The following is a 285773-nucleotide window of genomic DNA, read 5'->3' as shown; positions in this document are numbered from 1 at the left end:
GCTGTGGTGCAGGAAAGAGTCCAACACCAATCCATCAGCCTGTGATTGCTTCAGCCTCTTAAGCACTCACTTTTCTCCATTCTGAAGGCAATAAAAGTAATGAGAGGAACGATTGTGCCATCTGCTCCCAAAGCTTTTCACCTGCACTGGCAAGGAAATTTGTTTCCTTCACTCTGTCAGACACCATCCCCTGGGCAGCAGCGGGCAAGCCCAGCAATCCGGGTGCTTTTTCCATCCCATATGGGCTTTCCCTGGCACGGGGAGCTGTGCAAGGGGCTTGCAAGTTGGAAAGGAGACATCAAGATGCATTCTTTCTCTTTGAGGGACAGAGTAAGGGGTGGAGGAGTTGCTTCTGAGCTGGTGATGAGACTTGGAGCCAAGCTGAGACCCATCAGAGGTGTACCCCAAAAGCCATGGCAGTCATTCAGTGTGGTGCCATTTATGATACAGCAGTGCCTACAGAAGGATGTGGAAATTTTACTACCCAAAAGAAAGAATGAACAAAAAGTGAACAAAAGGTAAGGGGAAATGAGAGAATGGCTTGAGGGATGCTGTCTCAGTGTGCTGGCAGGGGAATCAATAAAGGAGATTAAAAAAGGGAAGAAAGAAAGATCTAGCTGGAAGTCAGGCTGAGATGCACTTGGAAAGAGTGACTACAAGCATGTCAAAGCCCCCATGGAGCAAGGCTGGAGCAAGGCTTGCCAGCAGCTCTGCAGGTCCCCACAGAACCGGGCTTGGTGACAACAGCAATCTGTGTGTATCTGGAGCACTTCGTGCTTGGGGCTGAAGTGCTCTTTGTCAAACGACTCCAAACCATCACAACTGCCCTGTGAATATTAATGCTGCACACTTGACACATGGGCTACCTCAGACGCTGACAGCTTGAGGCCAGACAGAGAGGCAGTGGTTGATGGTGGTGTTAGCCAACAGCATTAGCTGCCAGCTCACACCCCTTCATCCATCTCTCACAGGAAACGAGGGTGATTTCCCCCCCCTTCACTTGTAGCTGGGTGTAGAAAGATGCATTGGTTCAATCTAAACAATCACTGGGCCTTGCCTCCAGAGGGGTTTTTGTCCTTTTTTACACCAACTAATTACATTTAAATTCTCCCTGTTGAGCTTGTTGGGAAGTGTCAGCTCCTGGTTCTGTCGCCTGGCCTCACTATGCTCATTGGGGCTGAGTTTGCCTCCCATTTTCATCAACCTTTCAGGGCATTTCACTTACAAAGCAGTGAAATGCATGAACAATTTGCCACTTTGTCTGAAGCCTCAGTTCAGCAGCACTTTGATTGGCCTGAGTCCTGAGTTTTTCAGTGGTCCAGCCTCCATCCTGCATGTTCCTCTATGACCACTCACCATAAAGCTAACACTGGAGAAACAGATGCACCATACACAGCATATGTATATCTATCTATATTTTTTGTATTAAATCAATCTCCTATGCTTTGAGCAAAAAGTAGGACTTGACCTAACTCCAAGGCATATGGTCTTTCATGATGGGGAAAATGAAGTTGTAAAGTCTTTCGAGGGCCTTTCGTACTTCCTAACTGTAAGCATCTAACTAAAATGCCCCGCTGAAGACCTTAGCCACCTAAGGACAGAGAACAGTAGGGTAAAGAGTAAATAGCTCCCAGGGGCTATTCTGAATTACAGGGACAGGCTGGCAGGTTGCTGCTTCCTTTCACCCATTCCCACTGCCTGTTTTCTGCCTTCGGTGCTCATTGCCTATCACTGGGAAGTGCCCATTTTTCTTACTCTTCCTTCCAATCATCCACGTTTAAGTGTGAGGCCTCGCACAAGACACAGCAACAACACTCCCTCAAGTGTTACCTGAAATGCGTCTGCCTCATCCAGGCAGGAGGAGGCCAGAAGGGATTTCACTCTCATCTTCTCATCCAAGGGGAAGCTGAGATACGCCTGAGCCAGGACCTTTAAAGGAAGCCTTCTCAAGATGTCTGGCCTCAGGTAAGAGCTGCTAACTCCAGTCTCATAGCACCCATCCATCACTTACCTAAAGACAACGTGCGTCACAGGAAACCTGAAGGTGAATGGCACTCTCCCAGCCTCTCCTTCTGGAGCATGTTTCTCATTAAGCATCACTGGCTGCAGCTCTACCAGTAAGTGATTGTACCCCAAAAGAAGGGCTACAGTCTTGAAGCATTGCTGTAGACAGCATCCATCTAAAGCTTAATTTTGGCAGCTAAAAATATGCAAGAGCTGAATTTCTCCTACATGGTTTTCCCCTTACAAAGCAAAACCCCTCCTGTTAATGGCTTGTAATCTCTCTGCCATTCCTAGTGGCAAAAAAACAGCGAGTCAGAGGGTGAAGGAGCTGACTTCTGCTACTTTTGTTCTTGCAGAAGGGAAGCATTAGCACTGACAACTTGAGCTGCACAATATGTTGTGCTCCGGGAGGAGAGAAGATGGTGCTGCAGGAACAGAGCGAATGAAGCTGCAGAGCAGCGTAAAACACAGGCTCAAAGGCTGAGCACGGAGCGGGGCGAGAGCAGCATCCCTGCTGGTGCTGTGCGGTGACCTGACCCCCCTCGTGCCCCAGTATCCACCCCATCCCTTTGCCTTCTCCTCTATAGCAGGGAGGCTCCCAGCCCAGCAAAGCCTTCCCCAAGGGCTGCAGTCAGCTGGAGGTGGTGCTGGGCCATTCCTGCACAGAAGGATGAGCTAGAAGGGAGCCACTCCAGCACAATACGGAGGAGACAGAGTTCTGGCTGGAATCCAGGCTTGTATTAATATCCCAGGCTGGGGGAAGGGGAAGCTGCTCCTCCTCTCACACGGAGAGGAGGAAGGGACACACATTCCCGTTTAAACCTCCTGCAGGCTCCAGGCTCTCGCTGCCCTCGAGGGCTCCTTGGGGGTACGTTTGCGGGTCAGCAAGACGGTGCAGGGTGGTGCGGATCGACCGGGGTAGGACATACGTGTAAAGTTCCCTTTCCACTGCGTGCGCTGGTGGGCGGAACCGAGAGGATGGGGAAATGTGGTGTTTCTGAAGAATGTATTTTTAAGCCTATCTTGTAGAGACAGGGCTGCCATGAGAAATGCCAAGTGCAAAGCCATTAGTCAGAAAGGAAGGAACGGGGCATGATCGGAGACAGTAACAGGAGGCTGGAAATGCACAGTCCAACTTCTGAGGGCGACAGCTATTTTTAGGCCTTCTTTCTAACCTTTCCTCTGATGCAGGTGCAGGTAAGGCTCCAGACTCAGAGATGACACCGTCAATTTGGTCTCAGGAAGCCTTCAAGGAAGATCTCGGGGTCAGCTCTGCTTTCGGGGCTTTTTTTAGCTACCAGACAAGTCGAGGAGGTTTAAGAAAGCCCCGAGGGCACAACGGGGGCACAGACCTGCTGCAGGGTGAAGAGCTGGCTGGCCAGCCTGGGATGGGAAGCTCACGTGCATGTCAGGCAAAGAGCACTCAGAGCTGGGCTGTCTCTGAGGAGCATAAATCGGGCTGACACCGGGCGAAGGAGGCCTCCTACCTTGGAGAAAGGGCACCCCCATTCCAGCAGCATCACATCAGCTTCCCTCCATCAGAGACTTGCCTTTCCCATGGCAGCAACACCACTAGTTTGGAAGCAGAGTTTGTTTTCCTGCTCTGGGAGCCAGCAAGGCCAACACAAGGAGGCATCTACCCCATCTGCTCCTGAGGGAGAGGAGCTGCCCCTTCCCTCATGCTCCCCGTTCCCCATCCTGCCTGGGCCTTCTGTGGGCCATGAGATGGGATTTGCCCTGCTGGGGACCAAGTCTTTCCCTCCTTTCAGGAGCTTTGTACAATTAACCAGTTTGGGTTTTCATAACGCTGTAAGGCACTGGGCTGAAGCATGTCACATTCCTCATGCTGACCCTCAAGATCACAGGCTGGGGGAAAAGAACAGGGAAAAAGAAAATGAAAAGGATCTTCTGTTATTCATTAACCACACTTTTGAGTTTGTTCTCACCAGGCAGCATCTGTGCTTAGGACAAATCCCTGTCCAAATACAAGCAAGATGTTTGGCTCGTAAGGCTTGTTAAAGTGATAGAGCACCAGACAGTTCAAACGATACAGCCTTGTGTGATTGCGATACTTAAGGACTCCTGCTCCATCTCTATCACAGGCTTTAGCAGCTATGATTCCCAGCGCGTCTCCTGACATTTACATGGTGCCATATATACATACACAAGCACACAAAGTCTGTATCTAAGGCAAAGCCCTGGAGCTCTGAAGCAGCAGCTCCTGGTGCTAGGAAGATCCCAGCATTTATCTTAAGCATCAAGCGCCATCAGAATGCCTTGTTGTCTACTGGGTTCTGGGTCGAGATTTTGCTCAGCTCCAAGACCAAGAAATAGATGGAATCCTTCCTGACCGGCAGCCCTGGCACAGGCGCGTTCCCAGGGAGGCACAAAGCTCTTCCCTGGCTGCAGGGAGATGCAGCCCTGCTTGGCAGGAGTCAGTACTCAAAGCCAAAGCTCACCCTGCCTGGGATGCCTCGTGGTACTGGCAAAACACTCCTGTGCCTGCCAGGCTGCAGCTGCTGCAGCAGCAGAGCTGCTTCTCTTCCCGAGTAGTGGTTGCATGGGACTGCCCCAGAGGGCCAGTGCAGGCCAAGAGCTTGCATGAGAAAGACCGGGCAGTTTGATGACTTGTGCTCTGGAATAACCCCACAGCCGGAGAGCACTGCTCCTGACATGAGTGTGCAATGTCCTGGAAAGCACCGCAATGAAGAGAACAAAGTATGAGGAGAGAGGCTGGGAGAGAAATGCACAGGGAACAGTCTATTAATACCTGCCTGTACTGCCATTGGGTTTAATCAGCACTAATAATCCCTCACTGTCAAGGGCATATCCATTCCCCCTCTAATTTTAAGTTATTATTATAATAAGGGTTCTACTACGAAGTGCTGTGAGCAGCATCCTTGTCACTAAACCTGTACCTCGTAACGGGAAACAGACCAGCAGAGGATCCATCACCAACACATGCAGGAGCACATTAACCACTGCACTGCAAAGCCCTTTACTTGTCACAACATATCAGGTGTTTCATTACACATCCTGCCAGAGCCGCAAACGCACCAAAACCCAGCTACAGCGCGAGGGAAGAGGAACCTAAAGGGCCAACATCTTGTAGGGAAATAGGGTTTGTGTCACTGCTGTCCACTCGCAGGACTGGAAGAAGCTCTTCCCTGGGAGGGTGCTGAGGCGCTGGCACAGGGTGCCCAGAGAAGCTGTGGCTGCCCCATCCCTGGCAGTGTTCAAGGCCAGGTTGGACACAGGGCTTGGAGCAAGCTGCTCTAGTGGAAGGGGTCCCTGCCCGTGGCAGGGGTTGGAGCTGGAGGAGCTTTAAGGTCCCTTCCAACCCAAACCAGTCTGGGTTTCTATGAATGGCCTCACCTCCTGCTTGGAAACTTGAGGGTCATTTTCTTGGGTGCCTGGCAAAGCAACCACACAGCTGCCCACACAGCTCTCAAGGTGTGGAATCCTTGATGCACCTCAGCGCCATCCATACCCGAGTTCATTTTGTGCATTGTTTTTCCTCTCATTACATTAATTCCATCTTAGAGGAAGCCACCACATCCTTTTCCTTTGAGGCCATCACCACTGGAATGCAGTTCTACACTTCATGGTGCTGGAAACTCCATGCCAGGACCAGAGGAGCAGTGCAAGTTAATTAAGACAGAGAGGAAGAAAGCCTTGTTATTTCCCTGGTGAAGGAATCAGTTTCTCAGTTACAGCACACTGATGGGTGGGCAGAGAGCTGGCGAACGGAGCAGCACAGGGAGATGGATGATGAGCTCAGGACTCCATTAAGCAAGTCAATGGCCCAAGCACCCACAGACCTGCTTTCCCCCAGCTGCCTCACACTGCCTCAACCTCCCCAGCGAGCATCTTTGTGGATATTATCCAGCAAAGAAAATGAGTGAGCGAACAAAGTGTCTCTGGGTTGAAGTAGGAAGAAAGAAAGGGTTAAAACCCCTCCCACGGCCACCTGAACCCCTGTACCAACCTCCCTCATCCCAGAGAAGCCAACAACTCACTTCAAAGGTGAAGGAGCTGGGAGAAGGGCCCAGAAATCTCAGCTCAGGGTCTTTTTGGCCTTCCGCACGCTCAGCTCTGCTCTAAGGAGCTGCTGTTTATGTGCGTCGGCTGTTTGTCCCCTGTGTTTTCCTGTCCTCGGAAGGGGAGGCTCCGAGCTCTGCTTTAAATTCATTATTGATAGTTAAATAAATAAGCAATCAGGGCAAAAAGCCCTAAAACACTTTCAAGCTTAATTTAAAGGCCCCGGTCTAACGTTTGGAATAATCTCCTGACTCGACGCAGGAACTGAGCCCACGTCAAACAGCAGCAGCAGATTAGCGAGTTGCCAACCCAGCTTCCCGATGATAGAAGGCAGCTCAGGACAAGTTACCATTGTTTAACCTAATTTATTTATCTGCATACAATCACAGCGCAGCCTTTGGGGAAAGGCAGAGGGGAAATAATTGGAGCCGATTGACTTGTATTTGTTTGCTCTAAATGGGAACAGAAAATAAAAAGGTGGAATATTTTACAGAAAATCAGTCCAGAAAATACATCTCTTTTGGGGGAGCCAGATTTCAGCTCCGAATTGCCCAGAGAGCAAAGCAGGAAGCAGCCATCCCCGGTGGCACCAAGGAACTCTCATTCCCATTCCCCCACTGGAAAGATCCATTCTTTTGTTCAATAAATCCACTTTATTGCTACTAAAAATGACTGTTTTTACTGAAAGGCCTCTTCCCAGTTAAAATGCCAACCAAATCTGGAAATAACAGGGCAGGCCCCGCCAGTGAGGAGCTTGAGAAGGTTAAAGTCTAAAAGCTATTTGGGAAACACATGGCCACTTCTGTGGGAAAGCAAATACATCATTTTAGAGGTGAAATGGGAACATCTGGACCCCACAGCCAGCCAGGCTTGATGTTGGAGGCAAGCAGGGAAGATGCATCCCTTTACCAGGCTCGGCAAGAGAACAAAAGGGTCCAGGAGAAGAATGGAAAAGCTCATAATGCATCAAATCTGATTTGCTATTTAAACTCATGCTTTCACTAACAGGTGCTGCTGCACCTTTGAGCTCCCTGAATCCCAGGGAGCTGCCTGCACACATCCTGGTATTGGAGCGGATTTTCTCAGGGAGGGTTCAAGAAAGGATGCACCAAACTGATCAGTTTGGCCTTGACTCACTTCTAGCCCAGATTAACCTTAGACTGAGAGAGACTGGGACTGTGCAGAAGCCAGAGCAAAGCAGGAGGTGATGCTCTTAACGGCAAAGTTGGCAATGTGGTGACAAAACCATAAAAAGAATAAGGTATGACTTGTAATTTTGGATTGTAACTTGTACTGAGCTGCCTGCAGGAACCTGCCATGAGAGTATCTCATTGCACCTGAGCTGGAAGAGATGCTGTCAAGACTGTCACCAGAATCAAGAGCAGGACCAGTGCAGCAGAGCAGCTCTCATCTCCCCCAAGCCCTCATGGGTTTGATTCCACTGCCACAGCAAAACCTGCATGTGCATAACAGAGCAGGACTTGAGGAGCACAGAAATAAGCCGTCTTTATATAAATAAACCAGACTTGAAAACCTTATCGTTTCACTAAAGCCTTTCCTTGCTGCTCGTGTAAAGAAGATTTCAACCCAGCAGCAAGTTTCCTTGCCTAATTCCCATGTCACTGCCGATCTTCCCTCTATCCCTCATTCAGCCGCATCCCAGCACAGCCAGGATTCCAGCTTCTGGCAGGGTCCCTACTCGCTGTCCTCTCCGGCAGCTTCACTGGAGCTTCACTCCTGCTCAGCCCTGCATCTCGGACCGCTGTAAATGCTTTCAGTGTAAACGCTTTCAGCGTTTGTTGCTGTCCTTGCTTTGTTATCCATTTAACATCTTTACACATCAAAGCAGCCTATTTATAGTCGCCTTCTCCAGCAGGACCGAGCAGCTCCTTTGGCTGTAGCAGGATCCCTCAGCCATGGGCCACATCAAGCGAACACACAAACTGAAGGGGATCTGTCTTTGTGCTGCAAATAGGGCTGCTCTTTTAACTCAGGCTAGAGCTAAAGCTGAGCAGGAGCAAGGAGCCCAATTCTCCCAGGGATTCTCCTCTTCGTATGTGAAAACAGAGAGTGCCTCGCATCTTGCTAGCGCTAGACTCAACTTTCAGATCGTTCTTTGGCAAGAACGGGAAGAAGCATCTCATCACCAGACTGCAAGGCTGAGATTGCAGCTAAGGACTTCCTTTGTATAGGGTTCCTCGGATTGCCTGGGCCTAATTATTCCACAAGATGGACCCAGTCCCATCCCCAGTGTCAGGAGCCCTGTGCTAGGAGCAGTTAACAGAGCCTCCCCTGGGACAGGTCTATCTGAGCAGGAGCACATCAGCCACACAGCAGGGCCCTGAGCAGTGCTGCCATGTGGGATTACAGCATTCCAAAACATTAAGTCTCATTACAACTCCTTTTGTCCCACACCAACGTGAAGTCTATAGGGAAATCATTCCCTCTGGCTCTTTGCTTTAATGGAATGTGTGTATCTACAATCTGTTTGAACAAAGTTCCAGCAGGAGAGCAGAGCCCTGCTCAGGCTGCCTCTCGCCCGCATGTTATCGCCTGGGTAGTCACAAACACCGGGGAAAAACAGGAATGCAAATCCTTAGCAAGCTGCCATCTGCTCATCCCAACCATCTGACGCATGCTTTTCCTGGGAACATCTCCTGTGCTGCAGGATGAGCGTCCATCGGAACAGGACAGCAGCTTCTCCTGCTCTTGGTATGTGGAAAGCTGCCCAGCTGGTATCCCTGCTCCATCCAGGAGCCACAGCTGGCATGGCTCTTCAATATTTGATCAACCTCTGCCACCACCTCAACTGCCCAAGCAGGTTAAGTCCTGCTTCCCCAAGTCTACCGAAATGGAAAGTTTACCCTGAGCGATTCCAGCCAAGATGACTCAAGACAGAGTCCTCAACTGAACTCACTCCACTCAACACTAAAGCCCATTTGAGCTCCTTTTCCTGCTAGTAGAGATGAAACAAGAGGGCTGTGCTCTCAGACGGTTCAGTTGAGCACAGCTGATCTCTACCAGCGGGGTGCCTGGCCCCAGCCACAGAGACTGCTGAAGCTTTGCCAAATATTAATGTGTGCAAGCATACAAGTGATGCTTGTGATAGCCCAGGGCCCAGCAGGAGAAACTAGTGGCCCAGGGAGGATGTGCAACCTCCTGAGAGTGAACACCAAGCTGCTTTCGAGTGTCTGAGACAATCACTGGAAAAATAGCATCCTTGTCTCCAGAGCATCCACTCCAGCTAATGCCTGACACTGTGTCCAGGGCAGGAGTTAAAGCACCTGTATTTAGACACATTAAGAGCGGGTTTAGTAGCCACTCTTTGTTGCCAAGGGAAGCTGGGCTGTGCTTAACACAGGCTGTCGCTTGTGGGCTTCAAGCCTGGGACTGCACAGACTCAGGACCCTTCCTCGCTGCTCAGAGCCTGGGACAGAGAAGCTGTGGCTGCCCCATCCCTGGCAGTGCTCAAGGCCAGGCTGGACACAGGGGCTTGGAGCAAGCTGCTCCAGTGGAAGGGGTCCCTGCCCGTGGCAGGGGTTGGGACTGGAGGAGCTTTAAGGTCCCTTCCAACATAAACCATTCCATGATGGAGGCACCTTCAAGGAGTTCCAGTTCATTCCCTGCCACAGCCTCCACAAACAAACCAGGAACCCAGGCTCCAAACCCAAAAGCAAATGCTGATGAAGCTGTGCCCTTCAGACAAGGGCCTCCAGTGTTTCGGCAGTGGTGGGTGCCCAGCCTCCTGTGAGGCACACACAGACGGTCAGAGCTGCTTCAAGGAAACCGAGGAAGGGAAGCAAAGCAAAGCGATGCAATCGAGGTGATGCAGACAACGAGGATGCTCCTACTCACCGGGATACAGGGGTCCTCCCCGCAGCAAGTACGGGCCTCAGCTGGTCCCAGGCACTGCTCCAGCTCTAGCACAGAGGCACCCTCCTCCCAAGGGAGCGGCTCTCCTCAGCAGGGGGTATTTATGGCTTTGAGCTGATGGAACCTGATTAGCTTCGTTCTCACCTGGCTCACTGCTAATCCCTGGGCCACTCAGCCGGTGCAATTAGCCCCTTCCCCGCGGGAGTGAGGGAGGAGGAAGCCTTGGCGCTGAGGTTTAACCCATTCCAAGCCAGGGGAGATGCTGTGAGACCACAGCCCTTCCCTCCCCGTGTCCTGTAGCACGGTGCGTTTGGCACCGGGTGCACCCCTTGCTCCCGAGGATGGCTTCCTCTGCTGCAGAGCAGCTTGAGCAGCTGCATTCACTGCTCAAGGCAACGCTTATCTTCGTACAGATTCACGGCTTAGCCAACAGGGGCAATTACCTGCATTGCTGGGTTTGGGTTATATAGCGCATAGAAGGGTTGGTTCAGAAGCTGGGGGGTTCCTTGACCACCCAGACCTGCAGATGGCTGGCCAAAGAAAGGATTTGTTGTCTTTCATTTAATTCAACCCTAACAGTTTAAGATTCAGCACAGGCTGCTGAGAAATGGTAACTCGTGAAGCCCCCATAACACAATCTCCTGCAACCATCTCCTCACATCTGGAGCCCTGCCACCAGGCAGCAAGGTGTCTGATCAGCTCTGGCAATCCACAGGGATGCTTTAGGGCACCCCGAGTCACCTCATCTTTAGATGCAATTGATATGCATACATATACATGTACCTACAGACAGCACCTTTGTCCCTTCAGCTGGATGTTAAAGTGGCAGAAACAGAGAACCCAGAACCCACAGCAACTGAATTCCCCGGTTCCTCTTGACAGCTTCTGAACACTGGGGTTTACTGGGGCGCTTGCAGTGCCTCCTGCGCTGCAGCTTGGTTCCAAACAGGCAGAGCACAACTGGGATTCCCAGGGTGGCAGAGGGAGCTGGCTGGGAAGGCTGCGCTGGTAATCCAGCTCCTCAGGTTTTCCCCGAGTAACCATCTACAATGTAGAGGTCAACAACAAGCAGGTGACATGGCCCGAGAAAAACACCCACCTGGAAATGGACCAGCATGTCTGCCTGCTCCAATGTGCATTATAATCCCACATCATACTTTATGATGACTTAACCCTCTGGCTGTGTTTTCACTCCTGAAATACAACATCAGCTGCTTTGCCCTGTTCCAGGCATTAAAAGCACTGCTGGATTTGAACTGTAATCCTGGCTGCAGAAGTGTAATCCAGGCAGGACTCGTACATGTGTGTGTCACTGCCCCAAACACCAGATTAAAGGAGTAGCATCTGCCTCAAAGCAGCCGCTGGAATTCCTGTGCCGTTCAGTGTGAGGAAATGAAACAACTCCCTGGTTTAATCTTCATTTCAAACTAACCCAAATCCCCACTTCTTATCTTCTCCCTGAATACACGGAGGCTGACAGGGAACCTTTTGCCTGTGCTCTCCCTGCCCAGCACACAGGTACTTGCAGGATGTGGAGGCAGGTCCCATGCACCCATGGACATGAGCCCACATCCCCAGCCTGGCTCCCATGGAGGATGCAATGAAAGGCACCAAAATGAGGGGCTGGCTGCTTGGCACTTCCAACATTTCTCCCAGGTTTCGGGTTGGCAGGAGGAGGAATGCGTGAGAGAAGCGTGGGGAGGCTGCAGGACTGAGGGGAAGAGCTTTCAGTTATCACGAGCCTCAGACATGGTAATGAAAATAGCATCCTGCTGAGCTGCAGGCGACCAGCAAGGACCAGCAAGGACAGCAGCTTCCCAGCACACAGCAGCCTGTGGGTGCGTGTCCTGCCTGCACCCAAACCTCACTGGGCTGCAGAGGAACAGATATGAAAGAGGACAAATTCCTCGAAGCAGAAGGAAAGGGACTGATTTACAGCAGATGAGGATCTGGCTGCTGGTGTCACGCTCCTGCTGGATCCGGACGCTGGTGGCTGTCACCTGGACCGTTAGGACCAGATGCCATCCCTCACTGGAGGCATTCACACATAGCTTACATTGGAAAGCTCACCTTGGAGAATGACAGGGATTGCTGTCTGCTCCAGGTTTTATTTCTCCCAGCTTGGAGGTTGGGAGCTGGGGCCCTGGAGCCAAGCCGCTCTGTTGTTGGAACACACTGTCCCGAACACCGTCCCCTCTCCGAGAGCAGTGGGGAAAGGACCCACTTGCACACCCTCATCACAATCACCTCGTGTCTTCTTGCCTGTGCTCCTCCCAGCACCCTCATCTGCAATTTTCCCATGTTTCTGCTCTGTCTCCCTGGACCATAAATCATACACTGCAGGAAGGCGAGCGGGGCTGACAGAAGACATCAGCAATAAGTCAGACAAGGCAAAAGATACCATGGCAGCAGAAAACAGGACAGTGCTTTAATAATAGCATCTATTTTATTTATCATGCTATCTAAAAGTTCTGGCTGTCTGTGTCTCGGTACTCTGTGCCAGGGGACAGGACAACTGAACATAATAAGAGCTGACCTGAGCTGTTGTGGAGAACAACACCAAAAGACAATGCAGAAAGAGCCTGAACATTAAAAATCATCTCAAAATGCTGTTGTTCTGCTTTTGCCTTCTCCCTCTCAAATCTCTCATGGATGATGCACATGGATCCAACAGCACTGCTGGATCTGTCTCCCTGTTTGGGATTAATACCTGGGATGATGTTATGGGGTTCTTTGTCATACCTGGTACTGTTATTTCCACTGGGGTCAAATGGATGTGAGATGCCACCACTGAGATCAAGAGTGCCCAGCACTGGTTTTGACCACCCCAAGTGCTTTGTGGTGGCAACCAGACTCCTTAAGCTTGCAAACCTTCCTGGAAGGACATGCTGTTGTGTTAACCCCACATGTCCTTCCTCAGGCTGCACTGCTGTCTGGCACACAGCAAAGTGGAACAGGACCTTCTAAATATAGAGGTTTTTTTTAATGGCTGCAAGGGGTGAAAACATCTTGCATTTATCTTTGCAAGGGAGCACCACGAGGATTTCATAATTAAACTGTGCACATCCAGTTGCTATGGAGCTTTTACCGGTCCCTGTATCCATCATCCAGAGGAAAATGGGTCAGTGTAGCTCTCTGCAGTCACCGGTTCCCAAATCTGGTTCCTCCCTTGCAGACCATCCTTTGAGCTCACTGCGCTGGTGGAGGCGGTCATGGTTTGCACCAGCAGCATCCTGCAGCTCCTGGCTTCGCATCTGAAACACGGCCAAGCCCGTGGACATCTCCACCTCGCCACAGCAACGTGGCTGCTCCAAACTCGGGCCCTGCAAGGACCCACTACAGAAATCGCCTTAATTTTCCATACCTTCAGCAGTGTCAGCCCCAGATCTCAAAAGGGAAAAAGCAGAACCCAGCCTTGCTGAAGCCCAGCGAGCAGGATGCAGTGCGGCTGCTGCTCCTTCCCTTCATTCCCTAGCCATAGAATCCCAGTTCTGAGTTTCGACAGGGATGTTCTACCTGGAGGTAGCCTTTTTCTACTTAATTTTCTGTGAAAACCAGCCAAGAGCCCTGCCATCCCTCGAGGGATCCTTTGAGAGAGCTGGTGTGGCGAATAAAACACAGCCCAGTCACTTCCTCCCAACTGCTTCAGGAAAAAACCCTGTTTCTCGATCCCCTTTAATAGGTTTATGTAAAAGGTCAGAGCAGTTGTGTCCTCCCTGCATCCAGGAAAGGAAAAGGCAAACCAGACAGCCCAGCAGCTGTCCTCAAGGTGGTTTTGACCTTATCAGATGTAGGCAGCGCAGGGAAGCACATTAAAAAGGTGCAATTAGGCAGATGCCTCTGAGACCGGGACAGTGCGAACTCCTGCACAGCCAGCATGGGCCCGTGACATGGGCTGCAGCAGCATCACCTCCACCAAGTGTTGAGTGATGGAAAGCAGTGGGGTGTGTGCATAGATTGCAGGTTTAATTATAAGCTCCCAGCCCCTTGTTTGGAGCAGGCAGAGGGAGATGTTATTACTCAAGTTCAGTGCAAGAACTTTCAGATCTTTGCTTTTTTAATCAGTCAGACCAGTGGGGATCAGTGCTTTGAAGCCGCAGAAATACGGCTCTTGGCAGGCAAGGTCATCCCTGGAGCAAGTGCATCAGCTCGCTGCCTCCAGCAAGGCACAGCACCTTCTCCTCCCAGGCATGGCCATGCACAAAAGCCAGCATCCCCAGGGCAGCAGGGTGGGACCGACACGGTCCCTCCGCAGCAAGGCAGAGATGAGCGAGGATTATTCCCATTATTTCACCATTTGCTGTGTTAACCTGAGGACAGAGGCACTGTAAAAGCCCTAACGAGCACTGCGTGAAGAGGGAAGAGGCCAAGGGGGCTATTTACTGACAAACACCCAAAGCTCCTGGCCAAGGTGGTGATTTATCAGCCTTTTTATGCCATCAGAAGAAATAGCCGGGATGCTTCGGAGGCTCAGCTCAACAGGCAACAAAGACATCTTTGGGGATGTTAACAGCAACGTCTCGAAGATGAAAAGGGGACATGAAAATAATGACTGTAGTTCTATGGGAAGGTGAGAGTTCAACAGGGAAGAGGTGATGCTTCAGGAGAGACTTAGCCCGGCCTCAGCCCCTGCTCCAGCTGCAAAAACAGCTCCAGCAGCAACCGGTGGCTGGAAAGGTGCTGGAGATGGGCAGAGGGAAAAACACCAACCAGTTCCCAACCCCAGGCATGGGCTCTCGTTAGCTCCCTGCTCACTCCCGCTGCAGGACGGAGGCGGGAGCTCCCTGCACCAGTTCTTTTAATGAGGCTTCATTAAAGGGCAGGGTCTGGCGCCGCGTCCTGCAGCTGCAGACACCTCAGCTTTGCCATTAGCACCGGAGGGGGCCGGCAATTACCTGCTCACTGGGCTTTGGTTTCGGCTCCCTTCTGAAGGCGGGGGCAGACCCCACACAGCCTTTGATGGAGCTGGAGACTGGGCCCTGCTCCGAGTGGGGTTATCGAAGACTTCACGTACCCCAGACACAGCTGAAGTGCAGGGAAAGAGAGAATCGCCTCATGTTAATGTAAAAACAAATACTGCAACCGAGAATCTAACCCCATTCTGTCTTTGATGTTTTCCAACCACAGGGGCAGTCCCAGGGGTGAGAGGAGGAAAAGCACATTGAGCATTTCTGAGACTTTCCAGCGCTGCTCGGGGCTCCTGAGGTTGCACCTTGTACATTTATTTATACACGGGTGACTTAATTAGATGTTCTTCTGTCTCAAGTGGCAGCGAGATGAATCAGCACTCTGTATACATGCAAGGTCTCTGCTCAGGACCGGCTCCCAGCACCTCACATCCCCATCATTCTGAAAGGCCCTGGCAGGGGAAGGGGCTGCCCTGTCCCCGGACCCCAACCCAGTGCTGTGTTTTCTCCATGTGCCCTTGATAGCCAGTGGTTCAGAGCAGGGACATCCCCACGTTATCAGTTGCATCTCAGGCTGAAGAGACCCAAGCCCCAACGTGCCCCTGTCAATGATGGGCTCAAGCAGAGACAGAGGGTAGGGGTAGGACTGGAGCTTTTCCTCCCCTCTCATCGGAGGAGCTCACCAAAGATCAGCTGGAGCTCATGTTGCTATAGCTTGTCAGGCAGAAAAGCCAGAGAAAGCAGAAGAAAAGGCTCCTTGGGATTAACTTTGTTTTTTCCCTGCCTTTGCATGTCCCAACTCCCCAGCCCTGCAGGCACCAAGGAATTGCTCTCACCTTTCAACAAGTGTCCTCTGAGGAGCTGGGGGAAAGCTGCTCCTTGCAGAGCTGAAGTCATTTATCCAATACCTCATTAATAAACCCGGATTAGCACCTGTAACCAGTCCAGCCCACAAAGCCCCCCTATGGATCTGGATGCCGTGCATCCAAGGGGCATTTGGGTCCTTCAGGGCCATGTGTGAATGGCCCATCTCCTTTGAGCAGCACCCTGGGGTGGCATATCACACCACAGAGCATGGGCAGAGCCCCCAGCACGTGTTGGTGCTGCAGAGGGGCCCTGACTTCTACACTGAGTTCTGTTGCACTGATTTTTATCCAGCAGAACTGGTCCCTGCTGTTTTATAAGCGAAGCCCACGCGGTCACGTTCCGAGTGATGCAAGGCTGAATGACAAAGTTTTACACCCAGAATCTGGCTTCATTTTTCATCAATGTTTTCATATAACGTTGCCAATATCACATTATAAAGAAAATGCATGACTCTGTCAGCCAGATGTCTGCACTCCAGCGCGTTCATTGGCAACCAGCAATTCCTCCTGGCTCCGGAGGGGTGCTGCCCACCTATTCCTGCTCCAGCAGCGCGATGGGTGGGAAGCACAAAGCAGGTGCTGATGCCCAGGGCACGGTGCAGGACACGGTGATTCTTCCCAGCTTTCTCTTGCTTTCACTTGGGCAGGATTCTTTTCCTGGCAGATGGGAGTGGGTTGCAGCATTATTTGATTACTACCTATTTATGGCAGTCCCACAATATTCTGCTCCACCAGGGCAAGAAGCCATTTGCAGGGGGTTGGACATGTGAGTGGGAAGTTGTCATGAGTTGCTTTTCTTCAGCCCAGTGATTATGCAAGAGAAGCTGGAGTGTCCAACCTGCAGCATGAGGCTGCAGAGATGGGTCTCTTAGAGGGGCAGGGATGGACGTGCCATCCCCAGCAGTGTCTGGTGGGACAAGGTGTCCTGCCTGAGGATGGAGGTGACAAACCGCCATCACTCAGCACTTCACGGGAGTTGTAGTCTGCTCCCATCTCTTCATTGAGCCTAGCTTACTGCCAGACTTTGCTACTCCAGATGCAGATGGGTTTAGGGCTTGGAAGAAAGCCTCTTTACATCTGTATTTTCAGTGAGAAACTGTGATTTAGCAAGGAAAAGGAGAGAGATAAAAGCCTGGCTAACCTGGCACCACAACCATTGCCTGTTGAACTCCCCTTGCAAAGCAGCCTTCTGCAAACAAACACCTCCATTACAAGCAGTTAAATGCCTCCCCGGGGTAAAAGCTCCAAGAGAACAGTCCCTGCTCCAGCCCAGGAGTGTATTCAGTAGGAAGAGAGCTTCCCAAGCCTTTGCATGGCTCTGGATGTCCCCTGAACTCCCAGCCCAGTGACTGAACCCCACTGCCCATGGGAGCAGCTGGGAGGGTTTAGCAGGGACTCGCCTGGCTCCAGACATGACACTTCAGAGCAAACCTCTCCCTGTACCTGGGGCTGCCGCTGTTATTACTTCCACAGCAGAGACAATGTGATTTATCAAAGGTTTCTTATTTCCCAGTGGTTCATCCAGTGCTCTTTGTGTGGGGAAGATAAACTGTCTCATCATTGCCCCGGCTCCAGTCTTCAGTTGCTCTGTGGTGACGGTGACATGCTGACATTCTGGTCTGCTCTGATACAAAGACAACAATAAAAAGAGGGGAAAGAGGAAAGGCACCAAGTGCAACTCTGGTGCTAACTCCAAAATAACATCATCCCGGCCTTTCCTCGGTCACCAACACACACATGTGTGACTGGAGTCACTGGAGGCAACGTGATGGCACGTGTGGTGTTGTCTGCATGCATACAGGAAATTGTGGGGGTTCAGGGTGGTCCATGCATGCTCCCAGCTTTGCCTACCAGGGGCTGCGCACCCAGAGCAGCATCTTCTGCTCAGGCTGGGGGTGCTTGGGATGCAGTGATGGGTGTGAGATGGGGTCACACACAGCCACGATGCTCTGTCACCTGTTTGTGAAGTGGCACTTGGTATGTAGGGCATAAGCTCCCTAGAAAACACTGGGAGGTTTTGATGCTGTCATTAAGTGAAGGAATAACATGACCAGATGCTCTGAAAGAGACTCCTGGATTCATCAGTGAACAACAGAGAAGCCACAATGATTGAACATACGAGAGAGTGAAAGGCAACAGAGGATTAATTTCAGCGCTTCATTAGGGTACCTCTAATCTTCGCCTTCATCCTGATCTTCCTTCTCTTCCCCTCCCTAGATTGTCCACATGTGCTTCCAGAGAGCATCCTTCAGGGAAGAGGGAGGTGTGAGATATGCCAATGTTTATTTTAACAGCTCCTTTTTTAGGGCTCTGCTGTGAACACGCTCCTCCTGTTGAATGGGCTTGTTGCTATGGGATGAAGTGATCCACGTTCCCCAGTTCTGGACTGTTTCTCCTCTCTACTTACACTCAGCTCTCATTCCTTGTCAAAGGACACCCTTGGGTGCAACAGTGCCTTGGCTGTGTGGTCTCATGGAGTGCCCTGCCCTGCTCCTACATTCCTGCTTCCAAGGAATTAACTAGCACCCACTGGATTGATGTTCAGGCTCCTGCCATGAGGAGGCAGAGCCCAGACTCAGGGTCGGGCCAGGTGGGTGTTTAACAGAGTAGAGCACTTATGATATTGATGTAATAGATGGGAATTACGATATTAATTCTGCATTTAACAGTTCAAAATACAAAACACATCAGAGCGACACCGGACTCAGGCCTGGCAGCCTGGCTCAGCAACAGCAGCGACTGCTGCATGCTGTCAGCAGAGAGCGTTACAGCGCCTAACACAGTCCATTAGATACCATCACCCCCAGGACAAATGACTTCCCGACCCCGAGCTGACGGCCGTCGTGTGCGAGGGCCGATTGCCCTTCCACAGGTTTTATCCCGTCTGGTTTAGCTGCAGAAGCTGTTTTCATGCCAATGGCTGGAACGTTTTACAGCCCTTTACCCGGCTGGGGCTCCTGGCCCTGGCTCCCAGCCGGGACACAGCAGCACCACACTCATCACCACTGCAGTGAGCAGGAACAGGAACATCTGGCAGTGGCAGAGCAGCTTCTCTTCACTGGCATTATGCTAACACAACAACTGTGGCTGGTAATTTAAAGTCTGACAGTCTCTCCTCTGCAAAACGCAGGTTTATGGAGTTTTCGAAAGAAAATGGTCTGGCTAAAACCTGGGCACTGAGCCCTACTCACTCAGAGCAGCTCATCCTCTGCCTTATTGCCGCAGCGGCTCTGCTCCAAGCACCTGCACTTGAGTGGTACCGTGTTAGGTACGTCTGGATGCTCAGCAGAGACCCAGGATCTCCTCCTGCAGAATGGCCTGTGCTTCCAGAGGCTGGTTTCCTTCCCAGGGATGAGTGGGAAGTCTGCAGAGAGCCAGCACCCAGACCTGTGTCCAGCAAAGGAGACAGGCACTCAAACCTGGTATCATCATCGCCATCTGCAGAGAGCCAGCACCCAGACCTGTGTCCAGCAAAGGAGACAGGCACTCAAACCTGGCCCGGTATCATCATCGCCATCTCTGCTGTAGTAGAGGATCACAGCCCCGGTTTGTTCCATTCACTGCAAGCCTCAAATGCCTCTGGCCGCTGCTGCATCCATGATTTGTGCTGATAATTCAGGGGAAACGATGAAAAGAAGAAACGTGGAAGTCTGGAAACATCTCTCAGCTCCTGTCTGAGCATCACAATGTGCTGTGCTGCCTGTGCATTGACAGCTGAAGGCTTCCAGCTCTGGAGCACCGTGGGCAAAAGGATAGCTGGGTTGAGAGCACAAATATTTCTGCTCAGAGGCAGTGGGCCTGACCTAACACCTTTTCCTTAGGCTGACCTAACACCTAACACCTGATTGCAGGGCACACCTGAGCCTCATTCCTCACAGCGTCGCTGGAATCCCAGCTCCCAGATCCCACTCTGTGCCCCTGGGTTGTTCTCACCTTGGCACTCCAGATCCAGCCTTTCATCCTCCTCTGAATACATTTGCTCCCAGGTTATCCCATGCTTCTGCTTCCTCATCCTGCAAAGCAGAGCCAAGTGTGTGCCACCAGTGTTCTCCCTCCTGCGGCTGAGCTGAGCTGACTGCCCTATGCCCAGGGCCAGGATCACTGGAAGTTCCTCCTCAGCTCCTAATTTAAAGTCCCAGCACAGTGATCCAGGCTCACCCTTGCGGCTTCACACTGTAGAACAGCAATAAAACTTTAATTGAATGCCTCCTTCCAAAGGAGGCCTGAATGTCAGCCCCTCTGAGCGACCCTTCGCTGCCCCGCTATGTCTGCTTGATTATGGCACTCCATGGCCAATGTGATGGGGAAAGGAGACTGCTCAGGAAGCGTTTTAACATCATTCAGAGTGACAGTGCCCTCGTGCAACATGGCTGGTAAATGCTAAATTGCCACAGATGGCAGATTCTTGTTTCCTGTCCCCGAGGTCCCTTGCTTGTGTTGCTGGGGGCTGGGTGTGCGTGCTTGAGGAAGGACCCACGTTGCAGCTGCAGGTGCTCAGCTGCATGTAGACATCTCGGTTTTTGGTGCTCGGAAGGTGCAAAACATGGGGAAGTGTTCACAGAAGGGCAGGGAAAAGTGATGCTGAATTGGTGAGGTCTGTAAAAGTCAGCTCAAAAAGCCATAAGGAGGGTGAGAAAAAGTCAGCCTGCATCTGGCAAGAGGGAGCTCATTTGCTGCAAAGCAGCCCCAGAGCTTGGAGGATGCTGAGGGCCAGGAGGAAGCAGCATCCTCTGGACAGCCACAGTAGCAGAGTGGCTGGAGGTGGTCCTAAGCACCTGCCTGGGTGTCAGAGCTGACGCTCTGGGATGCTGCTTTCCATCCCAGACCAATGCTCTTTCTCCTCTTGGAGGACAGCAGAGCCCGGTGCCTGGAACTGCCATGGAGAATTCCTTATGTAATCACTCCTTTGCATGTCTCTTTCCGTGTCTTTTTTGGTTTTATTTGACAGATTTGCTTAAAAACCAGCGTGGGAATACAAATGACATGTTCAATACAGATCAGCTCATGGCTTTACAACATCCCGAAGAGCAGAAGCACCACATTATCACAAGTCATCGGCGCAGGCTGAGATCAGAAAGGCCAGCGCAGGTCTCTCTGGCACGATGCTGTTTGTCATGGCCTGCACTGATCCCTGCTCACAGCTCTGTGCGCACCAAACCGCTTCCCTCAGTCGGCTCCCCCGGTGATACACGTCCTCCTACAATGATTATGCAACATACCCTTAACGGCTGCGAACTCAAACAGCCTGGTGCACCTGGGGACTATTTTGCAGGAGGAGGAAGCTCTTTGGGGTTAGTTAAAGCTTTGTGAGCCCGTGCCTGTTGTGCTGCAGATAAGCTGCATCCTTCCTTTGTACTCGTTGGATGTGATGCGAAGGTGGCCATCCCTTCCAAAAGGCTTGGGAACCATTTTAAGAACCAAATCCCCCTCCAGGTCAGCAGAGCCATTGCTGCTCCCCTTTGCTTCCCTTTTGGAATTGCTCAATCAGCCACCCACCTCCTCCTGGCTTTGGCCGCTACAGTAGATCAGGCCATAGACTCATTGAGGTGGATCCTGTATGGCTCCGTGCTTCATGGGAGAGACCCATTTTTCTTCTGTGTCCGTATCTGGGAGCTGCATTCCTCCAGCTAGCAGCTTGCACAGCACAGTGGATATAATCCGTGCCCATCTGGCTTTTATTTATTCCTGACAGGCCTAATCCTGCAGCGTGCTGTTGGGAGGAGCTGAGCCTTGCAAGCTCCTTATTCACCCCTGAGGAAACAGAGGGGCTCAGCACCTACCATCCTCGGGTAGGAGCACATCCAGGATAAATTAATACAAAGAGAGATGTGTACATTTGTTTTTACAGTGCTGTAAAAGCAGAGTTATTAGGAAATCAGCGTGTAATTGCCCTCTTAATGACTCTTTCCCTTCTGCACTCATTCAGAGGCATCTCTATTGTATCAGGTATAAAAAGAGCAGCTTCATTGACATGGTTTATGACTTTATCAAACCCAGGGATTGCACATGAGGAACTACCAGCTCCCCAGCCGTCCCTCCCCAGTGAAGGCAACGTGCGTTTTGGGGCAGGTCCAAGGCGATCTGTCAACACAAAGCGTTAAAAGGCTCACCAATCCTAAAAAGTTTTAATTGGAAACTCAACCAATTGCTTTGCCGTGGTTTAATGCTCCAATATGGAGCTCTCAGATAATGAGCAGCTAATTAAGGGGCCAGGATTCATTTTTTCATGATAACTGTCTCCATATGGGCTCTGCATTCGGTGCTTGCAGAACTAATGAAGGTCACAGGAGGAACAGCAAAGGAAGAAAGGAACATTTTTAGCTCTTGGTGTGATGATGCTAAGCAACAGCCAGGATTGCTGCCTGGCTTTTGGGCCAGGTGCTAAGCTTCATTTAATTCAACAGGACAGTCTGTGTAAGCACCGTGGTTGCATTTCACAGCCCACTGCTGCTCCCATGGGCTTTGCCACGGGTGGGGGGAAAGATGAGCTTCAGCTCCTGTACGTGAGCCCCAGTCACTCACATTGATAGGCACGGGCTGGAGAATGACAAAGCGCCACGATGATGAGGTGCTGGGAGCTGCTTTGCCCGTGGTCTGAGCTGACACCGTGCACAGCCACGCTGTAGTCATGTCCCACCATGGCCAAAACCTGGGAAGGGGTCCTCTGGGGGGGCACAAGGGCTCCAGGGAATGGGGTTGGCTCAGAGCAAAGGATAGAAAAGGACCATGGTTTGGTGAACTGCAAGAATGAGAACAAGCCCCAACTGATACCCCGCGCATCCCAAGGCAGGTGTGAACCAGCTGGAGAGCATTGGTTCATCTGACTCAAAGGATGAAGGAACAGCAAAATCAAATCTCTCTACTTACAAACGGTCCTGGTTTCAGCTGGGGTAATTTTCTTCCATGACAGCTCGGCTATGGAGCTGGGACTCGGCACGGATAATGGGGCTGGGAGCAGAGCCTGGCTCCTGCATCAAACCAGAAAGCTCACAAACATCTACTGCAGTGCTTTCAAACTAATCCCTTGTAAAATATTAACACCACATAAACACACATACAAAAGTGTGGTCAGACGCTTCGCTGAAGTAACTCGCTGACTCCCACGGCTAAATTTGCCTCATGCACCAAATAGGTAAATCACAGGCTACAGAAAGCAATCCTCTGGGATGTGCTTGTCTTTGAATGGCTCATCCACTTGAAAAGTAATACATACCATTAAGTATATGACCATATGGCATCCGTTTATAGAACATTGCACTACAGGCAAATAGGAGCAAGGTACACCCCTTAAAGTGCTTTTCTCATCTCATTAACTTTGGGTCCACGTTACAGAAAAGCTTCTCTGTCTTTGTTGTGTTCAAGGACGTTTTGTGCTGTTGAGTCTTGTCTTAAATGAATTGCACTAGGAAAATGAGAATCTAAAAGTAGCAGTGCCCTAAAGCAAACAGCATTATTTTGCCTTTCTGTAATTCAATTTATTTTTGCAGATCAATGTTTTGAAGCAAACGTGTTCTTTTGTCCTCAAATCTTGCCTAATGACAAAGCTGACTTTGGGTAATTTGGCACAGGGAGTGCTTCGGTAGCAGCGTGCCTGGCTGGGCTGGCGGCACATCCAGGTGATGCTCTGCCGTGTCCATGTGAAACATCTCCCCAGAACCAGACACATGAGCTGGGACAATCCTCATGAACACCCACAGAGGTCTTAGAGAAGAACTGTCTGGTGCCCAGAGCGATCAGCACAGCTCCATGGGCAGGGCCAATAATCTGCACCAAGAAACAATTCGGTGTGTGGTACCTGACACCAGCCCTGGTTCAGAACTCCAGCAAGATGCGTGAGCATCACCCCGGTGTGCTTGAGGTGCTGGGCTCTTCCAGTTGCCTGCAAAGCCCAGCCCTGCTGTAGGCATCGGCGCCTGTCCCATCGACTGCAGCAGTAGCTGGATCCAGCTTTACATCTGATAAACCCAGCGTGCTCTCCTTAAATGAGTTGGCACTGAAGAAACACATTAATTAAATAGAAATGACTGCAGGGGCCTTACAGCTTTTTGGCTTAACAGATTTCTCTTGTGCATTGAAGATCAATACTGCTGCCAATTACACCATGGGTCTCTATCCCCCTTTTTTAGCTTCTTGGAGGGAAAAGCACTGCTATATATTGAAAATCGCCACAAACCTGGCAGTCCAGAGCTTTGGAAACACGATGTGTAGCGCAGAAACGGGTCCTCAGAGAGCTGTCCCCATTCTGGATGCAGCCAACATTTCAGGAAGAGGAGTAGTGGTGCTGACACAGGGCAGCATCTTAAACCTGTGCAACTGGCTCAAACATCTGCATATGGAGGTTCATTTGTTGATTGTGGTTTAATCCGGCTGTGGGAAACTATAGATAGGATCATTTCAAGGTGTGTGCTGCTGTACTGCAGCATCCTGCAATGCTGTGAGGCCCCTGCTTTGGCAGAAATGAGAGGAGTGGTTATGTTGAGTGCTCAGGCCCCAACAGTACCGGCTGCTCACCAGAGCAGGCATCGCTGTGCTAGCTGCATTAAATAAAGGGAGGGTTTTGCTAGCACGAGAGTGCAGCAAATTCAGGATGAGCAGCACCCTAAGCATCTGAGAAGGAAAACAACTCGATGGCACCCGGCAGTCCAAGGCTCCGTGTCTCCAACTCTAATGAACACGACAGACACCACCATTTCCTCCTGTTGTAGCCCTGATGCCAATAGCTGTCACCCCCCGACCCCACTCACACAGGGAAGAGGCTGAGCAGAGCAATGCCAGCAGCCGCAGCACACACCAGCAGGCAGCAGCAGCACAAGAATCTTCTCTCCTTGAAGGAGTATCCATGAGGCGATCCCGCTGCAGGAGCCGGGCAGAGCAGAGCCAAACCCTCCATCCTCCCAGCCCCAGCTCCTCGCTGCCGGCCCTCCTGGCAGCGGCTGCCCATCGAGGGGGTCGGAACGAGATGATCCTTAAAGTCCCTTCCAACCCAACCATTCTGTGATTCCATGAATACTCAATTCAAGGTGTAAAGGAAGTCAGGATGACTGCTTCACCGTTACCCCCAAGCCCCCACGCTAACCCCTGTTACCCCTCTTGGGACAGAGAAGACAATGATCAAAGCAAGGAAGCCTCCTAATATTTTTATTGTTCCTTAGGTAACTGTGGATAGTACAAAGTTTTCCTCTTAAAAAAAAATTAATTACCTTCACGTTTCCATAACCAGGGCTTCCCATGGGAACCCGATGCCACAGGATTTCCACAGAAGCCATTTCCAACCACCATAATGCTATGTAGATAGTATAACAGTAAGAGAATATTCCTGTAATTATCAACATGAAATTGGTTATCTGTGTATAAGGGTGAACACTGATCTTTTTTTTTCTTTTTAGAAACAAAACCATCATTTATTAATCCAAACTACATCATTGCATTTACAACATTCATTGCATAAACTGGACATACAAAGTTTTGCCACCTCTGGTAAATAACAGACATACATTATACAATATATTTGCTGAATACATAAGTTCAAACAATATGGGTACAACAACTTGTTCATAATACATACTTAAACCATCGTGTTTAATAGTTACTAAGACACAGATCCATGAGCTACTTCGGGTCTCAGCACAGTTAATCTAAGTGACAAGAACACAGTTGAGAGACAGTAGCTGCAATGGAAGGCGAAGAAAACTAACCTGCGATAGGTCTTGTTCAGACAGCGAGCGCTCCTCACGGGTCAGCTTCTTCTGCTTCGAGATACAAATCACACATCCATCACAGCTGACCGGGACGTCGGGGGAATGTCCATGCAACCCACACACAGAAGAGAGCGAGTCTCCCAAGGATAAACCTTCAACAGTCATTGCCTTACTTTAGTATGTACTATAGGTTTGCTATCGGAACAGAAACAAAACAAAACCCAGACTGAAGTGGTTCTTTAAGTGCAGTTCCAGCTGCAAGTACATGGTTATTTGTGAGTCTATAACACAGGGCCAGACTTCTAGAAATGTAGAGGTAATGCTGATCTGTCGGGTTGATGCTGAATAATCCTCCGTGATGTTGGTATTAATTTTGGCAGCTGTTTATATGTTTACTTATTTAGAGTGTTTTCTCAACATTAGTATTCCCTTTCAAATTCATTTCTCCCTTTTCTTTCCTTTTTGTTTCCTTTTCTAAATCAGTTTCTAAAGAAGGATGGACTACAACTCGTCAGACCTGATGACGTGGAAGAGGGTGACATTGTAAAGTATTTGGTGCCCGTTGTTCCAGGCATAGAGGGCCCGATCCTTGGGGTTGTAGTCCAACATGGAAATGTGTGAGTACTTGTTTTGGAAGGGGATGTCGATGTACTCGTAGGTGGAGGCGTTGGTCTGGTAGGCGTAGTGCACCTTGGTACCTCCCGAGTAGCCGTTGGTGACGTAGAGCGTGCCGCAGATGATGAAGGCCTCCCCGGCGCTGCGTTTCGGGTAGCTGGTGTTCCAGGTCTGGAGGCTCTGCAGGGTGTTGGGGTCCAACTTGCTGATGACGATGTTGCCCGCGTTCTGGTTGGTGGCGTAGACGGCCCACAGCCCGTTCTCATCCACCATGAGGTCAATGTCCGAGTGGCCACCCCAGGCGTAGTGGTACATGTTGTTGTAGCCGGCATAATCCAGGCTGCGTGTCTTGAGAATGGTCTCTGTTTTCAAGTCAAACCTGATAATTATGTGGCTTTGGTATTTATTGAAATAGATGGAGCCATTGTAGACCACTTGACCGGTGCCTGACCATGGGTGAGGGAGACGGTGGGAGGTAAAATTGTCAGTATTCATGAAATCTGCCATGGATTTATATTCACGGACAAAGCGGTTGTTGTGGTAGCTGTCCATGTACCAGACCTGGGCGAGCAGCAGAAACACAAGGGGTTAGAAAACAGCAGAGACCCACCTGAGCCCTTTGCACATCACCTGAGAACTGAGCGGGGAGCAAAACCCAGAGCAAGGCATCCAACCCACTGGAAAACACCTTTGTTCAGTGCCACCTTCACCCAGAAATAAACCCATTTCTTGGAACCCCAAATTAGCCAAGAAATCAACGGAACAGCAAAGCTTCCACGGGGGTAAGCTGGTATCCCCCCATAACATGAGAGCTTTCCTGGGACCTGCTGCGTGACTGGCACCATCCTTCCAGAGGGCAATTAGCATCTTTGGCTAGACCCAGCACATTATGTTGATGCTGCTCTTGCTTTCTGCAAGCCCCATTGTGGCAGCACCCAGTGAATTATCCCAGCTGCTGTGCAGGACTCCATTAATGTGGCATGCAGAAGCTGTGGATGTAATCGCTCATTGCCAAGGAAATTCAGGCAAAGTCCATATTGGTTTAAAAATCATACACTTCTGCTTCAAAAGCTTAAACCAAGGCTGCTATGAGAGACAAAGCCATCAAAATCCTGCTATCAGGAGATGGGGGGGGAGATTTTAGATCATCATTTAAGTGCCAGTTCACTAGGGACGCTGTCTAGACTCCTGAAAGAAAAAGCTTTTGTCATATGAAACCAATTCCGAGGCAAATGGCCAAGCTGTGCTGTTAGTATCAAGAATATCCATTCAGTGAGTGATGTTCTATATGCAGTTACTGCCTACAGATAAAGATAGCTGCTTTCCCTAAAAGCTGGTTAGGCAGGAGAAAAGGTAAATGAAGCAGCAAGAGAGAAGCCTTAAAGGATGCAGATTTGGGTACTGCTGTAGCCCAAACTTCTGCAAATAAACCCATTGGAAAAGGCAATAGTGTTGTCTCTGCGGTGTGGCTGTCTCCGGGGTCCCTTAGGAGAGACATTAGGAGACATTTACACGCTGTGTGTGTGCATGTAAAGACCTTTGGCTGCTGTGTTTGAAAGGCCAAGTGGGGTCTGCAAAACCTTGGTAGGGAACTTGAGCCCTCCATGGTTACCCCCCTGGAAACACTGCAGGGGGGAAGGAACGCCTGGCAAAGGGCTCTGATCCTCACACCTCCACTGCGGGCTGGAGGGTGGCTGCAACTGCACCAGAGATAACCCAGGTGTTCCAAAGCCCGCAGCAGAGACGTGCCTGCAGCCTGGGAGAGCTCCTGCTCCAAGATGTGGCGCTGGGGAGCATTCCTCACCTTCAACTGAACCAGCTTGGGAAATAACATAAAACCCCCAAGAAAACGGATTGTCCCTCTGCTGCTCCCATTTCATTACCTGGAATTAAAAGAATTACACATGCCAGTGCGTTGTGCTCGGCTTTTAGAGAGGCAAGAGCAGAACCCCATGTCAGAATGCTGGGGCTGCAAGGTGGCAGGGCCCAACAGCTTTGGAGAAGCAGGGATTGATGGATAGCAGCATCTCATCACACGAGCTGGCAATGAGCAACCTCCTCCTGCCAATACCCGTCAATCCCAGCACTCAGCATCCACCCTGCTCCTGCAGGATCACCATTCCCCACTTGTGTTCAATGATCTCATGACGTGAACAGAATAATCTATGAACCATCAACCACCTCCTGGGGCTTGGTGACGTAAGATGGATACGATACCCTGCCCACCTCCCCACTCTGCCGGGCAGCCAGTGAAGTTCCCTTAATTGTGTTTCTAAGATTCCCAGCACATTTATATATCACATACACACAGATGCTCATGAAGCCTGAGCTACAGCTCTGAGCAAACTGCCTGTCCACTCTCAGGACAAGAATACCCTGCAGAGAAAGTCAGGGGTGAAAAAAACCCTATTAAAAATAGTGCTCTGAGACCAAACTCTCTGAAGATGGGAAGATCTTTAGCATTTGCTCAACCAGCTTCAGCTGCAACAGGCCTGACTCTCCCTTCACAGGTGTATAAATCATGCTAGTGATGAGGGATGCAGCAAGCAGAGCCTGAAGGGGACAGGTCTGTCCCCTCTCCTGAACAAGACATGTGGGTAAAGCCTTCCCATCCCACTTCAGATCAGGATCTTGTTGGTTTAATAACTAATATATGGGCATGTCATGTTGGGAACCAGTGCCAACCAGTTTGCTGCTGGTTCAGAGAAAGAGCCCAACGCTTCAAGTCACTGCTGCTTCATTGCTGTGCATCCATGGGCAAACGGAGCCACCCTCGGGGTGGCTTCTCCAGAGCATCCCTCATCCAGAACATCCCTCGTCCTCCCTTAGCTACAGAAAACTGATCACAGGGCAGAGCTCTCAAAATAGGTGCCCTGATACAGCCCTTGTTGGTGCCTTCATCTTTTGATGGATGCTGCATGCAGGGGGGAATTACCACGCAGCCAAGCTCTGAGGTTTCTGTTTTGTTTTGCTGCCTGCAAATCCTCAGCAAACACTCTGAGATATTTTCCATTCCATCAGTCATGGGAAGCCTGGATTGATTTTCAGCCAGTTATTGGCCTCCTACCTCCTTGGGATCAAAACTGAATGGTCTGAATGGAAAAAAAAAGACCCAAACAATGCAAAACAAATCTCTCTCTGGCTGCAGTCTGTTAATTCCTCACAACAATGAAGGAGGAGGATGAAGGACAAATGCAGCCAGGTACATTACTGGAGGTGCTGGCAGCAGAAGAGCAGCAGGGACCAGGTCCCTCTGCTAAGCCCTGGCTGCCAAACCCAGATCAGAAACCCAGCACTGGATTTCTCCCTGCCACAGGGGGCACAGACCTCGTGGTGACACTTCTGAGACCATGCACACTCATCACTGCAGTGAGTTTTACCCGCCCTGGGAAGGGACCACTGCACTGGGGTGCTCAGCCCCATCCTCGTTCTCACCCTCCCTGTGGGATCCTCAGCCCCATCCTGCTGCAGAAGAGGCCAGCAGAGCCCTATGAGATGGACTAGAACCTTCCACAGGTTTCACAGGGCACAACCTGGGCTTTGGTGCTGGATGTAATGAGTTTTCAATGACCTCAGCCACATCCCTGGAGGTGGAACACAAAGACGAAGCTGTCATGGTCTTACCTTGTTCTCTCCCTCGGGAGCGAGAGGGTCCGTCATCCACGATCCGAACCTGGACCCCGAGGTTTTAATTGTGATGGGATCACTTATTCCCGTCAGCTTGCCACAAGCTGAAAAAGAGGGCAAGGCTGGTGAGCACCACGTCAGACCACACGGCTCCTTTGGCAGGCTGCCTTTGACAGCCAGCCCCGAAGCCCCGGTGAGGGGCGCCAGAGCCGGCCATCATCACACCACACTGCTCTGCCCCTCTGACGGGCAGCCCTGGGTCTATTTAGTTCGAGGTAATTAGGCCAAGAGCAACCGTGGGATGCTTTTGTTTGTCTCATGCCTCTCAAGAACCAGCTGTCCTTACCCCCCAGCCCCAAGCAGGAGCCTTCCTGAAGCAGCCCTGCTGCTAACGTCACACGCAGCAGATGATTCGATGACTCTATGAGAAGTGTTAGTCAGGGTCGAGCAGCCAGGTAGGGAAATCAAGTGAATGCTCTCCTCGTTTCTGCTATAATAGAGTGACACAAAGACAGACGTGCCCTGCTGGAAACATGCATCTGGTACGGGTTATGCAAAGGAGAGAAAAAGAAAAGGTGGGAAATTATGGGCAATAAAAGCTCATCCCTGCAAACAGCATTTACCAGCTTCTGCCATCCACCTTCTTCCTTCCCTACCGTGCCTGCTCACTTCGGAGACACGAAGGAATGCACCAGCCTCCTCCTGCCTTTTCTGAAGGAGAAGCCTCCTGCAGGCTGGGGCAGGGGAAGGGGCGGTGGGATGGGGTGGCTGCTCCGGGTGCTGGGTGTGCAGGATGAGCTGTGCCATGGCATGGCAGCACACACGGCCCTGGGGTTCGGTGCAGGTGCTCAAGGCTGGGGCTGCGGGTGGGAGCCCTGGTGGTGCTGCTGAGACAGGGTTAGAGCTCTGCCAGCTCAGGACAAGGTCCTTCTGCTCTGAATCACCAACGTGAATCACAGAACGGTTTGGGTTAGGAGGGACCATTAAAGGTCATCCAGTTCCAACCCCTGCAATGAGCAGGGACACCTTCAATCCGATCAGGTTGCTTAAAGCCCCAGCTAGCCTGGCCTGGAATGCTTCCAGTACACACAGTCCACAGTACCTCTTTGCTGCCTTTCTCCTTAGCCTGTTCTCATTTGACCCTTTATATTAATGATCACAGCCACGGGACACATCCACCTCCCTCAGCTCTGAGCTGTGGCCAAAGAGATCACCTTAGCCTGAGGCATAAAATAGATGAAGCTATTGTTGATATACACCAGCACAACACGGCCATGGGGACCACCAGTCTTCCCACAGCCTTCAGACACCAGGCAGGTAAAGACAGATCCCATTGAAGAGCAGGGGGCTTCCCTGGCCTCACTGAGACACGACGTTTGGGACCTTATCCTCCTGCTTCGTGCATCCAAAACCTCCCAGCTCCAAAGGAGAGCAAGGTACTGACAAAGGGATGCAATGGGTTACCATAATAAATGCTTAATGTCTTGCCAATTCCCCTAGCAGAGGACCAGCCTTCCTCTAATCACAGACCTGCTCAGCGCTGCCTGCCGTTATCGCAGCCCTGCGTTGCTGTTACTTTATCTCTTCTCTTCTATTTCCCCGGAGAAAAACGTTGGATAAAAGCTCATTGATTTAAAACCAAAACGTTAAAAAGCAGCAGCAGCCGGTGCTGAGGGTGAGCCGGTGCCTGCAATGGTGAGGCTGCAGCTCACATGTGTTTAGCCGGAGGCACATTCACAGCAGCTCTTCAGCAATGCTCTTACACAGGGCAAGGTGTTTCCTTTCTTGGTGTAAATCTACCACAGGCACTTGGATGCCAGGGGGGGAAGTCTAAAATGGATCCTTCAAGGCCTCAAACTGGGACAGCACGACCTGGTGCTCATCCACGAGTCCAGGATACAGGGAAAGCCTGTGAGCTTCCGGGGCATACATGGGGGACTTGTTCTCATGCCAGTTTCGCTGGACCTGTGGCCCGTGAGGGCCTGCATGTCCCTGCTCCTGGACAACAGCACAAATCAGCCTCTTCCCAAGTGACCCTCCCCAGCCAGCCTGCCCCCAGCAGCTCAGCACTGCATACACAGCATCTCCAGGCACACAGCCCCTTCCTCAGCCACACCAGGAATTTTCCATCAGGAGAAGACGCGCTCTGCTCCAGCCAGTTAAAACAAGCGCTCCATCCTCCCAGGATACCAACACCTCCGCTCCATGGTCCTCCTCAGATCCAGCCCACAAGCAGTGTTGAGCAGCTCAGCAGCAGTTTACCCACCAACGCAGCCACCGACACCAGCACCATCTCCTTCTGGACTCCGTGGTTCTGCTCAGGCTGCTGCAGCCAAGCACCTTCCCTGCTGAGGCTTCCCATGAATCTGAGGTTGGATCCCCCTATTACCAGTCCTGGTCCTATCCTTGCACCAGGGCTGTGGGCTGGGATCATCCGTGGGAGCCAGGGAAAGCTCCTGCTATTAGGTTGAATTCCCCCTTGAGCCAAAGAGTGACAACCTCCCGGCTCCTCCACAGAACGCTAATGGAAACACTAAAATCCCTGTATAAATAGTGATCTTTAAGAGTGTAAACAGAATAACAGATTGAACATGCCTTTATCCCAGTCACACACACCGGGGTCAGGAGATGTTTTCACTATTGATCCATCAATAATGCCTAGGAAGCCCAAAATGCAAAACAGGACCATCTAAGGAAGATGCTGCTGCACTGTTGAGCCCTGGTGCTTCCCAGAGGGTGGGGAGAGGTGAACCAGATGGGAACGCATCCTTTTCCCTCATCCCATGCTTATTGCAGCAGGTCCCTGATCCTGTTCTGGGCACCTCAAGCTGTACCCTGAGCTCTAGAATGTGAACATACATCAGGTGAGCAGCGTTGCTGCCCGTGCAGAGCAAATCTAAGCTAAAACGTTCCTCTTGAAACACCAGTGAACCTTGCTGAGCAGATAATTTGCAGCAAACAGCAATCCCCAGCAAACAGCCTCATGGTGCAGCAGCCAAGTGTCTGTGAGGTTGTTATCCCAATTTAACTCAATTAACCACCATTTGCACTGGTTTACACTCCGGAGCCATAAACAACATTGGAAATTCAATCTGTGCTGTTTGCTGTCTAGTAACCAAATAAATCACCCGCCCAGGCAAACCCTTGTGAGACTCAGCATCCATCTCCACCACCACCCAGGGGTGCTGCGGTGCCCCAGAGGAGAACCACTGCCCAGACCCGTGGTCACAGAGAGGGGAAGAGGAGAAAGAAGGGTCATGGCCAAAAAGCCCAATAAAGCCTCAAAAAGACTCCAAACCCTCCCAAAAGTTTCTAAAAGGAAGTTGCCTGCAGGAGCTCCCCATCAGTCCCCTGGGCTCCTGCCTTGAGTGGAGGAAGAGAGGAGGCAATGGGGCAGGACATGCCCCACAGCAGAAGGGGCTAACGGTCCAAGAGCAAACGCTATTTATTTTGAGGCCCTAAATGGTTTGGGAGCTGCTTCCTACAGTCTGCAGGGGGATCGTCACAGCTCCCCTGGCTCTGCTGGAATCAGCCCTGCTGGGCAGCTGCACCGAGGCTGCTGGAGAGGGGCTGTGGGGTCCAGGGTGGTTCTGTTAAAGAACCATCCCTGGGAAGGTACTTCTACAGCCCAGACTGAACGCCCTGCTCCTCCTGCTGCTCCCTCTCCCCATCACCCACAGCTCCTCCTCATCTCCAAGTGATGGGCTGAAGGATACAGATGCAGCAGCAGATGGTGCCCAAGGAGTGGGCACCTCTCCTCCCATCACACCCACCTCTGCCTTCAGCAGGGGAGGAATGAGAAAAGCTGTTTGCAGGGCTGTGGGGCTGCTGGGGGGATGCTCTGGTCAACCAGGCACTCCTGGCCATGGTCTCCATCCCTCCTTATCCTACCCACTGCAGGACTGTCACTCCTGAGATGCCTGTGCAGCCCCCCCATGATAAAGCTCCAGGTACTAGGTACTGCTAACACAGAAAGCACCACGTCATTACAACCTCCACCATTTCTGTCCCCAGTAAGGCTTCAGGGTGAAACGCAAGCGGGTTGAGGACAGTGTCAGGACTTCCCTGCCACCCCCCAGCCCTGTTGCCTTCCCCAGGACCATCATTTCCCTCTCCCAGATTCCAAGTGAGAGGCAGCTTATAAGGAGCGCATCAGATGGAAACACACGGGAGGCATCTAGAAACAAGCAAAAGCAATCCCACCAGCAGAGATGAGAGAGAAACAAAGCGTTACCTTGCCAAGGATATAAAGTGCTCAGGAGAGATCTGATCTTCCGCGAAGTTACCTGAGTGTAATTTCGTATGTGCTACCAGAACAGAGCGCGGGGCAGCTCATGTGTTTAGATTATCTAAGCCGTGTAACAAGAAAGTCAATAACGGGAGGAGAAATTGAATCAAGTCAGAGCTGGGCCAGTGACCAGAGGGGAGGCTTCTGCAGCTGCAGGAGGCAGCACCCACCTTCCCCTTCTCCACTTCTGTTTGGGGTGGGACATTGGGATTAGCTATGCCTGCGTCTCCCCACAACAGACCCAACAGGCTTCAGCCAATTAATGCTCTCTAACTGAGATTACAGGTGAATCATGTTTTAGCATCGCTGGTGACCTGGCCTGATGGAAGGGGCTCCCCTGGGCAACTGAAAGGATGGGGAGGATTTCCATCCCGCTCCACTACGCCATGCTCTTCTCAACGGGGATTTGCAAGATGCAAAAGGGAAAAGGGAAACCGAGTCACAGCCTGCACACACACACACACACACACACATACACTGCTCAATGTGGTGCATGAGACCTCTGATGTGCCAGGTCCAGTTTGCAACAAGATGGGGCATCGATGCACAAGCCACACGGGTGCATGTGTTTGCTTTGCATAAGCGCATGGACCGCGTCTCACTGCCCGCTTATGCAAACGCTGCAAAACGCCACATGCCCAGCCCAGGGCCTGATCCTGAAGCGCTTACACCATGAGCAGCATCGCTCCTGCGAGCAATCCTCAGCAGGACTACTCCCGGGATGGATGTTACCGATGGCATAAGGATGTTCAGGATCAAACCTGGCTGCACGAGCTCATCCCTTACAGCCAGGCCCAAGGAGATGTCCAGTCTAGCATCTCTGCCTCCAGACGGGATGCGTGGGTTAACACCGATGGTGTTCAGCCAGTGCCACCATGTTGTTCTGAGCCTACCTAATTTTTGCATGCATGCACGAAGCCTTTCTTCAAGATTTGACACTCTGTTCTGAAGCTCTTCGTAGTCATAGGCGCCAATCTCTTCCTGGAGTTCGTTTAGAACTGACGTCAGATTCTGGACCTCCTCTTTAAACTGCAATACCAATTTTGCATCGGCTTTGTACTCTTCCAACACTGGTATCAAAGGCCTAAGTTCCTCCATTTTCGCTTTTATTGCCTGCAAGGTTAAAATAAGCTTGGTTCAGTGCTATGCGTGCAAAAATCTGCAACCCTCTGCCTTGACCTGGTCGCTTCCTACGTGAGTGCAAATGTTCATATCCCACAATCATTATCATTTAAACTAGTTTAATTATTAGTTTGGTCCAAATGATGTATTGGAAAGAACATATTAAACAGGCTGCAGAACACCAAAATATTTGGGAAAGGCCTTTATTTGTCATTTTTAGAATGCAACATCTTAGGGTTACATGCTTCAGATCACATACACAAAGAGCTGTTTTTTGTCGGCTTTTTTCTTTCCAAAAAATAAAAGAAAATAATAAATATATATGCATTGACAAGGGTTTCAAACTATTCATGAAATGCATCTACAATTGCATGCAAAGGAAGATCTCGGTTGGGTGGTTCAAGGTTCCTTAGTGAGATATGGTGCTAATTTGGAAAATAATCAAAAAAATCAATGCATGGTGCAAAATGCTCTGTGGCCCTCTTTTCATGGTTACATGGGAGTGAACTGCTTCTTCAGTCACTGCAGCATTGAAAAAACTTGCTTTTAAGTTAGCCCTGTAAGCAAGAAAATGAAATACTGTTGAGGATCTAGCTCGCTAACCTGCCTTATATAGATAGCCATTCATAGACACATACTCTTACGGACTAGAGAGAGAAAAAAACAACACGAGAGCTCCAAACCACTCACAGTTTAATGCTGGCATTAGCAGAAACAAAATGCTGTGGCTGTTATTTCAAATGGTGCTTTGGCAGCAAATTAGACAAAAAGCCCTGACTGGTTTTCGGCATGCTAGAAGGAACATCAAAATCAAAGCCATGATCGAATTTACTCTGCAGAAATGGAGGGGTTTTATACATCTTTTTTAATGCAATGAAGGCCTCATTTAAAGGCACGCTACACAGCATTTTGTTGAGGATGCTTTGCTCCAGCAGCTAATGAGTAGCCATAAATATGCATGCACCTACCCTTAATGAAGCGTGCTAGATACACACAGCGTACCTGGTGCTGCTCAAACTACTGCACACGGTGGCCAAGCTCCCAGCGGGCAGGGCTGGGACATGTGCCTGTCTGCTGAAGCAGCTGGGGCAGAACGGGACCACAGATTGCTCCTCAGCCTCATCTCTGGCCTTCCTTCCCATCCCCTCCTCTCTGTCATGAGGCTTCTCCTCCTGCTCTTTCCACTTGGGGAACATATTTACTTTCTTATGTACTTGCATTTGCTGGTGCAAGCTCCCTGGCTGGCAGCGGGGAGGATTTAACTCATGGGGATGGAGGGGGAAGAAAATGAACAAGTAAAAAAATAGAAAGGAACTCATGCTTAAATTGGAAAGCTGGTCTTTCCATCCAGACTGCGGAGCTATATTTAGGGTCCTGTGATAACCGGAGATGGGGAGTGGAGGAGGTGGAGTTGGTGAAAAGTTCTAAGAACCTTTTCCGCAGTTTTTGATGATGTACTCTTGGTATTTCAGTATTGAACTGAATTTTTCACTTCAACTAAAAAAGCCCCGATCTGCTTTAAAACACCAGCTGCTGGGGAAGTGCCTGCAAACCAGGGTGAGGACCAGCGGGCGCCTGAGCAAAAACATCCCCAAATTTTACTAGAAATCTTCTCCATTTGGGGTTTTCACGTCTATTAACCCAAAGCATTACTGAGATTTATTATTCCAAATATTGCCAACAGCCTCTTTTGGGCAATTGCATTTGTTCCCAATCAATTTCCTGGAAGTTTCACCACTGTTCCCAATGGTAGCTTCACTGATACCTTCTCATTTGTAGGATACCAGGATAAAACACACAGAACCCATCAGAAGGTGCTGACTCTGCTGCCAACACCATGACTTCAAACTTGGCTGTTTGCACATCCTTGAGATGGGCAGTTTGCCCTGAGGACAGCTACAACAGTGGCACTTTTGGGGTTGATATTTTGATCAGTTGCCCCACTGCTACAACCGCTCCGTGGAGGGAGGTGATTTGGTGACAGCCAGAAATGGAAAGGGAACCCCAGGTCCTGGCTCTTCCCAAGGAATGGGTCCTGGACGTGGCATGGAGAAGGGCTCCCTAGCCATAAGGGTGAACCAACCTCACGCTGACCTCCACCACCCCGGGGTCTCCCTGCAGACCCCCGCTGCAGGGAGATCCTACACAGCTGATTGGGCACCCAGGTGGCTTGTAGGTCTGGAATGTACAAATGTAGGCTTTCACCCTATAGAAAAATGTATTGCAGATGATGGAGGATGCGATGCCGCAGCCTGGATCTGGCTGTGCTTCGGATGGGGGGGAGCTGGATGGGTGGATGATGGCCAGCACTGTGTACAACCAGACCAACGGCCACATGAGCTGATGGGGACACAGTCCCGTGTGCACCCACTAAATCCCTGGCCACAGCTTGGGTAGCAGTTTGAAAGCAGACATACCTTAAACTGCCTTGCCAGGTGCTGCTTGTGGCTTTCTTCCACTTGCTTGAATTTTGATTCCAGTCCCCTCATCTGGTTTTCCATCTTCTCCACGTACTGTAGGTCTCTTTGAGTCCGCCTGTCCAACACCTCTATCGACTGGGACATGTTTTGCACCTGCCAAACGAGAAAGGACTCAGTTACAAGTGCTTCCCCCACAGCGAGGCAGTCCCATCACATACCAATGTTGAACCCTTTTCCTACACAGCCATCAACCTAAAGAGTAACGCATCTCTGCATTATTTACTAGTCAATCGATATGACCCATGCTCTAAACCAGAGCAAATTGTGTTCATAAATGTCTATCCTGCCATACTCCAGAGAATAACAATCACACGTGCAGACAGGGGTTATAGTCAAGGCTAGAACACATCCCTCATGATGGCCCCACCATCAAGTGAGGAGAGGCTCTCAGCTGAGCAGAAGCACACCTGACTACAAGAAACACTTGGGCTGAGGTGCACATTACCGTTCCTTCATGTATGTAAGCGACACTGATTGCCTAAGTGCAAACTTTACTCCCAGCTAGTAACACTTCATTAGCCAAACAGCCCTACTGCTTATATATACAGCATCTGCCAAACAAATCCAGCTGCAGCTGAGGGCATCCCAGAGCTGGGAAGCACTGCAGGAGCTCCTGCTCCGGGTGGTCCCACTGGAGCCCGGGTGGTGCTGCCGTGTCGGCATCTTTCCTAGCCGAGCGATGCCGCATCCCTGCAGCGCCCATCTGGCCCTGCCGAAGGAATGATGCAAGAGGGTTGGCTGGGCTCATCGTGAGAAAGAGAGCTGAAGGTGTAAGGAAGGGAGGGAAACCATAGCCGGGCTGACCTGATTCTGGAGGCTGGCTGCCATCCCATTTATTAAGATATTCCCTTCTCTCATTTTTCAGCCTAAGAGAAGGTAAAAGCAGCTCTGACATAGGCAGGCACTCGAGCACCTTTTAGCATTAGACAGTAGTGTAATTTAAGGTGTTTATGTCAGGGATGGCTGTATTTGTACCATGGTTTGTACCTTACAGGGTTCAACCCACGACCGCTGCCACGTTACCCACAGGAACATGACCGCAGGCATCCGCAGGGATGACGTCTGTTTGGAATGAATCAGGCCCCCCAGCATGCAGCTGCGTCAGGGCCTCATGTTAAAGGCACCCTGGCGCGAGGCTCTTCATCTGTGGGTGCCTGAGCAAAACCTGAACATGAGCCAGCCCCATCCCTACGGATCCGCTCTGAGACACATCCCATAGCCCTTGCTGCCACATCCGCTCCTGTCTCCAGCCTCACCAAAGCCAAGTGCAGGCAGGCTGGGATGGGAAAAGAAGGGTGCAAGTGCAGTATTTCCTCCAGCAAATCCCACTGGGCTGCTGTGACTTACCTCCAGTGACAGAGCAAGGGGACGGCAGGACACGAGCACGCAGCCAGGTCTCGGAGGCTACTTGCTGAAACCAGCACAGGCCAAATGCCAACTCTGGTGTCTGCATCTCCGAAGCGATCAGAACGCCCATTGCTCACACACAACGACAAGCAAACTATTACAGGGAGCTATTAAAAATGAATGGACAACCCCTATTGCAAAGGCCAACAGTGAGGAAACATTCTGAATAACTGCTCCGGGGCTCTAACAGTCCCCCTGAGCAAAGGTGAAGCTATTTTCAGCCTCTAAGTCCAAACGCATCACTCAGAGATGAACCCGTACCCATCCTGCCTACCACCAAGGACCTGCTCAGGGAGGTGTGAGGAGCAGGGAAGGGCAGAACAAGACCCTCTGGGTTTGAACAAGAAAAGAGCAAACCTGAGCTCAGCCCTGGGGTAGAGGAGCTCTCAGCAGACACGGTTGGGTGCCGAGTTACCGGGGCTGGATGGGGAGGATCTTGAAGACCTCTCTCCACCCTGAAGCAGGAGAAGGGAAGTTTTACGCAAGCATGACTTGTCTGCAGATATTTGTATTCTGGTAATCCAGCCTATCCTGCTGTTAGTCAAGCTGCATCTACACAGCAGAACTGTTCCCATGGCTTGGAATAGGAATGACTCACAGGGATTATACAAAATTGATCTCATTTATTCCACTAATGCCTAACCCCAATTAAAGGGCAAATTGCAAAAGGTTTCTGGTATCTGACCCCACAGGGGCTAAGCCAGGCTGGGGGGGCTCCTTCCACTGCCTCATGGATGGTGGGGAGGCAGAGACGTTTCCACTAGGAAATGAATCAGAGTATCTCACTCAGGTTTCTGCTCTGAATCACCTCTGCAGGAGTCAGCCTCTCCCCTGACGGCAGAGGAAAACAGCATCCTCACATGTCTCCAAACAGAGACACCCAAAATAGGCTGCTGTGCTATTTCGGGTGTGTTTTCCAATTCCAGACTCTCACTCTTTGTCACCCATATTATTTTCAACCAGGCAAGATCCTGGCCAGACTTACACAGAGTCAGTCTCCACCATTCCTGATCCCCGACAGTAACATGGACTTCATCAGCTGAAGATCTACTTGTTTTCCTTCATTAGCACATTCTGCTCTTGATCCAGCAAAGTACTTTGGCACGTTATTAGATTTCAGTAAGGCTGTTTGAGCTTAAACTTACACGTACAAAGTGCTCTAACGAGCTGAGACCCAGCGATATGGGCTCTCAGATTCCCCCAGGTTCAGCCATTAACTGCTATCCTCAAACATCAGCTAAAATGCTTTTTTTGCCTCTGTTGGTGGAGCACACACACACAAATGAAACCTCATTTTCCATCAGGCTAATGTGAAAGAGATACCCATGATTGTCTTGGGGAAAGGAGGCAATTTTAGCATTTGAAACAGGAAACCAGTAAAAATGAAGCTTCCAGCACTGTTCTGCTCATGTTTGGCACCGAGTTGTTTCAGAATTAAACAGCTAACAGAGGGGCAATACTGGCCTGGTGATCCGAGTGAGGTTCATATTGTCAAAGCCATGGTTTAAACCCTGCCCAAGCTTCCCTGTGGATCAGCCTTTCGTACCAGCTCAGAAAGGACTGTTCTAAGCCCATCTTTGTGGTTTGAATTGGGATGAATCCTTAGCTTTGAGTAGCTGGACAAACTGGTGGAGCAAACAGCACAAAGCATCTTGAGGGAGATCTTCATGGCCTATGTGAAGGATTAGCAGAGAGATGGGCTCAGCCGATGGACCACAACATGGAAAGTTCATCTTACAAGCTCTTCAGAAAGCAAAGTAAAGGCTAAGAAGAGATGTTGTTGTCCTCCCTGTATACACCTCGGAGTGAATACCAAAGGAACAAAAGGAACGGTTTATCTGGAAATCAGTGCTGGCAAAGAACAAGAATTGGCAGGAAACCAGAACTGGGTTAACCATCGGAGGAGGAAGTCCTCACAGACAGCAGAGCCCCCAGAACTGTATGAAAATCTGTTTGAAGGTAAAACACAACCTGTTTATGGACAGGATTTGGATGATGTCTTGGTTTGGATGCGGGCCAGGATCTGGACTCAGCACCTGGCACATGCCAGGCTGGAAGGACTCCGTGCACTCCAGCCAAAGATGAGCTCAGGCTCCTCGGTGTCAGAACACAGGCTGGCAGGTTGTGAGTGGTGAGCGGACCTGCCTCACCTCACCTCACTCAGCGCCTGCTCTTTAACCCAATGGGGTGCTCAGGATTCACTTGCACGCAGCAGGAGCTGCAGGCTCTATGCATGTGCCTGTGCCCAAGTGTTGAGGTTAGATGGAGTCTTAGCAGCTCGGAGCCTCAAAGTACATTCAGTGGCTGAAGCCCCCGTGCAGAGGTTTGCACTGAAGGTGCTGTAACTGGTCTGTGTACTCACAGATACACGCACACACAATGCCTTATTATTTCCACAGGTCTCTCCTTTGGAAACCCAAACCCAGTTACCTCTCTGACACATGCTGCTTCTTCATCTGCTGGCAGGGAGAAATCAGGAGATGCAAGTTTTCCCACCTCAAAGTTAGAGTTAAGATGTCAGATGAGGGAAGGAGTTTTCAGGTCTGAAATCCTTCCCGGGAAGCTGGAAGCTCTTCTCTGCAGTTGCATTTTCCTACAGGGATTATCATTTCAGCCTCCATCAAGATCAGATGTCTGGCACTAAGAGCCTAGTCTTTATTTTGGGGTTTTCATATAGGTTAGCGTAGGAGTGAGATGCAGACAGATTAGCAAGCAGGTACCATACCCCCAGAACACATGCCTTGGAATATACTGCTCCTCCCTCACTTTATTCATTGGCAGCCGGAGAGCTGCAGAAGGGACTTATGCCCTCCACATGGGAGCTGATGTTATCCCAGGTCTCGCAGACCCATTAGCTGAGGGCATTGGGTCAAACCCTGCTCGTTTAATGCATATGAGTGGTTCTGGGAATGCAAAGGCTCTCGGGTGCCTGTGTCAGCCGCTAACACAACACGCGCTGCCTCTTAAATGTGCTGCTGGACCGGCTGCTGCTATTGCTTAGAGAAAGAAAAGCTGGGAGTGGGATTATTTTTAGAAGCCTCTGACATACCAAAGAAGTCATTTAGGGCTAAATGCTTCCTGCCTCCCTTTATTGTCCTCATCGCGCAGGAAAATCAGTTAAGTGTAGGTTTAATATTGTTTTGAGTGACTAATACAGCAACTTCCCCAAAGCAGCAGGATAAAGATGGCTTTGTCATGCACAGCACATGCCAACACAGCGTTAGGGCATGAGGGATGATTAAATATCCAGCACAGGCCACTTATATTTTAAAGAGAAGAGCATTTCACATGAAACAGCATTTCTGCAACGAAATCCATTATCTGGAAAATTTCTTGTTATTGGGAACGTTTCCTTAATGAGATTCTTTGATCTCTCTGGACAGCAGACTATTAAAAACTAATCAAGTGGATGTCACCATTAGGGAGAACCCCACTAACTGTCATTTCTGTGCTGTTTGATGTCGACAGCTTGTACTGCTTTATTCGACCTTTTTAATATCAGCTTGGTCAGGAACGCACGGGCTTTGGGGTTTTAATTCGAGCTTCTCTCATCCTGTTGAAGCCGAGCCTCTGAAACTGCTGGTGTTAACATAATGGGGGAAAATGAGTAAATTACAGCTTTTTTAAAGCGATACGGTTCAATATTGTGGCTTTGATCTCAGCAGCTTTCACTTGACTTTAGGCCACGCTCCCTTTTCCTCTGTGCCTCAGAAACACTTAGAGATTCATCCTCCCAACTGCAGCTGATGATTCCCCACTACACACATGGCGCGGGATCCAGCGCTCCATCTTCCCTGGAAACCAAGGCTCAGCCCGGCTCACTGGGGATTTTACCCCCAGCATCACCCCAATCCATCCACCTTTCCCAGAAGGGCTCCACCATTACCTTTTCTAATAGTTGTCTCAGCTGCTTTGTCCTGGCATCGCGCGAGCACATCGTCTGTTGAGGTGCCACCACTGTGCATATACACCGTCCCTCACTATCCTGGGCAGAGCTGTAGACCTGCCAGCTTTCCTCTGGGTTGGTAGGCAGCACCTAATGGACACAGGGAAAGATGGTGAAGTTAATGGGGGGGAGGCCTGGCAGGGGCGCAGGAGGTGAAGGGGGGCTGAGTGAAGGAAGCAGGGGGGATGTGGCAGGGGGGACCCTGGAGCTGTGCTGGATGTGGAGGGAGGCTCCTCCGAGGGCCCAGCTGGCAAAATTCACTTGTAATGCAAAAATATGGATTGGGGACAAATGAAAGGAGAGCAGGAGCTGGAGCAAGGAGGCAACACAAGGGAAGAAGCGTGGACATGAGGCAAACCACGAAGCAGCGAGGGCTGCAGTGTGCTGAAGGGCACTGAGCACATCAGGATGGGGAACTGCTGCCTGGTCGCTGGTACAAAGCACTTGACTTCTCCTTGACACTGTGGAAAGGATGTGCCCGAGCTACCAGGGAGGATACAGTGTCCGGGCTGAGCAGGGATCAATGAGCTGCTGCAGAGCTCTCCTGGATCCGGCACCAGGAGAATCAGCTCTCCTGAGTAAATGGACACTGGGAGTTACGTTTCCCCCTCCTCTGGCAGACCCTCCTGGGATGGGGATGGTCACCAGACAACCACGTCCCTGCGAATGCTCTGCGGTCAGGACATGCTGCAGTCGGGGAGCCCAGACCTGAACGCGTTCCCCAACTCCCCTCGTGCTCCCTGTGCTGGTCTTCATTTTCCTTTGATCCCACAGCACTTGGCAAAACCCATTCTTTAACCACAATTCAACCTCCGATCACCGTGGAGGTACCACCGTGCTGCCAACCAGCACGGAAAGGCTCCTTCTGCTATTTCCACATACTACAAATCACCTTGCAAATCGTACAGTGGTCAGGGTTGGAAAGGACCTAAAAGACCACCTAGTGATGAAACACCCATGTTGTCAGAGGTGCACTAAGAGGGACAGCGACGCAGGCAGAGAATTTGATTCTCCAGCTAAAACAACTGCGAAGGAAAAAACGTAATAAATGGGTTTCACAATCCTTGGTGACATGGAAAAAACCAAACCCCGGCTTCATTCACAACCGGCAGAACCGTCACCTGAAACACTTGACACAGCAGAGCTGTAATTCCTCCGCTCTTTCAGGAGGCACAAGCATGCAGCCTGGAAGCGAAAGCTCCCGGTTTTCCCTGCTAAGGGAAGACACAAGGATTGTTTTCTCCTCAGCCATTCCCAAAGTGCCGAGACCAGGCACGGCACCAGCGCTCCAGCAGCACAGGGAACATGCGGCACGACCGGAACACACCGAAACTCCGCCGCTGCTTTCTCACCCTGTGACCGGCTCCGGTGACGGGCGGGGACGCGGAGGGGACCCGGGGGACCCGCACCCGCTGCTCCTGGCGGCTGCAAAGCGGCCACGAAGGAAACTTCGCAACCCTTTGGCTGAAGGCTCCGGATCGCCCCAGCCCCGCGCTAGGGATGGCTAAACCCGAGGAGAGGAGCTCCCCTCTCTGCACCCCAGCTCCCCATCACCCCGAGGGGCGCTGCCTCTCCCCGGGACGCTGCTCTCTGCAGCAGGAGGGGTTCTGCGGGGTCTGGTGTGGGGCGGCTGAGAGATCCCAGGAGTGCGGGGGGGGGGCACCGGGGCAAGGAGGGATTTGATCCCCAGGAACGGGGCGGCGGAGCGCAGCGGCTCCGGGAAGCAGGGATGCTCCGGGAGGCAGGGATGCTCCGGGAGGCAGGGATGCTCCGGGAGGCAGGGATGCGCCGGGAGGCAGGGATGCGCCGGGAGGCAGGGATGCGCCGGGCAGCCCCCCCGCCGCGCCCCGCACTTACTCCCGTGCTGCGGTCCAAGGTGCCGCCCGTGGCCGCCGTGAGTTTGGTGGTGTTGAGCCCCACGAGGGAGGGCAGCGTCTGCGACATCCAGTTGGTGATCATGGCCATGGTGCTGAGGACGACTCCAATCTTGAGTAAAGGCACAGACATGTCTGCGGGGGGGGGCGCCAGGCACCCTTCATTCTGCACCGGCGCCGGGCTCCATGCCGCTGGGGACGGGCTGCGCCACCCGCCCGGCCACCGCCGCCGCTCGCCGCCGGCCCATCGTCCGCCGCCGCCCCGCCGCGGCGCTGCCCGGCGCTGGCGATGGTGCTGCCGGTGCCGCTGCCGGTGCCGCTGCTCCTACCGGTGCTTCTGCCGGGGCCGCCTCCCTGCGCCCGCCGCCACCGGGCGCGCCCCAGCCGGAGCGGAGCGAGCGGCTGCAGGAGGCGGGACGGGGATGGGAGGGGACCGGGAGAGAGGGAGGAGCGGTGGGGGGGGGGGGGGGTGAGCGCCTCGGAACGCCCCGGCAGCCGGAGAGACTGCGGATGGGAGGGGGGCAGGGAAGGAATCGGGGGAGGGAAATTTTTCTTGGGGGCAGAGAGCGAGATTTGGGGAAGGGGGAGGCGGGGGGGGAAGGGGAGAAAAGAACCGGGGAGGAGGAAGGAATTGCACGGAAAGGAAGAGACTTGAGAGGCGGAAAGGTTTGGGGAGGGGAGGGGAGAGGGGAAAAGCCCCGTGTGTGCGGGGGAAGGTGTGGGGAGAGCGGGCACCGGGAGGCGGCGGCGATTTGGGAGCGGGAGAAGGGCTCGGGCGGGGCGGAGGCGGCTCCCCCGCTGCGGCGCGGCCCCGCTGCGCCCCCTGCTGGCTTCCGAGCGCGGTGCGGGACCGGCCCCGGCAGCGGCCTCGAGTCTCGGGGACCGCAGCGGAACAGCGCCTGTACCGGAGACGGATCTGCTCCACGGGACGAAAGCGAGATGAAGGCAGCGAGGGCGGAGGGAGCAGCGCTCCCTGCCGCAGGGATTGCACCGGTCCCGCACAAACCCGTAAGGTGTGGGACCCAGGCGGACCCCCGGGCCGTCAGAGCATCCCCCGCATCCCCGCTTGTCCCCTCAGCACAGTCTGCAAACAGCCCTCTGTCAGCACACACGGTCCAACACACTTGAGCCCAGTCAAATCACCCTGTCCGCTTCTGTCCCTTTCCCAGCAGCCAGGGCTGCACGGGCAGGAGAGCTGGGGCAGTGTCCGACACTGCCAGGACATCCTACCCCAGAGCTGGAAGAAAACTCTTGGCTTTGGGGATATATAGTCTGCAGTGAGCTGGAGTGAACACAGCTCAGGTTTCCTGAAGGCATTTGCAGAACTGTCCTGGGGACTTCAGAACCAAAGTCTCTGAGCAACTGATCTGCAGTTCCCTGCACAACCTTCCCTAACCGAACCTTTAAACACCCTTTGCAAAGCCAATGATGAAATCAATCCCCTGGCCCTCTCCAGAGGATGGAAGTGACACCCCTTGCTCCACTGGTTCAGCACCAGCCTCAGGGTGTTGGAGCAGCCACCACAGCCCTGCTCCAGGACACCCTGTGCACCAGCCCCAGCCTGGCCAACCCATGGGAGCCACCACATTCCCGCTGGTCTCTGACCAGCCCAGACACAAACCTGCCACCTCCAGAGCTGCTCTGCTGATGCCACAGCTCCTTAGGGCTGGGGGTCCCGCTGGGAGCTGAGGGAATGCCCAGTCCTCGACCCACAGGCACTTCCTTGCCATAGAGCATCCAGGCCACTGTATGGAGCAAGTCCCTGCAGGGAAGCAGGAAGCTGCGCCCTGAAACGCCACCGCTGCTGAGCCACCTTGTCCCACCTGAGTAGGACCTTGTCCCTGGCCGGGGATCAGCCCTTGGTGTGGGACCATCCCAGTGCCCAGCACTGCTGCTCTGGGCAGAGGCAGTGGGGACCAGCGAGAGCCAAGCGGGGCTGTTCCTCCAAAGTGCCGGGGAGATGCTGCAGAGCATGAAATGAAAGTGCAGTGAGCAAGTCCACCAGGTGGAGAGAAAGAGATGAGGTGGAATATGAGTGCTGGCACTAGGTCAGATCAGTAAGAAACCACCCCTGCCTCCTGAATCAGACACTGCCTTGCTTGGGGCTCCTAAACTATTTCCAACTTCACCCAGCCCAGAATCAAGCATGGCAAAACCACTGCCACGTCATGCCCAAGGAGGTGAGCACCAAGGGTTTCAGGCTGTGGCTGTAGGACCAGGGTCATCAGGGAAAAGCCTCAGATGGCTTCTATCTATGAGAATAAATCTCAGCTCCCCATTCTGTTCCCATTCAGCCCCTTTTGCTCTAGCAGGTGCTTGCACTGTGGCACCCGAGAGCCTGATTGCTGCTCTGATTTCACACCACACTCAAGTGTTGCACTTAAATCACCTTAATGTTCATTCTGAAACTCAGTTTGTAAGTAAAGTTTATCCCTTATATTTGTCTATTCCAAACACATACAAAGGGAATTAGACCTACAGATACTTTACTATTTAAAATGGTATTCAGCGGGGTAAGAAGCACTCCTTTGCCTTGCTTTGGCTTCCACCTGCACTAAAAGTCTTATTTCCTACCAGTGCACGCAGGTAACGTCAATGTCACTCTTATGCCCTTCAAATGCTTTGTTATGATTAAAGCTTCTTCAGACAGGCACAGCAAGGCACAGAGAGAGGAGCAGCAGCCACAGGTCCCTGCCAGGGCATGGGCATCAAGCAGGAAAAGGCAAATTACCTTGGTCCCGTCAGAGCCTGCTGCAGGTGATGTGCAGACAGGGAAACCTCTTCCCTACCCGAGTGACTTCCCTGGTTTTGGAAGCCCAGCATGGCAATGAAACAAACACAGCCAGCAAAATACAGTAAGGGCACGAGCGCGATGCAGAACACCTGGCACTGCCTTTACTCAAGCTTTAGCGAATCAGAAGAAAGGCTCCTGGAATCAGGAGGAAGACTCAGGTGATTCTTTTCAACCTGATGGCATTCACTGATGGGCCTTCAGAGCAAAGCAGGACCTGACCTTCAAAGAGCACCTGGCTATTGTAACGTCTGCACAAAGCCCGGGCACCAGCTCTGCGGAGCCGGTTGAGCCTCGCTTCCTCCTCATCACTTCGGTGTTTTTGCACAAGATGTTGCTTTAACATCCCCCCCCATGTTGTCACTGAGGTTTTCTTGTCCGATGGGCTCCCTGCAGCCGCCCTCCCTACAGGTGCAGGAGGTCCCCAGCAAAGGATGGGCTGCAAGGGGCAAAGCCCCTGTGCATGCGTTGTGAGCAGAGAAAGAGGCGCAGGGCTGGGTACAGCACAGACCCAGCCCTTCCACAGTAGCTGCTTACAGTGGAAATACCATCACTGCTGGAGGTGACGGGGCCAGACGTGGCCGCCTGCCTAAAGGAGCCCCGCCAGGGTCAGGGCTCGCAGGCAGGGCCAGTTCCTGTGTGTGTGTGCAGGACACGCCGGTCGCTGTCTCCCTCTCCTGGCTGGTTCAGAGAAGAGGTGCTGAAGCTCCTGCGGCTCCCAAGCCTTTGCGGGGATGGGATCCACGGACCCCAGCGGGAGGATGCCCGTTGAGCGCACGGTGGGAGGCAGGGAGCTGCTTTAGAACACATACACCCGTATTTTAACAGCCTCAACTCCTGCTGCCGCCCCAAGCTGCTCAGTAAGTGCTGGAGGCATCTCAGCTGACACCCATCTCTGGCGAGGAGGATGCGTGCAGCTGAGGAACCAACCGAGGCACCTTCCCAGGGCCAGCAGCTCCTGTCCCGGCAGCACAGAGCTCCATCATGCATCAGGACACACAGTCCTGCCCTAGGATTGCTGTGCTGCGGGGCATAGCCCATACTCCAGCTCCTTCCACCTCCTCTCTGCACTGGAGACCCGCGAGAGGCTGCAGGAAAGGTCTGTCCTGTCCAGAAGGACCCTGCTGCGTAACTTCAGGGATCTCCTTAGATACCTGGACTATGTGACTTGTCTCCAAAGCTCCCTCCTGATGTTAATGGAGGTGCTCTGAACCAGCCTCTGGAGGACTCTCTGCCTCCACTGACTTCACATCCTTCCTGGCCTCTCGAATGATGCTGTGCTGCCAGGGTCCTTGTTACAAAGGAGCATGGGCTGCATGAGGCAGGGGAGCTGCAGGGTAGAAGGACCCCAAATCCCTCCCCACCAGCCCATGGGGAGCAGGAGGGCTGGGAAAAGCAGTGAGCACAAGAGGCACCCACCCTGGCAGGCAGCATGGGCAACCTCATCCTCACTAAGGAACATACACCTTGTACCCCATCACCTTTGGAGCGTGGCACATTCTGCTGCTGCATCTGCCGTGGGGCTTCTGTCCCTCAGCAGGTCCCAGCTGCCACACAACGAATGACACCAGGTTTCCCTGAGTTTGGGTTTGATTTCCAAAAGTCCTTCTTTTTCCCTGTAACTGCCTGTGCTGTCATCACTCACACAGCCTCAGTCCTGGAGCTGGACCCCATCACTTCAGCACTGTCCTAACTCAGAGCAAACCCTTCCCCTGTCATAGGGAGGGTGTGGATGGACAGGCAGGGAAAGTGAAGGAAGGAAAGAAAAGGGCAATTAAAGACCCCAAAGTGCTTTGGGAACAGTGACCAGGGTGCTGCAGATCACTGCCAGCTCCCGGTGGGATGTGGTGTGAAACTGCCTGTGCCTGCTGCTGCACCTTTCGGGATCAGGCAGCCCAAAGTGCTCCAGAAAGTTAAGCCCAGCTACAGACACTGGGACTATTCCTCTGCAGCAAACCCTGTGCAAGCTTCCCTTTAGCCATCTGCATGGTGAGCAGGAACTGCAGCAGAAAGAACACGATCTTTGTGTTACACTGGACACAACAACCCCCTTTGCAGGTCTTCCCTTCGCTAAGCCTGTGTTCAACTAAAGCTGCTCATGACACTAAACCCGGGCTCTAACAGCGAGTGCCAATGGTGTCAGAGCCCGGGGGCTGGAGCAGAGCCTGCTACAGCCAGCGCAGGTTTCCTGCCACTTGGGTGCTTTGCTTAGGGATGATGATGTTTTGGGTGCACCCCCCTGGGTCAGTCGTTCACCTCCAGTCACAAAGTGCCTTCACACTGAAATCCCGCTCTGAACATTGAAATCCTGCTCTGAACATTGGAATCCTGCTCTGAAACACAGCCCAGGGCTGACCGTGCTACTGCCCCACCGCTACCTTCCCAGGAGACCTTTGGCGTTTCGGATGGGTTTGAATGCTGCTTCCCAGCTGGGAGCCAAGGCCTGGGTCCTGAACAGGGAGAACCCTTCCCAGGGCCAAACCCCAGGACAAACCAGTCCAGGGGCTGGGAGTAGGGCTCCTGGGCTCAGCTCTGGGAGGGCAGTCACAAGCAATAGCGACAGTCCACAAAAGAAGCAGGACTGGGAGTTTTAGGTGCTCTTCCCGCACAGCTCACATCAGACACATCTCAGGCTGTGCCTCGGTTTCCCCAAGTGCATTTCCCCTCCTGGGGGACTGACTTAACGTCTCAGGTATCCCCCTGCCCATGCACATCTCCCAGAGTGTGGCCAAGGTAACACAGGCAACAAACCCCAGAGATGCTCTCTGGGTGTCCCTGTCCCTGCCTTGTCCCCTTTGGTTCACAGCTTCGTCACAGCAGAGCAAAGCCAACACTTACAACTCAAGAATTAGCTCCTTCCACTCTCAACGCAGTCTACAGCCTCCGTCTAACTCAGATAGTAATTAGTTTTGTATTACTTTACGTAGTGATGCTAATACTGATTACAAGGACAGATAACTGGAGCAATAAATACAACCCAGGGCTGGAAATTACCTTTTTTATTGGTTAAAGCTGAAGTTAGTGAAATCAGACACAAATTGGTTTATGAGATGAGGCAGCTGCCTCCTGTTACCGGCTGCAGATTCCCAGCTTAATCCCACTTCTTCCCATGTGCACCCCTGAGAGGTGAGGGAAGAGCCTCAGCACCAAAGCGGGCACTGGGCAGTGCCCATGGGTGGACGGGAGCCAGCACAGCAGAACACGGGCAGCTGTGGGAAGGGCAGCATGTCCTGGCAGCTCTCATCCTTCCCATGAGAACAGCCCCAAAGGGACCCGAGGAGCTTTCAGGAAAATCAATGGCAGAATTGGCTTGTTTTCCTCCTTGCAGAAGCCTTACACGTGCACTGACTCCTGCGGCAGGAAGCGGCTGCTTCCTGCGTGGTTGCAGCGATCACTGGGGAAGTGGATGTCAGCGCCGTGAAACTTTGAGGAACGCAAAGAGCTTTTCACCAGTAACAGCTCAGCAGCCAGCAGGGGGAAGGACAGGCTGGACAGACAGACAAGCAATGGCATCCTGGACCCTCTGCCTTTACTACAGCAGCCCAAACTCTCTGGCAGCTCTGTCCTTCTGCATGTGACAAGAGCATCCTTAGAGAGCATCAGCTGGCTTCGCTCCTCTACAGCCACCACGGGACCTGCCCTGCTTCCCACTGAGAAGACAAGGAGAGAAAGCCTCGCATTCTGCCCAGCACTGCATGCACAGCCAGGGCAAGGGTGCTGCACCCCCATCCAGCCACTGCACCCCAAAACCAGCCACTCGGCCCAGCCTCAGTACCTCATTTGGGTTATGACCTGTGGGGAGCCAAGGCAAGGTGCAGAACAAGTTAGGAGACCTTTGGCAGGGGATCAAGGGGCAGGCAGGGGCTTCTGCAAGGGCCTGCAATGGGGTGGGAAGGGGCTGTAGTGGCAGCTCTCCCCTTGTTTCACACAGCCAAAACTACATCCAGGTCTCTAAGCCCCGGGGGTGCATTCTGCACATCCCCTATGTGCTCCCAGCTGGGCATAAGCAACTTCCTCCTGCCCAGGGGACCATCAGAGGATGCTGCAGCACCAATACCTTGGAGATAACTCCCCTCCCTCCATGAGCTTTCCCAGCACCCAGCTGGAAGGAGAACCACATATTCCCACCCTCCAGCCCCATTTAACAGCCATCCCTCTCCCCATTTCTGCCTCATGTGCTGGCCTGCCAGTGTCACTGCCGAGAGGGGTGGCAATAGCTTCTGCATCAGCAAGGAAAGCTGCCTAAACCGGCAACCTCTCTCCCCTGGCACAGGATCTCTGTAGGGGATGGGAGAGACTCCACACATGTGACAGAGATGTGAATCCAGCGTGAATTAAACGTGAAGACACTGAGCTGGGCGGTGCCTGGGCTGAAAGGCGTATTTGGGGATTGCATCTGGCAGCTGTGCTTACAGGAATGAGATGCTCAAACTCTGAAGGGGCTCTGCAGTGCCGAGCAAGTCAGCAGGCAAGGAGAGCTCTGCATGGCCAGCATGGGGCCTGGCAGGACCCGGTACCTGCAGGCAGCAAAGCTTCACTGGACACTGCAAACCAGTCAGCAGCCCTTGCAAAGGCAGCTCGCCAGAGGCAGGGCTTTAGCAGGGGCTTCCCACTGCCTGGGGTGGGCTGGGGGTCACCACCAAAGCCATGCACAGTGCTCAAACCCACCCCCATTTAAAGTTGGTCAGAAAGTTGGGAGTGCTGCATCCACAAAACATAAGCAAGCAAAGGAAGCAGCAGCCAGGCACCACAGCATCCTTGGCACAGGAGGTGACAACTGTGTCCTTGGAAAACCCACCAATGCAGAGCGATGGGGCCATCACAGCTGATGAGAGATGCGCAGCCCCTGGGGAGCGGGTACCAACCACCCTGGTCCCCAGGCCCTCTGTGCACCCCGGGGCTGGGCAGAGGGGAGGCTGGTGGGGCCGGGGGACAAGGGCCAGCCCCACACGCTGCTTGGCCACGCTGCTGCCATGGCCTGTGCTGGGAGCCCCGTTTTGGGGTCCATGCTGGTGGCCGCCGGGGGCTTTGTCCATCGCGGCGCATGCGCACGCCCCGCACATCCTCCCGCACACAATGGGCTTCTCCTGCACTCTCACTTGCGGCTCTGGATCCTTCCCACCCCTCCTCATCCACACAGCTCTTGCGTTTTTTTGCTTCCCCCCCCATCAAACGACAACCTTCCCATCCCTTCTCTCCATGCAATTAAAGCAGCTCTGTACTTTCAGCCGCTTCTTCCTGGGGGCGGCAGAAATACTCTGAGGGTGTAAAGCCAAAAGGCTTCAGCTGCTGAAACTTCAGCACTAGGGCACTGACAGGAGAGAGCATTGTCAGCAGGAGAAAGGGAAAAATAATCTACATAAAGCATCCAGGATGAGAGCCCAGCTGCTAATTGCTCCTACACTAAGAAGCCTCCATTCCCCTCCTATTTATAGCTTCTTTTTCTTTCTTTCTTGCTTCCAGGCAGCATCACAATTAACCCCACAATCTAGAGCATCCTCTTGCAATTACTTTTCTTCCTTGCCTCAGTGACTGGGAAAAAAAAGCCACCAAAGACAACCTCCCTGCCTGCCTCCCCCCAGTGATCTTAAAGAAGTCAAATAGAGTTTTATTTCCACTTGCAAGCGATGTCTTTCGTGTCACACCTTTCCCCCTCCTCAGCCTCACTCCTCACTCAATGCAGGGGCTGGGACAGCAAAGGCAAGCATCAAAATCCAGTAATAAAGAGAAAAGGCGGAGGGGGGAGAGGGAGATGAATAAGATGCTCCTTTCTCCCACCAGCCTGTCACCAGTGAAACATCAAGGGACATTTAAATGTCACCTAAACCCAGCAAAGCGACCCCCACATGAGGAGCTGGGGTGGACGAGGGGGCAGGAGGGGCCATCACCGTGCACTCGGGGCTGGTCCCTGCGGGGACCCGGGACAGGCAGCCCCGAACTCTGCCGAGTCCGGTGGCGGGAGGGGGGGCTGCAACTTTCCCTGCAAGTGGGGCAGCAAATGGGGACCCCCCCACCCCGGGGTGCCCCAACACCCCCCGGGGCCGCCCCTTCCTTCTCCCTGCGGCTCGGGGTCCGGTGTCCTGAACCCCCCATCCCGCTGCCCCCATCCAGCCCGGGTCTGAGCAAAGTGGGGGTGCGGGGGGAGTGCGGGGGGGGCTGGTGCTCACCCCAGTTTTCTTTTGTGCTGTCGAGGTTTAATAGAAAATGGCGTTGGGGAGAATAGGGAGGGAAGGGGGAAGGGTGGGAAAAGCAAGAGAGAGACCTACTTGGGTGAGTTCGGTGCCCATGAGGATGAGGAGGCAGAGGGTCAGGAGCTTGCTTGCCGGTTGCATGGCGCGCACCCCGTCCTAGGCAGCTCGCATGCAGATCAGCGCCGGCGAGCCCGAGCCGCCTCCCGCCGGCAGCGGGGCTTGCTTCCCACCGGGAAAAACACGGGGGGGGAAAGGCAACAAAACGCAACGAGACCCAGAGCCCGGCCGGTTTTCCAGGCGGCTCTCAGCACCCCCGGGAAGCAGCGCAAGGAATCGGCTCAGCAGAGCCTGCACTTTGCATATTTATTGGGATCCCGGTTCGCTGCTCTCGGCGCTGGCTCCCGGCTGGAAGGATGATTTGTTTGTTTTTCAATGGCTCCCCTGATTGAAAACCATTCGCGAGGAGAAAGGCAGCGGAGCACGAGGCGATAATCGCGGCTATCGCCAAAAGTTTGCCTGGAAAAGGGGGGTGATGGGGAGAGGACAGGGATTTAAAAAAATAAAGGAATTGGTAGGGCTGGCTGCGAGCAGGGGCTGGCCGGGGAACAGGATGTGACATCAACTGAGGCGGGGGAAATTTAACTAACCACGGCCGAGGGAGAGGGGGAAAACCAGCCCCGGCAGCGGGGGGATGCTGCGGAGACCCCCTCCCACCCTGGGCTCATGGACCCGCGGAGCATCCCCCGCTCTCCGGGGTGCCCGGGGGCAGGCGGGTGCAGAAGGACCCCGTCCCCCCCCGCCGCCAAAGCACCAGCTCCCCGAGCAAAGCCGCCTTGGCAAACCCACCCCGCGGAGGGCTCCGAGCAGCCCCCGCTGTAAGGCTCAGCCCTCAGTTAACTGAAGGCAGTGGCAGCCCTTAATTAAATCATACAATTAAAGGTGAGCACCCCCTCGCTCTGCAGGACCCTCCCTTGCACCCACTCCCAGCACCCGGTAGAAGGTCCGGCTGGTGCAGAGGGATGCAGCAGAGCCCACCCGTACTGTGGCTGTGACACCCCCCAAGTCCATGGGGACCCTTTAGCCCCCATTTCTCTCTTCCACACACTCCAGTATTTCCCGAAGCAGGGTTTTCCCAGGACCTCCCAAATAGTGTGAAGTCTCGGGATGTGGCAAAGCAGGTGAATAGCATCATCCCTCTTTTCCAGAGGTGAGAAATGTGATGCAGATCTTCTCTTAGTATTATTGAATGGTTTAACAGAAATCACTTGCCACAGGCCCACCATTAGCAGGGGCCCCACAAGAGGATTTCCCCCCTTGATTGTTCATTGCAAAGGGTTTCTTCTGGAGTCCTCTGGTACCAGTTATTCCCAGCGTGAAGATGGGGTTTTTGCCTTTCCCAAGTCCCAGCATCACAGATTGCGGCATTCAGCAGAAAGCAGGAAATCTGCAGCTCGGTGCCTGAGGCTCAGTGGGGACGAACAGCTGAGAACAAACTGGATAAAGACTTCTGGATGCTGCCATCAGCAAACGTCCAAGGGGAGGTTGTTCCGGACCTCCCGAGAGTGAGTTTAGCAGCATCCTGCAGCTTCAGGCAGCTCTTCTCTAGGGAGGGCATCAACACATCAGTTCAATGAGAGCTCAGACAGAGGCAGCTCTGAGAGCAGCCATGGGAAAACTGCGTCTCTGACCACCCCATATAGAGTTCTCTTTAATATACTTCCCTCAGCACCTCCCTTTAAGGTCAATGCTTTATAGCCCATAAAAGCTGAGGACCTTTAAAAAGCATTAAGCTCCCCTTGACTTTATCAAGAGCAGTGCGATGAGGCCAAAAGCATCCATTGTGTGACAGGGTTTGAACATACACTCCCCTGATGCCTTAGGTGTTTTAGTTAGCTTTTTATTTTTACCACAGGCATCACCCAGCCCTGGCAGGGAACAGAGAGGGACAAAAACTTCCCTCAAACCAAGGGAAGGAGGGAGGATGAGTGACTTGCATGTGGTTGTGTTTCCCTGCTGGGTGCACTGCTGAAAGTGCCTTCAAAACCCTCCCGAGCAGGTTCCCAATAACCCTGTGAAACGTGGTTGATGCAGGTCAGGATGCTTCATGCAAGGGCCCAGGCACGTCTGGAGCTCAGGGGGCTTGAAATAGAATCATTTATGTTAGAAAAGACCTTTAAGATCATCAAGCCCGACCACTAACACTGCCAAGTCCACCACTGAGATTCAAGAGGTGCAAGAACAGCAATGAGAACTGCTTTCACACTGAGATTTTCAAGGATGAGATGAGCTTCACCTTAAGTTGCTGGGCCCATGGAGGGTGACTCCAGTTTGGCTGTCCTAGACCTCAGAACAGAAGAGCCCCTCCTTTGATTTGATTTCCACAGTGGCACAAGATAAGGCTCTGAAACAGAACCTTTTCCAAGTCAGCAACGGCACATCCCCAAAGGGGAATCGCTTTTCTCCCTGCTTTGCTTTTATACACATCTGGCTCCATTGGCCTCATGGCAATAGTCAGGGCTTTCACCTGTGTAAATGGCAAAAGCATCAGCTGTGCAATTAGTTCTCATTTATTCCCCTTTCAAAACCCTTATAATTAATATCAAGACCCTTGTTATTGAGCTTCATCTCCGGAGTGTGAAGCCCTGTATAGTCCTTCCTCCGGGAAAGAAACCTGCAGAGCTCCATTTCCAGGATGTAAAATCACAGAAACCCAGAGAAGTAAAAGGGAAAAAACCAGCCAGTGTGACACAGCAGAACCTGGCAACACAACCCGGATCTTTGCATTCCCACAGTGTCTTATCCAGGCCTTGAAAAATACCTCCACCAGCTTGGAAAGGGTTCAAGGGCTGGAGAACCTGCCCATGGAGAGCAGCTAAAGAGGATCCAGCTCTTCCACCAGCAAAGGGATGGGCTGGAGGAGGCTGCCCCAGGAAGGTTTCTGCACAGGAAGTTTTTCATCTCATTAAAAGAAGTCAAAGCAGGAGTTCACGGTTTGGAGTAGAAATAGGACCTGTTTTTTCCCTCAGGGGAAGATAATCAGACTGTGAAATAGCTCAGCTGAAGGCACGGTGCCCTCTGCATTGCTTGGCATAGTTAAATCAGAGCCAAGAGCCTTTCCGGAAGATGCATCCTGACTCCTCCAGAAATTACAGGCGAGATGCCTTCAATGAAGCTCTGCTGTGTGGTGCAGGAGAGGAGGTCAAAACACTTCTGCTTTCTCTTCTTGATTGACAAGATATGAATTAAGCCAGAGCTCTGCTCTCCAGAGCAGCCCGCTGTGTGAGCATCACAGAGGCAGGGGATGGCAGGCGATGTTTGGGACCCCCTTCCTCTGTGCTGAGAACTGGAGGCATCTGCAGAGCCGTGACATGGGCAGCTGGGTGCTGCTGTGCACTGGGGAGATGGGCACATGGTTCCCTCTTTAGGTCTCAACTGAGGATGCTGATGCTCCCCTGGCAGCCCGTGAGCTCCTGCCTGACCCTGCTTCCCCCAGGGTGGGTTTTGGGTGATGCAGTGCATTCAGAGAGGACCTCACACAACCCCATCCACTGTTTCCCCTGCACAGGAAAATTAAGGGATGGTGGCCAGATGGTGGCCCTTCACACAGCCTAGTTCTCACTGCCCTTTACTAGGGTCCAGATTTAAAGAGAGCAGGGTGATGGTCTCCCTCCTGCCTCCGTAATCTCCTCTCTCCTGCCACCTTTCTGCAAACCCCTCACAGAGCCAAGCACTTGCTGAAGGTCCTGCTCTGCTCCCCCCTGCTGGGTTGGAACTGGATGAGCTTTAAGGTCTCTTCCAACCCAAACCAGTCTGGGATTCTATGATCCTCCACAAAACCGCCTCCACCCTCTGTGGGTGAAGGACACAGTGATAAATTTATCACTACCCAGTGATAAATACCCAAATTGAGCATTGCCGCTGATTTACACTGGACAACAACTCCAACAAACGTGAACCCCCAGGAGACTCCTTCCTGGACCCATTTAGGGATAGCCATTTGTAAAACCCTCCTGTCTCCTCCCCTTTTCATCACTCCTGTACAAGATCCAGATGGATCTTAGAACAGTTAGGGTTGGAAAGGACCTGAAGATCATCTTGTCCCCTCCTGGGGCTGCTGGCTCAGCTGACACTTTGATGGTAGGTCCTTCAAGGGCCAAATAGACCCAAACTGTTGATTCCTTGATCAGAAGGGGGAGAGATGCCAGGCACGAGAGTCTCTGTCATAGGGTGTGTGACAGGACTCACTGCAGTGACGGGTTTGATGCATCTGATACTCCAGGAGCAGGCAACCTGTCCTCAGAGGAAATCATTCCTGTGTGATCCTCCCAAACAGCCCATTGCACACAGACAGAATCAGTGATGGAGGCAGCCGGGATACCACCATGGCTGCCGGTGTAATTGTTTTTCCTCTTATCTCTTCTTAGGAATTGCCTCATAATCCCAGCTACAGATACTGGGGGTGAATTTCTCCCTTGGTTTTACTGGTATCAACCCAAATGGAAGCAAAACCTGTTCTCTCCTAGAAAACCAGCCTGCTCTAGCAGGAGATGCTAACAGAGGTGGAGAGACCTGACCAAACCTGATCCAGCCTGCCTGTGGGCACTTAATGTCCTTTTTCTTCCCTTACAAAGTGGGAATACTCTTGGAAAATACCCCTGTTTATTGCACGTTTTTACAGCATGTAGTCCAAAGCGGCTGTGGGCCACGATCAGGCAGTGCCGTGCTCCAAACAGTAAATCTAAATGAACACACTTCCTCCTGTTCCATTACCAACTGCTGCAGCATCCCTGGCAGGGATGCGGGCTCAGCTCTGCTCCCTGTCCAGGGGAAAGGCACCCCGATGCCATAACTGCTCCTGGGGACTGGCTTCCAGCCCACAGCATCTTCCTGCTCTGTCAGCTCAGCCCCTCCTGGCAGGTCCCCTCCTCACCTTCACCAGCCGCAGGAGAGCCTCTATGGATGTGCAGAGCGCACTGGTCATGAGGATGGCATGGAAAAGCCATGGATTAGCCAAGCCAGAAAGGTGACACTGGAAAAGCTGCCTTGGTGTCCACCCATGCCCTGAAATGAGACTTTCAGGCAAGTTTCATTGATTTATCTCCTTCTCTGAGGCTCTCATCTCTCGTGCGGTGCAGTTTGGAGTCAGACAAGGCCACTTCCTATGGATTTTCACCCGCTGCCTCAGCACTGGGAATGCAAAGGACAGAGGGGATGGGAATGAAAGGCGAGCTGCATGTGTGCATCTGAAAACATGGCATGTTTGTTTGAAAGGAAACATCTTTCATTCTCTGCAGGTCCTCACCCTCCTGCTCAGCAGGGGGCTGAGGAGCAGACACCGACAGACTTCAATTCATTCACCAATGCTTTGGGGAGACCAAGTGAGAACAGGTCAGAAACCAGTGGTGTGCGTGAGGAATGGTAAGAACGAGCCCCTTCCATCAGAGAGAAGAATTAGCACAGCCGCTGGAAACACAGGGAGGTGCGGAAGACAATAGCAGGAAGGGAGCTGGAAAAGACAGAGCCAATGGCGGAAGGAAAACCAGACCCCATCCAGGTTGATATTCTGTAATGTTTGCTGCACTGAATCCGTGCACGGCTGAGGTGAGGACGGGGTGATGGATGGATGTGTGAGATGGGAGCTTTGGTGGCATCCAGCCTTGTGGTTCCACTTCTGTGAGATACTGAGTCCTTTCCCCACTGCCCCATGGAGTCCCAGATGACCCCAAGGCACAGTCTGCTGCTGTCAGCTGCAGTGCCCCAGGCAGGAACAGACCTGTTACAGTCTTCTCTCCATCACTTATCGTACGCTCCCTCATCCTGGTGCAGGCAGCACGTGGGTATCCTGCCTTTGTGTCCTGGTGACTTCCCAGAGCCTTTACAGGTGCATCCAGCATTGCCCGATGGTTGCACAGCCAGTTGCGTTAGCAGCATTGTGTTTTCCTTTGCTTTCTGGTACAGGGGTATTTTTTCCTCCATCAAATGTTTCAGTCCAGGCTTCACAGTTGGAAATTGCTGCTTTTAAAGAGCAGAATGAGGCCTTTCCTTGCCTTTTTAGTGCCCAAATAATTCAAGGACCTGAGGAAGAGATCCCCCCCCCAACCAGGCAAACTGGGTGCAAGAGCACAGTTTTCTGCAAGTATTACCTTCCTTCCTGGCACTGGAAAGTGGTTTTTACACTGCATATATTCTCTTAGAAAGAAAGCAGACCCCACATTAGTAGATCCTAAGGGGCTTGCAGGCTTCCCAGCAGCCCTGAACTCACACAGGGATCAATGCTTTATGATCACAAACTCATCTTCTCTCCAAGCCAGGCAAAACTTCCAGCACATTCCTGGTTTTCTGACACTTGCAGGAAAGCCACACTTCATACCCCCTTTTCCTACCAATAAACAGGGTCAAGGAAGATAACAACCACCATCAGCCTCGAGGGAAGATTGCCTGGTGCAGTTCTGCAGCCTGATCTCTTTTAAAATAGCACTAAATTGTGCATCCTTGCCTGGGAGAGATTTCAGCCGGAAAAAAAGAGAGCTGGAAAAGGTGAAAGTCAAGTCATTCTGCAGAGTTTACCTCTTTCATTTTAATTCTGGTGCACAGCTACCAGGCCATCTGACCGGTTTATGGGGCTTTGGTGTGCTCCATGGTGTTTCTGGAGGGCAGCTATTACATGGAAAGCAGAATTTGCTCTCAGATGTTTTGCAACCACTGGAAAGATGCAAAAAGCTTCAGACAAAAACAAACAAACAAACCAAAGAGAAAAGGCTAAAATTAAAACATCATTAAAAGGAAAACCGATAAATTCCTGAATTTCCAGCAGTAATTTCAGCTCATAGGGAGGGAAGTGCTGACAACAGCTTATGTTGCTAAAAATCCCCGTTTGCACTGTTTTGGGTTCAGCTTTTTAGCCAACTGCTAAGAACTTTAGAGTAAATCTCAGCATTTCCCAGGGCCCAGATTGCAGATTGGACCATATACCCTGAAATGTTTTTATTTAATTTGAGTCCACATTATGCTGCCTACATATGGTGACACACACATTTCATTTTATGTAGCAGATGCTGCTTTGCTATTGAGAATGTAATATACTGAGTACATTATAGTATCATTTGGTGTAGGGTAACTGCAGTATTTTTTAACTCTGATTAGCCTTAATTTTAAACCTGATTTCCTAAGGAAATGAGGCCTGTGACATCCGCTCATGCATGCTGGTGCATGCTGCGCATCCCTTCCCTTGTCCATCACCCTCCTATTTCTTTAGAGCTTGGGGGCCGATTTCAATCCAGTAAGGGAAAAACCCAGTTTGCTTCCCCTCACACTGCACAAAATGACTTTATGTGGGAGATTAACTTCATGATACAAGTTCATGAGTCCTGGGAAACCGAGCTGACACAGCGTTTTCCCCTGGACCATGAGCACTGCTGAAAATTAGAGAGATAAGGGCAGTAAGGCTGGTCCTCAGCAGCCCCTGGGAAGAGGCACCACTCAGGCTGAATTGTGCTGCTCTACACAGGGACAAAAACTCATCTCAGCTGTAATTACAAGCTGATTAAAGCCTATAAGTGATTCCAGCTTTGCTGACCTCCCTGCTGGCTCACCCTGTGGTACCCAGTTTGATCCGCAGAGACCAGCAGTGATGGTGTCGCATCGGGGTGGTCCCAAGCCCTGGCACGGAGGGGGTGATGCTTGGACAGAGCTCTGGGATCTGGGATCCTGCTGACTGCATCCCACCCACCTGCTCTTGTTTGCAGATGATTTCCAGACTCAGCAGAGCTCTGTCAGGAGGCAGCGGGGCGCAGCTGTGCCTGGAACCAGTGGCACTGGGAAAGCCAGGGGATGTTTGCCTGCAGCTGACGTTGATGGAGCTCTGCTCTCCTCTGACATTTCTCTGCTAAATATCATGAGACAATAAACAGCAGAATAACTGCATGCCCATGCCCACCATTCAGCTGGCACAAACAGAGAGGAGGAGCCACAGAGATGCTCCCAGGGCTGGAGCAGCTCTGCTCTGGAGCCAGGCTGAGAGAGCTGGGCTGGGTCAGCCTGGAGAAGGGAAGGCTCCCGAAGGGGAGACCTGAGAGCAGCTCCAGTGCCTGAAGGGGCTGCAGGAAACCTGGAGAGGGGCTTTGGGCAAGGGCCTGCAGGGACAGGCCAAGGGGAATGGCTTGAACCTGCCCCAGGGGAGACTGAGCTGAGCTCTTAGGCAGAAGCTCTTCCCTGTGAGGGTGCTGAGGCGCTGGCACAGGGTGCCCAGAGAAGCCGTGGCTGCCCCATCCCTGGCAGTGTTCAAGGCCAGGTTGGACACAGGGGCTTGGAGCGAGCTGCTCTAGTGGAAGGTGTTCCAGCAAAGGAACAGAGATGCAGAGGACAAGAGCTGGCAGTGCCACCGCGCTCACCGTGCAAGGACCCCACTGCCCTGGGCTGCTGGGACCTCATCCCTCCCATCGGCTGTGCCCACCGCTGGGCTAATGCATGGCAGAGCCAACATCCGGAATCCATGATCCCTGCCACATACACTGCAGGATGCCATAAACAGCACTTAGTGATGCATAATATATGAAAATGGCTCATGCTGAGCTTTTAAATACAGAAGAACATTTTTTTCTTCTTAATACTATTACAACATTCTCCTGCAGCTATGGAAGCACCCTCATAAATATTTAAAATGAAGTTTATACGACCCAATCTGTGCAGATTGAATCTTGATGGCCACCAACCCTTCTGACCTTTAGATTTAGGGTACAGTGTGCATAAGCCAGCCTTATTAACCTGTACACCACAGGTCGGCCTGAGCTGGGGGTGCTCAGGCAAATTAGGGCCTTGGTGCCTTCATTCAGGTTTCTCCAGCAGACCCACTGCAGTTGAATGCTTCAATCGGAGCCCATCAGGGATTTTCAGACCCTCTGTCCATGCTTCCCAGCTGGTATTTCCTTTTGTTCCATTTCCTGAGGTTTCTGGCTCACACTCAGTGTTTTCACATTGGAGACCCACGTTCCCTCTGCTCATTCAGCTCCTCAACGCCCCGCTTTCCTCCTCAAAACCCTGCCCAAGACGGAGCTGAACCCACCCTAGAGAAGGATGTGAAGTAGGAGCTTGGTGCCTGTGCTGGGAGACGATGCTGAAGCTGGGAGGACAAAGGCAGGAGTCAGGACTGGAACTCCCACTGGGTCCATCTCAGAGGCACAGCAGAGGGGATGCGCAGCATCCGTGCGTTTGTGGGGTTTGGGTGTTTTAGAGTAAGGCAGGAGCCTCTCAAAGCTCTCAGGCCCTTCAGATCTATTTGTAGGCAGGCGTCTGAAACACTCTGATCTATTTGCATATTTAAAAATAAGAGAGAGGCGAGAAGATAAAAGGGAAGAGTCTGCGCATGGCAAGCGCTGACCTGCAGAGCCCAGCGCTCACAGGGAGCGCCCAGTGAAAGGAAGGTGGCACCCAATGAAATCCAACTCAAGCTACTGGAAAAGGCAAACCCCATGAATTTTTAAATCCATTTTTTGTTTGTTCTTGGCCTGCTCCTGCCCTTTTCTTGGTTTTCCTGATTTTTTCTGTTGTTCTTCCCACCGGAGCACCCGGCTTGTGCTGCCTCACAGGCAGGGCTGGGGATGCAGGTTTCTGGCTGTTCCTGCTCTAACTGGACCATGTGTGTCAGGCCTCATGTCTTAAATAACCCTGCACGGATGAGCAAGGCTCAAGTGCTGTTTAAAGCTTAACGGGGTTGGTAACAAGTGCTTATGGCTCAGTTTGGACAGCCACGTGCAGAACTCATTTGCAGCATGGTGCCAGATGAGCACCACTCAGATGCCACTTCCAGGAGAGGTTCCTCAGGGGATGCTCCCAGCCAAGCTCTTGTGTGTGCTGCCACGTTTCCAAATTGCCAAGCGCAGTTTTCCCATCCACCAGTGACAATCAAAGGCAAATGTGCTTTTACTGCTCTTCTGGTGACGGGTTTCCCATGGTTCACGTCCGCTTTTGCATGGCGTTCCTATTCCTGTGCCGTGGGGCTGGATTAATTGTGCAGCTACCGAGTGTCTACCAGGTGTGTGTTACAAATTATCCATGGGAGCTGGACATGGCTTCTCCGACTGCCAGCTTTGTTAGCTGGAACTGATCCTGCTGCTCCATTAGCTGGAAAACAAACAGAGCCACAGCCAAGCTGGCTGCGAGCCCATTCCAGGAACCTGCTGGAAAAGGCGGAAGGGCCAATACCGCAATTAATAGGTCCACAGGGGTGTTTTGCGAAGCGCTTCAGTGTCTTCACTTTGCTCTAACCCTTTGCAATGCCTTCAGTGCTTCCTTTCAGACAGAGCCAAAAGCTGCTACAGATAATCCCTGCACTTCCCAGCTCGCTCCCCATGGAGACCCACCAGCATCCTGCCCTTCTCCTGCAGGACTGCTGAGAGCTTGCAGGGGTGCAGGAACAGCTGTCTCCACTCTTTCCATCTTGGTTCCTTGTAATGGTACTGGATCAGAGAAGCCTTTTGCCATCCCGGGCTCCAATCGTGTCCCCTTTCATAGACAACCAGGCAGCAGCTATAGGTGCTCCTGGGCAGCCAGGGCTCGAGCAACCCTGGAGCCTTTAACTTGGGTCTTCCTCCATCTAACCCGTCCTGTGCAAGTCCAAGGTAACATCCTCAAAACCTCTCTCCTCCTCTCGAAGTCGGATGGTGCCAGAGCTCCTGGGGGTGGAGCTGGCACCGAGGCAAGGCACTGCTTCCCCTGCTTTCCCCAGGAAAGCCTCCCGCCTGCCAAATCATCCATTGATGCTTCCTGCAGCCCAGGGAGCCAGGAAGAGAGGCTGTAATCATCCTTCTGTGTGTAAATAGATGGGAGCTGTTCAGGTGGGAAGAGCTGTGCAGGTCACAGGAGTTCTTAGAGGGTGTAAGGAGGATTAAGCAGGGAGAGCGGCTGCAGGATGTACAGAACCGTGGGCTGGCTTCCATGGGCTGAAATTGCTGGGGTGAAAAAGGTGAAGAAATGGTGTGAATAGGTGGAACCAGAACTATTTATGTCTCTAAAGGGTCCGTCCTTCTCACGGTTCTTTTGGGATCCTCTTTAATAAACTTCACAGATGAAAACGTTTCCTTAGAGCCGTCCGAGGGGGGACCCTGGGGAATCTTTGGAACATGAGGATTTGGGAACGGTCTCGCTGCTTTGTTCCCTCCTGTGTTCTGCAATCTTGTCTCCTACTCCAGTGGGTTTTGCAGGCTTCCTTTCATCACGTCACCATCTCTGAGCCTGACGGGCTCCACAGCAGGAAGGGAGCTCCGGGAATCGCACTGGTCCCTGAGGATTCCTCCATCCCCTCCTGCTGACCCCGGGCTTGTGCTTTGTGTCCTCCAGCTCCCTGATTTCCAGCACCTGTCTGGGAAAGGGCAAGGAGCTGATGGAGTTAAGCCGTTTGCAGGAAGGGGGAAGGTCACACACCTCATCAAAGCAAACCTTGTGGGTATTTAACTGGCAGCTGCTTGTGGGCACTCAGCACATTGGCAGAGATGCTGCCATTTATTGTGCAATCATCATTTTGCACCCTCTCCTTTGCTTCCCCTCACTCCACAATAACCCAAATGGAGCAATAAATATCCAGCCTGTGGGGGACAAATAATCCCTGAGCCTCACCTGCTCGCTGCTGGAGCATAAGGGTTCGGAGGGGGTGAATGGTACAGGGACACCCCAGACCTCTGTTGGGATCCAAGGTGGGACGTGGAGGGAAAGGGAGCATTCGGAGCAATCCCAGCCAAGCTCCTGATGACCCCTCTCCAGTTTGAAACTGGTCCTGCTTCCCTTCTGTATCGTCAGGGAGAGGAAAGAGCCAAGTCCATGGGGGGAGCTGAACTGCTGCCTCTGCTGCCTCAAAGGGACTCCAACAGCCGTGGTTTTAAAAATTAAATGCTTGCATCCAGTTGTGTTTGCACTGTGAAACGTACTTATCCAATGCAATCACTTCAAATCACTGCTCCTCAGATCCTCCGGGGCATCTGCAGTGAACAGAGGGCCCAGGTCAAATATAAACCTTCTGGCTTATTTGGGAACGTGCGTGTCTGTTACCATTGCATTAATGAACCATGTAAATCATAGCCAGTTGTTAAATAATGGAGGGGAGAAGGAGGGGAAGGCAGGAGGGATTTTAAACCCTTTGTACAGGGAGCTTTGCAGTTACACGAAAATCTGTGTCAGTGCTGCAACTTGCCAGCTTGCAGGACATAAGTTTCCCATCCAAATATTGCTTCTTCAGAGGCTCTTGCTGCTCCCAAGAGACTCTGTGGATATTCATAAAGCCCGACTCCAGCACGCCTTTAGAGGCAGTTCCAGAAGGCTAATATGAATGTGAATATTTTTAGTTATAATAAAAAAGGAAGGAAAAGGTAGAAGGAGACAGGATGCTCGGCTTCGCACAGCTTCCCTGCAGTGCTGGGAGGCAGGGATCACACTCTCCCGTCTGTCACCGGCTCCCAGATACACAGCGATGCTTCTTGGCTTGTCAATCACCCTTCAGCCTGCACATGAGAAAAGCTCAGTCCTGAGAGAGGTGTCTCAGATCCACACAATGCACTGGTACGACTTTAATATTAAAGGCAAGGGGGGAGCTGGGTAACTGGACATATTGCTTGGCTGGGACTGTGTTTTTCTCTGGCTGTCTCTCTTTCCTCTCCATCTGTCCCAAGAGCCGGCATCCTCTCGTTTCACAGCCCTGCGATGCAGGCAGGGGGCTGGGTTTGCCATTTCAGTCCTGCTTGGCTGGATAAACCCTTCCCACCCCAGGCATTGTGGCTGACCGCTCATGGGCACCGGTGGAGGGGCCACACCAGAGCAGACACGTCATTTAACTAATACATACGCACCAGTGTTACACGGTTGCTGTAAGGGCAGTGAATGCAGGGTTTCATTACTCTGCTCTTCACTGCTGCTCACGTCACCTGGAACAAGACAAATTTCCTACCCATTTCATCAGAGAATTGATTCTCACTTGATTCCTCTGGAAGCTTGGCACTTACTGTCCAGTAGAACTCTTTATTTGCTGTAGATGGGTTGAAATCCTCTCCTCTCAATGTTCCTTTCCTGAAATTACAAACCCGGATGGTACGAGGCAGAATTGTCACTGCAGTTACCATTTTCCCAAGTCATCTTTACTAAGTTCATCGTGGTGTTCCTGCCTGCACTTTGGCTTGGGTTACTATAGGAAATGGTGTTTCAGGAGCTTTGTGTTTGGCCATCAGGTGGTAAAGCAAGAGAGAAAAAATAAATAGCTCCTAGTGATCCTCATCTATTGTAAACTCGAACGGGTTCTTTCTAAAACTGGCTTTAAACATTTCAGGTTTTAAATGCTGTCAACAAAAAAAAGGAAGCGTTTGCTCCTTTTGCAGTCATGTTGATGACCATCAGCTGTGCCCCTCCTGCAGCACCCAACATCCACGCTCCCTTCCAGGCTGTGGGTGTCACCGTGGCCAGTCAATGGAGCAGGAATCTGCGTTAGACCCCAGGGATGGATACATCTGATACATCAGAGACAGTTTGGTTCTGGGATCTGGGTTTGCTGAACTGAAATACACTTGAAAAGCTTTGGAGAACTGGTATCTGAAAGCTGTGGGTTGGGCTGACTGGTGACAAAAGGGACTTGGAGTCACAGTGAATCATCCCAAAGCACTGCACGTGAGTGAGCCGGTAACGTTGCACCCACCAGGGATGAACGTCATCTGCGCACTGACAGACGCATCCCGCACCATCCCATTCAAAACACCCTGCTAAACACATAGAGAAAAATACATTCATCTCATCCAGCGACACTGGGACAGTCTTTTCCCTTCTGTCCTTGTTGTCAGTATCAGATCGCTTAGATCATTTACCAGCGTTATGGAGATGTGTTTACTTACACTGGCTTGCACTAGGTCAACTCTGGAATCAGTCATCCACGAGGTAAAGTGTGACAATATTTCATGCCCAAGTAATCTGCCTTGTGAAAGAAATGAAGCTTACATGGTGCTTGGGCTCATCTGATCTTTATTTCCTAAAGAGACATATTTCCAGTGCTCATCATCATTACTGACACAAATGTTCAGAGCTGCCTGCACCGGGAGGCTGCGAGGAAACATCCACTGCAGCAGCAGCCGCCCCAGTGAACTCAATTTGCCCTGCTCTAATAGCAGGGCAGGTCCAGATTACCCTACAGGGAAGCTGATGGATTGGGGTGCGGGGGGTTAGCTGCCTTATTTCCCATTTCAGCTCCACTGGCTGTGATTGCCCTTGTGGTCCCTACACCGGGACAGGGGAGAGCATCTCTGCACCATGGGTGCACCATCTGCAAACCCCTCTTTGGGGGGACCAAAGAAACCAGGCAGCAGAGCAATGATAAAATTGAGCTTACTGGTCCATGATGGAGATACTGGCTGGCCATCAGGGTTCAGGCACTTATAGCTGCACCAGGGAGGGCTTCAAAGCGGTGTGTCCTTTCACAAGCCTTTCCAGTCAACTGCCTACAAGATCGCCCTCCACTCTGTGGCCATGCCAGGTTTATGCAGCACGTGTTGGTGGTGAGGTGGCAAAACAGGCAGAGGCATGGCCAAGGTGTGGTTAGAAAGTGGTTTATCTTTTTGCCCCTTGATCAGCTATTGCTGCTTGAGCTCTGGTTTCCTACAGCAAGCACACAGGCTTGGTCTGAAGCCTAATGGAGCACATTGGCACACGGGATGGGACTCGACTTACCCTAATTGCCTTCAGCACCAAGGATCCCACAGCAGAGCTCCCATTTGTTTCACTTGGCTTCCCGCTGACAAGCTGCACCTTGCTGCTCAGAACCGACCCGTTTCCATCTCTGCCAGGCCCACAGTGCTGCTGCAAGCTTTTCTTCCCATTCTGAGGCCGACACGTGCAAATGTACGTATTTATACACAATCACTTCTTTTGCTGAGGTGCCTTCAAGCCAAGCTGCAATGAGACAGATACGCATTTTATTTAGTTAATAAGGAGATGCCATCGGTGCCCCAAGCTGCACATTTTGCTTCTGCAGGAGCCAGGTATTTACGTGCTGGAACAATGACCCATCAGCTGAGCTGCTGCAGAGTGACAGGGACATTCTGCATCTTATGGCTTTTTGTGAAAACACTCCCCAGTCAATAAGCACAGATTTTCTCAGGAGGAGAAGACCTATTTGCAATTGATATTTTCAGGGAAAAAGGGAGCTCTGGGCTGGAACAGAGCAGGACAACAGCACAGGGTGAGATTTGCCGTGATGGAAACTCTCTGGGACCCGGAGCTGGAGAAATGTAATAACAACAGAAATTTCTATTTTCTCTGCTGAGATTAGTGGCTTTGAAGCTCCATTACCCTGCCCTTTGCCTTGCCTTTGTTAGCTTTGGGTTGGGTTTTTTTTGCAGTGCTTGATGCCTAACACCAAATACCCGGTAGGCAGCATCCTGCACTCTGGTGCGTGTTGGTGGCAGAGCATCACCACCCCAAGGGGTCACAGCTCCCTGCAGGCGCAGTCCAGGCCCTGCCTGCTGACACAAAGAGAAGAACTGGAGAAGACCTGACATTGCCACTCCTTGAGCGATTCCAACGCTTGCAATGGAGCAAGAGAAAGGCAGCTCCGAGCCAAGCTGCAGCGTGGTGCAGGGGTTAATGAAACCAGCAGCAATAAAGCGTTTAGAAATGTTTGATAAGAAACTATTCCTTGCTCCCAGGCTTGCAGCTTCCCTTATTTTTCTCTTTGAGAGATTTTAAATACATCCACATAATGCAGCTTCAGACAGCAAACAGGATTAAACCCCGGCTCCAGAAAAGGAAAGGAAGTCAGATCACTTGTCAAAATTAAATTTGCCTTTGGATGCCATTACTTTCTACATTAAAAAGCTTTGGGGATTAGGAGATAAAGGAGCTAAATCCAATCCGGAGACAGGCTCAGGGGAAAATGTCAGCCCGGCAGTAATCCAGGCTTGTTTCTCTAATAGGATCTTCCCCAAGTCAAGGAAAGTGAGAATAATTATTTAATTCCATTCCGAAGTCTGGCTTCCTCAGCGGCCAGCTCAGCATCACCGTTCAGTGCTAGATCAGCTGGAGGCACCAGCCCCACGGCAGTAGGCTTTGCCCTCCCTGCGAAGCGGGCCCCACAGGTCTATGTGTCATTCCTGGATGGATGGAGCAGCGGCTGAAGAGCGCCCAGCCACGGAGCAGGGAACGGTCTGTCTGACCCAGCGTGGGTCACCGGGGGCCGATTGCTCACCATGACCCACGGCCAAGAGGAAAAGCCATCTCTCAGGTGTTGTTTTAGCAGTAACAAATACACACACATTATGCTGAGGCACGAATGTGCTGTTGCAGGTCCTTGTGCCGTAACCACTGCAACAGCCCGACGCTTTCCATCTCCCAAAGACCCAGAGGAAAGGAGCCTTTTCTAGCACATTCCCCTTCATCTTTTGAAGCACAGCCACCGAGCCAGAATTACAGCCTGCCCCAAATATCCCAGCACCTCAAAGACTGTAACCATGGTTGCACAGTTATCTGCAGGCATGGTAATCCACACAGACACGCATGTATTGACTCAGAGGATGATTTAATTCTTCAGCGTGGTACAAAAGGCACGAGAAGCCCTGTGCTACCTGACACACTGATGGATTCACACCAAGGTTTCCTTTAACCCAAGCACTGGACAAAGCTCTTTGGCTACCACGAGGGATGGAAATGAGTGATCAATAAGCATCAAAGCGTGCTGGGGCTTAGTGAGGAACAGTACATGTGCTCTGCTTGCCAAAGCCAGGGAGATCAGAAGATGGGCTCTGCTTGTTTAACGCAGGCCCAGATGATCCTGGGAGTTCACATATGGGCAAGAAGCAAGCACCAGATATAAGTGTTATTTTTAATAGGAGAAGGAGAGCAGAGAGATCATGCTCTGGGTTCAGCTGAATGCAGGTGTCAAACCATGGGTCAAGAATTATTTATCCAGAGACACTCTTCTGCTCTAAAGAGAATCCCAAAATAGTCTTGGAAAGAAGCCCTTGGAATAGGGCTCTTCTATCAGGTAGGGAAATTAAAGGCTCAACTAGACCCCAGTGACTTTGGGGCTGGGCAATGCACCTCCTGATGTAGCCAGGGCAGCTCTGAGCTTGTAGTAGGTGATACAGAAGGCAAGTAACTGTCTAACAGGATGAAGAAAACTGCCTTTAAATCCTCCTCTGTGATTGCTAAATACTTCTTCCCCATTGTCCAGGCACTGCTCCAGCGGGGGAGCGCTGGGAAGACCCCCACCACCTCCCTTCCAAAGTTAAAGACCTGCCTCCATCCTTCAGATCTTAAACGTCACATACATGAAAAGGACATGGGGGCAAGGCCATTGCCCCCAACCTGTGCCATGCCCACAGCTGCTGCAGGGGCCACGTTCTGCCTCCCGACCTCCTTCAGCCCAAAGCACACCCATGAGCAGAGCAGATGCCCTGGAAGGCCCGTGCTTGGAGAGAGGCACCACTCCCTGCGTTTGTTTCTCCTTTTGCAGCATCTGAGATGTTGGATCCTGGGGGGATGTTAATTTATACAAATGACAAAGGGCAGCTAAGGGGAAAAACGGCAGCAAAGCCCAGCCAAGTGGATGTGCCAGAAGGGTTTCTGGAGCTGGCAATGGGGTTTAATGACAGAGGAAACCATTGGGTGACATGGTCCTACCGGGATGCCACTGCCAGCCCTGCCCCTCCTGCTTTGGCACAGGGAAGTGGCTCTTCTGCCTGATGCGTTGCTCTTTTTAATTAAACTAGCTGTAGGGAAATGTAACGTTTTCCTTCAGTAATTCATCCCCCTGGCTCCCCCAGTTTGTCATTTTAATTACAGCCAGCCCCAGTTCGGATGTTTGTGGAGATTAGTATTAAATCAGGCTCAGGCCTTGGGGCCCCGCTTTTGCTTTTTCTTGGGTTTTTACAGCAAAACCCAACAGGGGCTGAATGTGTGAAAAGGACAATGCAGCCACCGAGGCAGAGACTCCAGTGAGGGAAGGTCTTAGCCCAGTTTACTGGGCTCCCATCAGCGGGACAGTCAGGACTGGGACTCCACTGGCCAATGTACAGAGAACCAGCTGCAGGGGAACGTGACCACCACCGTCTCCTGTGACCCGGCTCCAGCCACCCCTCCCTCCCAGCCTGATAACTGGAATGCCCATCCTGATAGCTGGAACTTTCCCTAATGCTTATGCTGCACCTTCCTTTCTTCAAGGGTAAATAATGTGCCCAGAGCTGCTTTGATCACTGGCAGCGTTTCAGTTGCGAGCTATAAGGTATTCAGTGTTTTCCTTAAACCCACAGCTTCAAGGTTAGTAGTTACCTGGGAATCACACATTTTACTTTAAAACAAGCTTTTCTTGCTTGCCTTTAGGGTGCCAGAGCAAAGGTGGAAGAACATTGATCCATGCACCAGCTAATGGCTCTGAAACAAAGGCAGGAGGGAAAGAGAAAGGAACCCAAGGAGAATTCTCTAAACCCGATGCTGCCACGCAATTGCGAGGTTTCCCGGTGTCCGGTTCAGAGCAGCAGCGCTCCAGTGCTGGGTGTTCCTGGCAGCCAGGAGCTGTGTGCTGCCAGGGCACAGCTTCACCATTGCCACAGCTGGAATTTCCCTCCCAGGAGCTTCTCAGCAGGGAGCAAATGCTGGAAGTGCACAGGACCTGAGCCAGCCTCTGCTGCCTCCTGAGCACCAGCACCCAGCACACCCCTCGAACCAAACACCATATCTGATGCCCATCACATGTACACGTGTGTGGATGGGAAAGCAGGTACCTTCTCTTGGCATCAGACTCCTCTGCAGCACAGGAGGATGCTCAGCACTTCACGGCAGCACGGATGTGAGCACGCTGGCAAAGGGGAAGCAAAAGGGAGGCAGGACTGCCAGGTCCAACTATCCAAGAAACAGCAGATGGAAGGAACAGGAGGAAGTGTGACAGAAGGAGTCAAGATGGTGATTTTGCACAGGGGGAACTGTTCTTTCCAAAAGCAAAGGCAAAAACAACCTCAAAACCAACCCTGTCAACAAGTTCCTGGGATGATGGTGACCACAAACCCTCACAGGGACACCTGGAATTGCCCCAGGTTTTCACCAGGTCTGAGCTGCAGTTACGCCGCTCTGCTGAGAGCATTCACTGAAGATGAAGATACGAAAACCAGGGGCTGTGCAAGCAAAAGCAGGGTTTGTGTTTCGGTTTCTCATCCCACACACAGAAGAGGGAGGAGAGTGGCTGCAATGGTCAGCCCCTTATCTCTGCCCTGAGCCCCCCCTGCAGCTCTGAACACCTTTAGCAGGAGGATGCCCACCTCACCCTGATCCCTAGGAAATGAGACAGCGCGCACAAGGAGAGGAATTGAAGCCTGAATACGGAAACCTCAGGGAAAGAGCAGCCACGTCTAAATGCCAGGCAAGGAATGGCAATATTACAGCAACATCCATAGCCTCTAAAGGGAAGGACCAAAATGCTTGTACTCACCTGGAAGCACAGAAAGACCTAAACCCTTCTGCTTCCAGGCCCTCCCCTTAGTACAGCCCCCGTGCTAATGACCTGCTGATTAAAAGTCATTAAGGGCTCATCACACCTGACTAAGGCTCGCCTTTGGCTGCAGGAGCTTTCTGCAATGGGAGGTGGTTTAATCCTGTCCCTCCCACCCAGGACGTTTGTGGGACCTCTCGGGGCGTCCTGTGCACCTTGGGGTGCTACCCATGGGCATCAAACCGTATCCAGACATTGGGAAGGCTGGGGCCGATCCGGCTCCTGCCCCATGTGTCACTGTCACGCCTGGCACCTCCGGCCATGAATGTGAATGATGCAAACAGTTTTTACAGCAAGCCATGCTTCTGCCTGAGCCCCTCGGCTCCATCACACCCAGCTTCCCACAGGCAATGACTGGGCAGGGAACAGGAGCCTGCAAAGCCGGGGAAGCACCATGTCCCATTTCCCAGAGCACCCAGCCCCAGGATCAGAGCATTGCCAAGCAAACTGCTCACTGCAGCTGAGGGAAGGGCAGACACAGCCCCCCGAGCTGTAATGGGCTGTGGACGCTGTGCGCTTGCACTGAGGAGCTCCCTGAACTGACCTTCCTGGAGCTTAGGGGTGAAAGGATGCTTCATGCCCGCCGGCGCAGCTTGATCCGAGTGCTGCAGAAATGCTGAAGAATAAATTAAGCGCATCCAAGTCCCTTTAGAAAGAGGAATCAATCTCATTTGCACGTCTCACCTGCAACTCACTGAGTGCTGATGCTAGGGGAAAGTTCCTCCGGTTTCCCTTTCTTCTCAGCGTGTGTCCCCGCAGGCATCTCCCCTCCTCAGCTCTCCTGACCAGCCCCACGCTGGGAGGATGGAGCAGGAGCAGGATCAGACCCTGTGGAGAGGATGGGCACCAGCACACACGTTCCTGTGCTCCCGACGTGGCACATCGTGCACAACCTCACCTGCTGCTGCTCCCTCCTTGCTGCCTCCCCAGCATCCAAGGGCTGGTGGCTCTTGCTCACAGACTGTCCCGTCCCACCCAGTCTAGCCAAGAGCTCACAGGATTCCAGTGGGTGAAGAGGATTCAGCAACAGCAAATTACTGCTACATGTGGGTATTCTTGACAAGAGCATAGCAGGAATCAGCAATCTGGTTAAATTAGCTTTCGTTACTGGGTATTTCAGTATCTTTCACCACATTAGCAGTGAAAGCTGAACCCTGCATCAAGGCGCTGTAAAAACAAGTTCTGCAGACTCCAGTCTCTGCCAGGACTCAGCGTGGTTATTGCAAAGGAATCAGATTTGCCTTACAAAGGCCACCAAGGAAAGCTTTCTGTGCGAGGCTCTCCTAGTGCTAAAACCAGTTATAAACCCAAGTTGACTGGAAGCCTGAAATATTAACGGATGAGCCTCTGTCCTGGGTTCAGCAGTAGCAGTCATGTTTCCCCTCCTTGGTAGCTGGTGCAGTGCAGTGTTTTGACTTTCGGCTTGGGAATAGAGCTGATAACACTGATGTTTTGGTTTGGCCAAGGACTTTGTGAGCCTCATGCTCTGCCAGGGAGGAGGGGAAGCCAGGAGGAAACAGGGACCGGACACCTGACCCAAACTGACCAAAGAGGTATTCCATACCACAGCACGTCATGCCCAGGATGTAACTGGAGTTAGCCAGAAGGGCTGGGAGACTGCGGGGTTGGAGGAGGTATCGGTCGGTGCTTGGTTGGGCTGGGGGGGGGCGAGTTATTGGTCGGCGGGTGGTGAGGTGTTGTATTCTCTTCCCTTATTTCCCTTATCATTATCATTGGTGGTAGCAGTAGTGATTTGTGTTATACCTTAGTTACTGTTCTTATCTCAACCCGTGGGAGTTGCATTCTTTTCGATTCTCCTCTCCGTCCCTCTGGGAGTAGGGGGAGGGAAAGAAGGGGGGGAGTGAGTGAACGAGTTACCTGACTGGGTTTAAACCACGACAGCCTCCGTCTGCTGGCCACGTGGAAGTAATTGCTATGGAGTAAGACTGAGACAAGATCCATTTATATCTTTCCTGGAGTATTTTTCCCCAAAGGAAATTAGCACCTCTCTCCTACATAGGCACTGTATGGTTTCTAGTCTCTTTTTGTATGCTTGACACACTTCTTTTCCCTCCGCCTCTCGTCCTAAAATGAACACACCTGCTGGAATGAGGGGGAAATGCTAAAGAATGGGAGGAAACATAAATAGTGAGGTTTTGTCACACTTACTAGAGAATGCTGGGGTGAAAGGGCTACTGGGGCTCCCCAGGGAGAAAGCTGTAGGTGTTAACACACACCTTCCACTAAACCAGGTTGCTCCAAGCCCCATCCAGCCTGCCCTTTGTTATATTTACAGGCAATGAATAAAAAATGATGATGTAGCATCGGTTTTACGGGCTTGCCTCCCTGGTACGGAGTAGGAGGGAGCCTGCAAAGTCCAGTGCTCACCAAGAGCTATCCATCCTCGGCTGCTGTATGTAATAGTCTGTTCCTAATGAAGCCTGAACTGAAGCCAGTGGAGTTGTACAAATGCAAGGGGGGGGGGGGGGGAATAAACCAGGCCTCGTGCTTTAAGTCTGCATTAAATCTTGTCTGCTGAATAGGTATTAAATATTAGAGATCATTCTGTACCTGTGGGTGATGAGAGGCAGCAATGCTGAATGCAGCACCTGCTGTATTTCATGGTTAGGCCTCGCACACCGGGTATCCGAGAGAAATGTATTGGAAAATATAGCCCTGCACATGTTGTTAAACATGATCTACGTTGTACCAAAGTCTTCAGTGGTTCAGCACAGTCTGTTGAGCCGCTGTAATGAGGAGGAGGAGGAGGATCCTTTATACAAACCCAGTAGTTTATGAATGTGGACTTCATACACTAAACTTGGCTGCTACATATCAGAATAGATCTGGCAGCTCTAAGAGAGATTTGGGAAGAGCAAATCCCTTAGCGCATTGCCTCTGAAACTGAACTAAATAAATCCCCAAGGAATAGCCCAGGCTGTGGTCCCTCCTTCCATCAAGCTCTTTGCTCTTGGCATCTTTTTATCTGCAGTTACATTACAGTGGTGCTACAGGAGGACCTGTCTCATTTTCAGGTGTATCAGCTTTCTAACGGAGGTGCTCCAGTTTAAACCTTTTGGAGCACCAACAGAAAGAAAGATGCAATGTTGTCAGAGATATGAGAGGAGAAAGGGTATTTTCTTGGGCTGCTCACCCATTCCCATACATGAGCACTCACAGCTGGTAGTTTCCAGATCTCTCTCTGCCACCCTTTTTCCACCATTCCTTAATGATGGGGGACATTTGCAGTGGGTTCAAGGGGTTAATCAGAGCTTCAGACTGGAAATCTTTTTCCTGATGTTCCTGCTCTGAGAACTGAGCTAAAAGGTGACAGTAAATGCCTCCTGTCCATGTGAAACTGGTGGTGATCTGTACCAGCAGAGCTTAACAGAGGAGGACTTAACTGGAAGCAAAACTTAGACTGGCCCAGGCTGTTCCCAGGGCTTGATCAGACACAACTGACACCATTAAGAGCTTTGCCAGTGACTTTATCAAGCACTTGATTTGATTCCCAGCTGATGCAGTAAGAGCTGCCCTCGCTCCTTTTAATTACTGACCCTGCCTTGGCACCTCCTCACACCTGAGGGGTCCCCAGTGCCCTTGGGGAGGTGATTCCCACGCTGGCACGCAGGAGCTGAGAAGAACATGGGTACCACAGGGCACGGGCACTGCACTGAGGTCTGTCATTCCATCACTCTCAGGAGGAGCAGCTCCACAGACACAAGAGCCCCAGGTTTATTCTGCCCCATTTGCTCCTCAGGTGAAGAGCAGCACAATGCATAACCCTCTGTGACAAAGAGATTTTCCCCAGGAATCCCATAAAGGACTTGGAAAGGACATTTATGGCTTCATAAAGCACTTTGCTAACGACCTGCTTTACCACTGCTAAATCAACTGAAATCATTTAGTGCTGTCCTCTTGCAGCTTCCCACATTTGGTCTACAGGGGGAAAGGGAAAAAAAAGAGAGTGCTGACATTTGCAAAATACATCTCAAGCCATATTAGATGGTGTTAATTAAAATGACTTGCTGGGTAATGAGCTACAGGAAGAAAGAAATCAATCTGAGCCTTAGCAATGAAGCAGGTCTCCTGCTCTGCGCCGGCATGGGCAGCACCAAAGGCTGGTCACAGAGCCCCATGGCTCACCCCAGCCTCCGTCACAGCATGTGCTTCCAGACCTGGCCCTGATGGATACCACCAGAGGAGTCAAAGGATGCACCAAGAGCAAAGAAACAAAAGCAATAAAAGGGGGGAAAAGCAAAGCTACGTGAATGAAATACACGATTTCATCCCCCAGAAGGTGCCTCTCGGGTGGTTAGACTGGAGCACAGGTTAACAGGAAGGTGAATGTTTTATAACAGCGTTGCAGGCACCCTGTGTATTCGAAAACTGAGTCACAGAATGAATGTAACCCCATCTCCAGAGCAGCCCATCGCAGGGCTCTGCTGTGCAGCGAAGCTCGGCTCTGTTTTCACTCGGCATTGTGCAGCTCCCAAATTCCTGTAAACATCTGCCTTGGTTTAAGCGCTTCCTTAACAGCAGGGCTTTACTGAGCAGGAGCCTACTCCCGAAAATGCAGCACACGGCTTCTGCCTTCTAAAGCTCTTACTGTCAGAACAAAATGGGCAAAACTTGCTGGAGAAAGGAGCCTGGCTGCCAGCGCCGGAGAAGAGTGGCCTTTATTCATCTTCCAAACAGGTAAAATCAGGCAAGCAGTGATAAAAGCTCTCTGCTTTTCCCAACCCAGCCCTGGAGGACAATATGCAGAGAGAGGGAGGAAGTTCAGTCTCCCAGGCCTGCCACCAAACCCATACAGCACATCATAAATAACAGTAATGGTCCTTTTCCATTGATTCTCTCTCGAGGCTGTCATCAGCGTTAGCAACCCGGGCAAGCGCAGCAGGGCTCGGGCAGAGCTGGGCTGGGCCTCCCACCAGCCACGGGTTTCAGTTGATTCTCTCTCGATTTGTGCTTGCCTCTGAAGCAATGCTGCAGAACCAGCAGCTCCTTTCCAGACCTATTCACTAGACCATTACACGTCCAGAGAGGAGGTGGATGCCCCATCCCTGCAGATGCGCCAGGCCAGGCTGGATGTGGTCCTGAGCAACCTGTGATAGTTGAATATGTCCCTGCTCATTGCAGGGGGTTGGACTAGATGAGCTTTTCCAACCCAAACTACTCTATGATATGTCACACACTAGATCCAGAACTTCACGTCACCATTTTACCTGTGTTTCTAACAGAAGCAGAGAAAGAACTAAAGCAGAACCAGAAGACGCAGGTTTTTCCTCTCCCCAGCTCTCGTCACCCCCATGTATTCAGGCACACCACAGAGCTAACGCACCTCTCAGATTTTCAAAGAACTTATCAGTGCACAAGAACCCAGAGCCTCCCAGTCTCCTCCCCCTGTTCTGTCCTCCCCAGCTGTGTTTCTCACAAGCACAATGGGAGCCAGGGCAGAGCCGACCAGCATCAGCAGGAGGCTGAACAGGGAGAAGGAAGAGCATCTTCTGTTCCCAGTGCCCACGGGAGAGAGCTCTCCTCCCATCTTGCCCTCACTGCCATTATTCTGCCATTAACAATGGACACAGCTGTGATGACTATGGAGGAGGAGAAGCCCTGGATGAGGCTTGATAAGAAACCCTTTCTGCTGCTCACACACAGGCAGAGCAAAGGAGAGGAAAAGATTCCTACCCATTGCCAGCAGCAAAGCAGGCACTGTTAAGGGGAGCTGGGAGTTTGGCTGTCAGTCTTCAGGCTGTTCACCAGCACTATCTGGTATCACAGCACAGCGCCTTTCCCTCCTAATGTAGACCCAAATAATTGATAAGCGCTGCCAGGAAGGGTTTGAATGAAGGCAACGGCACCAACATGCCTTAAGCAGTGGCTTTTATTTATTCCAGCAGAACCCCTGGTGCGTGACCCTGTGAATCTGAAGGATGGGCACATATGCACCTCAGATTTAACTTCTTAACTAACGTATTGGGAGCGAGAGCGGGAGCTGGGGCAGTGCTCTAGCAAGTCTGCTGCTGGTGATGTACTGAAGGCAGCTCTGAAATGCTATTGCCACGCTACAGCTCTTGGGAGGACAGGGCAGACCAGCGCTCCAGATTGAAGGCAGTGTAAAAACTGGATCATGTGCAAGAACACATGTAGGGAGTTGTTATGAAAACCCCTCCGCCTCCCTGCTGACAGCCACAGATATCCTCAGTTTTCCCTGGTGAGCAATAGGAGTGCCAGCCTTGGCTCTGGGGAAGGCAGAGCCAGAGAGGAGAGGAGGACAGCAGGTGGGGAGTGAGGTGGATGGGGGCTGTGCGAAGCAAGGAGGATCCAGCCGAGGGGGGACAGTGTTTTGTTAGAGCTGGATGTCTCCCCAGGGCTGGGATGTGCTCGGCAGCGTGGGGTGGATGCGACACCCCCCCCCACATCCAGAAGGGAGCAGTTTTGCTCTTCACACCTCGGGAGCACCCAAGTATCTCCCCCACGCTTTTGCAGCCAGCAAAATCGTTCGCATTTTCTTAAAGGAAGACACCAAGCAAACAAATGGGAGCGAGCTGCTCGTCACGGCCTCCAGTGATTCCTTTTGGCCATGACGAAGTTCAAGGGGTGAAATACAGCAGTGGGCATGCTGGGCTGCTCCTCCACTGCTTTCAGAGTAGCTCTGCTCTTGCGAGGTGTGTGTGCGTCTTTAATTACCCAGAGAGAGGCTGCTTCAGTAATTAGAAGATGGGAGGATAAATATAAATCCCTTTTCAGAATGGATTTCTACAGAAGCCAAGCCAAGGTTTGTGCACGCCACCATCACTTTCATATCCAGACTTGAAAGGCTCCAGATCCAGCACGGGGACTCCGCAGTTCTCTCTTCCTCACCGGCTTTCATTTCTGTCCAAGAAGTAACACCATCCAGTTCTATCCCCCCAAAACCCCACTGCGCGCCAGTGTTGGGAGCAGCAGGGAGACTTTGGCACGCACCTGGCATTGAGGAGGGAAGGAATCATCCTCTTCTTGTAAACTTGGCAGGAGTCCCTTTAGTGAAAAGCACATAAAAAGTGCCTGTGTCATTAGAAAAATGTATGGGTTAAAGAAATCATCCACAGAGATGCGATGCCAGAGGAGCCCGTTGCCTTCAGAAAACACTTATCAGCATCTTTGTCAGAAGCCTTATTTTCCTCTTTCTTCATAAACCACCAAACATGATGGAATGCAGAAATAAATGATGAATGAAAGGCTTTAATTAAATACAAACCAAGAGGGACTTGGGGCACTGTATTTTAATTCAGGCTTCTGACAGCACTTCATAAGCCCGAGGACAAGGGCTTACGCGCATTTTGTAATGCAAATGAACTGCTGCACCAGCAACCTTCACCCCCCACTCCGGAGGAAAGCTGAAAGCTGTGGAAAAAACCCCTCCGAGAGGCCAAGGAGAACTGGCCATTTGTGAGGAAAAGGCTGCAGTGAGCAGCGTGCCTGGGCTGCAAAGGCGAAGCCCTGGGGAGTGAGAGCATCCTCTGGTTAGGTGGGGGTTTCATGGGGAATACATGGGAGAAAGGGCTCCAGTGTCCTGAAACCAGAGGCAGAGGGAAGGGGCAGGGGAGAAAGGGTCTTTTCTGTGCTCATCTTGCTGCATCACAGGAGGAGCAGTTTGTGTTGCGTGGGTCTAACCAGGCACTGGGTTCACATGGCACAGAACACACGTTGTGTGCACCAGTGCCTGCCTGTGCATCACCAACCTGGAGGAGATGCAGAGAAAGAACCTTGCTGCCTCTGAGCACAAGAGGAACACAAACATTTAGGGTCAAAAGCCCCATTGAAATGATAAGAAATGTCTTCCCAAATACTTTCATATACTCTACTCCAAACACCAAGCCTTTATGTCAAGCTGGGGCTGACTGGAATAGCTGCTCCACGCAGCAGAGATGGTAAAGGCAAAAAGAAAAGGGTCAGTCACTGGTGCTGGACTATTCCACTGTAACCACAGAGCAGCCAATTAAACATTAGCACAGGAAGACTACAAAAGTGTGTCCCAAAGGTAGCATTTCATCTTCAGTCCCCATCACCGCACAGCACAGGAAGAGAACTGAAAAAGCATCTCCTCTGTGTGCTTTTTCTTCTTTTCTTTCTCCCTTAGTCCTTCCAGATCTAATAAACAGGGCTAATAGACAGCTACAGCCAGAGATTTACTGCATTTAAGCCTGATGTGAGGATCCAGAGACGGAGCCCTTAAGCACTGATTTGTATTCAGCACAAGCCCTTAGCTCGGGGAGCAATGCCAAGAGCAGCACTGAAATTCCCAATTTCACAGTGGAAGACTTAAAAGGCTACAGGCACAATGTCATCAGAGATGGGCTGAACTCATTCATGAGGTTTTTAATAAGAGTCCCAGGCCCTCCGTTTGGGTTATGAGAGGATTTATGGGTTTAGAGAAGAGCGGTTCTCAATACCTCTCATCAGGAGTTCAAACAGGAGGAGAATAACTCTTTAGGAGACAAATGACAGTGGCCAGGGCTGGTGACAAGGGAGCTGGCTGCTGCAGCTGGATGTGCTCCCATTCCAGAGTCCCCATCAGGGCTCCTCTTTCCCAGACCAGCCTGGAAGCTGGAGAAAGTGTGGAGAAGCAGGATGCTCACTAACAGCCCATTTTGTGTTCCCATTTGCTTCTGGTTTCTTGAGCCTTCAGGCGTTTCAAGAGGCCTAGAAGCATTGCCAAGCCTTTCTCCTGCAGCTGTACAATCAGGAAGCGGAACCTTTCTCCCATAAAATCCCAGGAGCTCACCAATTTTAAGGGTCAGTGCCAAAGCTTTTACAGGATCACTGGCCTCATACGATACGAGCCCAAGACCGCACTGAAGGAAGGGCAGGTGCCATTTGCATCCCGGCATGAACCTGTCCCACATGTCCTCCTCAGAGGTGTCCCTGTGGCTCAGCTCATCAAACACTGGACTCAGACTCCTTTTTCTGGCGGTCAAACTGACAGCTCAATGCTCTGCCATCAATATTAATCACCTCATTAACAAAGGCTTGGAAAGCCAGGCCAGAGATGGGGGAAGAGGAAGGGGAAAAGGGATGGAATCAGCAAACCAATCTGTTGCTGAGATTCTTCTGCTTTTGGCTATAGATTTCTTTCTTACTCCCACCCCGAGGCAGCCCGAGCTGGGGGGGTGGGAGATCTGTGCAGTTAAACAAATCAGCTGAGGAATTTTCTCCATGACATTCAGGGGCTGATCGTAAAAAGGCAGAGCCAGAGGGTTTTAATAAATCCTTTTAATGAAGTGATAGGTTTAGGTATTAAATTATGAGGAAAACTATAAATCCGTGCCCAAAACCCTGAGTTCCGTGTGCGCAGACGGAAAAGGGCATTCCCCTTCTTTTAGCTTCCTGCCTTTTCCAGCCCTTAGTACGATGGGATTCAAACAATTAACTATCAAACAATCCAGGAAGCTATGTCATTTATCACCCTGCAAAGCAGTCTTGTCCCTGACCCCAAGAGACTTTGCTCATGCACCTCATTGCCAATCCCAGCCGGCAGCAGCACCCAGACCTGCTGAGCCCTTGCTCCGGCAGGATCAGACCCGTGTCCTGCTCCTGCCCTCACACTGATCCCTGGGCACGCAGCAGGAACCTGCCTCTTCCACAGTACATTGCTTCCTGAAATGAGAAACATCCCTGTGGGACCAAGCTCAGCACCCTGCACAGTCCCACGGGAGAAGGGAACTGCTGCCAAGCGGGAGCACACAGGTAGAACAAGAGAAATCCCTGGCTCATTCATTTACCCCTGACCAGCCCCAAAGGCAGGGCGAGAGGAGATCCTGGCTTGTTAAGAAGAGGGGTGGTGGTGAAATGAGAACCCCAGGAGGATGCAGAGGAAGGGGATGTGTGAGCTGCTGTGGAGCTCACACCGCCCTTCCCTTGTGGCCGTGCCTCTGCTGAGGCTATGCCTCAACTGCAGGTTTATCTCGAGTTCATACAATTCAGTGCAGAGAAACCTTGAAGTAAGCAGCCAAGGGCAGGAAAGAATGGAAGAAACAGTTTGGGAGAGAGGAAAGAAAGAAAAGCCATATTCAGCACGGTGCACAAAGCTTTACCCGCTCAATGGGTCCCTTTATCCATCACCGTTTCATTGTGTAACACAAGGGCTCTCTTAAAGCAGCATCTAGAGAATCAGCAAGGACAGGAGAGAAACTTCACAACCAGAGAGCTCGTTCCCCATGATCGAGCCTTGTCACAGCCCTGGCAAACAGAGGCTCTTTGTTCCCATATTTCCCTTGCTCCACCACCAGCAGAACGGCTGCAGAAATAGAAGTGCTCATTTTCTCCTGCCAGGCAGCTCACCTCCTCCAGTGGGACATCAGGGCAACAGCCCAGGGTACTGGGCCACCGCAATCTCATTTTCCAACGAGGCTGATGGTGATTTCAGGAAGAAATCCATTGGAACAGCTGCTGAAAGGCTGCAAATAAGGTGAAGGAAACACATAAATGGGATAACACAGTACTAAGACAATAAAGGGGTAATAATAGGAACTTTCTTAATATGAGCTTTGCTGTTGCTATAGCAGGACCAGTGCCCTGCTGCTATTTCTGTAATCCATAGAGGCCACACCAGGACCGACACCACCACTCACCACACAGCCCTGCTTCCACGGTTAAAACATTGCTCCATCACTAAGCAATTCCCCCCGTGCCAAGCACCATTATAGGCAGTGAAATTTCTCCCATGATTCTTCCTCAGGCAGAGGGTGCTTTGGGGTCTGTAAATTCACTGAAATGGTTCATGTTCATTAAAAAATATCTATTGCTCCAATTAAAAGAAAGGCTTAAATCTTGATGGGGCTTTCTTCCATTTCCAACGCTGACAGCACTGAACCTGCTGACTTAACCACCGCTTGACTCCAAAGGAGACCCGTGCTTCTGAGCCCACCTCAGCTTGCAAGGAAGCCCCCAGCATCTGCTGGCTTTTGATGGGGCAAAAGCAATCAGGAGGCTTAGCTGGTGGGAGCCTGTTTTAGTCCCATGTGCCTCAGGATTAACCCTCTCCAACCTTGGTACATAGCACAAGTATGAATGCTTTTCAAAAGCAAAGACACAGGTAACCCTGAGGTCTCCCACCCTGGGGCTTCTCTACTTTGCCATAAGCATCATCCCTCAGAACAGGGGCTCTTTGCCTCTCTTCACCAGCATCGCCTCAGTTCCAAATGTTACCTCTTTATTGCCCAGCAGCCCAGTGGTCCTGCACTTCTCCCCTTCCAGCCACATGCAAAAGGAATCACAGGAAATGCCAAGGTGAGGAAAAGAGGGACACAGTCTGCTATTTACCCATCCCTTAGTGAAACAGAGGGTCATAAATCTCCCAGTTAAAGTTCTCTTGAAAGATGGCAATTGCTGAAACATAACTTATTGCTGGTAAAACACAATTGTTTTCAATAATTAATACACAATATGCCTTTAAGAAAGGCAGAGGTCTTGTGGACTGGAGGGTGCAATTATTGTTTCATGAAAGATTGATTACATGTGTGGCCACTGATTTGAATACTGGCTCGGCTGACACTTTAAATGGAATGATAAATGAGGTTGGGTCCACTGCTGTGACTTGATGCACAAGTTGACTCAGGAATGCCAGTGAGAAACAGCAGCATCTTCCCAGCCCAAAAGGTCATCTGAAATATTAAAGAGCTGAGGATCAAGTAACTATGAATAAGGTCAAACAGAGTGTTATGGGGCCAGGACCAGAATTAATTGAGTGATAGTTGTCCTATATTAATGCATTCACTTCTATTTTGTCTTTGTTATGAAAGGAATCCAAAGGGACGGCGTCACACCCAAGGGAAAGGCAGGGTGTTTGTAACCCACCCCAGCAGAAGAGCTCCCCTGCTCAGAGGGAGGAGGAAGGTGCCCATCTGAAACAATGGGAGCCATTGCAAAAGGGTGGTCGGTGGTGTCACCGTCTTGTGGGAGAAGTGCTGTGAAACCTCTGGGAGGGAGAAGAGCCGGGGCGGGGGGGACAGTTCTGAGGCTGCAGCACAGCAAAACCCAATAAAGGCTGAGGGCACATCCCCTGTCTGCAGTGCTCGCTCCAGCCTCGCTGGGCAGGTCTTCCCCAGGCTGAGTGATGAGCCGGGCTGGATGCTGGCATTGCTGCTTGCACACAGGGCTGAGCAGGGCAGATCCGACTCCCCAGGCTGGGGCTGGCAGCCTGAGTGGTGCAGGAGGAAACGGAGCCCTTGCTTTTCTTTCAGTAGCCATTGGCAGCGGCTCCACAGTCGCTGCACAGCCCTGTACCCCCGGCTTTCTTCAGAGGAAGCATGAAAGGAGAGCATCCAAAGCACATTGTCCTTCAGAACTGTGCTCAAGGCGAATGAATGAAGCCCATGGCATTCTGGCTGTAGCATCCTTGGGTTGTTGGGGCTCGAACAAGCAGAATGGGGGTGAAGGAGTCCCCTCCTTCTAATGGCAAGTGGGAAGCAGGCCAACACCAGTGTCCTTCTGCAGCCAGCCAGGTTTGCAAGGCAGGAGTTGCAGTAAGAAAGAACTAATACATGTTGGAAGTGCCTTAATTACAGTCATGATCAGTTTTGCCCTAGACTGCAGCGCTAAGGAGACCCTCTTCTATCAAAGTCAATTAAAGGGTTGCTATTCTCCTAAGCCTCAGCAATAAAACAAGAGCTGTACATATCCATTAAACTGCAGCACACATCCATTAAACTTCCTTTTGCTGCTGCAGTTCATTTACTGCCAGGTTTGGATTTGATTCTGATCTCATTTAAGTGAGTTTTACCCAGGTGTAACAGCAGAGCTTTGGCAAAGTCCATTCGGCTGGTTTACTCCAGCCTAGTCCAGGCACTGACACCATTACAGAAGGGATGAGGCAGATCCTTTCATTTCAAAGGCACGCAAATAATCTTTGTGCATCAATAAACCCAAGAGATTGATGGTTTGCTAAAGGGGCAGGTTATTCTACACACACACGCACATCTATATGCAGCTCTTGAAACAAATTCCTCCTGGAGGTAGGAGAGCTTCCTCCCTGCAAACACCTTTGGGAAGCTTGTGCAGAGGAGGAGCACCGTCTGCAGGCTCCTCCTGCCCCCTGGATCCTGGGAAATAGAGCTGGAGGTGACAACAAAGGGTGCAGCGCTGGGACTGGCTGGGCTGTATGCACAAAGCTGAGCTCCCTGGGCAAAACTAAGCTCCATTCCCAAGTGAGCAGCAGAGAGATCCAGAGCTGGGAACCCCCAGGCCCTCAGCTACAGCCGTTGTCAAACTACATTACTTAAGAAGACCAAAAGCTTTTTCCCTTGTATGAAACCTGGCTGGGTCAAGAGGAGCAAAGCTCTTCAGCTGGGGCTTGTTTCTCCTCTGTGCTTTATCAGACACCAAGAGCTTCACCTCATCCACACCGTGCTGTTGGCCAGGCCAACTCTTTTACCCCAAACCTTCAGAAAATGATCTTGAGCTTCTCCCCTTTACTGAGACTGGAATCTCTGTCCCACCTCCATCCCCCAGAGCCCTACCAGTGCCCTGGGCACAGTCAATGCGTGCTCCCTCCTGTGTGTTCAGGTTTCCTACAGGCGGTGCCGGGGATGCTGCTGCGGTGGCAGATGCAGCTCAGCCACCAGGCATGGACCGCAGCACATCCAGGAAGTTTAACTTTTCATCACTGCTGTTGGTATTTCAAAGAGCTCGTGGGGAACCTGCTCCTCAGTGCAAGACAAGGTGATGAAATTACCGGCACTTGAAAGGTGCCTTTGCTTCCTTAAGGTTTCCTCATGGTAGTTTTCTTAAAAGGAGCTGAAGATAACAGGGAAGTGGTAGAAAAGTAGAAAAGAGAAGGGAGAAATCAATGTTTGCCTGCAGGCAGAGCACGAGGGAATGCAGGCAGGTGGGAGGACGCTTCCACGAGCATCCACATTCATTAAAAGCTTGTGTCCCAGTGGCTCTCAAAGTTGAGCCTTCGGAAAGATTCATGCATATCAGCAGGCATCAATACGTCCATCCCTTTACCTCTCCGCAGTGTCCACCTTTAGCATCCCTGGTTCTCACTCCCTGCTCCAAGAAGCTGTGGATGCGCAGAAAGAAACACTCATGCGAAGGTAGAAACCAAGGACTTTGGGTATTGTGCTGAATGTGCCTTTGGGGTGACCCATGGCCATGGTGTTCACTTTGCCTGTAAAGCAGCTGCAAGCACAAAGCTGTGTGCTCTGTGGCAATGAGCAGGGCGGTAATGAACCTGGAGAGAAAGAGAAGAAAAGGTCACCACAGCCCTGTCTATAATGTGGCCCTGCAGAAAGACCCAGCGACTAATTAAAACTGTGGGCTTTGCAGCCAGGAATACTAATCCTTACCTCTGTACTGGCTTAATGATCTACCTTGGTGTGCTTCTGCATGAACGGGGGAGACAGCCCATATTCCATCTAATTGGCTTTGTTTTCATAACTGTGTTCCCCCCCCGAGATCTATTTCTAAACCAATTTGGACTGTTCTTCCAATAGCCTTTCCTTACATCCTTATGATCATCTCATTCGTTCTAATTTGGAAAGAGGGCCCATGAAAGAAGGAAAAAAACCCTGAATTTCTTTGGGTTTATGCAGTGCATGATGTGAATTTCCTGTCAGCAAGACTCTGGCTCTCCTCCCAACAGCCCTTTATGGGTTTTAATCCTGATTAGGAATAAATCCTCCATTTTAAGGGAGAAGATTAATAACAGCAGCACTGCAATGGCTGCGGTGGAGTCTTCCCTTTAAAATCGAGACAGGTTATTTTTGTAACTGAAAAGTTCAGCTTCAGAAGAAGAAGAAATTCACTCACACACAGGCGGCCTGGCTGCTCTCTCCCTGCCCTCTAGTCAGTTAATCTCAGGTTCCCATTCTCGGAGCACTCCAAACCTTTGGGAAATACCCCTCAACCCACGGAGCTTGCAAGGGGTTTCAGTCTTTCTCCTCGGTTTAGTCTTTAATTATTAAAGACCATAGAAATCAAAGGTGAGGGCTTTGCAGTTTCTAGCCCCCACTGACAGCTCTGTGCAGTGATTTGCAGCGCCGGAGCCGTGATCTCGCTCCAGAGGGAACGTGTGGGACTGTCTGGTTTATGAACACCCACCTGGCACTTCCCAGACTCTTACAGCAGCAAAGTACAGTTGATAACTGTGTCAGTGATCACTGCGGGGTGTTGGGGCAGGTAACAGGACACGCTCCGGGCCAGAGATGTAGGGGTTTGTACCTGCGATTCCTGAGTAGGACTGCATGAAAGCCACCAAACCCAAGTCTCTATTTCAGCTTCCTCAGGTGAAGATGCTGACCCCAGCCCTGGAGCTCACCAGCAGACAGGGAGCTGGAGAATGATGCCAGGGGGTTGGATTTTACAGGTGCCTAAATCCCTTTTGCAATTCCCATTGAAAAGTGTGATTCAATTCTTCTCTCCAGTTATCTAAAGGTGAAGCAACTGGTTTCAGGTGTTCTTAAACTGGAGCCCCTCATCTCAACAGGGAAGGAAGCAGCTTCTGAAAGTGTTTGGTCCCTGTCTGAGGAGACTGCAAACAAGCTCCAGTACCCGATGCCTGTGCCAAAAAGGATGTATTCCCTTTTTAATCAATTGCACACCATTTCCATAGCCTTGCTGTATGGAAGACCACATCTGGGAGTGTCACAGTGGTAAATGACAGTAGAGGGAAGGAATAATTTATAGTGCAAGGCATAGGAACTAAGAAATGCTTCCAATGAAGATCTGATGTGCATCAATGGGGAGTTGATGAAGATGAACAGGGAGGAAGGCTGACTCAGAGAGAGGTGGGATGGTGTGGAGGAGGCACGGGGGATGTTGCAGGAAAAGGAGGACAAAGAAGCCCTAATTTCTCTTCCCTGCTGTGGTGATGAGTAGGGGACCCCTTCCCTGGCAATATACGCTCCTGGTGGTGCCCTGGGAGCTGGAGCGATGACAAGATACAGCGCGAGAGAAACCTGTAAACCCGACTGGTATTTATGGGACACCATTTCATTACCAGCCACTACAGCAAACCTCAAGCTGAGAACCTTAATGCTCTGTCCTGCTTCTCCTCCCTTTCCCCCACCTCTCCTGAAACGCAAAGCGTGCTTCAGCGCTTGTGTATATATAGATGTCTCCACGCGACCTAAAAGCAACGGCATAAATGAGTCAGCAGCATCCGAGCTCAGCGACGAGATCGCTCCTTGGAGCAGAGCGCGGCGTGAACGCGCCCGGCCTCAGCTCCGCGGCAGCGGCCCCGCGCTGACGGCTCCCCCTGCGCGGGGTCGTTCCTCGGGGGGCGGCGGCGCTGCCGGTCCCGCTCTCGGTGGGCACAGATGGGCCCGGCCCTGGGGGGCACGCGGCCAGAGGGAAAACCAGCTCCGTGGGGGCAGGCGGCAGCAGCGAGGGCCAGGGGCAGCCCCGACCCGCGGCACGGAGCCTCCTGCCCCGCTCAGGGTGCCCAGGAAAAGCCGGGGCAGGTCCTTGCAGGGACGGTCCTGCGGGCGGCTGGAGGACCACAGAACGGAAAGGACCTTAGAGCTCATCCGCTTCCAACCCCTGCCCAGGCAGGGATGCCTCATCCTGGCCCACTTCACCCAAGGCTCTGTTCAAGCTGGGCGGGAACACTGCTAGGGATGGAGCATTCACCACTGCGTTGGGCAGCCTGTGCCAGTGCCTCAGCACCCTCACTTCTTCCTTATATCTAAGGTGGGTGCTCTCGGCCCTCATCTGCAGTGCTGGATGCATCCCTGGAGCATCAACTGGAGGAAACTGTCCCAGAGAGCAGAGGGAGGCGATGAAGAATTCATTTAGCACCGTGCACACAGGGGGAAAGGTCTGGGGGAAGAGGTAATCACTCAGAAATGATTGCAGCAGAAGTTTTGGGATGGATAGCATATTAACGGCGTTTTTAATCATAGGTTAACCTTTCCCCATTCCTCCACCCTGGGAAAAATAGCACAGCACTGCTTTGGTTCAGTGGAAAGGGCTGCCCTGGGGCTGCTCTGCCAGCCCCTGCACTCATCGCATTCAGCATAAGAAATAAGCTCCTTCGAAAGCACTTTTAGTGGCTGAGAGCCCCCCAGATCCCTGGGATCCCATCTGCAGCGCAATGCAGCCCTCGAGGAGCAGCTCCCTTGCCAGAAGATCCTGTTTATTCACTGAGTTTAGTTCCTTGCTGGTATTTATTTATTATTGGTGGGTTTATTTCTCCACAAGCAAACAGGAGTGGGTGAAGCCTCAGCAGGGATAATAAATGCCTTATAGGTGCCAAAAATAAATTATCAACAGATGCTACACAGGAACTAAAGGTGTTAAAGAGCTTCCGCTGCTCTCGCGCTCCTCGGGAAGTGCTGTTCCTTCCTGCTCTGAAACCACACGTAGGGAACGAAACCAGTTTTCCCATACACTGTTTCACATAGATGCTCCAGTTACTAACCAAGGGTGGGTGCTAAGGCAAAGGGCATCTCTTTCTTGGTCTAGAAGAGAAATAGCTTTGGCTGAAATCAATTCCTTTGCTCCTTAAAGCCTGTTGTTTCACAGAGGTGGCTCCTCCAACCTCTTCTGGAGCAGGGTCAGTCCAGGCACACAGTCCAGATGATTGCGTGTTAGTTCTCCTCCCTGCTACCATTGCCACAGGCTCAGAAATACCTCCTGCATGCAACACCAGTTGTAAAGGGCTAAGCTGAAACGTAAGCTCCGGACACGCCACAGGATTGATGGATTCTGCATTGGCCCTGGCCTGGTGGGTCTTGTAAGCTCTTATAATTTCATTTTGCTGCTGTGATTTATGACACAGGGGGTAAGGCCCTGCTCGTGTTATTTCTGGGGTTTACAAACAGCTTTGCACTTCGGGACTGAGCTGACAGAGAAAAAGAAAACGGCACTAACGGCATCAGCAAATTCTGGGATGAGACAGAGCTCTGCAGAGAGATGGGACATGGAAACTTCTCACCAAGGATCTCAGAGTTGTTGATGGCAACGAAAATACTAATCTGTCCTTGATTGCCTGTCAACCAAAATTATTCATCCCCGGAGAGCAGATATCTGCAAGGCTCCATCTCGTTGGTATTTAAACATATGGGCAGAGGATCCATCACGGCGATAAAGGAAACTTGACAGGTCTGGAAAAAGCACTTATACCCCAAATCTGGACAGCGACTGGAGGCTTCTTCCCATCTCTGGGGGAGCTGGAGCCTCCTGCGCTCTGTGCACCATGCTGGAAGAGAAACCTGCCCCCAGGAGGCACATGGGAAGCAGAGCCCATCATGGATGGGAGATGCAGCTCAGGCTGTGCTGTCACAGCCAAGGGGTCAGCGACCACTGGGACCCGTCGGGCTGGCCAGCAGTAAATGAATTGACAAGTTAAACCTCACCTGCTGCAATGGGACACAGTGCTGCTGGCATCAATAGCACATCAGGGCTCTGCACCAGCCGGGAGAAGGCACAGACTGGCTTCATTGAGTGCGGTAGAGAGAGCATCTTTATGCAGACCTCTCAGTAAATCATCTACACAGTGCCTATAGATCTCATCAGTCCAAGGAAGCAATACTTAATGATTTATTCTTACAGCTGGCTGAAAACATTTCCTGAAAGCATCTCTTTAAGGAGAAAATGGCTTTTTAACAATATGGACAGCTGGTAAAGTTTCTCATTTGGAGGATTTTCTCATCCAGGGAAGAGCCATTTCTGAAGATTTCTGGGATTTTGAAGGACGAAAGGAAAAGTCAATATTTTGTCTAAGGTTTTCTCCCCCTTCCCCACAAGGGAAGGGATAAATGTATTTCAACCCCATTTCATTTTTCATTACTAGTTATGTGGCCTCTACCACATCAGGCCCGCATTGTAGGGCATCCATAGCGTTACATGATACAGAAAAAATCTCCAACCCAAGAAGAGCGCAGTCAGGCATGGGGAGACCTTAGAGCCTAGGGGGCTCCAGGAAACCTGGAGAGGGGCTTTGGCCAAGGGCCTGTAGGGACAGGCCAAGGGGAATGGCTTTAACCTGCCAGAGGGGAGACTGAGATGAGCTCTTGGGCAGAAGCTCTTCCCTGGGAGGGTGCTGAGGCGCTGGCACAGGGTGCCCAGAGAAGCTGTGGCTGCCCCATCCCTGGCAGTGCTCAAGGCCAGGTTGGACACAGGGGCTTAGAGCGAGCTGCTCCAGTGGAAGGGGTCCCTGCCCGTGGCAGGGGTTGCAGCTGGGTGAGCTTTGAGGTCCCTTCCAGCCCAAACCAGTCGGGGATTCTGGGATTCTATGATCTGGGAGAAAACAGGTACAAAAAGCTGCAGAATCAGGGTGCCAGGCTGGGCCCCAGCCATGCAGTCAGTCCCTTTATCTACCTCAAGCTCCTCATGCCCTTGACCAAGTCACTTAAAGCATCCTCTCCCCAGCCACTGTGAGAAGGGGTTTGGATGCTACTCACATCTGCTCCGGACTCACTCGTGCTCCCATGGCTCCTGTTTGATTCCTTGTCCCTGCGTTGGCTCTTATGTTCTGCCGAAGTCCTGCGGGGCTGCAATGAACAATAACAGTAACTACCTAATGAGCTCCCCGCTTCCACACCTTCACTTAATTTTCCAGGCTTGATTCCTGAGCTCCTGTTCCTCCCACATCGTTTACACCATCTTGGCTGCAAACAAACGGGCAGTTTATTATCTGCAATTTGCCTCTGCAAGAGGACTGGGGCTGTTCTTGTTCTGATGGGCTGGAGCTCGGGCTGTTTTTACCTCTGAATGGTGTTTCTAAGCCCTTTCCCAGGTGAGGTGATAGTGCTGCATTTGTTATTGATAGTATTTCCATTTAAATGGAGGCTGTTGCTCAGTGCAACACGCGCGCTGTTAAACAAGGCTCTTTCCTCCAGCAAATTATGTGATGGAAAAAGAAAATGTTGGAAAAGGGAGGGGGGAAAAGGGAGAAATCACAAAACTTGATACGAAATCCAGCAGGATATACGCCTGCAGTAAGACATCTAGATCTTAATAAGGCTGTGGGTAAAGCCTGGATTACACACCCAGCTTTATATGCTATCTGCTATTCAGCAGCTGCCTCTCCTGAAAGCTCCTTTCTCTCTTGCCAATCTGATTAGCTCTCTAGAAAATTAGAAACAAACCAACATGAAATCCTTCGCTTTTACACAATAAATAGAGAGGCAGCCACGAGCAGGGCTTGGCCCAGGCCCAGGAGAGCCTTTTCAAGTGGATAATGACTCCACAGGGCAGACGTTTCAGGTGGGTCCCCTTTTAGTCACAAATTGATATTTGTAGTGGAAATTAAAAGGAGGGATCCTCTGAACAACAGGGAAATGCACCCTGATGGAGTCTGCGAATCCCTGCCAGCCCTTGCCCTGGCCAGCAGGAAGAAGGCTCCCGAGCAGCAAGAGGAGCATGTGGAGCAATGCTGGGGCTGGGCAGGCTAGTACAAGCAAATTAAGGGGGTCCTGATCCCCCCCCCCCAGCTGGAATCCCATCGGGTCACAGCCCCTATAATGGGTTGGGGCTAATCCAGAGCTTAGGTCTGGGACACTCAACCCACTTCCTTTGGCAATTGGTGGCCTGAAGATGCTCCTGTCCTCCCTAGCTGGCAGCCCCAAGTTATAGGCAGTGGTTATCCAGAGCACAGAAGGGGCAACTCAGTCTGCCACGGATGGTTTCAAGCCACGAGGACCCAACGGGACAGCTCATCTCCACCCACCCTCAGCTGTTTTCTATTTTGAATCAGACAGGCAAAGAAAAGGAGAAAAGCCTTGCTCTGAACCAGCTTTGCCGATCCCATCTCACCAGCTCGGGGCAGCTGGGGCAGGACCTGCAGGACCCGTGCCTGCCAGCCCCGTTCCCATCAGCCCGCCAAGTACAAAATACCCCTGCAAACCACCTTCATCCCTGCAAAAAGCAGAAGCCAGCCCGGATCTGCTCCAGAAATGCACTGGGGCATGGGCTCAGCTGGCCAGGCTGTGCCTGCTCTGGGTGCTGGGGACAAGGAGGGACAGCAGCCCCTTGAGCTGCTTTCTAGGACTAATGTAGTGAGCCACGCTGCTGAGCCAGGCGGGGCCGCCCCTCGCAGGCGGCTCAGGAGCCACGAGAGGCTCTTTTCTTGCCATTTGCAGGGTCAGCTCCAAGCCTAACTCACAGGTGTGAAGGAATCGGCTCCATATTGTACGTTGGCGGTTGCTATGGGGGAAGAAATGATTAATTTATCACCCGTTCCAAGATCTGAGGAAAAAAAAGATAGAAAGAGACAAGGAAAAGAAGGAAGGAAAGGGGAAAAAAAAAGCCTCAGACTCACTCTGCCCGAGCTGCATGGGAGCATTATTTACGGTCCAAAACTTCCACAGACATCTGAATGTAAAGCAGAATCACACCGTGGATAACATTGTGCCCTGATCAGAGGAAAAAGACATCTGAGAAGGAAGGGGAGGGAAATGGCGTGTTTTCAGCGAGCCGGGGAGATTGCAAAGGGATTTTAATTCCAGAGATGCTGAACAAATTGCAGATGAGACTCTATGAGAATAAATAGCATCTGGTCATAGATCAGCACAACTTGATTTTTTTCCCCTTTAAGTGCAACGGCATCAATCTTTGGAGGGGAGGGAGGGAAAAAATCAAGGTGGCAAATGAATTATTCCTCACACCTTTCTCTTTACCTAGGAGGAAATAAACCCAACCTTGCACTCACAGTGTGAGCCGGGTGGGCTGCTCTGCTGGGCAGGCTCAGGCTGGGTTAGAAACGGGAATGCAAAGCAGGAAAGAAAGCTTGGGGGGGTGTAGGGGTGGGGGGTATTTCTATACAATAAATATTTAATAGTGCTTGGCATTTCCTCCTGAAGAAACTTATAGCAGGGATTAATTTCGCACCTCTCCCTGTGCTAACGCCCTTCAGCAAGGTTAATCTTTGCCTGATACAAGTTTGAAAATGAAATCCACGCTGGTGTACGAACTTCCTCAGCAGTTTGATTCAATCCCTTTCGCTCGGCACCGAAATGATGGATATGCATCTGGAATCCACAAACGCTTCCTCTTAGAGCAGATAATTCATGGAGAGGTGCTCCCCTCCTTCCCTCTCTCCCTGTTGTGTACCTTAATTAATGCTTCAAGTCTGGCAGCTTTTTGATTTCCGTTTCATAACAGGGGCTCTGATCAGCCTCTTGAAAGGAAAGCCTGAAAGAGGGACAATTTGCTTTCTGGTGGCTGCTCCTGCTGTCTCCTGCAGCTCAGCATCAGCCGGTAGCAGCGAGGAGCAGCTCCAGGCTGAGTCCCACCAGCACCTCCCCAAGCCAGGCTCCTGTCTGGGAGCCCCCAGAGGATGTTTGGATGGGAATCAGCACTGAGACCAAACTCGTCACCACATGTGTACATGGCACCCATGGCAGAGGGCCCCATAGCCAAGTCCAGGTCCCTGCTCACTGCCCAGGGGAAGTTTTTCCACCTATAATGGCACAGTCAGAGCATCTTTTCCCTTGGGGGTCCCCAGGAGATGATGCCCAACCGCAGCCATCCCCAGCCATGGGCTGCAGGGCAGCACCTGCCTTTTGCAGAGCTGGGACGGTGGCTTGGCCACACCAGGGGCTGTCCCCAAGCTCAGGCTGGCGGTCAGCACCAACACCGTGCCCACCCAATGTGGTTACCCTCTGTGGTGCTCAGGGAAGGGTCCCCCAGGTACGGCCCATGGCTTTGCCCTGCCTGAGCCGAGGATATGGAGAAAACAGGGGGATTTGCTGAAGAGCATCTGAAAAAAGCCAAGAGCGGTGCAGAAAACGCACTGCAAAGAACATCTCGTTGTCAAATTAACATATTAATAATTAGGCAGGATGAGAACAGGAAGTCCCAGCGCAGGGCCCGGGGATGGCACATTTGCTCTCTGTGTTCAGCTGTGTCGAGCAGTGATTCCAGGGGTGCCTCTGAGCGTGACAGCCTGCGCCTTACAAGATGTAATTTTAGCGCTTCAGAGCTCTCTTAGTTATGCATCTCTCCCAAAACAAGTGTGTTGGCTTCTCTCCGAAGGAGAAAAACAGCTTCTTCTTCAGGGTTTTCATGTGTTTGATGTCTTTGGGGTGTTTATTTTTGCTCTGGGCTGTTTGAGAAAACCCATTAAATACAAGCATAAATTGCTAAGTTTTGTTTGCTGTGAAGGTAGAAACATGCAGGGTCTGCCTGAACTATTGAGTTTGTGCCTCAGGAGAAAATCGCTTTGCTGCCATGGTGCTCCAGGATGGGAAAAACCTGCAGCCAGAGAAGTTACAAGGAATAACTGAAGAGGCAAGAGGTGCCATAATGAAATGACAGCACATCAACACTGCCCCTGATCTGGAGATAAAAAGCAAACTCAGGTTTCAGTTCTGTGACTTGGGGAAAACCCAGTGAGACCCCCAGATCCAGCAGGCTGGTTTTGTGCCCGGAGAAGATGCTGGCGTTGAAGCTCTCCTTGCTGAGGCCGGGGACCACCATTCCATCTGGAAGTGCTGAGGGAGGGATGAGTTCAGAATACATCATTTCCATGGCTGTAAGAATCCAAAGGATTGCTCCTCGGTGCTTTTGCAGGATGATCCTGGTGGACTGGTGATGCTGTAGACAATCCCCAGTGGCACAGGATCCTGCTCCTCTGGAGAGCAGATGGAGCCCAGCCCGAGGGGAAGCACTACGGAGCTGCTGCACATCCCGGGACTCAGCTGCAAGCACTGAATGCCAGCACTGGTATTCAAGTGTTGTGTTTTCATGTCATCGCTCAAGCTATTGAAGCTGCACTTCTGCACTCTCCAGCATCAGCAGTGCCTCCTGGTTGAAATCAGAGCTTGGATCAAGCCAGATGCCTTGAAGAGAATTCCAGCTCTGCGGTTTTGGGCCATTGTGTAATGGCAGGAGAGCAGCTCTGGTTGAATAGCGACTGACAGATACTGAGAGCATCAGCCCAGGCTGGCTTCAAAGGTTGCTCTTGCTTTAAAGTAAGGAAAACACATGGAAAGAAAAGAGAACGGAAAGAAGCAGCAGAAGCCCTCACTGCTGTGACATGATAATTTATGGGTATTTATGCTAAACCATTGCTTCCCACCTGCTGCTCTCACACTGTGCAGCATGGCAGAGCAGGGAGGTGGAGAAGGAGAGGTGGCTGAGGCAGACGAGCTCAGATTCAGCGGGGCCACATCCTGCCCTGCCTTCACTGCCCCCCGGCAGAGGCCGGGATGCTCTGACCTGCTCGGATCGGCCGTGTTAAACAAATACCCCAAGCCCTGAGCTCTCTGCCTACTGGATGCCCGGCTGGCAGGAAAGCAAAGCAGTGAATCTGCAGCGGCACCGCTCCTGCGCAAGGTGTGAAGAGAGAGGGGATACGTTTGACTGGTGCTCTATTAGCCTCGGCTGGAGACGCTGCAGCTCAATTCTCAGGTGGTGCTGAAGTGCCAGGAGGCGTCTCCAGCTCACTTGTTCTTTCTCCCTGACAGTCACAGGGAGCCGGGTTTTTTTTCCCAGAGCGGTGGGTCAGGTCAGTTCTAGCCTTTTGATTGAGACATTAATAAAAACCAAGTCAATCCAGGCTTGGCGGGGGAGATGCTGGACAGAAAGCAGCTGAAGAATGAAAACAGCTCTAGCTTGGCTCGTATGCTGCAAAAACCTCCCCCTACCCAATGCTTTACACATTCTCTTCATGCATATTCCTCTCCCCTTCTTATTATAGCCTCCCACTTTATCTTGCTGTTTCTTGCTCCCCAGGAGAGCTTTAGTTCCACTAAAGAAACCAAATATTTTGTATGAAACACCCATTCAATTTTTCTTCTGGCTTGTTTGCCCAAAGTCACCCAGACCACAGGGGAGAGAGGCCCAGAACCTCATCTCTAAATTTAACCAGAGCCAACACTTCTTGTTTAGCCCTTACTTTTTTTTACCACTCTCATGTAAACACCTATTTAAGGAGCTGGGAGGAGCATCACTTGGGAGATAACAACAGAGCAGGGTGCATCCCAGCCAACGCCATCCTGTCTTGCCCTGCATGGCACGGATCAGATCAGGAGCACTTACATGGCTAAGCTGTGCCCCACTGGTGTGCAGCACCCTCAGCCCAGGCTGTGGGTCCTGACAGGGCTTTAGGGCCAGCCGGTGCTCCACCAGCTGCAGCACAGCCAAGGGACTCAAAGGGAAAAGACAGGGAGCCAACAGACACGCAGCAGCAGGAGGACTCGGCCCCTTCCTCCAGAACAGGGCTAAAGCATCACCTAAAGGATAATTCCCATTCACAGGCAGGGAGCACTCAAGCAGCCACTCATGTTATACCCTAGGAACCAGCCAGGGAGCAAACGCACACGTTCTTAAGCCTGGGTCAGCTCAGGTAACTGGGTGGGAAAACTCTTCAAGCTTCATGCTCTCAATACACAGAAAAGCAGCATTCCCAGCCTCGCCAAGACCCGGTGCTAGAGGAGACATCACAGGAGGCAGTTGCTGCCCAGGGCGTGTGCGTTTGGGTTGAGCAGCCCCACTCTCACCCCAACACTGAGCAATCTCGGGTGCTCACACGGCTGCTTTCTGTGTGGATCTCCCCAAAATTACCCTCCACACTTCACCCGGCAGAGCTCCTGCACTGTAGCTCCAGCACCAAATCCCTGACTCTGTTACATGAAAAGAGGTGAAAAATATGCCCCAGCTTCTGGGTCTGGCAGTGCCAAACAGTCACATTCTTTCTTAAATCTCTGCTTTTCCTAATGACAGATCAAAGCTCCTTTCAGCAGCAAGACTCTGAGGCAATTGCTGAAGTCTTTGCTGCAACCAGCAGCGACCGAGTGCAAATCACAAGTGACAAGTCAGCACGATGAGCTTAGTGTCACCTTGAAGCATTACCAGGATCTAAGTTAAATCTTTCTAGCCAGGTCTAAGCAATTAAAGTTATTCCCCCCATAGTTTCTTCCTGTAGCTGTGGTAGCTCTGCATTTCAGGGGTCCACTTAGATGTGAAGTTTTACCACTAATTGCAGCTGAAGAATAAAAGGGAGAGGTTGATGGGACACACAACACGTCTGGGTCATTGCAAAGCTTTCTGCACAGGGTGGGTTTGTGCATGTGTGTGTGCACTGTACGCACCTGCAGGGTTGCAAATAAGGACGTGTTCCTAAGGCCCAAGCATCTTCTTGAACCTGCAAACCAGTAGTGCCAACCAAATGTTGTTTGCAAGAAGCCTGTGAGAACCAGAGCGATGCAAATCCAGCAGCAGTGGCTGATGGTGACTTTGATGATGTGACTTTTCATGGTGGTTTCCAGAGGAGCCATCATCTTCTGGCATGTCTTTCATGGATCGAAACCCACAGGAGGCAAGGAGGAAAGGATGGGAAGAGTGTCCCTCGTTTTGCTTCCCCCAGCACATCCATGCAGCAGTGCTCTGGGGCCAGGGCATGCGTCTGGGGGTGGAGGAGCTCACCGGGAAGCTGGAGGAAGGGTTTGTGTCCCGAGTTCATCTTGAGGTGAGAAGATCATCTGGAGCAAATGCTGCAGGACCAAGCAAAGGCTCCTCAGGTGCTCGTGGAGAAGGCGGAGAGCTGGTGGCCACTTGATTTTCTCGTCCAGGTCCCACTGAAATGCCCAGGTTGGAGTGTTGCACTGAGTTGACTGGAGTTTCTCACTGAGGGGAAAGAAAAGATTCCAGGCTTGGAAATTCTCTCTCTGGTGGGTTGGGTTTAGTATCTTGCAGTATATACGTTACCTTTAAGCACTGTCACTGCTCCTCCGATGAACTCTTCAGGCTCCACTGAGCAGAGGGGTCGTGGGGAGATCCCGCTGCAACCAACTTCAAGAAGACATTCACATCGTGTTGGGTTCGGTGGAAACAGTAAACTTGATTTATTGAAAAAAAAACTATTACATTTATTCCTTTATTACACAGGTTTAAAATATTTAAAAATAGCTCTTATGGGCATTACACTTAAATTTCATGACATGTTTATTGGACTTTGGAGAAATGTACAATAAGCCATTCAACACTATTGTTTAAAAAGGGCCTTACGTACTAGAATTTGTTTTTTCCATAGGCTTTTATTTTTCTTATCAACATTTGTTCAAGTCAATATATATTAAGGGAGGAGGGAAATAAAATTACACAAAAAGAAGGTCTGCAAATACAAGTAGTAATTTTATTGCAATATACCGTAGCTAAGTGGTCTGGGGGATCGGAACAGTTCGGAGCTCAGTACAATTACAACACTGTGGAATTCGACAGGAATTTTTTTTTTCTTTTCTTAAAGCAATGAAATAAAAAGAAAAAATAAAAAGAAAAAAGCTCCTTTGATGAAAATTTATAACAGAATCACATGACCTGGGCAGGCGCACACGTGTGTACATACATCAAGATATGGCTTTTCTGTTGCAGAGAGGAACGTGCAACCTTTCCTGACCTTCCCACTGCTCCTGAACAAGGCTGTTGCCAAGGTGACTGAGAAGCTGAATTCTCCTATATATTATTACCATATTCTCCTTTTCACTGCTTTGCTGCCGGAGTCTGCAGGGTTTAGGGTAGCACCTTGTGTATTTTTTGTCCCCCAAGTGATAAAAGAACGCAAGAGAACAGAGCAGGAGAAGGGAGAGGGATGGACGTGGCTCTCCCAGACCGACAAGCACCGCGCAGCATCGCCGCTGCCTCCAGCACGGCTTCACCTCCCTTCCTTGGCTACCGCTGCTCTCTGCTTGGGAAAGAGGGGGGAGAAGACATCAGATATAGGCTTTTCTTCACAGTAAATGTGATGTCTTTTCCTTTACGGTGAAAGCCCCACTTTGGCTCAAGCGCTGCTGGAATACTCCAGGCCAAGTAATTAAAAAAGCACCCTGCAACATCTATTATCCGGCTGAGAGATCTAACCGAGGAAAACGGGCAGGGGGAAGACGCACGGACAGAAACAGGGAGAAAGAAGATGGTGTCACCAGGTTGAGAGCCAAAAACGCTGCATGGGAAAAGAAAAATCCCATCCTGGCATTGCCACCGTGGGAAGACCAAGAGAACTGCAGACTCTGGGAGCGCGGCGGGCGGCATCCCACCCGGCTTCAGCATCGCGTCAGGACAGCCAGCAACTACATAAATTAGCACCACAAACATGCAGCGAGCGGGTACAATCTGGTGTGGCTCCCACCGCCTGAGAGGCAGCGATATTCTTGGGGAGAAAGGAGGAAAAAAAGATGTGAGCACTTAATACTTTTTGTACATGGACCGTACTAAGCAATGAGTGGGTCTTCTACGTAACAAGTACAGAGAGGACATGCATTTATAATCAAAGACTGTAGCAAAAGCCTCCAGTCTGCGTTGAAAGCAGCTAAAAAGCAAAAGCTGGTGGGAGATTGGCCAATGGCAGGGTATCACCAGTGTTGTATTAAAGTCATTCAAATAGATAGCACCACAGAGACATGTAAAAATAAAAAGCACCTTTTTGTTTCCTTTTCTTTACACTTCATATTCAGAGAGGACCAATGGGTTTTCCCTTGCCACTGCAATCTGCCACTGAGAATGGAGGGGGGGGGGGGTGTTAAATCATTATTATTTTAAAAGAATGCTGAAGGAAAAAAGGAAGAATTAATTTAAAACACGGATGTGAAGGTAAGCAGGTGGATAAAAAGGTAAAGACTCAAAGCAGATCCTACTTTCACATCAGGGTTTTTGTAGAGACCTTGTTAAAATGTGGCTTTAATTTCCTTACGTTGAAGGGAATCATTCTACAACACGGAATTGCCACCCCATGGGCCCTCATCCTGCCAAGGCTCACGCCTGGGCACAACTCAAAGACCCTCCAGATCCAGGGTTGGGGTTGGGAAGAGGCAGGAGCTGCTGTCCTCATCCCCGGAGTTGATGCTTGGCTGGGCAGTGGTGGGAAGAGAGCTGGGTTCAATCCAGACAGGGTCACATGCATGTTTTGAAGCCAGAAACATTTCAGCATTTAAAATAATATACAATACAAATATTTACTTACAAACATACAAAAATATAAGCACCTTTAATACATGGGAGAGAGATGCCCAGTACGACTTTTCCCTATCGAATTCATGGGGTGTCATTTTGTAAAAGATGGAATTACGTGATTCAAGGGAGATATTAAACCTTCTGGAAGTAGCCATGACATCTACTTGTTAGAGCTGATCCCAATCTGGTGGAAGTCAACAAAATGCCTCCAATGAGCTTTGGCAGGTTTGGTTTGCAGCCGGGACTGCTGGTATTTCCACGTCAGGCTGAACACTGGAGTTTCAAGCTTTTCCTCAAGGATCTACAGGCAAGGGCTTGGTGTTGCTTTGTGGCAAGAAGATGATGAAGCAGCAGAAGCAGCAGCATCCTTTGCTGGCAGTGGGGCCTGCTCGGTGGCCATGGAGCAGCAGCGGTGGGAGCAGCACACGGCCAGGTCCCTGGGCCACGCGTGCGGCGGGCGGTCATGAGATTCTGTGTGTGTGGTGGGCTGGGTCCTCGCGGGGCTCGGAGGAACCAGGGCAGGACGAGGAACAAAACGGAACGGGGATATAAAATAACCCATCGCTGTCCAGTTTCAGAACGTGCATGTGACGAGGAATTCTTTTTTTCTCTTTTTTTTCTTGTTTTTAATTAATTAAATGGCGCAATGAGGTTACGAGGTTGCTCATTTGGAGACTAGTTTTCAGGTGGCTCTTAGCCCATGAAGCAAGCCGGTCCCACCTCGAATCCAAATTTCTGTGATGCTTCTCCGAAGTCATTGAACATGATGTCGACTATAGGCACTTGCTCTACTTTGGGCGTATTGATTTCCAGGATAGTCTTCTGATAGCCCTTCTTTGCCTGACAGGGAGAAAAGGGAGAGAGAGGAGCTCTGGTGATGCCTCCAACCCAATAGCAGCAAGTTTGCATGGATAAGCATTTGCCAGGCAAGCTGGGAATACGGTGATGATCTTACATAGGCATTTCTGAGTGGAATTTGAGGAACCCAGCACCCAACCACATATTTGCCCTGCAGATCTAGCAGAGAGGTTCTCAAGCAGGATGGTGACCACTGACAATGGTCCCACTGTCCTGAGCCCAGATGCTGGAGCAGAAGCTGCTGCCATGCACATCAAAAGACACTAACTCTGCTGTCAGCACATCTCACAGCTGGAACAGGAGCCTGGTTGTGCTATAGCTGTTTTGCCTCCCTGAGGACACACATGGGTTGTTGAGCAAATAGAAGCGATTTAATTTGAATATATTAGTTTGACTATTATCCGAGTGCTACCGGAAAGATCCCATTTAAAGTCTGATGGAATTCACAAGGTGATGGTGTCTTTTTAGCGTGCCTGGTAGCCATACACTTAGTTCCGAAATACAAATAATTATTAGAGGAGCAGCAGTGCCCCTGAGGGCGTACAGAGCTGCACAAACAAATTGATTCGGAGCAGCTTTAGGCTCTACCGTACCCTCTGATTTGTGTGCCTCAGAAGAATAGGCTGTGTACAGAATGAGCTGTGATAACACATTCAAGTAACAGCCTGAACATCAGCCTTTAGCGTGGTCCTGCCAGGACTCCTGTGACAACACTGTGCCAGGCAGCCCAACTTCATTTTCCACATGGTGGGGCTCAATCTAAAGTATCTTGCCTGCGGTTCAGGAAGGATGATCTACCAGGGTACCAGAGATGGTACAGGAGATGCAGGGCCTCTTTCTGCAAGGCTGCAATAAGCTTCTTAGTCATGTTTTACCTCCTTTCCACAGCCCACAGGACACATCTCTTGCAGAGAGAAGATGCCTGAGAGAGGCAACCAAGCAAATAAACTCGAAGGAGCCCCAGTCGTCTTTCCATGCAAATATCCCTCATTAAGGAGATGAATGCCAGGCACCTGAGTCAAATCACTTAAACCAAAAGGGTTTTCAGCCAGCACTTCTGCCTTAAAACATGCAACATGTGATCCTGCAACATCCCTGACACTTAAGAAGGGAAAGGGAGAGGAAAGGCACTTCCCAGTGAGGACACATTGTGTTAGCAGGAGATATTAAGTACTTGAGGATAAACTCCCCAACATGGCTTCCGAAGTGGGATGGATGGATGGATGGATGGATGGATGGATGCTCTTTCCCTCTGCCAGAGTGTTAAAAGAAGTGATTCAAATCTGATTTTCCTCACTGCTCCTACAGTAAAACACATGAATGTGCCACAACAGAACCACTTTGATCTCATATTCTGTGGAGGGCTTTTTCTGTCAAACATCTCAATCTTTCTGTCCCGTGGGCTTCAAGTGCTGCAGTTCCAGAGGGTGAGAATCCCATGTGCCTCTGCACCAGCACGCTGGGGCTCAAAATAAACACCAGCAGCACCTGCTTTGCCAGATTTTTAGCTCCTGAGGGCAGATTTTGCAGAGCTCAATCCCAAATCAAGCACCCAACCACCCAACAGGAAGCAGAGGCACAGGGAGGATGCTGGGCCCCTTTGGAAACTCATCGTTTGCCTCGCTCTTCGTGAGTGAACAGGGGGAGAGCAAAGGCAAGGGGTCTTTTACAAGCAACCTGTGGTTTTAGGCAGGTCCCTTTATGCACAGCCAGCAATAAAGCAAATGAACCCAATTCCTAGAGGTGCTGCAGCTCCATCCCTGGTGGTGTTCAAGGCCAGGTTGGACAGAGCCTTGGGTGACGTGGTTTAGTGTGAGCTGTCCCTGCCCATGGCAGGGGGGTTGGAGCCAGATGATCTTAAGGTCCTTTCCAACCCTAACGATTCTATGATTCCCCTGGCCTCGAGTGGAACCACCTATTACCAGCATTAGGGGAGAACAAGCTCAATGCCTCTCACGCTGGGGACAACCCTCCAGGCAACTGCATCAACAGGCCCAGGAAATGCAGAGGTGCTTGCACTGAGCCAAAAGGTGCTGGACAAGCAGAGGAGGAGACGGACACATCCCGCAGCGCCCAGCGCTGCCCACGTACCGCGCAGCCATCGAGGGCGGCTTGGATGTAGGGGTTGTTGTCGTAGGACATCTCCTCATCGTTGGAGCCCAGGAAGCGGATGGCCTTGTCGTAGCTGTTGGTGGTGGCGTCGTGCCAGGCCACGGACTGGTAGCAGTTGTAAGTGATGTTCTGGTGGGCCGAGGCACTCAGGAGCCGGAGGAAGGTCATCTGCACCACGCCAATGGGGTTCCCGTCTGAATCCACGTAGGAGAGCTATGGGAAGTGGAGAAGGGGAAACACTGGGCAGTGAGGGGCAACGCAACAAGTCTGGGGGCTCTGAGGAGCACCAGCCTCACCCATCTGTATTATCCTGTGCACGGGGCTTGATCTCACCACCTCGCTGAGGTGCAGACCCTGCTCCTGCCATGCCACAGACACAGGGCTGCGGGACATGGCTACTGAGGGGCAGTTTATTCTGTTTGCTGGTGTAGTCTGGTGGTGAGCTAAAAAAAAAATCACATTAATTCATGGCGGGAGGAAAAATGAAGAGGGATTTCAGCCCTGGCTGCAAGAGAGTGCAAATCTGGGGATACACATCTCAGGCTTAAGCCAATAGCGAGCATACTTCTCCAGCTTTTGAAGAGGAGAGAGAACAGATTTCTGTAAGGCCTGGGGCTCTGTCTGTTCTATGTGACACTGTTTTCTGACTGCTGTGGGTACTTCATCCTGCACACACGGAGGTATTTCCCATTCATTCTTCCTGGGCGTCAACACGCTACCAGAGCTGCTGCTCGTTACTGTCCTCTATGGACAGTGGGTGTCTTTGGAAAGAACCAGGAGAAAAATACAGGCACACAGACAGCGTGGTGGTCTTCAAGGTACCACGAAACATTGACTTGTTGTGCGAGCTGCAAACAGTAGAAGAGATTCATAACCAGGCAATAGAGCAGTGAATTAAAAGGTAATATAAATAAATAGATATACCAACCGGTTGTCAGGATACTGTTGCACTGTCCTCCTGAGAGTGAAATATGACTGACCATGAGAGAGCCGCGCATGCCAGGAGAGAGCTGGCAGAAAACCACCAGGACGTGGAAGGCCGGGGCACAAGATGTCAAGTGCACGGCACGCACCCAAGGACGCGTGGCATTACTTGTCCGCAGGACCTGCTCCTCTTAGTTCAACCAGGGCTTAGTCTGGAGACTGACTACTTGTGGAGGGGCCTCGGTTCCTGCTCTGCCTCTGGAGACTGCACAAAGCCCTGTCCCACCTTTGTGACTGGAGCCACTGGGAACCGGCTGCCTGCATAAGGCTGGCTCATGGGAACACGGGTTTGCCAAAATCAATCCCTTTCTGTTTTCTCTGTGATAGTATTTCCTGTGGCAGATGCCACACGGCTGTGAAGGATAACAGGACAGGATGGGTGGCAGGCCCTGTCAGAGCCACTGGGAACTGTGTGCAACACACAGGGGAGGAAAGCAGAGTCCAGTAAAAAAACATCTGCATCCCTTCTATCCCTCTAATGCAGTTTGGCTGCACCATGCGAAACAGTAAGAAATCAGATCCAAGAACTCTGTGTCATTGATTAATGATGGTGCAGAAGCATCAAAACAAGATGTTTTCTTTGTGTTTCATTTCCTATGCCCTTCATCCTTCAGCTATCCCAGAAGAAAGGTGAGCACACCTCCTGCAAGCGCTGAGATTCACACGGAGCCATCTACGCTCCCTCAGTGCTGAGCAGCCGGGTGGAAACCTTCCCCACAGCATCAGGGATCCCTGTGGGGCTCAGCCCCCCAGGAGACCCTGCTCAGGCTGCATGGAAAGACACCAGGGACCTTCTCGGCGGAGTACCATGGGCAACACAGCACCCAGGGGGGACTCAAACTCATTCAGCTCACCAGCTACACACAGATCTCAACCGATGCTGGATCCAGGCAAATGTCTCCCCAGTTTACAAACCTCATGGTTCCAAGGACTGACTGGGGAGAATGAGAGGTATTTGAAATCAGAGTAAATACTCAAACTGCACTTTTCTGGCTCAGGTGTTTTGTGGCTGGCTTAGGCGTTTTGTGGTTGGCTTAGGCAGGTCAGGTTTGCCTACGCAAGTCTTCCACGTGCTGGTGGCTTTTTCTTCCCAAAGAGAAAATGCAGGAGAGGTAAAAAAAAGAAAGAAAACGGCAACACAGAAAGATGGAACAAAGGGTTCCAAGTAGCGCTGAAATTCCTGTTTAACAAACTGAAGGGTCCTAAGGTCTAGGTTGGCAATTCAGCCTCTAACTTGGCTGGTAAACAGACTGAACAGGGAAAAAAAGCAGAGAAGGTGGAGAAATGGAGCTACTCGTAACATTAACTGATGGAGTGCTCTGTAATGAAGCTATGAGTAGCTGCCCTCCAAGAAGCTACGAGGCTGCAGCCTTGGCTTTGTGGCCTTGCTCAGGAGTGCAGAGAAGCTGCAGAAGCCATATCCTTCTGGTGGGCAGAACCAGAGCAGAACGTGTTTAGTGGCAACAAAACGCGGCTTAGGAAAACAACGCGGTGGTTTGCTTTGTTGTTTGCCTTTAAGGTGGAAGTTTGGGCACTGCAAGAAACCTCTGCCCTGCAGGAGCAGATCAGTGCAGTTCAACAGAGCAGCTCCTGCTTCTAGGGCAGGTCAGGTTTAGCCACTGAGTATTTCCTTTTTTCCTAGCTCTCATTTGACTGGGTTCATTATCTGCATCCTGCTCATCCTACAGGAGCTGATACCCACACAGCATCACACAGTTGACACCCACAGAGCGCTGTGGCTTAAGCAGACCTGGCATACACTCATAAGCCACTGCTCTGACCTCCCTGACCAGGGCTGAGGTTCTGTAGGAGTGATCTATCCACAGCATGGATGTCCTGTTACAGGACAAAACACCAGAGCTTTTTCTCTGTTCTGTGTCGCTGCCTTGCTGGCCGACATCAAACATCTCCTGACCTTAGGACAGGACTTGAAAAAGTCCTTAACTGGGACTATGTCAAGCTCTTGCCCATCAGGCTTGGCCAATGCACGTGGCTTGAAATCCTTTAAACCTTTTAAGTCCTTTAAAGCAATGACTTCATGTCTCCAAGCTCTGGGGGTGGTGTGGGAGCTCCTGACGGGGCCCAGCTCCAGTGCGAGAGACAAAACCCACCTTAGGGAAAGCCTGCCCCAGTGCAGAGATGTATAGATTCACACCTCACCCTGGGTACAGCAAGCATGGGCTGCACTAGCGCTGTGCCCTGCTCCTGGGCTTCTAGTCAAGCCAACGGGAAAAGTGTCCCCACTGGGTTTTAGTCCTTTTTCAGTATTCCACCTTAAACATCTGTACTGCAACGTGGGATAGGGATTAGTCCGGCATGCAGAGGGCAACAGGTCTGGCCATACCAAAGCAGATGAGGTGCTCTGATTCAGACTAGGGCCAAGGTTAGCCACTTACCAAAGACCCCCGCTTGTATTGACTATACCATGTGGAAGGCTGCTCTTTGGGCCAACGAGCCATTTTACTCTGTAAAATATGACAGGGGTTAAAGAAAACAGAAAGCACCAAGATGCATCTTACCAGTTTACCGCGCTTGAATTCACTGAACCAGGAGCCTGGGTTTTCCTTTGGCCAGGAAGTAATTCTAGCCTAGTTTGTGGACGGCAAAGGAGGAAAGAGAGAAAGAAGAAAAATCAATTAAAAAGTTCCATTCAGTTCCCCAGCAGAGCGTGCACGTCTTACAGAGACTGTCCAGCTTCCTTTCCACTGCTTTCTTAATCTTTCTACACCACTAACAAGAGCAATTGGCAGTGCCCTAAGGTGCCAGCAACCTCTCACGCAGGAGGAACTGCGTGGTGCTGCCCAGCAGTGCCCTGGCACGAGCCTCCTTGGCTAAGGGCTAATGATGTCTGCCTCCTACATACTTTGGATGCAGAACCAGCAGTGCTGTCTGTTGGCAGGAGAGACAAAAGGAAAGACAGGGAGGGAAAAAAGGAAGTATCGGTGGTAAAGGATCTCCATGGGAGGGCTGGGGTGGAAAAGCAGTGCTGATAATGGGGAAGGCTGCTGTCACTCTAACAGCAAATCCAGATGCTGTGGGGCTGGGAAAGGCAAAGAATGTGATTAAGGAAAAGCCTCCGCCTGCCTCTGGCACTTCTGTGGCAATAAGGAGCAGCACGCAGAGTGCATCCCCCACAGTCAGTGCTGGACCATCACACATAGTGAAGGTCCAACTACCTGGAGCAATGCAGGGGGTGACCTTGACAAGAAATGAGCTGTTGGAGCATCCCTTATGGCAGCCGCATCTGATCAGCTGAATCACTTTTCGGGTCAGAGCACAAGGGAGGAACGTGGCTGCTCCCTGCTCCCCGACCCTCCCACGAGCTCCTGCACTGCTGCTGTAAATCCCTCCAAAAACAATGGCCAAGCTACACACAGGTGTCTTGGGATCGTCCTTTCCTTGCCAGTGCGTGAGCCATAAAGCAAGTCAGTGTGATTCTGCTGGGTTAAGGACGGAGGGAAAGGGGGTATGGCTTAAAGTCTGCTGTGGCTTATAATAAAACCACTCAGCCAATACTTAATGCTGCTGTGGTAGCTGGTTTCATTCCTCTACGTGGGAAAAGAGCAGGCTGAAGCTTTTCCTTATTTACAATGTATTGCAGAAGTGGAGCACAATTTGTATTTGAGGAGCATCGCAGTGCTCAGAAAAGCAGCTCCACAGTGGACGCGGCGAGGCCAAAGAGCCACTCACAGGAGCCCGAGCAGCCCCAAGATCAGGGGCAGACTCTGTGTTTTAGCTGTCAAGATTTAGAGGAAAGCCATGGCAAGTGAGTGCAAAGGAGAGGAAATCCATCTCCTGCTTAAACAACCCTAACAAAAACCCAAGGAAGATTTATGTTGCCTGTTACTTGTCCTGCTCTGGCCCGTACTGCTGGTGGGTGAAACTGGGGAAGCAAACAGCTTTCAGTGAACAGCTTTGTCTGCACCTTAACCCAGCAGAGCTGAGGCACCGAGGGAGCTCCCCAGGCTGCTTCGCAGGAGCTTCTGCTCGGCCACTGCGAGAGCTGGTCCCCAGGCACTGGGGAGAGCAGCTCTAGGGGACAGCACAGGGCACAGGGTCCGGCTGAGCTAAGCACATCATTACACAAAGGACTCAACCAGGCTTCGTGCATCGGCGCCAGGAGCGCAGAGGCCAGGTGCAACCACTGATGATCATTTGCCCATAGGAAACACCAGGAAAAACGACAGGAGAGAAACGTTTATCTGCTCTGCCTCAAGGCACAGCAAGGGCAGAGGAATCAGCAGTGCCTGTGCATGCAGAGAGCAGAGCAGCCTGGCTGCAGGAGGGAAGGAGTTAAACGAAGCTCACAGTTCCTGCACCAACACACACTTCTGCCTTTCTAAAGCAAAGCAAAAAGGTGTTAGCATTTATTATGCCTGGGAAATCATCAAAGACTTGTCCCAAATCACAGTTTAAATCTGCCTTACTCCAAGAAATTATCTTTATAAACATATTCCTTATTTTAGACACCAACGCTGCATAACAAAGGAATGTTCTGGATCTTTAATCCTTACTTGCTATTGTTCAGTTCTCCTGAAATGGACTGTCTATGAATATTCATATTAGGAAACACTCCTCTCTTATCACCATGCTATGGGAGGGGGGAAGTTGTATGGACTTACTCCTTCGGATTTCTTATCAGGGAAGATGCAAGTCTCTCCACCAGCTGTGAAATTACAGTACACTTTGAAAGAGTCCCTGGAACATCCTTGGTTGGGATCAACCCAGTATTCACCTGGATGCACGAGAGGGAAGAGAAGGGAAGAAAGAGTCAGCACTGTGAAGGAAGGACAATTCAGCAGCCACCTTACCAGGAATGTCTCATCTCTGGCATAGGCCACTGTTTCTACATATTTTTTGGAAACCAGGTTATGATCTGACTCTACATCACACTGTGGCACCTTATAGGAATAGCTGATTTTCACCATATATCCCCATTCTTATAATAGAGTATATACGTAGGAAGGAACCTGCAACGATCATCTAATTCAACTCTTCTCTATCTATTCCTTCTTTGTCAGCCACATTCCTCATGAGGCACCAGGGCCAGGGACCCTCCACATTCCTTTTCTTCCTGCACTCGCCTCTATTCACTGTATGGAGCTGGGACACTCACGGTGTTTTCCCCTCATCCCCCCTGTCCTGGGACCCACCGTCTGGGAAATCGGGGTGGCAGAGCTGCAGGTCCTTGCAGGTACGTGCTGGGTTATGCTGGGTGCCCAAGGGATGCTTCATTTGCTCGATTTCCAGTTTCAAGGAATTCAGCGAGCCGAAGATTTCCTCCATGCCATCTGCATAGTCCATGTAGTTGTCGGCATTCCCATCGTCCACCAGCTGGCTGGCGTCAATGTTCCGCCTGGTCCTCTTGGAAGCCTGGATGGGCAGCGGCTGGATGACTTCTCCAGGAGGACCCTGATTTGTGGGGGAAGGAGATACCACTGCTCATTGCACTGCCAGTGGGGAAGAGACGGAAGAGGTGGCCAAAGCAGTCACCAGTGCTGAGGAGCATCACAAAGCACACACATAACAGGTAAAACACCTGTGATGGCACTGCTAAAAACCCCAGCCACCAAACTTGAACGTTGGATTCATCTTCTCTTTACCCATCAGTAACTTCTCCCTTCACATCCTGCTTTCTTCCCCAGCACCTCTAAGAGCTGTCAATGCATTGCAGGGACTCCTGATATGCTGAATCTCTGACCAGAAATCCTCTAGCCCCTGATATTACAACACCCATTAAATGTGAGCCTCATTTCATGCTTCATGTAATGGGTTCTACTTACAGGAGGCCCTGGGGGCCCAGGAAGACCCGATTCACCCTTTGGACCTGTTGGACCCTGGGAGGAAAAACATGGGAAAACCAGGAGTCACACAGGGAAAAGCACTTGTCACCTCCAGCACATCCCAAACATTATTTCTTCTAATAGTCTCCTGTGGCAAAATCTGTCTTCCTGTCCCTTCTTTCTGTGCCCTTCATGCACATCAGAGGGGTCTCCTTGCACCTCTCTCCGAAGATGCTTAAGGAAAAGAGATCAGTCAAATGATTGGGGTTAAACAGTCAGACTTTGCTGAGGCTTCCTATGGAAAAGAGAGGCTGTTCCAGTGCAAGACAGCGTGAACTCTTCAAACCAACCCAATGGTTTATAAATCGAATAAAACCTAAAAATTAATTGAACACTGAATTCTGCATGGGAAGGAGGATTAGGAAGCTGCCCAAGAGGAATTTTTAGCTGCCTGCATGGGAGATCTGTAACATGAATCTTGCTTCCCTGTCACATTCTCGTTCTCGCTGCGTTCTGCACTCCCCAGCTCGCCACCTCCCGCTCCACTGGCTATTTTTAATACCCGCCGCCTTACAGCAGGAGGTTTTCTCCCAAGGACTGTGCACTGGAATCCTCCTTGGGATCTCTGCTGCACTGATGTTCACTGAGGTACAGAGAGCGCAACAGAAACCTTCCCCAGGTACCGTTCCTGGAAAGGCTGCACTTGCTAAGGCCACCTGTGGCCAGTTACCTTAATGCCACTGACAGGGAGGAGCTGCCGTGGGTTATACACTTAATAACTGCTCCTCGCCTTCTTCATTTAACAATGTCTATACTCACCGATGATCCTTTAGCACCTTTGGGACCAGGTGGACCCTGTGTGGAGAAAAGCAGAGCAGAGTCAGTACAGTTCTAGCAGAGAAGGCAACAGACTCCCCTTAGAGACAAGGTGGTTTCCTTTTCACTTCTTTCCCCACTTTTCCCATCCACTGGAGTTCAATGTTATTTGCCAACATGCAAAATGCATTTGTGTCAGATCCATCTGTGTCACTGCTCCACACTCCTGCCTGGATGGGGGCTGGAAAAGCTGCTGGGTCATTACTACAGCCCAGGGCTGGTCCTGGCTCCGTGCTGAGGGCACCCAGCAAATGCTGCTTACCCAAGGTGCAGCCTTTGGGCATCCAGGGAAAAATGTACCAAGAGCAAAAAGGGCAAGAAATCACGGTGTGATCATAGCTGACCCTAAAACCAGGGAGAGGGACGTTTGTGTTCCATCCTGCCATGCGCACTGAGCTCATCTCTCGGCTCATCCATCACCCCCAGTACTTCCCTAACCCAGCCAAGTGTGTTTAACAGGCTCAGCTGAGCAAAGCCATCCCCACCAACTTCCTCACACCAGGCCAGGCCAGAAATGCTCTGCTGGGTGTATCCGGGAGAACAAAGGTGACTCCACAAAGACTGCGTAGCCCCTGAGGAATTCAAAGGCAATTGCTTGTCACCTACCGGTAATCCTGGTGGCCCTGGAGGTCCGATGGGTCCGGAAGGACCTGTGATACCCTGGAAAATAAAAGCAGAAAAGCATCGATGTGTATGCACCAGTGCTGGCATGTAACTACACAACTGACACCTGCTCACAGCTGATGAGGACTGACTGGAGCTGAATGAGCGGAAGGGAGGACTCTATTCAAACCTGGAGGTTTAACTGGTTTTTAAGCATGTGCACAACCAGGGAATCTCCCACCTCACTTGGTACACAGTTGTAAAAACCTGTCCTCTGGATGCATATTTAATGGTACCATCCCTCCAAGTCTACTCAGCTCTTTTCAGATGACCCTTGAGAACCTGCTTCCCACTAGGTCGGGTGATTTGGAGCATGCCCATCTCACATGTAGAATAAACCACATTAACATAGAAAATATTCTTCCAAAATTAGCCAAGGTTGAGCAGCTCTGCTATGCCATACCTGCTTAAAGCAGCAAACCCCACAGCTCAAAAGCACGTTCCATTAAGGCCTCATGGAATATTTACCTGCTCTCCTTTGGGTCCTGCTGAGCCCTGGGGGCCTGGGAGACCTCTGTCACCCTTTTCCCCCTGCTCTCCTGGTGGTCCAATAAGCCCGATTAAACCTGGATGACCCTAGGGAAAAGCAGCAGATGTTAATAATGGTCTCTCACTTGAGGTACCCAAACACCAAAGCCACCCAGCAAAGGCGTTGCTGGATACATCCCAAATATCTAAGCAAGGGTACAGGAGTTTGCCACCTGCAGGATGCCTCTACAATGGCCAGGTCATGCAGTGAGATCATGTGTGCTATTCTCACCTTCTCTCCTTTAGGACCAGAGTCTCCTTTAAGACCAGGCAAACCCGGTGGGCCCTTTGAGAGACCGGGGGGGAAATGAAAGAGAGAATAAGTTCATGTAAAATGCATTCACCCATGTCAAAACCACACAGAATTTGATGGTCTGGACATACCATTGGGCCTGGAGGACCATCTGGGCCAGGGGATCCCGGGAGACCTTGTTCACCCTGTAAAACAGTGCAATCCCCTCAAAACAATTACTCAATGCTCCCAGCTGGGATTGCTCCCATTATTCACCTTTCCTCGTGTGGCCCCTGTGCCACGGAACATTCGCCCTGCCTTCTCACAGGTGGTAAAGGCAAAATGATTTATGCTCCTTTCATGCTCAGATCCCTACTGGAAAAGGGACCTTGTAGGTCCTGGAAACCCTCACCCATGGAGAGGGGGTGAGCAGACTCAAGTCTCAAATAAAACATGCTGGGAGGTGATATTCACTGCTGCATTATTTCCACTAAATGTGTTTTATCTGCTGTCAGGCATTTAAACCTGTGTTCACTGGCAGAAAGGAGTCTTCCAAGCAGATAGGTTATGGTAAGCACCAGGAACAGCCCTGCCCAGCAGCTTGCTCAGACTCTGCTCAGTTTGGGAATACTCACAACTGGACCTGGAATCCCTCGAAGACCATCAGGACCGGGCTTCCCTGGAGCACCCTGAGGACCGATTGGGCCAGTCTTGCCCGGAGGTCCTTCCAAACCAGCTTCACCCTAGATGCAAGAGGCAGCATGGCTTCATTCGCACTGGGGCATCAAGCAATCTTGAATACACTGTGGCTGCTGCCAGGATGTCCCAGAGTGAACACCGGTGCATGCAAAGCGCGTAAAGCTCCCAACACATTCGTTTTCCTGCTGCTCCCCACCACTTCTGCTGGTTTCCAGCAGGAACAGCCTCGGAGACTGCGAGCTCCCCGAGCTGTCCTGTGCCTGGTCCTGGGATATAATCTAGCAGAGGACATCCTCTGCCACCAGCGCTCCCACAGCTGCCACAACATCTGGGCCTGTAATTTGCAGTCCCCCTCTCCATCTCCCCACCTCCCCTACCGAAACAACCCTGGTCCAGTAGCGCTGTTTCTGCCCTGGGAAACAACACAGGGCTGTGCACGTCTCTCATTGACAACACACTGAATTGCCAGATATGGCACTTTGTGATTTCAAAACAAGGAAAACATCCCCGTGACCTCAGCAAGCCCTAATTATCTCCATGGAGTTTGTGAAGAGATGAAACATAAGCTTAGATTGAAGGCCAACAGCCCCCAGTTCAGGCTAATTCGTTGTAACACGTAGAGAAATCAAATCACTGTCTTTCAAACACCAGCACTGTCAGAGGGAGGTCCCTTTGACAAACAAAGGGCAGCAGAAGTGAACCCCCATCCAGCGCTTACCTTGGCTCCTTTCTCTCCTTGCCTTCCTTCAGGACCGGCTGGACCAGGAGGGCCCTAGAGAAAGCACAACACAGATGCAAATCACAGTTAGATCCCACAGATCTGAAACGGTCCAGTGGAATTAGCAGAATGATGCTACAGCCCCAGGGAAGAAGGCAAAATGGAGACAAATATCTCTGAAAAGCTTTTTAAATTAGCTTCTTGCTAAATGAATCCCTGGGCTCTGCAGCAAGGCGGGAAGAGCAGGAGCACCTCATCCTTGTGTTTTCTTTTGGGTATTAAAACCTCAGTAAACCAGGGGATGTGGTTGACAATTTCCCAGCAATTCCCAGTGGTTGGGATGGTGCATCATGATGTTCTTTTTAGTTATTGTTTATCTCACATGCTACTGCTTTGCATCTACTGCAGACCTACTGCTAACATTAGTTTCACAAATTCAACACAAATACACTTGGAGGACCGCCCCTAAACCATCAGCTTACCCTTTTTCCTGGGGGTCCGGAGGGGCCTGGCTCTCCTGTGGGACCAGGGGAACCCTAGATGGAGAAGGAAGCAGAACAAGCCATAACTGCACCACGAGACATGGGAAGGAGGAGCACATGTGTAAAGCTCGAGTTGAGCTCTGGAGTTTGTGCTGAGCCGAGGCGTGGGCAGCACAACTCCCAACACCTCCTCGGGGTGCAGGTGGTTTCTTCTTTTAGCCATTCCCACCAGGAAATACCATAAGGCACAGCAAAGTTTAAATGAAAGAGTTTTGTTTTCCCATAAGTTAACGTTTGCTTTGGGGATGCACTGCTCAGCAGCCTGGGTGGATGCAGCGGCCAGGCTGACACAGGCGGCAGGGACAGGCACCAGGGGCCAGCGCAGCAGAAGCTGGTGGGAATCGGATGCTGTATGCCCTTGGACCTGTGTACAGGAACCATGGGGAGTGATGGGGAACAGAGCTCATCGATCCAGTTACTCACGGTCTGTCCAGGTTCTCCGTCATCACCTTTGTCACCAGGAGGACCATCCTGACCCTGAAAAGGAAGAAGAAAGAAACAAGCAGGTGTATTTAGGGCATGAATACAGCTGAGGAAAGCATTAGCAGCAGCAGGAGTGTGCAGTGCTCTTCACGCCACCAGCACCATCCCTTCCCATCTCTTGTTGAGAGCACTGGCAACAGCAAATGTCCTATGTCAAATATTGTGGGTAGCAGCACTCATACAGCTACTACCCCAAAGGCTGTAGCATGCTCAGACAAGTAGTCTTATGGTGCAACTCCTTACTCTTTCCCAAGTAAAGGGAAGAGTAAGTTCCAGAGGAGCTGCTGGTGAATGAACAGCACAGTGCTGTATCTTACTGAACCAAGAGGAGGAACCTAACTGCCCTTCTGTGAGATGGACACTTACAGCTGGACCAGGCTCTCCAGGAGGACCAGGGTCACCAGGGAAACCAACCGGACCCTGCAGAGAGAGAAGAGGGATATCCCCATGTCAGAGAGGTTGCATCTGGAGCACTGCGGAGCACTAGTGCCTGTGACCCCAGTGACAACACAGGGAGTCACCCTATGGAGCAAAGCCCCAGTTCTCCACCCTCCAGCAGTCCCAGATCACATCCCATCTTTGCATCTTCAGCGACTTCATCTTGTCCCAGCCACCAGCTGAGCTCTGCATCAGGCAAAGCAAAGGCAACACTGGGAGCCTCATTTGTTTTTTCATAAATACATTGGACAAATGACAGCAAAATCCTCGCAGCTTTGGGGAACGTGCAGGTGAGATTTTGCTTTTGCTTACTGCGTGATGCTTGCTTACTACGCGATCACAGGAAGATCCCCTCAAGGCATTTAATGACTAAAACACTTCACCATTCTTCTCCATGCAATGTCTATTGTTTACTTCAAACAACCCCAAGACCAGCGCTCAGACAATAGGCTTCAAGCAGTAATGTGATATCCCCAAAGCCCATCTGTTCAGTGATGATTGACTTTCCTGCCTCCGCTGCTTATCACAGCAGAAATTTCTTCAGCAGGCAAGCATCAAAGAAGCTGGCAAGATAAATACTGTACCATTGTCATCTGGTATAAATCAGAATAGCTCTACTGGCTTCACTACAGCTACAGCAATCAGCATCAACAGGGATCTGCCCTACATGCACAACTCCCAGATTCACATAAATCTCCTCCACGCTGTTTCAGAAGCTTTGCTCTGGTGCAGAGGACCTTGGAAATACATAAGCTCAAGTGCAAAGTGAACCTACTGCAGGCTCACCATGGGGGTGAGCTTTCTGACAGCCTGCAAAAAGAACCAATAATTCAAGTGACAGGACAAGGGGTAACGGGTTAAAACTCAAACAGGGGAAGTTTAGGTTGGATCTAAGGAGGAAATTCTTTCCTGTGAGGGTGGTGAGGCACTGGAATGGGTTGCCCAGGGAGGTTGTGAATGCTCCATCCCTGGCAGTGCTCAAGGCCAGGCTGGACAAAGCTTTGGGTGACCTGGTTTAGTGTGAGGGGTCCCTGCCCATGGCAGGGGGGGTGGAACTGGATGATCTTAAGGTCCTTTCCAACCCTAACTATTCTATGATTCTAAGTCTTGCTGGAAGATGAGGTACAGCTGGGTCTTTTCCTCACGAGCACCCTGAAGAAGGGGATCAATATCAAGTATCATTGGAGGAGCAATTCTGTGGCTGGTAAACTGTTTCAGATTTCCACAGAGATCTCTGGAAAACACCTTTTCATGCAGAAATCCCTGCTGGGCAAGACAAGGGAGCACTGCTTGGACAGGAGGGGTACTTACAGGGCTGCCTTTGGGACCATCATCGCCTGGTGGACCTTTGGGGCCAGGTGGACCAGCAGCACCAGAGGGACCTGCTTCACCTTTTTCACCTCTTTCACCTTTAGGACCCTGTAAAGGAAAAAGGGTGTTTCTATTTTCCAGGAAACCAACCTGCCAATCTCTAACTCCTCTTTGGATCAATTCTGAGAAAGAAGCTTTATTTGTATCTCAGAGCACGAGAACATGATATAGCAGTCCCTTCCCACGAAGGCTGAATGGTGTTCATGATGTTCAGCCGTGGGTAGCCCATGTTCGGTGACTAAACTTACACTATAAATACCCAGGAACATGGTGATGTGTCACCCAATACCCAGACCAAGAACAGCACTGGTTCAGCCCCTGCAGCTGAATCCATGCCTCTCCTACACCCCTTTACCAGCTCTTCAGAGGGCCACCCGTGAAGAAAAGCTCTTCTCCATCAGAGCAAGAGCCAGCCTGTAGTGTACTCACCGGGAGGCCAACCTCGCCGGGAAGCCCAGGCTCACCAGATTCACCAGGCTCACCCTGCAGAGGGGAAAAGAGGATGAGCAAACCTGGGGTTGCTGACCCAGCAAAGCCTCAGCCAGGCTTCCCTGGATGCTTTTTTACCTTCTCTCCTACTGCACCAGGATTTCCTATTCCCCCAGGAGGACCCTGCGGACCATCTGCTCCTGGTGGTCCTGAGGGACCTCTGGGTCCAGGTGGGCCTGGTGGGCCCTGACAGAGAAAGGGGAGACAGATTTAAGACACGTTTCTTGGAGCAACGTCTGTGCCGGTGACAAACAGAGAAGTACAAAAGCCTCTCACCATTTGCCCAACATCACCCGTTTCTCCCTTCTCACCAGGCGGTCCAGGCAAGCCCTGCGGAGGGGATGAGTTTGAGCTGTGAACATCTCAGGTGGAGCCCCAGCTCTCATCACCCTGAGCCCTCCTTCGATGCTGCAATTTACCTGCAAGCCCACCGGGCCAGGGGGACCAGGGAAACCTCGGGGTCCTTCATCACCTTTCTGACCAAAGAGGCCTTGCTGCCCTCTGGGACCTGGCTCTCCATCAGCACCCTAAGAGGAAAGGGTCTAGCACAGCTTAGCAAGGACATGACACAGATGCAAAGCCCCATCCCCACCACCTCCTTCTGCTGCCAGTGGTAACGCCCTGCGCATCAGCAGCGGCAGGCAGGAACTGCCAATCCTTGCAGTGCTTCCCAAGGGATTTTATAGCTCGAAAGGGGATTTCTGCTGACAGGGGACAATACTCACAGCGGGGCCGGGCTGACCGATCGGACCCTGTGGGCCAGTAGGCCCTGGTGGACCCTGTCATGAAACAGAAGAGCAACATCAGCATTAGGAGCTCGGAGTAAAAAGACCTCACCTGGGAAAGGTGATGCCCTTCAAGACAGCCTCCATTTAATGTGCATTAATTCCCTAAACAGAGGGAGGGAACAGAGCCAGCATTCCTCAGCCCTGGTGCCAATGGCATGCCAGGCACATCTGAATGCGTTTTTTCTCCAGCAAAACACTATCACATCACTCAGCTCTATCTAGATACTCGAGTGTCATTTATCCTCCCCTGGCTCTGAGCAGTGCATAAAGGGTGCCTGAGAGTGCTGGAGACAACCAGAAAAGGGGCTACAGCCCCACACCTGACTTGAATGGCAGGAGCTGCTCAGGACAATTTACACAGTACAGGGGGACATGGAAACATCTCCGTGTGTTCCTGGGAGCTGCAGGCTCACACCTCAGGTCCTCCCTTTTTTCCACCGTGTGGGTATTTGATGAAGCGAAGGAGAAGACGAAGCGCTGACAGAAAGGAATGAAATTGGTATTTTCTGTTTCCAGCAAGTCACACGCCAGAGCCACGCTCCTCCAGGGAAGCAGCTTGGGCAGCATCCACCCCACTCACCTGCTCCCCCTTGTCACCCTTGCTGCCCTTCTGCCCGGGCTCCCCGATCTCGCCCTGCCAGGTACAAAGGGACACGGTTAGCTCACGTGGTGACCACTTCCATATCCCAACATTCGAGATGTTTGTCCGCATCCCTCATCCCGGAGGTCCCAGGGAAACACCCCAGAATGTTCTAAAAGAAGCCAGAGATTCGGATGCTCCTGGTGTACCCTAAAATGTTCCGTAGCTGCCACACAATGCGAGAACCACCGTGTTGCAGCCCTTGTCCGCAGAGTCCTCCAGACCAGAGGGGCTTAATTAGTGAGTGGGGGAAGGTAACTAATTGGGAAAGGCCAGGCACCTGTGGGCAGGCTGCCTGCTCCAGGCTTTGGGGGGGGTGATGGGTTTCTGCCCATCATCAAGAAATACCCTTTGGGTGATGGCCAGCAGCACATCCAACCCACTGACGGAGGCAGCATGGGGGCAATGGGGCACATCATCCAGAGCGACCCCCGCAGCAGGAGCTGCTCCTCTCACCTTGTCTCCATCCTCGCCAGGGGGGCCGACAGGACCTGCTGGACCCGGCAGGCCCACGGGGCCCTGGATGCCATCCCGGCCAGCCGGCCCCTGGGGACCCTTCTCGCCCTGGAAGCGGAATGAGCAGCAGGTCACACAGAGCTCTCCCCCAGCCAACCCATTCCATCCCATTAATGTTTTATTCAGCTGCTAGCGACCCCTCACTGCATGGACATATACAGAAGGACCGGTTTTTCACTGATGTTTCATCAGACTCTGTGCTCGCTGTCTGCAACAAGACAAAATGTCCATCTTGAGAGATAAGAAAGAACAAACACATCTAAATGGTGAATACCCAGATCAGAGCTGCAATTTCACTGCCAGAGCAATATACCCAGATTTAATCTCAAGCCTCTGCCATCTCTCTCTGGATGACAAACAAGACCCCAAGTAATTTATATTCCCACAAGCCAGTTTTTACTGATTCTGGCCCCAGCACTCCCTGCCTGCTCCCTCCTTGGCTGAACCCCAGCTACTGGGGGTTTCTGCTTGGACATCTACTTGTGTTCCTCAGCCTGAGCCTTCAACCACATTTGTTTGTTTTATAGGAACTGAAGAGTGAGTATTTTTTGGTTTCCTCATACATAATTTAATTGCATCTGAATCCTGGGTGCTCTCTTCTGAGTAATTAGATGCCACACAAATTGCCCATTCATCTATGCACTGATACATCACATAGGTACTTGGCAGGACAGATGTTCAGAAAGCTGATTCACCAGGAAATTCTTGCCTCTGGACTAGCTGCTGGGGTTTATAATGGGCAAAGATGAGATACAGCGGCTGATAAACACTTTTGATGACAACAACCACTGTAAGTGTCCTCATGTAGTCTGGAACACCTGATGCCAGTGTTTGCTCGTTTCGCCGGGTCTGAAAGCTGAGCTCGTGTTTGAGGCACCACAACAGCCCCTGCAGAGTCCCTGGGGTGTGAGCAGGCCCAGCCTCCCTCCCGGGGCCCGGTGCTGTGCTCTCCGGGGACAGAAGGCTCATCCCAGCCCACTCCCTCCCGCGCACGTGGCATTTCACGCGCGTGCCGGGAAGCGAAAGACGCGCGAGTTTGCGCGGGCTGACGGTGAAGGCTCCGGAGAGGGACCATATGGCAGGGCTCAGCCACGCTCTGCACGAGCCGCATCCCACGGGAGGGATGCCTGGGAATGAGAACGCAGCATCCCCGGAAACGGAGCTGAAACCTCCACAGCACTTTACTGTGCTGCCCCTCAGCCGGGGCAGAACAGGGCTCAGGATGGCTTTGGGTTCAATGGGAACTGCTGCTGCTATTGCAGCCTTGGAAGCAGTGGTGGGGTTGGCTCACTGCTCTGCCCAGAGGCAGGTCCTTGGGCTGGTTGTCACTAGGAGGTCACAGAGCTGCCACTTCACCTGCTCAGTCCTCATCCCTTTTCACTGCCAGGAGACGTTCCAGGTCCTGGGGTCACATCCAGTTTTGATAGCACGGGTGCCACAAACGGGGCAGCTGAGCAGCTGACATCCGGTGGTTTGATGCACCCAAGATGAGAAAACTCCCTTCTAATTGAATTCCTTCTGTTTTTATACACCAACCCCAAGGCCTCTCCACGCTCGGCCTCCTGCCGTACGCATTTCTGTTTGACCCACAGCTGCTTATCTTTATACTGGTACTTACTGGAGCTCCCTTTTCACCTGCAGGTCCTGGAGGTCCCTGGGGACCAGGTCGCCCTGGTAAGCCAATCGGGCCAGCTGATCCTGCAGGACCACGCTCACCAGGAGAGCCCTGTTCGGAGAAGGAAGAAAGGAAGCATTAACTGGAGCATTGAGCCTCATCTGTATACAGACATAAAGAAATCCAGCAGTTGGATGCTGCAAATGCATTGTCAGGAGGGGAGCACATTTGATGGGGTGGCTGCCACGTGGTGCGGTTCCACCAGCCTAAGGGATCTTGCAGATCTTTTATTAACTAAAATTTCTGGAAGGGCTGGGTTCTCCCTTGGATGGTGCCAGGAGCTCAGTTCCTGGGGGATCCTTATCACCTTGGACCAAGAGCATGAGCAACTTCATGGCCAATGCAGCAGGGAGGGTTGGATGATGACTATTTTCTTGTAGGAGGGCTGCACTGAGCACGAGTCTTAAGTGGAGACAACTTTCAGAGGTGACTTAGAAGCAAAATTCTCCATGTCCTGAATCACTGCTGCTCCCTCAGCTTGTCACGTATGTTCACAGCTGATGGCACGGGATGTCCAAGCTATTACATACATGTCTTGTAAAACACAGCAATACCCAGCAAGTTGTTGGTTAGTGCAAGGGAAATAACGGCGAAAGCTCCGAGCTGTGACTAACTCTCCGTTTCTACTTGCCAAGCTTGTAAACGTGTTAGGTGGTGCCTGTAAGGGCAAGGATACTCACTGCTGGACCGGGGGGGCCTGGGGGACCTTCGCTGCCTTTCAACCCTGGAGCACCCTGGAGGAAGGAAAACAAAGTCACTCTGGGTGGTGGGGGCTGCACCCCCAGGCATCCTTACTTCCAGAAGGACCGAGCATCCTCTACTTACAATGGGGCCGGGGAGGCCTCTCTCCCCAGGGAAGCCTCGCAAGCCAGGGGGACCATCCTTCCCTGGGAGGCCGGCGGGACCAGGGTCCCCCTGCAATGACAGTGAGAGAGAGCTGAGGACCTGCAGGCTCCTCTCTCTGGGCTCAGCTTGTGATGAGACACTGTGAAGCATCATCGTAATTTCTTATGGGAACCATCCCTCCCCATCTCTGGGAGACAGGCAGGCATCCAGCTTGCAAGGAGGGTGAATTCCATAGGCTGCTCGTCCCTACCTTGGTCCCTTCTTTTCCAGTGAGGCCAGGAAGACCTTGTTCACCTGGGGGACCTGGAGGACCTGGGTGTCCCCGCTCGCCCATTGGTCCAGTCTCACCAGTTGGACCCTGCGGAAACAGAGATTGAGGAGAAGGCGGTTGGTATCAGCAGAACAACCCACGAAGGAAGAGATGTGGGCTATCAATTTAGTCCTTCAGGTTGCAGTGGGATGGAAAATGCTCCTTCCCTCAGCTTTCCTCTGCAGTGCCACCAGGAATCCCCGGAGAGATGCCACCTTTGACATCTAAAAGGACCTTGTTTTAGAATGAGTAACATTGCACCAGACAGGCTAGCAGCACTGGGAACATCTGGAATTAAAGTGTTCACATAAATGAGATTATTACTACAACTGTTACGCTTAGGTTTTGGGGTTTTATAAATGAGAACTTAGCAAGCTCTCCACAATTGTACTGATTCCTCCTTCTATGGGGCATAAATAATGGATTAGGCTTGTACTACACAGCAATTACCGCCTGCCTCTGCGCTACACTCGGGCACTAATGGTGACAAGTGTAACATAAGGCCCAGTGCCCACGGTCCCCAAGTGACCTGTTGTGGAGGAGGACAAAAGCCACATCACCGCTCTGTAGCGTCCCTGCATGTTGATATCCTCTGGGACAAGGGTTGGAATTCCTGTCACGCTGCAGGGTGCCACTTAGTGTAAGCAGAGTGATAACATTGCAATCCTCAGCAACCACAGATCACACTAACTGCCTGCAGCAGAGCCAAATAAAATTGCCATAGAACCTCATTTGCACTTGAGAAGACAGACACAGCTGGCAGGGAATTGCCCCTAATCCGGGAATTTACAAATCAGGGGCTTTACACTGTCATTAAAGAGGACAAATTAATTACTTCTCCTTAAAGAGCCACTTCCCCAGTAGCTCAGGAAAGACTGAGCCCAAAGCCAGTCCTCCTCAGCCTAGCACTGCCTACAGAAGCGGTCCATGAGCCCTGCATGCCTGGGCTTAAGGGGTACAAATTCTGGTTGTGCAGTTACTGATTCCAGACTGCGGAGGCCTTTGTGACTGAAAGCAAAGCAGCCCCACTCGGACAGAATGTGGCAGCACTTTACATTACAGAGATGCATTTCTTGATAGCGACGTGTAAGAGCACTCTTGCATCATGCTTGCACTGCCCAGCAGCTGTCCAGCCCTTGGAGATCTCATTTACCTCTCTGGCTGCTTAAGGTCTTTTAGACTGGTTGTGTGTAGCTGGTCTCTCATCCTACACCAACACCAGACCAGGAAAGCTCCATTAAGTTCACAGGAGCCACCTTATTTACACCTGTTTGTCTAAATACCATCCTAACGCCTCCAAACAAGGTGGGCTGGGACCCACTGGGGTAATTTCACACCCTGGCCAGGAATTCCAAAGCCATCCAGTGTGCTTTGATGTGACTTTGCCTTCCCTGGAAGAGGGGTCTCTGTGCTGTAAAACCCAAGGTTCTGGCAGCTCCAGCTGAGCCATCAGAGCTGCAGAAGCCTGCTGTGCCGAACCAGTGAAGATGAGCTGGAGCAAGCATGAGCCTTTGTTTCTTACCTGAGGGCCTACAACACCAGGGGGTCCTGGGGGGCCAGTCTTGCCTTGGAAACCCTGTTAGAGAAAGGTAAAAGAGAAACAGATGACACCTCTGCCAAGGAGTGCTCCAGCGAGGTCCCAGGCTGGCTCTGGTGAGACACTGATGGGGAATGGATGGACACCAAAGACAAAGGAAGTGAGAAATCCAACAGAAGGTGGAGAATTGTCTTTGTACACGTATACAGGGGGAAACAGAGGAAGGAAAAGGGATTCTCAAAGCTCAGCTCTGTTGTTTTGATGGAGCTACTGTGGCCTGGCTGAAGGACTGGCCATATGTATATATGCTACGCTCATAAACCCTGCACAGGAAACTGCTAGTGACAAGCCAGGGTGAGTTTCTTCACGCTGAGCAAGCCTTAAAAGCCATTTCCCTTCTGCTGCTCCCTGTTCTGGTGCTGGCTTAGGCTCAGCTCTGCTTTAGGCTGAGCTCGCAGGAACTCAGAGGCTGGGTGACCCCCTCCCAGCACCAACCTCCAGGCCTGCTGAAGCCCCCGACCCACCAGCCTGGGGCTGGGTGAAGCTCCATTGCCTTCATCATCTCTGGAGAGAAATTCCCCGTGCGTTTCTCTCCAAAGGCTGATGAGCAGCAGGGCCTCCAGAACTCACAGTGCCGTTTTGAAGAGTGACAATAACCAGCTCTCACCACGGCACTTGTTTAGCTCTCCTAAGCCACTCTTTAAAAAGCACATTAATTATCATTCCTACTATAGCACGCTGACAAGCTTGAGAAATGGCATTTAGGGCACACAGGCTATTTTCTCATCGCCACAAAAGAAGATCAGATAAATCCCAAGCCAACGGTAATGTATCACGCTAAGAAACCTTCTCGGTGTTATTCTAGCTGTCTGCAGATCACAGGAAGCGTTCTGTCACTGATGGGGAAACGGCAACACGTCTTTGTGAAATGAATGTACAATTCAGACTCTTATCATGGACAAATGCTGTGCGGGACTTCCCCTAGGAATCTGAAGAAAGGGGTTTCCCTTTATCCTGTTTGAGCCTTGGGCACAGGGACTTTAGAATCTGTCATGGGGGTTTTTGTTGAGCCAATCTTTATAATCTTATATGGCCAAATATTTCAGCATCCTTCAGCGTGTCTATTTGATACTGAGTGAAAAGTAACATAAAGGGAAGTATCTGACACACAGATTTCAGGTCTAGGTTTCCCTGCATGAAGTGCAGAGTGCCCTGACGAGGCCGCTGATGTGGGAATGGTATTTAATTTGGCTTTATGCACTGTGAAAGAACAGGGAGACAAAAAAGGGGACTTGGCTGCCTGGATCTGCACGCAGGAGGATGCAGGGACAGTGATCCCTGCATCATGGCAGATGAAGAGAGGGTTTGTTTTCTGGAAGGATTTGCCTGTGATGGACAAGCAATAACTGAAGGGAGCTACTAGGGAGCACTTTCAGACCCCAGATAATTGAATTCTCCATTCTCCATCCATATTCATGCAGCCTTGGGGGCTGATACTTTATTCCCGAAAGCTGATAACGGCAGACATAAGTTTTTACTGCTTCTTCCAATTGAATGTAGGTGTCCTGGATCTTATGGATAACTCAGGGAAGGAAGACTAACCGTCACAGTCAGGCTGTGGCAGGTGAAAACTCTTCACTTTTAAGTTAATCCTGGCCTGAGGGCTGTGTGTTCAAAAATACCACAACCACTGCCCTGAAGTCGGTCTTACAGAGTGTAACTAAATCTCGGGTGATGCGCCGAGCAGGATTTGCATTGCCTTGCTTAGCAAATGCCAGGCGAGTTAATTAAATTGTTGTGTGATAAGCTGAGGGGAAAAAAGGCATCGTGTGCAAAGCCTTTTGATGCTCATTTGCTCAGAAAGGCTGTGGAGGAAAAGGCAAAGCCAAGTAGAGGAAACTGGGGGGGGGTCTATGAACACAGAACAAAGAGTCTATGTGCTACCATGCAGCATGCAGTGCTGGGGAGAGGGACATCCCCAGACTGGGAGTGAGCTGGATTATAAACAGCCCGGGAACAAAGCAAACATCCCCAGAAATACCAAACAGAAAGACGCTGATCCCTGCATGCAGAGGACAGGGCAGAAGGGTCATTTTTGCTCAGGGTATCCTTCAAGCCAAAAAAGGTGCAGGAGACAGACCACCAGACGCACAACAGCCAGGGTATCATACCTTCCACATGCCTCATCGTTCTCCCTTGGTGAGAAACAATGATTACATCTGTGCAACAAAACCTTTTAAAATGGACAAAGCAGGATGGGTACGACCGCGAGGAGCAGCCAGGAGCTGCTCCAGGGCTACAGCGAGGGGTTATTGCTGGGGGGGCTGAAGCAAACCTCAGTGAGGCTTTGGCTAAATGGCAGCGTCAGCAGGGATGCTCTTACTCAGGTGCTGAGGCAGCGGCTGCAGAAACCAGGGTGGACCGAAAAACTAGAGCAAAACCCTTGCACCTCTCATCTCAGCCAGGAGTTGTCTTCCTCTCACAACAAGCATGGCCAAAACTGGTCTGTAACTCCTCTGCGGTGCAACCGTTCTTGGTGTTGGCCACATGGTGCATCAAGAGGTGAAAAGTGTTTATTTCTCCTCATTGAATGTTCCAGAGAAAACAAAACTGCCCCTGACCTAACAGCTGGGTTTAGAAAGCTTGTGAAGGATGGAGCCTGTCTCACATGAAAAAGCCTCTGCTGTCACAGCCCTAGAGCTGAGTCTCTGGCGTAGAGATGTAAAACCTCCCCATCTCCAAAGGACAGAGTGGGAAATAAAGCACAGACTTCACCCACAGCACTCCCAAGAGCATCGGCACAGCCTCCCCTTGGGAGAGCAAAGGGACAAGTGCTTCAGCAAGTCTTGGGGTACCAAGCCCGCATGTGGGGCTGATCAACCACCCCCAGCTCCTCCTCCGCAGGAAAACAAGAGCCACAAAGCGCTGGCCCATGCTGGTGCCGATCCTGACTCAACCCCAGCCAACATCTGCCACCTTGTGAGGAGCTGCCCCTTGCACTTACGATGGCAGAAACCCAACCGCCACCGATGCCGGTCACCAGCATCACTACATCTCTGCTCACGTTTTCCCCACGCACCACGCACGTGTTGACCTCTATGATTTACTGAAGGGACCAGAGAGGAGCTGGTGCACAGCCTCCAGATAAACATCATTAGACCGACCCGTCCTGCTCAGAAGAGGGTTGCTTCCCATAGACCATCCCGTGCAGCTGGAGAGACACAGACCTTCAGGGAAACCAAACGTGTGGCCGCATCTCCCCAGCTGCACAGAAGGGTTTAGAGAAACCAACCGGCAAGACGAGACTCAGGACTAATGATCTGCCCAAAGGGTTTGGCTACTTACAGTTTCTCCTCTCTGTCCGGGGTGACCAGGCAATCCATCCTTCCCAGGAGGACCCTACAGCAGAAAACCAGCGTGAGAAGGAGCATCACGAAGTGCTCAGTAGTCAAACTGGGTAAGGACTGAATCAAACCTGCTCACCTCCTTGCATTAGTTTCCATCTGTTTTAGAGCGAAATGGAGGTACTAGAACCCTAGAAGATACATCCCTTTCCCACACATCTCCCAAAGCAAAGCTTTATCTTGGAGGTCCAGAGCAGGAGCGAGATGCTCATCACAGGGAAGGAAATCACTCCAGAAAGGGTCCTGAGGTCCCCACCAGTGTGTAATGTTGCAGAGGCAGAAGTGTTACTCTGCTGTGCTGTCCCCCCGAACACAGGGAAAATGCAGAACAGAGCAACCATGAAGGATCCCAGCGATATTGAGTCATTAGGAAATGAACATTTATAATCAGCCGCAATTTACTCAGCTATTTAAAATCTTAAAGCGTGGGGTTATTATCCTGATGTCTCAGTAATGCCTTTTATTGGGTACGTCATGAAGCTGAGCTGGCACAGCCGATCACAGCCGGGTGGGAAAGACTTGATGTATTTCTTTGCATGCTCTACAAAGAGAGGTACTTACAGGGGGGCCTTTTGGTCCAGGAAATCCAGTTGGTCCTTGAGGCCCTGGTGGTCCCTGAGAAACAAAACAAGCCAGAAAACAAGGTGAAGGAACCTAAAATGCTTTGCTATGAAACACTAGCTCTGTGTGAACAGCATGTGAGCTCAAAGACATGGGAAATCAGCTCCTTCTGCCACAAATAAATGCCCCAAAGCACGAGATGCAGCCGCATGAGGCCATCCCTGGTAAAGAATGCATGGAGAGATGTGAACCACCAGGCATGTTTGAGCAGTGGCCTGTCCAGCTGGAAAAAGCACTGCAAACCTGAAAAGGGCTTTCAACCACTTCATGCCTTTCCCTTCCAGTGCTATGGAAAACAGGTCTTCCCCCATCCCAGCTCAAGTGAGAGCACCTGGAGTATTTTCCACCTATGGCACTGTAACGTGGAGAAACTCTTCCAGCCCAGGGCTGCACAACACCCACAGGTGACTTCTCCCTTTCCCAATGGAGCAATGCTTACACAGGACACCCAACGTCCTACTCAAGCTCCTCCTTGCAGCTCCAATGAGCTGCCCAACCCCTCTCTGCGTAACAGGGCACTTGGGAGGATGCAAACGCGCCTGAGCACTAAGTCCTGCTTTATCCCCATCAGCGTGACTTACCCTTTCTCCAGGAGGTCCAGGGGGGCCATCACCACCAGAGTTGCCCTTTTGTGAATAAACAAAAGAGTGCCATTAAAAATACACAGCTCCCCATTGCAGCTGCTGTGCACAGACTTCAAATGGCACCGAGCCCACGGTGACACCCCACCGACACCCCCAGCCCCTCTCTAGCAGTAATTCTGCCTCAAGAGCAGCATCCAGTGACAAACAACCCGCTGCACTGCTCGTTCCCCCCACGCTGGTTAATCAGAACGCAGGGAAGAGAACATCAGTGATAACAGGGAAGATAACATCAGGACATTCCCACCACCTCCCCTCCCAGAGATAAATGCTGCAAGGACGAGGGACTTATCAAGAATTCATGCTGACACAAAGCCCAGGCATTTACTTTTACAGCCAGCAGCGTGGTGGTGACAACTCCTCACCACAAAGCTCTGCTTCCATACACCCAGTGACTGATGGTCACGTAAGTGGTGCCTGCAGCTGGGTCTGGAGCTGAGCGCACCTCCAGACTGGCAGGAGGATACCTGTTCTGCCCTTGGCCCGTGGCACAGCCTAAAGCCTCTGTGGTGGTTCAAGAGTTACTTGAACACCAGCACCGGGGCTGAGGGGACGTGTCAGTGGGTTGGCAGGTTCCTATAGCATGGGGCTTCTCTCCCTTCCTTCTGGTTGCAATGGCCCTTCACTGGTGTATGTGCTTGATGTCTTGCTGAGACACGGTCAATGTGTTTCTAGGACCTGCATGTCCTTTATGGTTAGGTTACAAGCCCTTTGGCTGGGTGAAGAAGCTCAGGAGGGCTCGGCTTTCAAAGTACAATGGAGAAAGGAGAGAAGGGAAATAGAGAGCAACGAGCTCGACAGTCTCTTATACCAACACTTTTTAAGACACAATTCCACCAGGCTCCTCCAAAACCTTACCTTTGGGCCAGGCTTCCCAGTGCTTCCCCTAGGGCCTCTTTCCCCACGTGGACCCTTGAAAAGACACAAAAGACAACATCTGAGCCCTTCTTGGTACCCACAGCACTACACTGTCATCACCCAAGCACCAGCGAGACATCCCACCAGCAGCAAAGAGCCTTCATCACTGCCTCCAGAGGTCAGGGGACTTTCACTGGTGAGACCCAGCCCCAGATCTCTCCATCCCCTCTGCTTAGCTTTAAGTGCTGTAGGTCAGATCCTACCCAGCAAGGACACAAATCAGATCCCACTTTCCCCTGGCCTTAACAAGCTTTCAAGTCACACAGGAATGAAGAAATGGGTTGTTACCGTTGGACCGCGTTGCCCCCTTGGACCTGGTTTGCCAGGTGTCCCCTGCAATGAAGAAGAACTGGAGTTAGTGGCCAATATTGCAGGCTGAGCTCGCTGCAGATAAACCCCCAGGAAAAGCATCCTGAGTCCTTTAAAACACCTCAAAGACGTTCAAAGATGACCATGTGGTCTTCTAAAAAGCCAGCGAGAAAGCTCTTCAACTCTGCCACCCCAAAAGCTATCATCCCTTTTGCCACTGAGCTCTGCTCACCCTGCTCCTGCCACAGGAAGGGCTGGTCCTCCCCCTGGCCGGGAGCAGGGCAGGATGCACACACGGATGCACACACGTGTTGCTAGCTCTGTGCTGTTCAGGGTTTAAGGAACGCCAGGAGCCGCGCAGGATTCCTGCTCTGAGCAGTTACTTTACACCACAGCAGCCAATTAAGCTGCCCCACGTATTTACAGGCATTTCTCCATCTCTGTGAAGTTTGGGCTAAACAAGTAATTGAAGACATTGTTTTGCAGCAGCGACAGAGCATCAGGCTCACGAGACGTGACAGACACGCTCAGCGTCCTGTAATGGGGGACTCTGACTGAGTCTGACAGAAGAAAGAGGTGGCTGCGTCCTCCGTCTGGCAGCACGTTAAGCTCCATTACCCTGAGCCTGAGAGAAAATTAATGGCCTAGAGCCTGCTCCCTGAAAACACTATTTTGGCTCATGTCAAGCTACCTAGAAAATTCCAACAGGTTTAACCTCCTTCCCTGGGACCCGCAGTCCACGACTGCTGTCACCTGTTAAAGGAGGAAAAATCCTTGCTTTCTATGCAAGGAACACAGGCACCTTAAAATATCACTCTCCACTTTCTGCCCTGAATCCATCATCTTGTAATCTCACCTGCTCCTGTTTGTGCTCATTAACCAGGCGAACATGAAACGGGTGCTGGGAAACTTTACAATCAACTTTCTTCAAGCGACTAAAATTAGTCCTGCTGAAGCCTCCTCGTTCTGCGGCTCCACTTAATAAACCCTGCAGGCATCCCTTCTTTAATGAATTACAGCAATCAGTTTCAGCTCCTCCAGTTGGATTTCCTTTCGCTCCAGAGGCTAAGCTCGGAGCAGGTGGAGAGGAGCGTGTGCCACGTCCCCGCAGGTACCACAAACCCTCCTCTCCTCCTTCCTCAATTCTATTTTTAAGCAAAATCTTCCCCTGCTTATTGCTGTCATTAATCATGAACACAGCACCGGGTGCTGCTGCAAAGGATTTACACAGCACTGTAAATGTACACAGACCTATATTTTTCAAGCCGGGATACCAGGGAAAGCATCTAAATTCACATTGTTTCCCAGGCACCCAAATAAATGGTTGTATTTCGGTCCCTCCACACCCCCCAGGCTCTGTCAGACGGGCCAAGCAGCAGATCTATTACCCCATCCAAATGGCAGGGGCCTATTAGCTCTAAAAATAAGACCACTTATTCACGTCTAACTATTGATTTTATGATCAGGGTTTGCAAACCTCCGAGCAGCTCCCTCGAGCCTGGCTGCGGGCACCGAGCAGCCACGCACCTCAACTACCCTCATATCCAACAGGTCACACTTCTCTAACCCACCAAGCAGCTTCCCCCCCCCCTTTAACATCACCAGCCCTTTTGTGCAGCTGAACAGCCAGAAGCTGAGGTCTCAGGACCAGGGAGCTTTAGTGCTGTGGGTCCTGCCAGCACCAGACCTCAGGTGCCTGCTCTGTGTGGGCAGGATCTGCCGGTTGGGTTCTTCCGCCTTTGGTTTTCACCTTTCTTTTTATTACTTCAGGCCTTGGGAAGACTGCTTTTGCTGCTGAAACAATAAGCTGGAAAGCTTATTTCCATTCCTACATGATGATTGTAAGGGAATCGTGGGATTCAGATTATTTTGGGCATAACTGTGTTTAACAGCACAATAGTAACACTGGTAAAAAGAGGAACAAATGGGTTTTGCTTATTTCAGCTGCAAATTGAGTTACTCCACAGTCACTGGAGAAGCAAATCTTAGCATCTCTTTCCTGACTGTGGGGACATGCTCAAAAACATCAGCAAACATTTAGTGGGCTCAGGAGAAGCAGAGGGAGATTTCTACGAGGGAGAGACCGTTCTTTGATTTATCAAGCCTAAATCAATGAGGCTTGAATTAAGCTGATGGTCTCCATTTGGTCTGACGCTGTGGGACGGCAGCTCAGTCTATTGTTCTGTATATAATTGCTTTTCACTTCTTTCATATTGGATACTTAGGAGAAAGGAAAATAAAAGGAGGATAGCAAATCAGTTCCTGAGCATCACTATTTCTGCTATTTGTAAAAGATCTTCAAGCTGTCCCTTTCCTAACCAAGATATGTCTGTGAAAATCGTCTCTCTCGCCCCTCTTCCACATACAAATACACTGCTAAACCAAGCAAAAGCTGCTGGAGCGGGTGTGAAACAGCAGAAATGGCCCAATTACACGTTGGAGAGAAAAAAATAATTCAAATTACCATAAACCAAACCAACACGTTTCTGTTTGACAGAGGTGCCAGATCGTGCTCCCCCTTAGGGGTGCCTGTCCCTGCTCCCCACACACAAACCCCCTCATTGCTCCCCACATTCCCATCTCCTTCCTTTCCACCAGAGATTAGGAGCTGCTGGTGCCAGCCCCACGGTGCCCCGGAGCGCAGCTCGGGACAGGGTCCCCAAGCACCACTCGGCTCCTGAGGTGGGACAACAGGAGCTTCTGACCTTGAAATACAAAGAGACCTTTCCAGTTCCTAGGCTGAAGAAGTGTGAGGCCCGCAGGTGCGCAGCCAAGTGTCCTCAGTGCCTCCTCCTAAGAGCACAAAGCTCACTTGGAATAGGAGTAAGCAAGCTGCTGATGTTTTGTCTTTTCTTATCATCCCTTGGTCCCCTTGCCAGCACTCCTGCTCCACGCACAGCCCCTCATCCTTCTGAACACTGCCAGAATTCAACCAGCCCAACCCTTGGGGTTTTCTCCTATGTCATAAACCACCAGCAGCCTGGTACCTGCTCCGCTCCTGACAGGTTTCCCATCCCAGTAACCCGCCTCTCCATCCCACCAGAATGGAAGTAGCAGCTGGATCAAGAGGGATGCGGCTGCTGGGGGCTGCAGAGCAGCACGTCTCCGCCCCGCTGCGGTGCTGAGGCCGTTTTACACCACCCGAAAATCCAGCCCAAGGATTTTATTGCTGTACAGTTGATAAAGCGGGTGGTAATTACAGAGCCACAGTGAATTCAAGGCTGTTGTGGCAGCTGCTTTATTCACAGCTCCCTCCTCCCAGCCGGAGCTGAGGGAGGGATGGGGATGCTGCATTTTAGTTCAGAATGAAATGAAATTACTCAGGGGGGGAGGAAAAAGGGGGGGTGGATATAAACCAAATTTCAGTGGCATGTTATTAATGCAGTGCAGAGTGATTTACACTTTCTGGGCTCCTATCAAACATGTCTGTTAGAAGTCATTTGTATTTAAATGAGAGTACAAAGGAAACTAATTCCACTCTCTCTTCTCACCCCCTCTGTTGTGAGCAGAGCTGGTGCAGAAGATGACTTCATGTTTGCACTCTGAATCCCCTAATTCTTGTCAATTCTTCTGTCTTCCACGAAGGAAAACCACCACCAGTGCATTTAGACAAGCCCTACTAGGAGGCAAAGTCTGTGGAGTGGGAGTGAGAGGTGCAGACAAGTCTGGAGGATGGAGCCCCCACATTTTAAGGGTGTCTATGGATTTAGAAGAGCTTTCATTAAAAGGAGAAACTTGTGAGACTGTTTCCAATTACGCATTTTGAATCTCAAGTTGGGCTAAAGATGGTTCCTGCTGCTGCTGAACAGATTCACCCATCTCCAGTAATTACTGTTAATTAAAATGCTCTTTGTGCCCTGAGCAAAGTCTGACGGCGCTGGAAGGATCCAGGTTTGGAGTCTCTTAAAATACCTTGAGGGAAAATTTATGGTGTTTAATTGGGAAGCTGCTGTCTGCAGCACTGACTGTGTGCTACCAGCAGCCTCCTCTCCCACAGCCAGCACTGGGAGTCTCCTGCTGGTCCTGGGATGACCCTCTTTGGGCAACCGCTTTGTGTAAGAGCAAGCAGGGCACCAGCCCAGCAGCCACCCACGGCAGAGCATTCCCTGCATCCTGCCCAAGGACCTTTCTTCGGAGAGGAAAGAAAATCAGCCAAGTAGCTCCACAGAGCGGCTCTTACCCGGGTGCCCTTCTCTCCGTTGGCTCCTGGAAATCCTGGGAAGCCGATGGAGCCCTTGGGAAGAGAACAAAGAGAGAGTGAGTGGCTCAGGGCAGCGGCAGGGGCAGCTCTGCCCATGCACACCAGGCACCCGCTGGCCTGGACCAACCCGCACCGAGCGCCCGCTGCCATCCACAGCTCCCAGGGCCGCTTGTGTTAAACCCTGCTTTAGTGAAAACAAACCCAAGGACAGACCCGAGATGACCTCAGAAACCGCATCTCATCCAAAACCAGCAGCAGCAGAGGCCATGCCTCACTCAGAGTCCCTGCGAAGGCCCAAGTCCTGGTTGCGCCGGGCGCTTGCGAACAGGCAGCTCGTCTGGGAGCTCCTAAGTCACCACATCTCACATAAAAAATTAACTCCTGGCTCGTTCCTTTGTGACGTGAGGCCCGGAGAGCTGCGGCCGCTGCTCTTGGAATAGGAATTGGGCAAAGAAACGGAAAAAATCCCATCCCAGGGAGAAAACGCAAATTAAAACATAACCCATCAGCAGCACAACCAGGGAACAACCTCTCGCAGATGATGGCTCCAGTGTTAAACAAGCCTGCTCGGCTGGGTTCTTTCTCAAGCAATGCACATGAATAATAAAATATGATTCCTGAAATAAAGCAGTTGACGAAAACCTGAGCTCCCAAAGCCTCCAGGGCGTGCAAAACCGGGGCTGCAGCCTCGGGCTCTGCAGTGGGACTCACAGTTCTCATTTAAAGAGCAGGTTTGAAGCTGGCCCAGCTCAGGGTGGGTGTGCAGTAAAGGTGGGTGCAGATCTGCCAGTGGCAGGTTTATTTTCATTTCAGGGAGACCCTGATTCATTAGCTCTTCTCCTTGATTAATTACTTAACACTAGCTCAGATCTTTGAAGATGCCAAACAGAATGCAAGGAGAAGGATTGTCACACGTACTACTAGCATGACAGCTCATATGGAGCCTGTTTATATCCCTCCCCAGCGCTGTCCTGCACCCCCTCACATGCTGCAGCCCTGTCCCACCGCATCTCTTCCCACTGCTTTGCACAAGACTGAAGTCATGCAGAAGCAATCACTGACTTCACAGAATCCCAGACTGGTTTGGTCTGGAAAGGACCTTAAAGCTCCTCCAGCTCCAACCCCTGCCACGGGCAGGGACCCCTTCCACTGGGGCAGTTTGCTCCAAGCCCCTGTGTCCAACCTGGCCTTGAACACTGCCAGGGATGGGGCAGCCACAGCTTCTCTGGGCACCCTGTGCCAGCGCCTCAGCACCCTCACCGGGAAGGATGTGTAATATCTAACCTAAATCTCCCCTGTTTAAGTTCGAACCCATTCCCCATTGTCCTGTCCTTGCCAAAAACCCCTCTCCAACTCCCTTGCCAGCCCTGCAGGTGTTTCCACCGGCGGAGGGCTGGGAGCTGGCTTTACCCCTCTATCAGTCTGCCCTGCCCGGGCGGGAAGGAGGGACCCCTTGCAGTGGAGATGCTGCTGCCCCACCTTGCCCCGTTACCGGGGCTGAGCCCTCAGCGTGGCTCCATCCACTACCACGGTGTCTGCTGTGCTCCCCGCACCCCCTGAACTCCCCCAGACCGAACCCACCGCGTTACCTTTGGGCCCTGCCTGCCCGGGTAGCCGGGCAGTCCTGGCACGCCGAGCTTCCCCTGGAACACAGACAGAAGTGTGTTAGCGTGAGCAACGGAGACCTCGCGAGGAGCTGCACCAGCGGAAAGGGGAGATGCCAAGTGCAGAGCAGTCAAGAGCAGAACACATGATATAGGTGGAATAAAGCTGTTGGGGCACCACAAGCACCCGCTGCCCTCCCTGGGGTAAATCAAGTGGGTTTGATGCACAGTGAGCACCACAGAGGTGTTGGGGACCTATTGGTTAAGTTTTGCTCTCATTTTCAATGGGATGCACGCAGAGATCAGACTGGAGTCCAGGATATTCCAATTTTTTAATCTTTCTCCTCTGGTCTTGTTTTCAAGACATTGTACCCAAGCAGATATCACCAAAGGGACCAATATCTCAACACGCTCAAGTCACGCTGCTGCAGTAAAACCATCAGCCTTTGGTCTCCTCTGGTCTCTGTGTGGAACAACTCTTACCCCCTTCACACAAAGCCCCTGCAGCTCCTCTTCATCACTCTGCCCTAAGATCCCCCCTCCCCATGCTGGGCACTGCCCCCCCACCCACCCAGGACACCCAAAGCAAAGCAGGGTTTACAGGGAAACATCCCTGGGTGACTCCCATGGTTGAGACTCACCTTCTCTCCAGCAGGACCAAGAGGACCAGGATCGCCATTGGGGCCAGAGCGACCTTTGGGACCTTCAGGACCATCCTCACCCCGGGGGCCAGGAGGCCCAATTTCCCCCTGTTAGTGACAAGACAGGTATTGATGGGGCAGACGGGTCCCAGACCCCATGGTTGCTGACAGCAGTACCCTCATGGCTGCAATCCATCACAGACTTACCCGGTCTCCTTTGATGCCCATATCCCCTTTGAAGCCAGGGAAGCCATCTTCACCCTAGATAGTGAAGAGGTGAAAGCACAGACAAGGTGTATAGATGAAAAGAAAGCAAAAAAAGCTTCTCTAGCCTCACTGTATGGCCCCTACCCAGGGAGGACAAGATTGGGTCCCTGCACTGCCCATCACATTGGCTTCTGTAAGCCTTTGGTGCGCACAAATGAACATGAAAACCCAGCCAGGGTGCGACAGGGAGGTCCCAGAGGGGTCAGAGCAGGTATTCCCTACATCCTATCCTGGCTGCAAGTCAGGAGCACAGATTTGGCCCGATGTGACTGACACCACTTCACCAGCACCGAGAAGCAAGCACTTCTGAAGTACAGCTGGGTTTGTTTTCACGGAGGATGTTTTACAGCACGCTTTGAGGCAACCTCCAGGACAGCGGCAGTCATTTCTTTCAGGCAAGCAGACTTAATTGCAGAGCTAAATCAATAATGTATTTCATTCTACAGCAAACCTCTGGTAGGCAACGAAGACACGGTTTCCAGAAAGACTTTTGAAGTCTGGAAGGTCCCTGCCAGGATTCCCTAAGCTAAAACTGTGCTGCGCTGACGAATCGCTGCGGGCAGGAAGGAAGGAACATGGATCTGTTTATGGGACCAAGGAAGGTTTTTCTCCATCACCTGGCAGAAACAACTGCATCCTTGGACCCACAGAGATAGACTGAGCTGATTCTCTTATTGGCTTGGGGTTTACAAGCTGCTCTGCTGACCAGCACATCCCCTGCACCACTGCCCTGCTGTAACACACCTCAAACCCTTCAGCTCCACTCCATCACTCCAGCTCCAAATTCTGTCATGGGGAAATCATCCCGACACTGCCCCTGAGCTATAAGTGACGGCTGGACACAACAAACAGCTCAAGCACTCCCTGGTCCAAGCCAAGATGTGACAGAACATCACAGCAGGTCCCAGCACGCACCCTCTCCAAAACCAAAGAGGAGACCAGTCCTTTGGGTGCTCAGCCCCTGCTCCCGAGAGAAACCTCTTGTGCAGGATAAAAGGTCACGGGGAGCATCCTGAGGGACCAGCCTGCAAAACTGCTCAGAGGCCACAGAAAATCAATGCAAACATGCAGTGATAACTCACCTTTTCACCTTTGGTGCCTTTCAATCCACGAACGCCATCTGCTCCCTTGCAGGAGATAAAACAAGATGTTACACACGTATAGGTAAGCTTAAGAGTGAAGAATCATTAATCACAGTGATTTGTGCTTCCTGTGATGTTGACAGTGGTATCTCTGCAAACTGTGATGCTCCTAACACACTGCTAATCAAATATCAGCTGCTGATGTCCAGCTGATAACCAGCGAGTACCTTATAGTCACAAGCTTGACTTGGTAGGTGGGGTTGGTGGTTTCTGCCCAGGAGTTACGTTTCCAGGGATAAAACTCACTATGAAAAGCTTTTCCAACAGCCCACTCCCACAGATGCCTTGCTACGTGCTGAGATCACTCAAGCATTCAAATTAAAACCCATGCTTGAGCTGTGCACGGGCACCTGGGAAGTGAATCCACTTTGAGCACACTGTCAGAGATCTCTGTGCCGTGCTGCAGCACCGTGTCCGACACGCCAAGGGTTAAGCCTCGCTCTTTTCTTGCCATGGTTCTCGTGTCTGTGTGCGCTGTCTTTCATAAAGCACATTTAGGGACCAAAACGTGGAAAAAAGCAAAGGCAACATGACCAGTGTGGGCATTCATGACATGGCGCAGAAGCCCTCCAAAGCTTCACCAAGGCAATCAGCCGCGGTGCTCAGCCCAGAGGTGCTGAGTGTGGGCAGGATCTGCCCCCTGCTATTGCCACCAGCCCAACCTGCAGGATCCCCAAGCTTCCCATCCATGCTGCCTCTTGGGAGCCAACATCACCCTTCAGTACCTAGCCCAGCTGCACTGGGCAATGCAGCTCTGACAGTGAATAGAAGCAGCTTTGGTTGTTTTTTTCTCCGAGTACCAGTATTTTGCTTGGGGTAGTTTAAATTTGTTCTTCCCTTCAGCACGTCAAGAAAAAGTATAATTAAAAGTATATCAACATTTGTGCAGCAGGACAGGGTCTGGTGGGAGCTCCAAGTTATTTACAGCTGCAAACCCAATGAGACACATATTTCTCCTGAGCTGGAGGCTTGTGCAGTTAATAGAACACTGCTTGTAGGAAGCAAAACCTTGTCTGTACTCACTATGGGTTTGGTGCACGACTTCCTGTAGATCACTCTAATGTGGAACAGTTCCAGTTTAATGGTAAACACAACAGCAAACCATTCCCTAATGCACCACTACATCTCAATCTGCAACCTTGCAAAAAATGAGATGGAAGCTCGTGCTGGCTAAATACACCCCTTTAAATTTTGAAGGCAGAACAGCAAATGGGTCTCTGCTATTGAAAAAATATACAAGAGAGTTTAAGGAGGCTTCACTTCACCCACAGTCCGTCCCCAAGCTGTGCTTGTATCTGCTAGCACAGATTCCTGCGGATTCATTGGACCTTTGGGATGCAGGATGCATCTGCACCTGAACTAATACATCTTGATGGGCATAACGGCCACTACTGAATGGGGAAAAAAACATCCACAGCCTTACCATCAGCATGTGAGTGCTGCATGCAGCAGGAACAAGGAAAGGGCTGGAATTCAATCCAGTGAAAGAGCACATTGCTGAGATGCATCAGCTTCATCTAACAGGGTCTTGGTCAGGAGCATGAAAAGCTTGCTTTGTTTTAGTAATGGGCTTCTTTGTTTTATTAACAAGCCTTGTTAAAATCTTCACATTCTGGCCGAGATTTACTTTGGTTGTAAACTGGAAACGACCGGAATGGGCCTGAGCCATGCTCAGGAATAATGAAAGAAATCCCTGCAAAGCACTGAGTGATGCTAGGAGGGGTTATTGAAGAGCGGGGGACTTGTAATCCTCATGGCCTGGGAGAAGATGATGGACCCTGAGGTGGTCCTAAGTGCCCTGGTAGGGCATCTGCATCCCCCATCAGTGTCCATCTCCAGCACGAGCTGGAGAGCTCCAGCTGAACAGGCAATGCCATGGACACTGCTTCTGTGTCCTCCTTACCTTGACTCCACGGGGTCCTGGGTAACCGATGGGGCCCTGAGGACCTGGTGGACCCTGGGGTGGAAGAAAGGCAAACAAGAATAATGTCACAAATCAACACGAAGGTGCAGCAATAAGGAAAGTGTGTGCAAAGCACATATCCCAGCCATGCGGCTGCTTTAGACCGGATGGAAATGACAGCAGCCATCCGAAAATAGCTCAGATTACCAAGAGCACTACAGGAACATCACCTGGAGCAAGTGCACAGGGCTGAGCCAACGGCAAAGATCCAAACCATAGGAAAAGGGGATGAGAAGAGGCAGGGTAGCAACAACTTGTGATAACAGTGATTTGTGTTTTGGATTAAAGAAAAGAGTTCTCAGAGAGGAAGACCATGTTCTGCTGTCTCCCCTCTTCCAAACCGTGCTGGTTTTGCAGTAACACAGCAGAGCTTGCAATGATAATGATCACAGAGAGGGGTTATTGCCTGAGGCACAAGCCTCGGAGTGATGTCCTTTGGCCTGAGCTACATGGGACAGGAGGTGCTCACAAAGCTCCCTTCTGGCACTGCAAATCCCCAAGGACACCAGGAGCTGTGCTAGACCACGGTGCCTGATACGTGCCCTGAAAACGCTCCTGCTCACCCTCACTGCCATGCTTACACCTGCAACTGAATCATGCTCTTCACTGAACCTGGCTGGCTTTTATTTTGCTCAGTTCCTAACTAAACAAGACCCCTGTACATCTCCCAGCCTGACACAGACCCCTGTACATCTCCCAGCCTGACACAGACCCCTGTACATCTCCCAGCCTGACACAGACCAGCTTTTCCAGCCTCAGAGCCCATGGGTCCAACAGCACCCCAGAGCTTACGGGAATGCCGGCTGGAAGAGACCCGCAGCACCAGCAGCACCCCGAAATCACCTCACTGATGTTTGCTAAACCTCCCCCAGCACAGGGAGCACCAGCACAAGCACTCACGGGCTCCTCGTACCCTGCAGAGCCTGATGCTTGAACTCCCAGCCCTGGGAGATGCCAGACAAGCGGCTGCAGCCATGGGTCGTGGTCCCTGCAGCACCCGAGCCCGGCTGGGGCTGGCATCCACCAAACCCAACTGCTCCCATCAAAGACAGATGCAATGTTTTCCAACCGAATGGGATGCAGCAGGAAGGCAGGGAGTCAATCTCCCGACAGACGGATGCTCTATAATTCCTGTATAATTCAGGGCCTCCAGCCTCCGGCAGTATTCGCAAATATATTGTTAAAGCAGGGGTTTGAGGGGGGGGAGGAAAAGGGAGGCCGGGAAACACAACAAGAGTTATTTTCTTCATTCCCTGCGCACGAAGGATATTTATTTGTGTCTGGTTAAGGGAAGGGTCCCTTCACAGTTTCAGTTTTCATGTCTGCTGCGTTATGGAGAGCTGCCTGCCAGGAAAGCCGGGAGGAGCACAGGGAAGCCCAGCCCGAGCACCAGCAGAGACTCTCAAGAGATGAAACCTGGGCTCAGCTCCCAGATCTCAACCAGGTTTGTTTCTTGTCACTGCCACTGACCCACGTCCCCCGGCTGCCCGGCCATCCCCGCAGCCCCGTGGACATCTGTCCCCCTGCAGCCACAGCGACCTTCCCCTTGGCAGTGATGAGGGCCACGTTGACACCTACCTGACTCCCCTTCTCTCCAGGAGGACCTTCCTTGCCAGGGTGACCCTATTCATAAAAGAGACCAAGAGGAAAAGGGGTTTAGTGCACATCTGGTGCTCCACAGCCAACAGCTCGTTCAGGCAGCTATGGTTTATTTGTAAGAGAAGCGCTGCTCTCCAGGAAGCTCTCCCTGATGCAAGCAGCATTCCTCTGAAGGAATGACAATCCAAGGGTGGGAAATGTCATTTTTCTTGCCATGCTTTCCATCTGCATTATGGGATGTGGCTATTTTATCACTCTTAAATCCAGGTGCCTCTGAGGTGTGTAAAAGTGAGATCAGGTTTAAAGGCCAGAGATTAAGACCGATTTCTAGAGCAAGGAGCAAACGATGCTTAAAGCAGGATTAGGAGGAAGCTGCAGGAATCCAATATTGACATGCAATTTCAGCCTGCTCTTATCACTGTTCCGCAGCAGTGCCCAGCGGCCCCGAGCAAGATGAGGACCACCCCGTGCTCGTGCTGCACTGTGCAGAAACATGCTCACACACAGGAGAGCATCCCTACCTCAGTGAGCTGCCAACCTGCTGAAACAGGGGGGAGAAACAGGAGGAGGGGAAAGAGAGGCCCCAAGAGATGGTGAGAAGTACCGAGTGCTGCACTGCGAGGCTCAGCAAAGCTTGGAGCAGGGACGGAGCTTCTCAACCTCAAACCCTTCAACCCAGCCTTGCAGGCTCAAGTGCTTCACTAGCCCATGGTGCACCCCAGGGCGGATGGGTGCAGGATCAGGCCCCCAGCCCCAGTGCCAAGAAGAGACCCAGGAGAGAACAACTTACCGGAGGACCATCAGCCCCAGGCATGCCAGGAAGACCAGGTTTGCCCAGTGGCCCCTAAAAGCAAATAATCAACACACACAACGGTTAGAGCCTCAGAACCTTGGAGGACGCAGCTTTTCAGACACAGGTCTCGCTCTGCCTAGCTGTGAAAGGCTGCAGAGAGGTGAACCTGTTGGCAAAGCTGCCACTGGTGTAGGGAGTCTGCTTATTTCTGTGGGCAGAGTTGTTCCAGCACCTCAGGATGCGGCAGTGTTAGTGCCAGCACCTTGTGCATACAGACACGACGCAGCAGTGGGAGCTCAACACCGGGGCACGAAGCATCAAGCTGTGTCCTGCCAAAAGACCAAATGCTGCACGTGTCTAAGGACAAGTTGCAAGATAATGCTCCCTTGCAGGAGAATTATTGATAACTGCAGCCCAGCACCAGCAGGGGTAGGTGCTGCTACCCTGCAGCAACAGCAGTGGAAAATCAGAGAGAGCTGGAGCAGGCAGGGAGGAGGTGGAGGGATCTTGGCTGAGTGAGCCAAACCCATGGGCTCTTCCCATTACCATCCCGCTCAGACTTCCAGGCATTTAGCCCACAGAACAAGATAATTTTCAATCCTCTCCTAGTGCTTTACCATCAAAATGTTTCTCTTAAGAGGGGAAATGAATGCAAATATTATGAATTAGAGGTAAACCGTGCTTTCTTGTCCCTCTTGTCTGGAACGAGAGGCATTAGACTTTCATAGGCACGGCTGCAAACAGATGTTGCATATGGAGCAAAGGAGCAGCTGAGGCAGCACACACATATCAATGGCAACAGTTGTCTGAAGCCAGAGCTCAGGATTTAAACGTACTTTCTCTCCTGGGGGACCGATCGCGCCTTGTGGACCTGGAAGACCCTGTGAAGAGAAAAAAAACGGGGGTCATTAAGGAACAAGTCATTCCTTCCAAATGCATCTTGGCAGTGCCAGAGCTGAGCATGATTCTAGTGCCTGACACGGCTGGGGACTACCCCAGGTCCATTCATTCTCAACATGTCTGTGAGAGACGATAACATTCATCTGCTGCCCCAGGGAGCTGCACCGCTCGGCCCCAGGATGGAAAAGGGATGCTCTAAGAGGTGAGACTTGCTGAGAGCTGTGGAGAAGGCTGGCAGCAAGGCCTGGACATCTCTGCCACCCATCTGGCTGCAGAGCAAGTGGACCTTGAGATCCTAAGAGTCAGGCATGAGCCACAAGATGTGACTTGGCCAAAGAGATGGCCTGGACCTGGGTCTGTCTTTGCCTCACGGGAGCAAAACCCAGGTGAGAACCAGGGGATGTGAAACTGGGAGTGTTTTCAGGGAGAGTTTGTGCCAGCGATGTATCATAAAGCCAATTCCCAGCAAACCTCCATAGTGCTGGTCCTGTCTCTGGTGGGGGAATGGCGCTTGTTCTAAACCATCATTCCTTTCCCCTACCCATGGAAAAGGAGTTTTCCTCTTACCTGAGCACCCGGGTTGCCCTGTTGTCCTGGGGGACCCGGCTCACCTTGAGGACCCTGCGAGGAGACAAGGGCAGAGCTGAAGGCAGCAGAGGTGAGAGCGGAGCTGGGGCTTCCTCCGGCTCCTGCCCCTGTGCAGCATCCCAGCACCCTCCCTAACCCCCTGCTGGGAGCTGAGAGCTCCTGGGAAAGGGAAGCAACCTCTCTCTGCAGGGGGACAGGAAGGGGGGAAACGATCTCAGGGCACACTCACTTCTCTGCATGGACACGCAGCCCAAAGGAGCTGAGCAGGGCTCTAACACTCCCTGCCTCTGCACTGGCTCTCGAGCAGGGAGCTCATTTCATCCCATCAGTACAAAGAATGAAGCACAAAGGTTTTTTTTCTTCTCAGTTAAATTACTATATTTTGATATTCATTAGAACAACACACATCTCAATGAAAATGTTTGATCTTTCATGGGGAAATAATGTGTAATTCCATCAGAAATTATAATAAATTAACATCCATTTGCTGCAGGAAGATACCCTCTGTGGTTTTCACAGGCTCTGGTAGGAATGTAGACCAGGCTACAAAGCAATTAGAAAATCTAATTTAATAGAGGCCATTTTACATTTCACTCTATATAATACCTCAACTGCCTGTAAAATTCGCAGTGAAAACTTACCACATTGCCCTTGGGACCAGTTTGTCCGTCCATACCAGCCACACCCTGCGGAAGGATTTAGGAACAGCACTAAGGACAGATCTTGGTTTTGTGCACCACAAAAGCAGAGAACTGGTCATAAAAAGAAACCCACAAAGACATGGGGAAGCCCTTTGGACCAGGGGGAAAGGGCACGGTTTTGTAAAGGTGTTTGGTAAAGCGGCCGATTTGCCCCCAAGGCGTGGAACAGCAAATGAAAAGGAAAAGCCCCATCCCTGGCAGTGCTCAAGGCCAGGTTGGACACAGGGGCTTGAAGCAAGCTGCTCCAGTGGAAGGGGTCCCTGCCCGTGGCAGGGGCTGGAGCTGGAGGAGCTTTAAGGTCCCTTAACCCAAACCAGTCGGGGATTCTATGAAAAGAGCTCACTTGGGATGCGAATGCATCACTCAGTGAGGCAGCAGGTGAAGGCAATGGGGCTGTGCTGCCTTATGCCAAACCAAAAGGCAGCTGGGGTCAAACAGGTCCTGAGCATCTATTAATGGGGTAACAAGCACATGGTCCACTGGAGATGCCCTGCTGGGGCTTCCCCTGCCGCTGTTTTGCTCTGGGGCTGAGCAGGATACAGGCTGTAACAGGGTGCTTGTACATTTTGGAGCAGATCCTGAACCCTCATTAAATTTCAGCAGGGGTAGGAGCTCAACGTGAAGATGCCTTCGCATCCCAGGAGGGGTGAAGGGCTTTACAACGCTCCCCGTTACACACTGACCCCTTTAGCCCCAGCAGCAGCCTGGGGTTTGGTTTTTAAGTTCTGGGACTCCAGCGAGCTGCAGTGATTTACGGGAGAGCACCCGTGTCAGTGCTCCCAGCAGCGCACAGCAGACAAGGTGACTGTCTCCTGGATAAGAAACAGCACATTCTTCCCTTGGCTTTTGCCCGAAATACGAACAAACTGCTTCAAAGTCCCACCAGCCCTCAGGCAGAAGTTAATGGCAAAGCTGCTGTGTTAATAACTCTCATTCTTCCCTTTCAGCCTGAGCAAGGCATTAATATTTACTCAGGTGCCCCAAATCTTGAGCTGCTTTAAATGGACGTGACACCACTGAAAATGGGGGAGAAAATGGACTTGGAGCTTTAACCGTGTTTTTGAATACCATGCTTTTCATTGCACAGATGTGTGAGATTATGCAGCTGCATTATCTGCTTGGATGACTAACGGGAACAGGGTGTTTTGCCCGAGGAGGGCAGCAGCCCCAGGAACTCACCGGTGGCCCTGGGGGTCCTGGCGGCCCCTTTGGTCCCAGCAGTCCTCGGGGTCCCTGTTGGGGGAAGCAGATGGAATTAGTGATCCTGGAGCCCTCTGTGCTGCTGGAGCGGGATGAGCATCACCGGGGCTGGCACAGCAATGCCCCTGCTGCTTTCGCTGTCCCAGCAGCTCTCCTGGTTTACAAACCAGTAACAGATATCCTGTATGCACCTATCCTTGAGCTGCAAAGATAAATAACACAGGCACAGACACCTAGCATTCTAACCCTAGGATTAGAAGAAGACCTGCTTAAACCAACATTTTATTACTAATGTAATCATACTCCTGGGTTACCCTGTAATAATGCACACAACGACACAAACCCCTTCACAGCCAAGTCACTCCAGCCAGGGAGTGTCTGAAGGATGACCCGATGCTATTACTGGGGCAATGGGGTTTGCATTCAAATTCTCCCCACATTTAATTTTAGCACTGACACATCTGTACAACTCAGCAAGGCTGGGAAAGGTTTTCAGCCTGCAGCATAAATGTGCATTTCCAAAGGCATTTGGTTCTTCAGCCTTAACCACCCAGGACTCCCGGAATCACGGTGTTTCCTTTCCATTTCTGGCTTTCTCACCAGCTTTAACCTCATATCACCTTCAGGGAAAGGGGCAGGATGGAGCATCACACTGAATGAGCACAGACACGGCAGGGGACTTGTCTTCATTCAGTAGGAAGCTTTGCAAATACCAGCATCTCCTCTACCTGGAGCCTTCAGGGGGATTTGTAGTAAAAGGAATGGGATGGGGACCTGTGTGCCCTCAGCTGTGAATCTGGAAGCTCACAATTAAACACAGGCCCTTGCTTAAATGAGGGACCATAGGAGAACTCGGGACATTTACAAGGATGGTGCTTGCTCACTGTCCCAGAGCAGAATCATTCCTGACTGATGGGCAGTTTTATCTGTCTGCCCAAATATTATATGTCCCTCTTTTTATGATGCAGAGAGAACAGAGGAATTAAAATGAAATGGTACAGGATAATAAAGGAGACATTAAGACAAAGTCTGATCCTGGATACTGCAGGGATTCTGATCCTGGAAAAAACGCAGCAAAAATTGGATGCATCCACCAGGAAATCTGCCCCCGGCACCAGAGACCTTCATGGGCCACAGCCCGTGCTGATACTCTGCTGTATCACCCAGTGATGGGAATCACAAAGAAACGAGCAGGATGAAGAGAAACCAATTCTGAAGTCCCACCACTGCTTTCAGTTACCAATGAAATTGGGAAGAGCCTCTTTTGGCTGAGGGCAGACAAAGAGGCAAACGGGCACATTTAGGGTGTAGATATGACAAAAAGCTTCCCCGACAAAAAGCTTCCCCTGGTGCCTTCATTCTTGGCCATCGCAGATATTTTTACTCGCATTGCTGAAATAAACGTGACCTTCCCTGCATGCATTACCATCAGTTAAGTTCCTCTTTTGTTACTGTCTTACCTGAGCACATAAATGCTTTTAAGAAGTTAATAACCCAGAAGTTATTGCTTAGACATGTGCCAAGGAGACAGCTCAGTTGATTAATCTTTCCTAGAAGTTCATCAGACAACTTGTCTATGATTTAGTTCCAGTGAGTCCGTAAATGCCAGCCCTTCCCTTTCTCACATGAAGTGTGTCCAAATGTTCCCATCAGTTACTCCCAGGCCACCATGCTGGGCCTCAGAACAACAAAATAAGCCATTCTGAAAGCAAAAGTGATGGGAAATGGTAGATAACGTTCTTTTTGTAACAAAAGAAATGCATCTGGGATGAAATCAGCACCCAACAACTGTACTACACACAGAGATCTGCAGCCAGCCAGAAGCAGAGTTTACCATTGCCAATAAAGTAAAAAATAGTACTGGGGGAAAAAATGTATTTTTAGAGTCTCAAATTGACACCCCAACTGTTTCCTTTCAGGGGTAAGCTCCCTGAAAGCATTTGTTATGCTGCTGGTCAAGAGGTTTTTGTCCAACAGCACCTGCATCTTTGAACCTTACTGGTACCAAGCAGCTCCCTCCTGCTCTCGCGCTGCCTCAGCAGCTCTGGTGTTCACAGCACGGGGGGGCCAAAGCAGCCACAGACTGCAGGTTCCTGCAGTTTCGTGCACTGTGAGGTGAATATTGACCCCACTGAAGTCAGGGCTCAAAGTCCCCTCAAGCTCAGTCCTGTCAGGACTTAAAGGGAGTCACTGAGGACCTCAGCACCAGAAGAGCTGTCCCACAGAACCACTAAAACCACTGCTACCATGTCAAGACCTTGACCAAAGCAGTGCCACTGTACATCAAGGCAAAGGAGAAGATACTCACGGGTTCTCCAGGTAGACCTCTGGGTCCAACTTCTCCATCATCTCCCTGGTCAGCAGCGAAGGCGCAGAGGGAAATGGCACAAGAGACAGAACAAGGCAGTTATATTTCAGTCACATCACAGGTTTTTCACTCTTGTTAAACAGTATTCACACAGAACGCCAGCTTCCCCGGAGTAATAGAGGGGCAGCCGTGCATAAGGGAGGCCTCGTAAGCCTGGAGACTAATCCTGCGTGGGCAGAATTTAGCAAGGATTAGAACTGCTGCAGGGAGACGTCGTAATTCATGTCGAGGTTTATACAGATGGATTTTGGTAACAGAAAGGGCAGCGCAGAAACAACTCGGGGCATGTGAGTTAATAACCACAAGACAGTCCCATGCTGAACGACAGGCGAGTATGGCAGCAGCTCCCTCAATATGACTGAGCCAAATCAGAGCTCCTCAGATAAAGCAGAGGCAGCAAAGGGGTACCTCTTCATCCCTCCACTCCCTATCTCCTTCTGGTGCCCCACGGATCCCTCACGAGGATGACCTGGCTCTTCCCCTGAGTTGCTTTTAAATCGCCAAACCCTGAGGCTCCCTATAGGAAATCAATGCCAGCAGCCAGCCCTTGTAAACCCTCCTCTTCTGCTGCCGAAATCCATGCTCTTCCTTCCAGCCATTGCCCTCGGAGCTTCTCTCCACACACCTCAAATGGTTTGTTTTGCTCTTTAGGATTAAAGTTCTCCCAACACTCGTTCTTCCCCCACAGGACGCGGGTTTGGTCTTTTCGCCTTCAAAGCATTTACAGCCACAGCTAATTTCTCCCCACAAGCTCGTGGCGAGGAATGTGTTATTATCTGTGCTTTCCGGAGGAAACAAACAGCCAGAGGTGGAGAGAAAACATCGTGGAAGGGGATTAGAGCAGGGGAAATCCATACACGCTCCTCTGGTTAAACCACAAGCTCCTCGCAGGCACTGCTTCAGCATTTGCAATCTCTCCCCTTAAACCAGCCCTTCTAGACCTACAACCACTTAATGTGAGCTTTGCTAAAGGCCTGTGACTATTGACTAAACAGCGTGGAAGGAGAAGGGAACAATTTAATCTTTGATTCCCTTTCAGTCTGGAATTTCTATTCCCCAAGCCTTGCTGCAATCTGCTGGGTCTTTGAACATCAGAGCTGATGCTTGCTCACCTGGAAGATGATCATTTTTCTTTTGTTATTTCATTCTTTTAAGAAGACCTGGCTTTTCTGAGCAGATCTTTAAACACAAATTCTCCTTTTCACTTCCTCTCCCACCTCCCTGCTCCCTCCCTCTCTCCATGGCCATCTGCAGCATCCCCAGGACACGAGGACCAGCAGCAGGAGACCGGCTGCTCTTGCCACGTCTCTGCCCGATGTGGCATCTGCTTCTTGTTTACAGCAGTCAGTTCTGAATTCAAAGGGATTCCCAATCCAGAGACAGACTTACCCTCTCCCCATCCTCTCCGGGTGCCCCAGGGGGTCCGTGGGGGCCTGGCTCACCCTATAAAGGGAAGGGAGAAAAATCCTCAGAGAAGGTGGACACACTCTGGCAATGGAAAACATTGGGGAACACTGATAAACCAGGTGATGGACGTGACTTTTCTGCCTGCCCTGGGTGCTGAAGGTGCCCTCACGGTTCCTTTCCATGTGCTCCCCTGTACCTGCTCGGGCCACGTGTGGGCTGCAGCATGGGCAGACTGATGGCCTCCAGGGTGAGAGTTCATGGGATTTACTGGTAACACTCTGGCAGGGAACGGGGAACTGAGCAGTAGCTCCTTCAGGAGCAGGGCTCAGGCTTTGCAGTTACTGCTTTACCCAAGCCATGCTATTCCATTTCTGGCTGATTAAGCATCTCTCTAAGGCACCATCTTCCCTTTCCCGTGTAGCTTGTAATCATGATGCAATCTCCGCTGTTCAAACACTCCCTTGCTTTATAAAGCCATGGCTGTGTTCTCTAGGGAGGGGAGGCATGAACAGCCTGCCAAAATAACTAGCCTCTTGCATTTTTTCCCCTTTTGTTTAATTATAAAGAGAAAAATCCCATTATAATTTTGGGCAACTTCCATCCACAACCGCACTGGCTGAACGCAGGTTTTGCCCCTTGCTTTATTTTTCAGTCTGCATTTTATTAAGGCAATTTCCCCCCCACCCCCCAGCCTTTCCAAGTTCAATCAGGCCCAGAAGGATCTCGCAGCTTCCTGGGATGTGAATGCTGCACCTGGGAGGGATGCTCTGACGGGACATGGTTGCGCTCTCCCAGTTGCACCACTGCGGCTCATCCCCAGCAGTAGCTGTCCTCCTCCCAGCACTCCCCAACCACGGGCTCACTCCAGACAGTGGCCAGAGGACAAGTGGAAGTAACTTACTCTATTTCCTTTCTCACCAGGCAAACCAGCCAAGCCATCAAACCCTCGGTCACCCTAAAAGAGAAACCAGTTTAGTTCACGCTTCCACCTCCTGTTGCGTATCTTTACAACTGGGAGGACAGGCCGAGGTGCACCCGGGGCAATGGGCAGCTCTTGCCTGTTGGCAGGCCCTGGAGCATCGCTCTGCCTCTGCTCACTGCAAATCTCCTTCTCCTTCCCAGTGCTCCTTGTTATTTTGCTTCCCCTTCTTCCCTGCATCCCTCCTTTGAGGGCAGTCGACGCTCATTAAAGCACTTTACCAGATAAATGATTTGCAGTCTCCTGTCTCTATATCAAAACCCCATCTATTCCAGCTTTAAGTATCTACATAATAAAGTACTTAAACCTTCTAATACACGATTCCCTGAGCAAACTTTCTCTGCATTCAATTTCAGTGGCACAGCTTCTTCCTTGCTTGATAACACCAGCAGATCACAGCTGAATGAAGGGATTTTGTCTCAAATAAAACTACAGGGCATTAAAATTCCTCACCATGCCTTCCCCATTTCCTCACCCAGTTAATAGGGTGGGGGGGTTGTAGTTGTATTTTAGGACATTTCCAACTGCTCATTCCTGTTTCTTTTCCATAATTGGCACTCCAAAGTATTTGCTCTCCAACGGCAGCCAAGGGAGCACAGTTCATTCTTAAGAGGATCCAGCAATTAAAAACATGAAAGGAAAACACGGATTGCTATTGTGCCTTCCAGGTGTGCATCTAACTTCTCCCTCTCAAACATGGAGCCCTGGCATCAGTTCAACCACCTCTTCCAAGCAAGGTGGGCTCCTGCCAAGGGTCCCTCAGAGCTCACTGCTGAAGAGCAGATGTGGATTCCAAGAGCACATCAGTACATGGTGGTACCTTTGGTCCTGTCTGTCCCGGCATTCCCCGGGCACCGTCGCTGCCAGCTCGTCCCTGCAACAGAGAAAAGCAAAGTCCAACACAAAGGGCAGGGCAGGACCAGGGACATCTGCTCTCTGCTCTGCGGCCGAGTGAAGCTTTATTTAAGCCAGAGCTCTCTGGGGAACAGCTTCCCTTGGGAAGGAAAACGTGCTGGTCTGGTTTGGAAGGAGCATCCCGGGCTCAGCCTGGTGTGAGACACATGGCAGCAAAGCTGCTTCACTACAGGGGATGCTGGGACATGGTCCTTGATTTTAATTTGAAATCCTCATTTCGCAGCACATTTGAAGAGATGATAATCACTACATTCACAAATTGGAATATGCTCGGGAAACCAGAAGTGGGTCACACAAAAGACTTTCTCATTCCTTCCTCTGACAAACCGATGAGCCAGAGGATGGTGTGAAATGGAAATCAGCATCAGGGACGTCGGCAGAGCAGATGAGCACCATTTATACCAGCTCCAGAACCCCCAGGGCCTGGACCCTCCTTGTGCACTACCGAGACCTCAGCACTGTCCAAACCAGCCCGTTGTTCATGCAGCCACAACCTCAACAGCACAGAGGAGAAGAAAACGAGGACAAAAGACGGGGAGCGCGTACTTGCAGCTCTCCCCACACCACCCAGCCCTTAACTCCCATCCTCATTGCGCTGCCCGGATGCACAGAGAGCTCCTGGACAAGGCACCGCTGGCCACCAGCCTGCTCTTGTGCAACGCTCTCGGTGCTCAGGAATTGTTTGGCAGCAGAAACAGTTTCTAGCAGGGAACGCGGCTCCCGCAGTCGCCAGCGCAGCTCCCGGGACACTCACCCTGCGGCCTGGCTTCCCTGCCGGACCGGGAGGACCCTGGATGCCTCGTGGACCCTGCAAGGCATCAAGGAGAGAGGAAGAATTGCATCATCACCCATAGGCACAACAGGGGAACCCAGCGCTGCTGGGGCTGCCCGGGTCACCGGGGCTATGAAACGGGATGTGGAGTCCTCAAGCAGAGCCCATGGCTCCAAATACAGAGGGAAGGCTCAGGACCGACTATCTCTGCACGAGGAAGATTTTGCCCTGCAAGCAGCTCCATGCAGTGGAGACAAATTACTTCCCCCACTATTAGAAAGTGGGAATTTCCCTTTATTCCAGGATTTACGGCTTGGGGGAACAATTTCCTGAACATCAGCAAACTCCTCACACTCCAACCCAGCTCATGCTTACAGGACTCCCCCACGGATGTCTCTGCAGGAAAGGGAAGGGAAGGGAAGGCCATCCACCTGCAGAATCTTACACTGCTAGCTTAAAATTATGTCTCCAGTCTGCATTTGGATACATTTATATGCAAAGCAGATGTTCCCACTCATGTTCAGCTGGCATTGGGTTACTGACTCGCTCCTTCACAACAGCATCTAAAGCAGGGCTTCATGCCCTCCTTTCCCCCAGATCTCCTGGTTGCCCACTATGCCCATACTCACCTGAGGTCCCATTTCTCCAGCTTCTCCCTTTAGTCCTCCGCTGCCCGGGGGTCCCTTTGGACACAGAACAGGATTTATTACATTTTTCCATAGCAGAGCCAGAGGGAAGGATCACACCATGTTAAAGAGCCATTCATGCAGGTAACCAGAGCACCCATGGCTCTGCTCATGCTCATTTCCCCGTTCACTTACCATGGGGCCTGGCCGCCCCGTCAGACCCATTGGACCTGCTGGTCCCCTCAGCGCCAGCTGCAACACAAAGAGAAACGTTGCTCACTTGGTGCCCCTGCTTCGCTGCTGCAGCGGGACAAAGCCACCACGGTGCCACCAGCCACGTGCTCTCGCCCTGTTTAACCTGGCCTTGAACGCTGCCAGGGACGGGGCAGCCATGGGTGTGTACAGACAAACCCTGGCCCAGACCCTGCCACGTGGAGGGGTGAGGGTCCTGCATCTAAACCAGATGTGAAGCTGCCTCTGCAGCCCATATCCCCTTTTCCATCATTACATACAGACACTATTACATGCATGCTTTTGGCAACAAACCATTTAAGGTAAATATGATCTCAGTCCGGGTTAGGAGGATTTCTTTCTTTACCATCCTGAGGGTTCAGTTTTGGAGGAGTTTTTCCCTTGCTTTAGTTACTACTTAATACCCTGTGAACAGAACAACAATTCCATTTGCACCCGGGGGCTTTTAGCTCCGTAATTGAGGAGTCATGGAACCATGCATCAAGTCAGTAATCCCCATGGTGGGTAATGGGGCTGGTCCACACTTTAAAGCATCACTCAGGCAACTCGCTCCCTCGTGACAATTGAACACTCAAAGAGTTGTAATTATCTGTGTACTCCAGTAATTAAAATCTACCCGCAACTGCACTTGGAATGACATAAATATTGCACAAATGCTACGTGTTGTGGCATCCTTTCACAACACCCCATTAAAAGGGAGATGCTCTGAAATGCAGGCAGCTGGGACAGCGAGTGCTGCCTCATGAAACCCAAATTTAAAGGGAATAAATCAACCTGAAAATGTAATTAACACCGATAACAAGAAAAACTACCCCCCAACAGGAAATAAGATGTCCTTCCCCTGCAGGATTCCTCTTCCATTCCTGCCATCCTGTAGCTTCCCCACAAAAGCAATTTATTTCCCTTTCTGCTTTGGTATCAGGGTTTTCAGCTGGAATTATCTAACAATAGGTTGAAGTTAACCAAGAAATAGATGGGTTTTTTCCTTTATGGAATTATCCAACTTTTCATCCGCAGCCCAGAAGCCGCCCGGGATTTGTTTGTTTGTTAAACTGAACATCGATTCAAATAAATAAACCCAACAAAACCAAAAGAGAGAAAAAGGATTTGGAGGGAGGGGAGGGAGGCTCTTTGGGCTCTTCATTACAGGCCCAATTTTCAACAAGCAGAAAACAAAGAACAAAACCAGAGAGCCTGAGCAAGCAGATGCTTCTCATGAAGCTCTCATCCGGTCACATTCCCAGCAAAAGAAAATGCTGATGGAAAACTGTGGGCAGGCTTGAAATTAGGAAAATTGGGACTGAGAAGGTAACACCAGACACACAACCCACTGGTATTATCCTCAGAGCAACATTCATGGACGGGAATATGCAGTGGCTGGTGGCATCAGCGCTCTGTACTCTACCTGAATGTGTATAAGGTCAAACTCCTTTGTAAGAGAGGGGTTGGATGGAAACCAGAATGGCATCAGCTAAGCCAAAACCCTTGTTATAAACCTAAAAGGGGCTTGTGCCCCCCAGCTGGGCGGAGATGCCAGTGAGCTTTAGTTCATAGACTCATAGAATAGTTAGGGTTGGAAAGGACCTTAAGATCATCGAGTTCCAACCCCCCTGCCACGGGCAGGGACACCCTTCATTCAAGGGTGAAATAATTTGCTTTTTAGCTTATCTCAACAGCCTGTGCCGAAGCGAGCCCCAAGCACCGTGGATGGTGCAAGACATCTCTGCCACATTTATCCTGCTCCTCCGCTTCCTCGGGCACCTGCTGCAAGAGACATCCCCACCAGCCTTCACTTACCCTGGCCTGCTGCAGGATGGCTTGGGCTTGAGCCTCCTGGGCTGAAACAAGAGGTCCTTTAGAGCTGGCATCTCCTCCTCCGCTGAAGCGGAACTGATGGGAACAAGATGCAGAAAGCAGGTTGCAGGGTTGCTGTCCCTCCAGCCTCCCCCTGGCCTGAGCCCTCAACAACCGCTCACCGCGACCAGCCCAGCACCAGAGCTGTTCTTCCAGACCATGCCATCCAAGGGACCACTGTGCCCTTGGGTCACCAGCTCACAGGAACACCCCGACTGATCCCCGTGCCCGTGCCCACAGAGCAGACTGTACCAGCTCAGAGCAACACGCAGTGAGAGGGACTGCGGGCTCCGGGCTGTAGGGACCTCACACACCACCCCTCAACACAGAACACAAAGCTCTCACAGGGCTGATATTCCCCATGTGGATGCTTTTGGCCGGGAGACCCCCGGAGATGGGGTTGCACCAGGTTATTTGGCTCTAGCTGCCTCTCTGCCCCAGGACAAAGGCTGTATTTCTCAAGCATGGCAGTGTGCTTCAAAGAGCAGAGGCTGGCCTATTGTTCAAGCCAGGATCCTTCAGCGTACAAAGGACTTTAAAACCCCAAGCTTTACTGGTTTATTTTCCCAAACTTGAAGGGGAAGGAGTTTTGTGTTTAATTCTGCCTCTGCCACCCCCAACAGCTACAAGCCCACTTCCCGGGACACACACCCTTCTCCTGCTGAACTGCATGTGCATTTGGGGTGCATTTGGGGTTTTGCAAGAAGGACCCCGGGCTGCAGAACCTACTTGGACAGTTCTTTCACCTCCGTTTCACCCCTGCCTTTCGCTTGGTTGGCGCTAGGTACATGACCACAGGAACTTGGCAAGCAGCTTCAAAGAGATGCAATTTATAGGCCTACAGTTGGTTACTGTAGGGACCAACAAACCTATTGTAATGGCCAGCTAAGCTCCATGTTGAGCACTCGGCCCAAGCTGTCCCAGGCACCCTGCCAGGAGCCTACACAAGTATCACCCTCCCATTTGGAGCCCGGACAAGAGCACTGTGGTTTTTCACTAAAGACTCTTCCCCTTTGGTACCTAACCACTCATTTGCAGCAGCTGGTTTCCATGGGGTTTTCTCCCATCAGAGCAGACACAAAATATAACTATTCCTTTAAGCATCCCAGGACCAAGAAGGCTGACTTGGTACTTGCTGGCTTCAATGCACATTAAGCACAGGCCATCAGAAGAGACCAGTTCATTCAGGTGCTTACAACTGTAGCACCTGCTTTGAAGTGGTTTGAGGCAGGAGGAAGGGTTCTGCTCTTGGAATTGTCTTCAGTTGCTTCTTTATGACTCTTATTCTCCAGCACCATGCCCAGTCACAAACACTTGAGCTTATTCATCCCTTCTGGAAGTTTTGACCTAGCTGCCCTGTGCTTCTGACCAATGCAGAAGTTACAGTGCTTTCCAGAAAGTAAATTTACCAGGGCAACCATCTGGACCCATCTTTTCCACCAAGGAAAATGCGCCCTTGATGTAAAAGAGATGGGAGACTTCTACAAGAACAGGGACTAAGCAGTAGCAAAGCCAAGAAGCCAACTCATTTAAATGCTTGTACTTACTGGCAGCATGAGCATTGTCCCTGGTGGTCCTGGCAAACCATCTGCTCCTGGGAGACCCGGGCGACCAGGGGGCCCCTACAAGAAACAAGAATAGAAATAAACGTCTATGGTGTCATTTTAGTCATGTCCATATGTAAGTAGTCATGGTTGCAAAGGTTTATGTCGTGATACAAAAGGCTCCCTGTCTTGACAGGCAGGTGATGAGTGTGTGGGCATCCCAATGCTATGGCAGATTTTGTGGAAGCCCACATTCTCCTTAGTGATTCCCTCTTGTTACATCCTGGCCTCTGTATTTCCAGAGTCTGCCATATGCAATTTTTGAGTGAGCAATTAAAGTCTCTGCAATGTTCCAAGTTAATGGAATCAATGTTTAGTTGGGTCTGTTAAAACCTATTAAAAATATATATGAAACTTCATAACTCAGTGAGATAGAAACGTGGAAAGATAAATGCATTTCTGCACATGTTCAGTCGTCTGGGTCATTGCATTTTTCTCTCTTCTGTCTTTCTGTTAGTCCTATGAGGCTACTTCTATCTACAGTGGAGTGAGTGATCCTGTCAATGGCTGTAAATCAGCAGGACTCTGAGGATCTCCATGGAGCTGTGCTGATTAACATCAGTTGAGTCTCTTTAACTCAACTAAAGAAACAAGCATGCAGTAAAAGATCTATTGATGAAGTTATAAATAATCAAATATGGCCAATTTTCCTTAGACAGCCCATAGATTATTTGTATTCCCCGTTGCGTACTTGGCAAGAAGTTGAAGTTAATCCAAATTTGCACATCCATCCAACAAGCCTACATGCAATGAGGATGACATCCAACTACTCAATGCGCATGCCTGATTACAGTTTCACAGCAGCTCAAGGAGCTGAAGGCAAGACAGCTCATCACATCCCAGAGAGGCCAAGAGGACCCTGGTGCTGGGTCCATGGCAAGGCAGGCAGCGCTGCCTGGCCAACAGCTCAAGCTCGAGTACTTGGACGCTCCCCTCATCAGTAAACACTAATAATAAACCCTTCTGTGGAGAAGCAGAGCTCTTGGAAGGGCAAGCAACAGGTGCCTATGTTAGTTCCTGCTTTCTTTGACCTGCCTGATGCCCTCCAGCCCTTGCAGACACCAAATAAAAGCAAAAATCAAACCCTGCCACAAATCAGAGACATCTATGGACAATCTACAGGGACACCAAAGAGCCAGGCCTTGACCCAGGAAGCTGCACACTCACCCCACAAGGCAAAGGGAGGTGATTAAAGGTGGGAAAGGGATAAGGGAAACAGAAACATGTCACAAGATCCCTAAAAATCAGAACAGTTTTAAACAACCAACCAACCAACCCAAAGCATCTGGTGTTTTATCCCTGCCCCACTGTCTTCCACCAAGATGTGGGTGCATCTTCTTGCTCCCTGTTCTTCCCTCCCCTCTATGTCACGTTCAACTTCACATTCCCCTCATCACATCCCTCTTTAAAAGGGACCCAAAACACTCAAGCACTAAATTAGAGCCCAGCTCCGGGGTGGGGGTGAAGGGCTGCTGTGCTTCACCCTGCCCCAGCCAGCCCATGCCTGGACCCACACCACAATTACAGGGCAGAGCCAAGGGCTGCACCACAACCAGCCCAGAATAACAGCACTGCCCAGGGAGCTAGCAGGGAAAGAAAGAAACCCAGCAGCAGGCTGGGTGTTGAAGGGAGCCTGCACAGCACACCGGGGTACCCATTTTTCAGGGCAAGCTCACGACGTTGCATTCATGCTGTTTGCTCAGCCTGGCTGACGCCGGAGCTCTTGACTCCGCTGCTGCGGTGCAGGGGCCAGGCCCATCTGCTGGAGCAGAAGCACAATAAATAATTTAGGCCAGACTCATTTTCTATAATAAACTTCGTTCCCTCTCTCTCTTCTCCTTTAACTCCAAGTCCAGCAAATGATGGATCAGGAATGAGCTTATTTATCTCCCTATACGCACTCTGCCTGACAAACGTCGATGCAATGTTTCGATACATAAACACCTCCCTTTGCTCCACGTTGGGTGTGCGAGGTCTCTTCCTTGTGGGGTGGAGCAGTGGGGGGCAATGGGCTGGAGGAAAATCAACCCCATAAAGCACTTTGTAAATTGAAATTCATGAATGCCTTTCAGAAACGCAGCACGCCAGCCCCTCAGCTGGTGTAAATCTGTGTCACTCATTATGTAAATAGAGATTTGCTGATATATAGCAGCCAGGGATGGGGACTTCAACTTCCATTTGGTGCAGCGCTCTAAAATGCCACGCTGAGTGCAAACACTAATGCAATATTTCAAGGCAATGTTTACACTGAAACCTCAGTGCTAGTGCTGAGGCTCCTCAGGCAGCAGGCAGTGACAGGGGTGCCCAGCAGCCCACAGTACCGAGGGAGCCCGAGTTTGCTTTAAGTGTCTCTCTCAGCCTATTTTTCAGCCCTGGTCAGAAGATTCTGCAACAGAATCCCTTGCAGCATTCGGGGTCTTGTAGGTCCAGCAGTGTTCACTGGTGGTAAAAAGGGCACCCTGAACACATCAAGCCTTTTAGAACCCCAATGAGGATTTTAGGAATCCTATTACACTTCTGAGATGCAAACCTGTCGCTGGGGGAATAAATCCTTTGGGACACAATGACTGTATGGTCTTGGAAGTTACAGCTCTCATTCTGTGATCAGCCTTCCCCATGGACAAGCTGATCAAGCCCAGAGCACCCCAATACCCGGATTTCCAGGCACAGAAGCAGAGCTGGTGCAGAGCTGCAGTTTGCTCTAACGCTGCAGCTCATCACGTTCAAAAGGAGCACATTTCCCCCATTCCACTTTCTTCATTCCAGTGCAGAGCACCCATCACAGAGCTTGCTGGTCTCCTCAGCGCCTTATTTCCTTCTTCCCACTGCTCAGAGAAACCCAAGGCACCCTAAACCGCCCTCCTCCCAGACGAGTCCTCCGAAACCTCCCACAACCAGCGCTCCGCAGCTTGCCCGGTGGCACAAGTTCTTCTTTGTGCTGTGGGATAAACGAACAAACTGACACGACGAATAAAACAGAGCTAAATGAGTGTTGGCCAATATTACCATAGCTGAATATTATTGGTATATTAATTCAGTGCACCTGCCTGATTGCAAATAAGAAATCTTTCTATCAGACGTAGGCATAGGAAATGCTCCTCGCCGCACACATTGAAGTGTCATGTAAATTCATGAGCTATGTGCAGGGTTAATAATAAACAAATTAAAAGAGGAGCTGCTGTAATTGAAAAGGAGTATTTTAATGCAGTTGCAGCTCCTGGCTCTGCAAGTTCATCAATTCTCTATGCACAATATGCTGTATTACATTCTGTTCTGGCCACACAAAAAAGCAGGATATGCTAGAATGTAAATCACGCCTCGTTTCAGGGTGTGGAGCAGCATCTTCGGGGACAACGTGTCTGCTGCTGCCTGGCTTTGCACGGCCACTCCACAGGAGCCTGGCCAAACGCCTGCATCTGCCTGGACCAAGGGCGGGAGCACAGACTGCCTGCAGCATCCACCCTGCCTGCAGCATCCACCCTGCCAGGCAACCGAGCACTTGGGAGCAGAAGCAGCACATCAAGGGAAGACAAGGACAAAGCTAGGCAACACATAGGACCCTTCCAGGATGAAGGCCCACCAAGAGCCTGATGAAGCCACACAGCTCTTTTGACTAATCCCAGACCACTGCAAGGTGCAAGCCACTGCTGGGACCTTGCCCATCCTCTCTGAAGTCCCACACCCCAGGAGGCAGAGGCCTTCCTTGGTGCTGCGGTGTCTCAGGGGTTAATCCAGCCTCACTGAGTGGTGGCCCTGGCTCCTGGCCATGGGCAGAGCCTGCAGCTGCCTATTGACTTTCTGAGCTTGCAGGCACCGATCAATGGAGCACAGTCAGGGCCTCTCGTTCTCAGTCATGTCACAACCACAAGAAGCATTATTACTGCTCCATCAAAACCCAGTAACACACACCAGGAGGGCAGGTGAGGTGGGGTCTCCCCAGCACTGCTCTGGGGGAGCCAGCAGGCTCCAAGCAAGTCCCCAGGGACCGAGAAGGCGACAAAGAGCCTTCATTAAAGAAATACAGGGCCCAGGTTAGAGCCGTTGCCACAGGAGCATCCCAACGCTGAAGCAGTCTCCTCAAGTACACCTTAAACCCACAGCAGACACCTCCCAGTGCACGCCAGCAGTGGTTTTATTTCTCCCAGTGGTTGTACTTTGCAATGCCAGTGTCATGGGGCTGGGAGGTGAATAATGAAGGGTTGGAGCCAGCTGGTTGCTTTGTCCTCCACTGGAGGAAGGAGACTGCCCCAGGGAAGGCACTCGGGTCCCATGGGTTCCAAACCCACCCGAAGGGGATAATTTGGAAGAGCACCAACTGCAGAGGGGCAGTTTCCCATCTCTTCCTTATTGCTGAGGAGAACCACCTCTCTGGGAGATGAAGGACAGCAAGGGCAGCACTAGGGAAGGACAACAGCTCCGGGGTACATCGGACAGGAAAGGGAACGGCTGGGTTTCTGGAAAGGGAAAAGCTGGGACAGCTCGTGTTGAGGAGCACCTCCTGTGATCTGTGTCCCTGCCGGCCCCCTCCCTCCTGAGCTTTCCAGGAAGAACTCTGGCAAAACGGGCTTCCAGCCAAGCCTGCCTCCACAAACCCACCTGGAGCAAGGCACAGGATTGCCTTTTTCACTAACGGGACCGTGGGGATGCCTCAGGCAGCTCCAGGGGAGGCTGCTGTCAGCACTGCTGGGAGCCCACTGAAACAGCAGAACACCAGAAGCTATTTTGAGAGCGTATCTGGCTGCACTCGACATCAAGATGCACCAAAGCACCCGAACGCGGTCAGGCTCCAAACTCCATTTGTTTTGCTCACAAAGTGCTGAAATCAATGAATTTACTCATGCGAAGTGACTGCTGCTGGTCCGTACGGCCCCTGCACCGCTGCCTGCAGCACGCACTGCTCCGCTGGGCTGCACCGGGCAGGAACCACTCTGCTCCTGCCAGCGCAGCCCACACCGGTGCTCATCACCCAAACCAGCATTGCTCAAGGGCACTCCTCTAGTTCCAGGGGCCCAAACGGAGCTGCTCCAGCAGCCAAGAATGATCCCATCTCAGCTCCTGTGCAAAGCCAGAGGCCGTCGGCGCTATGGTGAGCGTTCCACTAGATGTCAAGGCACAATCCCTGTGCTGGGTGCAGTGCTGGAGGCGATGGGCAGCCTGGTCCCATGGGGTACCAGACAGGGACCTGCTTGCCTGGCTGTCTCTGCCAGGGAGGGGGAATAGGCTAGAACAGGGTGAACGAAAGCAAAAGCTTGTGTTGGTACAAGGGTCATTTCAGAGAGTCAGCTCACAGAGCGGGTTTTAATGTCCAGCAATCCCAAACACACATTTTGCTGCTCACATGGTGCTGGTGCAACACGTAGTGACCCCAGGCTTCAGTCCAGGAGCTCCCAAAACCGCAGATCAGCCCTGATCCCAGGTGAGGACCCAGCAATAATGAACAAAGATGCAATTCTGACCAAAGGATGGTGCTAAAATGTGGGATTCGGGGCCCTGGTCCACAAAAGTGCTTTGGGAACAGCTGAGACATCGCAGAGCTGGAGGCTTCTGCAGGCAGCAGTTTACAAAGCAGTTGCTGCCAGTGACAAAACTCATTTGAAGTGGTATCAAAACCAGAGATGCAAACCCCAAGTTACAGCCCCACTTTGCACACACAAAATGACGCAAAGAGGAAAAAAACACGGGTACTCACCCTCTCCCCAGGGTCACCCATTAAGCCCACAGGTCCAGTTGGTCCTGGAGGTCCTGGAAGACCCTAGCATGGAAAAGACAGGGAAAAAATAAGCTGCTTAGAGCTTCCTCTTCAGTTTTGCACCAGGAAATGGACCCAGAGCTCTCTGCACCCTTGCTGGGTGTCTGGAAGCAACAGAGCCCTGGGCCGGTGGCACATGGAGCCCTCCACGTACATCAGCACCCTGCGGTGCAGACAAAGGGACACTTACTGCTGGGCCTTCGGGTCCGGGGGGGCCTTCCACCAGCATCCCCTGAGCAATGGAAGAGAAGACAGAACCATTAGCAAGGCACAGCCTCACGGTCACTCTGCCCCCAGGGCCGGAAAGCCCAACGCCTCCTCTACCCTGCAGTATTCCAGCTCTGCTGCTGGGTGTGGGTATCCCCGAGCTGCAGCGTCTCTGCTCCCTCTGGATGAGAGGCACAAGGGGCATTGCCCACTGAAGAACCAGATACCATCTATTTAAATCACACAGGGCACAGCAAAACAGCCCCAGCCCCAAGCCCACCCTCACCCGGCACAGGGTCACCTTCCCAACCGCAACCCTTCGCCCTCAGCACATGGCCAGCAAAGGGCAAGCCCTGGGGCACATCCAGCCTGGATGGTGCTGGTGCAGGAGAAAAGATCTTTTTCAGGAAGAAGCTGTTTCTAGATCCAAGCAGCTTAAAAAAACCCCATGTTAATAATCAAATAGTGGGGGTTTAAAATGACTTTCCCAGCAGCCTGCATGCTGTGATTTATCTGTGTACCCAGGAAATCACTGTGTGGGCAAAATGGTAGAATAATGTTATTCCAGTGCTTTTAATCTAAATATTTTGTCATAACTTTAAATCAGGTCTATCACGTACTCAGTAGAGTCGAGTTTTTTCTCCCTCCCCTCCTCACGGAGACGTAAGAGGCAGGAAAGAAACCTCTCCATAATCCCAGCAAATGCTTTCCTGACAGCATCAGGACAATCTGCTGGGGAGAGCCCCATGGTGAGCACGACCCTGTTCCCTCTGGGCCAGTGACCGTGACCCCAGCAGCAGCCAGGGTGAGCCAAAGCCACCCCAGCACTGCCCAGTTCACAGGCAGCAAACAGGGACACTTGTCCTGTGGGATGACATCTGCCTGTAAAACCCTACAGATGAGCAGTGAGTTCATACGGGAGCAGCCAGGAGGAAACAAGTGTGGGGACTGGCCTTAGGTCACCCTTGGCCGGTCTCCTGGACTCAGCTCCGGTGCTAAAAGCCTCGGCTGACCCCGTGGCAGCCACTGCAGCAGAAGAGGGCCCAGCTGAACCCATCTGAAAAGGCTGCAGGGAAATCCAGGCATCCCTGCCCCAAAAGCCACAGTCTCTAAGCCCAGAGGAGCAAAAGAAGGGGTAAAACATGAACCATCCCTGCTTCCATTGGTGGGATGTGTGTTTCTGCACCACTAACGCGTGGCCAGTGCTGTTTTCTGTCTCTCCCAGTGTCCATGCGACTCATTACCACCTCGTATAAAAACTGGCTCTCAGCTCACTTGGAAGTGTGAGGGGAAATTTGCTGCTGCTGCCATCACAGAAGGGAGCGCCTGCACAGCCGTTCTTCACCAGGAAAGAATTCAGGTCGCAGGCTTCACCCTGTGCCCATTTTGACAGCGGTTTTCCTGCCTGCCTTGGACCCTCTCCTCTGGGTGGGAATTAGGGTGAGCCCTACGCAGCATTCCTCCGACCTGCACTAAGGGTCAGCCCTTTGCTGTTGGAAGCTACCGAGAAGATGCTGGTGGAGAAAGCATCCCCCAGGACATCCACTAAGCACTGGCTCCTTTTCAGGCAAACGATGAAGACATCGTGCAGGGAACCCCAGAGGTCCCAACAAACCTTTTCCCATATGGAACCCCCAAGGTCCATCGCTGTTGACACCAGCGATGGCACATTTTGCTGTGGCAGGCTCTAAACCAGGCACCAGTAATTGTGTCTGGGCTGATGGAGGGCTACAGCCCACACAGGTCTCCCCAGGACATACGTGGGCTGCTGGGTGACCATGCCATGGGCTGAGCATGCTGAGGTTCCGCTTCCCACGGCCAGCTGCAGAGCCTGGGGCCGCTCCTCAGCGTGGGGTAAGGGCTGGGGCTAATGAGCCGATCTGCAATGCAAACATCCTTGGCATCCTCCCATATTTATCTGTTGGTTTACGTTGAGCTCAAGCTTTAGGGACATCTGGAGATTCTCCTTGGCAAGAAACCACCACTGTTTATATGACTGCTCATCAACAGGAGCAATGGAAAAGTGGGAGGGTTTGGGGACCAGGACTGGTTTGGGGGGGGGATGCCACCAAGGGCGATGCCTTGGGGGTAGAGCAAGCAAACCATGGAGCTGGGACTGTCCCAGGGGAAAAGAGCATTGCTTCCACTCGGTCAGCACCCAGGGGCTACCCGCAAGGGCAACTCCCGTCACAGAAACAGCCCAGACACTGGTTGCAGCACACAGAGGTGTGTGCAAAGGCTGATCGCCCCCTGCCCGGGGCAGGCAGGAGCACCAGGGCCCCCCCGAGCACAGGCAGCCTGGAGCCTTCAAGGATGGGGGGTCCCCACCATCCATCCGCCCCCAGCTCAGCCCTCCTCACGCTGCAGCTGTGCTGCCCCGCTGTCTCCAGCAAGTGTCAGCACCGAGCAAGGATTGAAGGACAGGAGGGTGGAAGGGAACGGAGAACAAACCCTGCAGGACCCCACTAACGCCTTTGGGCTTCTTCCCCCTCTGCTGCAGCTCCCATCGGAAAAAGAGAGCTAAAGAGCGCAGCGAACCCGAGTTTGTGCTGCAGAGGGACCGCACGGCGAGGGACAGGGCGGCATTTGCTCTTGTTTACTCTCTGGCACAAGCGATGCATGCTCCAGGGTTTTGAAACAGCGAAGGCAGCCAAATTCCTTCTGGATGATTAAACTTAACTGTTTTGTTGGCTCTGCAGCCTCTCCGATGGGCTCTGCGCAGCGCAGGCTGGTTTCTGCCATCGTTTCCCTGGGGTTCAGAGGCCCCCCACCCTTCCCACACCTTTGGTAAGCAAACTGCTCACTCCTTGTGTCCGCAGGGTGGGAGCGAGCCCCAGGAAGGAAGAGAGGGAAGGGAAGGTCAGAAAAGCTTTTACAAGATGCTCAGCTCAGGCTTGTCCAGCCCTGCTGCTGCAGCCCAGCTCCCCCAGCAGAATGTCGGTCAGAGAAGGAAAGGGAGGAAGAATTAAAGAGAAATAACTGATGGGAAGTGCTGCTGCACTGGGCCCGTGCCAGAGAAACGAGGTTAATTGAGCTGCTGGTTAATTGAGCTGCTGGTGCGTGGGAGCATGCGGGGAGGCGGCTGCAAGGACCTGCAGCCCCAGCTCCAGCCTGGGAGGAGCACCCATGGGAGCACCTCAGCATCCTGGTACCCAACAGGGGACACACACGTGGCCATCAACCCCCAGCCTCTTGCTCTGCCCAGTGGGTACCTGTGAGCAAGCCCCAGCTGGCCCCAGAGTGGCTCCATCCTCACGTAACAGGGTGCTCAGTTGGGCACCCACAGTTTTTGCTGACTGCAGAGGGCACAGGCAGCTCTTTAGAGAGAAAAACAACCCCAGAAACAGGCCAGGACAGATCACAGAGAGCTGGGTTCCGCTCCAGATGACATGGGATTTCTCTGAAAGCTGATGGGACCCTGGAGCAGGAGCAAACCCATTCTCTCCCACAGCTGTGTGCTGGGAGAACCACTTCATTTCCACAGAGATTAATTCATTAGTGGCACAATTAAAGCCAATCCCAAGCCGCAAGTTCAGGTCAGGATGTGACTCAGCCACCAGCACTTGGGGAGCTGGGGTCACTGCGAGCTGAGGGCACTTCAAACCTCCAGAGATGTGAGACCTGCCCTCTGCCTGATGCTTCCCCTCTGAAAGGCCGGGGTTTATTCTGGTACATAAGAGATTTCATGGGAAAGACTGAGCTTCTTCATGATTTCAGTCACTGCTTGAAGGCTTTTAAAAGAAAAATGTACAGTATTTTGCATTTAAAGTGTTTAAATGAACCGAGTAATTCCTCCATGGGAAATCCTCCTCCCAGCCGTACCAGAGCACCCCAGGCCACACCAAACATACACCTTGGACTTCTCCCTTGGGAAAACACTAACACCAAAACACCATTCGATCCTTACCGGCTCGATAATCGCGGGCTCCCCTTTCTGTCCCTTCTCCCCCCGTGGGCCACCGATCTGCAGCACACAAGGGAAACACAAAACCAGAGTCAGAGAGGACATCACCCCCACCAGCATCACTGCTCTGAGCAGGATCCGGAGATCCTGGACCAACTTCTGCCCCGAAAGGATACTGATGCTCGTGTAGAACAGAAACAGGCACCTCCTCACCCCGTGCAAAGCACGTGCAGTGCAGGGGAATGAATCCAAGTGAGATGCTCTCGCTGGTTTTTGCACGGCTGATCTTTACGCTATTAATGATGGGGTGACAAACATTTTGAGCCAGACTCACCTTCTATGGGAAATAAACTCTCTTACCCCCTCATAGATGGTGTCCTGGTTGGCAGGCATGCCGGGGCCGATATCAGGAGAGACTGTTCGGTCATAATAGTTATCATAGTAATTTCCATCATATTCTTTTATTGTTTCCTCAGTGAAATCTTTATCCAGGTCATCTCCTCCCTGAGCAGCCTGGAAGCAAAAGAGCAGCAACACATCAGGTTGTGCACGGTGGAATAAGGGGCGCAGGGTCTGCAATGTGAGGAAGATGTGTTACAACAATAGCTGTAAAGAACAAGCACAAGAAAAGTTCTGGAGTTTTAAAGTCTCCAGGGACCTCTAAGGGTTTTCCAGGGGCAGGGAAGAAGGATGGGAGGATCTTTATGTCAAAACCACCCTGGCTTTCCCTGGGATTCCTCTGTCAATCCCTGAAATAACACTGAGGGAAAGTCTGAGTGAGGAAAACAAAGCAGAGCACAAAGCATCAGCTCGCATCAGGAGCGCCCTGAAAGCCCTAAAGACCAGAAGAAAGAGGCAACGGAAGCCTCAAACTCCAAGCCCTCCTCGTCTCTCACAGCCTCGATATCAGAGATGCTGGATTATTAACTGGTGTTAAGATTATTAACATCCAGTCTCATAGTCAAAATGCCCACCAAACCCTCAATCTGTTGTTGTGAGTATCTGATTACAGGAGGAAATGTGGAAAAATCCAAGGTCGCTTCTACAAAACCTCCTGTTTGCTTATCCCGGGATCCAAACTGTGACTGGAATTGTGCAAAAAGCAGAAGCAGAGGTTTTTCACAAATCTGATGCGTTAATCCCTGAATCCTTCCTGAATCCTTCCAGCAGCAGATGCTGGGCAAGGACATCCAGACAAGCATCAGAATTTCCTTGTTTCTCTCCATCCCCCTGTGCTTTCTGCAGCCTGGCAGGCAGCTGCCTCTTGGCATCATTTGCTCCGAGCAGCACTGTGAAGAACATGTGCTGCTGCTGATGGGTTTTTTTGTTTCTTTCCCATCCAGGTAATGACCAAAATGATCCATAAATTGAATTATTTCCAGTGCTTCCCAGACAAATGATCTCCTCCCTACTACAAATTCAAAAATCACTTAAATGCCACCATCATTTCCAGACCTTGTTTCGGTGCCAAAGCTGCTCAGAACCACTGAGCACAAGCATCTGCATCCAAATTCAAGAGGTTTTGAATAAGAATAACCCCGGTGCTAAGGCAGCCACTGCTCTGATACCCCATCTTCCTTTAGCTTTGCAAGCACCAACCGGTCTTTGCAGGAATTATAGCTTGGCAATTACTCAATCAGAAGGCTCGGAAAAGTTAGCATCACTTTTCCTCTGTGCTGTTCAAATGGATTGGGTGCTATCACACTCTCTTTTATCCTGTTTGCAATCTTTTATCTGGGTTTGCACTTTGAAACCTTAAAACCTGTTTATCTCGCTACAAAGATTCTGGATTTAACATAGCAAGCTTGTTCCAGATTGCATTGCTTTAAATGAACATCAAAAATGTCCGGAATGATATTTTGATTAAGGCCCCAAAATCCATTTGCATGGGAAGATTTGCTTGAGTAAGGGGGCAGAGGAGGAGCAAAGTTCTCCCTGCTGAGAGCTGCAGGTGCTTTGGAGGAAAACCAAAATAAAAGCCCAAAAAATCATCTCCTGAACAGTGCTGTTGGACAACTACAACCAGTCTGCAAAGGAGACAGGAGGCCCAAAAATCAGCGTGCAGAACGCTGTGCCTCTGCTTTGCTGGTAACAGCTTCATTTAAATCTCCTTTTAGTCCTCCCTGAGAAGCAATGCAGATATGAAGCCCTGGTATATGCATCTGGACAAGCAAAGCAAACTGCCTGATGAATAGCAGGCAATGAGCAGAATCTATCTGCTCCCAGCTCCTCTTGTTCTCAGGAGTATCGCTGCCTCCTAAATCTCGGAATTGCTTCCCCGGCATTTAGCAGGAGTTATGAGCCAGGCTGAAGCCCCAGCCCAGGAGGGCTCAGCGCCTGCTCCTGCCTCTCAAACCTCTCGCACTGCTTTCGCTTGTACAAAGCTAAATCCCCTTTTCATTCCCATCGCAGGAATTAAAGGCTTCCCAAACTGCAGTCAGGTGAACTCCAACAGCACGGGGCTCTGCGGGCAGGAGCCTGGGAGGTGAAATCAGAGCGCACAACCCATGGCCATGAGCACTTTGCTTCCTGAACCAGCCAAAACACCTGTGAGATTTTTAATGGACTTTTCTCTCCTTTTCTAAAGAGCAAACAACCTTCTCCAGCCCCCACAGCAGCTCCCGCTGGAAGCCTGCTCTTAATAACAGGTATTAGGCAGGCAATTCCACGCAGGAGATCCCCATCCCCACTTCCATACTGCTCATAAAGCAGCCTGGTCTGCTGCTGGATTAGAGGATTCATTTCCCAGGAGCTCCCGGCTGCAGGCAGGACCCTCAGCTCCCACTCTGAGGTTTTAACCTGCAATCCATATCCTCCTGGGTGCTCGTCCCCCAGGCTGGCACTCCTGGGGACTCTTCCCTATGTCACACTGCATCAGCCTTTGCCTCAGTGCATGGGAATCTCCTTCAACCAGGCAAGCTGTGCCCTTTGCTCTGCTCCTCAGCTAAGAGATTCACCGGAGCAAGCTCCCACCCCGGGAGCCATCCTGCAGCCTTCCCTGTCCAAATGCCACCTCCTCTGCAGCTGCTGGAGGGGAACAGTCGCACTCTGTCCCTGGGAGATGCTTTGCTGAGAGAGGGTTGAGCTTTCACATAGGAAAGCTTCACTGTGTGTTCCCCTACCTGACCTTTCCTCCTCTTACTTCCTTTTCCTAACAACTAAAGCAGCCCTCGAGACTCTTATTTCCTCTTCCAATTTTTTTCTAAGGTCCCGCTATCCAATCTTTAATTCCTCTCTGTTAGAAAGTTCAAGCCTAGCCAAAGATTTCTGGCTCTTCGTCAGGAAACAGCAATATTTCCCATCCATGGGTTCCCCCAGGTTGGCGCTCACTTCCCTGATATCCTGCAGCCTTTTCTGTTCCTCTCTGTAGATCATTTTGGGTGGCTCAACCTCCTCCTCCACCACACCGACTGGCTGGACACGACCCCTCTGCATCACCAGCCTCAGGGTGCTGAGTCCCCCCATAGCCACCACAAAACTCTGCCAAGCGCCATCCTCCCTCCCAGGAAACACTACCCTGCTGTCAACTCCCCTTGCTATCCCCTCCTGGATAGCAAAATCAGCCTCATCTAGCATTATTTCCTTACATGGAGAGCTACACAGCACGTGGCTGCAGGGCAATTTGTCTAAGTCTCATCTAAAGTCGAGACCCACATTCATCTGCTTGGTGTACATCAGCCACGGGACCTGGACTGCTCCCCCCTTTGAGCAGATGTGGCACAGAGCAGAGGTCCTCACTCTGGTGGATGCAGGAGTTTGAAACCAAGGGCTGGTCCTAGTGTTGAAATGGGTTTTTTGAGCATTACAATCTAAACCCCTGAAGATGTTCGGTGGGAATGACAAGATGAAAAACACTGATGTTTTCCAGCAAATCAACATGTTAAGGATTTATATTAATAGCTTTGAAGTAAAATGATTCTACTTAGATTTTAACAGCAACCCTCATTTTTCTTCTTGTCACACAAGCACTTCGCGGAGGGAAACGCAGATGTCGGCATGAGCACATTTTTCCAGGGGAATAATCCTTCCCTAAACCCTCAATATCTGCGCTCCACACCCTGAAATATCTGGAGCGAAAATATTTTACAAGAAACTTCCTCTTCCAAAGCTGCCCAAAGCGCTGCCAGATTTACCACATGGGTGAGCACGTCCCCGCGGCTCTCAGGGCTCTGAAACACCACGAGTCACCAAAACCACAAAGTGAAAGGTAAAAGCATTCACTGAAATTACATCGCTCTCGTTGTAGGCGATGACGGTGCTCGTGGGGAGTTCGGCTTCCACAGCGTTCTCAGTCAGCCCCCCCTGCGGGTCTACTTCTTCATTGTAGTTGACATCCTCGTAGGGCAGAGGTGTGAAGTACTCCTCGTTAATGGTCTCATAGTTGTACTCGTCCACGAGGGGATCACCCGCTGTAGTATCCTCTTTGGTCTGCCTGTCAGGGTCCCCTCCATGCGGAGATGGTGTGGGAGCAGGATAGTCCTATCACAGGAACAGGACGCCACAATCAGAAACAAAAGCAAACCTTCTGCACCATCCTCCACCTCCCCTTCTACAGAGGTGCCATTTGTGAACCACATCTTTGCCATTGAATTGGTACCTGCTTGGTTTCGGGTCTCTCTCCTGCAGCCACCTCGGGAGCGCTGGGTTTGGCGGTGGGAGCTTCTGGCTTTACAGATTCATCAACATCTTCATAGTAGGGGTACTCATAGTAGTAGGTGTCACCCTCGCCCTCCGCATCAGTGTACTGCAAAGAGAAGATGAGAAGCAGAAAATAAGCTGGCAGCACCCAAACGCATTCTTGCCAGCTCTTTTAGGCATTATTTCCTACCAACAGGGCCACGCTGTGTTGCAGATCCATGCACTGAAAGCTGTCCCTTCCTCTTGTTCATCAGCTTCTATGAAACCTTTCACCAAAGCTTTGGGCTGCTGTGGCAAGGCTGGGATTTGAGGAGGTTCTAATTCATCCCTCGGTCCTCTGACCACAGATGACGGCCCAAACCTGCCGCAGTTCAGTCACCCATGATAACACAATAAACATTAACTGGTTTTAGCCCTGGACTGTCGGGACCCCCCAGGTCACACGTGTGGCATACTGAGAGAGGTGGGAGTTGTGCAGCTGCTCTGCGAAGCCGCGATACTGTTCTCACTCTAAGCACTAATGGTATCCATGTGACTTCCCATCCACCCGCCGGGCTCCAGAAGCAGGATATTCTCAGTGTTTTCCACAAGGCGTCAGTCATTCTTCAAAATGAAACACAAACAGAACCTTGGTTACAGCCAGGCATGGCAAATTTCTTTGCCAGTCCATCGCTCTCACTGGCAGCAGACGCCGGCGCGTGGAGGAGTTATTCTTACATGGAGCAACACAGCCCTAAAACAAGCCAGCCCTTGTTGAGCTGCTGGCTCCAAGAGAAGTTTTCTTTTCCTACTACCACATATTTTGACTATACCCAGGTCTATTTTATTTTACTTATTTATTGTTTCTCCAGCAGAGCTGGCACAGCGGTTACAGCACTTCCCAGGGGCTGGGCACCCCGCGAGCATCACCTCCTCCCCAGATCCCTGCTTCGCTCATTCGGTCCCGAAGCTAAGCCAGAGCAGGCTGCTGGCATTACAGCTTCCTAGAGGGGAGATTTAGACAAGATGTCAGGAAGAAGCTCTTCCCTGGGAGGGTGCTGAGGCGCTGGCACAGGGTGCCCAGAGAAGCTGTGGCTGCCCCATCCCTGGCAGTGCTCAAGGCCAGGCTGGACACAGGGGCTTGGAGCAAGCTGCTCTAGTGGAAGGGGTCCCTGCCCGTGGCAGGGGTTGGAGCTGGAGGAGCTTTAAGGTCCCTTCCAGCCCAAATCATTCCAGGATTTGCGGGGATTTGGCAGGAATCCACAGATCAGAGACCAGCTGAAAGCAAGAGAGTGCATGGACCAGCAAGTGGGACCAAGAGAGCAGCCAAGATGCTGTGAAGCAGCTGAGGATGGCAGACCCTTCAATTGCTGTGAGCTGAGTCTGAGCCCTCTTAAGAGGGTGTACAATTCAGGTGATGCTCTTCTGGAAATCAGCCACACTCAGGCCTCTCTAATGGAGCAGCAGAAATAAAAGGGCATTTTGTACCAGTCCTTCCTTCCTTTATTTAAAGAAAAGATCTGGGGCTAACTGTAGAAAAAATACTGAGCACAGCAGCTCATACAGATGAGCTGGAGCCAAATGAAATTCAAATGTCAAACACACGGGCAGAAACATTTCCCCCTCCTTTAACACTTGTTCTCAGGGAATGCTGGAAAAGAACTGCTAAATCTTTTTACAAGCTCAACAGTTAAAGTTGGAATCTAGAAGCAGGCGCCTGCTTCGGGCAGGGTTCACCTGCCAGGGAGGGTCTGTGTTTCACACTCAGCTCAGGTTGTCTCTCCCACATGGCTTTGAGCTCCAAGTGAACATTCATTTCAGTCTCTGGAACGGGGAGGATCCCAGAAAGGAAACTCCTGAGGGCAAGAGCCAAGACCAGAACCTGCGCATCCCACAAGCAAGCTCTGTCTCAGCCCTACCAGATCAGCTGCAGGGAAGCAGAGGGAGGAAGGAGCAGAGTGTTTGCAGCCGCACTACGGAGCTGGATGCTGCTCCCCAGAAGCACCCCCAAACCCCACGGGAGCCTTACGTATTCATCCTGGTTGGGGTCCTGGGACTGGGGGGAGTCGGGGATGGCGGTGTCGCAGTCGGGGCTGTAGTGTTCGCAGTAATCATGGGCTGCTCGCGGGTCCGCCACGATCAGGAGCTGCTGGATGTCCCCCTGCAGGGAAGGAAACGCAGAGCGTTACGGGGACGGAGGGATGGAGCGTGAGACCGCAGCTGAGGGGATAAACACCGCCGGAAAGGAAAAGCAAGATGCTCGGCAGTGCCTCCTCCCTGACACAGGCACACCACCTGAGACGAGCAGCCGCTTATCTCCGTGAGGTGCGAAGCCACCGCGCTTCCTGCCCCGTCCCAAGTGCATCTTCCCCAAAGATAACCACGTTAATTTCCAGGTTACTGCAGCAACCCAGCGCAACATCTGGGCACCCTTCAGATGCTACACGGGTTACCTTGAAATCGAGCATGGGTTTAGCCTCATTAGTCACTGTTTCCTGTGAGTAACCTTTACAAAATTAGCAGGAATGTCTGCAAGGTGGTTTTCAACTTCCTAATTTAAGAGAAAAATATTCTTTCCTTTGCTTTTTTCTTTTTAACAAACTCACAGAGCAGTTCTGTCACTGTTCTGGCTTTTGCCTTTTCAGTGTAACCACCAGAACTGGGGACGCAGCATTAGGAACACAGAAAACACCAAGTTTTTGTCTCAGAACATCGCCCATTCCCGGCCAGCTCTGGCCATTGCCTGACACCGTGACCTATGTGGGGAACATAGCCATGGTGTGACCCTGAGGACATCACCCAGCCCTGAGCAGAGACCTGAAGGAGCTGAGGGTGTTACTGGGTTGCTAACACCATCCATCACTATCCTTATCCCTGTCCTCACCGGCATTCAGAGCATCACCCCAGGCCGCCCCTTTGGAGCTGCCTCCACTGGAGGATGCCCAACCTCGCCAAGGCAACTGGCTTAAAGTTGATTGATGGGAAGATCCTTCCAGCTGCTATTTCTGCCCGCAGGACTTCAACCATCCTGCCCCTCACTGACAGCCACGTTAAGCCATTAATGCCCTTGTCACTTAGGTGGTTAAAGCTCCCCAGTTTCCATCGGGTTATGGGGAATGTCTGGCACTGCTGGGATAAGCTGAAATAAAACAGCCACAAAAGCAGACTTGGTGCTTGTCTCTGAGAGGCAAGGAAGGAAGGCTGAAAGCTTTTTCTTCCTGATAAGGCTGGATTTACACCTCAAGGAGAGCTGATAGTCCGCATCCTGTAAGCGACCAGGACTATAACTGTGTTTCCTCGAGGAACAGATAAAGCAAAGAAAGGCACGCTGGCTAAACACAGTGCAAAAGGTTAAGCAGAAGAGAATTTGCTAAAGCTGAGTTTGCTTTTAGTCTCAGCTGATGGCAGCTCCTGAGCGATGCATGGGGAGAGATCCTGGCTCAATGCCACCCTGCTTCCCTGCAGCACACCAGGAGCTGAGCATCCTCTGGGTTTGACTGCTCAAGGCATTGGCAGCACCTTGAAGCACAGGGGAAGACATTCCCTGCACATCCCAGACCACAGGCTCGTATCCTGGGGCCATGGCACAAACCCCAACTTCCCTCAACACACCAAAGGACAGTGTTGGTCCAGCAGATGCTGCCGAGTAAGGGGAGAGAATGAACAAGGGAAGCTCCCTCCTAGTTCTGGGTCAAGAACCTGAGAAAATCAGTGCGTAACTGAATAGATTCGGTATGTGAGGGGTGCCAGGAAAGAGCGTGAGCTGCCTCAGACAGCTCCTTCAGAGCTCACCACGCTCCGTGAGCATCATTCAACATGCCTACTATTTTCCCATTTCCTTTTCAAACCCAATCAATCACTCTGCCCAGCAAAGTCCACCCTTTCCTTGTTCCAGCAGTAGCATTCAAGCATGCAAGGTCAGAAGGAAAACCAATGGACCCAGCTTTGCAGGGATGAGAGCCCCAGGGAGCATCTGAGCTCCGGTACAGACATGGGCTGAGCAGCTCAACGGTGGGGGAAGGAGGAGAGCTCACAGGGTGCTAAACTATTCATCTTTGTTTCATTACCAGCAAGTGCACAGCACTGGTGGATACCCAGTGTAAAAAACAGGAGTAAAACCTTGTTAGCAAGATTCCCACTCAACTGACCTCATCCCTCAGAGCAAAACAATAAAATGGGCTAATTTAGCCAGCAATAAAGAGCCCCACTCTCCGAACTCCACAAAAGATGCACAAAGCTCTGCTGTCAAGAGCCCCACTGCTTTGATTTAAAAAGCTACTTTAAATAGAGCGGGCCATGCTGGGAGCCTTTTGTGTCCCCTCAAGTGTGCTGCCACTAATAAATGTCACCAGGAGATAGCTGCCCCCGGCCCCGCACCCTTCCTCACTCAAGGCTCTATTTGTTGCACTGTTGTGCTTACACAGGACACCCCAACCCCTCTCCTTCCCAAGTCAGCATCTGCTTTTCTCAGCAGGAGCAGCGATAACGGAGATACCATTCACTACCCCTCTCGCGTACACATGCAACAGCAACCGCTTTTCCATGAAGCCTTTGAAAGGGAGAGAACTTCCAGTTACAGTGAGGAAGTGGTTTGAAGACTTCACCAGCCAAGACATTTCAGTGTTTGAGACTCATTTTCAAGTAAAGAGGTACCTAAGGGAGCAAGTCAGTAACACACTGGTGCTGCTTCAAAGGAGATGTCACCCGCTCAGCATCCTCCAGGCACCCATGCAGGTGGGTGAAGTCCTTTGGCATAGGAACGAGTTGGGTATATCTGGGTATATACCTGGGGTACTTGGTAGCACACAGAGGGAAGGCACAGTTACACACATACAAAAGGTCAGTCTTTGCCTGAAAATAGCCAATTTCATCCACCAGAATAACTAGGTTTTTAGAAAAGGGATAAATCCTATATTGATCTTTATTCTTAGAGCTTCCCATGAAAAGGAAGAGGCAGGACAGCACGTTTATGAAAGTGACTGTGAAGCCCAAGGCTTTTATATGCCCCACCAAACCCATGTAAGCGCTGCTAGGACCAGTGAGAATCTGACATTTATGGTAAAGCCATTTATGCCTGATGATTCATTTGCTTTATAGATTAAGTCCCACCAAGCCAGTTGAATTCAAGGCCCCAGCCAGCTCCCAGACAAGGCTGGAAAAGCTCTTCGGGAGCATTTTTTAACACTTATTCTATATGTGTGCAGAAATGTCACATCACTTCCAATGACATCAACTGCAGTAACGGGGACAGATTACTGTGGTTCACCAAAACAAACAGCTGGCGAGGCCAATCCCAGTGACTTCATCTGGCACCAGCGGCAGCTCCGCCAGTACCGGGACGCTTCAGGGCTCCCACTGCACCGCACTGACAGTTAACTGGGCTGTTGTTTCAGTGCCTCACCCCTGAAGTCTTGGAGCTTCTGAACATCCATAAGCATAAATCCTGCTTGGTGTGTTGTTTTAAGCTCCTGCATTTAAATTGGAGCCACTGGGCCAGGATGTCCAGCTGTAACACACCAAAAAACTATCCAAATTATTGGAAGCAATTGGGATGTTGCTGGGTTTTATTATGAGAAACTCATTGGTTCCATAAATGCAAACCCAGCTGATGGCTTCAGAGTGGCAGAGGTTCAATGCAGCTCCATGATAAAGTGAAAGCTTAGGGATCCCAGCCACCAGAAGCTTCTGAAATACCTAATCCCTGTCTGGGAGACAGCCTGGCAGCCCCCCGGATGGTCCACTTGATAAAGGCTGTCATCAGCTCTTGCCCCGGACACAGGCTCTGCCCAGGACACAGAGGCTGCCCCACACCAGGAGGCTCCTTGGCTGCACAGGTTGGACTAAGAGCTGCCTCAACCCAATGTCTTCATTTAAGTAAAGAAGCAAGGGGTGACCCAGAGCTCCCTGTGCCCCAGCTCTGCCACTGCAGTGAGCCCCAAGTCAGATGTACAGTAACCACTCAGAGCACTGGGGCATCCTTATCCTACTGGCATCATCCCAGAGCCCCTCGTTTAAACACAGCTGCTCCAGAAAAGAAACCAAATGGCAGCAACAGGGCCAGATGAAGCCTTGTCACCCCCACCAGCCCCTGCCTTCTGAACCCCTCACACTGGCCAGACCTGACAGCAGTGTGCTCACCAGACAGAGCAACAGGTACCTAAAGGGCATCCTTTGGCCTTCCAAAGAGCCTACACTACAAAATGGATGTGAAGGCAGCAGCTGAAGGTCTGGCTCAAAAAAAGCTTGATTCACATGCAGTCATGAGTCAGCTACAAATACTTGGTGGTTTGGGTGAACCCAACCCGGATGTTTGCTTTCCCCATCCTGCGCAGAGGGGCTGCAGGAACGGACAGGGCAGCTTTGCCGTGAGGCTGCTGCTATTTCCCCTCCCTCTCGGGCTCCAGTTACCACAAAAACGGCTCCTTCTGGTTTTCAGCACTCAGATGGGAGCCTCTTCTGAGCCCTCTTTAGAAAAAACAGCTTTAATTAAGCAGAAAAGGGATAGAAGTTTCACTGGAACAAATATAACCTGAAGGAAATACCTCTCAAGGGCTGATAACAGTTCCTCTTTCTCACTGCATCTATCTGGGAGAGGAGGTACCCCCAGGAACCCAGCTCTCCCCATCCATCAGTCTATTCCTGCACCCCCAGGCAAAGCTCAGCCATTCACATTTCTGGTATTAGACTTACAGAACACAAACTACAGCATTATCTGGAGAACCCACATGGCTCTTGCCCTGACCACAGCAACAAGGGGAAAATAAGCCCTTTGGCTTGAAGGTAAACAACCTCCCCACTAATTTTGAGCCTTTATTTTATGATCCCAGGGAGGATGCACACAAGGATCCATCAGCTCACTGTTAGCCCTGGCCACTGGATTTGAAGGAGCAGGGCAGGGAAGCGCAGTCCCCTCCTCTAATGTCTTTTCTCCCTCCCTGAACTCTCCCACCCTCCACTCCTAGCTGCTCTCAACACCCAGCCCTGCTCCAAGGGATGGAATCACAGCTGGGCAATGCCACGTCATCCTTCCTCCATCTGGAAGTGCTGGATCCCCGGGTCAGCCACTCCACGGCTCTTCCTTCGAAAAGAGGTTGTTTGGAGCAAGGGGCTGTATTTTCTATGCACTCACAGAGACCACAGCACGCTGTAGGTCTGTCAGTGTAATACAAATTACAAGCAGTTCAGCAAGGACTCGTTACTGGAAGGGAAAGGACAAGCAATTCTCTAAGAGGAGAACAAAAGCCAGATGGCTTTGCTAATTCTGGAAAGCTCTCCTGAAGAAGCTGTCACTCTGCCAATACCCAAATACCAGTCAAGGACTCAAGTCATTAGCAGAGCAGGAGACACTAACACAAGGCTCATTTCCAGGCAGCTACTCCCTCGCCTGGCCCCACTGATCACAGTGTCCATCACACCCCACCCTCATGCAAACGCTCCCCTGGCAGCACTGGCACAGCACTGAGCACCCTCCACCTTGATGGAGCTTACACCAAAGTCCTTGTTTAAGTGACAATGCAGAGCTAACTCCCAAGGACAGCACGCAGTGCTCACCAGCAGCATGGACCATATACCTGGCAGCACCCTGTGGGTGATGGACAGACCCATCCACCATTCCAGCTTCCAATCCCCAGCGGGGGAAAGATTTTCTTGCCTTTCCAAATGGCTGAGTTTGTCAAAGCCGTTAATCATTGCTGACAGCCCAGAGCCCCGCTCCCACACAACATCTCTCCAGCCACCCATTCCTCAGCTCTCTGCCACCCTGATTCAACCATCATGTCCTGCCCCAAGAGCTTCTCACACAGGGACTGGCAATGCCCGGAAGAGAACAGAAAAGGAACAAGATGAAAAACCCTGACCAAGCTCAGATGGATGTTTAATGATCAGGCAAGAGCCCAAGCTTCGCTCCAGACTTGCCACGCGGACCACATGGTCCTGTCCTGTCCTCCCTGCACCAGCTCCCTTCATTGCCACCACTGATTCATCCCCACGCACTTTGCCAATTGAAACCTCCATCCTTTCAGGAGACATCCAACCACCAGCTTAAAGACCCCCAAAAGCTCCAGGGCTGCTTTGTGCTTTGAAGCAGTTGTACTTCTGATTCAACCTTGACCCTGACTCACTGAAGGGGGCTGCAGGGCTCAGCACAACATTAGCATCACACAGTATGTTACAGAGTGGCTCCCACCATAAGCCATAAATGAGCATTACTTCCATGAAGCAATGTGTCTTCCCTCACTGAAAGCTGATGCCTAGGCCTTGGAGGACAGTTTTTGTCTGGAAATTTACCAAATGGTGGAAAAACCCAGATAAGGCAAATTAGCAACCTGGTGTTTAATTAAGGTCCAGGAACTTACAGGACACAAGGCAGAGAGAAAAACAATCCTTAAGGAAAAGGCAGCTCGGAAAACAGGTGGTGTCGGCAGGAGCACAGACAGCATCAAATCTACAAAACAATCACAGCAAGGCTATTGTAGCAATGCACTTCTCCAGGGTTTTGTTTCAGAGCTGGCAAAGCCGCTGTGGGGACAGGGCAGCATCCCCCCTCCGGCCATGGCACTGATGGGGCAGGACGAGAGGCAGAGCTGCTGGTGAGCAAGGGGGATTTACTCCAGCAAATGGGAAAATATAAGGTAGAAAGAAACCAGGGGAAACACATCTGCGTGTGTTGGGTGCGTTACCTCACAGGAAGGTAAATGCTGCCACTGGAGCAGGAATGGGGCTGTGGTTTAACCCCCTTGTCCCCACAGTACCGCCGAGAGGCTCCCGCAGGAGCATCCCAGGTCAGGCAGCGCAGAGCAGGAGGCAGTGTCCGGCCCACGCACGTACCAGGGGACGCGTCCAGCTTTCCCTTGACTCATGATCTTAAAGGTCCTTTCCAACCCAAACGAACCCCGGATTCCACGCCTGGTGCTGCAAACCACCAGGCACCGCCGGCGTGCTCCGCAGGGAGCGCTCCAGAGCCCACGAGCACTTCGAGTAACCGCTGCGGCTCAATGCCCAGGGGAGCGGGAGCAGGAGCCGGCCCGAGACTCCTCAGCTTCTGCTCATCCTCGCGCCCCACAGCTCTGCACCCGCAGCCTTCCATCAGCTGCCGCAAGCGTGGTGGCATCACCCTCACACGCTCCAGTTCTTCAAAACAGAGCATTTGTGAGCTTCGATTTTCCCTTCCCCTTCAAGCTCCCACTCCCCTAACTCAGGTCCCTTTTAAAACCGTTTGCCTTCCCTGTGGCCAGCACTCTGCTGATTTGTCTGCATTCCTCCTCTTTTGATGGATCACAAACACCAGAACCCTTTCTCTGAGCTAGGAAGGGATGCCCAGGGCAAAGCAGCAGCCAAGCAGCAGCAGCTGCAGGAAAGGAAAAGGCAGCCAAGACACCTTCAAAAATAAAGCAAATACAAAAACCTGCTAAGAACACCCAGAGACACAGATATCCTTAAACCAACATCACGGTACTCAGCTCCACCGGCTATTTTTATATATTTATGTCTGTTCAACAAACCACAATCTATCTGCAAGGAATTTCTGGGCATGAAACCATCAGTTCTGGACACAGAAAGCAGGATGCGATGAGCAGTGTCCCCTGCTCTGCAGCCACAGCCGGGATAGATGGATAGGGAGAGGGGCTGCAGGGACCAGGGGGACAAAAGGCTGCTTTTACAGTCCCTCATCCTCCTCTACAGCCTGGCCAAGCACTGCAGTAATGGAGGCAAAAAGAACATGAGAGGTTTTTGCAGCTGTTCTGCAAAGAGGGGAAAAATAACAGCACGGAGCTCGGGTTTGTAAAGGCCAAAAGGAAAGAAAGAAAAGAACCCCCTGGAAAAAAGAAGTCCCCTCCTCCCCACGCCACTGAACACACAACGTTACCCTCAAGTTTCATTTTCCTATTGTAAAGTCACTCTCGATGTTTGCAAAATGAGCCTTTTTAAGCTTTGTTGAGTGTGCTCCGGGCAGATGCTCTGAGCCCCCCCCCCAGCAGATCAGAAACACATGGGAGGAACAAGGCATGGAACCCGCATGGGTTTGGTGAGCTGCACGACCCCTCGCTCAGATTTCATCACATTCGAGCAGCTAGTGCCTCTCTGAAGCAGCAGCTGCATGTTTGGTCACCCACAAAAGCTGGCTCATACCCGTACACCCATGCACACAGACAGTCCTTAGTTATTACCCAGGAACATGATGCTTTTCCAGAGCACTTCACCTCATGTGGTGCAAAGCGACAAGGATGCAGCCCCTTGCACACCATCTGCACGCTTCTCCAAGCTCCCCTTTGAAGCCACAGTGTTTGCATCTGTGTTTTGCACAGCCATGCTGTCTATTTAAACGTGTCTTTTCAAGCATGGCATCTATAGGTGCAGCTGTTAAGCACTAACTCAAACCAGCTCCTCCAACGGAGAAAAACATCCACATTTGGGTACTTCTGAAAGACTCTGCCTTCTTTATGACTTAGTTTCCACTCCTGGCACAAGGCACGCACCCTGCCAAAGCCTGACACAAGCCTTGATTATTGGGATTTCCATTCCCTGCAGGAGATGCAAAGCCACAGGACCTGCTTGTGGTACCCACCAGGGCTCCAGTTCCAGCCCCAGCCATGCAGGAAGCCCACACTTGCAGTGAGTGAACACGAGTGCCAAAGGGACCACAGGGCTGGAGAATGAAGAACTGTGTCCATCCACAAGGAGCAGCCTGCTGTGGCTGGGGATCATCCACTGACACCCTCCTCTTGAGAAACCATTTCCAGATCTCCTGCAGTAACACCTTCCCAAGAACAGCAAATGGGGCCGGAGCTGGAGCCCTTTGGCTCACTGGGACTGAGTCACCAGAGGTTCTCACAGCTGTGGGATGGAAACCTTGCAATGAGATCTAGCCAGACCATGCAACCAAGCAGGCTTGACTGGAAGGAATAACTCCTTTGCTGGCTTCTTTCAGAGTGCTGGCTGGGCAAAGGTGTGCCTTCTATTCCAGGGGAAGAAGGGAAAAAGATAAAAAAACCTGACTCCAGAGAACCCTTCCAAAGTGACTCAGTTTTCTTTGGCTGCTCCCAGTCTCCCATGGACATGGTAAATAGTCTGACTCTGCTTCCCCTCTCCGGTTTTGACTGAAAAAATAGGAAACCAGTTCTGGGAAGAGCTGGAATGAGAGAAAAGCAGGTTTAGACTCAGCACACGGGGCCAGCTTGGCAGGAGGACGTGGCACCCTTGCACCATCTCCTGGGGAGCCTGTGAGATGTTAAGGTCAGACCATGTGCAGGTCCTTTGCAGACCCCATCTGTGCCTGCTCCCGGTGTGGGATCCACTCGGGCAGAACCACTCCTTGCACTTTGCCAGCAAAAGGAGCTTGAACTGGGTTTATCCCTAACAAGGATCCTACCTAGAGAGAAGCATTCGGAGGAGAGCTGTTGTGTGCATGAGAGGGAAACACCTTCACCAGAGAACCAACCCAGCCTTCTGGCCACCTCTGTCATTACAACTGCTAGCAGCTAAATACTCACCTCTCTCGTGAGCACCAGAAACCACATGGAGGGTTATTAAATCTGAAGATTTAAGCTAACACATGAGGAAGCATTCTCCTCTAATCAATTCAGTAGGACAGCGGTGCATTTTTCTGGCTGGTTTCCCCCGAAAGCAAGCCATGTGTGATCCCTGTGCAGCCACAGGTGTGTCCATCCATCCCAATAACTCCTGAACCTCATATGGCTGATTTCAATCACTTCTGACAGAGGTAAAAGGCTCAAGATAATTAAACTCCCATAAATGTCATGGAAACAGGCAGCTTAGTAAGAGAAATGCATCGTGCAAGTTCATTGTCTGAGGGAGGCTATGGAATGAGTTCACATATGGTGAGCTATAGGCATGCACAATAAAAACACATCACTTTAATGTTCCTACTATAAGAAAAGTTAAAGCAACCACAAAACAAATTAGAAGGAATCTAGACTTGACTAATCTCAAAGCATCTCCGAGATTCCCAATTCCCGCAGGAACTGGAGAAAGATGAGCCGAAGCACCACAAAATAAGCGGTTCTTGTTGCTTTTCTGCCTATGCACAGGAAACACCCTCTTCTCCTCAACTTTCCAGACCCAAGAAGAATGGAGGAGGAACCCAAGTGTGCCCAGGTCTCAGCTAGGCAGCTCCCTGAGGAACATCATGGACACAGCAGAGCCCAGAGGTTTGGGTGCTACCTGCCATCAGGGGGTGGCCACGGTCAGGCTGTCCCTGCCACCCAGGCAACCTCAGATGAGCCTTTACTTAAGGACAGTGGCTTATCCATCTGCCCAACAGACTTGTAATTGCCACTGTCTCTCCAGCAAACACCCTGGGATCAAACCCTTGGAGTTATTTTTTCCCCTCTATGACCACAGAGCAGCTTGTCACTCTGTGATTTCTGCTTCAAACTCCTCATTTGGTAACTTGAAATCAGCATTTACATCACACTGCACACAAATTACAGTGCTGATCCCTAAAAATAGAGCCCCCACAATCACCACGTACTCTGCTGTCACCGTTTTACATCTAACCCAAATACAACTTTTATAGCATGGTCACTGTTAGGCTTTTTTGCCCCTCCCAATCACAAATGCTTCTCCCAGGAACCGTGTAAATCCATAGGACAGCATTGAAAGGAATGCCTTAAAAACTGCCCCAGAACTGCACTGCTGAGCTCCCAGGTAACAGAAGCACCCACCATCTGTTCACAATATTGATACCACCAGCTGAGGGTGACCTCACAGCAACAGAATTCAAACCCAAAGCTATCAGATATAGATCCAGAACTTAAACACGGTTTTCTTTTCTCCTTTCAGTTGTCTGTTCCAAGGAGTTTGCCAAGGAATGAGTGGAGCCCCACGGCAGAAGTTTTTCAAGCAGCTCCTTCCAGTCGCTTTCCAATAGGAGCTGATTTGGCTCAGGCCTATTCACACGGTGTGGTTTCGGTCCCTAATTGAAGCATCAAGTCAGATTACGCTGCTGAGCCCCTGCAAGCAGCAAATCAGACTGTCCAAGAAAATCTCTTGATACTCGCTCAGGGAAGTTTGCTTCCATGGATGTGCTGAAGCAGGACAATTCAGGAGGCACCTGGGAACGGGCTTTGCAACTGTCACCTGCTCGTGATAGCCAGGGGAAGAAGTTCTCTCGCAAGGATAAAGTCAGGGAACAGTGTGACAAGGTGGTGCTGCCCCTGACAACCATCCCAAGTGCCCAGTATGCCAATGGGGCTCAGCCCCCACCAACCAGTGATGCCGGACAGGCTGGGGAGGTACCAGAACCAGGCAGTGTTCGGCTTCAAATCAGTGGTTGCAGTGAAAGGCAATGAAGCATTTTCCCCTCCTCTGCACGCACACCCTATGTGCTGCTCCTGCAGCCTGCACCCACACCACCACCCTCCAGCAGGGTGCTAAGTGGAGCCCTGAGGCCAGGGTGTGGGGACCAGCACAGCTCGGCACTGCCCCACGGGCAGCATCCCACAGAACTCACATGCAGTTCCATAGCCTGCACTTGTGGGAGGCATTTCCATAAAGGGAGGAGAGCGTCAGCCTGACCTTCCACTGTCCAACATGGAAATTCAAAGGAAGAAAAGCAAACAAAACAACAAACATGAAAGCCCAGCCCAGGCCTCTCAGAAATGAATAGGACAAGATGAATGGATGCCATTGTCTATCATGATCTGCCAGGCCTTGAACCATCAGTTAATAACTGAGCGGGACTGAGGAGAGGATGGAACAATGAGCGGCTTCTGCACTGCTTTTCTGAAGCATCAGGGTCCTGCGCTCCATAGAACAGCCTCAAAAAAGTGATTTTCTCCATTTTCCTCATTGCATTAATTAGGAATCCCTGGAATAAGCCCAGCTCCCCTTGACCTCCACGGTTCTTTGAGCACCAGGCAGCCCAGTTATCCTGCACCAGTGCCACCACTCTCCAGGTCCTAGCTGTCACCCCATTGCATCGGGGCCCAGTGCCCCTGGCCCCATAGCCTGGCTCACGTCTGAGGCTCTCCTCTGGGCAGTGCCATGTTATCCCAGCTCCATTCCTCACATGAAATGAGGAAATCACAGCGTTTTCCTTGGAGAGGAGATACAGCCTGGAAGGAGCGTGCAATCTCCATGTAAACCCAAATTAGAGCCTGCAAGGCTGCCAAAAGCTGCCCAGCCTTTGCATTCCTTCTTGTGGTCATGCAGACCTGACCACATACTCAATGTCCCTATTTTCTTTACCATTTCATTTAGTGCTGCATTTCCCCCCTCCAGCTTCATCTCCTGATGTCACCGCCTTACCAAGGGCTGATCGCACCGTTCCAAGTTCCCTCTCTCCCTCCAAATCAAATAATCCACTAATAACCGAGCTGAAGGGCTGACTTTTCCCCTATAGAAGTTATTTCTCGATGACATATGTGTGAACCAGAAGGGATAGTTTAAAAACAGATTCCCCCTCATTACAAGCTGTGGCACGGCACGGCACAGCGCAGCGCTGCTCTTTTGTGTCTTCCCCCTCGGCGCGGAGCGATGCCGGTTCCTGGCTCCGGTTTCACGTTGATTTATTTCCCTTTCATCTATGGAAAATTAGGAACGAGATCAGCTTCTGCTGGCTGCGCCGCCCACACCAGGAGGGATACGCCAGCGTACCGTAAGGGGGACTCTCACAGTGGAAAATATGTAGTGAAGTGAAGCTCTTGGCTGAAGTTGCACAGTTGCAAACTCGCTGTTGGAGCCGCGCTGAGCCAAAGTGGAGGCAGTTGCTCGGTTTTTACTCGGCCCTGTGTAAACAGGGTCCTAGTGTCTGCCTGGGAGGTGCTGGTCCCAACGAGTCAGGAAGATCGGGGCTTTGTTCCCACCGTGGCTATGATGGAGGTGGGCGATGCGAAGGGAAAATGATGGCCTCGGGAAGGTGAAGTCTCAAGAGAGACTTGAGGAGGCTTGGTACAGAAAAGGAGGTGGGGGCGGGAAAGAAATCCAGTGCAAGGTCTGCATCAGACATCCAGCCATAACCATCTATGAGGGCCAAACAACAGCCAGCATTTCACAGCTCCATCAGACAATTCACACCACCGCTACAAGGGCAGGAGGAGCAGCCAGGGAGGCCCCACATTGCTGCTCTGTGGATTCCCCTTCCTCGCTCCCTAAACACTTCCCAAACTCCAGTGTGAAACCCCAGGTGAGCCCTCAGACAGCTCCAAAGCCCATGGCTCCTTTTGGAAAGCCTCAGCCTCCCCCAGTCTGGGCTCACTTCCATCACTGAAGAGTGGCTCTTTGCTTCCAGCAGCACTTCAGGGCTTCCTGCTCCCACCCCACAACAGCTGGAGCTCTTCTGAGCACCCAGGTACCTAAAAGCCCCCCAACCCCTTCCTTTTACTCCATAGTTTTTTCCCCTCAAAGCTGAATTCTGCTGCAAGCTGAGCTGCCCTTTCCTCAGCCCCATGGACAGGCTTCCCCCCCAACTGCTACAGCCCCAAGATCCACCCCGAGGTTTTGTCCTCAGCCCATCACACCGAGGTGGCTCAGGATCAAGGGGTTTGTGTGCACAGAGGCTTTTAATCATGACTTGGAATGTTTCCTGCCCCAGGAGGTAAATACAGAATCCAGGTTTTATGGATTAAAGGGAATGGGGGGAAAACGGACCTGGCTGCCAAAGCTATCTCAGGATAGAAGCGGGATTACGTGCTTCGCCGTGGGGATTTCTGCTGACACATTCACCATTCAACTTAACACCCATTTCTGGTTGGGAAAGAATTCTCCTGCCTTTGGCCGGCGACAATCACCAAACCGTGGAGCGAGACACGTGCTGGGACCACCCCAGCAGGGAGCTTTCCTGCAGGTTCCTATGGCTGTTTCCCACCAGCGCTGCACATTTGGCCAGCGCTGCTCAGGAAGGAGCTGACATTTGGCCATAACACCTCTTGTCCGCACACATTCTCCCTCCTCCTGCAGGAAGCTGGACCGTCTCCTTTGTCAACGCTCACACACCTCTCACTCCATGCTCCAAAGTATTTGTGCACTTATATTTCAAAGCTGCACAGCTGGCTCTTGTATCCCTGCAAGAGAACCTCTGTGCAGCATCGCCCACCTCAAACTCCGCATTCAGTCTCATGTTTAACACAGCCCCCCGTGCAGCTCCCGCAGCTAAGCTAACTGGGCTCTTTCCTCCCCAGGAAGGGAGCCGGGTCTGTACATCCTATGGCCTGAGGAGCAGATCTGAAGTTCAGCCCAGAAATGTGGTTACCTGAACAGGACTCATTGCGGAGCCGGAACGGGCGCAGTGGGAGCGCCATGGGCAGTAGCTCAGCGTCACAGCTCAGGCTCTGGAATGCCGAGCAGCAAAGCAGGAAGAGGATAAATACAATTTGCAGATAAATTTGCCTCCGCCGGGCATCAAAGCTTCAGGAAACCCTCGCTGTGTCTGCAGACATTCCAGAGCAGAGAACACTGCACAAAAGTAATATTCACCACGAATTCTCTCATCTCCCCACACATTTCGCTTCAGTGGCCAAAGCACTGTTTGTTCAAGCAGACTTGACCTCCTGAACCACAGCCAGTATGTGGCTACGTGTGGAGAACAATGAGCCCACGGTTAGAGACTTTTTTCCGTGTTCTTGGAGGGAATAGCAAACACACAGACACACACCCCAACACACAGACCCCATCCAACATTCTGCACAACTCATTAGGAATACCCTCTTCCAGCCCCCATCCCCAGGGCGATGTATTTATGTGCACATATCCATTCGCTCACGCTCGGCTCTGTCACAGTGAGGAGTACACCTGCACGCTGGGGATGTCTGGAGCGGGCCAGGATTTTCCTCTGGGCTTTGGCACGCAGCCCAGACTGCCTCAAAAATAAAGTGAAATAAAACGGCAAGGCCTCCCCATGCGAACGGAACATGTGTTTCATTTGTTCGGGCCTCAGTGACGAGGGAATGGGTTGAACACGAAGTCAGCTGGGAGGCTCCTACGTTAGGATGGTCTCTTCTATGCTGGCTTCACTCTGTCCTCGCTGCAACAAGAGGCTGCCTGCATAAAACCCTAGCTTAGAGAGAGGACAGACTTCACGCCATGTCCTGTAAAAGCAGGACAAAAGCAACAAAGACCTAAACTCCGAGGAAGCAAGGACACGAGCCGCCCTCACTGCAGAGCTCAGCGCTCACCATCCTCTTCCTCTCCCACGACTTCGGCTCAGCCAAGCCTGTACTTCCTACAGCAGTTTGCTGTAACAATGCAAATCAATCAATGTTTTGGGCACAGAGAGGGTTTTTCCTCTAGCCACAGATTTCTGTTCCAGAAATTCACTCTAATGCACACAAGACTGATCCGTGTGTCACCTCCCACATGGAACAACATTCCCGAATTAGCAGGGAAGAGGAAACACGCACTGATTTGGGCCGGTGGCACACTATTGCTCACTGCTCTCAATAACCCCTTTCTCATACTGCGTAGTGATGCTGCCAGTAAAGTTCAGCTGGAAACTGCTCCCCAGCAGCATGAGTGTTTGGCTTTTCCCCCATGCTCGAGCTGAGGACAATCATCTTTCCCTAACATTTGAGAGCAGCATTTGGTCTGCTCTTCAGGGCCTTCCCAACGTGCTCAGGGCCCCCTTGCACTGCCCTTACCCTCCCGAAGCCCTGTCCTGCTGCCTGCAGACATCCATGTCCACAAGGCCACCTTAAACCCTGGCATTGTGTCACGGGAGAGGAGCAGGTTTCCAGCATTACATCAGCCTGTCTGGACTCAGCACTCAGCCTGCTGCACCTCAGAGTTTCCACGGAAGAAACCAAGCCCCCTCCTCCCACTGTTCAAGGGGGGAAGCAAACTACCAACGAAGCCATCAGCTGCGAGAGTAATGCCACCAGAGCTAAGAGCATCCATCATGTGTAACGAGCCTGCCTGGGTTGCTGCCTGCCAGCATTTAACTGCAAAGCTCTGCCAGGTGAGTGTCAGGAACAACCAGACAGAACTCTATCCCTCAAACCCCATAATTCCTGTGGTGATGGAAATGGTTTTGAGGGATAAGCTCTGCCTTCCAGAGACCGCTCAGTTTTCCTTGTTAGCAGTTTTAACTGATTACCCCACTCTGCAGGAGGGATCCCACAGCAGGGAAAGTTGTGCAACAGCCCGCCTGTCCTCTCCATGCTGTGGCCCAGGACAGCAGTGATGGAAAGCCCTGAAGGTATCACTTAGCATCCCTCCCCGCTGGCAGCTCCCACCCAGCCTCTTTGCCTGTGTCCTCTAAATGGCAAAAGCTCATTCAAACCAATTATCCTGCAGGAGTCTCCCAAAGCAAGGCAACCATCAGGCTCCAAACTGCCTCTTTGAGTCATGGCACATCCCTGCTCTTGTGACCACAGGCAGAGAAAAGCCAGTACTTCCTCAACCATGTCCTTCACCAGCCATTCAGAGGGTTAATCCTGGATTTTGAGGGCTGCTCAGTGCCCCATATCCTCAGCATTCACCCTGCTTTGCTGACAGAATCAGGAGGAGGGATCCCTCAACAAGAAATCACCCTGGGTTGGATGCCTTTTCCCATCTGAAGCACTGATTAAAAAGCCCTTGTAATGACACTGAAAGGGCTGATGTTTAACTTGGCCATATTAGAAGATAAATGATGCACCGCCTAACTTAAACATCAATAAAAGCTCTTTCTGGTCTGCTGGAACAGGAAAGCACATCTCCCTGCACACTGTACACCATCAGAGGTCTGAAGGCATTTGCTAGCAGCAAACTGCAATGATTATCCACACATGCCAATGCAGAGTTTCTTTTCCAGTTTATGAAATGGAATTTACCACTGAACCAAAAAAAAACCCCTAAAATCAAAATAGAGACTATTGAATATGTGTATTTTGTAATCGTGACTAATAAGGCTACATCATTACAGGCAACCCTGACCCAGCCACAATGCTTGACTGCAGTCCAGATGGCTCAACTGCCAATTACCCAGCAAACCTAAATGAAAACCAAGAGTTTGAGCAGTGCATGCAAACAATCCATCTGATGGCCGAACCCAGCCTCCCACTTGCCTTGCTGGCACCTGACAGCTCGAGGTCAGATGAAACAGCATCGGTTCAGGCTGGAAACGACAGCACCTGAAGCACACATGAACTTTTACAAGCTGGTTTGCAGTTCTCATTCTGGATGTGGTCCTGCCCCTCCCTCGGTACAGACACTGCTAAAACCAGACGATGTCCCTGGGCACCTGTGTAAGATGATGCCGTGTGCAAGGCTTTGCCAGCTGAAGCTGAATATCACGTTTGGGTTTTGATTAGACTGACTGCACTGCTTGGACTCTGGCACAAAACCCTCACAATTAATTGCAAACCCATCCAGAGTTATAATCTTCAGTGATTGGAGACATTTTCTAGGCAGCATTGCTCTTCTGGAAGAGCCTCATTCTGTGATTTAATCCATATGTCTCCAATGCACCATTTTGCTTAAGAGAATCCCTTTGAAAAAACAAAAGCAGAAGAAATGACGAGAAAACCAGCAACTAAATGGAGAATTATTGGGAGACTGGGGAAAGCTGCAGACATCTTCAGTAACGAGCCCTCATGCTGGCTCAAGACATTTGATTTTCCATCACCTCACACTATGGTATATGCTGCTGGTGTAAAACATCCACTCTTTGCACTCCCTTAAAGCCTCTACAGCGAAAGAGGTGAAATCAGATTTGGCAGGGCCAAGAGGGCCAGCAGCCAGCCCTGAACTGGCTCCTTCCAGCAGGCTGCGAGGCAGGAAGAACACAGAGCATGTATCTGCAGCGCATCTTGGTGGAGACATTCACATTAGCAAAGAGCCTTAATCATAAAGAAGTGCTTTTTGAAGGATAACAAAAGCTTGATAAACAGGAATGGCAGAGAGCTGTGCAAGGCAAGCCAGGGTCTGGATGGCAATGAGACGTGGATTCAAACCCGAGGCTCTTGCAGTGCATTTGCCCTCATGAGCTGAGTTATCACCAATCTGTCTTCCCCCAAAGCCCACTGCACTGGCAGCATCACTATCACTGCCCTCCTGCAGTAGACAGAGGCTGTTTGACATATTAACAGCAAACCTGCAAAAGGAAGCTCCTAAATGTCTCCATCCTTAAACACTAAAACAATACTGTTAAGATGCACATATACGTATAGGAACCTGTTTTAATTGGTACACCTTTTGCTAAGGCAAAAAAGATCTGATTTTTTAACCTCAGAGCAAAACAACACAGAGAAACTTTAATAAGAGCACTTTCCAGAGCTGGAAATGCTACAGCCAAGAGCATGGGAAGGGAGGGAGAAACCTCTGATGATGGTGAAATGAAATCTGGGACTATCAACCCCAGTGATAATTGGTTTTTAAGTGTAAACAAGGCAGAAGATGAAAAGAGAGTTGGCATTTCAACCCGAGAGCAACACAGCACCTGAACGGCCCCAATGTCTCTGCTGAGAGCACTGTAGCATCTATTCTGCTTTGTCTTGTTGCGCCTTGAAACACTGAGCAGCCCTAAGAGCACCTCTGGCGCCTTGCCTGGGCTTTCTGGCTCACCTCAGCACAAATCTCTTTCCCTTCAGTCCCAATGTCTTGATTTCACCAGTGGTCTTCAGGCACACAAAGGAGGAGAGAAAATGAAAAGCACCATCCTTTCAGCACCGCCCGGATCCAGCAGCGCAGCGGATCTCAGCCCGGGATGGGCTCTGGCACGAGCTGACAGCAAACCCTCCATCAGCCCCTCGCCTTCCACTGCACTGGCAGAGCCGGGTCTGCAGGTGTCCTCACCCCCCTCTCACTCTGCACCTTCTTAGGTAGGATCAGAGGAACGCTCCTGGTTTTACAGTACCACCCGGACCAACGAGACACCCCTGTGGTACCCAGGTGGGCAAGGGAGACCAGAGGAGCCAACAGCAAAAGACATAAACCTGAGAAAGCAACATACACGCGCACTGAGCTTCTCCACTTATGGGAAAACCAAGTTCATCTACCCCAGACACTACTGCAAACCAGTGTTACTTCCAGAGGGCCGAAACACCAGGCTCCTTGTGGGACAATCATGCAAAACGTTACCAAATGCACCAAAAACCATTGACATCAGATGTACCCACTTGTTGCCAGGGTATTGTCATCAGTGTTACAACGCCAGCGCCCACACCCCACGTTAATGATGCCAACACTAGCTCTGCCAGCCGGGTGCTGTGCAGTGCTTTTAGCAGCCTCACACAACAGTCTCTTCCTGACAGATCAGAGAACAAACTGGGATATCACAGAAGCGCAGGTCCGCAGAACAATGCTGAGCCACGCACTGCTGCAGAATCCCAACTTCTTCCTATGGGATTACACGAGATGCTTCAGAACACCACGGCAAAGGGGTTAAGTTCACCTCATCCAGGCCCAGGACAGGAACTTTTACCCCACAGATGCTGGGCAGCACTTCCCATGCACAGAGCTCTTCCAGCTGCGTGTGACGTGATCTCTGGTTGCTGCTGTAAACCAGCCACTGCTGGGGCTGAAGCGCAGCTCCAGCGACCTTCCTGAGCCAGGGCCTGAGCTTCGCTTCAACCCACATCTGCTCAACCAGTACAACAGGCTCAGCGCAGGGCCAGCTGAGCTGCTTTTCCATCACACCACCACGGCAAGGGGCAGGCTGGACAAGCCGACCCAGGGGAGGCGCCGTCCGCGCCGGTGTTCAAAGGGGTAAAGCTGCACACTGTTATGGCTAAACACAAACTGCGCCAGGCTTCGGGTGGGGGTGGGAGAGAGATGGGATCGGAGCCACATTGCTTGCTCTGAGAGAAGGAGGAAGGCTCAGGGAGGTAAGTGCTGTCTCCTGAACCCAGCAACAAGTTACACGTGGAGCAGAAGCGCCTCGGCATGAGCGTCTTCCGAGGATGCTCTCAAATTAAAGCCCACGAAGCACCCACATAGCCCGCAGCCAGGTTTGATGGTACAATGTGCAGCAGAGGTGTACGCCTAACAGCCAAGTAAACCCTGAACAGGGCAAAGCTTTGGCCTGACAGGGGCTCAGCTCACTCAGCTCTTGCTGCAGCACAGGCTCCCAGGGACCCATCAGTCCAAGCAGAGGCTGATGGGGCAGCCCTGGGATCAATACGCTGCTGCCAGAGAAGGACTCCCACTTCAGTTTGTTATCGCCACAAGAACTGGTGGGATCCTGCACAGAAAAGGGATTCCTGCAGGATATCACAGGCCTGGAGCGGGCAGCTCCTGCAGGGCATCACTGCCGAGTGGGGCCACATCACCAGGATGGCTTGGAAGAACTCCCTGGGTTTCAGGCAGAGGATGCTTTGCTTTCCGGGCAAGGGATTTTCCCAGACTTCATCCTCTCTGTTCCCACACCATGAGACCATGCTAGGCCGTGGTTTAAAAAACAAGCATGCCCAAAGAAACAGTTAAAGCCTCTAAAACCAAGATCATTCACATCCGACTTCCTCCTGTGCTGCTGTAGCCGCAGGAGTGCTGCCTGCTGCAGCCTGCAAGCAGAGGGAAAGTGTTTATGCTGCACCACGGGCTGTTTCTTTCCTCTTTCAGTCTGGCTGCAGAAAGCCCTTTGCAGTCTCACAACAGCATCCCCTCAGTCACAGCTGGAAGCCACCGCCACTTCCCAACCCCGGTGTGAGAGCCTGTCCTGACGTTTGTACCCTTGCGCTGAACAAGAGCTCAGCACAAAACCCCGCTTGTGCAGCCTGGCGGGCAGGCTGGGTCCCTCTCAAACCTCCGCAGCCGCACAGAGACCCACACAGCCCCAGCCGAGTGCTCGGTAATGGGAGGAAGTCGTTCTCCCACTGCTGGAGAAGCACTCTGGAACTCCTCTCACCTTCCCCAGTGGGCTCCTGCTGCAGCAGAGGACGAGTGAGGAAGTCCCCATCTGGGTGCTCAAGGGGCAAACACAGCAGAGCTGCTCCTCCTGCAGCCCCAGCTGGACCTGGAGCTTGCGGAGTGGCAGCTTCCAAACCAACGTGTGTTTTGGGGTGTTACTGGATTTCAGTCCTGGCCACGAGGAGATGAATGCCCACGACTTACACCTCCTGCTGATCCATGCAGCCCGGCCCAGTGCTGCCTTCCACCCCGCTCCCAGCAAACCGGGCTATGCTAACTTGCAGCAAAAGGGACGAACAGAAGAACTAGCCAAATCCATGGGTGCAGAAAGCCCTGGGGAGCATCACGTTAGCTGAGGTTTGCAGAGCAGTTGCCACCAGCACAAGCAGCAGCCTCATTTCATCATTCTGCACTCAGTCCAGAAATTATCAGCTTTCCAGGAATACATCACTGGACAGTGAACACCCATTTCCCATTGTTCTGAGCCATGATTTTCCCTACACAGTTTCTGCTTAGGCTTGCAGAAAGAAAGGAGGGACCAAAGGAAATTAAGTTGCTGAGTTATGAAGGAAATTAGGTTATAGTCCAGTGCCTTCATGGGACCTATTCATTACATCCAGTTTAAAGCTGCTGGTGTCTTGATTAGTGTGTGGATGCACTGAAAACCCTTTTTGTCTGGCGAGAGTGACAAAAGAAGAAAGGACAGATCCCGGGACTAGAGAGGGAGGTTATACACATGCTGTGTGGTACCAGAACATTTGCTATAGGACAGAGAAAATACTTGCTAATTGTCCACTTCTCAGCGGCCACCCCCCCGGGAAGGGCTGATGGGTGCTGGAAGAGCACTGACACCCATCACTCTGCATTCCCTGGCCTGGCAGAGGAATCAGCAGCCCAAAATCCAGGTAAGCTCTAAAACCCACCTGGGAACATCCCAGACCTCAGGGGCACTCCACTTAAAACACAGCATCCCGTGCAACCACTGATGGGTTTGGCCAAAGGTCCAACCTTTGCAACAGACGCTCCACTGCCCATTAAACCCAGCTCTTACTTCCCATTTGAATTGTTAACCTTCCCAGGGAACATCTATTAATTTAACAGAATTTAGAGCTTCAGCTCTAACTCTGTAACTGGGATTTTGGCAGCAACCTTCAGCCCATGCGTTCTTGCTGTGTTTACAGCAGACCAGCTCCCAGATGTTGGTACTGTTAAACAGACTGGAACTTTCCTCCTGAGTGACAGCAAAATGCAGACAAGAGCTGGCTTGGCTTCAGCTCCAATTATCCACTGCTAGGAGATGCGCCCCGTCCCTTTGCTGGGCTGGGGAGGCCCAGGAGATACAGCTCTCCCTCCACATAAATGCAATAAAACTAGGGAGATAGAGATCAATAGGTCTTGGTTTACACTCCAATGCACTGGCACTGATTTCAGGGAAGAAATCCTAGCTTGCAAGACAGATCAGAGACAAGATTCTCATACACATGAAAGGCTCACAAGTGCAGCAGAGCACTGAAGTCGAGACTGCTGGTGAAATGCATATATTAAACTAGTTGCTGAACTATGGGAAGAACTTCTGCCATATGTACCTTGGCTATAAATAATCCTCTATCTCTTTGCTTAAATGAGAGGAGCTCATGGTTAGCATTCCGCCCATCACGATGCTGGTTTGATTCTTGAAGGCAGTCGCTGTGTGGGAGGTGACAGGGCTGCCAGGCAAGCTGGTGAGGAGAGACCCCTTACGTCATGGTGCAAGAAACCAAGAACCGACGGACAATGCATGTGAAAAGAGCAAATTCCTACAGCCCCGGAGTGAACTGTGACTTGCAAAGGAGCTGCTTTCCCCAGCCTCCATTTACCACCCCTGCAACTCCACCTAAATCCTAACAGGGATGAAGGAAAACTTTCCCATGCTAAATGAGCTGAAGAGCTACAGAGACACAAAATCCCAGTGCAGGGGCTAGTCTGAGCCCCAGCAAGAGCATGAAGAGCAGAGGCGCTCACTCCAGCTGGACATCTGGCCCACTGTTTGCATCATTGCTACAGAAAGAACTTCCCTAGTTGAAACACAAGCTTACAAAGATATAAATGACATACAACAGTGTTCCATTACGCAAAACCACGATACAAGTTCCAAAACTGAGCTGCAAATACCCCATCAACCAGTCTCCAGCTCATCACCTCTGTGGAACATCTCCAGAGCTGTCCATTGGCATGACTTACCTCAAAGACTTCCTCATCCAATATCCTTGTTCCAAATACAATGATGCCATTGACGTCAATGATGGGATGGTCACTTCTGTCCAAGAACTTAGTTATCTTCTTTTTACAGTCCAAAATCAAGGTGACGTTTTTCTTCTGCACACTGATAGCTACTCTGTGCCACCTAGAAGAACAGCCCCCAGATGTGTTAAACAGAGCCCTGGGCTTTCAAGAACAAGCTAACAATGGTATAACAATGAAGCTTTCACGAAGTGGTGTTCTGCAAATCTTCATGCCAGCCACCATCTGCAGCCACATGAAAACCATCCCGGGGAGACCCTAAAGATTTCACTTGCAATAGAGGCTGACTGACAGATGATGCCGTTCACTTCTCATCCCTCCAGAACAGGTAGGAGCACACCAGTTCTGGCTTCAGAAAGAAGCAGAGGGGAAAACCCCACCAATAACTCCCTGGCTATTCCCCTTTTCCCCCCTCCTCACATCCTGCAAAAGACCCAGTCAGGTTTTCCAAGACAAACCGATTTCTTCAGGCTCTTTGCAACAGAAGTCACTGTTCCTGCCCCCGTAAGTGCCAGACAATTTGCACTGAGTGGTGTCTGTCACCTTGCAGGTGCAGTGTTGATTCACCAAAGGGCAAAGCTCAAGGTTAGGACACTTGGCAGTAGTCAGAGGTGCGTACATGCATTTAAACATACATGACTCCTAGAGTACACAACGTTCAACATGCTGGTATTCATATAGACAACGTACTTTTTCCTTCGTGCACAAAGTTTCACTTACTTGCCATCTGCTAGGTTAATGCCTCTAAAGAGAGGATAGTCTTCTGGGCCTGGCTTTCCTGTATGGTCTTCATACAGGAATACAGGAGATCTACCCAACTCCACACCAATTTGCTGGATCCCTTGCTCATTGTAAATTGAGATCAAGAAGGACTGACCTCCTTTCTTCGCTTTTACAGTGGTTAGAATGGAGAAGTCCTCTGGGAATGGGGAAGCTGGAGTGGAAAAGCAAAGAGGTTAGTCAGGTTTCTTTGAAGATTAAACCCTACCGAAGCAGTGCTGTTGCCTAATAACCCCTGGGGACACCTCTGGTTTATCTTTCCAGATGTGTGCAGATCAGCAGCCCGAAAAATATGGGGCAGCATCTTAGTTGCCAGGTGAAGATCAGGCTTCCCCCCCAAAGCCTGTTGGGATAAAGGATTGGGATGGGCTGCACCCCAAAGTAGATTGCACCAGCAAAACCAGTGTACAGCAGAGTCCCCCAAGGGCTACCTGTTCTAATGGCACATTAAAAAGCCAAGCACAGAATTGAGCATCTCTGAGCATCATTCATTTATGAGCAGAAAGCCGTTTTCCAGCCCTTGTTGCAATCTCTCACAGAGCCAAAAGCCACCCTATCTTTGAACTTGCAAGCAAAGGATGGCAAGGGATCTGCTGTTTTGGGATGAGACCATAGCGCCAGGAAACAGGGACTCTAAAAACCCTGCTGGTTTAAATCTGTGCTATTTGCACTTAACCTTTCCTTAGCATGTTCTAGAGCTTTTTAGGAGACAAGGCAAAGACTTTGTTTCACATATCATGAGGTCCCCAGATTAACAAGATGTCGGAGGGACAGAGGAAATGATGCAGCCCGGTGCCAGTTCAGCACACACAACACTGAAGGGGTTTATTTAAGGGAGCAGGGAAGTTGCATCAGGTTGTGTCTGCTGCAGATGAGAACGGTGTCTGTGCCTTCGGCTTTCAGGACCGGAGCAGACAGAAAGATCTGCAAACAGAAATAAACCTGGCAGTGAGCAGGAGACACGGATTTGTGTGCATGCTAAAAAGCAGTCAGTGTTTCCTAGCTCTTTCTGCACTCAGGAGAGCCACCCTGTCTGATCTCAGGCAATTCCTGTCTGTGTTTCTGCAAGGTTTGGAAGCTTCAAGTACGGAGCAAGCACTGTCAGCACAGAGCAGATGCTCTGCACGGGAGGAAGGGTCAGTCCCCTGAAACACAAGACAAATGCAGGTCAGCTTTCGAGTCACAAATCACACCCGGGGCTGGACACAACTCCCCTAACTTGGGACTTCTCTGCCATTCAGCCTGGGAAGATGAGCCCAAACTGAACATCCTGGGTGCACGTCCCAAACTGGACACTTAAAAACACCAGAAGGAGCAGTAAAGGGGATTTCTTGCCCAAATGATGACTGAAGAGGGGACCCACAGGGCATAACCTGCTCAGATGCTGCATTTCAGCAGCGTGAGACTTGCAGGGGATCTTGCCTTTGAGGTCCAGGCTTTCAGAAACAAGGGCTGCATTGTACCCCTGGGTATCTGCTTGAGAAATCTTAAACCCTGGCAGGGTAAAGTGGGGCAGCCGGGCCACAGGCACCACAGGCTGTGCTGGGACCAGCGACGTGTGGCAGCCAGCGGCAAGCAGGGACGGGAACCCCACAAGCCCTCAGCTCCAAACTGAGACACGCAGCCATGTGAACCACCACAGCTGTCGAGCTCTGTGCCCATAAGCTTCAAATCCACTTCCTGCACCCCTGCAGGCTTTTCGTAGGTAGCACCTCAGGGCTCCATAAGGGATTTTTGACCCAGGGACGGGACCAGGACCATGGGAGTGTTGACCACAGCAAACCAACAAGTGCTTAACCTCTCCTCTTCTGCCTGGGACTTGCTTTAGCTTCTATGAACAGTGGTTTGAATGCATCTGCCTGCCTAGCACAGGGAGCGGGAGGTAGGAGCAGGCTCTACTGCATCACACCCAGCACTGCTACAAACAGCTTGTGCAAACAGAGGACACAGAGGGGGAGAGCTGAGGATACCTACAGAGACACACACTGTTTGCACCAAGTTAATATCCCTCACCTTGGTTGAACAGCCTTTGGAAAGAAGCATAAGGCAGCGCTCTGAATAGAAGACTCACGGCCAGTAATTAAATGCCATGATTATAGCCTGATTTCCCCCTAGGACACAGACCTAGATGTTTGGCAAATGCAGGCATCCTATTATCCTGCCTCCCATAGGAACCACTGAGCTTTATCTCCCTCCTGCTGTACACAAATCCTCCTGTAGAGCTGAATCAAGACCATACGCCTTCCTGGTTCCAATTACAGGCTACAGTTTTGGGCCTTTTATGAAAAATAGCTCATGTCCAAAATGTCATTAGGAAGCCACAATGGTACCTTCAGCCTGGACAGGCTGCCAACTCATTAAAAAAGCTGCTTTTAATTTTTTTTTCACTATTAAGATGTCTCCATGGCGATGCGAGTTTCTCAACCCAAATAACCATAATGGATGAATTATAGCTGACATTACTCTGTACTGCTCTGCTGTGCTGGCAAAACAACAATGGCTTCACTGTCACAGCTAGAAGTGGCCCAGGCTATTGAATGATGTATGGAAACACAGCCACACCGGCAGCAATACTAATAAATGCATCATAATAAATATACGAAGCACTAATAAGTACTAATAAATACAGAGTAATAAATACAAGAGGATTTGGGTCAATTGATACAGACAATGGAGACAACCCCTCAACACTGGGTCTGGGATTAAGCCCTTATCTTCAATTCATTTCTTCAAACGAGCTCATGCTGAGAGATGCTGCACATCCATCCCATCACTCAACAGCACTGAACAGCACTGCTCCAATGGTGGATTTAGCTCAGCATCACTTTCCTACCCCGTGGCCAAGTCCTTTCACATTCACCACATGCAACCGCCTGCAAGGCGGCGAAGGGTTAAGACCCCAGTTCTGCAGATGGAGCCCTGGGAAGAGCTGAGGAGGTCCAAGGTGGGTACAGACCCCTCCACCCCACACAGCTCCTGCACAGCACATCAATGCTGTGGGCTTCACTTGCGTGCATTGCACCCCTGCTATGCCCCGATATGCAACCCAGCAGAGCCAGGCTGAGCTGCTGCTACCCCGAGCACCAGGACCAGGAACTAAAGGCTTCTGTACCAGCTCATGTTCTTCAGGACAGGGACAGATAGGACCATCTTAACCCAGACCCTGCAGGTGCAGCCAGACACAGCCTGAAATAACGAGCCCCGCTGCTGAGCTGGGAAGGAAGAAAAGCTTTAGCTGCTGAATAGCAAAAAGGCAGCAAAAGCAACGAGCCGAGCCAGCTCCCAACACAAACACAAAGCAGATCCGTTGTGGAGATGGTGTCATTCCCAGAGCCACTCTTCAGGGGGAAACAGCTCTTCAACGGTGCCACCAACTTCTGGCCTTCATCTGAGCAGACTCAGCTTCAGAATGACTTGTTTTCCTCAGAGAGGGCTGCTTGAGCTATTATAGAGAGGTCTGAGCTCTTAAACATGCGCATATGCAGACACCCACAGGAAGCGTGGAGAGCATGAGGTTGCTTGAAGAATGCAAATGACATTTTGCTGTTTGCCACTGAAAACTTTGCCTTTCTTGCCTCTGCTTTTGCTGGGAAGCAGAACTTGAGGGAGCGAGGACCAAGAGCACCGCAGCAGGATTCCTCACACTTGTGAGCTTGTAGAAACAGATAAACTTTTACGTGTATCTTGCTTTGCCGGCTGTGGCAGCAGAACGCAAAGCCCATCAAACTGCCATCTTAGAAAAGCACCAGCTTCTAATGAGCACAAACCGTCTCGTGCAGTGTGCATTTGCCTCGGGTGCTCTATAACCCGCCTGTTAATAGGAAATCACTAAACCCGCATTCCCCTGGTATGCTGCACTGCAATTACTTTATCATCTTTATCTCCTCTCTCATTCATTTGGTGGCGTGAACTGAAGTCACATCCAGCTATGGAGATGCACTGAGCAAACATCTGTTCATCTGATGGAAAACACTGGGGGTTCTTCACTCTTCCCATTTCCTTAGCAAACTGCAGAGAAGACTCAATGACTTTGGAAGCCTCCAGAGAGGAACAAAGCTGCTTCCATCACTCCATAGCTGTCCAGATGATTAAATGACTGAAAAGTTGCTCGATGACACAAGGAAACACCATCCAGATCTTCTCACCCAAGGACGACAGCAGGTGCAGAACCAAGAACTCAATGAGGACATGCAAGTAAGGTGGGACAACAGTAAGCTAATCTCCTACAATGCCGAGTTCTCTCCTGTTACCGTGCTTCAATTCCGCACGTTGTCTTGTTCTGTTAACCTCTGTCATAACTGGTGCCATCCACTCTCCTTACTACATTAATCGGAGTACTCCATCCTTGTCTTTATTTCCTGGGATCACCACTGTTTGCTAGTGGTGATCAGGCAACATTTCACAGTGGCTACGACACTACTGGAAAGCTCTCAAATCCACTACAGCTGTACATTCCAAACTGGAACCACTTTCTTGAAGCACTTCTGAAGCAGAAGATGCCAGTTAGGCCAAAACTTCAAGCCCTTTCAGGTACATGGAAAGAGAGTACATCAAAGTGGTCAGACATGCACTGGTCAGGTTGAGTTGATCTTGCCTTGGGACAGATGGATGACTGCAGGGACCACTGCAGGGCTCCTGAATGAATGTTCATCCCTGGGATGAATATCCCACACATCTACAGGCACAATCCTCTGGGACATGGGCAGAACCTGGCTGAGGGGTGCAGCTGAGCACATGATGGTACCATCTATAATCAGAAGGGAGTGTCCTGCCCCAGGCAGCAATAAAGACAAATCCAGGGTCTGTTCTGCACTTCTGCAGACACTGAAACAGGGCTTCAGGCAAAGCCACGCAGCTCCTTTGCTAGGGGTTAACTGTGCCATGGAGGGTTACCAGCCCACAGCACAGGCACAGATGCCCTCATCCCATATGCGAGACACAGGGTATGCTCCTGCTCACCACAGGTTAAACAGAATTCACCTGCTTATTGTCACAGCAGGATGATAATGAAGTCTGGAAACAACCTTAATGATAACAGATGCAATGAAAGAAATACAGGGCTGGAGGATGCCAGCGCAGCAGCAGTGCAGCCTCAGCGTCCTTGGTCAGGCCACTGACAGGCTGGCTCTAATAGATACAGCATGCTCGTTAAAAGCGGTGGCACAGCACATTACCAGGGATCCAGCTAATGCATTTTTACCATTAGTTCTCTCACACACACCAAAGGAAGATGTGTGTGTGCGTCTGCTTTGCTTAAGTCATCACTGCTTCACAGAGCACTTATACCCAGCATCTTTCTGCCTCATTGCTAAACCTTCCTCAGCAAAGGCACTTTCCTCAGACCTACAAAGTCCACAAACCATGCCTACCGCCAGCATCCCTGCACTCCCCCGTGTAAAACAGGGATGCAGCAGTGGTCCTTATGGTACCTGTACGGTATATGCTCAAGACCGAAGCTTCTGGGCAGTGAGTAGTTTGGGTCTATAATGTGTCAGGGCTTTTTACAAGCACATTTTACTCTGCAGCACCGATTGCCCATTGGGCTGAAAAATTAAACCCCGGTGCATCCTCAGTGACAAATGAAGCAGCAGCAGCAGCAGCCCACACGCCTCAATGGCTTTGTGAACTTCTGCATCTTAGTGGCTTTCCCCAGTGAGCCTCCCATTTCTTCAAACTTCTTCCCTTGGGACATCTGTTCTCATGGGGCAGTCTGGTTTTTACACGGTGATTATTTATGCTGCGAGAGACACCGCAGCCACAGAGTAAGACCCCACTGTGCTTGGCACGCCACAAACACCATGCAGTCTGCGTTCTTTTGCATCTTCCAAGTCTCTCTCCCCAGCTGGACATCACGGTGATAATGAGACAGTAGAAGCTTCCTAGCATGGGAAGAACAGATGTAGGCACTGGCCACATCTGCTGTGAAGCCCACCACCATGTGCAAGTGCAATGATAAAAGAACCGCTTACTGGGATGTTATTTGACAGCTGAATGTTTGCAGTGGAATCACTCCCTGCATCCCAAGGGATTATCCAAGCACACTTGGAAAGAGAAGGAATCATGCAGTGCCCTACATGTGCCTGCAGAATCTGAGAAAAGCATCAGATATTTCCATATGACAGATAAAACCGTGGACTCACCAGGATACAGCTGCTTTGTCGGTGCACTAAGCTGAGCATCTTTTGTTACTCTGTAAGCAACATCTGCTTCTTTTGAAGATCTTCTGCTTGTGCAAAACCCTGTTGTTTTTGTTATACCATCAGGTAAATTATGAAAATCTAATACCTTCAAGAGGTCTGCAGGATCAGCTGTAGAAAGAAAAGGAGAAAACAAGAATTAGCAGGCAACAGGAGTGGTGCTTGTTCAGATCCGAATCGGTATTAGTCAGCATCACACAAATCAATCATCACAGTTCTAAAAACAGATGAAATATGTTTTCAATACATCTGCAAATACATTGCTAATACCAGCTTCAAAGCCAGGACGCTGTGCTGCTGGTCAGAAATGCTAACTCAGTGCAGAGAGGAACAGCTGTCTGCACTAGGGCAGAAGGGAGAGCACACTGTCAGCTACAGAAGTTAGATTTGCTGGATGTCTTCACTCAATCTCCATTATTCAAGTACCTCCTGGAGATTAAGCATTGACAGGAAATTCATGATCCCAGAGAAAGGCTTTAAATCAGAAGTTGCCCTCATGCTTATGCAAACATTCCCATTCCTTTTTCTTAAGTTGGTTGATCCAAAAAGCTGTTCTGAAGCAAACATCTGAACCAGCTTCCCTGGAGGGTCACACATACCACACAAAACAACCACACACCAGCTCACACTGATGGGGTAACAGGTCAACCACGAGCCATGCCTCGGTGGGTTATGGCAGAGCAGGATCCCAGCGTGGTGCTTTGATGCTGATGGCTGGTCCTGCTGCCCATGGGCTTGCCCAGAGCCTCGCAGCATTTGAGCCCAGCATCTAACCCTGCCCGGGGCGAGACAAGGCAACACGAGGCAGGGATGCAGCTCATGGAATGATCACAAATAGCCCAATTGCATTCAGAGAGGTGCGTGGCATTCCTGCTGCTGCAAAAAGGACACATCTCCCAGTGCAGGAAAGACGGAGAGGATTTGCAAGGGATGTGCCACACGCGACTGGCTCCATCCATGGGGAAGGGCTACAGCTCGGCCATCAGCGCTGAACACAAACACCCCAGGCACTGGAAAGAAAGAGCATGAACAGATCTTTTACAATATGAAAAGTTTTGGTTACCAAGAAGATCAGCCTAATATTTGCATGGAAAATCCGTGTACATTGTTAGGCAGTGTTTAGAAGTTTCCACAATCCTGAGAAGCTGGGCTCTCAATGAGAGATTACAAACATATGGCAGATCCAAGCCAATGCTGCAGATAAACCAGCTGAGGGCCTGGCCTGCGCAGCACACAGCTGTGCTGCTTCCTCATCCCTCATTCCTGTTAGTATATGGATGACACACATTTGTCTAAGCTGTCCTTGACACTTGGATCTTCCCACCGCCTTCAATCATGTTTCATTGCACCCAGGAATATCTGCACACATAGAGCCCAAGCTGCATTTAAACAACTAAAATTACAACCAAGCTCCAGATCTGCTTCCAGTTACCTCCCTGTGCTCCAAGAGGTTCAAATGAGCCAGCTCCTAAGCTGCCTCCAACGTGGATTTAGGGAGGAGAGGGGGAAAAGGCAAAGGCAAGGGGGAGGGGATGTGAATTCCAGAGTCCTGACATCAGCCCGGTCCCCACGCAGGGTGCAGGGGTCCGCGCCTCGCTCACAGCACTGCACATAAACCATCCTGCAGAGCGGGGCTGGGCAGGAACAGAAACCTCTGCAGAGGAGCCCATCGTCCAAAAGCGTGGCTGCTGTTGGGACAGAGCCTGCGCGAGCATCATCTCCTGTGTCAAGGGAGCCCCGGCAGCCAGCAGAGCCAGTCATGGGGTCTCATAGGGGAGAAGTGTACAGCGCTGGATGAGTTAAGTGCTGCTCATCACTGTGATCATCTTATAGCTAAAGTGCAGCGCACTGACAGGAAGGTTGACATGAAAACAGAGGATTTCAGCAGCTCTACACATGAACAGAATGCTTGCCAAAAGCTCCCACAGAGGTCAGAGCACGGTGATGGGCATTCACTGAAGCTGGACCTGCTGCAAACAGGTAGCAGGCTCAGCACTTCATGCTGTGCTTAGAGCCCTTTGAGCAACACCACCCTCATTATCAGAACCTTGGTGCAGCACTTGTGTAAGGGGTGATTCAAACACAAGCTGAGAGCCTCCAAACACAACATGTAATTAATTCATCTTCATTTTACAGGAAGATCCCCTATACCTCCATAAGGATGATGGATTAGGTCAAAGCAAGATATTGAAGTAGAATAGTCTGGGTATTGCACAAACAAACTACAAACCCCACAGGTAACCAGCAGGAGAATAAATAACCTCTGCTCAGATGTGCATGAATGCCTCATCTCTGCTTGCTCTTGGAAATCAAAGAGGATGTGAGGAGGCAGCTGAAGCCCTACAGAGCACTCGTGTTACTCTTCATCACTAAGAAATCAGTTGGAGTAGGACTTAAACAGCATGAAAGTCTCCAGCTCCTTCCAGAAGGATGAGCTCCCCACAGCAGCAGCTCCGATTCCTGCCCAGCTCATCAGTTGATTTATTTCCCTGGACTTCTCAGCCAAATCTAAACTCAGCAAGCTCCTGTTAGGAGCTCCGACAGCACCGTGCACATTGGACAGAGACCAGACTGACCAAAACCAGGTCCTACAGGGTATTCCTTGCAAGCTTGCACTGAGCTTGGCCTTCATCCGAGGACTGAATTAGCTGGTGCTTTATGAAAGCTTTTTTCTTTCCTTGCTCTTCATGAATGACATTACTATGCAGCGTTACACTGGATCCTTCTTTCACGAGATGCACAGGGCTTCCCAAGGACCAGGTCCTGCTGAGCCAGAGGAGCGTGGCAACAGACCCAGTACACAGAGGCAAACCCTAAATAGCCAAATAGCCAAACTGGGGCCAGAGGCTGCCCCAAAAGCCTGCACCCAGCAGCGTGGAGAGCCCTGGAACAAGTCTGAGCATTACTTCCCATTTTACATCTGGAAACCTGCCCAAACTCTTCAGGGTTCCGCCACATTCATTTGGCTGCTCAGGAAAAGCTTTGCCTGGACACCCCCAGAGCTCAAAGCCAACCCTTCAAGAAGGTTTGCAGGAAGAAAAGCAGGGGATGCTTTCCCACACCATGCCCAACCTGCTCCTTCCTCTGTGGGCCTGGACCACGCACCCACCAGTCAACAAGAAACCAGTTCCCCAACCAGGCTGGTGTCCTCGCTGTGGTAAGAGCTGTACCTGCAGTGGTTTGCATACTTCAAGTGAGGCAGCACCTACATCCTCCTCTCCACAGACCCCTTGTCCAGGGGAGCCATAAAGGATGCTGCACACTTGGTGCACTGCTGAAAACAGGTTTACTTTTCCAACTGCCTTTTGTAAGTGGGCAGGAGGCCCCCAAAGATCTCAATGGACCAGAAGCTGAAAAGGTTTTAGCAAAGCAGTTTAATAAACTGAAATTACACACATCCCACTAGCAAGCTTTCAGCATCTTCACTGAACACATCCCTAGAAATACCCCCTTTCTTCAACTTTTTGCCTTACAATACCCTTCAATATGGAAACAAAAATCTCACCAGCATCCCGAGACACATTCATGGTGCACAGCTGACCTGTCCTTGTAGTAATACAACCACCAAGACATGTGGGTGTCTAAAGAAGAGGTCACCAAACTTAGCAGTGGAGAACCGTTCTTCTATATTTGGTTTCGTAACAGCTAAAGGGCATCCAAAGACCTTCAGGACTTAATGACACAGCACTTGGTCATACTATGGTTTATGTGCAATTATTGCTAAATATTTGAGGTCACAAGGTGAGGAATGAATAAGCATTTATGTTCCCAGCTCATCCCAGGTGCCTTCTGCAGCTTTCTCATCATTTAATACAGAACCCACCAGTCTGGCATTTATATCCAAGGGATGCAGGCTTCCTGGGAGCAAAGCCTCCCTATATGAACACACAATATAAAACAAACTCTCCATCTTATCCTGCAGCAAGTCATTACAGTAGATAAAGTGAATAAGGATTATTTCAAGAGCAGCATCTCCTCGAAAAGTACCTTAAATCCCACAGAAAGGTGGGGGAAAAAGAAACATTTTCCCAGCCAAAGCAAAGCAATCCACTGCAGCTGATCTGCCCACAATAAACCAACTGCTTAAATCCCCTTCTTTCCCCTTGTTTTGTCTTTAAACCAGAAAATCACCAGCATCTGCATTGTGAGGAGATTGCGAGAGGCATAATAAGGCACTCTGCCTACACCCAGATGACAAGGATGAAGTTACTGCCATGTTTCCCCCCATTAATATCAATATATCCTGTGCAAACAACATTAGGCACCGCACCACCCTGTCTCACTGCATTACCTTCTCCAGCAGGAAAGGAGGATGCTACAGAGCCGCCTGAATGCACAGCAAAACCACATTCCTGGGAAGAGAAGTTTATTCTTAGCACTGAATAAACACTGATTGTGTCCTTGGGAGGACCGCGCTCAGACCTGCGGTGAGCAGGGTTCAGCGTGCAGAGGAAAGGATGCCCTTCCACTGTGCTCAGGGCTGCTCACTCTCCAGAGGTTGACACAGACATCATGGCTTATCCTAGGAATTAAATACCAAGCGCTAACGGCTCCTGTGCTGAGACCCATAGGAGACAGCCAAGCACAGATGAGAACTGGAAGGTGCTTCACTTAGCGATGGATCTATACAGAGCCTGGAGTCTCCAGGTCCTGCCTGTGGGATTTCAATGATTTCTACTCTTCTCTAAACAATTTTCACCACCTAGCTGCAGCCCTTAGATAACTGATGAAAACAAGGTGGCAGAGGCTAAGGCAAAATACAGTCTAAGAAATAAGCATGCAAAGCTCCAGTTGCTATTGTTCAAGCATCCTTTGGAGGGACTTAATAGAGCCCCTTAAATTCTTCATTCAGCATCCCAGCAGCCCAATAAAATGAAAATATATATTTGGACAAAGAGGAAAGGCATTTTAAGGAGGAGAATTGATGAATCTGAAGTGCGGGACTGAAGATATAAAAGTTTGCTCCCTAGGAAGGAGCATAATACAGCAAAAAAGGCCAGCTACAAAAGAGGTCAGACGCTCATCTGGTGCACATCAGCTCCTTCCAATAGCTGCAACAGAGCTGCGGCAATTCACACTGCTCTAGATAGCTGAATATTTCACCAGTGACTCATGTCATCCCTTTATAGGGTTGTTTTAAAGGCCCAAATAGTCCCAACTGTGAACAAAGGAAACCATTATGCAGAGTGGATTCGAAAGATCGTATGCATAATCCCAGAAGGGAAAGAAAAACCCCAAACTGATACTGGAGCAGCTCTGCAAGACTACATTAAACTCAAAGAATCAAATCATCTTTGTTCCTGCGAGCATAAATCTTTTTCTCTTAAATCAATCAATCATTTGGGTCTCTAACAAAGCCGTGGTGGCAGCAGCAAAGAGCCAGCACAGAGCCGGCCTCTCTCCACAGAACGGCATCAAACCACGCAAAAAACTCTCTGCTGGAAATGCCACGTGAAAGTTAAAGGCACAAAGCACAGAGAACAGGCAGCGTTCGGGATGGGGGAGCCCCAGCCCCATGCAACAGCAGCAAAGAGCCCATTCACTGTAAGGAATCGAGGGTTTCAGATCGTCACCCGAAAGCTGGGGGCAGCCGGTGCTGTGTGCCAGGAGCGCACAGAGCAGAGCACCCACGGGTGGGTCCTGCACTTCCCAAGGAGCTGCTGACCCCATTCCCACGAATCCTGGTCAAAAGCAACGAACAAGATCCAGAGCAGGGAAGGGGCAGCAGAGGGGGCCCAGACGGGCAGGTCTGAGGGTGCAAAGCAGGCGCAGGGTCCCTTTCCCTGCCCACGGGCAGCCCTACAGGGACCCATGGGGTTTGCATTGGGTATCACCAGCTCTTCCCAGGAAGGGGCCACAGCACAAATCCTTCCTCCCACCCCCCCTTCCCACTGCAGCAAACCACCCCATCCACTCAAGAGCACAAAGCTTTTTAAGACGGAGCCCAAGCCAAGCTCCCAGCCCATGTCAGCGCTCACTGCGACTGTTCAGTGTCCAAGGAGGTTTTATGGGCCCCTTCCTGACAGCAGGGTCAGGAGAATGAGGTGAATCACCAGCTTCAGCAGTGTCCTTGCCCCTGCTCACAGAGCCAGGGATGCCTCACATGCCACCCTGCCCACTCCTCCCATCCCAGCCAGCCAGGGCCCAGGGGAGCTTTCCAATCCCCCACCCATCAGGATCGAGTATTTCTGGGTCACTGTGACATTTCTGGAAGGGTTTCCAGCACAAGTTTCATTGGTGCCTTGCCCTTTAAACAACTGAGGCTGAGCGGAGCCTGAAACCTGTGAGCTGTTAAAGCTACAAACTCACACACTCAGCAGATCTGCAGAAGGAAACTGTGACGGAGCATGACTCCATCTTTGGAATGATGAACTGAGAGGTCTTACAGAGAGCTCGGGTTTAGGAGCAGTTTCTGGAAGCCAGCCACAAGGAGATGCAAGTTATGAGCAAATGAACAGGCACCCTCCCCTCCTGCCTCCCAGCCCAGGTCTCTGCACCCTTTACTCAGAAAAGCATCCTTTAAAATCCTTGCGAGGGCCCCGATTGCCTCAGCCTTGTGGGAGCACAGAGATGGATGAGCAAGAGATGGGAACAGCACCCAAGGAATCAGTCTGAACAGCATCACTTTGGGTCCGGTCACACTCTACTGTGACCCTGCCGCACAGTCAGGGCCACACAATGAGACACAGGCTTCACTCCAGGCTAACAGCAGCTTTGTCAGAGTGGCATTCACTGCTCCTACAAGTGATCATTATTTTCTGCCTGGGCCTTGCAGGACACTGCCTTCCCCAGTTCCCAGTGTGGGACTGGCACCTAAGCCAGCAACACAGGGCTCCTGCAGGTGTATCTGAAGGTGGAAAAGGGAAGTTCAACCTTTTGCCTTTTCTCTAAGGAGTGCACTTGTTTCCAGACGTTGTGGCACTGAGACAGCATTTGCATTTTCAGAGTGCTTTGTAATGATGAACCGCTTAAAGCTCAGCAAGATCTAATTAGGGCCTGATCTTGCAGCACATTCAAGTTTTGTAACCAGTTTTAACGGGGCAGAAGATACAACTCTCCCAAGGAAGGGAGAAGCTGACACGATCATCTCCCAGACAGGGGGAAACCACACATGAAGACCCGACAGAAAAGCCTCTTGCAGCCAGTGTGAGCATCCTCCTGCAGCTGCAGCCACCTGCAAGCCACTGCTCATGGGCTCTGCAACACAACAGATGGCACCTTTCTCCCTCCTTTCGCACCCAAAGCTACTTCACACTGAACCGGGAACAAGGGCATCACCGTTTGAATGAAACCAGGGAGACATGGCTCAAGGCAGGGCAGTGCAGAAGATCACGTTCCCTCTCAGCATCTTCTGCCATCTAAACCAAGGTAGTCTGGAAAGAACATACATAGAAACAGCCTCCCTCCAGCCCTCCCATAGCCATGCCCAGCCCTTCCGCTGCTGTTGTGCTGGAAGCGGATCTCCAATCCAGGAGCCTCATTAAGCACATTAACACAAGCACCTGCATAATTACAGTCATTCCCACCGGGGCAAGCCCCGCAGCGCCAGCTGGGCCGCTGAATCAGCAGCGCTGCGCTGGCTCCTCACCGCAAAGGGAGCGGAACCCGAGGTTTGCTGCACCCGGGATGCCCCAGGGCGCTCACTGCGGAGCTGAACACCCATTTTCAGGCGCTGTGGGGTTTAGGGGTCTGTGAAGTTAATGGGACCGGGCATAAGTCATTCGGAATATTTCATTGGTTACTAATAGAGCCCAACACCATTTCCAGCACTGCCACATACTTTGACAGAGGGAAAGAAATGCAAAACTAAATCTCTTAGATGCTTTCACCAATGAACTCTTCCATTTACTCTTTATCTATATCCTGTTTTCCTCAAATACGTAGCCAGAAGGTGAATTTCAAGTTAGGATCTGCCTGACTTCATGGGAACCGTTTCTGAAGCTCGTTTTCCTGTTTTTTTCCCCCTCCCTTTGCAAGGTTTACAGCCCACGTCTGCACCAACACGGGTCCTGCTTCCACAGCAAGAGCAGGAGGACGAAGATGCAGAATTAACCACCCACAGCCACGAGTTCCATCAGTTCTCAGCGAAACCACAGAGCAGCCAAGGAGCCTGTTGCCTCCAGCAGGGAGAAACTCACCCCCTGGGTTACTGGCTCCTAATGATTTTCTCAGTTCTAATCCGTATTTATTCAGCAGATCTCTGGCCCGGTGAGGTGTTTAAATGGATTTCTTTGTTGGCATCACCCAGGAATTAACATTATTTCACCAGAGCAGCTGAGGGGTTTTTTTTACGTACCAGCTATAATGATATATAATCTGCTGAGTCCAACCACGCACAAGAGGCAGCTCATCCAAATACAACACTCCAGCTCCCATTCCCGTCCGATTTCCAGTCCCATTAGAAATAAAACACGTGTACATGGTGTATTTCCCTAATACCCACGTTAAGAAACGGCACATTGGGGGTTCTGCATTAAAACACGCGATTCCACCCCCATCCCCCGGTCCAAGCAGCACCAAACGGTGGCAGTGGGTTTAGTGCCGTTAACGGAGCACATCAAGTGGCATTAGGGTAACATCCAGAGCCTGCAGCTCAGCCTTGACAGCCCTTTGTGATCTCTGACCGCCGGTCATTAGCGGAGAAACCCAGCTCATTACCCCGGAGCAGCAGCTCCATTACACGCAGCTATCAGGAGCCGAAGAGGTGCAAATTACCCAGCCCCTCCTCCCTGCACCGCCCCACCTGGATGGGAGACAAATCCTCCCTCAGGAGCCTCCTGCTTCAGGAACTGATGTGAAGGAGATGATGGGTTTTGCTCATCACGTACCAATATTCCTGTACGACGATGCCTTCATCTGCTCAAAACCCACAGCAGCCACAATTGGTGTTTTGCAGCAGTGACCAAGTCACGCAGGGACAAGAACCGGCTTTACAAACTGTGGGTCACGCCTACGTCCCCTCCTTCACATATTTCCTATTAAACGGTTTACAATGTGATTTCTCCATTCACTGTTCTTGGAAATATCAGCTGCACCCAATAACCGAGATGTCATTTCAGGCCTTCCATTTGACGTGGAGAATTCAAACCCAAAGATAACATCTCATTGAAATCCGCTACTATAAAAGCTAACAAGAAATATCCAAGGTATCCATCCAAAAAGCTTTCCCAGGACTCGAGCGAACACTGGCCCAGACAAATATTTACATAATTATTCACATGGGTTTGTTTTAAATAAAGAGCCTTTTATTATTATTACTTTGGCATCAACCATCTAATTAGAAGCCAATGACAGTTATAAAAATCACCGCGAGCTCTCCCCGCAGTACTGACAAGGAGAAGTACTCGAGTGATGGGCAGCACCGGAGCTGTCGCTGCCGCCTGGGGCAATCAGGAGAGGGAACCTTCATTAAAGGGTCCCGGGGGGATGGAGGAGGGATGGCTCCTGCCCCTGGCTGTGTGCTGGGAAAAGGGAACACTGATGGGCAAAGGGTGAGGGGGCTGCTGGCAGTAACAGCAGCTCCCAGCCTGGTTTGTGTTGAAGGCACCTTAAGGCTCATCCAGCCCCAACCCCTGCCATGGGCAGGGACCCCTTCCACTGGAGCAGCTTGCTCCAAGCCCCTGTGTCCAACCTGCCCTTGAGCACTGCCAGGGATGGGGCAGCCACAGCTTCTCTGGGCACCCTGTGCCAGCGCCTCAGCACCCTCACAGGGAAGAGGTTCCCTATGTCTAGGAACCACGCCTGGCTCTCTGTCAGCTCCAACACCAGCACTGTCCTATGGCATTGGACAAGTCATTTCTTGCACCTCTCTGCTTTATATGTGAGCTCTTGGGACTAAGCCTTTGCCTGAATGCATGCAGGCTGCTCAGCAAAGCAAACCAATTATGAAGTCCTACAGTAGCACACAACATAATGTGGCTAAGTGTAATCCACTTCAAGATGAACACACACCGAGGTATTTATGGTGGCCTGTACTGAGAATACATACACGCACAATCCAGTTCTAGGGTGAGGCTTCAAGTATACTGATGAAGGGGAAGAATAAGAAAACACTTCTGGCAGCAGGAAACAACCAAGAGGTTTTTTCAGAGCCGCCTCTGTGCTCATCACTGGTGCTTGGTCAAACAAGCCTCTGCGCAGGATGCTCCTGTGGAGCCTGATGGAAAGGTGACCCTGAGCAGTGCAGGGAGAGCCTCAATTGCTGCGAGCCCGTTTAACTCAAGCAAGAAAGCAATTAGTGCTCCCTCCTAGTGCAAAGGCAGACAATAAATACCAGGTAACCTCCCATAAAGCACCAAAAAAAATATATGAAAGTACTTTTTTTTTCTACCAGTTCCGGCTAAGGCATGGAAGCAACTGAAGATTTCCTTCTGCAATATTCAGCTAAGGTGGTCACCAGTGCTGCATTTCTCTATTGGGAAGAAAAGAGCTGTGTATTTCAGTAGCTCTGTCTCTAGGACATCTTTTCTCAGGCTGGAAGCACAAAATCCTCTCATCTGGGAAAGGGTAATTCCAGCTCAAGCTTATTCCCACTTGCCTGGAATTGGTTCATGGCACAACCTCTAAACCTGCTTGGAGGTTTAAAAAGCTCAATCCCAGCTTTGCTCAGTCAGGCCTGCAATATTTGCAGGCTGCGGGAATGATGCTTTTTATACCCTAACACATACAAACTGCGAGCGCTTTCAGGAAACTGTGCTTGTGCATCTTAACTGCAAGCAACCGAGGTGACATTGAAAGAGGAGCTTGGCAACCACATGAGCTGCTTGGCACTGCCATGGGGTGAGCACTATGGCAGGCAATGGATGGGCTGACCCTGGCAGCAGTGGGGTGCTGAGCCCCTCAAAGCACCGCTCCCTGCTTCCAACAGGGCCAGTCTTCACTTCCAGGCTGGAAAAGTGAATAAAACACCAAACAAACAGGGTGACATAAAGGGGGGCACGTGCATGCTCTTGGCAAAGGGAGCCCGTGGGATTAACGTCTGTCCCTCACACCAGTGCAGAGCAGCTCAGCCCTCACCCTTTGCTCATTGAGCAGCAGTTCCCACTGCTTTATATCCTCTGCCTTTCCAGTCACGGAGAGGGAAGCTCAGCAAGACACTGGCCCCCTTCAGTGCAGGCTTCCACCTTCCAGGTTGCCAGCAAGCTTCAGATCCTAGTTCACACAGTGCCTTAAACCCAAGCGCATGGATCGGGGGGAATCAGCAGTATAAAGGAGGACGCATGGGGACCCAGAGTGTAAAGTGATGGTTCATCCAAACTGTTCTGATTTTCCAGGGCAGAAACCGGACAGCTCTACAGAGATGCTCCATTTAAAGCCAGCGAAGTGCAGAACAGCAACACTGACACACTGGCTGCTAAAAGCTGGGCTTTTTGCTAACACCAAAGAACCAGGTTTCCATCAGAACTGAATTCTCTACAGGGAAACAAACTCCAGCTTTGTAAAGAAAACTGCTGAGCAGAGCTGAGGTTCTCCACACAGCCTGGCACAGCCATACGCTCCCCAGGTAACTTCCAGGCCCTGTTCTCACTGAGGAATAGTACATTACTTTGCTGTCAAACAACCCCAATGCCTTAAGTGGCAATTTACTCACGGTAAGGTGAGAAGGCTGGCAGTATCTGTCCCTAAGAGGTGGGTAATCAAAACAAACTTGTATAAGAACACAGCACAAGCAGCAGTCATTTACATGATGTTGAGCAATGCAATCACAGCACAGACACCCAAGTGAGATCTAACACCAGCCTCAGTGCCAGAGCCCCAAGCTCCAGGGGTGAGACCCAGCTCCTGCACTAAGATGGGCAGCCCCTGGAAGCCATCTGGGTTTCAACGGTCCATTCAGCATCACTGAACTATCCATAGACTGGTTTTGACTATAGCACAAGCAGAGCCCACATCGTTCTCACTGTTCCAAAGGGTACAAATTGCAGCAGGTGAAAGAGCAGAGGAGCACAGAAATCAATACCCTGACATATTAAGCACTTCTAATCGCTTCTGTCTGTACCATCAGACATTTACCTTGACATTATCCCCTCTTTTTTTTTTGTTTTAAAGGCTCACAACGTTTCCTGTTAAATTTATGTTCTGTTATCATAAGCAGCATAATAAAGGGCCTTGAGCAAGGTCAGAGGCATCAGTGAGAGATGAAGTGCACCTGCAGCTCTGAACACTGAGCTGTACTGACTTGACCAGCCAATACACGTCCCCTGAATCACCTGCACTGACATTAGATGTTAATTAAACTTGCTTTATAAGCCTGAAATGAAGATCCTCTGCTGCTGCCATTCAGTCCCAAATGCATCATAACTTCCCCTCCAGACACATGTACAAGAACCTGCCCCAACTACCAAGGCACTCAGCAGACCCTCCATGATAATGCATGTCATCCTGTTTTCCTGGAGGCATCTCAAAGGGGTTTTGTTACTTTAGAAAGCACCACGGTTAAAGGGCACACAAAACCCACCTCTGTCAAGCACATCTTTGCACCCGCACAATACATCCAGGGTGGCTGCCCCATCCCTGGCAGTGCTCAAGGCCAGGTTGGACACAGGGGCTTGGAGCAAGCTGCTCTAGTGGACGGGGTCCCTGCCCGTGGCAGGGGTTGGAGCTGGGTGAGCTTTAAGGTCCCTTCAACTCAAACCAGTCGGGGACTGTACAAAATAAAAGGATCGTACAGGCAAAGGCACCAGAAAGAGCCCTTCACAATGTGAAGGGGTGAACAAGGATGCTCTCGAAGTGCAGCTGACTCCAAGACACATTCAGAAGCGTTGCCAGTCTGCAGCACATCCACACCACATGGCAGCCCCCATGGTGGTACCAGCACAGCCAGCTGAGGAGCTGCAGGCAGAGGGAGGAAGAGGCAGTAACCGTGGCAGGGAATGAATGTGGATCTGCAGGGCTGTTCTCTGTGGGGACCACAGAAGAAACTGGGGCTGCAGGATGCTGTGCCCGGGTGGCCACTGAAAACAGCAGGAAGTGTTCTCCCAGGTAAGTCTGTGCCTGTGCAGACTGGGGTTTTGATCAGCAGCAGCAAAGAGATTTTGATTAATGAGATACTGATGAGGTGGGGAAACAGCTCCGCTGTACATCGCCTGGGTACCAGAGCACATCCGCCTGTGGTGCAAGTCAGCATCACTGCGCTGGGACCCTGACAGGAGGGGACCGCTCACTGCAGGGACAGATTCTTCTACACAAGGAGAAACCATTCCCGGCACATGAGGAGTTACCAGGTCCTTTGCTCAGATGTGAGCCCTGAAGAGCAGCGAGCCAAGATGAATGAGGATGCCACTAAGAATATTTCTAATGCAATTATGAGAGCAGTATTAAAATACCCACGGAAGCGAGTGTTGGAGGGAGTCACAAAGAGCTGCCAGCTTCGGGCAAAAGCAGATGGAAAGATAATCTCAGCTCCAAGGGGGCAGCCCTATCCCAGGGGAACCTCCCAACACACAAGTAGGAAACACTCGGGGAAGTTTGGAGTCTTGCAATTAAAGTTCCTTCCAACTTAACCCAAGGAGAGAAGACTCGTGTGAGCCAGCCCAGCTGGGCATGCTCAGGTAGAAAAGGGAGCTGGAAAACTTCCCCTAAACATACCCCCTGTGGTAAAGCAAAGGGTCAAAGGGAAGAGAGCAGCTACAAACAGGATAAAGTCCAACTAAAGGATCAAAAAATAAGAGACAGCTACAGAAAGGCAGGAGCTATTTTCATACAGAGCAAAGGGTCACTGGCACATGTTCTCAAACACCCCGAAGGCAGGGAGGGGAGAGATCCTTTGTGCAGGGATGGGGATCATGGGAACAGGATTCCTGGGTTGCTCAGGGGCGTTACTGTACTTAGTACAAAGGGGAGAAACAACAGAGGGCAAGAGGAGATGGGGCTGGTTCTTTTCTGGGTCTGGTAGACAAGGGAGGGAGGGCTCACAGCAGAGACCAACGGGTTAAAATGGGGATTCCCAAGCTGGGCACGGTTAGAAACTCTCTGGTAACAGCTACTTGCCAGGTAAATGGCAATCTGGCCACCTGCTTAAATAACTGCTGCGAGGTGTCCTCTGCCAAGAGGAACAAGGGTGCTCGAGAAACGCAAAGCACTATTAGAAGGAATTACCTAGAAAAGCCCTTACAAGAACGTGCTCTTTTTACATGAAGCAAGATGCAGGGTGGGACTTAAACACACTTTAAACCCCAGGCACAGTTATTGTTCCTGTGAAGCCTCAGCTCTGCATGAAATACCAAGTGATTCCCTAGAGCTCCAGAGTTCCCAGAGCCGCGATGCCCAGACCCTGGAGCGAAACATTAACCGAGATCTGCACTTTCTGTTACTGCTTCCACCAGCAGGCCTGTCCTGAGACTCACCAACCCCATTCCCAAAAGCTGCTAAGCTGAAATTCAGTCCTTCATTGCCCTGACTCAGGCACCCAAATCCCATGTCCGCCCCTGGAGCTTTGCTAACATCTGAGCAAAGCAACTGCTCTCCAACCCTGCCCACCTTCCACCACTGCTATCCCCAAAGAGCCGGAGGACTGAAGACACTGCGCAAACAAAACCCCACAGCATCCTGCTGCAGATGGAGTAGGAAGGCAGAAGATGAAGGGTAGGTATAAAGCTCACTGGAGCGCAATGGGAGATGCCAGAACAAGCCCCTAGATACCTGCACTGCAAACACAAGCAGGGCAACACCAAGACCCTACCCAGGGTCTGCTGCACTTGTGCCATGCACAGCAGAGAAGAAACCCAAGACACAGTCAGTCTTTCACACACTATTTCAAGCCATTCTTCCCCCAGGAGACATCCCTCCTTCCTTCCCAAGACCCAACCCAGCCTCCCCCAGCCAGCTGCAAACCCAGATCTTTACAGCGCTTGGAGCCATGGTTTAGTGGTGGTGTTTCAGCTCCTGAAGGCTGCTGCTGCCACGGAGCCTGCAGCTTCTCCCCGCTGCTGGTGAAACAGAGACAAGACTCACTCCATCACCGCGGTCTGGGAGTGATCCATTTCACTGAGTCTGACATTTGAAATAAATGAAGGAACATGCTCCCACCATCTGGAAAAGTGCACGCTGACGCTTCCAATCATCTGTGCATCCACTCGTGAGTGTAAGTAATGCTTGGTATTTTTACATATGGAGAGAAGGTAAATGACACATCAAGGCATCAATCCATGCAGACAAGTCCAGCAGCCCAGCACCACTCCATATAGATGAGCACGAGGCGTGTTGAGTAGTGGCAGCAGCCAAGTAAGAAAATATCTGGGAGTCTGGAGACAAGGCAAATGCCAAGAGGAGTTATCAGGATATTTTGAGAAGATTGATTTACACACAGAGCATGCTTGATATTCATCACTAAAGCACGACATGAAGTACTTTGTAAGAGGGTACACACAATAGCTCAAAAGTAACCTGGGTGTATTTTACATGCCCGCATTTATTACTCCAAGGGATGAGAGACTTCTACTACAGGAGAACAGATTTTGTCCTTACAAAAGTGCAGAGGTCACTTACAGTATGTTCTTCTTCCCTTCGTTAACATGCTGAGATCTTACCAGTGCAAGAAGGGAGGAGACATTCCCTTTGACATCAAGGCAGACATCCCAGAAAAGACTGCATACAAGTCTCAAACCCATGAGAGTTTGGGAAGGACTCTGCCCTTTTCTGGTGCCACCCTGGCTCCTCCAGCCCATTCCTGTCAAAATCCATCAGGATGTGCATGCAGAGAAGTGCCAGTTGTAAGACCATTGCTACATGTGTGGATAATGGAACACAATTATTTCACACAAAACATCACAAGTCAAATTCACCACTGCACCAATTCAAAGCAGCTGTGAACCCAGTTCAAGTGCTGCTAAGGTTGGTGGCATCAAAGAGGAGTTTAACCAGGACCAACCAGCCCACAAGAAGAAGCTCCACTAAGGCTGGAGCTGCAGTACCCAGAACGAGTCCTCCCTGTCCCAGCCCTTCCCTCTTGCCATTGGGCTCAACCCCTGCTCCTGTAGACATCCAGACTCATCACACTGCAGCCCTCAGTACAAAGGAAAAAGGTTTCTGCTTTTCACACCCAGCCCTTGGTCGAGCACCAGTTTCTCCAGTGGCAACTGCCTCTGCCCTACCATCTGCCTCATGGAGCATCCTCTGCCCCATATCCATCAATCCATCCCTCGCTCTGGGAGGCTTCGTGCATGACAGAACGTTTCCGAGTGTGGCAGCACAGAGGATGCTCTCAGGCCGGTCAGCCCCACATGTCCCTTCCTCCCAGGCTGCCCATCCATCACCAGCAGAGCTCGCAGGGGCACAGTGAGGACCATGGCTTGTCTGGAGCAGGCTATTTCACCCCCTGAGCTCTCCCATGATGATTTCTCCCTAGGCTTTACCTCCTAGAAGAAGGATTTTCCACATGCCTTGCTTCATCCTGCACTGACTGACATTGCACAGGCACGACATCCTGCCTGCAGTCACACTCTCCGCTGTCATTCATTGCTCACCCAAATGAAAAGTGTTGAAACAGATCTGATCCCCAGATACATTCCTTAGAGCACCTCTGTGGCATAAGAGAACCCACTTCAGGTGCACAGAAGCTCCCCCTCATCTCCCAGGTCTATTTTCAGCCTTTCCATTAACTAAAATTTCCTATAAGATGCCTGGAAGCTGGGCACTTTGCCACCATCAGAAGGAAAACTATCAACTCGAGCCCAGATGTCACAACAGGGGCAGGTAAATGGAGTCCCACATCCCACCCAGGCTCCTTAGAGGCCACATGAGCTAAAGCAAAGATGCAGCAGATTTCACCCCCCCAAAAGCAGATGTTTCGGCTTCATCCATGAAAAGCTCAGCGCCAGGCCCCAGACTGGGCAGCCCAGCTCAGGCAGCAGAGACTCAGCTATTTCCAGGCTGCAGGAATCCTGCTCCTTTTAGCAGCACTGCTGCTTGCTATTTGGGATGAGCGTCCCCAGGGCAGGGAGGGCCCCGGCTTGTCTGGCCAAGGCTTTGGAGCAGGGAGCCGCAGGGTCACTCAATGTGCAGTGTATTGGGAACTGCTGTTCGGACTCTGAACCTTTCAGAGCATCTCTAAGTGCTTGGGGTGAAAGTTTAAGTACCTTCAAATGAGGAGCCCAAAGTTCTTCATGGATATTTCCACACCCAAAACAAGCTCCAGTTTTTGTTCTGGTTCATATTCCATGGGGAAAATCTTAACCAGCACAGTGTTATCCAAGCCTGTTCCCCACAGCCACAAGAAATCAATGGATTTTCCTAGGCTGAATCCCAATTAGTCTGTAAAATGCTCTGTAAACTGCAAGAAAATGTAGACCTATGGGCAATGAAGGCAGCGAGTCAAAGCAGTGGCAGAAGAGAATGGCTGTTCCGTGATTTAGGCCCGATGATTCTGTGCTACTTCACTGCCCAAAGTCCCAAGGTCCACAGAAGTCGGGTCCCAGCCCTGCATCCAGAGCTCCACGTGGACACAGCCCTGCAGCAGTGCAGGATCCACAGAGACAGCCTTGCCCCAGGGCCCTAGGCCAATTAAAAACTCAGTGTAAGCACCAGAATCAGACCAACAATCCTGCCCTGGCTTTCCCTTTGGTGCCCAGAAATCCCCCAAGCAGGGACCACTCAGAGCCTGGGTACCAAGCACCACATCCAGCATCCTCAGGTAATGCTGCCTGCAGGGCTTCTTAGCTCTGCCTTCTCCTTGAGAAAGGAAAAGTTGATCCTGCTCAGCCATAGCTCTGCTCCGCAGTCAGACCCTGCTGTGGGAATGTCTATGGCTGGAAAAGCAAGGGATGGTGGAATGCTGCAGAGGACTTAACCCTTCTGCCAGGGCCAGCACTGAGGGATAAGCACGCCTGCTGCTTCTTCTATACATAGTCTTGTAAGACAATAGCCTCCAGTGCATAAAGGCTCTGCTGCTTCCTGATATAGCTCTTTAATTAGAGAGGACTGGGAAAATGGATGTTTCCAGAGCAGATATGGCCCTTATTGTTTTGCTGGTTTGCATCCTGCAGGGAACGGGGACTGAAGCTCCAAGACAAGCCGGAGCCTGTTAGAAGCGCCGGGGCCGCTCGCTCCTCCTCCAGCCCCAGCTCCTGAGGTCAGCAGGGAAAGCATCCAGCACTTGCAGAAGGACAGACTGTCTCAATTTAAGCGTTTGAGAGCGGCAGGGAGGGGCTTTCTCCCGACGTGCACAAGACGTGATCCCTCGCCTCTCCCCATCCCTGCAAACCCCGGCAAGAGAACATTCCGAGCAGTTTTCCTATGCGAGCGCTCGCCAGCGAGTGCCAAAGGCAGTGACACGGATGAAAGCCGCTTCCTCCTCCCACACTCACGCTGCTTCTGGAGCACAGGAACAGCGAGGGGATTCTCCGTGATCTGCCCTCCCTGTTACAGAAAGCAGAACGTCCAACAGGATCGAGGGTAAAACAACACCAGCCTCATCAGGAACAGCATCTGCAGCCGCGGGGCTCCAGGCAAACAGTCCTTATCCTTCAAGGAACCCACAGCTTTCCAACAGCAGACACCGAGCAGCCCAGGGTCAGGAACAGAAGCTGTGCTTGGGGAACCCCAGGGGTACATCCCGCACAGTTCCTGCCTGCGGCGGCTTCTCCCACCCAGTCCCGCACCAGTGAACACAGAGCAGCTCTGCTGCTCCCACACATCCCATGCTGCAGGAGCTGTGTCCTGCCTGCCTGCAGCACATCCACCACCACCTCAACTGCCTGCAGAAGGCTTTAACTCCCATTAATGCCAACACTAAAGTCACTGACCCAGTGCCTTTGCTGCACTTGGTCAGCATCCTGCTATTGCATCATTAGCAAGTGAGTCCCAGTTCCCAGTCATTTGATATCACGTGGAATTTGTTGAATTTTGGGATCAAAGCTACACTGGCAAATTCACTTGGAAGCTGTTTATGGAAGTAATCTTTCATTAGATGGGCAAGGAAAACAGCTGGCTTGATTTTCTACTGAAGGTGTATTTTGAGGGCAGAGATTAAGGCAAGATTCGGAAGCTTTAGCTGGCTTTTGGAGGAATCTGGTTTACACCAGAGGAGTGGCTTACAGAACAGAAGAATCCCGTGGCTAGAAATAAGAATTTAAGTATTTCTGGGTACTGCCTCTCAGGACTCAAGTTCTGCCAAACACCAAAGCAGGGGGCACACAGCATGCAGGGTCATCTGCCCCAGCACATCACCTCCTCAAACACATCATGGGCATTTCCCTTCAGTGAAAGGCAGCTGGCCAAAATGCTGGCAACCCCCAAGAAAGGTGTTTTAGCCATGTGAAAAAGGAAACCCACAGGTACAGGAGCCCATGACTTAAACTCTGCCCCATTAAAAGCAGCGTTAGCAACTTCTGAACTGGACTGTGCGTCCTGGTCTCTCAGCCACCACCCCTGCTTTACTGTAACCGCCCCAGCAGTACCTATTAAAGGAAAACTGGCCACGTCCCCATCCCACCCCTTTGGCACTACCCCCCGGAGCTCACCACTGCCCTTCCACACGTGCAACCCGCGAGGCACATCCCCGCTTCAGTGCTCTGCCAGCGTGGCTGGAGCAGCGGCTGGGGGCACTGAATGAAGCTTTGGGGCAGGAAATTAAAATGCTGAATTTAGAGCCGGGCATTGACTGTGGGCAGGGCAGGGATGGGCAGGCTCTCTCACACACACACACACACACACACACACCACACCACACCACCACCCTGCCCCAAGGATGGGGCAGGAACCGGGCTGGGACCCCACTGACACCCATTGCTCGAGGTGCACACGCTTTCTCACCAGCATTTCAAGACTAACACTGTCCCGTGACAGCACCTTCACAGCACTACCAACCCTTGCTCTAGGTGTTGGAGGAGAGCAGCCTCACTGAGCACTGGGAGTCTCCACATTGGTTTGAGGAGGCCTCTGCTTCTGGGTACCACTGGCCCTATAAAGCAGTTGAGAACAGGAGTTTGCCACCCCCCCAAGCTCCAGCTCCTCGCTTTGCAAAAGAGCAGCGGTGAGCCCAGCACTTCAGAGCATCACCCTGACTGTGCCCAGCCTCCGCCAGTAGCTGTGCTTGGAGCCCCAGCCCCTTGGTGCTTGAGCACTTGAGCAGATCCCAGCCGAGATTCCCCCCTGTGACACCCCAAGCACAGTGGAACGGAGCTGCTTGGCACCAGCTGAAACACCTCGCTTGGAAGCACCTTTTTTTCCATTTCTTCTGAGCAGAATGACACTTGTATTCACAGTGACTCATCTCCTTGACCTTTCTATTCACTCCTAATACTGCAAGCTGGAAATAAGGGCATGCAAACAATGCATTCATTATTCAGCTGGTGAACTGCAGCCCTCAGACCAGATCTCTCCCCTGCAGCAGACAAGAGCACACAGAGCAGACGTCTCATTCCAGCACGTCCAGGACGAGCCCCCTCGAAGGCCACACAAAATTCATATCGGAGGGGTGCAGCTGGAGGAGCAGCACCAAGAATCACCACGTAAAACGCTGCAGGAATACCAGAGATGCCGGGAAACCGGCAGTGTCACCTCCAGGAATTCAGCTGCAAGGAATTCTTACTGAAGTATTGTCTTGGAAACAAAAAAGGGGGTGGAGGGAGGAACAGCAGGGCAAAAGAGGCTCGGCTCTCTCCTCTATACCCACACTCAGAAAGCAGACACTCCAGCTGACACGCAAGTGAGATGCTAAATCTGGTCACTCAGACTGCACCTGACAGGGGTCCAGAGCCCTCCGTGACCTCCCTGCTCTCCTCGGGTTCCCCCCAGCCACTCCTTGCAGCATTGCCTGCACAGCTGCAGGCTCCCCCGGCCTCTGCGAGCTACAGCAGGGGAGTGCAGAAAGGCAGGGAAGGAAAAGGGCTTCAAGGAGTTCGTTTAAAAGCCAAGCCAGGATGCTTGCTACTTTATATGCCCTGACAAAAAGAGCATCTCCCTGGCTGCAGGCACAGCTTGGTCCTGCAGGGATGGTGCACAGGGTCAGCCCGAGCTAGCCAAGATTTAGCTGCATTTAAGCTTGGCAGATCATCCAGGCCTTCAGCAAGCTGCTGAAAAAGAGGTTCCCCAACCCTGCACCCTCATCCCTAAGCAGAAAACAGGGAGTCCCTTTGGGTGACATCCAGAGCAATGGTGAGCTGTCCCCTGAGCACAGCAAGACTAAGGCTTTGCCTTCGCATCCTTCTCCAGTGCATCTAGAGCAGCAGGGCTGAGCCCCACAAGGAGCACAGAATCAACCATGGGGGACTTCACGAAAGCAAACCCAGCAGGGTGAAAAGAGCCTGGGGCAGAGCACTCAGAACAAAATACACCGGAATGGCTTCCACATCAGCAAAACGGCTGAACATCACCACCCCACAGCCATCACGGCGGTCTGTACTGCACACCATCATGTCACCTGGAAGAAACCTGTCCGAGTTCCAAGCCCAAATCCAAACAACCTTCTGGATTTGCAGGGTGAGGCACTGGTGTTGCTCGAAGGAAAACACCATCCCAGGGAGGAAAAGTATTTTAGAAGCAGAAAACTAAGACCACAACCACGAACATAACCTGGGGCACAGGGATGGAAAGAGACTCCTGGAACTTCACTGCCTGAAAGCACGTCTTGGTGGTGTATTGTCAGCACTAACTTTGTGTTAAAGCAGCATCACAATAGCAGGTTCCATACAGGAAGACGGGATCAGGCCCCAGGGCATGGGAAACAGAGACTTGCCTAAAGGACTGGGAGAAAGTCCACAGCAGAGTTTAGGAACCAGCACTGATGCAGCTCATCCCACCCATTCACTCCCCAAGCCACCCTTTTTCTCTCCAGTTTATTACACAATCTGGCAGGATAACTCCACCACTGCAGATACATGAATGCCATTGTCCCAGCTTAGAGAAGTTCCATCTCACCATTGTGACAGCTTCCAGATGATGCTGAGAATCCTCTTGGCTTCTGGAGGCAAAAAGAGCCCGGACTGTGAGCGACCAACCTCAAAAATGCCTTTTGTGCAGCTCCTTCATTTATTTATTTTAGTTCAAGATTTTCCAGACACATCCACAGAGAAACCACAACATCACTTGGACACTTCACTCGGGGCTCAGCTCCATTTCAAGAGCCTCACAACTTGCCAACAGTAACCCAGTGGCTAATTATACCATGTTCCCAACTGAAGGTTTTTCCATACAACATTAGGTTTCAACCAAGTTTTTCCATTCTTTCATGTCTCGCTTCTCCTGGGTTTGCTCCTTCTTCACTGGCTTTTTCTTTGTTTCACAAAGGTTTATTTTGTTAAGAGGAACTCCTTGCAAGCCCAGTGCCCATCACATCAGCTGGTAACAGTAAAGCCTTCGACACAAGGCAGTGTCCACCTGGGATCTCCTAAAACCCCTCCAGAATGGCACCAGCATCCCCCAGCACTGGGGTTAGGGTTCAGTAAGAGAGCTGAATGACAATGCCCCATCCCTGGCAGTGCTCAAGGCCAGGTTGGACTCCGGGGCCTGGAGCAAGCTGCTCCAGTGGAAGGGGTCCCTGCCCGTGGCAGGGGTTGGAGCTGGAGGAGCTTTAAGGTCCCTTCCAATGTGATGCTATCAGCTATGCAGGTAGTGCAGGGAACCCAGTGGAGAGCTCAATGTGAGCTCCACAAGCAGCATACCCCCGCGTGCACGTGCCCCTGACACTGACTGACAGTGGGACGACTCCTGCAGGTCTTAAATTTGCCCCAGTTCCAGCAAGTGCCTGTTTAAGGCCTCAGCATTCCCACAATACCCTCAACAGGAGCAGTCACCGAGCTGCAGCAGCCAGGGCTTTCTTAAACCCACGAGCAGAGGTCTGCACTGGGTATAAGCACGGACGTGGAAGCCTTCCTCCACTGAGGGAAGTCCGAGGTGTGTTTTGTGGTGAATTCCTTGTTTATTGCCCAAACAATCCTCATTCAAGCAGCAGCCTCCAGTTACCAAAACCTGGGTACTGAGGTTTTCTATTGAGGAGTTTTAACCGTGTTTTCCCCAGAACCCAAACAGTTGAAACCTCTTTGCAAAACACTTGTGTACAGAACAAAAGCTGCACCCTGAGGATCAGGCTCCTCCTGAACAACCGAAGCAAGAGCACACGTGGCTGTGTGTACGTATGTGATGAAGTGCCAAATTCATACTTGCAGCGCAGCAGGGATTTCCCCTGTCTTAGGGGCTGCTGCACTTCAAAGCCAATTCACAGGGAGCACCTCCACCATGGCATACACAGACTGGTCCTTGCTTTTCTACAGCCAAGTATCAACCATCAGGTCAAAGAGGCTCCAAATGGGACCCTCTGGAAGCCCCTGGATGCCGAGCATCCCCTGCCTGCATCATCTGCTCAACCAGGATCCTGGTCCAGCTCTGCAGCTGCAGTTTGCTGCCAGCCAAAAGCCCCTGGTGCTCAGCTCCCTGCTCTTCCCAGGTCCCACTGCTCTCCAGATGTATCCACAGGCAACCACACCAACACATGAATAATAAACCCATGAATCATTATCGTGACACCTCACTTGGGCACTTTGACACACACACTATCCCCTGTGGCCAGCTGGCCTGTCCCCTCTTCCCTTCGTCACCCTTACAGGTTCTGCTCACGCAGCAGTATTGCTCCATGCAGTGTTTCCAAGTGCAGACTTTCCTGTTTGCATGGTGTGGTTGACATTCATCCTCTACCTGCTTCAGGAAGGGCAGCACCATGGCTCAGCCCCAGCATCCTGATAGCATGGGGAGAGGGAAAACACAAGGAGCAGGGCAAAGAACCAGGGCATAACAAAAAGTAGCTGTTAAAAGAATTACCAGTTTACTCTATAGAGGGAAACCCCTCAGGCTGAAGAGCAGTTCCTGGAAAGCATTAAAGCACTCCCACAGATTGATTTCTAAGTCCAGAAGATTAAACCCCATCTATTTACTTGTGCTTCACACAAATGCCTCTGCATGAGGGGCATATGCCACAACAGCACCTTCTGCTTCTCAGCATCTGCTGCCACACTTGGGCTCATCTTAAGGATTCTATCTGTAACTCAGAGCAGTTGTGAGCACACACACTGTGAGCCTGTGCCCTGAACCCAGGCTGCAGGACAGACAGGGCCACTTTGAGTCACCAGAGACAGAGAGCAGCAGGACCAGATCGCACCTTCAGTGTTAGAGGAAAAAGCCAGGTACAGGCTCCCGAGGGCGACAGGACATCCACGGGCCATTAAGAGTCTGGGGCTCTGGGAGCGTGGCAAAGATTCTCATGTGGAGGTCCATGAAAAAGAGAAGCTACTTGAGAATTAAAGCTTAGTCTGAACATCACAGACACGGCGCTCAGCCTTTGAAAGGAATGAGCCTGAAAAGTCCATCTCCAACAAAAACAGCATCTAAGGGGCAAGGACAGCACCTTTAAAGTAAGGATGCACATCCCCTTTGTCTGCAAGCATAGGAGTAACACCAACACAGTCTTGTTTACTGGGGTACCCCCCAGCATTGCAGAGCAGAGGCAGCAACTCCAGCCGTGACAGCGCACAGTTGGTAGCAAGGGCTTGGAAGTCACAGCATCCAGTTCCAACCTGGCACTGCACTGACAGCATAACCCGGGTTTTACACTGGGAATCAGATCTGCCTCACTTCCAGACTCACACAATCCGATTGCTTATGTAAAACAATACCAACATTTCTGATTGGCAAAATATTCAACACTTCTGACTGCCCAGATACAGACTGTTCATTACCTCACTCTGGAGGAGCGGGGAAGGGCCAAGGGGAGAAGCAGCAGATGGTAACAGGACACTTGATAGTTTCCAGCATTTTTATTTCTCTTAAAGGGCATTCCATGTATCCTGATTCCACTTTCCTTCGCCGCTAAAGGAAACTGCTGCTTCCAAAAATTTTCACCCAGAAACCTGATTCAATTTTATGGGGATTTGTGGAAGCAGAGGCAGATTCCAGCTTTGTCTGCGGGTTAGATTCGGGTGACATCATCTGCTAAAATATGGGAAAATGTGAGCTGGAAGGGCAGTGTTCCGAGGCCCTCAGCTCGTCGCCTTGGACAGTTATTCCTCTAGAAACCCTCCCTGCAAGGTGTCTTTCCCCTTTCTTTGTAGCCAACTGATGGATCTGTGAAAGATGACAGAGGGGGTCCACCTTTCTCCATACAGAGAAGCCAACTAAACTGAAACTGAAACAATCTGAGCTGAAATCAAAGATCACTTGGAAAGATGGGGAAAAAAGCTACAAAGAGCCTTAGTCAATGCCATCAGCAGCCCCAGTCTGACTCCTCCCTCATCCAAATTATCTGATGTCCTATTAGGAGGCTCATTAGGAAACCTCAAAGCCTTTCACTGCAAAAGTCACTACTTGGAGCTGCCCATCGGCCCCACAACAGCTCTTCAGCCCTGCACAGAAACATCAGCTCCCACCAGCTCCCTGCAGCTCACAGCTGGAGCCACAGGTTTCAGCAAAGCAGCCAGGTAACTTCTAAAAGGAGCAGGGCTGAAGCTGCCTGACGGATTTATACCAATGGACAGAATGTGTGAGGATGTTCCGAAGCCATTCCAATAACAGCATGGACAGGAGGAAAGGGGAAAAATATCCTTTGGAATGGTTGAGAGAGGTGATAACGCAGTTTTCAACTAATACAAAGCAGCCTGATGAGGTGGCTGCACGAGAAGGGAGCTCCAGAGGGGCAAGTATTGCTCCAGTATCCTAATCACAAACTGCTCCGGCAGCCCCATGCTTCTGCTGTACAACAAACTCTCACTGCAGCCCCAACCGCCGTTAACTTCACCAACTTCTGATGGTTTAGAAATGGTTTGTTCCTCAACCAGCAGCTTATTTTCCGTCGTGCCGAGACTCTGAGCAAACCATTCATGAAAGCATTCCTCGCACGCCCACCTTTTCTTCCTTAAGGTCATTTTAAGAACCTAGAAATTACAATAGTTCATAATCCCGCTGCTATACACAGAATGCCACACGCATTCGTCCTGGTAACACACAAACCACCCTGCAAACACTGGGCTTCCCGGGGAAAAACACCCCGAGCCCACAGAACTCAGGCTCAGAAGCTGGATGGATCCCAGAGCTCCACTCTCAGCCCTTCACTGTTTCTCATTACCCCGCAGAGCTCCACTGGCTTAAACTTTCCTGGTTTCAAAATCCTCTTTTGCCAACAAACTGCTTCAGAGCCTGCGCCCTTGAAGCACAAACTGAAGAGACCCCGGAGCACCGCGGGCTGGCTGCTCCAAACTCCGAACACAGAACTTTTCCAGCAGAGCCACGGCTCTCCCCCTGCCCTGCCCTGCAGTTCCAGCCCACCAGGGAAGGCAGACATTTGGAAAGCAGAGCTCCACGTACTCAGAACCCAAAGCATCGGTGGAACGAAACGAAGTGGATGTCCCAGTCCCGCGGGGTTAAAAAAGACATTCCAGGGTTTTTCCTGGCTGCGTGTGCAGGGCTGCTGCACATCTGGCACTCTGCAGCTTCCTCTCGCCACGCTCAACAGCCACGATTTTAGAGAGAAACCCTACAAACAGGGGCTGGGGAGGGCCGGGGGGTGCCCGACTCAGGCTCCTGCGCCCGCGATGCGCGCAGGGAACTGGAGCTGCCGCTCGCTCCTGCGCTAAAAGTTTCTTCTCCCCAGGGAGAAGGCACAGGGCGAGGCGAGAGGTCTCCAGCTGCCTCAATACCGATACAGCCGCCGACAGAGCAAGAGCTACGGCTCCGGGAGCACATCCCGACTTCTGCCCCACAAAACCGAGCCCGGCAACAGGCGGCCCGGCTCCAGAAGGCGCAGAAAGTTTTGCTTTTTCTCCCCCTTTTCCGGGCCCCTGACAAATGGCATTCGGAGACTCGGGCGGCTGAAGGAGGCTCGGGGGTTTCTTTCCCTTTTTCCATTCTTTTTTTTCCTCTGGAATGCAGCGGGTCCAGACAAACGTTTTATCCCGCACAAAGCCCCCCCCTCCCCGACCCCGCAACGCCGCTGTCCCGGGGATGGGGGGGCTCTCGGATGGTCCTTACCTGCCCGGCCGAGGGACAGGGCACCCAGCAGCACCAGGGCAGCGGGCACCCACCACCTCCGTATCCAACTGCGCCGTTTCCACCGCGTGTGCGTATCCATGGTCCAGAGAAACCGGGCACCCGCTCGAGGGGGAAAACCAATAAAAATAATAATATACAGCTATTTACAAGCCCCCCCCCGAGAGCAGCCGCTTTATAGAGCCATGGGCGGGCCGAGGGCAGCGGGGGCTCCGCACGTCCGCTCCGGCTCCCGCCGAGGAAAACTTTCCTTCCTCTCCCCCCCACCCCTTTTTTTTTCCCTTCTTCTCCTTCTTTTAAGCCCAAGGCCGGAGCCCGTCAATCCCGGAGCAGCGCAGCCAACCGGGAGCGGGCGCAGCGGGCCAGGAGCCGCCCCCAGCCCGCCCCCGGTAAGTTTGAACGGCGCGGCCCCCCCCACCCCAGGAATTCCATCGGGAATCTGCTCCCCCCAACCGCCAGGGCTTGTGGAGCGTGGAAAAGGCGAGGATGTGGGCAAAGAACGAGGCTGCGGCTGGAGAAGTGCGGAAGAGAGCCTAACCTCGCTGTAGGACTAGGTCGCACAACATCAGAGACCCTCAAAACCAAGCTCAGGTCATCTGGAGACCAGAGGTGGAAGAACCAAGCACAACCCTCTCCCTTAAGCACTTTGAAGGCTCTTCCTGGTATCGGTACTTGCTATACCAGCGCCATTAAAGGCCTGCACATCATTGCCAGCACACATCCAGGTGACAGTCACACCTCCTGTGACTTCAATGGTTGCAAAGATTTGTCACGGAGCAGCGATTTCACCTATACGCCAATACCCTGGGCCACAGGAGAGCATCCCAGCCCTCCTCAGCCCTTGCACAGCAGCATCCTCAAAGGCTTCCATCATCCCAATGAAAAGCGAGCATTGCCATCACCCAAACTCCACAGTCTGCCTACCCTGGGCTCCACTTTGCTTGTCTACGCCTTCACTCACTGTGAGAACCTGGGCAGTCACTGGTCATCCCGTTTATTATATACAAGGAGGGCAAGGTATGAGTTCAGAGTCACTTGTCCTATCCCTGTCTGACGAACTCCACACAAAAAGGGACTTCCGAGCTTTAGCTGTTCACTCAGGATAAGCCTGACCTTCTGGAATGAGAGTTACTTAGATGTATAATTGATGTCAAACTCATCAAAACCTACAAGCACAGGAGGCCAAATTCCACCAGATCAAGGGGAAAGGAGTGCTCCCAGTCCACTCAGTTTGTAGCCTAGCAAAGAAGTTACCTAATGGAGAGGAGCTGTAGGAAATCTCCCTCTCTGCCTCCGAACCCATGGAGATGCTTTCCCCACCACCAGCAGCCCGGTGAAACAGGAAGCAGCAGGGGATGAGCCACACGCAGGAGGAGAGTCTCTGCTGAAAGAGCCTTTCACCAGGGAGGTTAGAGGCAGGTTGGCTGCAAGCCCCTGAGCCCAGAGGCAGCATGTGCTGGCTGCTGCCACGTGTGCAGTGGGGACCGTGCCAGTGGCACCCTGGGCACAGCCCTCAGTGAAAGCCCCCCAGGTCCTGCCTTTGATGAGCAACCTGTGACCGGACAGGTTGGACGGGGCTTGGAGCAACCTGCTCAAGTGGGAAGGTGTCCTTGCCCATGGCAGGGGGGTGGAACCGGATGAGCTTTAAGTTCCCATCCCAACCCAAACTAGTCTGGGATTCCATGACTAGAGGCTGGTAAGAAAAATTAAGCAACACTCCATATCCAGGAGCCTGGGGCAAGCTCTTCCAGTGCAGCTAATAGCCGTGCAAGCCTGCAAACACCACTGCAGAGCTCCAGGGGATACAGCCCAGCAGTGACAATATCCATCACCATCACACCTCCCTCCTGCTTGGGAATATCCCACTATACACAGCAAAAGCCCCTTCCACAGGTTCACAGCTGCCTCTGGAATGGAGCAGAGAACCTGTTCCATAGCTGAGACACACTGCATGGCAGGGATTCCCCCCCCCCCCCCCATTTGTATGGATCATGAAGCATCTGGATATGGATCATCATGAAGCATATGGATATGAAACTAGGACAGGTAAAAGCACCACAGACTGAGGACTGCAAATAACCCTCCTCTTCCCAGTAACCCTTGATAGTATGATGACAAAGTGATAACTTGATCCACAGTACTTATGTGGATGCCCAATCACCCTTGAGGGGCACTGACAGAGTGGGCTCCGATTTCAGCCCCGGTTACACAACCACCAGGATCCTCCACCTTCTCACCCCAGCCTGGCATCTTGGACCATACAAGCAGCTCATTGTTTTGGAATGAAACCCTGGTTTGTCTTCTCCATCTCCAAGTGAAAATCCCACTAACACCTGAATGCTGTCACCAAGGGGTTGACATTCCCCACCCTTCCAGAGGAACACAGCTAGGGGAAGGGGGATACCTAAAGCACCAAACACACTGCAGACAAGGAAATAAAAGCAGCTCAGAGCAGCTCACTCGCACACCACTCATTTTTCAAGGGCTCTTAAGCCCACGATCAAGGCAGAGCACCCAGACCTGGACCCCCATCAGATGCAGCACCTTTTGCTTTGCACCAGCTGAGAACCCAGCCCAGGGAGCTTCTCCTGAGCTCTAGGTCTGAGTTCCCAGTTGCTCTCCAGGTGATTTAGAAGCTTGCACAGACCTGTTGGCCCCTCCTTAACAATAGCAGAGAAATACGGAAACAGGCCTGTAATGGTAAACTGGAAAATTCCAGCATCCACACGCCAGGTTCACGGAGCCAGCCCTCGGGTTAGAGTGGCCCAGATCATCTGCTGGTGTGAGCTCCAAGTGGGTTTACATGAGCTCCTGGTTGACGCCAACTCCAAGCCCTTCCAGCAGCCAGGCAGGGTAACGTGAATAGCCAAAGGAATACATTGCAGCGGAGGCAGATGGCCAAATATCTTTAAGGAACAGCAGTTTATAGAAGTAGTTTCATGACTACATGCATCTTGAGCCCAGCTGGCTGTTTATGGGATGGAGGAGACATTCATGAGCTTTCAAAGGAGCTTACGATACATCGGTAGGGTTTGGGGGGGTTTAATCATATGCTATGAAACCAGACACGAGCATTGAGCCTGACCCCCCCAAAGGGGGTTATTCTGTAGTTATTCTGCAGTTTAACAGTAAGCATGGGGATAATCAAAGAACAGCCCAAGGAGCTGCCGATAAAGGATTACAGCCTATGGCCAGCTGATGGGAACAGACTCAGCGTTAGAACTACCTGAACTGTTGTATAAATAACCAGGAAAGACAAAACTGTTCTCAGGAATTGTTTCAAATGCTGTTTATGAAGAGCACACACATCCAAACAGACAATTCTCCTCTGCGACCTCATCATCTGCCTTCGCTCCTAGCAAACATATAAACCCAGTTACATCCCTACCCAGAACTCGAGGTGTGTGAACGGTCTCACGCCGAGGTCACAATCCTGCCCTGTGACCTCACACCCGTTGCCATGGAAATGGTCACTTTCCAATTCAGCTTAAGGAAAAAAGAGAATTTAGAGTTGAGACATCTTGGATTGAGAGACCTGAAAGATAAATCTCTACTTCCCACTGAGGAAGCACAGAGCTCCATACTCTGTGTGGTTTTTAGCCTGAGCAGAGTGCTATTTATTGCATCACCCAGGACCATTCAGACCTATTCCCACCTGCTGAAGAGCTGCAGCATGGCAGCAGCTTCGCCAGTGCCCTAAAACCTTTCTGAAGGCACTGTTTTGAGCAGAGGCCATCACAAATCTGCAGTTATAGAACATGGTGACGGGCAGCACATCAACACCGGTGCTGCAATGCTGCAATGCTGCAAGCCATCACACAGAGCAGACTCTTACGTTCTAGTTAGGCTGCAGGGACCCATGGAGAGATTCAACAGGTTTCTCCCGCACGTGGAACACACACACCACAAACAGTTCACGTTCTTGCTCCCAGAGACACAAATCACAACACAGAGAAGCAGAAATACCCCTCCTGTGCTTCAGCACCTGCTTTGGCCTCACAGACCAGGCTCTACACAACAGCCCCATCCCAGCTGCTCTGCTGGAAACTCGGATCTGAGTTTTGCCATGAGGTGGCACCAGGACAAGCCCATGGTGGGAAGAGCGGCCAGCACAAGGTGGGGCTTGTTTTTTGTATGTTTGAATGTTTCGTAGTCAAAGAGGTTTGTTTGGTAAAGGAAATAGCATCATAAAGAGAATGGACTTTCCACTCCTCCTCTTTTTCCAGTGTTGTTGCCTTCTCTTCACTTCATGTTAATGACTCCAAGCCTTGTGTTTGAACCATATGATCTATTAAATGCAAACGGACAAATTGCACCATGGCGCCTATTGAGAAGGATGAACTCAGATCACCTTCTGCTCATTTGGTTCCTCTCCATGCCCAGTGCCAGCCTGGTAGGAGCTGCCATTCCCTCTTCACATCCCTGTGTTTTTATTTCCTCATGCCCTGTGATCCGCGGTCAATGGCCCAGGCTAAACCCTATATAATCTGTCTAGACTTCAGGGAGATAATCCATGGTGCTGCAGAAAGCTTTGTGTTAAACCACGGGGCTGCACATTAGCAAGGAGCTGTGACTTACCCTGTGATCTTCACAGGGTCAAGAATGAAGAAGCTCCTAAGTGACTTGGACTAAACTCTCACTGACCCCAATGGAGGTTTGGTTGAATACAGACCACAGAGCTCATTTTGTAGCTCTAGTTCATCATAATCATGCCTGAAGATTAAAGGTGAGCCCAAGCCACAAAGCTTATGCACAGGTCCAAACCCACCCAGTGACATCTGGCTTCAGGGGTTGAGCTTGGATGCCCATTAGGAACACTTTCATCTGGACCACTGTGGGGCTCATTTCCAAGCCTATCCCCAAGGAAGGCTTTTCCATTTTCCCCAGGGATGAATGAGGATAGGCAGGAACCAAATGAACAGATGACAATTTGCTTCTCACACACCTCCACTTTGTTAATGGCGATGGTGCTGCCTCTGCATACGTGGGGGTACAACATCAAACAGGCAGGGTTCAGGGCACATGTGGTATTACTGGATGGAAGTTAAATAACACAAAGTTCCAACTGGGATGTCAGGAAAAATAATCCTTACACCGAGATCTCCTCAGCCATGGAAGATCCGTTTGTGTTCTCAAAGGAACTAGTGAAAATCTTATTGCTTGAGTCATACCAAATCAATCTGGACAAACCTATAGACTGTTGGGAGCAATCCTGCCCTGGTGTGACTGTGGGTTGAGTGACCACAGATCTTTTCCACTGGTGCCTTTCACTAATCCTGAAAACATTTGGGTGAATGAATTCCACAAGGAATTGTGGTCACAGCACAGATAAGCCTCAGGGCTCCTGCTCCCACCACAGAGCAAGGAGGTTACAGCCTTCTCCTGCCTTCGCTGGCCTGTACAAGACATCCCAGCAGACCTCCTGCCTGCTGATCAAGATGCAGGATGCTCCTTTTCAGGCCAAGGAGCATCCTTTACTCAGTCTTACGCACACAAGTTGCCAATAAAACCACAGGTGGGTTTTCATCCCCGTAAGCAGTAACAACCCGAAAACGTGCATGTTCTGTGTATGGCCCAGCACACCCCAAATGAGCATCATTTATGAATTATTCTACTCAGGTCTAACAGCTGATTAAAGCGCCCCAGATTCTGATTGCCTCAGCTGATGGTCCTTTCATCCTCTGGCCCTTTCATCCTCTAATCCTTCCTCAAAAACAAGAATAGAGCAACCTAAAGCCTCCGGAGGTTATTTTACCAAGTACATTTTCCCTTCTTCAATAGTTCTATTAACCACGTACACCATTTCCAGGCAGCTATTTCCATTTATAATTTTGTTGCATTAACTGTACCAAAAATGGCACATTCCGTAGATTCCCCTTTGATTTCACAAGATTACAGGTTCATTCCACCGAGGGCTTCTGCAGTGACAAACCCTTCATTTTGTTGTCTTTTTCCCCTTGCTGAAGTAGTGGTTTCGAAGTGATGAGAACACAGGGACGCTATGCGCACCACCCAGCTATCAAAAGGCAATTCAGGCTCAGCCAGTCTGAGCTCCTTTCTAAATAGAGAGGGGAAAGAAAATGTCAGGCAAAGCAGCCCTTTTTGCGGGTGAATCACTCGAGGAATCCAATCCAGCCTCCGAGTGGTCGCTAACATGACTAATTTTGACTTGTCTGTTCAGTGTTTCCAGTCAGTCACCTTCTCAGACGCATCGGCACCTTTCCACAAGTCCCCACAGGAACTTGCTCCCTTCTCTCCCCCCACTGATGAGTTTTCCAGGTTGGGAAGCTCTGGGGAGAGCCAGACAGCAGGGCAGAAGGCGCAGACATGGGCCAGAGCAAGGTGTCAGATCACTAACATGCTTAACCAGAGACCCAGTACTTGTACGTCCAGATCAAGCACTGATGTACTACCCCATGTCACCCCACCACCTGCTAGCCCCGCTCTCAGTGTTCAGTGGGGTTCCCAGGATGCAGCACCCACACATACACCTCATTTCTACAATAGATGCTCAACCATTGCTTGAGGGAGGATTCCTTTAGCACCGGTGCCTTCGTGCAGCACCTACAGTCTTCTGGAACAGTTACCAGGTTTTACAGCTATCTGAGACTGCAGAGCACCTCTCGCAGGGCATCCTGCTTCATTATACCTGAAGTCCAGGCCTGGCTTTGTTCCCAGCTCAGTTCAGAGCCAGCAGCACCCTAAACCCTCCTAAAGCTCCTGTTTATGTATTTAGGCACTTCTAGAACTCATTTTTACATTTTTCAGACACCTCTGAGGAAGTCTGAGCAGTTTTGGCCACACATTAGATCTTCAAGATCAGCAGCGTGGAACGCTCCACCAGCATTCCACATCCCTTTGAGGATCACATCCAGAAAGGACATCCCCAATTGTTCTTTTCCGAGGCATTCAAAAGAAACCATGTCAGGGAGTGGGTGGCAGACAGACTATGGTCTGCTCTGCTTCCTATCTTTGAAGTACAACTGAAGGTACCTTCCAGAAAGCACAGGCTACCTAGGTGGGTCTAGAGACAGGTTTTCTGCCTGCAGCCCCCTCCCCATAGGTGGATCCCTTGGAGCACCTCCACTTGCCCTGTAGGTTATAAGGATCTTGTCAGGTTAAAAGGCTTTGCTGCATCACCAGACAACTTCAGGGTGCGATCACAGCCAAAGCTTTGTCAGGCCTCGAGGTTTAACCCTGGGAAGCAGCACTGTACCTGTTAGGGCTCTGCAGATGTACAGAGAAGCCCCCCGACACCCATTTCATGTAGACAACAACCGAACATTAATAAGTATCTGCATAATTAACATTTGGCACAGATTAAGCTGGCCCAGGGATTCATGTGGTCCTCATTAGGACCAGATGTGTTTGGGCTGGTTTACTGCTGGTGATCACAATAGGGATTTGGCAGCACATCTGGCAGGAGGGTTGGGAGACTCAGCTGGGTCCTGCCCCTTCCCAAGGGCCCAGCCCTGGTGGCTGCTCACCTGGGTCAGGCCCTCCCACAACATCACAGAACAGCCTCTGCTATAGATTTATCCTCTCAAAACCAGCCAGATTCATAGAGACAACTCTAAGCAAGCTCCCTGGCCACAGAAGCAGAGCCCCTTTGGGAAGGCAGAGCACTGACAGCTCATCCCAGCTTCCAGCTGCGCAGCTTCCACATTTCGGGTGTCTTTAACCCTTTCCTGCCCCAGTTTATTTTACTTACCCACCATGCAGCTTGCTTTCCTCTGGCAAGGCTTCCCCATGGCTTTGTATTCATAAATCACGGGGCCCGAGGGGTTCGTGTTTCACAGAGGCCATGGGGCTTCAATGAATTAAGTCTTGTTTGAACTAGGGTATCTTTTTTAGCAAACCAAACAAACTTCCTGACCTGACTCGTACTGCAGCACAGTGAGCCCAGAAAGAGCTCCTGGCTGCAGCGGGAAGGTATTCCACTTGAAAAGTCAAGTGGAACAGCTTCCTCGTGGCACCGCTGAGGATGGAAGGTCTGAGGAGACACCCTCCTCTCATTCTCCTGGGTCCAAGGCTGCCTTATGTAAGGGACCTTTATACGCTCCTGGCAGTCCTTAAACTCCCATCAGTGCCTTCCTGCAGTTTAAGATGCTTTTCTTGGTACCATGTTGGGTGCCACTGAGCAGTTTTTCCTCCCTCTTGGTCACTGGCTTCACCAGCAGGAATATGTGTAAGTTATCCAGATCCGCTCAGCTGATTTAAATGGACACAGCTTCAAAGGCAATGAGAATTCACACATTTATGCTCACAGCAGCTCTGCCCCCACGCCTGCCTTTAAATGAAAAAGTCAACTATTGAGTCCCCAGACATGGCTGTGATGTAATTTCCAGGGTGAATAACAGAATCACAGAATAGTTAGGGTTGGAAAGGACCTTAACATCATCCAGTTCCAACCCCTGCCATGGGCAGGGACACCTCACACTAAACCATCTCATCCAAGGCTTTGTCCAACCTGGCCTTGAGCACTGCCAGGGATGGAGCATTCACAACCTCCCTGGGCAACCCCTTCCAGTGCCTCACCACCCTCACAGGAAAGAATTTCTTCCTTATATCCAGTCTAAACTTCCCCTGTTTAAGTTTGAACCCATTACCCCTTGTGCTGTCACTCCAGTCCCTAATGAAGAGTCCCTCCCCAGCATCCCTATAGGCCCCCTTCAGATACTGGAAGCTGCTCTGAGGTCTCCACGCAGCTTCTCTTCTCCAGGCTGAACAGCCCCAACTTCCTCAGCCTGTCTTCATACAGGAGGTGCTCCAGTCCCTGATCATCCTCGTGGCCTCCTCTGGGCTTGTTCCAACAGTTCCATGTCCTTTTTATGTTGAGGACACCAGAACTGCACACAATGCTCCAGGTGAGGTCCCACAAGAGCAGAGTAGAGGGGCATTAAACCTTACTGCTGCTGGACTCCCATTTCACACCTTCCCCAAGACCCACAGCAAATTCAGACCTTTTCCAGAAACTCTTTTCCATTCACATAACAATTCTTTTCCAGCTCATGCACAGCTCTCCTGGAGCACCTCAAACCCTTACTGATCAAGTGTACGGGCAGTGCCAAGGAGCCAGCTGCATACATGGGGCTCCCAAGATTTGATTTATGCAATATCAAGCCTAAGATCAGAAACTGTGGGACTATTGCCCCAATCCCGTGCTCTGCTGAGCCACGTATTTACTTGAGGGACGGTTTAGATTCAACTTTTAAGGATCTGTGTATTTAAAAAGACAGAAGAGTCTTCAGATGAAGGATCCCATTGACAAAGGTCACCAGCCAACATGACTAATCCATTATGCTGTTAAACAACTCAACATGCAGGGGTTAATCAGTGCTAGCCCAAGGTCTAATCCCTCTTCCTGCTAAATAACTCACTGAAAACAAACTCTGCCTGCTAATGTTCTGGAAAGGAAGATAAATGCATGCAAGGCTTGAGAAGGTTCAGTTTTCAGCGCTCTCAGTTACTCTAAAGCCCCACCGCTGTCAGCCTCACCAGATGTTATTTCCATCCCTGCGAGGATATGGATTAGGGGAAGGTTGGCTGGCACTAGGCCAGCTTGCAGGAGTCAAAGGACCGGAGTCATCCTCAACCTGGGTTGGCAGGGCTGTCCCGCATGGACAAAGCCAGAGGCACTGTTCCCTTGGGGTTTCTCTGCATATTCCAGGCCCCTATTTATAGCCGTGATTTGTGCTTTTACAAGACGGTAATTTCATGCTGCTCATAAATCTCTCCCTGAGAAGTGGTATTTGTAGGTCAGCAAGGAGAGGAAGCCAGCAACCAAAAGTGCTGAACTCCTGCAGAATCCCTGCGCTCGGGCCGCAAACACTGAAATGCAATTAGGAGGAATCAAAGAGCCTTGTGTTGTGTCTCAGGTTGGAAGGGGACACGTTTGCTCCATGAGGACCCGTGGCTGCTGCCTACACACTGAGGAGGCTGTTTGGGAGCTGGGGAGAGGGTGACACCATTTTCTCCTGGCAGCACGGTGCCAGCCAAGTCTGCACTGGCAGGTCGCAGCCCTGACATCATGTCATGGAAGCGCTCATCCCTTTTGACGTTCTTGCGTCTCTTGCACCTCTCGGACTGTATTTTCCCTCAGAAGGGAACAGAGCCTCAGCAGAAGGTTATTTCCCTTGGCACTTAAAGACACTGGGTGGAAACCAATATTAGTTTAGACTCTACAAGGCTATGAAGCCCTCAGTAGGAATGCTAACCTGTCCTAGGACGATGCTGCGTCCCACCGGTTTTGGGGCAGCCTTGCTTTTATTCCAAATATCTGCTACATGCAAACAGGCTTTTCATAATTAGCAGAGGTGCTCAAGTCCCAAAGAACATTATTAAAATAAAGCGTTTTCCATCTTGCATTCATTTGCACCCAACTCCCAAGTAACCTCACTTCTCATCACAGCAGTCTTGCCTGCCTCTGATAAGCAGCGGCTTGCAGAATGGTCGCTGTTTGGTGAAGCACCCACGACACTTGCTGCTGCTCTAAGCTGATGCTTTCATGCAGCAGAGTAGCTGTGTGGTGAACCCCTCTGCAGCGAGCTGCAAGTTCCTAATGAAAGGCCTGTGCAGAGGCAGGCGCCGCAACCAGCATCTCCCCACGTCCTCTGCTGACTCGCCCAACGCAGCAGGAAGCAGTCTAGCCGCTCAGATACCAGGAGACATCAGCAGGGACCGGGCTGAGGACTTCCAGCAGCCTGGGTTGGTAGCTCTCCATGAGAGCCAAAGGAAAAAGCCTTTTGACTGAGTCACTGCCATGGGGAAGAGACCTGAAGTGTTTCCCAGCTCCTCCACTGACTCTGGTGAATCAGAGGTTCACAATCAGTGCCTGCACTGGCTGCTGAACTGTGAGAAAAGCACCGAATGTGGGATACTTTGAGACGTGGAACTGCACCTGATGTGGAGCACAGATTTAAACCTGGCCCCCTCCTTCCCAGCATGGAAGCCAAATGATACAGTTTCCAAAAGGTTTAGTCCCAGAGAAGCAGAACTTGCCAGCTGCAGAGGAAGCAAGCATCAAAATCATCCACAGGCAGCTCTGAAAAGTATCCTGTAAATCTGTCACCTGCGACTTCTCATAGGTCTGCTCCAAAGCAGGGTGAAAATGAGAATTAGGAGTGATGCTTTTCAGGTACAAAGGGCTGTGGTTCAGCTTGGCTCTAATTCTGGAGTACAGGGGTGCTGGTGAAGGGTGCACATACAGTTCCACACTGAAAACTGCTCAGTCACATCATATAAAGTTCAGGGGTTCTGGCATACTGTGTAGTGCCTGAGCTGTATCCTCATGCCAGGAGCATCACAGAAGGGCTGGTTCCATCACTTCCCAGTGAAGCTATACACTGCCTCTTCAGCATTTTTGCATCCCCAAATGAACAACTAAATACCTCTGAATGTCTGTATTCCTCGAGTCTGCACTTCCAGCATGGCTGGAGTAAATTCCTCACACAGGTTGGAAACACATTTCTGGAAGCATCAGTCTGGAGTCCATGTATCATCATTATCCCACACAAAACCTCTCACTGCGTAAATCAAGCCAGGCAAGCCCCGCCGCTGCTCTGCGTTCTCCTTGCAGGAGATGCCAGCCTCCCAGAGGTACCATTTGAAAGGCCAAGAGCAAGCCCCTGATCCCAGCAGGGACTCGCTTTGCTGGAGTTGCTTCCCGTGGCTCATTCTATCACACACATTATTCCCACGTGACATGACAAAAACCTGGCTGGTGGCTGCTTTATTTACTGCAAACTGCAACTTTTGAGTGCCACAGATCTAACACACGAAGCCTGATGAGCTGTACATGTGTCCTCCTTATCCTGCACTGGCACTCACCTACTAAAGCCCCATGAATACAGAAGGGCTGACATCTTTCAATACACAGTTCAGCCCCCAGAGACCCCGAGCATCTCTGCTCGCTACAGATGGTTGGCATGTGGCAGCACAAGAACCATTGAACAGGACCGAGATCAACATTTGTGTTGAAAACACCAGTTCAGTGTAACTGAAGTTAATGCACTTGAAGATCCCCCCGAAGCCAGGCAAAGATGGCAACTCATGCACAAAGTGAGCTTTGCCAGGATTCTGCAGACACCAAGGCACAATCGGCATCTTCCACATCAGCACTGAAAGAATGAAGAGCTTGGGGTGAAGTCTGAGCCATGTGCACAAAACCCCAGGGGCAGGCTATCTGCAGAATTAGCCCAGCAGCTCAAACGGTGGCAGGCAATGAGTGCACTGGCACGAAGAGAGTGCTGAAGAGCCACGGGTCTTTAAATAAATGAAGCTCTTGCCCCTTTGCCATGGTTTTGCCTCATTACACTGCAATCTCTTTCCAGCTCAGTATTTCCCTGCATAAATTGGAACTAGTATTGGAAATCTTTGTATTAGGAGGGCAGGGAAGACAACTGCTGCGCTTCAGGGAGAGGGGCAGGGAGAGGACAAAACCATCATGAGCAGTTTTCTCCTGAGCCTGCTCGAATCCTGCATGCATGAGTGGAAATTCAAGCTACGCTGCTTCCAGTGAACAGGCAGCACCACTGAATGTGCCCCCGTGCGTGCAATGGAAGCGTTTCTTTTCCATCCAGGGAAGGGTTAAACAGGAACACGTTCAGGGTATTCAGTAGGGTGAACTGAAAACCTCCTGCAAGAACAAGAGCTGTGCAGCATCAGCCTACTCCTAAGAGCTGGATTTACTACGACCTTACTATGGCTTTACGTGCTCTGTGCAGGGGTTTGACAGTGCAGCTCCAGCTGACAACACAGCGTGAGGGACCCACGCCAAGGCTCAGTCCCACTGTGGGATCCAGGCCACAACCTTAGTGCTGGCTTCCAGAATTAGCCAAGCTATTTGCATTTCTCATGCATTGCATGGCTTGCTCTTGACGCAAGAGGAGAAAGGGATTTCTTCCTGCCAAGCACATCGTGCAGCTAGAACACATCCTAATGAGTCTACCAGCCCCTCGATGCATGAGGAGGTGGCCTATGGAAAAACCTACAGACCTTCCTTTTCCCCCCTGTTAGACCAGGGATGGACACAGGGAGCAGCTGGGATGTTGTTTTAAACAACAGCAACCAGTGCAATGAGATGTGAAATTTATGAGCTGGTCAGCTCAGGAATAACTGAGTTCAGGGACCCCCGGGGCCCAGAGGGCTTCTCAGGAGTGGAAAATCAGCTCTCTTCCTCTAGGATCTATAGGCTGCAAGGGAGAAACTCCTTTGGGTAGCCCAGGGACTGATGTCCCACAGGTGGGATCACGGTACAGAAATGAGCTCCCAGCTGTGAGCTGGAACAGCAGCTCCCAGCACTGCCCCTCCACCGCAGCTGCCTTTGCCATTTCTTCTGGGCTTTTGTTTTCTCAACTGCCTCCAGCAACAGGAGCCTGGGGTTCTGTGAATCAAAGCTGCAGCAGCAGCCCCCAGAACGCCAGGGCAGCAGGAAAACTGCACCTACAGCAGGGAAAGCTGCCACGCTTGGGGGTACCACAGCCCCCAGGGCCACGGCAGTGTGGGGTGAGCAGGGGATGCTCCCTCAGCACTGCCCACAGAGCAGCCCTCCCATAGAGCACTGCTCCAGACATCAGTTTGCGGGGGAAATAAAGACATCCCACAGAGCAGGGCAGCAGAGACCACAGGTCAGCCCTACACTGAGCATGTGTATGCACCGAGTGCCAGGACCTCCCCTGCTCCTCCTCCAGAGGAAAACAACAGCAAAGCGAAACAATAACTGTAATAAACACAGCAGCTTCCAAAGGGATGGATTTAGCCAGTCCCAGGTACCAGGATGTGTGTGGTGCTCACAGTGCTGTCATTTCCCCCCGTCTCCCAAAACACAGGGCAACATTGGGCAAAACCTATCCCTAATGCATCTGTACTGCACAGGTATCAGCCACCTCCTGGGTGCTTCCCACACACCCTATGGCACAGATGCACCTCGCAGGGTCCTGCTGCTCCTGGCACCGGCACCTTTGCACATCCAGATGTGCAGGGCTGCAAACAGTAATCTGCAGGAGCAAACAGTCCTGCAAAACATCCCATTCCCAGCTCCGAGGGGCTGGCTGGAAATCAAACAACTTCCAAAGCTGGAAATGGAAAAATGGGGATTCAAACCAAAGAGAGCAGCCCAGGAGGTGCTGGGACAAACCTGGCTCCCACAGAGGCTGGCCAGCCGTGCAGCCAGGCTGCATTTCCCCTCTGCAAATGGGTCGAGACCTTCACCTTTAGGCTGGTGACACCAGTGCCGAGCTCTCAGCTCCCCCAGGCACACCTGCAGCCCAACAGCAGCTCTGCCACTCCGGCATCACAACAGAACTGAGGGGTTTTCCCTTCCTCCCCTCAAAAAAGCTCCCCCAGATCTTGAAGCAATAAATCACCGGGTCCCATCAAAAGGGCTCAATACCTGGCACTAGTGAAGAGCTGCCAAGGCACTTACTTTGGAGACAGAAACCAGTGTTCTCAGAAACCCCAGTGTAGTAAATCCCAGGAGGCAACAGGCTGAGCTTTTGCTACTGTAAATAGACTTTTTCATTATTCTGGAGCATTTTGAGGCCAAAAGACTGTCCCAGCGTATTGGAAAGTGTAAGTAACTGTCTCACCTCCCTGCAGAGGAGGAACATTCAACAAGCAGAACAAGACAGATTGATTAGTTCTTCCATTCAGCTGGCAGGGGCTGAAGAGTGGCTGCTGTTGTATCCCTTGCTGGGGGGGAGGACACACACCCCAGGGCCTGTCTTCACACTTCCCTCTCCCTGCTGCCACTCTGACTTACAGACTGCAAAGAAGAGATGAGCTTTGGCTTTGAGCTGGTTAAAGAGCAGCAGCTTCTCCTATGACCGACACAAGCACTGGTGCACCCCGATGCCCATTTACAAGCGGCTTGAGCTCACAAGTGTTCCTCACCTGCACCTAATGAGGAATTGGAGAGAAACCTGCATCCACGAGCTCTGCAGCACACCACCACCGAGGAGGAGGAGCTGGCAGTCATTGCTAACAACAGGAACTAATCCCCCACTGATTGGGACCATGAGACACTGGAGAAGGCAGCAAACCAGTGCTCCAAGTGCACCTGCACAGCTGCAGCACAACACCCCAGTGCTGTGGGCACCCCAGCCTCCTCCTCAAGCGTGCAGCTGGACCTAAGCACCAGCCTTCAAGCAGAGCCTACAGATGAGTTCTCATTAACTCACATCCACACACACCAGTTCAGGAGCACAATCACTGTATCCACATGCTGATGAGAAACCAGATTTTGCCACCAGCAGCCAAGGGGAGCTTTCCCATTGATGAAGGTATAATCATTTTCCCATCAGCTACAGTGGGAAGCAAGCACAGCTCCATGGTTTCCCTTCCCAAGGATCCCAGCCAGCTGTCATTTGGTTTCTATTTAAGTGGATTCACACCCCTTGACTTCAGTGTGGCTTTGAAACGCAGGTTCAAGTGAACCAAATAAGCTGCGAGCAATAAACATCACAAACCAAGGTATTTCAGCTTCTTTCCTATTGGTATTAAGCAAAGCAGAAAACAACGCAGTCACTGGAGAGTTCACTACTACATTTGTAAAGCCACTCTTCATTCACAGGAACAGTTCTCGTCCCTAATTAGATCCCACTTGAGCAGGAGCTGAAGCTTTGCAGCTAACAGCAGCCTGTGCCCTCTAAGCAAACCCAGCAGGAACGCACCTCTTCAACAGCCAGCACAGCCCGAGGAGCACCCTCAGCCCCTCGGGTCACAAGAACACAGGGAGCAACCTGTAGCTTCATGTTTTACATTCTGTGCAAAATAACGTGCCAGCCTATTGCTGGGGGCTGCTGGAACACAAATCCATTGCTTCCACCTTAGTGTGGGTGAAATTAATGCCACTTTTCATACTGAGAATACACAAATAGCACCCCCCATTAACATCCCTCCCTCTATAGCTGTACACGGGCACGCCGCTCATTCCAAGATCACCCAGTAGCAGACTTGCTCTGATTCAAGCTGTAATATTCAAGGACCACTCAGAAACGTCAGGACCCAACCTGGCCCGCAATCAAAAGCGTCCCGGCTTGTTTTAGATCAACACACAAGGACCATATAAAACCACCAGAAGAAAACGCTCCTCTTGCCAACACCCCTGGGGGATCCTCCCCACGCGGAGCTGCCTGCAGCCTTCTGCCTACAAGGGACTGCCCAGACCCCAGCAGAGGGGACCACTTTACCCAGGGGCTCCCGGGGAGCATCGCCCACCTTCAGCACCCGCTGGGGATCAGCATCTCGAAGCAGCGTCCCAAGGAGCCCGGAGGAGAGCGCTCTGGTGACCCTCAGCAGCCCCGCAGGACCCAGGGGAAGATGCTTCCTGGAGCTCCTGCCCCAGCAGCCCCTCCGAGCGCCAACAGGGAGGGACTTCCTGGGGGCTTCTCATAGAGACCGCTCCTGCTGCGCTCGGCCGCTGAGATTGGGCTCACCTGGCAGCGCCCTGCTGATGGGAGCTGCAGCCTCCTGCTGCTTTTGCCTACTTGGCTCTTCCAAGGTGTTCCCTTCCCTTCCCTTCCTGCCCCATGTTCTCCCCAAGCGGAGGGGGTTAGAGCCCTCCCCACGCAGAGCCCTGACCTCTGGCAGCAGGACAGAACGTGCCATGGGGTTATCCCCGTGCAGGCCAGCAGAGCCCCTGCTGCAGCTCTCCTGGTGGGAATGGGAAGGGCTGCTCCCACCGCTGCTCTGAGGTGTCAGCCGCCACTTCCCGGCCTCATTTCCACATCACGGATGCTCCTCCTGCAGACCCGCATTCCCACACAGTGTGAATGAGCGCAGGGTTGGGGATGCTTTCCAAGTGGTGGCACCTTTTCCTCTCTGCCATCACACGTATAGTTCATCCCACAGATTCGTTTCGGGGCTTAGCAGCTCCGCAGCTGCTGCCGTGTCACCGCTTCACAGGTTCAGGAAGTTTCTGTTCCTTTGCCTTTCTTTTCCCTTCCCAAGTGCCATGTTCCAGTGTTCAGCCGTCTCCCTGCACATCCCAGTGCCAGAAAACCCCTTCGTGCAGTCAGCTTGGAGCTCTTGAAAAGCACCGAGGGGCCAGGGAAAGGCCCCCCCGTAAATCAGCATCCAGCTGCAGATGTGTGCTGCGATCACAGACAGGGCCTAGGTTAATGGACAAAACAATGTGTGCACTGTAATGAGCCAGCAGATGCTGAGTGGGCAGTTTTCTGCTTCTATTTACAACTGTAACGTCCCTTGGTGTCAGAGCTCAGATCACAACAGAAACCAGAGATATGGTTGGAGCAGGATGATTTATGTCCAGCCCTAAGGGACATTTGCCCACATGTAGGATGATAGCATCGGCATGGACCTGTGGTGTTCGTGGCCCACCCCTGTTCACTGCGTGTCCGTGTGTGTAGCTCACCAACACAGTGAGAACCATCCCAAACCCACCCCACTCTGCTGCAGAGCAGCCCCTGGCACAAAGCTGCCCACTGAGGCCGGGGTTACTGATGCCAGACAAAGGTTTTTCCTTCATTTGCCTTGAGTCCCAGCTGGTTTTTGTAGGTTGCTGTTAGGAAACCATCATAGAGGGCCATGGAAGTATGGGAAGTGTGAGCCTTGGCACAGAGTCCACTCACTCAACCTTCCTTTGCCTTCTCCCCGCCTTACACGCAAACCGGTACCTAAGCACAGGTTTGTTTGGGGCATCCCTCCACATGGGAAGCAGGACCCAGTGCATGTGGGAGCATGGAAAACAGGCATGGGAACCAGCTGCAAGCATTCCACTCCTGGGCTGGCTCCACTTTATGGGCCAAGCTCCATATGTTTGTTCTCTTCATCTCCATCCTATTTGTAGTGGTCAGGTGCCGCAATCAGAGCCGGATCAAAGCCCTGACCTGCTGGTTAGTGCCTGCATCTGTCATTTCCTGCCACCACAATCGCATTTCAGCTGCTCCCTCCAGGGCTATAAATGAGATAAGAGAGAATGTATGTTGATCCAGCAATAATTACAGTGGTGTAAATCAAAACCTGAAGCTACCTTGCAGACACAGTGCTAGAATCTGATCACTGGTGACTAAAAGTGTAAGAAGCAACCCTCATACAGAAGAAGGGAGAAGATCTCTGCTTCCAAAAAGGTTTCAGTGCAGCTGAACAGTTAGGAAAATAGTTGGGCCTTGTGGTACCCTTGGTTTTAACCAGAGCTTTAGTGATAACATTTGTCTTTCTCCAGCCATTCCCCTATTGAACTGCTGCTTCTCCACTTCCCAAATAGCAGCAGGTTCTGGTCAACAAAGCACTGTGTGAAAAACTACCATGTACCCATCTTTCTGAAGGCTTCCCCGTTACAAAATAGGTGCTGTTCCTACCCTGGTTGTGCCAAGTGTCCGGTCTGATGTAGAGCAGGGAGCACACACAGTTACTACAGACGTGGAGTGACCCTGTCTGTGCCCCCCCCAATCCCTGTGTAAATAGCCAGGTCTGCACAATGCAGCAGGATGGCAGGAGCTTTCCAGGCTCCTTTGCCACTCACAGTTGCTCCTCAGCTGTAGGAAACCTCTGTTTGTGAGCAGGGGTTTGTGTCTCTGGTGCCACCAGAAGAAAGCCACACTCCCTGCAAACCATGCCCAGGTCGCGCTGCTGTTTGGAAGCAGAGGATGCAGCCGGAGCTGGTCCTCGACCGGTGCTTCCACAGCAAAGGTGGGATTCCTGTTTCATCCTTCAGCGAGCAAACGCCATTCCTGTCCATTTTAGCTGGGGAGCAGCCCAATAAGTAGCTCAGGTGAGGGTAAATGCTGGCTGCAAACGGACGAGGCAGAGCTATATCAGCAAACTGCATTTAGAAAGGGAGCCCCTCATGGCTTTACATGATAGCTGTGGGAGGTTTCAGGGTTTCATGTACAGCCTTGGTCGAGCTTCTCCAGCAGAAGGTTTAAGCACAGCCAGGCCTGATCCAGGAAATCTGGTGACAATGGAGCTGGTCCCCTGGCTTTGCTGAGCTCTGGATCAGGTCCTGGGTTTGAAACGGACGCAGCCTGATCCAGGCTGCAGTTTCATGAGCTGACAGAGCCAGAGGAGCATCCAATTCTCAAGGAAATAAAACCCAAGCAAAGCCCAAACAAAGGCTTTGGGACCAGGCTCAGGTTTTTGTCTCCAAGAATGCCTACTGGCTTGCAGAGCAAGCTGGCAGCTTTCCTGCCCTGTATAACACACAGCTTGGAAGATGACAGCAGCGATAATGTGGGACTCCTCAGCAGACATCGGGTGCCAGCTCGCGAGCAGCATCCATCCCCTGTGACAGCTCTCAGAGCAATCCCAGCCAGGTCGGTGGCTGCAGCTCTGTGCAGGCTGCCAGCCGGGGCTGGCATCGTGCTGTGATCCATTGAGCAAAGCGCCTCAGAGAGCGGCAGAGCAGGGCTCAGCATGGGAGAGTCATTCTCGAGGCGAGTTATGTGTTACATTATCCTCCCTTGTTCACAACCAGCTTCAGGAAACGAGCTGCCTGAAATGAGATACGACAAAGCAGCATCAGTTTCCCTGGTGTGTGTTGCTGTGGGAAGTGTGATTTCAGCCCAGAGCGATGCTGCAACAGAAGCAGCTTAAGCAGAGGTAAGCCCCATCAGAAGCCTCTGTGACTGGGACAAAGTCCCCTGTCACAGGAGCAGAAGGAACCATTCCAGCTACCAACCCTAGAAAGTCAGTGGCATCTGATTCACTTCTCTGCAAAGGCTTTTGGAGATGTGGCGTACGGAGAGTGCTGTAAAAATCCATCTTCTGCTCTATAACCCCTGTCACCGCACGAGCTGATTGCCTATCAAATGTGCCAGGGGTTTATAAGGCAATTCATTCTTCTGCACTCGAAGGACCACACTGTGAAAGGAGAAAATAAAAGCTTTGCTGTTGTTCTCTAGCTTATTTTAAGCCTTTCCTGTGCTGGTGTTTGCTTGTTTTACTGGTGTTCTTAAAGCATCCCTTTGCCATGTGGCATCCTGGTATTGAATGAGGAATGGAGCTGTTCTGCGTCTGAGGAGCTGGTGCTAAAGAAACCAGAGGCAAATTGATAAACTAACAACTGTGTTTCGTCAGGGAAAAAAGAGGATTTTTCATGTGCTCAAGTGCAAGAGCACAAGCAAACAGTGCTAGATCCTGATGTTGATTAATAGTTGGCTAGAGATAATCTTAAACTATTGGGGATTAGGGAAACAGTCCTCCAACACAGAGATCTTGGAAGGGAAAACCTGTCTGTGAGCCAAAAACCTCAAGCACCAGCTTAGAAACCAAATAAGAGAGCAAAACTGATGTGGAGTCACAGCTGGTGACAGCACTGAAACCTGTGGAGCTGTGTGGCATCCATGGGCAGCCCGCAGGTCCGAGGGCTGATGTCCTTGGAACTGGAAGCAGGGATGATCATCGGGTGTTTCCTCCCTGTTATAAGGTGGGGATCTGAAATGCACACACTTACATCGGGCTGGTGGTGCCCAAAGAGCTGCCAAAAGCCCAGAGAGAGCTGGTCTGGAGACCCCAAACCAAACAGGTCCCAGGGGACTCACCTGTAGTGTGCAGCCTGCTCTGAGCAAGCCAGCATCTCCACCCCAGCCTGGACTGAAAACCTCCAAGTAATTGGGATGCATTATATCCCTGGGGAATCTGTTCTGAGGCTTAATTATACTCACTGTCAGAAAGGAATGGCCTATTTTCAGCTTTCATTTTCTGTATATGTTTGAGGGGGGTGCAGAGAGGAGGAAAAGCGGAGATGCACAAAGTGCTGTGGAGCTCATTAGGAAAGTGTACACAGCCAGGGCCAGTTTCCTTCCTCTTATACGAAAATAACTCCCAGAGTAATATTGAAGAGCTCTGTTCAGGTCTGAGAGCAGGACTGACCTCAGCCATTGCCTTCTCAGGCAAAAATCCTTCAAAAACCACGTGGCTTTTCCCACCAAGGGTTTGGACAATCATTTCCCTGTATATGATTTCCCACTGGAAAATCGGCAGCATTGGCAGCTCTGCACAAGCGCATCCACAATCCTGCAGTTCCGCAGACCCACACCAGTACAGCTCTGCAGCAGCACAGTAGTTTTTCAGTTGCCAGGACCGAGAGGTTTCTGTGGGGCAGGTCCCTGGGAGCGAGGTCTCCATGTGCAGCGGAGTCTTGGGATGCAGGGGGATGCTGGCCCCTGGCTCCCTGCTCCTCTGCAGGGCACTGACCCGCTGCACCCATAGCTGCTTGCACCCACAGAGCCAGGCAATGACCTTTGGGAGTCATTCCCACCCTGAGCCCAGCGCTGCAGAATAAGCTGTGCCCAAAATTCCTTCAGTGCATGCAGGTTTATGTTGGCCTGTTCGACGTGAGCTGCAGGGGCCAAGGCAAACAAAAGGGGAGAAGTGATTCTTTGATGCACTAAGGGCAGTGATGCTTCCAGGAAAAACACAAGGGGCGAGATGAGGTTTTTTCCTTTGTGTGTTGCAGCACACATTTTTTTTCCTTCTAAATCTGGTATAGAGCATCACTTGTGAGCTCTGCTCAGGGATGCAGAGGATAAAAGGCAGCGACAGCAACAGAACTGATGGCCACATCTGGGTAAGGGGTGAGATGTGGATTCATGTGGAACCCACTGTATTGACAAAGGAAACATTGGTTGTGGTGCTGGGGCAAGTGTGCCCCTAAAGCTGGGAGCTTTGAGCAGCGAGGCTACAAAGGTCCCCATTTGTTGTGCAGAATTCAGCTAAGCTGGAGCTTTCCCCAGTGGAGCTGCAGTGGTGCGTGTGAATGCCCACACGGAGCTGGGAAGGGAGCCAGCCTGGCCAGAGCTGAGCCCATCAGGCTCCTCTTGCTGTCCTTCTCAGTGGAGGTGCGTTTTGTGGACACTGAAGGATGTGGCCATTGGGCAAAATCCGTACTGAGCCTTGCCAGGGGCCAGTATTGAGTGCTGGGAGCCTGATGCTCATTTGACAGCAGCCTCATCCCACTTACATGATTGAGCAGCTTTACCCAGTATCTGCTGCCTGAAGTCCAGCATCTCCGTCCTGTTCAGCGCAAGGGCTGTCCTTCCCCAGAGCAGCCTCTCTGGGCACATCCTCCTTTTCCAAACAAAAAGCAGCTTTGGCTGTGTCGTGTTCAGCTGTTTCCCAGAAGGGACAGGCTGTTGCTTTCGTGGTTTGGCAGGACAACAGCCACACTGGGGACAATCTTGCTTCGGACAGATTGCACCCTAAGCCAGTGATGCTGAGCAGCTCATAGTGAGCAGAAGTCGCTTGTTTCAAGGGCAAGAGGCAGTGCAGCACATGAGCAGTGTGGCTGTTATAGGGCTGGGACTGTTAGACCTGTAGAGCAGGAGGTTGTGTCAGTAAAAGGGATGAGATCCTGTTGAGGATGGGGATTTAGCCAGCTGCTGTGGCCATGCCTGCTCATTGCTTGCCTAGATTTTCCCCCACAAACATGCAGGGGGGACCAGTGACATCTGTAATATCCATATTCACATGTCCTGATGTAAGGGAGAGGAGAAGTGGGGCCTGAGAGCTGTGTAAGTGAAAAACTTCAAACTAATTTTGCTGAGAAAAGCATCCATCCCCTTTGCAGATATCCCTCATTTCTGTGGCGTAACCTGGCCTCTGCCTAAAGCAATCATTCACGAAGGTAGAACACATACTCTTTTAGAACTCACACCACTCCACTCATGTGCAACGTCTTTCCAGGTCAGTGAATTTAGCACCAGGCAGGTGCATGGTGCCAAGGGGAAGCCACAGTCCCGGCAGGTCCCAGCCTGTCCAGGGCTGTTACTGCTCCTCCTAATGCAGCCTGTCAGAAGCCATTAACAGCAGCCTTCAGCTGCTCCGGTACCCTAGAGCATCCTGCTGCCAGGTCATCTGCATCTCCCAGGCGGATCTCTGTAGCAATTACTTACCACAAAAGGATAGCAATTAAAAGGCTCATTAATAGGGCAACTGGAAGAAGCATCTAAGCAGAGATCTCCCTTTGATGCAGTAAGTGCAGGGAAGCACTGTGGGAGTACTGAAGTTGTCTGTGATCCTAGCGGTACCGAGAGGAAGGGGTGGCACAAGCCCTGCAAATGGTGACAATGGGTGAAGCTGAGGTTGCTGTGAAGTTCAATTGCAGCCCTGAGCAGTGAGCTTGATGCAGATCCTTGGTGTGGAACTTCTGCCTCATTGTTAATATCAGCATAAACTGCCTTTAGGCTTGGGATCGGTAACACTGATTTGAGTCAGAGTCAGGCAGCGCTGCTTTGTTGCTGTGTTGAGCTCCAGCACAAATAGGACCTTAGGCAGGGAAGCAAGAACCAGCTGCTGTGAGGGGTGAGGATCACCCCATACCCTGCACTGAAACTGGGGACATGGGGAAGGATGTAACCGAATGGTTGAAAGGAGGAAGGAGAAAGAAAAGTCACACGTTAAGTTCTGCTGTGCGAGCAGGGTGCTGGGTGCTGCAGTGGGAAACTGGGGGTCATCCAGCTGGCCCAGGGACACCAGGGTGACCTCACAGGTCCCCCCATTGCAGACCCTTGTGTGAAGCGACTGTGAGCAAAGGCAGCTCATTGGAAAAGGGAGGGAGGAGCAGGGGGAGGCTGGGAAGCGCAGTCCCGGACGCAGCTGGCAAGGCACCCCACACAGTGCATTTTCCATGCAGAAGGGCCAGAATCCACTGGCCAGACAGTCCTGCCTGCAAGGAGCTGGCGCAGGCTAGGAGACAGCCCTGAACGTCAGGGGAAGGTCAAGGGCCTGGCGTGCAGTTTGGCACGGGCTGCCCAGCGGTGCCGCCACGGGAGCCAGGAACACGTATGCAGGAGCTAAAGCAGAGGAGACAGTCCTGGGCCCTGCCGCAGGCTGTGAGGGCTATGGGAGCACACTCGTGCAAATGAGCTTTCTGGAGGGGATTTTCACTTCTCTTTGGGCCACATGGGCCAGCCCCTTCTTGAGATTTCTCAGGCTGTGGTAGCTGGCAGACGTGGAGGATGGAAAGGCTGGAAAGAAATGAAACTTTCATGGGAAAAGAGAAAACAAGTACTTGTGACCATTCCCAAGCATCTTTTTCCACGTTGTTTTGTTAGGTTTGGTGGTTGTTGCTATTTTTATTTACATGGTTTCAAACTGCTTTCTCATTCATCAAACACATGTGCTCTGTCCTCAGCTCAAAGAACAAGGGAAGCAATGGGGGAAAAGCAGCAGCTCTCTGTGCTCACGTCTCTTGTTGACAGAGGAAGGGAGAGCATGAAGCTGGATCCCAGGCGAGTAGGACCAGGAGATGTAAAGAGAAGGAGGCAGCTGGGGGCGTTGGGGTTGGAGGAGGAGAAGGAGAAGCAAGAGGTAAGGAGGATCTTCAGTAACAGAGCGATGTGGAACAGAGACCCTTAATTACAGAGGAATCTGGTCTCATTTAGTGCTAATTCAGCCCTGGGAGCAGGAAAAGCACGTCAGGAAGATGAGGGCAGGTTTTTGATGCGTGCCCTGGAGGGAGGGCTCGGCGCAGGGGCACAAGCTCTGCTCTGCCACCGCAGTGGGTGCACTGGGCTCTGCCCGTCCCTGGAGCGCTCGCAGGGGTCTGCAGAACACGGTGCTTTTGGCACGTTGAGCTGCTGCGAGCCTGGGTCCGACACTCAACCCCCTCTGAAAAGAGCACGGCTTTCAGCAGCCAGGCTTCCTCTGAGCTTTGCACCTGCAGCTCAACACAGCCAAACCCCCAGGGCCTCAGGAAGCAAACGCAGAGAGGAGAAGAAGGAGCTCACAGCGTCCTGAAGCTCTAGCAGCACAGTGAACATGGGCCTCCACTGACTAAGGCACGCTGAGAGCCGGGCTGGAGGGCTCAGACCTGGGACTCCCTTTCCAGCCCCGCTTCTCAGGTGCCTGCTCTGCAGCAGCCCCAGAGCCAGCTCTGAGGCTCTCGGCTCCTTTCCCGTGGCCTCTGGTGTGGCAGGAGCTGCTGCACAGGAGCTGCCAACCCCTCTGCTGGTGGCACCTCTTGGGGGATGCTCTGTGCTGGAGCTCTCCCGCAGGCATCCTCTGCAGCTCCTGCAGTGTCTGCAGCAGTGAATGCCGGTGGGGAAGCTCCAGCCCACCCCAGTGACTTTAAGGGCCTTTGGGCTGGTCCCACAGCAAACACGGTGAGTTGCATGTAGGAAATCAGAGGTGGCTTTGGAAAGCCTGGATCAATCAGGGCGCTCTAAGAATGCCCTCGGCGCGCCGAGTTCGCATTTCACTGCCTCTGCTTGACTCTTTCGCCTCTGCACTTTATTGATTCACCAGAACTTTCTAAATACACTTAATAGCATTTTGAAGTGTTTAGATTTGCAGTGCTGATGTTTATTAAGGCTTCTTTTAATATTGGCCATTCTCCTTCAGCTGGCAAGCAGCTCCAGTACTGATCCTGATCAGATGTCTAAAACTTTCCAAGTATGATGCCAAATTAACATCTCTGACCATAGAAATGGCTGTGGATAAACATGGGTCTATCTAGGAAAAACAAATGTTAGGGAAAGGATACACAGAGCTGCGTGTGCAATAAAAATGCCTCAACTTCTGTGTTAGAGGCCTGCCCCCATGTGAGATGGAGGGAGTGGGAGCAGGGGGGTGAAAACAGGGGGAAGGTTCCAGTTCTGCCCTCACTGCCCAGATCCAAGTGCCCACGGGGATGGCAGAGGGTCAGGAAGGGGTAAAAGTTGTGTAGTGCATGGGAAGGATGCAAATGGGGGTCAGTAAACTGCATCTCCATGAAGGCTGATGCCACGCTCCTGCGCTCAAAGGCAATAAACAAGCAAAAAGGTCCCAGAGCAGTGGTTAAACCAAAGAGAGTTGCGAATGCTGTTCTCTGACATCTGCTGCCTTTAGAAACGTGTCTGTGAAACATGAGCATCGCACAGGACCCCTGAAGGTCTTGTCTGGTCCTTGGGAGTCACAGCACAGGGCTGCTGGAGCCCCCCGAGCTGTGCTGCTCGCCCCTCCGCAAGGGCCGTGGTGCAGTGGAGGTAGTGCTGATGGAGAAGGTCTCATGGGTTAGAAATGAGCATCACCCCGTGCCCAGGAGCAAAGCTAAATGGAGGTGAGGTCATGGCACACCTTGCTGAGCAAACACAGCTCGGTTACAGATGTTTATTGCCCTTCCTATGGTTTCTCCAACAGCCATTTGTGTCTCTGTCAGGCATCCACTTGCATCCTGTTATCCCCACATCCTTTCTCTGATCCAGGGACTCTGCTGAAGCAGAGGAGCCTCATCCCCAGTTTGCCATGGAGTGCCAAGCCAGGCACAGCAGTCTCAGGGATGAAAACTAAGCCTTACCAATCGGGTCTGTGGCGAGGAGCCCTGTCCTCCTCTCACACTGATTCTGCTGGCTGGCTCACCAGGTGCTGATAAAACCGATGCACAGTGGGGGAACGTTACTCATCCAAAGCCTGGCACCTTCACCAGAAGATGTCATGGGAATGTGGAAGCACAAAGGAGGCTGATTTCTACATGCAGAGCAGCAGCATTGCAGGGAGGAGACAAAATTCAGCTGCAGACTGATGGAGACTGTTGCTGAAGATGCTTGCTCAGCTCCCATGGCCTCCAGAAAGAAAAGCTCCCTGCTCTTCGGTAAGTGCTCATCCCAAACTACCAAAGCTTTTCAACTCTGCTAACTCCATCCTGAAAGGATGCCTTTCCCTGATGACCTCCCCTCTGCCTTATTCACTGTCCCAGTAACGGCAGCACAAAGTCCTTGCTGAATGTCCACGGGTGCCTGGGACAGCCCTCGCTCCCCAGTAGGATGTGACCCCATGAGCACACACTGATGGGGCTGCCAGCACCCTGCCATGTCACCAGAGCCAGCTGCAGGTCGGTCACAGGCAGATGAGAAGGTCTGAGGCTCCATGTGGCACCCGTCCGCCCGCAGAGCCCCAAGACCTGGCTTCAAAGCGAGCCCTGCATCCTCTTCACTTCTGAGCAGCATATGGGCCAGAGCAGACGCATTCCACAGACGAGGTTGCCATCTGGGCTCTGTCCATCTGTACTGAAGCATTGAACTGCAGCTGATGAAGCATGAGGGCTGGAGCTGAATTTTCCAGTATCTCACAAATGTTTAGCAAAACTACCCACTCGGTGTTATGCGTTTAATAAAGTCTTGTTGCTGTTGTTGTGTTCTGTATTCAGAACAACGTCTGAGCAGGCTCTGCTTCCAGTTATTCTGGAGTTCTGCTTGTGGGAGTATGAGGAGGACATGGTCTGTAACCCTAATTGCTGTTTAAAATACCCCTGCATGAGAGCGGCCTTTCTGGCCGGTTGGTGAGCTGAGCTGTCAGCAGATGTGTCCATCATAAATGCGAACAAACCTGAGTGTTTGCATCCCAGGTTTGCCAGGGGATGCAGGAGGAAGCAGTAGGTGATTCACAGGGCATGCTCCCAGCAGAACAGAGCCCATGCATTTACCATCTGCTGCAATCAGATGCTTTTCAAAATCAGCAAAAGCCACCCCTCCCCTCAGAAATATCTTCATGAGCGAGGGGCAGAGGCACCCTTGGAGAGCTCAGAGCCAGACCAAATGGCACAAGAGGAACACATCTCTCCTTTCCCCTCCATCTCCTGCCTCTAATTTACACTAATGATGGGCACGTTATTTGTAATTTCTCCGGCGATGAGGAAAAGGGCTGGTCCCGTGGTTACAGCAGGGAAAGAGACTCAGGGTGTCTGAGCTGTGTCAGCGACCTTGGCAGCTTCAGGAGGGAGAAATTGGGTCCATCCCTCCAGGGGCACAGGAAGGGTCCTTCAGACCATGTGGTTCTCGGGCACCGCCACTTCCCTTGCTGCAGAAGCAGTGGTAACTTGTACAGAAAGGAGACATCACCCTTGTGAAGAGCCGAAAGCAAGTGCATGAGTGGTGCTCACAGCATCAGCTGAACGTCTTGCTGAAAAGCACAGCTCAGCCAGAGGCCCCCATTGCAAGAGGAGGGTAGGAGACACTCAGATGACCACAGCTGGCCACAGCTCCCTTTGCTTTCCCTCAACCAGCCCATGCACTTTTCAAAGCATCCAGACAGCATTCCTCTGCCTCGTGAGTGAATGGAACTGGCTTTTCCAGAGGCTGTCTGCAGCCCAGATGCTTTCAAGGGACAACTGGGCTCTTCTTTCCAGGAGATCCTTTGATCTCTCCCTGAAAACGGACGTAGCATTATTATTTCTCTTTTTTCTGTATGCATTGTCATCTATGGGAGATGCAAAAGATGACATTTGGTTATCACAACACAATGGTTTCAATTAGCTGAACCCTCCTGCCCTCTTTAAATCGACCGGCCTGCCTATCAAAGATGTTGTGATGGCATCTGGGGCACACGTTGTAATTCTGAAGCTGAAGAGGTTCTCGTAAGCCTCATCTTCCCTCTCTGTGCTGAGGTTTTCCATGGAAAACATGCTGCTTTAATATACCCCAAATTAAAATGTCATTCAATCACAGACCTGACCACTGTGGATGCCAGGGGTTTTTGTAAGCAGAAGCCAGAGCAGGGTCACGGAAAACAGTGTAAAACACTTCAGTGTTTTACTTTCATTTGTTCCCCTCACTGCTGGTTCCACATCATAAAGAAGCTGGGAGATAGTGCAGGATGGCTTTAAAAAGGGACAAACCAGAAGGCACTGCATCTGGCCCCACAAACCAGCCATGCCCACGGTTCCAAGCACAGCGCTGGGCTACACATGGGAACGAGGGCTGCAATGGGATGCCAGGACATGCCCCACGCCAGGATCTCCGATCACCACCGTGGTACCCATCGCCATCCCCAGCAGCTGGCTGCCTCTCTCCAGTGGATGGTTTTCCTTGCGGAATCCACATTCTTTTTCCTGTATTTGGCTTGGCATTCAGGAATTTCCTCCCCTGCCCAGGCCCACCGCTCCCCCCTGAGCAAACACCCCTATCAGCTATCCACAAGGCAATTTCCTCTCCTAACGCTGCTCGCTGGAAGTGAAGGCCAAGCTGCCATGCACCAGCCTCCAGATGTGCTTCTCCTCTCCCTTCCCTTCCCTTTTATTCCCCTCCACTGCAGAAATGGAGCTCAGGAGCTGAAATCAAACCCCTCTGATCTCAGCTCCAACGGCTCTTTTGCTGCTAAGAGAAGCAGTGGTGGAAGCAGAGATGGAGCATCACTAGCTCCTGGAGATGTGCTTTCAGTGTCCTGCTACCCCTTGGGAAGGAAATGTGCTGCAGAAGATGAGGTTTGCTTTGTTTGCTTTGCAGCACCTCCATGATGCAACCTCCATTCCACAAGCACATTTTTAGACTGTGAGTCAAATTTCACAATCCCCTTCCCGAATCATGTTTGATTTACAGCTACTTTCCAGCAGAACACATGGAAGGACTCTCCAGCTCTGTTAATAATATCTAGAAACAGAGGCATTATGCAGTGAGGGATTCTCACAATATAAATTAAACAGAGCCCAGTTCTCATGCCTGGTGCTGCCTGGAAATGGGGTGGAATGGCACACAGTTTTATCCTTGTTACTTCAAGCAAAGAGCTCTCAAGCTCCAATTAGTATTGAGAATCAAAGTGGAGATATCTTGATCCAACTCCGAGCTGCTGGGGACAGAGGCTGGGTCCTGCCCATCATTCCAGGAAAGCTTTTCCACACCATCTCCAAGTTTTTCTTCTTTTCTGTGGCAGCTTCAGCCCCAGCTAAGGGTGGATTTGGCTATCAGGCTGCTACAACCAATGCTGATTTGCCTTTTTGGCAATCCAGAAATTGTGGGAAAACAACCCAGCTTCGCTTGGAGCACCTCCTTCCCAACTGGAACACATCTGCCTGGCTTTGAGGAAGCGTCCAGGTTTGAGGCCAAGCTTTAAAATGTTAACTCCTTAAAAGTAAAAATCCCAGCCTACCAGAGCTGATATTTGCAGTGTATCACACCTATTTGTTGGCTGGTTCTATAGGAATGCAGGCCTGTCACTTGTTTCTAACAGCTTGCTAGTTCAGGGTAACTTTGGGTGTCTATGGAGGATGAAGTAGGGAGGTTCAATGCCCATTTCCAAAGCGCCGTCGTGTCCTTGAACCTGCATTTCCTGGTTGAAAAAGCTTTGTGAGAAAATGTCACCTATCTCTAGGAACAAATAAAAAGCTAGGAAAAACAACCCAATGGGCGTGTGGGCTGCATATAATCATCTCCACATACAGGATGTACTGGGAGTGTTTTCATAGCTGGCTATTTCTAGGAAATCATCTCCTCAAGGCACAGACTATATGAAACGCCACAGTCCGCAGCTCTTCTGACGTGGACTGCACTGACTTGAAAGCTGAGTACGAATGAAGGATCCTGCTTTAATGGACCAGCAAGATCTTAAGTGACATCCAAGGTTTCCACAGCAAGGGAGGGAAACACCAAATCCTTCAGCTCACAGCAAAAGAGGGAGAAGAGCAGCAAGAGATGACGTGTTTATAGAAACATTCGCAGGCCTGGATCCTTTCCAAAGCATTACTTGGTGTGAGGGAATGCATTAAATATCTTTATGGAAATGTATGTTGAAACACACAGCTCCATATGTCCTGTGTCATCACCTTTGTGATACACCCCCCGACCGGGATCCCAGGTCCAAAAGGCAGAGCAGGACTGGAGATGCACCCGTTGCTCCATCCCGCTGGGAGCTGAGCATCCACAGGATCCTGCCTGCTCCTCCTGGCAGGGACACACACATTTTGTCCCCAAAGGCCTGTCTTTAGCACAATTCAAATGTGAACCCATCTGCTGTGCTTGGTAAGGGCCAGGTCTGCAGCACTGTGGGGATGGGGATCGTTCTGACCTAACCTGCAGGAGAACCTGCAGCTGATCAGCCTTGTCCCAGTGCTGCTGCCATAGGGGGTAGTTATGGCTGTCCTGAAGGCACCTGTGCATGCAGGACAGGGGACCAGAGGTTTGGCTCCTGTGGTCACAGCACCGGGAGCTGCTGGCACTGAGCTGCTCCCAGTGATGGTGCCAGTTGCCTTTCCCCTCCCAACAGCACAGCACCAGGGTCCTGCTGATGGGTGCGTTGCACAGTGGTTAAACACATTAAACAACAGCCCCTCTGCCTTCATGGCCTCTTTGCTTCATCGCTTCCAGGTAGCGCAGGGTCAGCTCAGGCTGAGCAAGTGGTGCTGGTTAATAACTGGCACAGTCAGAACAGAAGGAGCAATTGAGAGTCAAACCCAAGCCCTGGTGGGATGTGTCTGTGTCAGGGATGGGACCTGGTCCCCCCCCCATGGCCTGGGAGACCTCAGCAGGGTCTTATCCTGCTTGTCCCATCAAGGCTTCACTTCACAGGTCCCCTGAAGCCGTGGGGATGCCCAGACCCAGCCAGACAACAGGTCTGGTGAGCCTCTCCCACCTTCATCCATGGTGCAAGAGCCCAGGGGATGGATCTCTTCTGGGCAGAGGGGTCCCCAGGCTTCCATCCCAATCCCCGGGGTGAACTCAGAGCGGGGTGACCGCTCTGGATTGCTGTTATTCAAACAACAGCCTCATGTTGAGATCCACGGATAAAGTCAAAGTGAAGCTTTTCCAGGCAGCGAGATAAAAATCCCTTCTGAACTTGCAACCTCTTCAGCTCTCCGGGGCTGCGGCAGAGCTCGAAACAACTTCCAATGGGTGGAATTACAGGGCACCTTTGCAAGTTGTTTTACTGCAGAAATAAATCCCTTTGTTCTGTCAGATAAAAACATGCAAGAAAACCCAGTCCTGGCACAAACCCTGCGCCTGGTTATTCCTTACGGTAAACAAGGGAAATGACGTCCATAAATACATCTCTAAGGGGACATATGACCACGGTGCATTTCAGGCTGCAGCGAGGGTCCATGTCCCAGTAGGGCACAGTCTTTGGGTAGGGGCTGTAGTTGGGGTGTCTGAACCGGTGGGATTGGGGTTGGATTCTTGACTCCCTGGGGCTGGATTCGGGGTCTGGTTTCCCAGCTTGAGCTTTGTTTCTGCAAGGGTGGATTAATCGAGACCCAGCATCCAGACCACAGTGCTGGGAATGCATCAGGGTGTCCCCAGGAGATTTTTGGCTGAAGGGGCCAAAGCTCAGAGATTGTGACACTCCAACTGTCAGGAATTCTCCATCGAGAGCTTCCTTTAGTTCTTTTTTTATCTCATCCCAAACTGAAAGCCCTGGCAGAAAACCTTCTCCTGCAGCTTCGCTCTCTTTCTCCTGTGTCATCCTTTTCTTGCCTCATCACTGGAACAGAGAATTCCTTCCATTAAGAAGCAATGGAAAAATTATGGTGAGAGAAAAACTGACATGTTGCATCTGTAGCAGTGATTGAGGAGAAGTGGCAATTTCCAAGCAGCCTGTGGCCTTTCGTGTCCAACTTTCCAAGGAATTTGAGTGGCTGAGAAAAGCCCAGCCCTGGGTGAGGACCAGCAGCCTGAGCCCTGACATCTCTCCTGCCCTGCGTGTCAGCAGCGGGTCTGCTCAAGGGTTAACGGCGTCTTTAACTTCCATCAGCCCGGCTGCGACTCGGTTTTACATCTCATCTCCTCACAAAGCTCCTGTTGATGTCAATATCCTCGCAGGGATGGGGTTTTCCCTTTGATGCCCGATCTTCTCCCGCTGCCTGTGTGCATGTACACGAGGGCTGATCACAGCCTGTGATGTCTGTTTTAACCAGGGAATGGGACGTTTTGCCTCCTCGGCATCCCCTGCTTTGTGAGACGAAGAAGCTGTCACACGATCTCCTGCATTCTGCGCATGGAGTGTACGGTTACTTGGCTGACAATGAGGTGACTGTCAATGGCAGCCAGCGCAGCCTGCCGGGGCTGAAGGGAGCCCTGAAGTCCCTGCACAGGCTGAGGAGGTGTGGGGAGGTCAGTGCGGTGGTGCTGGCGTGCAGGACACATCCCCATCGCAGTGCCTGGACACGCTGCTCCTCATGGCCGGGGGGTTTCGGCTCCAGACTGCCACGTTTCCTGGCAGCTTCCCCGCAGCAGGGCCTGGGAGGCTGAAACCCTCCTCCCCCAGCAGCAGCATGGTCACTCCAGGTTCACGGCTGCTTCCGCTCCGAGCTTCGTTTTGATGGATGCAGCTTGGATGAGGATGAGAAGCAGGATTTGCTGTGTGGTCTTCCTGCAGACCGTTCTGGATAAAGCAATGCCCTTCTCCCCTGGCATTCACACAACAAAATACCATAAAGATGTTCCACAAAACTGCTATTGATGTTGGCATACCTGGATGGCACGGACTGTATCCAGGCAGAGAAAACTGGCTGTGAAAAATGTGTCCTAATTTTGTCGCGTTTCTTGACACAAATATTGACAGCTTCAGAGTTTGGAAGCCAACGTTTGGGTCCAGATTTCCTTTGGCTGTGCCTTCCCCAGCTCAGGAGGGGCTGACACACCGGGGCAATGAAGGCACGTATGGAAGTCTGACACAGCCTGGGCTCTGCTCAGAACCCACAGGTTCAACCCATGTCTTTGCAAGCCGTGTCCTACGGCTGCCTCCTGGGGAAGGCGGGTGTCTGGGAGGACAGATGTGCACGGAGGCACGTTCCGGGTGTGCCACCCCTCCACAGTAACACACAAGCAGCCAAGGGCTCAGGTGGACGCTGTTTTAGTCCTGCCGGAGGAGGCCAAGCCGACCCTCCCGTGGCAGCTCAGTTAATGGCGGTTTAACAGCGTGCCACCGCTCTGTTTCTGGTAGGAGCGCTGACCACACAGAGCACGATGCTTTTCCGTGTGCCGTACCTCAGCGGGAAAGAATGCAAACCCCACGAAGAACAGCTGAGGTCTGCACTTCTCCCCGTCCCCACATCGTTTCCCCCAGTAGCTGGAATGTTTCTGATGTGGTATTTCCTACCATCCGGCCAGCAGCTGCCAGAGCAGGGCTCAGGAGCAGCAATGGTGGCACTGAGTGGACTCCATCGCCGAGGGCTTTCCCCATCCACTGGTTAGCAGAAGTGGGGGATGTAAACCCAGCCTTTCCACAGAGGACAGAGCTGCTGTCTTCCTCAGCCTGTCAGTTTGCCTTTATAAATGACGGATGTTATCATTCAAGTTTAGATCTCCTCCTTGCTAACATCGCATGCTACAGTCAGTAAGTCAGCACAAGGCTTTGGGGTTCCCCAGTGTGAGATGGGGCACATAAATAATGAGCAGATCACTATAAGACCAAATACATTTATCTCTTCATCAGCAAAGTTCCCTATCTTTCTAAACACATCTGACATGAAGGAAAAGATGATGACAATAATGCTCATAGTAGTAATAATAATAATTGCAATGGGTAATACGATAATTTGCTATGCAAATCTGGCAGCCATCAGGAAAGCATTTTACCAGCCTCTTTCCATATTATGGAGTTTAATTAATGTGATATATGGACAAACATGAATTTTATTTCCAGGATGGGAGCTGCAATTTCCTGAGGCTTGGAAACGCAGATGGTTTTGAGTTTAGGATGTATAAGGATCTGTTTATAAGGAGTATTTCAGTGAAGGCTGGGGGGGTTGTCTCTTTCTTTAATTCAAAGTCTCATTTGTGGACTTTCAGATGAAGCTCAGAGCTTCTGATCAGATGCTTGCTAGGAGCAAGGGTAGTGAAGGGCTGAAATATGCAGACAGCCACAGGACAATAGCTGTGGGAAGCCTCGTCTGCCTTTGAAATGAGCTGTCATCCAAGGAATGGGATGGTCCCAGGCTAGAAGAAGCTGAGGGTGCTGACAGGGGACGGGAGCAGGGATCACAGCCCTCGAAAGTAAGACCCTGATCCAAAAATAAGCCTTGTCCTGTGGCACTAGCATGGTGTGGCACTGGGAGGGCTCCTGTGCTGGTTTTGAATGATACCCTTGGGATGGCAGTTAGAGAGCTCCTGGGGTTAGTCATCCACAGGCAGAACAAGGGCCCATGGCATCTTTTTCTGGGGGTTTCTCTGCCTTGTAAGGTCTGGAACAGTGACTCGCATCTTAACTGCATTAACCCCCTCTTAATGGGCCCATGGATGGAGAAATCCTTAAGGAGTTGACAACATCTCTAGCTCGAAAATCAGCACACACTGAGTCATTAAATGTTCCTCAATCTGGATGCAAACCACTTTGCTGTATCTCTAACCCTTTTTCCCACCCACTTTTTGCAAGCTTATGTTTCTCATTAACTTCTTCAAGTCCCACCACCTCCACAGAGCTGTCAGGAAGCATTATTCCAGATGTGCAATGCCATCCTCTTTGTGATGCTGGTTACACAGTCATAGGATGAATCATTTCTTGAAAAGAAAGAGCCATTAAGCCCAGCAGAGCAGAGGCTTTTAAAAGGCACATGAGTTCTCACTTTTCTTGTCCCGGCACCTTTTTAATGCTGCTGGTCATGGGAGAAATTGCAACGTGGCTCCTCTACAAGGACCAGAAAGCTGCTCTGGTTTTCTCCTTCAGGCCTTTCCGGAGTTCATTTAAACTGAATTACGTCTCAGTTAGTGTCTCCCTTTGCCTTTGTTCAGTTCACCAGGTGAGAAAGCGGTCATTTGGAAACCTGCTTTTTGGGTGCTGAGCAGGCTGGTCTACCCCCCCCCCCCAGCTCTGTGCCTGGCACAAACCAGTTCTGCTGCAGGAGAAGGGGGCTTTGGCAGAAGTAATTTAGTACCCAAACACTCCAGAGCCCTTTTTCTCTGCAAAATACACCCAAATATAACTGGGTTTGTCCTTAGTGGAGCCTGGAGAGCTTCAGCTCCTCTTTCGCAGCAGGATTAGCCCTGGCTATCGACTGCACCTGCATTTGAGAGGCAAATAACTGTAGAGTTCTTCAACAAAGTTGTGTCTGACAGTGGGTTCCTATTGCCTCGAGCCCTCGTAACCAAACAGGGCTGAGTGGTGCGAGCCATAGAAACACTCAGGCTGGCTGTCAGCGGATGGAATCTGCAGACTCAACTTTTGCTCTGCTCAAGGGGATAACTGATAGGTCTATTAGGGAACCTGATTTCCAGATCATGCCAAGGGCCAGTGATAATCACAGTGCAGGATATGTGCACCAACCAGGCTGGGTCTGTGCTGTCACAGCTACCTGGAGCATGGCTGATAGGGATCCTGATGCTTTCCTGCATGCCGAGTTCCCATTGCCCTTGGTTTGAGCCTGGTCACACTGTTGGGATCCACGTCCTGCTCGTGGCCCCGCAGCAAACTTGCTGGAACCTCCAGGATGTCGCCAGCAAGGCTTGAATTGGAGCAAGCTGATCTTCAAATGGAAAGACTCAGTTGCCACATCAAGTCCCCTGAGGCCGTTGTTCCTGCAGGACAGCACTCCCCTTCAGAGGGTTTTCTGGATGCTGGGTAAAGCAACTCTGCAGACTGCCGGCAGTCCTGGACTCAGGACTGGGAATTTCAAGCTATATTGAAAGCTTAAAGGTCTGCAAGAGCAACCCCAAGCTTTCCAAAATCATAAGATGGCTCAAAATATGCATTTACTAGGAGTGTTGTTGCCTCCCCATTCCAAGCTTCAACCATTATGGGCCTCATTTGCTCTGGGATCACTGGGGATGAGCATTTCCTATTTGTATGGAAAAGGAAGCAGCTATTCTTCCACAGCCTCTGGGGCCTCCAGGAAAAAAACAAATGTCCTGAGACTGCTGGTAGAATTGAGAGCTGGCCGTGAGAACTGTCCTGCCGCCATCAGAAACAGAGGATCAGATTTGGGGAGTGATGTAAATCCCTCCATACCTAAGTCCTCTAAATCAGGACCTAAAAATGCAGAAGGCTGTCTAGACATCTTTTAATCAAGAGCTCATTCTTCTTCTGCCTGCTGTTTAGCATGTAAGCACCATGGCTGAGATCATCTTCCAAACACATTGACTACAGAATTGCAGGGAGGAGGCACCACCATATCATTATCCTGCTCAGAAGAGCCTGGTTAAAAATACACCACGCATCCATGCCGGCTCCGGTGCCGAGAGGGGCAGCAGCTCTCAGATGCAGTCACCAGCTCAAAGGGAGCTGATAATTCTCTTAATTAGGGAGAAGCAATCAGCTGGGATTCTGTGCGTTTCAATCTGTTTCATATTCCCAGGATTATGCATCCATGAGAGATTCCTGGTTGAGATTTGGGCTCCCATCTTCCCATCAGGGAAAGCAATGTAGCCCCTTGGGAATCATCTCGTTAGTATCCATTGAATGTGGTGGGACATCCGAATGGAAGCAGGTGGTGTCCTCACCCATAGCATTTTGGAGTGGATATAAGCAGCAGCCACAAAACATCTGCTCCACAGGAAGCAGTTGTTCTTACAGATGTGCTTTGGTAGCTGCTGTGTGAGTGCCCATGCCCTGAAATATTTCCTGCTCCCTCCAAGTGTCAAACAGGATGGTAAACAGCTCTATTTCTGCTTCTATTTCAAGCCAATGTCATCTTGCTTCTGCTCATGTTCAGTTCTGGAGCCTCAGACCATGAGCTAATTTGGCTTCTTGGGCAGAGGCAGGAGCCAAATATAAAGGGGGGGGGAGAAGGAAAAGAAAGAGAAAGCAAACAAGCTCCCTGTTTTCCAGGGCTGGGATGGCACCAGCTCTTTCCATCCCACCCCTTAGCAACATAACCCTGCATTTTCTGTGATCACTCCCTGCTCTGGATTCTGCATGTGGCTGAGGAGGGACTGGAACAGTGGCTTGTGGCTCACCACAGTCAAGACTTTTCATGTGGTCTCAGTCCCCTCTGAAGGATACAATGGTCAGGAATGAGAATATTACAGCTCTTGTGACCCACTGACTCTCCCTGCTCCAGGGCAGCATTGTGTTTCGGTGAGGTGGGAGTGCTGGGGAGATGCTCTCCTGGCACCTCTTCCAGGTTGTGTCTAGAGCCATCACCAAAGCCTCCCTCCATCCCTTCCTTCAGCAGCTTTTCCACCGAGCATCACCTACCTCATGTCCACGAGCTTCTGCCAAGTGCTCCAGCCCCTGGAGAAACAGAGGAAGTGAGAAGCTTCTGGAAAATGACTGCTCAAACAGTGGAGCTCAGTCAGAAAGGGGGCTTTGTGCACGTGCTCTCTGTGGTTTTTATTTGACAAGTGCTGACTGAACCTGAAGCATTTCAGTGAACGTAGTAAAAAATATCTCACCTTTTAGCATCATTCCCGGTTCCAGTTTTTCATTCCAAATGAGGAGAGGGATGGGGGAATCTCCCAGGACAGGAAAACTGACTCTTTCTGTTCCTTTTCCCCAAATCTTTTCAGCATCTCAACATAAAGCCAATTTTCTGATAGAAAAATAAAACCTGCAAAAGTCATTGAGGGATGGTACAGAGGCACACATATATGTGTATATATATATATATATATATATATATATATATATATATATACAGATGAACTGATAAGGGAGTTATCTGGCCTCACCGCAGGCCACCAGAATATGGTAACTCCCCAAAGCCTGAGCACACCTGGTGTTTAATTCTCTCTAAGTTACACCCTGGGACACCTGTGTTGAAAACCAGGGCTGAGGAAAGGCACTCAGTGAGGATACCGGTACCAGCCATGGCAGGAGATGCTCCCAGTGACCCCTGCGCCTGCGCTGAGCCCCACCAGCTTCAGTTGCCCCTTTGCTGGTTCTGGCCGATGGGCACCGTGTAAAATCAATGCAGGACAAGGAAAGAACATAGACTTTCCAAACCCAGGCACCAGAGGGGTTCCTGTCCCTGCTCCCCTCGTCCAGTTTCCTATGGGGGCACACAGCAGGGATTCAGCTGATTTCTGACACCTTTATCTTACTTGCACCAACCAGCTCAGATCCTCCCATCTCCCCACACGAATCCAGCCTCAGCCTCCTGCCCAGAGGGTTTCATTAACAAACAGCCAAGATCTTCCCAAATTCTCCTTAGTTCTGCACACTGAAGGACTGTCAGCTCCCAGTGCTGGGAAAAAGCATCAGGCTCTTTCAGGCTTCACACGGCTCTTTGTTGTAAGATCATTGGAGAGCTAATGGCCATTCATGAGCTCGGAGTGTTGCAACACGATCCCTTTTTTTCCAGCATGATTTAAGAAAAAGAAGGGGAAAAAAGGCAAGAAAGTCTTTTAGCAGAGACTCCAACAATTTCTTTAAGGGGAATACAAACAGGAACAAAATCAAACAGCAATTAGCTGTAATCATACTTTAGCCTAAAAAGTCCCACACATGTGAAATGATTACCAGAGCAATTACGGAGGACTTCTGTGCATATTTGGCTGGCATCGTTACAGCGAGGGTGCCCTTCAGGAGAGAGCAAATTCCTTCCCCTCCTGGTTGCTGGGTTTTCCTCTTCCCTGCAGACCTGCCAGTGATGGCTTTTGCAGTGTCTGGAGCTGAGCAAGGGAGAGGTGAAGGTAACACCCCTGAAATGCTGCTGCTGGAGTGAGGAGACTGGGGGGAAAACATAGGGAAAAAGTAAATTGCAGCCCTTGTGTGTGGCTGCGGGAGCGTGGTGACCGAGGGCTCGAGGCATGAGCTGGGGCCTTGGGTCCCCTCTGTGTCTGCAGACTGGCTGCAGTGGGGCTCGGGCACCTGAAGGACATCACATTTTCCCTGGGAATGGCAGAGCAGCATGAGGACAAACCCAGGGTTTTCCACCAGGCAGATGGGGCTGGGGCAGTTTGGTCCTGCTGGCAAAGCAACAGCACCCATGAGAGCGGTGGCAGCGTGGACAATTCCACCTGCCCCATGGAGATGTATTGTCAGTCAGGTCAGAGCCTGCGCTCAGAGCTCATTCTTCCTCCAAAGGCAGCGGAACAGCCAGCGGCTGATTCCTATTCCAACCAGCACCGCTGGTTAATCTTGACTTATGGAGGAAACATATGGAATGTATTGAAAACCCATGGCAGTGCTCGGTGCAGCTCCGCTCCCCCTCTCCTCGGAGCAGGGACCAGCAATATTAAACATCTGTGAGTCTTTAGCACGGGCTGACTTACCGGGTGAGCTCTTCCCCGTGGGCCACTGCTCAGCCCAGCCTGCAGGTACCATGGAGGACGTGGCATTCCTCTGGCTGGGATCAGCCCACTCCCCAGGAAACGTGCTCTGCTTTCTCAAGACATGGGGCTTGCAGATGGAGCAGAGCTGCCGTCACATCCAAACCTTCCCAAGGCGCTTGGCTCTGAGGTCTGGCTGAGCAGAGGCCCCAGGTCCTGCCAGCCTGGGTGATCCCCCCCGGGTAGATCAGCCATGGTCTCCTGTCTTTAGGAAGTGCAGTTTTCTCTTAATAAACCCCAAACCAGCAGCTCCTTCCCTTCTGACCGGCGGAGCTGTGGCTCTGCAGGGCCAGCAACCCCCCTGTTACAGGGGCAGTTCCGAGAAGCCCCCTTCCCTCGGCATTAAATGGGATTCCAGCGCTGTGGCAGGTGTTGCTGAGCTCAGCGCAGGGCCAGGCGTTCCCCGGGGCTGTTGGTGTCGGAGAGGAGCAGGGAGCAGGATGGGTGCCCATGCAGAGATCAGCCCGCGGGCGGCTGCCAACACCTGCGAGCCTGGAGCAAACGTGCTCCAGCCTGCCCAGATCAACACGGCTGCTGGGAGGATGAGGAGCCAAGACCCGCATCCACCCTTCCATCCGTCCTGTGCTCCAGAGGGGAAGGAGAGCAGAGTCAGGGTCATACGAGGGCACTGTGGTTTCCAAACACTGCAACAGCCCCACCAGAGGCTACTGGGTTCCATTGCTGCCTTGGCCCTCAAAGCACTTGGGGCTGTCCCAAGTGGAACAAATAGTGTTGGCCCGGAGACCCTGAGCTTCAGTCTCCTTCAAGACATCTGTGATAGCATCAGGGCTGAGCAGCAAAGACTCAGCTCTGCACTAAACGCCCTGGTGCACATGGCCAGTGGACAGGACCCTCTGCCAGAGGTTTCAGTGAGCTGCAGCAGCTGCAGAAGACAGCAGTGGAGATCGAGTCCCCACTCCTCAGCCGCTGTGATGGGAAAGGAGTCTCCCTGTCCATGCCAACAGCTCTGCAGCCCCCAGACAGCAAACCTGCACTGGTCTGTCCAAGCCAGGCCCCAGGGTGCAGAGCTCAGCACTATCCCTTTTTAACCCAGAAGATTAATGACTTCAGCGTAAAATCTAACATTTCTTGAACTCACCCAACAGATCTTATGTCAACTGAGCATTCTTTCTAAAGTGCCTGCAGTGTTTATTCAGTGCAGCCGCTGGTTTATTCTAGTTAAATATCTGTTTCAATTCGAGGCAAGTTCATTGTAGGTTCCTATTTCCTCACTGCGGAGCTCGAGGATAAAAACCCCACTTGACAGCTGAGTAAATGACACCGATAAAGAGCTCTACTTGGCCTGTGAAACAGCTGAGATGTGGAGCAGAAAACCGAGCTAAAGATGTGTGTGTGTTATATGTTTGTTGGCGCTGCTCTGGCGTGGACTCCGTGCCTCTGCTTTCCTATGGCTTCAACCAAAAGCCAGGCTGGGTACACCAAGAACAACATCACATTTCTTAATTGTAGCTGAGATTGCTGCTGGGAAAAGTGGCTCGTTTACTTCTGAGGGCTCAGCGTGAGCTGCAAGAGCCCTGGGATATCTCGAATGGAAAACATCTCTGTGCTGCCTCCCAGAAAGAGGAAGAATAAACTGCCAAGGCTGAAAACACGGGCTGGTTCGTGGGACCCGGAAGGTTCCTTCGTACGTGATTGATTCTCCTGCTCAGACATTTCTGGATATTTTTTCTGGCTTTTAAGTTAAGGGAGAAAAAAGACACTGAGCTCCGTGCCCTGGAAGGGTTTTAAACCAGCAGAGCCCTTAGGTGTGTGCTTTGTGGTGCTGCCCGAGACTCCTCCGCAGAGGTAAAACCCTGTGCTCCAAGTGCAGTGAAAGGATGGGGAAATAACCACGGACCCTCCTAAGGACTTTGGGAAAGGTTCTTGTGAGCTTCTATGAGGCCATCTCTAACAGAGCTTTGTGGGTGTGGATGTGTGTTCACTCGGGGTCCGAGCCAACGGAGCTCAGTGGGAGTCCTTTGAAAGTCCTCTCCTATGCCCTGAGCAGGCCCCGGACTCGGCTTGCACTGGGAATATTCATGGGGAAGGATTTGCTTGAAGGAATGTTTTGTGGAAGGAGCAGATTTCCAGAGCGTGTTGATAGGAAGTGATTACTGACTCCATAAATAAGAGCATTTGCACTGGCAGGAGTGAATTAAGTGAAGAGTGCATTAGGAGTGCGGGTCATCCAAAGCCAAAACCCATGGAGGAGAGTCTTTTAACTCCGAGGAATTGCTCACATGATAGCAGTCTTCTCCAGTATTTGAACTTAGGATCACATCACCCAGGTGAGCTGCTTGCAATGTGATGTGGCAGGAGGGAGCAGAGGCTGGGCAGAGCATGAGCTGCACCTTTGCACCTATGGGTAAATATTAAAGCTCTGCTGGTACTGGAGGAGTGGGAGAAGTCAGAGAAGTCCTACTGGATGCATCGGGAAGGACCATGTCAACCAGAGCCCGCCGGGGCTGGGGCCCTTCGGCGCGGGGCTGCGCATGCTGGGTGATTGCTCTCCTGGCCTTCCCCTCGCATCAGCTGTGCCAAACATTGAGTGGAACCATCTGAGAAAAGCTGGAAGTGTATCAAAGATGTGCTCTGAACACAGTAATTTAGTCCTCATCTGCAGTCCAGAATCACCATCTGCTCAACGTGTCCTGCCCTGGTTCTTCGCCGCTCAGTGAGGACTGTGTACAGCATCCCCAAGCTTTGCCCTTGGCTCTGGTTATAAAAAACCCAGAAACCTGATTCCTATCTTTCTCTGGTGTAAGCTGTACTGGTGTTAGAAGAGGAGAAGCAAACCCCCATGGAAATATCACAAAATGGTCAGGGTCCTGGAGGGATAGGTTTATGGGGAAGAATTGGAGCCTGGATGTATAGCTTGGCTCGCAGAGGTGAGTTAGAGAAGTGGACATGATAGCAGCCTGGAAGGATTTCAAGGGTGTGAGCACAGAGGACTAAGATGAAATATGTGGGATGGTACAAGGAGGTATGACTAGGAGCAAAGGAATGATGTGGAAGAGGGGAGGACTGTGCATTACGAGGTGAGCGAGATCAGCCCGCAGCCCAGTTTCACACTGTTGTCATGAAAACCTGGGAAATATGGATTTTCAATTTCATTTATTGTGCTAAAGTGCCGTTAAACAGGACTGGGCTTTGCCAGCTGGGCTGGGGACTTTCAGAGCAATCATAGACACTTTTTGTGCATTATCCCACTGTGCGACATCGTTTATTGTGCTGTTTGGGGAGCTTAAGGGTCCCCTCTCAGTAGCAGTTAATACAGGTATTAAACCAGGGATGTGCAGAAGTTCCTGGGGTTGCCACAGTAAATTGGTAGGAAAACAGAGCCATACTCTAAAGGATTTTAGTGCTCGCCATGTGTGACGTGGGATCTCGTTCTCATCTTTGACTGCACCAGTCTCTATCGCAGCATCGAGGGCGCGATCTGGGAACGGCTGTGCTTTATCTTAGCGAGAGTAGCTCATTAAACCCCCCTTACGTCATGCGCTGGGAAGCTGCTGCTAATCGGGGACACATGAACCGATCCAGACAACATTCAATCCTCTTTCAACTTTCGCCCCAGTTTCCAAGCGAGTCCCTCCCCGCGGAGCGCCGCAGCCTGCCTGGAGCCCCGGCCTGCCTCTTCCCATGGCTGCAGTTGTGTGCCGGTGACTGGTGTGCAGGCGCCTGCTCCTCCAGAAGCACAGGCGCTGGGATGCTTTCTGGCCTACTTAAAAGGGAGCAGAAAGAGCCGTGCGTCCTTCTTAGCAAGGGAACCTCAGGCTGCGTGAGCCTCGAGGGGATGTGAATAGAGACTGAAGCTTTAATTTGCTGCAAAAAAAGGCAGAAGCAATTTACATTAATCAAAAACCTCTTCAGAGGTTTTTACAGACTGGAGGAGCTTTGCAGACAGAGGATTCCCACTGCTCGGGCTCGCCGGGTCAATGTCTCTGCTGGCATCTCTCTGCTGCCTCCGCAGCGTGGTCAGAGCAGCTCAGGGCAAAAGGCTGCTCCGATCAAACAGCATCTCCTGCTGATCCCCACCAAATCACCTCTATCCGTGGGTTCTTCATCAGCTCTAATCACCTGTGGCTGAAGGAGCATTTGCCTATAGAACAGCATCCAAGGGAAAACTTGGCATGTCACCATAAGTACATTTACTGCTGATTTATGATCAGGCATGTAAGCAGAAAATCAGGTTTGCAGTGTTGGGATAGACACCAGCAATTTTCCCTTAGCCAAGCTGAACCCCCAGGCTTCCTGAAATCCATTTATCACTGCGCTCCCCATCTCCTTGGGAACAGCTCTGCAGCAAGCGGAGAATAATTCTGTATTCCATAAACCTTCCTCACCCGCTGCTGGATCCAGGGAAAGCTGCTGACCTGACCAGGATTTGCTCTTCCACAAATCCATCTATAAAATATCAACAGGAATCTTTTGTTTTAGAGACAGGGGTTTGAGGAATGCTGAGAACAGCGAGCGTAGGTGACAGCCCCGTGGCAAACCAGTGCTTGGGTCAGGACTGGAGTTTTACAAGCCGGTTTCCAACACATTCATTTTCTGACAAGGAAAACTTGGTATTTTTCCCGAAAAAACATGCACAAATCTCATTTATCTGTTTCTTGCTACAGCAATTTCTTGCTCTGCATCATCGCCCTCAGAGTGCTCGCAGCTTGGGTGTTCTCTGGGACAAGAAAGTGAAGAGCAAGATTCAGAAGGACATCTACATGTACACATCCTGATGTGCATGGGTTGGTGGGTCTCCTGGGTACTCCAGACCACAGCATTCCTTGGGGAATCTCTCTCCAGCTTTCATGAGCCCCTCAGCCCATTTCTGCTGTAGTTCCCAAGGAGCTCATCCCATGACACCCATTTCCATCACCGCGGGCATGATGGGGCGCTGGGGGAGCACCGCTGGCTTGGTGCAGATGATCCCCAGGCTGTCCCGCATGGGGGGACACCGCTGACACACCATTGCCCACGGCTGTCTGGGACCAGAGCGACAGCCTCCAGGCCCGTTTTGGAAGCCTCTCACAAACCTGCACAGAACAAACCGCAGGAGGCTGCTGGGTTCCTCCTGGCAGCGTTTACAGCTCAGCCACCACCAGCCAAACGGAAAGCAGTTCTGCTGCCGATGTGCAGGAAGGGGTCAGAGGTGTTCTGGGCAGCTTTCTAGTTCTCATCTTGCTTGCCCCCTTGATGCCTAGGGTCTGACTAGCACTGGAGCTCTCCTTCCCCTCCAAATGGGCTCTGGTTTTCGTAGGGAAAGCCAGAAGGCTTCGGCTACCACGAGCTCACGCCAAGCCTCCAAACAAATCTGTTTGAAGGTTCCCGGTCTGGAAGTGATTAGTCCAAGATGGGGTGGGAGAGAGGGGGAAAGGGGGAAAAATCAAGATAAGAAAATGTTTCTTGTAGGAATATGGTGATTATTCAGTTTATGAACTCGCTCACCTCCAATTTGTCTGCAGGGAACAACATGCGAGGCAAGAAGCAATTGAAGCTTGTTTCAGGCTGTCACCAACATTTCATTCTTGTGCATGACCCCAAAGACCAGCAGTGAGCACCCATTCCCCAGCCCAGTGTCACAGCCAAGAGGGAAGGGGCTGGAGGACATCGTCTCCATCCACTCAGGGCAAGCAGGGCTTAAACCCATTCCCGGGGGAGTATCCAGCAAGTGGGCTGGCACGGCTCTGGCTATGAATTACATCGATCAGTGTTTACAAAACAGCCTCTACAAAATATCTTGGCTTCCTTATTGGTGAGTCAAGTGGAAGAGCACAAGGAGCACGTGGGAATGTGGCCACTACAGCAGCATTTCATTCATTCTGCTGATGTTTCTGTGCATGCAGAGCCTCCCATGCACAGCAGCACAACGCATGGGGCTCGCAGGCTCGATTCCTGCCATGCTGGTGGTTGACAGCTTGATATGCGGCTCTAGGCAAGAAATCCAACCTCCAGGTCTCCACTTCAGTTGTCCCCAGGAGAGGCATGGCCATAGCTCACTGCTTGTGCCTTCTCATCGTGCCGGCACCAGAGACATGGGAATTGATTCCCAATGCCTGTTAAAGCCATAGGGAGGGGATGGGGCAGCACCCAGCAGCTCCAGGGCTGTTGCAGTCTCTTATCTCAGGTGTTACCAATGCCAAGCTCCACCTCTGCTCTGAGCCCCATCTCACAGAATCATAGAATAGTTCAGGTTGGAAAGGACCTTAAGATCATCCAGTTCCAACCCCTGCCATGGGCAGGGACACCTCACACTAAACCATCTCACCTAAGGCCTCGTCCAACCTGGCCTTGAACACTGCCAGGGATGGAGCATTCACAACCTCCCTGGGCAACCCATTCCAGTGCCTCACCACCCTAACAGGAAAGAATTCCCTCCTTATATCCAATCTAAACTTCCCCTGTTTAAGTTTGAACCCATTACCCCTTGTCCTGTCACTACAGTCCCTAACGAAGAGTCCCTCCCCAGCATCCCTATAGGCCCCCTTCAGATACTGGAAGCTGCTCTGAGGTCTCCACGCAGCTTCTCTTCTCCAGGCTGAACAGCCCCAACTTCCTCAGCCTGTCTTCATATGGGAGGTGCTCCAGTCCCTGATCATCCTCGTGGCCTCCTCTGGGCTTGTTCCAACAGTTCCATGTCCTTTTTATGTTGAGGACGCCAGAACTGATCTCAAGCCACTGTTTAAAGGAAGGACTCCAGCTAGGCTTTCTGTGGATGTTGTCTTCATGGACAGAGGTGTTTGCAGAAGCCTTCTGGGTAGTGGGAATGATTAAGACATTACAGTGGTCTTTCCTGGGACAACTCAGAAATAAGTGCCTAAACTAATGGGAGTTCGGGGGGAGCCTGTTAGTCATTTTTACAACCATCTCTGCTGCTGGTGCGCAGCGTCTGTGCTGCTTTTCCTACCAGAGCCACGGGGGAAAACACTGTTAGTGCGGATGTTAAGATGCCGCTGGAGGGGAATGAGAGTGTGAGAGGAAGGCCCTGGGCAGCTAAAGCATTTATTCAGGATGAATAAGCCCCTTGTGGTAAACAGAGCTGCCTAATCTCCCTCTCCCATAGTGTAACTGCTCCGATGGTATCGGGTCTTTGCTATAACCGGCAATCTTTCCTACCAATTACCCGCTGGTTCCAGTCCATCTCCCTCTGAAATAACAGGCAGGTCATTAATGTCAAATTCCAATAGGATGATAAGGGAATTTACTGCTGAGATGATCACCAAAGGCAGGGTGATGGATGGGCTCAGGAGGATTTTAGGGTATTATTTCCCAGCATTCACCAGGCAGTTGTCTCCTTCCCTCGGTACTTTGTGTCTGTAGCTCAGAGGCTGTCTCCTCTATGGCTCCTCAGCTTGCTTTTAGGGTTTGTTTCTATATGAGGATGCGCATGTTCCTTCAGGCTCTATTTTTGTAACAGATGCTCTTGTCCAGGAAACAAGGCAATGACAATGAGATCCATCATGGGGATGCTTTTGACTGGGTTTGTTGTACTTGGCAACCTGTCAGCACACGGGTCTATGATGAAAAAGGAGCATGTTTAAGGTACTTTAATCACTGCTGAAGTGCCGTGCAGTGTGTTAAAATGAGCTGCTTTGCTTTTGAAGCTGCAGAGGAGGTAGTTTACAGATCAGCTCCCCACTGCTGCTCAGATCCAAGATTTAGGTTGGTTGACTTCCTTTCCTAGAAATGAGCTTTATAGCTTTATCTGAAGCTGTTTAATAGCAGAGATGGATCAAAGCGAAAGACTCCCAGCTGCAGCCCAATAAATTTGGGGCCCAGGCTGGTGGTAAAGCAGGTTGTCATCTAAAGGGCTGGTCTAGTCCATGGTACACTTCAGGCTTTTCAGTGATCCCAGCCATCAGGAGATGCACAGCCTCTTTCCTTCCCCCAGCCCAATTCAGAGCAGTGGCCAGCAGCAACAAGCAAAGCAGAGCCAGGGGAGGCCCTGTTTTGCCATTCCTGGTGAGGAGGAAAAGGGATCTGCTCTCCTCAAGCAGCCCTAGGAAGCCTGACACCCGACCAGCAAACCCCAGCAGAGCTTCACACCCTGTTTTCCCCTCCAAGCCAGATTCTTCAGTGTCCTTTTCTCATCAGGTATCCTCTGTTGGATCGCTCTGCCCCAGCAGCGTGATGCGAAAAGCAGTTGCTACCATCTGATAGAGCCCCGGCACAGACAGACGCTGACAGTGGTGGAAGAGAAATATAGCTGAGGGTGCAGGTTTGTGGTTTGCTTTTGCAAGAAACATCATCTATTGAAGGTTTGGAGCTGTACCCTGCTGGTGTCCTAACAAGGAAGGGCAGGGGAGGCCTCCCAGGGCTTGTAACCAGCTGGAGGATTTAACCCGGGCTGTTTTTCCCATTCCCAGAGATACAATCAGGGCTAACATGTCCCTTTGTTATAAGCGGTGTGGGTTTTTCTTCTGGGGCAGAAAAGGATTATTTCCCAATGGGAAGTGCTGCCCCTTTCCCCAGCTCTGGCGCTGGTCAAGCCCGGTGCTGTTCCTGCTGTGGTCTGCACCCCAGCACAGCCAGGCCTTGCAGCTCTGCCAGAGCACGAGCTGGGGGTTAGAGAATTGCTCCCACGTTGTGTCAGGGGGGATCAGGAATTAGATGTGGCTCTTATTTTCTGCTGTATTTTTGCTGCTTTTTGCCTCTGCAGGGAGCCGGTAGGAGATGGGGGGGCCACGGGCAATGAAGAGCTCCCAGATCTGCTTAAATCAAAGCAATTCAGGAAAAACATGCCCATCTGGAAGAAAAATCTTCATTTCTTTGAGTAAACCCCTCCTGTTCCAAAGAGTAAAGCAACTTCTGTCTGAGGAAGTGACTGCACCTCTGCAAGTCTCTGTGTGTCACGAGGAACGAATGTAAAGCACTGAAACAGCGCCTCAGCATCATCCCCACCAGAATCCCACCCTGGGACTGCTGGAGGGAGCCACCACCATGACCCAGTGGTTTCTACCTCCCACCTGGCTACAGGTGGGTTTGGGTGAGTCAGTTCCTCTCTTTGTGCTCATGTTTTCCCTGTATAAAGCAGAGATCTCAACCTCCTATGGCTCTGCTCTGTATAAAGGCAGCAGGAGGAGTATTGCTCTGCCAGGTCTCACTGGCCTTTGTTGGAACAAGATACTGATGCTTAGAGATGATTAGTCTGAGCCAGGTGGGCCTCTTCTATGATATCTTGCAGGGAGTGAAGGCCAAGGTGTTTAGAAGCAAGAGCCCTCACTAAAGTCAGAGAAAGACAGTTTATGCCATATTTAAAACTGACCAGAGGGCAAGCGTTTGATCTGTGTTCAGCCTTTCCCCATTTTCTTCTGCAGATAGTCACGTTTGGGGATCTGCAGTCTGGATCTAATACACAGCACAGTATTAATAGATGTTGGAAAAGGCTGCTACAAGCTATTACTGAGGCAAAGTAAAAAATCAGATGTTTATATCCAATTATGCTGTTGTGCAGATCAGGGGCCAGGAGAGCAGAGGCAGTAAAAAGGAAAAGTGTCTTTTTGTGAAGGGGGATGGCTTTGGATGGATGGATAAGGAGAGGGAGGCACCAGGGGCTCGGGTTTCCCTGGCATCCCTCTTGCAGCGCAGAGCAGGGGAGAAGCAAGCCCCAGATCTGCTGAGACTCCCCCTCAGTGGAGGCCAAAGGGGGGTCCATGCCCGTGGTGCCTCCACCGTGACCCTGGGGTTGGTGCATCCTCTCTGCCCAGACTTTGTTCTGAAGCACACACACGCACATCAGCATCCTGCCTTCGTGTGCTCCATCCCAGCCCTCCCGCAGAGGTTTCCCAGGCATCGGCGGTGCTGAGCCAGCCTGCAGCAGTGATGCTGGCCCCTGCCCTGTGCTGGGGCACTGTTTATGGCACCCAAGCCCCAGAGGGAGCTGCTTGTGCCCCTGGGGACCACAGGACTGGCACATATCACCCAGCCAGTGACAGGGGAAGTCACCCTGATCTCAATCAGAGCTCGCTCCTCACTACAGGCCTGGGCTGTAAAACCCCCTCCAGCATCCCCAGGCAAGGTCCCAGCCTGTCCATGCGGCCCGTGGGAGGATGAAGGCAGAAGGAGAGGGGGGAGAGATAAACAATTTCCTACACAGTTGTGGCTCAAGCCCATCTTACAAGAAACACATGGTCCCTGACACAACAGTTAGCTCCAGTGTAACATGGTCCATTTGGAGGCTGGTGGCTGTGTGGAGAGCTGTAGTAAAACATTCTTTGCTGGTAACACACACAGAGAGGAAAAACCACCCTTAGTAATAGTAATTGTGGTTAACTCCATAAAGGCTGGAGGATGCGGTGGCAGCGAGCTGCTTCTGGAGCAGGATGTTTGCCCAGCATCCCTGGCAAACCCAGCTCCACTGGCTTGAAATGCTCGGCCCAATTGGTGCTGCCCTCCTGGCTTTGCCCCATTAGAACAGAGGAGAGGAGCTTTGGGGCTGGATTTTTCCCTTCGGTGTGCCGTTCCCTGCTCAGAAAACGTTCTTGGGAAGGATCTTGATGTGGAGCCAAAGAAAAGGCCTTTTTTTTTCTTTTTCTTTCTCTTTTTTTATTCAACTTTCCTGCTCATTAGCTCAGGAACTTACAGTTGGAGTTGTCACCGGGCTCCTCCTGCCAACATACTGCAGGGCTTCGTGGAGTTACATCATTTGGCCTCGGAGGAGCAGCTAAGTGGAAACACATTTGGGTTCTCTCGCGCTGCTCCAGCTTCTCACTCACTCCCCGTGTCCATGGGCACAGAGCAGGGGGTCAGGCGGAGCCAGGGCCCTGCACCAGGGCATGACCCCCCCCCAAGACCTCTTGTCCCATGGGCACCAAACCCCCCAAGCCATCCAGAATCCCTCTGCAGCATGTCCAGAGCATCCCTGGTGCTGGTGGGAGCACGGGAGCCGGGTGCTGAGCTCATCCTGGCTGAGCCACAGATTTAATCCCTGCTGGCTCTTGCTTCTTCCCTCGAATTTCTCCTGGACCCACGTCCTTCCCCCTCCCAGCTCGTCCGGAGCCAACGTGACCCCATGGTCAGCGCTCCCTGCCCTTCCCGCTCCTTCACTCTGCTCTGGAGCACAGCAGCTGCTCTGCCCAGACAACACTGGCCTTTATTTCTGCCATTTCTCCAGGAATTGCTCCTTCCCAACTAGCGCCAGTGAGGAAATGGCTGTATCTGGTGTGCTCCATCACACTGGTCCTCGTTATCAAGGGCAGGAGGAGGAAAAAAAGGGGCTAGATGGCCATAAAGGACAGTTTTTATCTTTCAACATCCAATGCTGAAGTGTTCTGTAAAAGAACTAAAGGAAAGGGAAGTTGAGGGATCTTTGCATCTTTCACACCTGGAAAGGTCAAAGAGAGGGGTTTCATTTACAACTGGTACTGCCTGTTGGTGATGCCCCAGGATGGAGCAAGCCACAGTGTGCAAGGGGCAATTCCTCCCACCAACGTGCAGCTCTTTCCGCCCCTGTCCTGGCATCGCCTGCCCAACACTGCCTGAGAAACAGGGAGAGGTGGAAAAGGTGATCCCAGTCAGTGTGAACACCACAGGACAGCTGAGACCAAACCCCCCAACCACACACTTGCTCCTTTACATGGGGTCATCAAAAGCTGAATTAAACTGTTAATGCCTGTTCATGTAAAAGATAAATCAGAGTTTATCAAAGAACTGCAGCCACCTCCAGCACCAACCCAGCCCTCATGTAACCAAGGGCAAATCGGATCCTGCAGAAGAGAATTTCTTACTGTTGTAGCCTGAAATATTTCTGACCATGACATTTGTGTGCAGTGCTAATATTACCTACACCAGCTTCATTTGCTCCTCTATCAATCTATTAACATTACAAGGGTGGCTGGAGCCCAGCCATGCCTGCAGTAACTCCACCTTCATGTTGCTGGCACTTCTCAAAGCCTAGAGGAGGAGGATGATGAAGCAAAACCAAGTATCCCCAGTGACAGGAGTTTCAATGAGTGGGTTTTTAATGAGCTGCAGGAAGGTTCCTGTGCCCCAGCCTGCCCAGGAAGGGACTCGCACAAACCGGAGCTGATCTGAAGCTTCCCCATCAGCCTGTGTCAGTGTGAGCCCCATGGCTCACCCTCTGGCTGCCACCAGGAGCTGCCCATGAACAAATCATGATTTATAACCATAAAGCCCAGAAGCTGTCCTGCTGGGGGCCAGCCCGGCCTTCTTCCACCACCCAGGTCACGAGCTCGCTGGAGGAAGCTCTCTGACTGATGTTTCGTGGCAGCCCTTACCAAGACAAGCAACCCCTCTCCCTGCGTCCATTTCCCACTGGGACATTGAGACCAAGCTCCTCTGGGCTGGGGAGTCACCAATGACCTTAAAGGGATTCTGTGGCCGTGGTTTGGGTTTTCTGTGCGCTGATGTTTAGTCATGAGAAAGCAATTTCTGCACAGAGCGCCCCAAGCCCCTCTCGCTCCTGCGTGGGTTGGTCTCAGAGGATGTGGTGCAGGGATGGCTGCAGTGACTCAGTGAGCCCACGGGAGGTGGAGGACTCTGGGGACAGGAGTGGCCGCAGCGCCCAGGCCCACCGGGACCACCCCAGCATCCCCCGTGCCCGGGAGCGGCTCCGGTACCCTCGGCGCCGGGGATAACGCAGCCGGTAGCTCCATCTAGTGATGCCGCTGCGGCTCTCGGAGCTGGCTACGGGGATGGGGGGGACCCCGAGCCCACAGGCCCCAAACCCCCCCGCAGCAGGGCTGGGAGCAGGAGGACGGCGGTGTGAGCTGCGCGGGGCATTCCAGCCGTAGGGAAGGAAGAAGGGAGCGTCAGCGACTGGGAAATAGGGAATTCCATCCCAGGGAAATAGGAAATCCCACCCTGGGTGGCGCAGACCCTCCGGACCCTGCTCACACCCAGCGCTTCCTCCATCTCCTGCGGACAGTGGCCAGGCGATGGGGAGACCCCCTGCAGTCCTGATCCAGCTCTGGGGCAGCAGCACAAGAGGGACGTGGAGCTGCTGGAGCGAGGCCAGAGGAGGCCATGGAGATGCTCTGAGGGCTGGAGCAGCTCTGCTCTGGAGCCAGGCTGAGAGAGCTGGGCTGGGGCAGCCTGGACAAGAGAAGGCTCCTGAAGGGGAGACCTGAGAGCAGCTCCAGTGCCTGAAGGGGCTGCAGGGAACCTGGAGAGGGGCTTTGGGCAGTTTTGCAGCTTTAAAGGCAGCCCAAAATCCCGGGTGTTTGCTCCCCAGGCAAAACAGCCTGAGGACACCAGGGATGGAGGAGGCCACTGCTGGTCACCGAGAGTCCATCCAGTCCAGCAGGCTCTGCGAGAACGTTTAACCCAGGTAAATGGAAGGATGTGGGGGGTTCATCAAAGCCCAGTTCTCATCTGGTTTTGAATGCAGAGCGGTGGCTGGTGCTGTTGATTTTGTGCCCCCCTTGTCTCACTGGTGCCAGGCACCCAATGACACATCCAAGTACATCAAATATTCTTTAAAGCACAGACATTAACATACAATGACAGTGATGAGAATTCTCTATATTCTAGAGCCCACGTGCCTGTCCCCACACCAGCCTTCCAGGACAGACCTCCACGAGCATCTGCTTCTGATTAAACATCACTGGGTTCCAGCCCAAAATAACTTCAAAGATTTATTGACTTCCATGATTTCCAAAGAGCTCACAAAGAGCAGCGGAGAGCCTGGCGCTGGCTCCGCTATGCCGGTGGGATGAGGCTGTGCTCCTGATCCCACAGATCACAGAATCTGGAGCCAGTCACTCCCCACATGAATATTAACCTGAAACTATTTCTACCATGAAATGTGAGGAATTTAGGATGAGTGCAATTGCTGAGCAGATCAGAGATCAAACCGATGGTCCCCATCGCCCAACATCCTACCCCAGCAGTGACCTCCCATTGCCTGTGAGAACTTCCCAGCCTTTAGATGCTTGTGTCCTAAAGCAGGCGGAGCCACAGCTCCTCCTCGCATTTGTTTCGGTTCTTCTTGTAAGTGGACAGGCTCCCTCCCTAAACAGATGCTGAGCATCCAGTCAAGCCCTGCGAGTATGTGGTGGCTGAGCGTGCCACGTGCACAGGCTCAGCATCACTGCTGAGGTGCTTCTTCAGCTTTATTTCATTTTTTTTAATTCATAAGTTTCAGCAGCACTGAGTTTTCTGTCAAAATCTTACTTGTTTCTGTAGAGATATTTGCTATCTGAGGTTTTTCCTCTGGAAAGCTTTGAGCACCAGAAAGGGATGATTTTAGCTTTCAAAGGGAAGGTTTTTTTCATTTCTGTCTCTTTGGCAAAGACCCAAACTTATTTTCTTAGGAAAAGTGTGAGCTGAGAGAGGGCAAAGTTCCTTCTGTGAGCCCAGCACACAGCATCGGCAGGGTGCTTACACAAACAGCAGCAGCAGGGCTGAGCCATCTCCACCAAACTGTGTGGGGCAGGGGCACGCCGCTGGGCTGGGAGCCAGGAGCAGCCACCATCCAGCTCCTGGCTCTGCAAACATCCCCTGGAGTGAGCATCTGCATGGTCCTGCCAGCTGCGATGAGCCTTTCCTGCCCTTTCCCCTCTGCCCGAGCCACTCCTTGCCTCCCAGGCATCCCTCTGCGGTCCTGGCTGCCCAGGGGAGGAATGGGCTCTTCACCACCCTGCTTTGTGCAAGTTCCTTCCTGGGCAGGCTGTGGGAGTGGGACGCCAGAGATGGGCAGTTGTCATTGATGGCTGGGGTGGGACTGACAGCTGAGGTGCTGGGACAAGGGGAGGAGGAGGGGGTATGGAAGGGAATTCGTGGCCTCTTGGGATGTTTCTGGTAGGATTTCCCTCCTTGCTTCCAGGCTCTGTGGAAACCAGGGTGCTGTTTTCTTGCCTTGAAAGCAGAGGCTCCTTAAAGGGGCTTTTCTTTCTCTCAACCGACTATAGATCTACTAAAAAGCATGGCTCTGCTCTCTGCCAAGAGCTCCATTTCCGTCAGAATTTCAGGGAATACTTAGCATCTCCATTCCCTGGGCATTTCTTTCCAAGAGGT

General features: G+C 51.3%; 2 protein-coding genes and 1 long non-coding RNA gene across 6 annotated transcripts; all 3 read right to left on the bottom strand.

Annotated features, from left to right (window-relative positions):
• Positions 1 to 3959: 3959 nt before the first annotated feature.
• LOC133281303 (uncharacterized) lies at positions 3960 to 9990 on the bottom strand. Its single transcript, XR_009747455.1, has 3 exons — positions 9901 to 9990; positions 5495 to 5621; positions 3960 to 4693 (listed from the first exon to the last, which is right to left on the bottom strand). It is a non-coding gene; the product is annotated as an uncharacterized LOC133281303 (long non-coding RNA).
• Positions 9991 to 24812: 14822 nt separating this feature from the next.
• OLFM1 (olfactomedin 1) lies at positions 24813 to 54344 on the bottom strand. 2 transcript variants are annotated; one of them, XM_061476905.1, is made up of 6 exons: positions 53806 to 54344; positions 42815 to 42964; positions 37459 to 37614; positions 34813 to 35032; positions 29629 to 29735; positions 24813 to 26565 (listed from the first exon to the last, which is right to left on the bottom strand). In XM_061476905.1, exons 1-6 carry the CDS (start codon positions 53869 to 53871, stop codon positions 25891 to 25893), a joined length of 1374 nt encoding a protein of 457 aa, XP_061332889.1. In that variant the 5' UTR covers positions 53872 to 54344; the 3' UTR covers positions 24813 to 25890. The 2 variants fall into 2 exon arrangements, with proteins under 2 accessions (XP_061332889.1, XP_061332887.1); XM_061476903.1 differs by lacking the exon at positions 53806 to 54344 and adding an exon at positions 44732 to 45171.
• A 45937-nt stretch (positions 54345 to 100281) lies between these two features.
• COL5A1 (collagen type V alpha 1 chain) lies at positions 100282 to 247223 on the bottom strand. Of its 3 annotated transcripts, XM_061476915.1 has the most exons (67): positions 247171 to 247223; positions 230935 to 231057; positions 203929 to 204096; positions 197729 to 197942; positions 196949 to 197111; positions 173976 to 174107; positions 171927 to 172073; positions 171560 to 171808; positions 167690 to 167842; positions 167333 to 167389; positions 163409 to 163450; positions 163159 to 163221; positions 157413 to 157487; positions 155809 to 155901; positions 153955 to 154011; positions 153763 to 153816; positions 153116 to 153169; positions 152267 to 152320; positions 151369 to 151422; positions 150450 to 150503; positions 149001 to 149045; positions 146672 to 146725; positions 145433 to 145477; positions 144771 to 144824; positions 144140 to 144184; positions 143301 to 143354; positions 142490 to 142534; positions 140852 to 140905; positions 138889 to 138933; positions 137747 to 137800; positions 137540 to 137647; positions 136884 to 136937; positions 135274 to 135327; positions 131073 to 131117; positions 130725 to 130778; positions 129807 to 129851; positions 129166 to 129219; positions 128546 to 128599; positions 125186 to 125239; positions 123604 to 123711; positions 123333 to 123422; positions 123188 to 123241; positions 122451 to 122558; positions 120773 to 120880; positions 120257 to 120310; positions 119614 to 119667; positions 119308 to 119415; positions 119165 to 119218; positions 118967 to 119074; positions 118829 to 118882; positions 118340 to 118447; positions 116957 to 117010; positions 116531 to 116584; positions 116048 to 116101; positions 115566 to 115619; positions 114784 to 114891; positions 114301 to 114354; positions 114149 to 114202; positions 113857 to 113964; positions 113332 to 113385; positions 112669 to 112704; positions 111850 to 111903; positions 111220 to 111478; positions 110689 to 110801; positions 108586 to 108654; positions 105062 to 105295; positions 100282 to 102952 (listed from the first exon to the last, which is right to left on the bottom strand). In XM_061476915.1, the coding sequence occupies exons 2-67, from the start codon at positions 231032 to 231034 to the stop codon at positions 102806 to 102808; spliced, it is 5514 nt and encodes a 1837-aa protein (XP_061332899.1). In that variant the 5' UTR covers positions 231035 to 231057; positions 247171 to 247223; the 3' UTR covers positions 100282 to 102805. The 3 variants fall into 3 exon arrangements, with proteins under 3 accessions (XP_061332899.1, XP_061332898.1, XP_061332897.1); XM_061476914.1 differs by lacking the exons at positions 108586 to 108654; positions 247171 to 247223 and adding an exon at positions 108463 to 108531 and having other exon boundaries at positions 230935 to 231257; XM_061476913.1 differs by lacking the exon at positions 247171 to 247223 and having other exon boundaries at positions 230935 to 231256.
• Between the last annotated feature and the right edge of the window lie 38550 nt (positions 247224 to 285773).

Source organism: Pezoporus flaviventris, unplaced genomic scaffold (assembly GCF_033815535.1).
Source record: "Pezoporus flaviventris isolate CSIRO_AGI_PZ_B2104156 unplaced genomic scaffold, CSIRO_AGI_Pfla_v1 ptg000097l, whole genome shotgun sequence".
Taxonomy (NCBI): Eukaryota; Metazoa; Chordata; class Aves; order Psittaciformes; family Psittacidae; genus Pezoporus; species Pezoporus flaviventris.
This window is presented reverse-complemented; position numbering and strand designations above follow the sequence as displayed.

Excerpts from the sequence above, each read along its gene's own strand:
- OLFM1 (XM_061476903.1), bottom strand. The coding sequence starts at position 44,881 with ATGTCTGTGCCTTTACTCAAGATTGGAGTCGTCCTCAGCACCATGGCC. Across the intron at positions 37,615-42,814 it reads TGAGACAACTATTAGAAAAG|GTGCAAAACATGTCCCAGTC; the intron begins GTAATGGTGGAG and ends CTCGTTTGGCAG. Across the intron at positions 29,736-34,812 it reads TGCATGCATGCAAAAATTAG|CTTGTGGCAAGCTGACGGGA; the intron begins GTAGGCTCAGAA and ends CCTCTTTTTCAG.
- COL5A1 (XM_061476915.1), bottom strand. The coding sequence starts at position 231,034 with ATGGATACGCACACGCGGTGGAAACGGCGCAGTTGGATACGGAGGTGG. Across the intron at positions 137,801-138,888 it reads AAGGCACCAAAGGTGAAAAG|GGTGAAGATGGCTTCCCTGG; the intron begins GTGAGTTATCAC and ends TTCACTATCTAG. Across the intron at positions 119,219-119,307 it reads CTGGCCCGGTGGGCTTGCAG|GGCTTGCCTGGACCGCCTGG; the intron begins GTAAATTGCAGC and ends TCCCCTCCGCAG.